Genomic DNA, 228,869 nt, shown 5'->3' with positions numbered 1-228,869 from the left:
GCTCAATTTTAGCCAATTTTTGTAACAAAATCGGTCTGAAAATAGTTATATTGTCGTGATAATCGAAATTGCGGAGTGAGTTAACAGATCTCTGTCGTGGTACTGAACTTGTAATAATTGTTTGAAACTAGTATACCCTGGTAACTATACTTTTCGTTAAATTAACTTAGCAAATTTCCAACTACTTTCTCTTTTTGGACCTTTTTCTTATAAATTAGTAGAACTTAAACTGGTATCTAGTAGATATTTGTTAAACACTTTGATACGTGGCACTCATAGGCATTTGTAACTAGTTGTTCTGAACGAACCGTAGCCTTGTAATAATTAAGACTGGTTAAAACTTAATCGTTTCTTTCGGTTTTCTGCTAATCAACAGCCTAATTGTACAACTTTAAAAACTTCACAGTACATCTCTAAGGATCTGAAATCAAACTCAATCTAGCTTCAATTTATTGGACTTAAATTAGTTTGGTGACTAGTAAAGTAGCGACCAACCAATCAACAATTAGGTTAAGTTAGGTTAACGAACTGGAGGACAGCACCGAGTCCAGGACAACATCAAGACGATTGATTTCTGAGAGTATTAATCGGCCAAGCTCCTTCCACGTGGTTAATACTTGTCTGGTTGGGTTGTGGAGTGAACACCGACAAGCTCTTCACGTCATCTACTATTTTGTTTTAAGTATATTGGTTGATCAATTAATTAGAAAGTGAATTGAGGACCTGGTATAATTCTCAATCTTAGAGTCTGCAATTTATTTCATTTGGTGAAGTATCCCTTAGAGCTAAAATATTATATAACATAGAAAGGCATTACCAACATATTTTAATATCATTATTATTATTGGCAATTGACTACAGTTCTATAGCGCCTGAAAATACTTTCTATAGGGCTTCAACGGAGGGCTTGATATAACCCTTCAGTCTAGTTAAGAGTAGTAGGTTTTGTGCAGTTACTATCCAGTCCAGTAGTTTTCTCTAAGATAGATACTAGGAACATTTGTGGAATTGTGAGTAGAGTAAAACCTCCACCCTAAACATTCAGATTCTCTATTGGCGACCACAGATGGATTCTTCTGATTAGAGGGCGGTTTTGCATTTTAAAAAAACGCAAAATTAAAATTTTAGAGAACCGATGAATCAGATCTTTGGAATACGTTCCAAAGGTAAAACTCATCTATATTTTTTTGTGCCATTTGGTTTTGCATCAAAAATTACTTCAATTACCAAAAATGAACAACGCACCAAACAACCAGCAACAGCAACAACAGAACCAAGCGAACAATCAGCAGCAAAATAGTCGTAGCACCACCCCTTCTCACCCCCCTCCGATACCCCAGCCGCGACTTCGAGAGTTTCGAAAGATGGGTTTGACACTTCGAATCCATGTCAAATGCCAATAATTGGGATGACGCGAGACAACGCGAGGTCCTGCCCACGTGTTTGAACAGTTATGCGTTAGATGAGTATTACAATCTCCCCAATCATTATTTTCAACAAGGGCAAGGACAACCAGCCCCGACCATAGCGAGAGTTCTGAACGCTCTTAACAACAGAATCGGCGACTTTCTCAACGCAAGGAGTGCCCGCACCGAATTCAAAAATCTTCAACAATTGGAATCAGAGGCAATCCAAGAGTTCTCAAGGCGAGTTCGTAAGTTAGGAGAGGCAGCCAATTCTCATCTTGATGTTGCGGGACGACAGGAAGCTAACAAAGATGCCTTTGTGGACGGACTGTTGGACAGCGAAATCAGATACACACTCCTGAAGGAAGAACCGGGAAGCTTCAATGCAGCTACACAACGGGCCATTGCTCTAGACGCCATCAGTAAAGCGGAATCCAGTCGACTGCGAGGACGAAGAAAGGGACATGTGAGATGGGCAAAGGGTGAACAAGATCATGATGAGTCAGTAACAGCTGACTTTAGAGCACTCAACACAAGTCTGTCATCGGGTTTCAATCAAATGACCGAGTGTCAGACCAGAAGCTTCAATGAGATGCTAGAGCAGCAAGAGCGACATACACAGATCATGGAGAAAATTCTTGAGACTCAAACAAGACTTCTATCCGAATCAAGTCAACCCAGATTTCAGAGTAGAAGTCCGGGAAGACCGGAAGGCTTTCGACCCAGAACGTCTGCGATGTAGTGCTATAATTGCCGCGAGCTTGGGCACTTGTTCAATCAGTGCCCACAGAAAGGAACAATACAACCAAGTATATCCGCAAACTTGGACACCGATAGACAACCAATCGTAAAAAAGCATTTTACAGAGAGCGAACCCAGAACAAGCGAGCAGTATCAACAAAGTTCAAGCCGAAGCAGTCTTTGGACCTACAGTCTACGTGATGGTTGATCTTGACGGACATAAACACAAAGCGTAAGTGGATACTGGGAGCAATGTGAACATTCTATCAGAAAAAGCTTACTCACAGTACGAACAGCGTTCCAAACTCAGACCTTTCCGAGAACAAGTTCTTTCGGCCACCAATGATCCTTTCGAAATACTTGGCGTTTTTACTGGCAAAATAACGTTCGACACCGGGGTTAAAGTGAAAGCCGATCTCCTGGTGACCCCAAACACAGACGTGCCTTTGATACTTGGAACCCAGGTGATGGAGGAGAACAAAGTATCAATCGACTTCCATTCTAAGCAGCTGATGATGGAGAAAGAAAGCAATGTTGTAAATTTGCAACTTGCCTATAAACCCGAAATACCCAGGCACGTAAATATTTGTGAGACGGAAGCAGAATCCAGTCTTGATCCGGAAGAAACACAGCACAGGGCAACTGCAGAAACAAACCTAACCCTATCATGCGATGAAGAGTTAGAACAGCTTTGTTCTTTAGCAATTCCAGACATAAACCAACAAACAGAGGACAGAAGAACACTGCTACGAGAGTTCAGAGATGTGTTTGCAATGAACGACAACAAACTGGGACAAACACACTTGGTTCAGCATGAAATTGACACTGGTGGTACGCTGCCCATCAAGCTTGCACCCCATAGACTTGCACCTGGAAAGATCACTGTGGTTAAGAAGGAGATTGAGGACATGTTGGCACGAAACATTATCCGACCATCAAACAGCCCGTACAGTGCACCAGTAGTTCTCGTTACCCAAAAAGATGGGAGCAATCGAATGTTCACAGACTTCAGACGACTAAACGAAGTAACAAAGAAAGACGCTTTTCCCCTTCCGCGAATTGAACAGATACTGGATCATCTTCACGAAGCAACCATTTTCTCAAGCCTCGACCTAGCCTCTGGATATTGGCAGGTCCCATTAGCTGAGAGTGCTATACCAAAAACTGCGTTCGTCACTCCCGATGGTGGACACTACGAGTACCTCAGACTTCCATTTGGACTTTGCAATGCACCGGGAACCTTCCCGCGACTTATGACAAGCATCTGCAATGAATATCTCTTCTCGTTCGTTCTCATCTTCTTGGACGACGTTCTGGTGTTTAGTAGGAATGTGGAGGAACACGAAAAACACATGCGCCTCGTTTTTCACGCTCTTCGCCAGGCCAATCTTAAACGCAAACCCAAGAAATGCCTTCTCTTTCAAGAATCCGTAACCTATCTGGGATACAAACTGAGCCCAGAGGGAATTGCACCAGATGAAAACAAACTCGTTGCAGTACGGGACTGGAAAAGACCAGAAAACGCTACCGAAGTGAGGTCTTTTAATGGATTTTGCAGTTACTACAAACGGTTCATCAAAGACTTCGCTGGGATAGCGAAACCTCTTCACCAGACAACAAAAAAGAACAGCCGTTTCAATTGGAACCCTGAATGCCACAATGCGTTCGAAAAACTGAAAGAGGCTGTGATTGATAGCTCAGTACTCAAGCATCCGGACTACAACTCCCCTTTTTTTGTGGACACGGATGCAAGTGACAACAGTCTAGGGGCAGTACTCTCGAATACTGTCGATGGAGTAGAATACCCAGTGGCTTTCCCGAGCAGAGTTTTGACCCCAGCAGAATGTCGTTACTCAACAACAAAAAGAGAAGCATTAGCAGTCATTCAGGCGATGAAATGGTTCAAGCGTTACATTTGGGGAACTCAATTTGTGCTCAGAACAGATCATGCATCGCTACAGTGGTTATTTAGACAAAACAATGACGGGATGATATTCAGGATGCTACAAAGACTGCAAGAGTTCGATTTTCAAGTAGTACATAGACCAGGAGACAAGCACGGGAATGCAGACGGACTGTCAAGACAGTGCAGCATCACACCTGAGCTAACTGAAGCTGAGAGACTGGATATGTTTGGAAGTTGCCCATCAGTTAACACTTTGGAAGACGCCCTCGGAAGAATTAACTTAGTTACAGCCGACGACGTGAACGAACCAATGAGTATCCAATTTCAAGAAGACGTAAACTCACTTAGGCTGGCTCAAAGAAACGATCCCTGCTTACGTCTCATCCTGCAATGGGCAAACGCTGAGAAACATCCAGACCAAAATCCGCTGAGAGACTTAAAAATCAAGAAGGCAAACGCAATAGCACAAAGAGAAGATGCAGTAGCGATGTGGGGCCTCTGGGACCAGATGGAACTGACTGATGGCGTGCTGTACAGGAAGTGGCATGTAGAGGGAAGCAATACAACTTTTAAACAACTTGTAGTACCGCAGGTACTCAGAGAGACAGTTCTTGAACAACTTCACGATTCAAAACTCAGTGGAGGCCATTTTGATTTTCAAAAATCATTGGACAGGGCAAGACAGAGGTTTTGGTGGCCCAATATGAGAAAGACATTGAACGAAAATGCGAGAACTGCTCCCTGTGTCAAGCACGAAGTACCACTGGAAAGAAAAGAATAGCCCCTCTCCAGACAATCAACGTTGGGATTCGATTCAGCAAAGTGGCAGCAGATATCCTAGGCCCTGTTACCCGAGCGAAGACAAGCGGTGCAAAATACATACTCGTGTTGACGGACTATTTCACAAAATACGTGGTTTGCGTTCCCTTAGAAAGAACTACGTTCGAAGATGTTGCTAGAGCAATTGTGGAGAAATGGATTTTGGCGTTTGGAGCACCTGATTGCCTACACACCGACCATGGATCAAACTTCTGCAGCGAACTGCTACTAGAAGTGTGCAAAATTTTTGGAATAGAGAAGACAAGAACATCTCCATATCATCCGCAGGGAAATGGTATGGTAAAACGTCACAACAGAGTTTTTGCGGATGTTATTTCCAAATATTGCGCAAACAATCCAAGTAGCTGGCATCAAATGGTTACCTATCTCAACTTCGTCTATAATACGACCTTACACAAAACAACAGGACAGACTCCATTCTCCCTTGTGGACAAGAGTGCAAATACCCGATTGACCTGCTACTCCCGAAAGCACCTGATCACGAAATTGCCAAATAAGAATTCGCAAGATGGCTCAACGAGCAATTCAGAGAAGCACATATGAATGCCAGAGAGACACTTGGTTACAAGCAAGAAAGACAGAAAGATATGTATCAGAAAAACGTTTTTGGAGAGGAACTGATGCCGGGAGAGAGAGTCTGGCTTTTTGCACCCCACAAAGCGAAATAAAAAAAAATTCTTCCTTCCATGGGACGGACCGTACAACATCATTGAGAAGACGTCAGAGGTCAATTACAAAATTTCAAAGGATGCGAATGCAAAGAAATGGCATATAGTCCACCACAATCGATTGAAGCCTGTGAAGGAGGAAGAAGAGTTACCCAGAAAGGAAACGAGATCATCACATCAGGAGAAATGGCCCAGCCGCCAAAATACAAATGACCAGGAAGTTCACAGTGAAGTAAACAATCAAACTTTCACTCCAGAAGTTATATCAAAACGACGGAATTGACGACAAATAAAAAAAATAATATATATATATATATACATATATATATATATATATATATATATATATATATATATATATATATATATATATGTTTTTTTTTAAAAAGGGAACTTGATTAAGTTTCTCTATATAGCATTGCCTAAAAAAATCAAAATATGAGCCGAAATTTTTTTTAACGATTGGGACGATCGTAAAACATATTTAAATAGCACCAAATTAAAACAAAACTATCTTGCAAGTTAATGTAACACCGGTATTATGAAAAGAAGTAATTAGCTCGAATAAATTTCAGGGAATTTGAGGGAATTATTGTAGAATGTAGCACTCTTTCTAATACAGAAAAAATGCTGTCTAGGTTTAGCGCAGTAATTAACCATAATGATGTTTAGATGTACAACTTTGTGATATTTATATTGATACTTGCGGTACGACAGCAAACAGCGGAGAGTGCACGAACTACTGCGCATGTTCTCTTCGAACCTCAAACTCCAGTTTCATTGGCGGACTCATATCTGACTGTGGATATCGCAGTCCCACTTCCAAAGCTGTTGGACGTGGATCTCCGATCAATTTATAAATTCTCTTCAATACTTCAGCAATTGGAACAAAAAACGTGGGAGAGCTCCGAGTTTTGAAACAACCCAGTAATAAGCTCACTATTACAGCACCACTTTGGCGGTATAATCTCATCTATTCAGACAGAATACGAAAGAGCAGAGAAAGAGAGGACAAAGCTGTTCAAAGAAGTAGCATCGTTTGTAGACCAGACTATCACTCTTCAGCGAAAAAGACAATCACCACTTCTGTTTGCAATGGGAGCTGCGACGGCGATAACCTTGGAACCCTTACTGGAAAAAGCAGGCTGCAGACTACTCTCAATTTTTGGTCTGTGCGAAAGATCCAAGCGAAAGATGGATCAACTGGAAGGACGATTGCACTATTTGGAATCAAGAATGGTTCACCTGCACAACGAAGAAAAAGAGTCTATTCAGGTCATGGCCAGCAGTAATTTGAAGCTTCATGAGGACACACAAAAAGTGCTAAACTATTCAAAGGATAACTTTGAGATTCTGCTAACAAACCTGGAGGTGCTTCAAAAAACAATGGAAAAAAAACAACAAGCCCAAGCGTGTGATCATCGAAAGTCTGACGTTTTTATGTATGACTTTCGTACCCAAAGTGCAATTAACAACGTATCATGGACTCTCAATGCTATGCACACCGAGTTGCAAGTACAAACACTATATTTGACGGAACAGAGAAACATGTTTATTACAAGCATTGGAGTGCTATCCAAGGGAATACTGCCAGCCGCACTAGTATCTTACGAGGATTTACGGAAAATAATTACAACTCTGAAGCTGGGAGATAAAAAGTGTTCAACTCCATACGACCACTCAAGTTTACTTTACAGCCTGCCCTTAGTGCGAAATGTTTTTTCCAATCCACACGGACTGTCAATCACAATGGAGTTGCCAGTATACAGTGGTGAACCAATTCACGATGCCTACGAAGCAATCCCGCTGCCACAACCAATCAAGAACAGAACAACGGCCGCAACTCTAAAATTAGAAGGGAGCTATTTGATCGTATCAAGGCGAGAAGAGAGCTATGCCGAAGTGAGGAGTGAGGAATATCTGTCTTGTTGGGGGACAAAATTGCTGAGACTTTGCATTAAGCCAGTAGCGTCAGTGAGCGCGCAAGATCAACTCTGCTTGACTTCACTCCTATACAATCACGAGGTGGCTGCTTTGAAGACTTGCACACGAGAAGTAACTGAATTGCCAATTTTACCGACAGCAATCTACCTTGGGAACTCTATGTACCTCCTCACCGCGGCAGACGATCAACAATTTCTATATAACATAACGTACAGTGGGGGCAGAAAGTTTTCAAACCGTGTACCAGCCTTTAAAAGTTGCCTAGTGCATCCCCCCTGCAATGGAAAAATTGTTCACCTGAAGAATGGACTGGTCATGTTGCCCGATTCAGCGTATTGTCTTCAACACAGTGGACTAATAACAATAATCACAACTCCCGAACTACTGGATACCGCTTTAGACATCCCGAGCATTCCAGAGGTCACTCCTACAGAAGAGAGCCGGAACTTGATCTTGCATAAGATCAGATCGGCACTCAAGGATGTCCCTACGCTTGATGTCACGCCTGAATTCGTCAGTGAGATGGTAGGCAAAATCTATCAACAATTCTTTGAGGAAAACAACTTCAAATCCTTTCGCCATGGGTCAACACTGCATACATTTAAAGAGCTGGCTGGTATGCTTGGTTTCTCATTATGGTGTCTTGCATTTGTCTTTTTGGCTGTCTGGACAGCGAAGAAGTGTTACAAGTCCAAAAACACTACAAAACATATTCATAATTTGTCCAACGATGATCAACGAGATATCGGAACTGACATGCAGTTTGAAGAGAGACTAAACTTAGTTGAGAGAATGCGAAATGAGGAGACAAACGCTGATTAAAGAAAAAAAACTGTCGTACCAAAATATGGTGATGGTGCTTTATATACTTTTACTCTAATTTCACTGTATTGTACTATTCAGGAGAATAGTTTAGTCCAGATGGGTGGGATGTAAGAATGGAAAGTTAAACTTAAGCATTTTTCGGAAAAGAACCAAATTAATACTGACCTTGAATTATTCCCAACACAAAAGCGAATTCTAAATTTGAAACTGTACAAAGATAATAATGGTAAAGAAATTTAAACTGATGAGAATGGTTGAACAAGTAAATATTGACTCTGATAAAGATTATATTATGGATCGAACACCAAAATTCTCACCGACGTAATATTGGATTATAAACCCAAATTAGGGGCCTAAGTTATCAAAGTCATGAATAACCTTCTGAAAACTTTTCCCCCAAAAAGGTATTTTTCACACAAAGATTCGGAACATTTGGTAAAAATAGGACTAAACTATCATAACCAAACATAGATAAGCAGTATATATACGGCTCAATTTTAGCCAATTTTTGTAACAAAATCGGTCTGAAAATAGTTATATTGTCGTGATAATCGAAATTGCGGAGTGAGTTAACAGATCTCTGTCGTGGTACTGAACTTGTAATAATTGTTTGAAACTAGTATACCCTGGTAACTATACTTTTCGTTAAATTAACTTAGCAAATTTCCAACTACTTTCTCTTTTTGGACCTTTTTCTTATAAATTAGTAGAACTTAAACTGGTATCTAGTAGATATTTGTTAAACACTTTGATACGTGGCACTCATAGGCATTTGTAACTAGTTGTTCTGAACGAACCATAGCCTTGTAATAATTAAGACTGGTTAAAACTTAATCGTTTCTTTCGGTTTTCTGCTAATCAACAGCCTAATTGTACAACTTTAAAAACTTCACAGTACATCTCTAAGGATCTGAAATCAAACTCAATCTAGCTTCAATTTATTGGATTTAAATTAGTTTGGTGACTAGTAAAGTAGCGACCAACCAATCAACAATTAGGTTAAGTTAGGTTAACGAACTGGAGGACAGCACCGAGTCCAGGACAACATCAAGACGATTGATTTCTGAGAATGTTAATCGGCCAAGCTCCTTCCAGGAGACCGCATAGTGAAGCCACTCTGAGGGTAGGCCTGCCTGCTCGTAGAAGACTTGGCAAGTTACGTTAACCCATGTAGTATGGAATGGTGAACCAAGTAGAGAATTGAAACGGTCTGCAGTAACCTGAAGTACCTGATGGGCAATGTCTTAACGTTCTATCAAGTTGGTTAATACTCGTCTGGTTGGGTTGTGGAGTGAACACCGACGAGCTCTTCACGTCATCTACTATTTTGTTTTAAGTATATTGGTTGATCAATTAATTAGAAAGTGAATTGAGGACCTGGTATAATTCTCAATCTTAGAGTCACCAATTTATTTCATTTGGTAAAATATTCCTTAGAGCTAAAATATTATATAACACAGAAAGGCATTACCAACATATTTTAATATCTTTATTTTTATTGGCAATTGACTACAGTTCTGTAGCGCCTGAAAATACTTTCTTTAGGGCTTCAACTGAGGGCTTGGTATAACCCTTCAGTCTAGTTAAGAGTAGTAGGTTTTGTGAAGTTACTATCCAGTCCAGTAGTTTTCTCTAAGATAGATTCTAGGAACATTTGTGGAATTGTGAATAGGGTAAAACCTCCACCCTAAATATTCAGATTCTATAAAAATTAGGGTTAAACAAAAATTCAAAGTTAATAATCGTTACATACCAGTAAACAACCAATGTGGCTATTGAAATAGGTTCAAACTTTGTCAATATACTCTTAGAAGTGTGAAAGTTTTTATTCATAAGAGAAACAGTTTCCTTTGACGAATACTGGGAAGCCCTGCAGCATTGGGAAACGCTTGAATATCTTCCCAAAGAAACCCAAAAATGCTTCTGGAAAAAGAAAATTTTCAGTTATGAACTTTTTTGTAGAGTCCAAAGACACTGAAAATTCCTCCGCCAATCCAAGTGTGACATATGTTGGCTTGCTAGATCCCAGTTCCAGAACTGTATCACAATTTCATCTGTTACTTTACAATCAATTACAATTCAAAGACTTTGAATTTTATTTGCGCGCTATCTTTTTTACAACTCGAAAAAAATTATTGATTTTTAGAGGTTTTTAAGACTCGAGGTGGAGTATTGGTATTCTGAATTTTTTTGTAGAAATTTTTTTCTTTACTTGTTTTTGACTTTTTTCGAACATTTACCTCTCTTTCTATAAGTTGGTTTCTGTTTTCAAACTGGATTTTATCAGTAGCTTAGGTTGTCAATTAGGAACTGTTGGTTGCACTCAACGTGTAAAGGTGATTTGGGTCTTTTCCGTTTGTGCCCCCCCAGCTTAGTGAGTGCATATTATTTGAACCCCCAGACGCACATGCAATATTTTTCACATAATAATTTACTATATAATGGCTTTTACTCTGTAACTAGGGGAGCATAACGGACTGGGGGCACAAACAGAAAAGATCAGGTGAATTTGAGAATTTTTCATCTCAATTCCTACCCCCACCTATATACAACTAATCAAATTTCAATCAAAGGGGTTGTTTTCACCTATAAAAATGTTTGTTGTGAATTTTTGTTTGGTATTTCTTAGGGTTAGTTAAAAGGTTTATCTCACGACTATTCGACTAGTTTCCGGTATTATACAGCAGGCTATGTTTATAAGATCTGTCGATGCTTTTTTTGATTTTTGAAGTCAAACAGAAGTAATGATTTTGGTCACGCCGAAACTGGAAGTGGAGCGAGAAGCGAGTGGTTTTGCGGAGTGATTTTTTCACTCTAATTTTTAAAGCAGACTGAGAAAATGGTGTTCGAACAAAAATTCGTTTTACTGCTTGTAAATTTTTGCTGACATGGGGCAATGTAAATTCGATTATTCACTGTTTTTTATTTCTTTTGATAATGGTTTCCCAATCCATTCATGGTCTATTCTATATCCAGTTTTTTTGTTTAGTAAAAAAAACTTCACAACACTTTTTTTGAAAAAAATCAATACTTAAAAAAAGCATCTGGAAGCGGATTAGCTCTGAAAAGTACAATAGTTTTCTTCAACTAGACAGGAATTTAATACAAGAGCTTAATTTATCATTTTGTTTCTTAGTTGAAGTTTATTTCTCATGAATCCTCAAAACCTTGTCTAATAAAATTTTGCAAAATATTTTGAAAACTCAGAATTTTCCTTAGGGTTTTGGCAACACCGATTTCAAATACTAAGATTCTGCAATGAAAAAGACTTGTGATTTTTACAATATTTGTCATAGCAAAACTCGATTGTTATGTTTTGGGGATAAAAATTTTAACTTTTAATGCAGTTGCAGCTGTTTATTAAAACTTGTACTCAATTTCAATATATATAGAGTTCAACTTATATTTATGGTATAAATAATCTTTTAACTGTTTTTATAATAATCATATGAATAATAATTTTGGTACCCGGCTTCGATTTTTTAGAAAAAATTTAATGATAGCAAAAACATTCTCGCAGGAAAAACTGAATCACGAGCCAGAGCCCTTAGCAGTGAAATTGAGCCATTTGTTCCATTTTACATCTTTAGTTCCACAAAACATGTTTTAATACTTCTAAAAAGAGCCTACAGTGCGGGATACGCTGACAAAGGAAAAATTATATCATTTTATATTTTCTATTATACAATATATTTTTTTAATTATACTTTTAAACACATTATAATTGGTATTATACTTTACAACGCCTCTGTCTCAAAATTCCTCGAATTAGTGCGATAACAATTAAAATCTATTGCCAGGTGTTCTGGCTCGTAATGTACTATGATGAAAGAATTTTACTCAAAAGTCGGTTATTTTTCTAGATCTTGCAGAGACTCTACTTTGACCATGCAGAACCTTGCAAAATCTTGCAAAAGATAGTTGTCGGCTTTGGTAGGCTAATTAAAATTTTCATATAGGAATATAATTCTTCAGGTTATTAACGGATGTAGGGAATTATAGGGAAATTTTCCTATAGGGAATAAAGGGATGCCTTCTGGTTCTTGTCCACCAGGGCAAACTCCGCCTAGGTACTCCATGAAAGACCCATGTGCCTTCTGGTAACTGTGACCATCAACCGCATACCCTGTCCCCATTTTGTCAGCTTCCTTCATCAGTTTTTTCGAATTCCTGAACGACAGATGCTCACACCGTCCTGTGAACAGTAATTTTTAAAAGAAATTTTATACAACTGTCAGAAATCGAGCTAAAGACGCTAAAAAAATTTAAATTTATGAACATTTTGCCGGTCTTCAGTTAAAATCAAACAAAAAATTAGCATTTTTTAGCACATTTTAACGGGCAATTATAAAGATCTTGAACTGAAAATTCATAATGTCGACGACATCGCACGACAAATTTTTCGTAACAGATATCTGTCGAGTGCGGTCTATTCATAGACCTAGTTTTGGCCGATGAGGGTCGTCTCAGAAGCCGAGTGCTTTCCTCGACTAGGGTTAAAATTGTAGCGCATTTCGCCCATATTTTTCAGAGAACTCGTCTTCTAAATAATAAGTAGTATTATTAGTATTAATAACAGCTTCACATTCTTTCGCCTAAAAACACCAACTGCGGTGAATTTCAAATACACAGACCACATCTAATCAGACCCATTGCACTCGCACTTCGGGAAAGCTTAAACCAAAAATACAGAGAAGCAAAAGTCTTCAAGCGCTGGTTTTCGGTTTCAAACTTGGTGGGTGTCAGAAATTGAACAAAAAATTTTTTGTTCTATTTCTGACACCTATTTTCCACTGTAGATTCAGACGCTTCTTATAAATAACTGTCAACTTTCATCTATGGTGCCTTCGAACTTAAGCAATGGCATGCAAAAACTTCAATTTTAAAAATTCTGTAAGTCATTTATTGCACAAAAACACATTCGATTGTGAATTGACATAATTTAATTTTCTGCTGGAGACCTCGGTTTTTGTGAAATGCATATATTACAACGACACTGAAAATCTCGTGCGTGTCTAAATATATTCTCTGATCAGAGTACATTTTAGTCTGGAAGCTCTGATCAGAGGTCAGTTCGCTCTGAAAGGTCTGATCATAGTCTGTTTATATACTACTCTGGAAAATGGTCTGGGTACTGTCTGATCTTCGTCTGGAAAGTCTTATCAGAGGTCATTTTGTCGAGAAAGTCTGATCAGATGTCATGTTGGTCTGGAAAGTCTGATCAGAGGTCATTTCAATCTGGATGGTCTGCCCATAGCTCAATTTGCGTCTGGACCTCAACGTGGGAACTTTTGTAGATTTATTTACGTAAACCTAAAGTCTATCTTAAGAAGATAAAGTCAGGCGAAGCTGATTAAAGGTGCCAAGTTTATGAATCAGAATTGAGCAGGATTCAGCTTAGAAAATCAATAACTTGTTGATACGCTCTGATTTAGATAATAGTTATTATCTGTATGTACGTGATGCTGAATTTTCTCATCTTTTAATTGCTTTTTTTGGTTAGGATACCTTCGGAGACGGAATCAATGCCCAAAAATTTTGCACGAGTGAATCATAATAATTCGGCTCTAGAACCCTTACTATAAATCAGGTTTTTGGGATAAGTTTGATATCTTATTTATTATCCTTGATATCGATTTTATAAAATAGCAATTTGGGACATTCCTCATCTCCCAAAACCAAACCTGTTTTTTCTGCCTGTTTTTCCAAAACCTGTTTTTTCCAAAACCAATCTGTTTTTTCCAAAACCAAACCTGATAAAAACTGTTTTTTCCTGCCTGCGGAGGTCCAGTTTACTACGAGTCAAAAGTTTATATAATCAGTATTTTTGGAAATCACTAAAATAATTTGCTGAAAAAAATTTTAAAAAAACACATTTTTGTTGACTGCCAAAAACTGTCTTTTGCGGAGTTCTTTTTTACCAATTAATTTACTGTCTCAGACAGTGATGATTTTGACCTACACTTGTAATGTACTTTCCAAACTAACGCAGGAGGTTTTCGGCCATGATACAGACAATCGGACTCAACAGATCAAAACTGGGGGACGGAGAAATTTGGCATAGTGGCTGGTTGTCGGAGCACAAAAAGATCAACAGAAGGCCCACGAAGTGCAGGATGATGCAAATTAAAAAAAAGTTTGCAGAAATCAACAATGCGAAAAAATTCTAAATGCAACACTTTCAGATGAATTGTTACTGTGGTAGATATTATTGCACTTGACTTGAATTTGGTTTCAAAGTTTTGTAGCTTTTACAAGACTTATCCCAGATTTCTGAGACCACGGGAGTTCAACAGGATAAAACAGGGAGCAGGAACACAGCATCAGAGTTTGAGAATATGAGGCTTCTTCATCAGAAAACCGGAACTATTGAAAATGTTAAAGACACAAAAACAAGGACAAAGAGACCGTGTTCGCTGCAATGATCCTCAATAATCTGCCAAAAAGATAAAAAGAACTCTGGTTTTTGGTTTCAAACTTGGTGGGTGTCAGAAATTGAACAAAAAATTTTTTGTTCTATTTCTGACACCTATTTTCCACTGTAGATTCAGACGCTTCTTATAAATAACTGTCAACTTTCATCTATGGTGCCTTCGAACTTAAGCAATGGCATGCAAAAACTTCAATTTTAAAATTTCTGTAAGTCATTTATTGCACAAAAACACATTCGATTGTGAATAGACATAATTTAATTTTCTGCTGGAGACCTCGGTTTTTGTGAAATGCATATATTACAACGACACTGAAAATCTCGTGCGTGTCTAAATATATTCTCTGATCAGAGTACATTTTAGTCTGGAAGCTCTGATCAGAGGTCAGTTCGCTCTGAAAGGTCTGATCATAGTCTGTTTATATACTACTCTGGAAAATGGTCTGGGTACTGTCTGATCTTGGTCTGGAAAGTCTTATCAGAGGTCATTTTGTCGAGAAAGTCTGATCAGATGTCATGTTGGTCTGGAAAGTCTGATCAGAGGTCATTTCAATCTGGATGGTCTGCCCATAGCTCAATTTGCGTCTGGACCTCAACGTGGGAACTTTTGTAGATTTATTTACGTAAACCTAAAGTCTATCTTAAGAAGATAAAGTCAGGCGAAGCTGATTAAAGGTGCCAAGTTTATGAATCAGAATTGAGCAGGATTCAGCTTAGAAAATCAATAACTTGTTGATACGCTCTGATTTAGATAATAGTTATTATCTGTATGTACGTGATGCTGAATTTTCTCATCTTTTAATTGCTTTTTTTGGTTAGGATACCTTCGGAGACGGAATCAATGCCCAAAAATTTTGCACGAGTGAATCATAATAATTCGGCTCTAGAACCCTTACTATAAATCAGGTTTTTGGGATAAGTTTGATATCTTATTTATTATCCTTGATATCGATTTTATAAAATAGCAATTTGGGACATTCCTCATCTCCCAAAACCAAACCTGTTTTTTCTGCCTGTTTTTCCAAAACCTGTTTTTTCCAAAACCAATCTGTTTTTTCCAAAACCAAACCTGATAAAAACTGTTTTTTCCTGCCTGCGGAGGTCCAGTTTACTACGAGTCAAAAGTTTATATAATCAGTATTTTTGGAAATCACTAAAATAATTTGCTGAAAAAAATTTTGAAAAAACACATTTTTGTTGACTGCCAAAAACTGTCTTTTGCGGAGTTCTTTTTTACCAATTAATTTACTGTCTCAGACAGTGATGATTTTGACCTACACTTGTAATGTACTTTCCAAACTAACGCAGGAGGTTTTCGGCCATGATACAGACAATCGGACTCAACAGATCAAAACTGGGGGACGGAGAAATTTGGCATAGTGGCTGGTTGTCGGAGCACAAAAAGATCAACAGAAGGCCCACGAAGTGCAGGATGATGCAAATTAAAAAAAAGTTTGCAGAAATCAACAATGCGAAAAAATTCTAAATGCAACACTTTCAGATGAATTGTTACTGTGGTAGATATTATTGCACTTGACTTGAATTTGGTTTCAAAGTTTTGTAGCTTTTACAAGACTTATCCCAGATTTCTGAGACCACGGGAGTTCAACAGGATAAAACAGGGAGCAGGAACACAGCATCAGAGTTTGAGAATATGAGGCTTCTTCATCAGAAAACCGGAACTATTGAAAATGTTAAAGACACAAAAACAAGGACAAAGAGACCGTGTTCGCTGCAATGATCCTCAATAATCTGCCAAAAAGATAAAAAGAACTCTGGTTTTTGGTTTCAAACTTGGTGGGTGTCAGAAATTGAACAAAAAATTTTTTGTTCTATTTCTGACACCTATTTTCCACTGTAGATTCAGACGCTTCTTATAAATAACTGTCAACTTTCATCTATGGTGCCTTCGAACTTAAGCAATGGCATGCAAAAACTTCAATTTTAAAATTTCTGTAAGTCATTTATTGCACAAAAACACATTCGATTGTGAATAGACATAATTTAATTTTCTGCTGGAGACCTCGGTTTTTGTGAAATGCATATATTACAACGACACTGAAAATCTCGTGCGTGTCTAAATATATTCTCTGATCAGAGTACATTTTAGTCTGGAAGCTCTGATCAGAGGTCAGTTCGCTCTGAAAGGTCTGATCATAGTCTGTTTATATATTACTCTGGAAAATGGTCTGGGTACTGTCTGATCTCGGTCTGGAAAGTCTTATCAGAGGTCATTTTGTCGAGAAAGTCTGATCAGATGTCATGTTGGTCTGGAAAGTCTGATCAGAGGTCATTTCAATCTGGATAGTCTGCCCATAGCTCAATTTGCGTCTGGACCTCAACGTGGGAACTTTTGTAGATTTATTTACGTAAACCTAAAGTCTATCTTAAGAAGATAAAGTCAGGCGAAGCTGATTAAAGGTGCCAAGTTTATGAATCAGAATTGAGCAGGATTCAGCTTAGAAAATCAATAACTTGTTGATACGCTCTGATTTAGATAATAATTATTATCTGTATGTACGTGATGCTGAATTTTCTCATCTTTTAATTGCTTTTTTGGTTAGGATACCTTCGGAGACGGAATCAATGCCCAAAAATTTTGCACGAGTGAATCATAATAATTCAGCTCTAGAACCCTTACTATAAATCAGGGTTTTGGGATAAGTTTGATATCTTATTTATTATCCTTGATATCGATTTTATAAAATAGCAATTTGGGACATTCCTCATCTCCCAAAACCAAACCTGTTTTTTCTGCCTGTTTTTCCAAAACCTGTTTTTTCCAAAACCAACCTGTTTTTTCCAAAATCAAACCTGATAAAAACTGTTTTTTCCTGCCTGCGGAGGTCCAGTTTACTACGAGTCAAAAGTTTATTTAATCAGTATTTTTGGAAATCACTAAAATAATTTGCTGAAAAAAATTAAAAAAAAACACATTTTTGTTGACTGCCAAAAACTGTCTTTTGCGGAGTTCTTTTTTACCAATTAATTTACTGTCTCAGACAGTGATGATTTTGACCTACACTTGTAATGTATTTTCCAAACTAACGCAGGAGGATGCAGGATGATGCAAATTAAAAAAAGTTTGCAGAAATCAACAATGCGAAAAAATTCTAAATGCAACACTTTCAGATGAGTTGTTACTCTGGTAGATATTATTGCACTTGACTTGAATTTGGTTTCAAAGTTTTGTAGCTTTTACAAGACTTATCCCAGATTTCTGAGACCACGGGAGTTCAACAGGATAAAACAGGGAGCAGGAACACAGCATCAGAGTTTGAGAATATGAGGCTTCTTCATCAGAAAACCGGAACTATTGAAAATGTTAAAGACACAAAAACAAGGACACAGAGACCGTGTTCGTTGCAATGATCCTCAATAATCTGCCAAAAAGATAAAAAGAACATTGTAATACGGTAAAATTTCAACTTTGCATTGAGTTAATAGAGATGAAGAAAAGTTTGAAGGACTTCCATTATAAAGAAAAAGGACTTCCATTATAGAACAAAACGGACAAAGAGGAGCTGAATGATTCAGTGTCAGTAGCATGGCGTCACGAGTGAGTAATGTTATGTGTGGGTGAAATCCTTGGATATTTCGCGACATTACGACGCAGAGGTATACCCCAAAATTTCCGCCTTGGTAAAATTGGCTCGAAAATTAGATACATACAATGAACGAAATTAGGAGACATCCTTTGTATCCTACTTTTCGCAAAAAGATTCCGCCAATTTTGCGAAGTAAAAGAACATTCGGAACGAAAAGTAGGTTAAAAGTCTTGTAGCACGTTTCCGCTCAATTTAGGTATCTATTATTCGCGCGCATTTTGAGCATGCAATAAGCACTTTAATAAAGATTTAATTTAAGCTTTCAAAGCTTTAAATTGTTTTAAATACATGCAACCACAAAAGCTGATTTTTTTTCCGAAAAATCCCTGGACATCAAAGGTTTTGTATATCAATGTGGTACTGGCCGATTTAAACAAGTAGTAATAAATATTACTAATAAGTAGTAAAAAGTTGAAACAAAGTACAATAAGTAGTAATAAATTAGTAATAAAGCACTACTAGTTGTAATACGTTAGGCTTAATTAAATAAGTTGTAATTAAGTTCGGCTTAATTGTGGATTATATGCCAAATCGAGCTACATTGCGTGCGAAAAATCGATACATAAATGGAGCAGATGCGTGATACAAGCAGTGCGAAAAATAGGTTATAAAGTTTGTACTTGTATTTCGCGGCTAGGATTAGGACACGTTTGCGAACACGAGTTGCTAATTTCCCTTCCATTTTGCCGGTTTCTGATAAAGTAGCTGGTTTCCGCAATATTGTTCCATTTTCAATGTATTAACATAGTAAAAACGAACACGAGATACACGCATCGGGCATATCTGCCCGTGACGATTTAAGTATACCACTGCATCGTAATAGAGAGCTACAAAAAGAAGGAGAGATGTACATAGATTTATACAACGGGGATACAGAAGTCAGTCTCTTTATAGACAAAAATACCTTCCATGTACACAATATGGCCCTGTTCTAAACGGTTAACTGTTTTCCTTGCGTTCTCTCCTAATAAGGAAAACTAGGGATCCTAATTTTTTGTGTAAATTTGAGATAAGGTTGTATGAGGTTCAGATACTCTTACCAAAGGCAGACATAACATTATTTATTTTGTTGTTTAAAATTAAATAAAGTGCAAGTGTTGTTTACCTGGATGAAATCGGATACAGAACTTTTACATGTTTTAATAAAAATCTGTATTAAACTCATCGAAGTCCAAAACAGGGGATTCTGGCTACTTGTAAGTCTCAAAAATGATGTGAATGTTGCTTCTTTTTTGTGGACTAATCAAAGTTTAGTAATGATTGGTTTCCTCCGAATCGCTATTCAATTAATATTTTGTAGACTAAAAGATGTTTCCTACAATATTTTTTTGTCTAATAAAAGCACAAAAGCGCTATTGGAACCTGGTTATTGTGCAAAGAGTAGATATGATTTCCTTGCGATCGTAGAAAGAAGTTTTTGATTTCGTGGTATCCACATTTTGGACAGATAATAGTTTTTTATACGCAAGTTAATCAATCAGGGTGACCAGACTTTCTGTTAGTGTTGCACCACACTAATCTTTGTCAAAAATCATACTGAAGTTTCTAAGAGCGTTGATATGGCCGTACAAATTCCCAACTTCCGTATAGGGCCATATTTAAAAAAGGTTCAGTAAACAATAAATAACCAAACAAATTTGGTCAAAATAAAAACAAAATTTTGAGGGCGTTTCAAAATAAGTTGTGTTGTTTCCCTTTACTGTTTTTGAACAGTGAGGGCCGTTTGCCGAAATACGTTATTCGAGCACAGTTGGAGCATTGTGAAGACCTTAAATTTTCTGAAAACATACATCGAGGAGAATTAACATGCATAGTGAAACTTAAAAATTGTCTGCAGTTTCTCAATTGGAGTTGAAAGCACTCTGTTCAACAAAATTTTCATATTTCTGGATCACATCTAGAAAAAATCTAGCAACCTTTAACTTAAGTTGGAAACTTTAGTTGGGGAATTTTGAAACGTTTTTTCCCCGTTTGCTAAAATCGATTTTGTAACTTTTGACATCTTGGAAATTGATTTAACAGATAAAAGCAGTGTATAAGTATACTTAAAGAGATTAGCATGATATTTTCAGTCCTTTTTGAGAAAGCAGACTTATATAAACACCCGCTATTGCCTTTTGTTACAATACCGCAAATGAGAATTGTACCGATAAAAAATAAACAAATTTGTCTCGGCACTTGAACACTACTTTCGTTTTTGAAAACAATTTGTAGGAAAAACTGAAGTCTACTTTTCGCACTGATACCCAGGATCAAGCATGCTTTAATAAACAGAAATTGGACACAACAGAGGTTGAAGCGCAATATTTTTATGTAGGCCAACTCACGGGTCAAAGATTGTCTATAGTCTGATAATTAAAGAGCTAAATTTTACTCATTAACCAATTAACGATATGATTTTTCCATAAAAACTTACGAATGTTAGTGCGAAGCTAACTGGCTTGCCTCAAAAACAAAGAGCTTGTTGCTGAGCTGAGCTAGAGTTATCTGTCAACTGAGCAGCAATGATGAATTTCTATTACAATTATCACAGAATAACGAGTTTAATTTTGAAACTGTCGAAAAAACAAGTTTATCGTTGAGCATATATTTTGAAGCATACTAAGCCGGTTCAAATACTGTCTTAAGTTTTTACTGGCATTCCATAGTTGAATCTTTTATGTTGTCTGGTACTGTCTAGCCTTGTTTGCAACTAAAATACAAGAAGTAAATACAAGAAGTAAGCAGAATTAAACTCGGCTCACTTATTCCATCAAAAGCTGTAACGGAAATGGGGTTTGAATTTCCACAGCAGATTTTGAGTTCTTCGCCAAAACAATGGTGGCTCTGAAAAAATGCAGAATAAGCAAATCCTTTTTTGGTCTACATAAAAAGAAAATTAGAAGCAGAAGAAATCTTGTTCAGCTTTTAATTAATTTGATCTTGTCTTTTCTTTCTATGACGTTTGATTCGCTCCTATATTTGTGCGCTCCTGGTTCACCCTTTTGCAAATCAGATCTAAATAATCTGATGCTAGTAAGCTTGGAATCGTCATGCAGTTTTTTTTGCGTTGTACCGTCGCAGTTTTGTTGAACAATTTCGTATTGCTCTTTTTTCTGTTGCATGCATGTTTGATATAGCTACTTGAGATTATTTAAGCCAATAAGCGTTTGTGTATAAGAATACTGGCCAAAATGAGGACTTGTGCAGTAAACGTTGGTTTTCGTTCTCAGTACTAAAGCTACTAAACAGCCACAATTGGAATATCGGTTTGTTATCTCATGTCACGATATTTTTTCACTGTTCATTCCGTCTGAGGAGTGGCTTCAGCATCATTTCCAAAAGAATGATGGGTTTCGCTTTCCCGATTTTTATTCTTTCAATGAATAGATTTAAATTGCTTGGCCTTTTTTTCGAAAAGATTTGGAAAAGCGTTTCCTTTTTTGATGAGTTGTTTTGATTTTAGTGTTCCGCACTAACTGAGAAGATAGACCAGTGATGCCGGAAATTGGATCGTGTATTTACTAGATCATGCTATGTCTTATGATGTCAAATCAGCAGTTAGTAGAGAAATTCCAGCGACAATATCTTATTTGCCTGAGCCATGAGCTGGAAAATGTATCGGAGCCACTATTTTGGCCGTAAGTTCGCCGGTTGTTTTGAAACAATTGCTACCGTTTGCTCATTTTAAACTTTATTTTATTTTACAAAATCAATGAGCTGTGCTATCATATTGTTACTGATTTCGGTCTTTCTAGTTTGTTAATTTTTTAAATAGTCCCAGTCTCCAAACCTCATCGAATGTTTTTTCCATGTAAACAAAAAGTTTGCAACAATTTTCACCAAAAGTCAGCTTCACCTAAATGTCGAGCCGATTCGGTAAAAAGCATAAAGGTACACTTCTATGCATGTTGTGCCTATTTTCTCATCGTTGACAGTTTTTAAGATTGTTTAAGATTTTAGCAACAAATATTTACAGATGTTTGGAATGCAATAAGGGAGATTGTTTGGCTTGATCTCGATCTTTCGGCGGTTCCAGAATCATTGTAATTTGTGATTCTTTTAAAGGATATGGAGCGTGATATTTCTTGACAGAACTTTACCTAATCAGACAAATAAAAGCTTTATTGTATTCTGGTAAAGTTTTATTAACTTTGATCAATTTTTTTTTGGGCCCATGGTAAGCGTTTATGGTGTTGTTGAAGAGATTATTGAACATTTGACTCTTAATATAGCTATTTTTTGCGTATTTCCTTCTGAATCAATTCTCAATCATTGCAATCTTCTTCTCTTGTTTAGTTTAAAGAAGTATTGATTTAACTCATCCGTTTCAGTCTTAAGTATTGTCTTGACAGGCTGCAAAAAATTAAAGAAATGAGCAATAGTGAAAACCAGCAACATTTTAAATAAGAGTTTAAATTGCGGATTTTTTTTAAAATGAGCTGAAGTCTGATCATGGTTGATTATGTCTCCATTTTTTCATTATTAATAAGCACCTCAAGTCGGGTAAATTCTTCATATAGCCTACTAGTTGATTGAATATCAATTGCAATATAGAGCATTATAGGGGGTATAAAATATCAATAATGGAGGATGGGTAACAAACTATAACTGGAAGGGGGAAGTGGTCCCAAAGTTATAGCTCATAGAAGAGAGTTCAGGCGAGGGCAACAGCAGTTCCGGCTGTAATATTGGCATTGTTATGTATCATTATGACATTATGAATGCAACATCCTACCGATGATATTGGCAATGAAGGATATTTCGTATAATTTGGCGCTCCAATGTTCACACTCTTCTCTTTCTTGATTCAGACCATCTTCAGTTAACTTCATCTTCATTGTGACGTCAGACACACTTGATAAATTCATAGGTGTACGCTCACTTTTGAAACCTATTAACCATGACAAAAAGTCAATTTCTCACCTTACAACTCAAATATATAGTTTTTTTTATCTCCCCTTAATCTTCTTGACCGCAGTTTTTCCCAAATGAAAAATGCATCGTAGAGAGTGAGTTTTTCGCAATATTTTTGAATCTATTTGAGCAATCTTTTGCTCATTAAACGAAAAAAAAACTTTTTTCCCTTCTAAGTTGATTTTTGAGTCTTTGGGACGTGATAATTGTTCATTAGCATGCTTTAAGCAAAGCCTTTAAGTAACTGTTTCAGTGTGGTTATTATCTCCGCCTTTTCTCTCTACTTAATTACAAAAAAGTAGTTGAACCCCAGAACCGTTATATACCTTTTCTCAATGAACCATAAAAAAACGATATGCACATCAAAAATTTCTCAAGGGTTAATCTGGGAAACAATTATTGTTGTGCTAAATTCGATCAAAAGAGATGAAAAATTTAAGATAAAAAGTCTGCATATCGATAGCCTTCTCAAAATTCAAAAAAAATAATACTGTAATAAAAAAAGAACATTGTTAATTTCCTCTGGTACACATAAGAATAAAAAGCGAATGGTAAAAGAGGCAATGTAAAGTTAAGAATATAACATTATGTAAAATTATAAAATCATTGAATTACTTAACTAAAATGTGACATTACATTAGTAAAAAATAGCCTAAGTTGCGATTATAAAAAGTTCTCACAATTTACTATGAATATTTAAAAAAAAATTAAAATCTAATGCTCTCAATGTAATCTTTCATATCAGTTACTTTTGGGTGCTTCAAAAATTCTTTCCAAAAATATTCTTTCAGTTCTTTTTTTAAGGAAGCTTTCGATGTTGTTTTCAGTCTAATATTAGAAAGCAGACTATTATAAATTGGAATGGCTTGTGCAATAAAAGAATCAGTTAAAAACTTTCTTTCTTATATCGAACGTTATTTTTTTGACCTGTCATGTTTTTATTCTCATGGTAGAGAGAGGTTCAATATTATATGCTGGGAGATCGTTGCTGAGTAAGCGAAAAAATATTTTGAGCAATGATATTTCAAGAGAAAAGAGACTGGTATTATTTTGTTGCGAAGTTTGAGATCTGTGGACCGATCGTATTTTCTCCTATTGAAAATGGTTTTTATTCCCCAATTCAATTGTTTTTCTAAAGTTGTGAGTAATGACTTTTGCAACCTTATCAAAATTAAAGCGGTATAATGTAGATGACTTATTACTGTTGCATTAAGCAATAAAATCTTCGTTTTCTCTGGTAAACTTTTACTTAGGGTATTCAAGACTTTTATTCCACACGCCATTCTCTGAAGAATCCTTTTCACTTCCCCATCAAATTTTAGTTTGCTATCAATAAGTACGCCAAGATACTTCACACTATTTGATTCTGCTATTATTTTGTTGTCCATATTCATTACAGTATTTGTTAACCTCTTCCTGGTGCTGAACACAATATATTCTGTTTTTTGTTTGTTCACCACTAACTGGGTCTTTGCAATTAATCAATAATTTTGAGATGTTATTTTCAAGTTTTGTTTTTGACGATATTTTATCAGTGTCTGATGTAAAAAGAAAAGTGTCGTCTGCATACTGGACGAACATGCAATCCTTTTCTACAATCTTTGCTAAATTGTTGACGTAAAGGTTAAATAAAAGAGGTCCTAAATTAGTACCTTGTGGAACTCCTTTTTCAAATTTATCCAATCTGATTCAATTCCATTTAGGACAACTCTTTGAGATATTTCACTCAAATAATTCTCTAGTAAATTGGTAGTATGTCCGTCAAAACCTATATTTTCAAGTCTCCGTAACATTATTTTGTGGTTTATAGAATCAAAAGCCTTTGAAAGATCTAAAAACGCTCCTGTAACATTTTTTCTCTTGTTGAGTTCTAATCTTTTTTGTTCTGTCGATTTCAGGATAGCATCAATTTTTGAAATTTTTTTTCTGTAACAAAATTGACTAATAGACATTAATTGCTCATTTTCTAAGAAACTTGTGATCTGCGAACTGAATGCCTTTTCAAAACTTTTTGTCAGAGCAGAAGTGACAGAAATAGGTCTATAAATGAGTGGGTCTTCGTGATTTCCTTTTTTGAAGAGTGGAGTTACACAAGCTTTTTCAAGATCTTCTGGAAATTTTCCTTCTGTAATGATCTGATTAATGAGATAACATAGTTGTTCTGCTACAACTGCTTCATTGCCCAAGCTGGTATTTTTGAAGGACCGAGTGGTTTACTTGTATTCAATGAATCTATGAGCACATTTGTTTCCTTGGTTGTTATATATCGGAACGTGAAACACTTTCTCGGAGCAGTAGTTTTAGGAGGAATGTTGTTTGTTTGTTGCAAGCCAATGAACTCTCCTAGAGTAGAAAATCTGTAATTTAGAAGATTTGCAAATTCTAAAGGCTTTGTTTCTTATTACCAAAACTGTTCAATAAATATTGAATTCTTGTTTTAGTCTTTTCTTTATTATGAAGATCTTGGATGAAGTTCTATTTGGCTTTTTCACTGTTTAACTACATAAAACTTGAGAGAAGTTGTTTTTCTTTCTGATGAATTAAATCGTTTTTAGTTTTGTCATTGCTAGTTCTTGGATACTGTTTTTTTTGTTTTCTCCATAGCCATTTTTGTTGAAGCTAAAACTTTGGTTGGTCCTTTCTAATGTAACTGGTTTTAATTGGAGCATATAATGCTAATGCTCTTTCAATAATTTTTTCAGATTCTAATAACATCATATCTCCCATTACTGCACCGTAAAAGTGTCTCCAGTCTGATTTTTCAATAAATTTTTGGAACGCTATGGCCGAATAGTTTTTTTTGTCAAAAAATTTTTTCTATGTTGTTTTTGATTTTAGCATCACAGATTTAAGAACTGTGATTGTTGCAAATTAATCGGTTTTTTAAAATTGTATTCGCTACTATGCTTGTTTAGTAATCGTCTGTTATGATGTGATCGGTAAGAGTTGACGAAGAGTAAGTCTTTTTTGTAGCTGTATCAATATTCGATGGTTTAAGATTATATGTAGAAATTACAGATTGTAGCAGACTTCTGTCGCGTTTTGCAAAATAGTTTAAGTTGTAGTCTCTAACAAGTATGACAGACTTTCCTTCAGCCATAGCAAGATAAATTCCCAGGATCAGTTTCACCAAAAACCTCTTTACAAGTTTTTTTTCGGGACAGTATGATAAATTTAGTAAGCTTTTCTTTTTTTGTATGCTCAACTCAACCCATAAACTTTCAAAACTTGTACCCGGACAGCAGTTGAGATCATCGTGGAGAAGAGGTTTTAAACATTTTGGAATGTACCTTATAATACCACCACCCTTTGCTTTTGTTGTTTGGATGCGATCTTTTCGAAAACAGCAGAAAATTTTGCTTATCTACTTGCCAAAACTCTTCCGGATGATTTTGTGACAACCATGTTTCACTAAATGCATATATGCAGTCGTAACCAATGTACTGAATGAGTTCTTTCAATAGCAGAAGTTGTCTTGCTAAACTTCTGTCGTTTTGATGTCGAATTTTAATTCTGGAATCAAATAATTCTAACTCTTTCATCATATGTGCGTATGGCAAAATTGGTCCCGGGTTTATTTCGATATCGCCGCTTTTTAGTAGAAGGTACCATACAACAAACAAGAAAAAACAAGATTGAATTTGGATGTTAAGGCATATTGTTTGCTGTTACAGCTTCCTTTGAATAAAGGTATTCGAGATGCATAAGGAAAATTCCAAAAATTTTTCTGTAATACTATCTGAGGACGTGAGTAGTACGAATAGTATGACTAGGAGTCGAATGCCTGCCATTTCACAGGCCCTACTCACATAGCTTTTTGAGAATAATGCAATGATTGTAAACGAACAAGATTACAAGAGGTTAAAAGAAAATGACTTAAAACTTGTGTTTTCTTGTGTAATATAATCGCGCAGTTTTCCATTGAGTTCAAAAATTTTGCTGTTTGTTCGTTTTTTGGCAATTGTTTTAAGGGAGGCACTTCCACCAATAGCAGTGTTTCGGAGCTGAGCTTTTCCTTTATTGCAGAGACAAGATCTTCGTAATCTGAGAATATGTTTTCTTAATGATCACCTTTTTGTTTTAGAATAGCATTTTCCCCATCCTGTAAAGTAACAGTTTTCATCTTTTGTGATTGTAATCGTGTAATAAAAGCAGATTATTCTTTGCCGTCGAGCCTGGGTACGCCTGTATACTGCACCCCCGAGGAAATGTCCGATCTCTTGCCAGGTGTTTGATGATACTACTACCAAATAAAAAATATTCTGTTTTCTCCTCGATCTTTAATGTTTCAAACTTTCCAATAAAAACTTCATTTTTTGCACTCGTGTTAGTTGGGGTTATTATAGATGAAGTAATTGTTACCTGTGTCAATTTTTTAAGGAATTCACTCACGGTTACCACATGCTCGGCGATGAGACTGTCCTTCTCTTCTAATTTTTGATAAAGTTGGCAATAAATTTTATAATGATCTGCTTTTGAAAAACTATTAAACTTTTCTGCAGTCATCATCATGATTGGAATATTTTACGGGAGGAAATTTACAGGAACAATTTACCATTCTTGATATTTACAATTAGAACTTTGTTGCAGAATCTGTTGCTTGAAAAGAACTATTGTGCTAACGTTTAAAACTAGCAATGCAGGAGAAAGTGCTTCAAACGTTTAAAAATTGAAGGTCAAGAAGCAACTGTACAGAGTGAAAGAATTGTGTATAGTGAGAATGCAAGAACTGTGTGAAACAACAAATACCTTACGATTGATAATGACCGATTGATAAGATTTTCAGATAATGACCTCGCAAGCAATAAAGGTCAACTTTAGAGAGAGTAGCAATCAACGTCCAAAATAGGTGGACCACAGGAACTGCCTAGAACCAAATGAACGAGAAAAAAGAGATTCGATCGCCAAGTAACTACAGATTGATTGCTGGCTATATAGGTTCTGATAACATGGCTAACAAACTTAATTTGTGATAATAAAACTCTCCCAAAGCAAACTGTCATCTTAAGATTTTTAAATTATGACAAAAGTGCATTGTTGATGTGTTTTGAAACCAAACAAGGAGGCTCGGTAATATGCGTTCCCGCATCAAGTTCAGACCCCGCTCATCCACATTTTTGGCATAAATGTCTACCAAATAAGAACAGATAGAAAACCCCAAAAATGCAAATGCTTTTCAAAAAAAATGTGTTTGAACAAAGATCGCTTCAAATGCAAATAACTCAGTGGCGCAAAAATTCCGCATTACATTGATGAGATCAGCCATTATCAAGAAAGCAAGTCAAGACGAACAACGAAATCAATCAACAAAAACAACAAACATCAATTACATCCAAAACTTTATGTCCATTAAAAAAATTTTTACAGAAGTTCAAAATAGCGTCGGATAAAACTGAAACTAAACAAAATAACTTGCACTTTACTAGAAAAGATATGGTAGTACTCAATAAAAAGGCTCGGTAGCCTTTAGACAAAAAAGAACAAAAAAACAGCGAAAATAAAAAAAATGCTTTACTTCTAAACACAATTAATTTCCATGTAAGGAAAACCATTGAATGGCAATTAGAAACATCCAATAAATTTATGATTACATAAGCTTCTATAGTAGGGCCTTAAGACGTGAAAAAAATAACGAACAGAAACAACAAAAAAATTCTATTGAAACTTGCAAGGAAACGCTGTCGAAGCCTTTAAACCACATTTTGCCCCCCAAAATATGTTCACTCAAGCCTTGCGCGATCGCTAAAGTGTCATATAGCGGGTTCTAATTAGTGAAAATAGGTAACAAGTATAACAAAAAAAAAAGAAAAAGGCAAAATTAATTAGCACTTTTGTTTTTTTTTGAAAAACAATTATTTTCAAATTCATGAAAGCTATTAGCTACAAAACGGAGTAATGAAATAAGTTCGTCTATTTGTCCAAGAGAAGCGCTTGATACGTGTAATTTTCCAGAATCTTTTGAAGTCTAGAAAAAGAACCTTAAATATAGACAAAAATCGAAAATCAGTTCACATTTGGTGCGAAAAATCCCTGTCGGAGCCAGTAAATTCAAAACGAATTCTTTTAAGAAGAATAGATTTTGTTCACTTGAACCTGATCTTAACAACAATGATGTCACATTAGACCTGTAATTAACATGACTAGGTATCACATAGACAAAAGGAACAAAAAACAGCAAAGATAAAAAACTGATAATTATTAAAAACAATTAATTCAAAGGACAACCATTCGATGACAATTGAAATCATCCAATATGTTATGATCACAGGCGCCTCTACAGGAGTGCCTTAAGACCTGTCATTAATGGTTTTTGGTTACACAAAGAACAACAAATAGAGACAGCCAAAAAATTCAATTGAAATTTGCAAGAAAACGCTGTCGCAGACGTAAAGTCATTTTTGGCTCTCAAAAATATATTCAATTGTGCCTTCCTCAGATATCAAGAACGTGTCATAGGCCTTCTCATTAATGAGAAGAGGTGAAAAGCAGACCAAAAAGAAGAAAAAGGGCAAAAATTATTGAAACTTTTTTTTTCGAAAACAGTTATTTTCAAAGTCATGAAAGCCACTAGCTGCAAAATGAAAAAATAATTAGGTTCGTCTGTTCGTCCAAAGAAAGCGCTTGAGACCTGTAGAAACTCAAAACATGTCCTACGTCTACAAGGGAGTGTAAAATATATAGAGAAAAGAAAAAGTAGTTTACTTGTTGTGCGAAGAACCCGTGTCGAAACCAGTAAAGTCATGATGATTTCGTTAAAAAAAGTTAGATTTTGTGACTTTCAATTAACGAGACTAGGAAAAAAAGACAAAAAAGCTCAGTTAAACAACGTTAACAGCGTTTTTTTTATTTTTGAAAACATTTTTTTCAAAGTTGTGAAAGCCATCAGCTATCTACTCAAATCAGAATACAGCTTCATTTATTCCTTCATAAAAAGCCAATGATTACTGTGATTATCCAATTATTTCATACAACTACAAAGACAAAAAAACGACAGCTAAAGACAATTGTAAAAAATTCAATTGAAAAAGGGATCTCGAAGCCGTTTAAATCATAGTCTATGCCTTTCAAGACTTTTATATGCTCAATTGTGCCTTATTTTGAGCGCCAATAATTTAATTTGTGATTTAATAATTTAATTTGTAATTTAATTTAATCTGTCAATAATGTGATAATGTGACAAAACGAGAAAAAAACGTGAAAAAGTGGCCAATACCTAAAAACCAAAAAACAATTTTGAAATTTAGTAGTATCAAAGCCAAAAAACCATAACATAACGCATAAGAGATTCTAGACTACTCTCAATGGAATTGGAAGTAAGACTAGCTCCCTTTGTAGTTTACAAAGATCGTGTTTGCTGTTTTTGGGGTGTGTAATTCCGGCAAATTCAATAAAAATGGACTAATGAAGTATACTTCGGACAATTGTTAATGAAAAAGGTTAATCATTGTTAATCATTTTCAATGATTTTTGAAAAACGTAACCGAAATTTGAACCAGAAAAATTAAATCAAAATAGTCAAAACGCTTTTATTGTCTCTAAGAACAAAATAAACAGTACTATTGTTAACAATTTTCACAAATTATTGCAAAATTGACGAAATTTTAGGCAAAATTCCGGAAAATGTGTAAAAAAAAGGGAAATTCGTCTATTATTTACAAAACTTCAAACCTCGTTAATTCCCTGTAAAATACGAAATTAAAAAAAGCTTCTTAATTCCATATTCCACGCTGGAGGGGGTTTTTAATGATACCACTCACAACGCTGATGATGGAATTATCCATCGGTCAAAATTGACTGCACAAAAAAACCCATTTGAGTATATAGTTCCTCCCCCGTCAAGAGGGTCGGAACCAAAAGATATATATATATATATATATATATATATATATATATATATATATATATATATATAAAATATGTACATATATATATATATATACATATGAAATTTTGCTGTAAAAAATCTTGAAAATATTTTAACTCCAAAAACTCTTTTATACATAGAAAGCTGTAAGTTTATAACGATTTATTTTTTTATGCACATGTTATGATAAGTTTTGATCCTTTTTATGCTAATATGAGCTAAAATGTCCAATTACTCTGCTTCTATATGTCCAATTACTCTGTTTCTATATGTCCAATTACTCTGTTTCAATATGTCCAATTACTCTGTTTCTATATGTCCAATTACTCTGTTTCTATATGTCCAATTACTCTGTTTCTATATGTACAAAAACTCTGTTTCTATATGTCCAATTACTCTGCTTCTATATGTCCAATTACTCTGTTTCTATATGTCCAATTACTCTGTTTCAATATGTCCAATTACTCTGTTTCGATATGTCCAATTACTCTGTTTCTATATGTCCAATTACTCTGTTTCTATATGTACAAATACTCTGTTTCTATATGTCCAATTACTCTGTTTCAATATGTCCAATTACTCTGTTTCGATATGTCCAATTACTCTGTTTCTATATGTCCAATTACTCTGTTTCTATATGTACAAATACTCTGTTTCTATATGTCCAATTACTTTGTTACTATATGTCCAATTACTCTGTTTCTATATGTCCATTTACTCTGTTTCTGTATGTCCAATTACTCTGTTTCTATATGTCCAATTACTTTGTTTCTAAATGTCCAATTACTCTGTTTATCTATGTACAAATACTCTATTTCAATATGTCCAATTACTCTGTTTCTATATGTTCAATTACTCTGTTTCTATATGTCCAATTACTCTGTTTCTATATGTCCAATTACTCTGTTTCTATATGTCCAATTAATCTGTTTCTATATGTATATATATATATATATATATATATATATATATATATATATATATATATATATATATATCTATATATATACATATGAAATTTTGCTGTAAATAATCTTGAAAATATTTGTGCTTCAAAAACATGGAAACTTTTATACATGGAAAGCTGTAAATTTATAAACATTTATTTTTTTTATATGCACATGTTATGATAAGTTTTGATCCTTTTTTATGCTAAAACGAGCTAAAATGTCCAATAACTCTGCTTCTTTATGTCCAATTGCTCTGTTTCTATATGTCCAATTACTCTGTTTCTATATGTCCAATTAATCTGTTTCTATATGTCCAATTACTCTGTTTCTATATGTCCAATTACTCTGTTTCTATATTTCCAATTACTCTGTTTCTATAAGTCCAATTACTCTGTTTCTATATGTCCAATTACTCTGTTTCTATATGTCCAATTACTCTGTTTCTATATTTCCAATTACTCTGTTTCTATATGTCCAATTACTCTGTTTCTATATGTCCAATTACTCTGTTTCTATATGTCCAATTACTCTGTTTCTATATGTACAAATACTTGTTTCTATATGTCCAATTACTCTGTTTCTATATGTTCAATTACTCTGTTTCTATATGTCCAATTACTCTGTTTCTATATGTCCAATTACTCTGTTTCTATATTTCCAATTACTCTGTTTCTATAAGTCCAATTACTCTGTTTCTATATGTCCAATTACTCTGTTTCTATATGTCCAATTACTCTGTTTCTATATTTCCAATTACTCTGTTTCTATATGTCCAATTACTCTGTTTCTATATGTCCAATTACTCTGTTTCTATATGTCCAATTACTCTGTTTCTATATGTCCAATTACTCTGTTTCTATATGTCCAATTACTCTGTTTCTATATGTCCAATTACTCTGTTTCTATATGTCCAATTACTCTGTTTCTATTTGTCCAATTACTCTGTTTCTATATGTCCAATTACTCTGTTTCTATATGTCCAAATACTCTGATTCTGTATGTCCAATTACTCTGTTTCTGTATGTCCAATTACTCTGTTTCTATATGTCCAATTACTCTGTTTCTATATGTCCAATTACTCTGTTTCTATATGTCCATTTACTCTGTTTCTATATTTCCAATTACTCTGTTTCTATAAGTCCAATTATACTTGGAAAGCTGTAAATTTTTAAACATTTATTTTTTTTATATGCACATGTTATTATAAGTTTTGATCCTTCTTTATGCTAAAATGAGCTAAAATGTCCAATAACTCTGCTTCTTTATGTCCAATTACTCTGTTTCTATAAGTCCAATTACTCTGTTTCTATATGTCCAATTACTCTGTTTCTATATGTCCAATTACTCTGTTTCTATATTTCCAATTACTCTGTTTCTATATGTCCAATTACTCTGTTTCTATATGTCCAATTACTCTGTTTCTATATGTCCAATTACTCTGTTTCTATATGTCCAATTACTCTGTTTCTATATGTCCAAATACTCTGATTCTGTATGTCCAATTACTCTGTTTCTATATGTTCAATTACTCTGTTTCTACATGTCCAATTACTCTGTTTCTGTATGTCCAATTACTCTGTCTCTATATGTCCAATTACTCTTTTTCTATATGTCCAATTACTCTGTTTCTATATGTCCAATTACCCTGTTTCTATATGTCCAATTACTCTGTTTCTATATGTCCAATTACTCTGTTTCTATATGTCCAATTACTCTGTTTCTATATGTCCAATTACTCTGTTTCTATATGTCCAATTACTCTGTTTCTATTTGTCCAATTACTCTGTTTCTATATGTCCAATTACTCTGTTTCTATATGTCCAAATACTCTGATTCTGTATGTCCAATTACTCTGTTTCTATATTTCCAATTACTCTGTTTCTATAAGTCCAATTACTCTGTTTCTATATGTCCAATTACTCTGTTTCTATATGTCCAATTACTCTGTTTCTATATTTCCAATTACTCTGTTTCTATATGTCCAATTACTCTGTTTCTATATGTCCAATTACTCTGTTTCTATATGTCCAATTACTCTGTTTCTATATTTCCAATTACTCTGTTTCTATATGTCCAATTACTCTGTTTCTATATGTTCAATTACACTGTTTCTACATGTCCAATTACTCTGTTTCTGTATGTCCAATTACTCTGTTTCTATATGTCCAATTACTCTATTTCTATATGTCCAATTACTCTGTTTCTATATGTCCAATTACTCTGTTTCTATATGTCCAATTACTCTGTTTCTATATGTCCAATTACTCTGTTTCTATATGTCCAATTACTCTGTTTCTATATGTCCAATTACTCTGTTTCTATATGTCCAATTACTCTGTTTCTATATGTCCAATTACTCTGATTCTGTAAGTCCAATTACTCTGTTTCTGTATGTCCAATTACTCTGTTTCTATATGTCCAATTACTCTGTTTCTATATGTCCAATTAATCTGTTTCTATATGTCCAAATACTCTGTTTCTTTATGTCCAATTACTCTGTTTCTATAAGTCCAATTATTCTGTTTCTATATGTCCAATTACTCTGTTTCTATATGTCCAATTATTCTGTTTCTATATGTCCAATTACTCTGTTTCTATATGTCCAATTACTCTGTTTCTATATGTCCAATTACTCTGTTTCTATATTTCCAATTACTCTGTTTTTATAAGCCCAATTATACTTGGAAAGCTGTAAATTTGTAAACACTTATTTTTTTTATATGCACATGTTATGATAAGTTTTGATCCTTCTTTATGCTAAAATGAGCTAAAATGTCCAATAACTCTGCTTCTTTATGTCCAATTACTCTGTTTCTGTATGTCCAATTACTCTGTTTCTATTTGTCCAATTAATCTGTTTCTATATGTCCAATTACTCTGTTTCTATATTTCCAATTACTTTGTTTCTATAAGTCCAATTATACATGGAAAGCTGTAAATTTGTAAACATTTATTTTTTTTATATGCACATGTTATGATAAGTTTTGATCCTTCTTTATGCTAAAATGAGCTAAAATGTCCAATAACTCTGCTTCTTTATGTCCAATTACTCTGTTTCTGTATGTCCAATTACTATGTTTCTATATGTTCAATTACTCTGTTTCTACATGTCCAATTACTCTGTTTCTGTATGTCCAATTACTCTGTTTCTATATGTCCAATTACTCTATTTCTATATGTCCAACTACTCTGTTTCTATATGTCCAATTACTCTGTTTCTATATGTCCAATTACTCTGTTCCTATATGTCCAATTACTCTGTTTCCATATGTCCAATTACTCTGTTTCTATATGTCCAATTACTCTGTTTCTATATGTCCAATTACTCTGTTTCTATATGTCCAATTACTCTGATTCTGTATGTCCAATTACTCTGTTTCTGTATGTCCAATTACTCTGTTTCTATATGTCCAATTACTCTGTTTCTATTTGTCCAAATAATCTGTTTCTATATGTCCAAATACTCTGTTTCTATATGTCCAATTACTCTGTTTCTATAAGTCCAATTACTCTGTTTCTATATGTCCAAATAATCTGTTTCTATATGTCCAATTACTCTGTTTCTATATTTCCAATTTCTCTGTTTCTATAAGTCCAATTATACATGGAAAGCTGTAAATTTGTAAACATTTATTTTTTTTTATATGCACATGTTATGATAAGTTTTGATCCTTCTTTATGCTAAAATGAGCTAAAATGTCCAATAACTCTGCTTCTTTATGTCCAATTACTCTGTTTCTGTATGTCCAATTACTATGTTTCTATATGTTCAATTACTCTGTTTCTACATGTCCAATTACTCTGTTTCTGTATGTCCAATTACTCTGTTTCTATATGTCCAATTACTCTATTTCTATATGTCCAATTACTCTGTTTCTATATGTCAAATTACTCTGTTTCTATATGTCCAATTACTCTGTTCCTATATGTCCAATTACTCTGTTTCCATATGTCCAATTACTCTGTTTCTATATGTCCAATTACTCTGTTTCTATATGTCCAATTACTCTGTTTCTATATGTCCAATTACTCTGTTTCTGTATGTCCAATTACTCTGTTTCTATATGTCCAATTACTCTGTTTCTTGTTTCTATATGTCCAAATAATCTGTTTCTATATGTCCAAATACTCTGTTTCTATATGTCCAACTACTCTGTTTCTATAAGTCCAATTAATCTGTTTCTATATGTCCATTTACTCTGTTTCTACATGTCCAATTACTCTGTTTCTATATTTCCAATTACTCTGTTTCTATATTTCCAATTACTCTGTTTCTATATGTCCAATTGCTCTGTTTCTATATATCCAATTACTCTGTTTCTATATGTCCAATTACTCTGTTTCTATATGTCCAATTACTCTGTTTCTATATGTGCAATTACTCTGTTTCTATATGTCCAATTACTCTGTTTCTATATGTCCAATTACCCTGTTTCTATATGTACAAATACTTGTTTCTATATGTCCAATTACTCTGTTTCTATATGTCCAATTACTCTGTTTCTATATGTCCAATTACTCTGTTTCTACATGTCCAATTACTCTGTTTCTGTATGTCCAATAACTACGTTTCTATATGTCGAATTACACTGTTTCTATATGTCCAATTACTCTGTTTCTATATGTCCAATTACTCTGTTTCTATATGTCCAATTACTCTGTTTCTACATGTCCATTTACTCTGTTTCTATATTTCCAATTACTCTGTTTCTATATGTCCAATTACTCTGTTTCTATATGTCCAATTACTCTGTTTCTATATGTCCAAATACTCTGTTTCTATATTTCCAATTACTCTGTTTCTATATGTCCAATTACTCTGTTTCTATATGTCCAATTACTCTGTTTCTATATGTCCAATTACTCTGTTTCTATAATTCCAATTACTCTGTTTCTATAAGTCCAATTATACATGGAAAGCTGTAATTTTGTAAACATTTATTTTTTTTATATGCACATGTTATGATAAGTTTTGATCCTTCTTTATGCTAAAATGAGCTAAAATGTCCAATAACTCTGCTTCTTTATGTCCAATTACTCTGTTTCTGTATGTCCAATTACTCTGTTTCTATATGTCCAATTAATCTGTTTCTATATGTCCAATTACTCTGTTTCTATATTTCCAATTACTCTGTTTCTATAAGTCCAATTATACATGGAAAGCTGTAAATTTGTAAACATTTATTTTTTTTTATATGCACATGTTATGATAAGTTTTGATCCTTCTTTATGCTAAAATGAGCTAAAATGTCCAATAACTCTGCTTCTTTATGTCCAATTACTCTGTTTCTGTATGTCCAATTACTATGTTTCTATATGTTCAATTACTCTGTTTCTACATGTCCAATTACTCTGTTTCTGTATGTCCAATTACTCTGTTTCTATATGTCCAATTACTCTATTTCTATATGTCCAATTACTCTGTTTCTATATGTCCAATTACTCTGTTTCCATATGTCCAATTACTCTGTTCCTATATGTCCAATTACTCTGTTTCCATATGTCCAATTACTCTGTTTCTATATGTCCAATTACTCTGTTTCTATATGTCCAATTACTCTGTTTCTATATGTCCAATTACTCTGTTCCTATATGTCCAATTACTCTGTTTCCATATGTCCAATTACTCTTTTTCTATATGTCCAATTACTCTGTTTCTATATGTCCAATTACTCTGTTTCTATATTTCCAATTACTCTGTTTCTATAAGTCCAATTATACATGGAAAGCTGTAATATTGTAAACATTTATTTTTTTTTATATGCACATGTTATGATAAGTTTTGATCCTTCTTTATGCTAAAATGAGCTAAAATGTCCAATAACTCTGCTTCTTTATGTCCAATTACTCTGTTTCTGTATGTCCAATTACTATGTTTCTATATGTTCAATTACTCTGTTTCTACATGTCCAATTACTCTGTTTCTGTATGTCCAATTACTCTGTTTCTATATGTCCAATTACTCTATTTCTATATGTCCAATTACTCTGTTTCTATATGTCCAATTACTCTGTTTCTATATGTCCAATTACTCTGTTCCTATATGTCCAATTACTCTGTTTCCATATGTCCAATTACTCTGTTTCTATATGTCCAATTACTCTGTTTCTATATGTCCAATTACTCTGTTTCTATATGTCCAATTGCTCTGATTCTGTATGTCCAATTACTCTGTTTCTGTATGTCCAATTACTCTGTTTCTATATGTCCAATTACTCTGTTTCTATATGTCCAAATAATCTGTTTCTATATGTCCAAATACTCTGTTTCTATATGTCCAATTACTCTGTTTCTATGAGTCCAATTAATCTGTTTCTATATGTCCATTTACTCTGTTTCTATATGTCCAATTACTCTGTTTCTATATTTCCAATTACTCTGTTTCTATATGTCCAATTACTCTGTTTCTACATATCCAATTACTCTATTTCTATATGTCCAATTACTCTGTTTCTATATGTCCAATTACTCTGTTTCTATATGTCCAATTACTCTGTTTCTATATGTGCAATTACTCTGTTTCTATATGTCCAATTACTCTGTTTCTATATGTCCAATTACCCTGTTTCTATATGTACAAATACTTGTTTCTATATGTCCAATTACTCTGTTTCTATATGTCCAATTACTCTGTTTCTATATGTCCAATTACTCTGTTTCTACATGTCCAATTACTCTGTTTCTGTATGTCCAATAACTGTGTTTCTATATGTCGAATTACACTGTTTCTATATGTCCAATTACTCTGTTTCTATATGTCCAATTACTCTGTTTCTATATGTCCAATTACTCTGTTTCTACATGTCCAATTACTCTGTTTCTATATGTCCAATTACTCTATTTCTATATGTCCAATTACTCTGTTTCTATATGTCCAATTACTCTGTTTCTATATGTCCAATTACTCTGTTTCTATATGTCCAATTACTCTGTTTCTATATGTCCAATTACTCTGTTTCTATATGTCCAATTACTCTGTTTCTATATGTGCAATTACTCTGTTTATATATGTCCAACTACTCTGATTCTGTATGTCCAATTACTCTGTTTCTGTATGTCCAATTACTCTGTTTCTATATGTCCAATTACTCTGTTTCTATATGTCCAAATAATCTGTTTCTATATGTCCAAATACTCTGTTTCTATATGTCCAATTACTCTGTTTCTATAAGTCCAATTAATCTGTTTCTATATGTCCAATTACTCTGTTTCTATTTGTCCAATTACTCTGTTTCTATATTTCCAATTACTCTGTTTCTATATGTCCAATTACTCTGTTTCTATATGTCCAATTACTCTATTTCTATATGTCCAATTACTCTGTTTCTATATGTCCAATTACTCTGTTTCTATATGTCCAATTACTCTGTTTCTATATGTGCAATTACTCTGTTTCTATATGTCCAATTACACTGTTTCTATATGTCCAATTACCTTGTTTCTATATGTACAAATACTTGTTTCTATATGTCCAATTACTCTGTTTCTATATGTCCAATTACTCTGTTTCTATATGTCCAATTACTCTGTTTCTACATGTCCAATTACTCTGTTTCTGTATGTCCAATAACTCTGTTTCTATATGTCGAATTACACTGTTTCTATATGTCCAATTACTCTGTTTCTATATGTCCAATTACTCTGTTTCTATATGTCCAATTACTCTGTTTCTATATGTCCAATTACTCTGTTTCTATATGTCCAATTACTCTGTTTCTATATGTCCAATTACTCTGCTTCTATATGTCCAATTACTCTGTTTCTATATGTCCAATTACTCTGTTTTTATATGTCCAATTACTCTGTTTCTATATGTCCAATTACTCTGTTTCTATATGTCCAATTACTCTGTTTCTATATGTCCAATTACTCTGTTTCTATATGTCCAATTACTATGTTTCTATATGTCCAATTACTCTGTTTCTATATGTCCAATTACTCTGTTTCTATATGTCCAATTACTCTGTTTCTATATGTCCAATTACTCTGTTTCTATATGTCCAATTACTCTGATTCTGTATGTCCAATTACTCTGTTTCTGTATGTCCAATTACTCTGTTTCTATATGTCCAATTACTCTGTTTCTATATGTCCAATTACTCTGTTTCTATATGTCCAATTACTCTCTTTCTATATGTCCAATTACTCTGTTTCTATATGTCCAATTACTCTGTTTCTATATGTCCATTTACTCTGCTTCTATATGTCCAATTACTCTGTTTCTATATGTCCAATTACTCTGTTTTTATATGTCCAATTACTCTGTTTCTATATGTCCAATTACTCTGTTTCTATATGTCCAATTACTTTGTTTCTATATGTCCAATTACTCTGTTTCTATATGTCCAATTACTCTGTTTCTATATGTCCAATTACTCTGTTTCTATATGTCCAATTACTCTGCTTCTATATGTCCAATTACTCTGTTTCTATATGTCCAATTACTCTGTTTCTATATGTCCAATTACTCTGATTCTGTATGTCCAATTATTCTGTTTCTGTATGTCCAATTATTCTGTTTCTATATGTCCAATTACTCTGTTTCTATATGTCCAATTAATCTGTTTCTATATGTCCAAATACTCTGTTTCTATATGTCCAATTGCTCTGTTTCTATATGTCCAATTACTCTGTTTCTATATTTCCAATTAATCTGTTTCTATATGTCCAATTACTCTGTTTCTATATGTCCAATTACTCTGTTTCTATATTTCCAATTACTCTGTTTCTATATGTCCAATTACTCTGTTTCTATATGTCCAATTACTCTGTTTCTATATGTCCAATTACCCTGTTTCTATATGTACAAATACTTTTTTCTATATGTCCAAATACTCTGTTTCTATATGTCCAATTACTCTGTTTCTATATGTCCAATTACTCTGTTTCTACATGTCCAATTACTCTGTTTCTGTATGTCCAATTACTCTGTTTCTATATGTTGAATTACACTGTTTCTATATTTCCAATTACTCTGTTTCTATATGTCCAATTACTCTGTTTCTATATGTCCAATTACTCTGTTTCTATATGTCCAATTACTCTGTTTCTATATGTCCACTTACTCTGTTTCTATATGTCCAATTACTCTGCTTCTATATGTCCAATTACTTTGTTTCTATATGTACAATTACTCTGTTTCTATTTGTCCAATTACTCTGTTTCTGTATGTCCAATTATTCTGTTTCTATATGTCCAATTACTCTGTTTCTGTATGTCCAATTACTTTGTTTCTATATGTACAATTACTCTGTTTCTATATGTCCAATTCCTCTGTTTCTATATGTCCAATTACTCTGTTTTTATATGTCCAATTACTCTGTTTCTATATGTCCAATTACTCTGTTTCTATATGTCCAATTACTCTGTTTCTAAATTTCCAATTACTCTGTTTCTATATGTTCAATTACTCTGTTTCTGTTTGTCCAATTACTCTGTTTCTATATGTCCAATTACTCTGTTTATATATGTCCATCTACTCTGTTTCTATATGTCCAATTATTCTGTTTCTATATGTCCAATTACTCTGTTTCTAAATTTCCGATTACTCCGTTTCTATATGTCCAATTACTCTGTTTCTATATGTCCGATTAGTCTGTTTTTATATGACCAATTACTCTGTTTCTATATGTCCAATTACTCTGTTTCTGTATGTCCAATTACTTTGTTTCTATATGTACAATTACTCTGTTTCTATATGTCCAATTACTCTGTTTCTATATGTCCAATTACTCTGTTTTTATATGTCCAATTACTCTGTTTCTATATGTCCAATTACTCTGTTTCTATATGTCCAATTACTCTGTTTCTAAATTTCCAATTACTCTGTTTCTATATGTTCAATTACTCTGTTTCTGTTTGTCCAATTACTCTGTTTCTATATGTCCAATTACTCTGTTTCTGTATGTCCAATTACTCTGTTTCTATATGTCCAATTACTCTGTTTCTGTATGTCCAATTACTTTGTTTCTATATGTACAATTACTCTGTTTCTATATGTCCAATTACTCTGTTTCTATATGTCCAATTACTCTGTTTATATATGTCCATCTACTCTGTTTCTATATGTCCAATTATTCTGTTTCTATATGTCCAATTACTCTGTTTCTAAATTTCCGATTACTCCGTTTCTATATGTCCAATTACTCTGTTTCTATATGTCCGATTAGTCTGTTTTTATATGACCAATTACTCTCTTTCTATATGTCCAATTACTATGTTTCTTTATGTCCAATTACTCTGTTTCTATATGTCCAATTACTCTGTTTCTACATATCCAATTACTCTGTTTTTATATGTCCAATTACTCTGTTTCTATATGTCCAATTACTCTGTTTCTATATGTCCAATTACTCTGTTTCTCTATGTCCAATTACTCTGTTTCTATATGTCCAATTACTTTTTTCTATATGTCCAATTACTCTGTTTATATATGTCCAACTACTCTGTTTCTATATGTCCAATTACTCTGTTTCTATATGTCCAATTACTCTGTTTCTATATGTCCAATTACTCTGTTTCTATATGTCCAATTACTCTGTTTCTTTATGTCCAATTACTCTGTTTCTATATGTCCAATTACTCTGTTTCTATATGTCCAATTACTCTGTTTCTATATGTCCAATTATTCTGTTTCTATATGTCCAATTACTCTGTATCTATATGTCCAATTACTCTGTTTCTATATGTCCAATTACTCTGTTTCTATATGTCCAATTACTCTGTTTCTATATGTCAAATTACTCTGTTTCTGTATGTCCAATTACTCTGTTTCTATATGTCCAATTACTCTGTTTCTATTTGCCAATTACTCTGTTTCTATATGTCCAATTACTCTGTTTCTATATGTCCAATTACTATGTTTCTATATGTCCAATTACTATGTTTCTATATGTCCAATTACTTTGTTTCTATGTCCAATTACTCTGTTTCTATATGTGCAATTACTCTGTTTCTATATGAACAATTACTCTGTTTCTATATGTCCAATTACTCTGTTTCTATATGTCCAATTACTCTGTTTCTATATGTCCAATTACTCTGTTTCTAAATTTCCAATTACTCTGTTTCTATATGTTCAATTACTCTGTTTCTGTTTGTCCAATTACTCTGTTTCTATATGTCCAATTACTCTGTTTCTGTATGTCCAATTACTCTGTTTCTATATGTCCAATTACTCTGTTTCTGTATGTCTAATTACTTTGTTTCTATATGTACAATTACTCTGTTTCTATATGTCCAATTACTCTGTTTCTATATGTCCAATTACTCTGTTTTTATATGTCCAATTACTCTGTTTCTATATGTCCAATTACTCTGTTTCTATATGTCCAATTACTCTGTTTCTGAATTTCCAATTACTCTGTTTCTATATGTTCAATTACTCTGTTTCTGTTTGTCCAATTACTCTGTTTCTATATGTCCAATTACTCTGTTTATATATGTCCATCTACTCTGTTTCTATATGTCCAATTATTCTGTTTCTATATGTCCAATTACTCTGTTTCTAAATTTCCGATTACTCCGTTTCTATATGTCCAATTACTCTGTTTCTATATGTCCGATTAGTCTGTTTTTATATGACCAATTACTCTCTTTCTATATGTCCAATTACTATGTTTCTTTATGTCCAATTACTCTGTTTCTATATGTCCAATTACTCTGTTTCTTTATATCCAATTACTCTGTTTTTATATGTCCAATTACTCTGTTTCTATATGTCCAATTACTCTGTTTCTATATGTCCAATTACTCTGTTTCTCTATGTTCAATTACTCTGTTTCTATATGTCCAATTACTTTTTTCTATATGTCCAATTACTCTGTTTATATATGTCCAACTACTCTGTTTCTATATGTCCAATTACTCTGTTTCTATATGTCCAATTACTCTGTTTCTATATGTCCAATTACTCTGTTTCTATATGTCCAATTACTCTGTTTCTTTATGTCCAATTACTCTGTTTCTATATGTCCAATTACTCTGTTTCTATATGTCCAATTACTCTGTTTCTATATGTCCAATTACTCTGTTTCTATATGTCAAATTACTCTGTATCTATATGTCCAATTACTCTGTTTCTATATGTCCAATTACTCTGTTTCTATATGTCCAATTACTCTGTTTCTATATGTCAAATTACTCTGTTTCTGTATGTCCAATTACTCTGTTTCTATATGTCCAATTACTCTGTTTCTATTTGTCCAATTACTCTGTTTCTATATGTCCAATTACTCTGTTTCTATATGTCCAATTACTATGTTTCTATATGTCCAATTACTCTGTTTCTATATGTCCAATTACTTTGTTTCTATGTCCAATTACTCTGTTTCTATATGTCCAATTACTCTGTTTCTATATGAACAATTACTCTGTTTCTATATGTCCAATTACTCTGTTTCTATATGTCCAATTACTCTGTTTCTATATGTCCAATTACTCTGTTTCTGTATGTCCAATTACTCTGTTTCTATATGTCCAATTACTCTGTTTCTATATGTCCAATTACTCTGTTTCTATATGTCCAATTACTCTGTTTCTACATGTCCAATTACTCTGTTTCTATATGTCCAATTACTCTGTTTCTCTATGTTCAATTACTCTGTTTCTATATGTCCAATTACTTTTTTCTATATGTCCAATTACTCTGTTTATATATGTCCAACTACTCTGTTTCTATATGTCCAATTACTCTGTTTCTATATGTCCAATTACTCTGTTTCTATATGTCCAATTACTCTGTTTCTATATGTCCAATTACTCTGTTTCTTTATGTCCAATTACTCTGTTTCTATATGTCCAATTACTCTGTTTCTATATGTCCAATTACTCTGTTTCTATATGTCCAATTACTCTGTTTCTATATGTCAAATTACTCTGTATCTATATGTCCAATTACTCTGTTTCTATATGTCCAATTACTCTGTTTCTATATGTCCAATTACTCTGTTTCTATATGTCAAATTACTCTGTTTCTGTATGTCCAATTACTCTGTTTCTATATGTCCAATTACTCTGTTTCTATTTGTCCAATTACTCTGTTTCTATATGTCCAATTACTCTGTTTCTATATGTCCAATTACTATGTTTCTATATGTCCAATTACTCTGTTTCTATATGTCCAATTACTTTGTTTCTATGTCCAATTACTCTGTTTCTATATGTCCAATTACTCTGTTTCTATATGAACAATTACTCTGTTTCTATATGTCCAATTACTCTGTTTCTATATGTCCAATTACTCTGTTTCTATATGTCCAATTACTCTGTTTCTGTATGTCCAATTACTCTGTTTCTATATGTCCAATTACTCTGTTTCTATATGTCCAATTACTCTGTTTCTATATGTCCAATTACTCTGTTTCTACATGTCCAATTACTATGTTTCTATATGTCCAATTACTATGTTTCTATATGTCCAATTACTCTGTTTCTAAATGTCCAATTACTCTGTTTCTATATGTCCAATTACTCTGTTTCTATATGTCCAATTACTCTGTTTCTTTATGTCCAATTACTCTGTTTCTATATGTCCAATTACTCTGTTTCTACATGTCCAATTACTCTGTTTCTATATGTCCAATTACTCTGTTTCTATATGTCCAATTACTATGTTTCTATATGTCCCATTACTCTGTTTCTATATGTCCAATTACTTTGTTTTCATATGTCCAATTACTCTGTTTCTATATGTCCAATTACTCTGTTTCTATATGTCCAATTACTCTGTTTCTATATGTCCAATTACTCTGTTTCTATATGTCCAATTACTCTGTTTCTATATGTCCAATTACTCTGTTTCTATATGTCCAATTACTCTGTTTCTATATGTCCAATTACTCTGTTTCTCTATGTCCAGTTACTCTGTTTCTATATGTCCAATTACTATGTTTCTATATGTCCAATTACTCTGTTTCTATATGTCCAATTACTCTGTTTCTTTATGTTCAATTACTCTGTTTCTATATGTCCAATTACTCTGTTTCTACATGTCCAATTACTCTGTTTCTATATGTCCAATTACTCTGTTTCTATATGTCCAATTACTATGTTTCTATATGTCCCATTACTCTGTTTCTATATGTCCAATTACTTTGTTTTCATATGTCCAATTACTCTGTTTCTATATGTCCAATTACTCTGTTTCTATATGTCCAATTACTCTGTTTCTATATGTCCAATTACTCTGTTTCTATATGTCCAATTACTCTGTTTCTATATGTCCAATTACTCTGTTTCTATATGTCCAATTACTCTGTTTCTATATGTCCAATTACTCTGTTTCTCTATGTCCAGTTACTCTGTTTCTATATGTCCAATTACTATGTTTCTATATGTCCAATTACTCTGTTTCTATATGTCCAATTACTCTGTTTCTTTATGTTCAATTACTCTGTTTCTATATGTCCAATTAATCTGTTTCTATATGTCCAATTACTCTGTTTCTATATGTCCAATCACTCTGTTTCTATATGTCCAATTACTCTGTTTCTATATGTCCAATTACTTTTTTCTATATGTTCAATTACCCTGCTTCTATATGTCCAATTACTCTGTTTCTATATGTCCAATTATTCTGTTTCTATATGTCCAATTACTCTGTTTCTATATGTCCAATTACTCTGTTTCTATATGTCCAATTACTCTGTTTCTATATGTCCAATTACTCTGTTTCTATATGTCCAATTACTCTGTTTCTGTATGTCCAATTACTCTGTTTCTATATGTCCAATTACTCTGTTTCTATTTGTCCAATTACTCTGTTTCTATATGTCCAATTACTCTGTTTCTATATGTCCAATTACTATGTTTCTATATGTCCAATTACTCTGTTTCTATATGTCCAATTACTTTGTTCCTATGTCCAATTACTCTGTTTCTATATGTCCAATTACTCTGTTCCTATATGTCCAATTACTCTGTTTCTATATGTCCAATTACTCTGTTTCTATATGTCCAATTACTCTGTTTCTATATGTCCAATTACTCTGTTTATGTATGTCCAATTACTCTGTTTCTATATGTCCAATTACTTTGTTTCTATATGTCCAATTACTCTGTTTCTATATGTCCAATTACTCTGTTTCTATATGTCCAATTACTATGTTTCTATATGTCCAATTACTATGTTTCTATATGTCCAATTACTCTGTTTCTATATGTCCAATTACTCTGTTTCTATATGTCCAATTACTCTGTTTCTATATGTCCAATTACTCTGTTTCTATATGTCCAATTACTCTGTTTCTATATGTCCAATTACTCTGTTTCTATATGTCCAATTACTCTGTTTCTATATGTCCAATTACTCTGTTTCTATATGTCCAATTACTCTGTTTCTCTATGTCCAGTTACTCTGTTTCTATATGTCCAATTACTATGTTTCTATATGTCCAATTACTCTGTTTCTATATGTCCAATTACTCTGTTTCTTTATGTTCAATTACTCTGTTTCTATATGTCCAATTAATCTGTTTCTATATGTCCAATTACTCTGTTTCTATATGTCCAATCACTCTGTTTCTATATGTCCAATTACTCTGTTTCTATATGTCCAATTACTTTTTTCTATATGTTCAATTACCCTGCTTCTATATGTCCAATTACTCTGTTTCTATATGTCAAATTATTCTGTTTCTATATGTCCAATTACTCTGTTTCTATATGTCCAATTACTCTGTTTCTATATGTCCAATTACTCTGTTTCTATATGTCCAATTACTCTGTTTCTATATGTCCAATTACTCTGTTTCTGTATGTCCAATTACTCTGTTTCTATATGTCCAATTACTCTGTTTCTATTTGTCCAATTACTCTGTTTCTATATGTCCAATTACTCTGTTTCTATATGTCCAATTACTATGTTTCTATATGTCCAATTACTCTGTTTCTATATGTCCAATTACTTTGTTCCTATGTCCAATTACTCTGTTTCTATATGTCCAATTACTCTGTTCCTATATGTCCAATTACTCTGTTTCTATATGTCCAATTACTCTGTTTCTATATGTCCAATTACTCTGTTTCTATATGTCCAATTACTCTGTTTATGTATGTCCAATTACTCTGTTTCTATATGTCCAATTACTTTGTTTCTATATGTCCAATTACTCTGTTTCTATATGTCCAATTACTCTGTTTCTATATGTCCAATTACTATGTTTCTATATGTCCAATTACTATGTTTCTATATGTCCAATTACTCTGTTTCTAAATGTCCAATTACTCTGTTTCTATATGTCCAATTACTCTGTTTCTATATGTCCAATTACTCTGTTTCTTTATGTCCAATTACTCTGTTTCTATATGTCCAATTACTCTGTTTCTACATGTCCAAATACTCTGTTTCTATATGCCCATTTACTCTGTTTCTATATGTCCAATTACTATGTTTCTATATGTCCCATTACTCTGTTTCTATATGTCCAATTACTCTGTTTCTATATGTCCAATTACTCTGTTTTCATATGTCCAATTACTCTGTTTCTATATGTCCAATTACTCTGTTTCTATATGTCCAATTACTCTGTTTCTATATGTCCAATTACTCTGTTTCTATATGTCCAATTACTCTGTTTCTATATGTCCAATTACTCTGTTTCTATATGTCAAATTACTCTGTTTCTATATGTCCAATTACTCTGTTTCTCTATGTCCAATTACTCTGTTTCTATATGTCCAATTACTATGTTTCTATATGTCCAATTACTCTGTTTCTATATGTCCAATTACTCTGTTTCTTTATGTTCAATTACTCTGTTTCTATATGTTCAATTAATCTGTTTCTATATGTCCAATTACTCTGTTTCTATATGTCCAATCACTCTGTTTCTATATGTCCAATTACTCTGTTTCTATATGTCCAATTACTCTTTTCTATATGTTCAATTACCCTGCTTCTATATGTCCAATTACTCTGTTTCTATATGTCCAATTACTCTGTTTCTATAAGTCCAATTACTCTGTTTCTATATGTCCAATTACTCTGTTTCTATATGTCCAATTACTCTGTTTCTATATGTCCAATTACTCTGTTTCTATATGTCCAATTACTCTGTTTCTATATGTCCAATTACTCTGTTCCTATATGTCCAATTACTCTGTTTCTCTATGTCCAATTACTCTGTTTCTATATGTCCAATTACTATGTTTCTATATGTCCAATTACTCTGTTTCTATATGTCCAATTACTCTGTTTCTTTATGTTCAATTAATCTGTTTCTATATGTCCAATTAATCTGTTTCTATATGTCCAATTACTCTGTTTCTATATGTCCAATCACTCTGTTTCTATATGTCCAATTACTCTATTTCTATATATCCAATTACTCTTTTCTATATGTTCAATTACCCTGCTTCTATATGTCCAATTACTCTGTTTCTATATGTCCAATTACTCTGTTTCTATATGCCCAATTATTTTGTTTCTATATGTCCAATTACTCTGTTTCTATATGTCCAATTACTCTGTTTCTATATGTCAAATTACTCTTTTCTATATGTCCAATTAATCTGTTTCTATATGTCCAATTACTCTGTTTCTATATGTCCAATCACTCTGTTTCTATATGTCCAATTACTCTGTTTCTATATGTCCAATTACTCTTTTCTATATGTTCAATTACCCTGCTTCTATATGTCCAATTGCTCTGTTTCTATATGTCCAATTACTCTGTTTCTGTATGCCCATTTACTCTGTTTCTATAAGTCCAATTACTCTGTTTCTATATGTCCAAATACTTTGTTTCTATATGTCCAATTACTCTGTTTTTATATGTCCAATTACTCTGTTTCTATATTTCCAATTATTCTGTTTCTATATGTTCAATTACTCTGTTTCTATATGTCCAATTACTCTGTTTCTATATGTCCAATTACTCTGTTTCTATATGTCCAATTACTCTGTTTCTATATGTCCAATTACTCTGTTTCTATATGTCCAATTACTCTGTTTCTATATGTCCAATTACTCTGTTTCTATTTGTCCAATTACTCTGTTTCTATATGTCCAATTACTCTGTTTCTATATGTCCAATTACTCTGTTTCTATATGTCCAATCACTCTGTTTCTATATGTCCAATTACTCTGTTTCTATATGTCCAATTACTCTTTTCTATATGTTCAATTACCCTGCTTCTATATGTCCAATTACTCTGTTTCTATATTTCCAATTATTCTGTTTCTATATGTTCAATTACTCTGTTTCTATATGTCCAATTACTTTGTTTCTATATGTCCAATTACTCTGTTTTTATATGTCCAATTACTCTGTTTCTATATTTCCAATTATTCTGTTTCTATATGTTCAATTACTCTGTTTCTATATGTCCAATTACTCTGTTTCTATATTTCCAATTACTCTGTTTCTATATGTCCAATTACTCTGTTTCTATATGTCCAATTACTCTGTTTCTATATGTCCAATTACTCTGTTTCTATATTTCCAATTATTCTGTTTCTATATGTTCAATTACTCTGTTTCTATATGTCCAATTACTTTGTTTCTATATGTCCAATTACTCTGTTTTTATATGTCCAATTACTCTGTTTCTATATTTCCAATTATTCTGTTTCTATATCTTCAATTACTCTGTTTCTATATGTCCAATTACTCTGTTTCTATATGTCCAATTACTCTGTTTCTATATGTCCAATTACTCTGTTTCTATATGTCCAATTACTCTGTTTCTATATGTCCAATTACTCTGTTTCTATATGTCCAATTATTTTGTTTCTATATGTCCAATTACTCTGTTTCTATATGTCCAATTACTCTGTTTCTATATGTCAAATTACTCTTTTCTATATGTCCAATTAATCTGTTTCTATATGTCCAATTACTCTTTTTCTATATGTCCAATTGCTCTGTTTCTATATGTCCAATTACTCTGTTTCTGTATGCCCATTTACTCTGTTTCTATAAGTCCAATTACTCTGTTTCTATATGTCCAATTACTCTGTTTCTATCTGTCCAATTACTCTGTTTCTATATGTCTAATTACTCTGTTTCTATATTTCCAATTACTCTGTTTCTATATGTTCAATTAATCTGTTTCTATATGTCCAATTACTCTGTTTCTATATGTCCAATCACTCTGTTTCTATATGTCCAATTACTCTGTTTCTATATGTCCAATTACTCTTTTCTATATGTTCAATTACCCTGCTTCTATATGTCCAATTACTCTGTTTCTATATTTCCAATTATTCTGTTTCTATATGTTCAATTACTCTGTTTCTATATGTCCAATTACTCTGTTTCTATATGTCCAATTACTCTGTTTCTATATGTCCAATTACTCTGTTTCTATATGTCCAATTAATCTGTTTCCATATGTCCAATTACTCTGTTTCTATATGTCCGATTACTCTGTTTCTATATGTCCAATTACTCTGTTTCTATGTGTCCAATTACTATGTTTCTATATGTCCAATTACTCTGTTTCTACATGTCCAATTACTCTGTTTCTATATGTCCAATTACTCTGTTTCTATATGTCCAATTACTCTTTTCTATATGTCCAATTACTCTGTTTCTATATGTCCAACTACTCTGCTTCTATATGTCCAATTACTCTGTTTCTATATGTCCAATTACTCTGTTTCTATATGTCAAATTACTCTATTTCTATATGTCCAATTACTCTGTTTCTATATGTCCAATTACCCTGTTTCTATATGTACAAAGACTTGTTTCTATATGTCCAATTACTCTGTTTCTATATGTCCAATTACTATGTTTCTATATGTCCAATTACTCTGTTTCTACATGTCCAATTACTCTGTTACTGTATGTCCAATTACTCTGTTTCTATATGTCCAATTACACTGTTTCTATATGTCCAATTACTCTGTTTCTATATGTCCAATTACTCTGTTTCTATATGTCCAATTACTCTGTTTCTATATGTCCAATTACTTTGTTTCTATATGTCCAATTACTCTGTTTCTGTTTGTCCAATTACTCTGTTTCTATATGTCCAATTACTCTGTTTATATATGTCCATCTACTCTGTTTCTATATGTCCAATTAATCTGTTTCTATATGTCCAATTACTCTGTTTCTAAATTTCCGATTACTCCGTTTCTATATGTCCAATTACTCTGTTTCTATATGTCCGATTAGTCTGTTTTTATATGACCAATCACTCTGTTTCTATATGTCCAATTACTATGTTTCTTTATGTCCAATTACTCTGTTTCTATATGTCCAATTACTCTGTTTCTATATATCCAATTACTCTGTTTTCATATGTCCAATTACTCGGTTTCTATATGTCCAATTACTCTGTTTCTATATGTCCAATTACTATGTTTCTCTATGTCCAATTACTCTGTTTCTATATGTCCAATTACTTTTTTCTATATGTCCAATTACTCTGTTTATATATGTCCAATTACTCTGTTTCTATATGTCCAATTACTCTGTTTCTATATGTCCAATTACTCTGTTTCTATATGTCCAATTACTCTGTTTCTATATGGGCAATTACTCTGTTTCTATATGTCCAATTACTCTGTTTCTTTATGTCCAATTACTCTGTTTCTTTATGTCCAATTACTCTGTTTCTATGTGTCCAATTACTCTGATTCTGTATGTCCAATTACTCTGTTTCTATATGTCCAATTACTCTGCTTCTATATGTTCAATTACTCTGTTTCTATATGTCCAATTACTCTGTTTCTATATGTCCAATTACTCTGTTTCTATATGTTCAATTACTCTGTTTCTATATGTCCAATAACTCTGTTTCTATATGTTCAATTCCTCTGCTTCTATATGTCCAATTACTCTGTTTCTATATGTCCAATTACTCTGTTTCTATATGTCCAAATACTCTGTTTCTATATGTCCAATTACTCTGTTTCTATATGTCCAATTACTCTGTTTCTATATGTCTAATTACTCTGTTTCTATATGTCCAATTACTCTGTTTCTATATGTCCAATTACTCTGTTTCTATATGTCCAATTACTCTGTTTCTATATGTCCAATTACTCTGTTTCTATATGTCCAATTACTCTGTTTCTGTATGTCCAATTACTCTGTTTCTATATGTCCAATTACTCTGTTTCTATTTGTCCAATTACTCTGTTTCTATATGTCCAATTACTCTGTTTCTATATGTCCAATTACTATGTTTCTATATGTCCAATTACTCTGTTTCTATATGTCCAATTACTCTGTTCCTATGTCCAATTACTCTGTTTCTATATGTCCAATTACTCTGTTTCTATATGTCCAATTAGTCTGTTTCTATATGTCCAATTACTCTGTTTCTATATGTCCAATTACTCTGTTTCTATATGTCCAATTACTCTGTTTCTGTATGTCCAATTACTCTGTTTCTATATGTCCAATTACTTTGTTTCTATATGTCCAATTACTCTGTTTCTATATGTCCAATTACTCTGTTTCTATATGTCCAACTACTATGTTTCTATATGTCCAATTACTATGTTTCTATATGTCCAATTACTCTGTTTCTAAATGTCCAATTACTCTGTTTCTATATGTCCAATTACTCTGTTTCTATATGTCCAATTACTCTGTTTCTTTATGTCCAATTACTCTGTTTCTATGTGTCCAATTACTATGTTTCTATATGTCCAATTACTCTGTTTCTATATTTCCAATTATTCTGTTTCTATATGTTCAATTACTCTGTTTCTATATGTCCAATTACTCTGTTTCTATATGTCCAATTACTCTGTTTCTATATGTCCAATTACTCTGTTTCTATATGTCCAAATAATCTGTTTCTATATGTCCAATTACTCTGTTTCTATATGTCCGATTACTCTGTTTCTATATGTCCAATTACTCTGTTTCTATGTGTCCAATTACTATGTTTCTATATGTTCAATTACTCTGTTTCTACATGTCCAATTACTCTGTTTCTATATGTGCAATTACTCTGTTTCTATATGTCCAATTACTCTGTTTCTGTATGTTCAATTACTCTGTTTCTATATGTCCAATTACTCTGTTTCTGTATGTCCAATTACTCTGTTTCTATATGTCCAATTACTCTGTTTCTATTTGTCCAATTACTCTGTTTCTATATGTCCAATTACTCTGTTTCTATATGTCCAATAACTATGTTTCTATATGTCCAATTACTCTGTTTCTATATGTCCAATTACTCTGTTCCTATGTCCAATTACTCTGTTTCTATATGTCCAATTACTCTGTTTCTATATGTCCAATTAGTCTGTTTCTATATGTCCAATTACTCTGTTTCTATATGTCCAATTACTCTGTTTCTATATGTCCAATTACTCTGTTTCTGTATGTCCAATTACTCTGTTTCTATATGTCCAATTACTCTGTTTCTATATGTCCAATTACTCTGTTTCTATATGTCCAATTACTCTGTTTCTATATGTCCAACTACTATGTTTCTATATGTCCAATTACTATGTTTCTATATGTCCAATTACTCTCTTTCTAAATGTCCAATTACTCTGTTTCTATATGTCCAATTACTCTGTTTCTATATGTCCAATTACTCTGTTTCTTTATGTCCAATTACTCTGTTCCTATATGTCCAATTACTCTGTTTCTACATGTCCAATTACTCTGTTTCTATATGTCCAATTACTCTGTTTCTATATGTCCAATTACTATGTTTCTGTATGTCCAATTACTCTGTTTCTATATGTCCAATTACTCTGTTTCTAATTGTACAATTACTCTGTTTTCATATGTCCAATTACTCTGTTTCTATATGTCCAATTACTCTGTTTCTATATGTCCAATTACTCTGTTTCTATATGTCCAATTACTCTGTTTCTATATGTCCAATTACTCTGTTTCTATATGTCCAATTACTCTGTTTCTATATGTCCAACTACTCTGTTTCTACATGTCCAATTACTCTGTTTCTATATGTCCAATTACTCTGTTTCTATATGTCCAATTACTCTGTTTCTATATGTCCAATTACTATGTTTCTATATGTCCAATTACTCTGTTTCTATATGTCCAATTACTCTGTTTCTTTATGTCCAATTACTCTGTTTCTATATGTCCAATTACTCTGTTTCTATATGTCCAATTACTCTGTTTCTATTTGTCCAATTACTCTGTTTCTATATGTCCAATTACTCTGTTTCTATATGTCAAATTACTCTGTTTCTATATGTCCAATTACTCTTTTCTATATGTCCAATTACCCTGCTTCTATATGTCCAATTACTCTGTTTCTATATGTCCAATTACTCTGTTTCTATATGTCCAATTATTTTGTTTCTATATGTCCAATTACTCTGTTTCTATATGTCCAATTACTCTGTTTCTATATGTCCAATTACTCTTTTCTATATGTCCAATTAATCTGTTTCTATATGTCCAATTACTCTTTTTCTATATGTCCAATTGCACTGTTTCTATATGTCCAATTACTCTGTTTCTGTATGCCCATTTACTCTGTTTCTATAAGTCCAATTACTCTGTTTCTATATGTCCAATTACTCTGTTTCTATATGTCCAATTACTCTGTTTTTATATGTCCAATTACTCTGTTTCTATATTTCCAATTATTCTGTTTCTATATGTTCAATTACTCTGTTTCTATATGTCCAATTACTCTGTTTCTATATGTACAATTACTCTGTTTCTATATGTCCAATTACTCTGTTTCTATATGTCCAATTAATCTGTTTCTATATGTCCAATTACTTTGTTTCTATATGTCCGATTACTCTGTTTCTATATGTCCAATTACTCTGTTTCTATATGTCCGATTACTCTGTTTCTATATGTCCAACTACTTTGTTTCTATATGGCCAATTACTATGTTTCTTTATGTCCAAATACTCTGTTTCTATATGTCCAATTACTCTGTTTCTATATGTCCAATTACTATGTTTCTATATGTCCAATTACTCTGTTTCTATATTTCCAATTATTCTGTTTCTATATGTTCAATTACTCTGTTTCTATATGTCCAATTACTCTGTTTCTATATGTCCAATTACTCTGTTTCTATATGTCCAATTACTCTGTTTCTATATGTCCAATTAATCTGTTTCTATATGTCCAATTACTCTGTTTCTATATGTCCGATTACTCTGTTTCTATATGTCCAATTACTCTGTTTCTATGTGTCCAATTACTATGTTTCTATATGTCCAATTACTCTGTTTCTACATGTCCAATTACTCTGTTTCTATATGTCCAATTACTCTGTTTCTATATGTCCAATTACTCTGTTTCTATATGTCCAATTACTCTGTTTCTATATGTCCAATTACTCTGTTTCTGTATGTCCAATTACTCTGTTTCTATATGTCCAATTACTCTGTTTTTATTTGTCCAATTACTCTGTTTCTATATGTCCAATTACTCTGTTTCTATATGTCCAATAACTATGTTTCTATATGTCCAATTACTCTGTTTCTATATGTCCAATTACTCTGTTCCTATGTCCAATTACTCTGTTTCTATATGTCCAATTACTCTGTTTCTATATGTCCAATTAGTCTGTTTCTATATGTCCAATTACTCTGTTTCTATATGTCCAATTACTCTGTTTCTATATGTCCAATTACTCTGTTTCTGTATGTCCAATTACTCTGTTTCTATATGTCCAATTACTCTGTTTCTATATGTCCAATTACTCTGTTTCTATATGTCCAATTACTCTGTTTCTATATGTCCAACTACTACGTTTCTATATGTCCAATTACTATGTTTCTATATGTCCAATTACTCTCTTTCTAAATGTCCAATTACTCTGTTTCTATATGTCCAATTACTCTGTTTCTATATGTCCAATTACTCTGTTTCTTTATGTCCAATTACTCTGTTCCTATATGTCCAATTACTCTGTTTCTACATGTCCAATTACTCTGTTTCTATATGTCCAATTACTCTGTTTCTATATGTCCAATTACTATGTTTCTGTATGTCCAATTACTCTGTTTCTATATGTCCAATTACTCTGTTTCTAATTGTACAATTACTCTGTTTTCATATGTCCAATTACTCTGTTTCTATATGTCCAATTACTCTGTTTCTATATGTCCAATTACTCTGTTTCTATATGTCCAATTACTCTGTTTCTATATGTCCAATTACTCTGTTTCTATATGTCCAATTACTCTGTTTCTATATGTCCAACTACTCTGTTTCTATATGTCCAATTACTCTGTTTCTATATGTCCAATTACTCTGTTTCTATATGTCCAATTACTATGTTTCTATATGTCCAATTACTCTGTTTCTATATGTCCAATTACTCTGTTTCTTTATGTCCAATTACTCTGTTTCTATATGTCCAATTACTCTGTTTCTATATGTCCAATTACTCTGTTTCTATTTGTCCAATTACTCTGTTTCTATATGTCCAATTACTCTGTTTCTATATGTCAAATTACTCTGTTTCTATATGTCCAATTACTCTTTTCTATATGTCCAATTACCCTGCTTCTATATGTCCAATTACTCTGTTTCTATATGTCCAATTACTCTGTTTCTATATGTCCAATTATTTTGTTTCTATATGTCCAATTACTCTGTTTCTATATGTCCAATTACTCTGTTTCTATATGTCCAATTACTCTTTTCTATATGTCCAATTAATCTGTTTCTATATGTCCAATTACTCTTTTTCTATATGTCCAATTGCACTGTTTCTATATGTCCAATTACTCTGTTTCTGTATGCCCATTTACTCTGTTTCTATAAGTCCAATTACTCTGTTTCTATATGTCCAATTACTCTGTTTCTATATGTCCAATTACTCTGTTTTTATATGTCCAATTACTCTGTTTCTATATTTCCAATTATTCTGTTTCTATATGTTCAATTACTCTGTTTCTATATGTCCAATTACTCTGTTTCTATATGTACAATTACTCTGTTTCTATATGTCCAATTACTCTGTTTCTATATGTCCAATTAGTTTGTTTCTATATGTCCAATTACTTTGTTTCTATATGTCCGATTACTCTGTTTCTATATGTCCAATTACTCTGTTTCTATATGTCCGATTACTCTGTTTCTATATGTCCAATTACTTTGTTTCTATATGGCCAATTACTATGTTTCTTTATGTCCAATTACTCTGTTTCTATATGTCCAATTACTCTGTTTCTATATGTCCAATTACTCTGTTTTTATATGTCCAATTACTCTGTTTCTATTTGTCCAATTACTCTGTTTCTATATGTTCAATTACTCTGTTTCTATATGTCCAATTACTCTGTTTCTATTTGTCCAATTACTCTTTTCTATATGTCCAATTACTCTGTTTTTATATGTCCAATTACTCTGTTTCTATATGTCCAATTAATCTGTTTCTTTATGTCCAATTACTCTGTTCCTATATTTCCAATTACTCTGTTTCTATATGTTCAATTACTCTGTTTCTATATGTCCAATTACTTTTTTCTATATGTCCAATTACTCTGTTTCTATATGTCCAATTACTCTGTTTCTATATATCCAATTACTCTGTTTCTATATGTCCAATTACTCTGTTTCTATATGTCCAATTACTCTGCTTCTATATGTCCAATTACTCTGTTTCTATATGTCCAATTACTCTGTTTCTATATGTCCAATTACTCTGTTTCTATATGTCCAATTACTCTGTTTCTATATGTCCAATTACTCTGTTTCTATATGTCCAATTACTCTGTTTCTGTATGTCCAATTAATTAGTTTCTATATCTCCAATTACTCTGTTTCTATATGTCCAATTACTCTGTTTCTATTTGTCCAATTACTCTGTTTCTATATGTCCAATTTCTCTGTTTCTATATGTCCAATTACTCTGTTTCTATATTTTCAATTACTCTGTTTCTGTTTGTCCAATTACTCTGTTTCTATATGTCCAATTACTCTGTTTCTATATGTCCAATTACTCTTTTCTATATGTCCAATTACTCTGTTTCTATATGTCCAATTACTCTGTTTCTATATGTCCAATTACTCTGTTTCTATATGTCCAATTACTCTGTTTCTATATGTCCAATTACTCTGTTTCTATATGTCCAATTACTCTGTTTCTATATGTCCAATTACTTTTTTCTATATGTCCAATTACTCTGTTTCTATGTGTCCAATTACTCTGTTTCTATGTGTCCAATTTCTCTGTTTCTATATGTCCAATTACTCTGCTTCTATACGTCCAATTACTCTGCTTCTATATGTCCAATTACTCTGTTTCTATAAGTCCAATTACTCTGTTTCTATATGTCCAGTTACTCTGTTCCTATATGTCCAACTACTCTGTTTCTATATGTCCAATTACTCTGTTTCTACATGTCCAATTACTCTGTTTCTGTATGTCCAATTACTCTGTTTCTATATGTCCAATTACTCTGTTTCTATATGTCCAATTACTCTGTTTCTATATGTCCAATTACTATGTTTCTATATGTTCAATTACTCTGTTTCTATATGTCCAAATACTCTGTTTCTATATGTCGAATTACTCTGTTTCAATATGTCCAATTGCTCTGTTTCTATATTTCCAATTACACTGTTTCTATATGTCCAATTACTCTGTTTCTATATGTCCAATTACTCTGTTTCTATATGTCCAATTACTCTGTTTCTATATGTCCAATTACTTTTTTCTATATGTCCAATTACTCTGTTTCTATTTGTTCAATTACTCTGTTTCTATATGTCCAATTACTCTGTTTCTATATGTCCGATTACTCTGTTTCTATATGTCCAATTACTCTGTTTCTATATGTCCGATTACTCTGTTTCTATATGTCCAATTACTTTGTTTCTATATGGCCAATTACTATGTTTCTTTATGTCCAACTACTCTGTTTCTATATGTCCAATTACTCTGTTTCTATATGTCCAATTACTCTTTTTTTATATGTCCAATTACTCTGTTTCTATATCTCCAATTACTCTGTTTCTATATGTCCAATTACTCTGTTTCTATATGTCCAATTACTCTGTTTCTATTTGTCCAATTACTCTTTTCTATATGTCCAATTACTCTGTCTTTATATGTCCAATTACTCTGTTTCTATATGTCCAATTAATCTGTTTCTTTATGTCCAATTACTCTGTTCCTATATGTCCAATTACTCTGTTTCTATATGTCCAATTACTCTGTTTCTATATGTCCAATTACTTTTTTCTATATGTCCAATTACTCTGTTTCTATATGTCCAATTACTCTGTTTCTATATGTCCAATTACTCTGTTTCTATATGTCCAATTACTCTGCTTCTATGTGTCCAATTTCTCTGTTTCTATATGTCCAATTACTCTGCTTCTATACGTCCAATTACTCTGCTTCTATATGTCCAATTACTCTGTTTCTATAAGTCCAATTACTCTGTTTCTATATGTCCAGTTACTCTGTTCCTATATGTCCAACTACTCTGTTTCTATATGTCCAATTACTCTGTTCCTATATGTCCAATTACTCTGTTTCTACATGTCCAATTACTCTGTTTCTGTATGTCCAATTACTCTGTTTCTATATGTCCAATTACTCTGTTTCTATATGTCCAATTACTCTGTTTCTATATGTCCAATTACTATGTTTCTATATGTTCAATTACTCTGTTTCTATATGTCCAAATACTCTGTTTCTATATGTCGAATTACTCTGTTTCAATATGTCCAATTGCTCTGTTTCTATATTTCCAATTACACTGTTTCTATATGTCCAATTACTCTGTTTCTATATGTCCAATTACTCTGTTTCTATATGTCCAATTACTCTGTTTCTATATGTCCAATTACTTTTTTCTATATGTCCAATTACTCTGTTTCTATTTGTTCAATTACTCTGTTTCTATATGTCCAATTACTCTGTTTCTATATGTCCGATTACTCTGTTTCTATATGTCCAATTACTCTGTTTCTATATGTCCGATTACTCTGTTTCTATATGTCCAATTACTTTGTTTCTATATGGCCAATTACTATGTTTCTTTATGTCCAACTACTCTGTTTCTATATGTCCAATTACTCTGTTTCTATATGTCCAATTACTCTGTTTTTATATGTCCAATTACTCTGTTTCTATATCTCCAATTACTCTGTTTCTATATGTCCAATTACTCTGTTTCTATATGTCCAAATACTCTGTTTCTATTTGTCCAATTACTCTTTTCTATATGTCCAATTACTCTGTTTTTATATGTCCAATTACTCTGTTTCTATATGTCCAATTAATCTGTTTCTTTATGTCCAATTACTCTGTTCCTATATGTCCAATTACTCTGTTTCTATATGTCCAATTACTCTGTTTCTATATGTCCAATTACTTTTTTCTATATGTCCAATTACTCTGTTTCTATATGTCCAATTACTCTGTTTCTATATGTCCAATTACTCTGTTTCTATATGTCCAATTACTCTGCTTCTATTTTTCCAATTACTCTGTTTCTATATGTCCAATTACTCTGTTTCTATATGTCCAATTACTCTGTTTCTATATGTCCAATTACTCTGTGTCTATATGTCCAATTACTCTGTTTCTATATGTCCAATTACTCCGTTTCTGTATGTCCAATTAATTGGTTTCTATATCTCCAATTACTCTGTTTCTATATGTCCAATTACTCTGTTTCTATATGTCCAATTACTCTGTTTCTATGTGTCCAATTACTATGTTTCTATATGTCCAATTACTCTGTTTCTATATGTCCAATTACTCTGTTTCTATATGTCCAATTACTCTGTTTCTATATGTCCAATTACTCTGTTTCTATATGTTCAATTACTCTGTTTCTATATGTCCAATTACTCTGTTTCTATATGTCCAATTACTCTGTTTCTATATGTCCAATTACTCTTTTCTATATGTCCAATTACTCTGTTTCTATATGTCCAATTACTCTGTTTCTATATGTCCAATTACTCTGTTTCTATATTTCCAATTACTATGTTTCTATATGTCTAATTACTCTGTTTCTATATGTCCAATTAGTTTTTTCTATATGTCCAATTACTCTGTTTCTATGTGTCCAATTACTCTGTTTCTATGTGTCCAATTACTCTGTTTCTATATGTCCAATTACTCTGCTTCTATACGTCCAATTACTCTGCTTCTATATGTCCAATTACTCTGTTTCTATAAGTCCAATTACTCTCTTTCTATATGTCCAGTTACTCTGTTTCTATATGTCCAACTACTCTGTTTCTATATGTCCAATTACTCTGTTTCTATATGTCCAATTACTCTGTTTCTACATGTCCAATTACTCTGTTTCTGTATGTCCAATTACTCTGTTTCTATATGTCCAATTACTCTGTTTCTATATGTCCAATTACTCTGTTTCTATATGTCCAATTACTCTGTTTCTATATGTCCAATTACTCTGTTTCTATATGTCCAATTATTCTGTTTCTATATGTCCAATTACTCTGTTTCTATATGTCCGATTACTCTGTTTCTATATGTCCAATTACTCTGTTTCTATATGTCCGATTACTCTGTTTCTATATGTCCAATTACTTTGTTTCTATATGGCCAATTACTCTGTTTCTATATGTCCAATTACTCTGTGTCTATATGTCCAATTACTCTGTTTCTATATGTCCATTTACTCTGTTTCTGTATGTCCAATTAATTGGTTTCTATATCTCCAATTACTCTGTTTCTATATGTCCAATTACTCTGTTTCTATATGTCCAATTACTCTGTTTCTATGTGTCCAATTACTATGTTTCTATATGTCCAATTACTCTGTTTCTATATGTCCAATTACTCTGTTTCTATATGTCCAATTACTCTGTTTCTATATGTCCAATTACTCTGTTTCTATATGTTCAATTACTCTGTTTCTATATGTCCAATTACTCTGTTTCTATATGTCCAATTACTCTGTTTCTATATGTCCAATTACTCTTTTCTATATGTCCAATTACTCTGTTTCTATATGTCCAATTACTATGTTTCTATATGTCCAATTACTCTGTTTCTATATTTCCAATTACTATGTTTCTATATGTCTAATTACTCTGTTTCTATATGTCCAATTACTTTTTTCTATATGTCCAATTACTCTGTTTCTATGTGTCCAATTACTCTGTTTCTATGTGTCCAATTACTCTGTTTCTATATGTCCAATTACTCTGCTTCTATACGTTCAATTACTCTGCTTCTATATGTCCAATTACTCTGTTTCTATAAGTCCAAATACTCTCTTTCTATATGTCCAGTTACTCTGTTTCTATACGTCCAACTACTCTGTTTCTATATGTCCAATTACTCTGTTTCTATATGTCCAATTACTCTGTTTCTACATGTCCAATTACTCTGTTTCTGTATGTCCAATTACTCTGTTTCTATATGTCCAATTACTCTGTTTCTATATGTCCAATTACTCTGTTTCTATATGTCCAATTACTCTGTTTCTATATGTCCAATTACTCTGTTTCTATATGTCCAAATACTCTGTTTCTATATGTCGAATTACTCTGTTTCAATATGTCCAATTACTCTGTTTCTATATGTCCAAATACTCTGTTTCTATATGTCCAATTACTCTGTTTCTATATGTCCAATTACTCTGTTTCTATATGTCCAATTACTCTGTTTCTATATGTCCAATTACTCTTTTCTATATGTCCAATTACTCTGTTTCTATATGTTCAATTACTCTGTTTCTATATGTCCAATTACTCTGTTTCTATATGTCCAATTACTCTGTTTCTGTATGTCCAATTACTCTGTTTCTATATGTCCAAATACTCTTTTCTATATGTCCAATTACTCTGTTTCTATATGTCCAATTACTCTGTTTCTATATGTCCAATTACTCTGTTTCTATATGTCCAATTACTCTGTTTCTATATGTCCAATTACTCTGTTTCTATAGGTCCAATTACTCTGTTTCTATATGTCCAATTACTCTGTTTCTATATGTCCAATTACTTTGTTTCTATATGTCCAATTACTCTTTTTCTATATGTCCAATTACTCTGTTTCTATATGTCCAATTACTCTGTTTCTATATGTCCAATTACTCTGTTTCTAAATGTCCAATTACTCTGTTTCTATATGTCCAATTACTCTGTTTCTAAATGTTCAATTACTCTGTTTCTAAATGTCCAATTACTCTGTTTCTATATGTCCAATTACTCTGTTTCTATATGTCCAATTACTCTGTTTCTATTTGTCCAATTACTCTGTTTCTATATGCCCAATTATTCTGTTTCTATATGTCCAATTACTCTGTTTCTATATGTCCAATTACTCTGTTTCTATATGTCCAATTACTCTGTTTCTATATGTCCAATTACTCTGTTTCTGCATGTCCAATTACTCTGTTTCTATATTTCCAATTACTCTTTTCGATATGTCCAATTACTCTGTTTCTATATGTCCAATTACTCTGTTTCTATATGTCCAATTACTCTGTTTCTATATGTCCAATTACTCTGTTTCTATATGTCCAATTACTCTGTTTCTAAAAGTCCAATTACTCTGTTTCTATATGTCCAATTACTCTGTTTCTATATGTCCAATTACTCTGTTTCTATATGTCCAATTACTCTTTTTCTATATGTCCAATTACTCTGTTTCTATATGTCCAAATACTCTGTTTCTGTATGTCCAATTACTCTGTTTCTATATGTCCAATTACTTTGTTTCAATATGTCCAATTACTCTGTTTCTATATGTCCAATTAATCTGTTTCTATATGTCCAATTACTCTGTTTCTATATGTCCAATTACTCTGTTTTTATATGTCGAATTACTCCGTTTCTATATGTCCAATTACTCTGTTTCTATATGTCCAATTACTCTGTTTCTATATGTCCAATTACTCTGTTTCTATATGTCCAACTACTCTGTTTCTATATGTCCAATTACTCTGTTTCTATATGTCCAATTACTCTGTTTCTATACTTACAGTTACTCTGTTTCTATATGTCGAATTACTCTGTTTCTATATGTCCAATTACTCTGTTTCTATATTTCCAATTACTCTAATTCTATATGTCCAATTACTCTGTTTCTATATGTCCAATTACTCTGCTTCTATATGTCCAATTACTCTGTTTCTATATGTCCAACTACTCTGTTTCTATATGTCCAATTACTCTGTTTCTATATGTCCAATTACTCTGTTTCTACATGTCCAATTACTCTGTTGCTGTATGTCCAATTACTCTGTTTCTATATGTCCAATTACTCTGTTTCTATATGTCCAATTAATCTGTTTCTATATGTCCAATTACTCTGTTTCTATATGTCCAATTACCCTGTTTCTATATGTCCAAATACTCTGTTTCTATATGTCGAATTACTCTGTTTCTATATGTCCAATTACTCTGTTTCTATATGTCCAATTACTCTGTTTCTATATGTCCAATTACTCTGTTTCTATATGTCCAATTACTCTTTTCTATATGTCCAATTACTCTGTTTCTATATGTCCAATTACTCTGTTTCTATATGTCCAATTACTCTGTTTCTGTATGTCCAATTACTCTGTTTCTATATGTCCAATTACTCTGCTTCTATATGTCCAATTACTCTGTTTCTATATGTCCAATTACTCTTTTCTATATGTCCAATTACTCTGTTTCTATATGTCCAATTACTCTGTTTCTATATGTCCAATTACTCTGTTTCTTTATGTCCAATTACTCTGTTTCTATATGTCCAATTACTCTGTTTCTATAAGTCCAATTACTCTGTTTCTATATGTCCAATTACTCTGTTTCTATATGTCCAATTACTCTGTTTCTATATGTACAATTACTCTTTTTCTATATGTCCAATTACTCTGTTTCTATATGTCCAATTACTCTGTTTCTGTATGTCCAATTACTCTGTTTCTATATGTCCAATTTCTTTGTTTCTATATGTCCAATTACTCTATTTCTATATGTCCAATTACTCTGTTTCTATATGTCCAATTACTCTGTTTCTATATGTCCAATTACTCTGTTTCTATATGTTGAATTACTCTGTTTCTATATGTCCAATTACTCTGTTTCTATATTTCCAATTACTCTGTTTCTCTATGTCCAATTACTCTGTTTCTATATGTCCAATTACTCTGTTTCTTTATGTCCAGTTACTCTGTTTCTATATATCCAATTACTCTGTTTCTATCTGTCCAATTACTCTGTTTCTATATGTCCAATTACTCTGTTTCTATATGTCCAATTACTCTGTTTCTATATGTACAATTACTCTGTTTCTATATGTCCAATTACTTTTTTCTATATGTCCAATTACTCTGTTTCTATATGTCCAATTACTCTGTTTCTATATGTCCAATTACTTTGTTTCTATATATCCATTTACTCTTGTCTATATGTCCAATTACTCTGTTTCTATATAACAAATTACTCTGTTTCTATGTGTCCAATTACTCTGTTTCTATATGTCCATTTACTCTGCTTCTATATGTCCAATTACTCTGTTTCTATATGTCCAATTACTCTGTTTCTGTATGTCCAATTACTCTGTTTCTATATGTCCAATTACTCTCTCTGTATGTCCAATTACTCTGTTCCTATATGTCCAATTACTCTGTTTCTATATGTCCAATTACTCTGTTTCTATATGTCCAATTACTCTGTTTCTATATAACCAAATACTCTGTTTCTATTTCTCCAATTACTCTATTTCTATATGGCCAATTACTCTGTTTCTATATGTCCAATTACTCTGTTTCTATAGGTCCAATTACTCTGTTTCTATATGTCCAATTACTCTGTTTCTGTATGTCCAATTACTCTGTTTCTACATGTCCAATTACTCTGCTTCTATATGTCCAATTACTCTGTTTCTATATGTCCAATTACTCTTTTCTATATGTCCAATTACTCTGTTTCTATATGTCCAATTACTCTGTTTCTATATGTCCAATTACTCTGTTTCTATATGTCCAATTACTCTGTTTCTATATGTCCAATTACTCTGTTTCTATAAGTCCAATTACTCTGTTTCTATATGTCCAATTACTCTGTTTCTATATGTCCAATTACTCTGTTTCTATATGTCCAATTACTCTTTTTCTATATGTCCAATTATTCTGTTTCTATATGTCCAATTACTCTGTTTCTGTATGTCCAATTACTCTGTTTCTATATGTCCAATTTCTTTGTTTCTATATGTCCAATTACTCTATTTCCATATGTCCAATTACTCTGTTTCTATATGTCCAATTACTCTGTTTCTATATGTCCAATTACTCTGTTTCTATATGTTGAATTACTCTGTTTCTATATGTCCAATTACTCTGTTTCTATATTTCCAATTACTCTGTTTCTGTATGTCCAATTACTCTGTTTCTATATGTCCAATTACTCTGTTTCTATATGTTGAATTACTCTGTTTCTATATGTCCAATTACTCTGTTTCTATATTTCCAATTACTCTGTTTCTGTATGTCCAATTACTCTGTTTCTATATGTCCAATTACTCTCTCTGTATGTCCAATTACTCTGTTCCTATATGTCCAATTACTCTGTTTCTATATGTCCAATTACTCTGTTTCTATATGTCCAATTACTCTGTTTCTATATAACCAAATACTCTGTTTCTATTTCTCCAATTACTCTATTTCTATATGGCCAATTACTCTGTTTCTATATGTCCAATTACTCTGTTTCTATAGGTCCAATTACTCTGTTTCTATATGTCCAATTACTCTGTTTCTGTATGTCCAATTACTCTGTTTCTACATGTCCAATTACTCTGCTTCTATATGTCCAATTACTCTGTTTCTATATGTCCAATTACTCTTTTCTATATGTCCAATTACTCTGTTTCTATATGTCCAATTACTCTGTTTCTATATGTCCAATTACTCTGTTTCTATATGTCCAATTACTCTGTTTCTATATGTCCAATTACTCTGTTTCTATAAGTCCAATTACTCTGTTTCTATATGTCCAATTACTCTGTTTCTATATGTCCAATTACTCTGTTTCTATATGTCCAATTACTCTTTTTCTATATGTCCAATTATTCTGTTTCTATATGTCCAATTACTCTGTTTCTGTATGTCCAATTACTCTGTTTCTATATGTCCAATTTCTTTGTTTCTATATGTCCAATTACTCTATTTCCATATGTCCAATTACTCTGTTTCTATATGTCCAATTACTCTGTTTCTATATGTCCAATTACTCTGTTTCTATATGTTGAATTACTCTGTTTCTATATGTCCAATTACTCTGTTTCTATATTTCCAATTACTCTGTTTCTATATGTCCAATTACTCTGTTTCTATATGTCCAATTACTCTGTTTCTTTATGTCCAATTACTCTGTTTCTATCTGTCCAATTACTCTGTTTCTATATGTCCAATTACTCTGTTTCTATATGTCCAATTACTCTGTTTCTATATGTACAATTACTCTGTTTCTATATGTCCAATTACTTTTTTCTATATGTCCAATTACTCTGTTTCTATATGTCCAATTACTCTGTTTCTATATATCCAATTACTTTGTTTCTATATGTCCATTTACTCTTGTCTATATGTCCAATTACTCTGTTTCTATATAACCAATTACTCTGTTTCTATGTGTCCAATTACTCTGTTTCTATATGTCCATTTACTCTGCTTCTATATGTCCAATTACTCTGTTTCTATATGTCCAATAACTCTGTTTCTGTATGTCCAATTACTCTGTTTCTATATGTCCAATTACTCTGTTTCTATATGTACAAATACTCTGTTTCTATATGTCCAATTACTTTGTTACTATATGTCCAATTACTCTGTTTCTATATGTCCATTTACTCTGTTTCTATATGTCCAATTACTCTGTTTCCATATGTCCAATTACTCTGTTTCTATATGTCCAATTACTCTGTTTCTATATGTCCAATTACTCTGTTTCTATATGTTGAATTACTCTGTTTCTATATGTCCAATTACTCTGTTTCTATATTTCCAATTACTCTGTTTCTATATGTCCAATTACTCTGTTTCTATATGTCCAATTACTCTGTTTCTATATGTCCAATTACTCTGTTTCTATATGTCCAATTACTCTGTTTCTATATGTCCAATTACTCTGTTTCTATATGTTGAATTACTCTGTTTCTATATGTCCAATTACTCTGTTTCTGTATTTCCAATTACTCTGTTTCTATATGCCAATTACTCTGTTTCTATATGTCCAATTACTCTGTTTCTTTATGTCCAATTACTCTGTTTCTATATGTTGAATTACTCTGTTTCTATATGTCCAATTACTCTGTTTCTATATTTCCAATTACTCTGTTTCTACATGTCCAATTACTCTGTTTCTATATGTCCAATTACTCTGTTTCTTTATGTCCAGTTACTCTGTTTCTATATGTCCAATTACTTTGTTTCTATATGTCCATTTACTCTTGTCTATATGTCCAATTACTCTGTTTCTATATAACCATTTACTCTGTTTCTATGTGTCCAATTACTCTGTTTCTAGATGTCCATTTACTCTGCTTCTATATGTCCAATTACTCTGTTTCTATATGTCCAATTACTCTGTTTCTATATGTCCAATTAACCTGTTTCTATATGTACAAATACTCTGTTTCTATATGTCCAATTACTTTGTTACTATATGTCCAATTACTCTGTTTCTATATGTCCATTTACTCTGTTTCTATATGTCCAATTACTCTGTTTCCATATGTCCAATTACTCTGTTTCTATATGTCCAATTACTCTGTTTCTATATGTCCAATTACTCTGTTTCTATATGTTGAATTACTCTGTTTCTATATGTCCAATTACTCTGTTTCTATATTTCCAATTACTCTGTTTCTATATGTCCATTTACTCTGTTTCTATATGTCCAATTACTCTGTTTCTATATGTCCAATTACTCTGTTTCTATATGTCCAATTACTCTGTTTCTATATGTTGAATTACTCTGTTTCTATATGTCCAATTACTCTGTTTCTATATTTCCAATTACTCTGTTTCTATAAGTCCAATTACTCTGTTTCTATATGTCCAATTACTCTGTTTCTTTATGTCCAATTACTCTGTTTCTATATGTTGAATTACTCTGTTTCTATATGTCCAATTACTCTGTTTCTATAATTCCAATTACTCTGTTTCTATATGTCCAATTACTCTGTTTCTATATGTCCAATTACTCTGTTTCTTTATGTCCAGTTACTCTGTTTCTATATGTCCAATTACTCTGTTTCTATCTGTCCAATTACTCTGTTTCTATATGTCCAATTACTCTGTTTCTATAAGTCCAATTACTCTGTTTCTATATGTACAATTACTCTGTTTCTATATGTCCAATTACTCTGTTTCTATATGTTGAATTACTCTGTTTCTATATGTCCAATTACTCTGTTTCTATATTTCCAATTACTCTGTTTCTATATGTCCAATTACTCTGTTTCTATATGTCCAATTACTCTGTTTCTTTATGTCCAGTTACTCTGTTTCTATATGTCCAATTACTCTGTTTCTATCTGTCCAATTACTCTGTTTCTATATGTCCAATTACTCTGTTTGTATATGTCCAATTATTCTGTTTCTATATGTACAATTACTCTGTTTCTATATGTCCAATTACTTTTTTCTATATGTCCAATTACTCTGTTTCTATATGTCCAATTAATCTGATTCTATATGTCCAATTACTTTGTTTCTATATGTCCATTTACTCTTGTCTATATGTCCAATTACTCTGTTTCTATATAACCAATTACTCTGTTTCTATGTGTCCGATTACTCTGTTTCTATATGTCCATTTACTCTGCTTCTATATGTCCAATTACTCTGTTTCTATATCTCCAATAACTCTGTTTCTGTATGTCCAATTACTCTGTTTCTATATGTCCAATTACTCTTTTCTGTATGTCCAATTACTCTGTTTCTATATGTCCAATTACTCTGTTTTGTATGTCCAATTACTCTGTTTCTATATGTCCAATTACTCTGTTTCTATATGTCCAATTACTCTGTTTCTATATGTCCAATTACTCTGTTTCTATATGTCCAATTACTCTGTTTCTATATGTCCAATTACTGTGTTTCTATATGTCCAATTACTCTGTTTCTATCTGTCCAATTACTCTGTTTCAATATGTCCAATTACTCTGTTTCTATATGTCCAATTACTCTGTTTCTATATGTCCAATTACTCTTTTCTATATGTCCAATTACTCTGTTTCTATATGTCCAATTACTCTGTTTCTATATGTCCAATTACTCTGTTTCTATATGTCCAATTACTTTGTTTCTATATGTCCAATTACTCTGTTTCTATATGTCCAATCACTCTTTTCCATATGTCCAGTTACTCTGTTTCTATATGTCCAATTACTCTGTTTCTATATGTCCAATTACTCTGTTTCTATATGTCCAATTACTCTGTGTCTATATGTCCAATTACTCTGTTTCTACATGTCCAATTACTCTGTTTCTATATGTCCAATTACTCTGTTTCTATATGTCCAATTACTCTGTTTCTATATGTCCAATTACTCTGTTTCTATTTGTCCATTACTCTGTTTTTGTATGTCCAATTACTCTGTATCGATATGTCCAATTACTCTGTTTCTCTATGTCAAATTACTCTGTTTCTATATGTCCAATTACTCTGTTTCTATATGTCCAATTACTTTGTTTCTATAAGTCCAATTACTCTGTTTCTATATGTCGAATTACTCTGTTTCTATATGTCCAATTACTCTTTTTCTATATTTCCAATTACTCTGTTTCTATATGTCCAATTACTCTGTTTATATATGTCCAATTACTCTGTTTCTATAAGTCCAATTACTCTGTTTCTATATGTCCAATTACTCTGTTTCTATCTGTCCAATTACTCTGTTTCTATATGTCCAATTACTCTGTTTCTATATGTCCAATTACTCTGTTTCTATATGTCCAATTACTCTGTTTCTATAAGTCCAATTACTCTGTTTCTATATGTCCAATTACTCTGTTTCTATCTGTCCAATTACTCTGTTTCTATCTGTCCAATTACTCTGTTTCTATATGTCGAATTACTCTGTTTCTATATGTCCAATTACTCTGTTTCTATATTTCCAATTACTCTGTTTCTATATGTCCAATTACTCTGTTTCTATATGTCCAATTACTCTGTTTCTATCTGTCCAATTACTCTGTTTCTATATGTCCAATTACTCTGTTTCTATTTGTCCATTACTCTGTTTTTGTATGTCCAATTACTCTGTTTCTATATGTCTAATTACTCTGTTTCTCTATGTCCAATTACTCTGTTTCTATATGTTCAATTACTCTGTTTCTATATGTCCAATTACTCTGTTTCTATATGTCCAATTACTCTGTTTCTATATGTCGAATTACTCTGTTTCTATATGTCCAATTACTCTGTTTCTATATTTCCAATTACTCTGTTTCTATATGTCCAATTACTCTGTTTATATATGTCCAATTACTCTGTTTTTGTATGTCCAATTACTCTGTTTCTATATGTCCAATTACTCTGTTTCTTTATCTCCAATTACTCTGTTTCTATATGTCCAATTACTCTGTTTCTATATGTCGAATTACTCTGTTTCTATATGTCGAATTACTCTGTTTCTATATGTCCAATTACTCTGTTTCTATATGTACAATTACTCTGTTTCTATATGTCCAATTACTCTGTTTCTATTTGTCCATTACTCTGTTTTTGTATGTCCAATTACTCTGTTTCTATAAGTCCAATTACTCTGTTTCTATATGTCCAATTACTCTGCTTTTATCTGTCCAATTACTCTGTTTCTATATGTCGAATTACTCTGTTTCTATATGTCCAATTACTCTGTTTCTATATTTCCAATTACTCTGTTTCTATATGTCCAATTACTCTGTTTCTATATGTCCAATTACTCTGTTTCTATTTGTCCATTACTCTGTTTTTGTATGTCCAATTACTCTGTTTCTATATGTCCAATTACTCTGTTTCTATATGTCCAATTACTCTGTTTCTATATGTCCAATTACTCTGTTTCTATATGTCGAATTACTCTGTTTCTATATGTCGAATTACTCTGTTTCTATATGTCCAATTACTCTGTTTCTATATTCCCAATAACTCTGTTTCTATATGTCCAATTACTCTGTTTATATATGTCCAATTACTCTGTTTTTATAAGTCCAATTACTCTGTTTCTATATGTCCAATTACTCTGCTTTTATCTGTCCAATTACTCTGTTTCTATATGTCGAATTACTCTGTTTCTATATGTCCAATTACTCTGTTTCTATATTTCCAATTACTCTGTTTCTATATGTCCAATTAATCTGTTTCTATCTGTCCAATTACTCTGTTTCTATATGTCCAATTACTCTTTTCTATATGTCCAAATACTCTGTTTCTATATGTCCAATTACTCTGTTTCTATATGTCCAATTACTCTGTTTCTATATGTCTAATTACTCTGTTTCTATATGTCCAATTACTCTGTTTCTATATGTCAAATTACTCTGTTTCTATATGTCCAATTACTCCTTTCTCTATGTCCAATTACTCTGTTTCTACATGTCCAATTACTCTTTTTCTATATGTCCAATTACTCTGTTTCTATATGTCCAATTAATCTGTTTCTAAATGTCCAATTACTCTTTTCTATATGTCCAAATACTCTGTTTCTATATGTCCAATTACTCTGTTTCTATATGTCCAATTACTCTGTTTCTATATGTCCAATTACTCTGTTTCTATATGTCAAATTACTCTGTTTCTATATGTCTATTTACTCTGTTTCTATATGTCCAATTACTCTTTTCTCTATGTCCAATTACTCTAATTCTACATGTCCAATTACTCTGTTTCTATATGTCCAATTACTCTGTTTCTATATGTCCAATTAATCTGTTTCTATATGTCCAATTACTCTGTTTCTATATGTCCAATTACTCTGTTTCTACATGTCCAATTACTCTGTTTCTATATGTCCAGTTACTCTGTTTCTATATGTCCAATTACTTTGTTTCTACATGCCCAATTACTCTGTTTCTATATGTCCAATTAATCTGTTTCTATATGTCCAATTAATCTGTCTCTATATGTCAAATTACTCTGTTTCTATATGTCCAATTACTCTGTTTCTATATGTACAATTACTCTGTTTCTATATGTCCAATTACTCTGTTTCTATTTGTCCATTACTCTGTTTTTGTATGTCCAATTACTCTGTTTCTATATGTCCAATTACTCTGTTTCTATATGTCCAATTACTCTGTTTCTATATGTCCAATTACTCTGTTTCTATATGTCGAATTACTCTGTTTCTATATGTCGAATTACTCTGTTTCTATATGTCCAATTACTCTGTTTCTATATTCCCAATTACTCTGTTTCTATATGTCCAATTACTCTGTTTATATATGTCCAATTACTCTGTTTCTATAAGTCCAATTACTCTGTTTCTATATGTCCAATTACTCTGCTTCTATCTGTCCAATTACTCTGTTTCTATATGTCGAATTACTCTGTTTCTATATGTCCAATTACTCTGTTTCTATATTTCCAATTACTCTGTTTCTATATGTCCAATTACTCTGTTTCTATATGTCCAATTACTCTGTTTCTATATGTCCAATTACTCTGTTTCTATATGTCCGATTACTCTGTTTCTATATGTCCAATTACTCTGTTTCTATATGTCCAATTACTCTTTTCTCTATGTCCAATTACTCTGTTTCTACATGTCCAATTACTCTTTTTCTATATGTCCAATTACTCTGTTTCTATATGTCCAATTAATCTTTTTCTAAATGTCCAATTACTCTTTTCTATATGTCCAAATACTCTGTTTCTATATGTCCAATTACTCTGTTTCTATATGTCCAATTACTCTGTTTCTATATGTCCAATTACTCTGTTTCTATATGTCAAATTACTCTGTTTCTATATGTCCAATTACTCTGTTTCTATATGTCCAATTACTCTTTTCTCTATGTCCAATTACTCTGTTTCTACATGTCCAATTACTCTGTTTCTATATGTCCAATTACTCTGTTTCTATATGTCCAATTAATCTGTTTCTATATGTCCAATTACTCTGTTTCTATATGTCCAATTACTCTGTTTCTACATGTCCAATTACTCTGTTTCTATATGTCCAGTTACTCTGTTTCTATATGTCCAATTACTTTGTTTCTACATGCCCAATTACTCTGTTTCTATATGTCCAATTAATCTGTTTCTATATGTCCAATTAATCTGTCTCTATATTTCAAATTACTCTGTTTCTATATGTCCAATTACTCTGTTTCTATATGTCCAATTACTATGTTTCTATATGTCCAATTACTTTTTTCTATATGTCCAATTACTCTGTTTCAATATGTCCAATTACTCTGTTTCTATATGTCCAATTACTCTGTTTCTATATGCCCAATTACTCTGTTTCTATATGTCCAATTACTCTGTTTCTATATGTCCAATTACTCTGTTTCTATATGTCCAATTACTCTGTTTCTATATGTCCAATTACTATGTTTCTATATGTCCAATTACTCTTTTCTATATGTCCAATTACTCTGTTTCGATATGTCCAATTACTCTGTTTCTATATGTCCAATTACTCTGTTTCTGTATGTCCAATTACTCTGTTTCTATATGTCCAATTACTCTGTTTCTATTTGTCCAATTACTCTGTTTCTATATGTCCCATTACTCTGTTTCTATATGTCCAATTACTCTGTTTCTGTATGTCCAATTACTCTGTTTCTATATGTCCAATTACTCTGTTTCTATTTGTCCAATTACTCTGTTTCCATATGTCCAATTACTCTTTTCTATATGTCCAATTACTCTGTTTCTATATGTCCAATTACTTTGTTTCTATCTGTCCAATTACTCTGTTTCTTATGTCCAATTACTCTGTTTCTATATGTCCAATTACTCTGTTTCTATATGTCCAATTACTCTGTTTCTATATGTCCAATTACTCTGTTTCTCTATGTCCAATTACTCTGTTTCTATATATCCAATTACTCTGTTTCTATCTATCCAATTACTCTGTTTCTATATTTCCAATAACTCTTTTTCTATATGTCCAAATACTCTGTTTCTATATGTCCAATTACTCTGTTTCTATATGTCCAATTACTCTGTTTCTATATGTCCAATCACTCTGTTTCTATATAACCAATTACTCTGTTTCAATATGTCCAATTACTGTGTTTCTATATGTTCTATATGTCCAATTACTCTGTTTCTATATGTCCAATTACTCTGTTTCTATATGTCCAATTACTCTGTTTCTGTATGTCCAATTACTCTGTTTCTATATGTCCAATTACTCTGTTTCTATTTGTCCAATTACTCTGTTTCCATATGTCCAATTACTCTTTTCTATATGTCCAATTACTCTGTTTCTATATGTCCAATTACTTTGTTTCTATATGTCCAATTACTCTGTTTCTTATGTCCAATTACTCTGTTTCTATATGTCCAATTACTCTGTTTCTATATGTCCAATTACTCTGTTTCTATATGTCCAATTACTCTGTTTCTATATGTCCAATTACTCTGTTTCTCTATGTCCAATTACTCTGTTTCTATATATCCAATTACTCTGTTTCTATCTATCCAATTACTCTGTTTCTATATTTCCAATAACTCTTTTTCTATATGTCCAAATACTCTGTTTCTATATGTCCAATTACTCTGTTTCTATATGTCCAATTACTCTGTTTCTATATGTCCAATCACTCTGTTTCTATATAACCAATTACTCTGTTTCAATATGTCCAATTACTGTGTTTCTATATGTTCTATATGTCCAATTACTCTGTTTCTATATGTCCAAATACTCTGTTTCTATATGTCCAATTACTCTGTTTCTATATGTCCAATAACTCTTTTTCTATATGTCCAAGTACTCTGTTTCTATATGTCCAATTACTCTGTTTCTATATGTCCAATTACTCTGTTTCTATATGTCCAATCACTCTGTTTCTATATAACCAATTACTCTGTTTCAATATGTCCAATTACTGTGTTTCTATATGTTCTATACTTCCAATTACTCTGTTTCTATATGTCCAATTACTCTGTTTCTATATGTCCAATTACTCTGTTTCTATATGTCCAATAACTCTGTTTCTATATGTCCAATTACTCTGTTTCTATATGTCCAATTACTCTGTTTCTCTATGTCCAATTACTCTGTTTCTATATATCCAATTACTCTGTTTCTATCTATCCAATTACTCTGTTTCTATATTTCCAATAATTCTTTTTCTATATGTCCAAATACTCTGTTTCTATATATCCAATTACTCTGTTTCTATCTATCCAATTACTCTGTTTCTATATTTCCAATAACTCTTTTTCTATATGTCCAAATACTCTGTTTCTATATGTCCAATTACTCTGTTTCTATATGTCCAATTACTCTGTTTCTATATGTCCAATCACTCTGTTTCTATATAACCAATTACTCTGTTTCAATATGTCCAATTACTGTGTTTCTATATGTTCTATATGTCCAATTACTCTGTTTCTATATGTCCAATTACTCTGTTTCTATATGTCCAATTACTCTGTTTCTATATGTCCAATAACTCTTTTTCTATATGTCCTAATACTCTGTTTCTATATGTCCAATTGCTCTGTTTCTATATGTCCAATTACTCTGTTTCTATATGTCCAATCACTCTGTTTCTATATAACCAATTACTCTGTTTCAATATGTCCAATTACTGTGTTTCTATATGTTCTATATGTCCAATTACTCTGTTTCTATATGTCCAATTACTGTTTCTATATGTCCAATTACTCTGTTTCTATATGTCCAATTACTCTGTTTCTATATGTCCAATTACTCTGTTTCTATATGTCCAATTATTCTGTTTCTATATGTCCAATTACTCTGTTTCTATATGTCCAATTACTCTGTTTTTATATGTCCAATTACTCTGTTTTTATATGTCCAATTACTCTGTTTCTATATGTCCAATTACTCTGTTTCTATATGTCCAATTACTCTGTTTCTATATGTCCAATTACTCTGTTTCTTTAAGTCCAATTGCTCTGTTTCTATCTGACAAATTACTCTGTTTCTATCTGTCCAATTACTCTGTTTCTATCTGTCCAATTACTCTGTTTCTATATGTCCAATTATTCTGTTTCTATATGTCCAATTACTCTGTTTCTATATGTCCAATTACTCTGTTTCTATATGTCCAATTACTCTGTTTCTATATGTCCAATTACTCTATTTCTATATGTCCAATTACTCTTTTTCTCTATGTCCAATTATTCTGTTTCTATCTGTCCAATTACTCTGTTTCTATATGTCCAATTACTCTGTTTCTATATGTCCAATTACTCTGTTTCTATAAGTCCAAATACTCTGTTTCTATATGTCCAGTTACTCTTTTCTATATGTCTAATTACTCTGTTTCTACATGTCCAGTTACTCTGTTTCTATATGTCCAATTACTCTGTTTCTATATTTCCAATTACTCTGTTTCTATATGTCCAATTACTCTGTTTCTATATGTCCAATTACTCTGTTTCTATATGTCCAATTACTCTGTTTCTACATGTCCAATTACTCTGTTTCTATTTGTCCAATTACTCTGTTTCTATATGTCCAATTACTCTGTTTCTATTTGTCCAATTACTCTGTTTCTATATGTCCAAATACTCTTGTTCTATATGTCCAATTACTCTGTTCCTATATGTCCAATTACTCTATTTCTATATGTCCAATTACTCTTTTTCTATATGTCCAATTATTCTGTTTCTATATGTCCAATTACTCTGTTTCTATATGTCCAATTACTCTGTTTCTATATGTCCAATTACTCTGTTTCTATAAGTCCAAATACTCTGTTTCTATTTGTCCAATTACTCTGTTTCTATCTGTCCAATTACTCTGTTTCTATCTGTCCAATTACTCTGTTTCTGTATGTCCAATTACTCTGTTTCTATATGTCCAATTACTCTGTTTCTATATGTCCAATTACTCTGTTTCTATATGTCCAATTACTCTGTTCCTATATGTCTAATTACTCTGTTTCTATATGTCCAATTACTCTGTTTCTATATGTCCAATTACTCTGTTTCTATATGTCCAATTACTCTGTTTCTATATGTCCAATTACTCTGTTTCTATATGTCCAATTACTCTGTTTCTATATGTCCAATTACTCTGTTTCTACATGTCCAATTACTCTGTTTCTATTTGTCCAATTACTCTGTTTCTATATGTCCAGAGTATATGTCCAATTACTCTGTTTCTATATTCCCAATTACTCTGTTTCTATATGTCCAATTACTCTGTTTATATATGTCCAATTACTCTGTTTCTATAAGTCCAATTACTCTGTTTCTATATGTCCAATTACTCTGCTTTTATCTGTCCAATTACTCTGTTTCTATATGTCGAATTACTCTGTTTCTATATGTCCAATTACTCTGTTTCTATATTTCCAATTACTCTGTTTCTATATGTCCAATTAATCTGTTTCTATCTGTCCAATTACTCTGTTTCTATATGTCCAATTACTCTTTTCTATATGTCCAAATACTCTGTTTCTCTATGTCCAATTACTCTGTTTCTATATGTCCAATTACTCTGTTTCTATATGTCTAATTACTCTGTTTCTATATGTCCAATTACTCTGTTTCTATATGTCAAATTACTCTGTTTCTATATGTCCAATTACTCCTTTCTCTATGTCCAATTACTCTGTTTCTACATGTCCAATTACTCTTTTTCTATATGTCCAATTACTCTGTTTCTATATGTCCAATTAATCTGTTTCTAAATGTCCAATTACTCTTTTCTATATGTCCAAATACTCTGTTTCTATATGTCCAATTACTCTGTTTCTATATGTCCAATTACTCTGTTTCTATATGTCCAATTACTCTGTTTCTATATGTCAAATTACTCTGTTTCTATATGTCCATTTACTCTGTTTCTATATGTCCAATTACTCTTTTCTCTATGTCCAATTACTCTGTTTCTACATGTCCAATTACTCTGTTTCTATATATCCAATTACTCTGTTTCTATATGTCCAATTAATCTGTTTCTATATGTCCAATTACTCTGTTTCTACATGTCCAATTACTCTGTTTCTATATGTCCAGTTACTCTGTTTCTATATGTCCAATTACTTTGTTTCTACATGCCCAATTACTCTGTTTCTATATGTCCAATTAATCTGTTTCTATATGTCCAATTAATCTGTCTCTATATGTCAAATTACTCTGTTTCTATATGTCCAATTACTCTGTTTCTCTATGTACAATTACTCTGTTTCTATATGTCCAATTACTCTGTTTCTAGTTGTCCATTACTCTGTTTTTGTATGTCCAATTACTCTGTTTCTATATGTCCAATTACTCTGTTTCTATATGTCCAATTACTCTGTTTCTATATGTCCAATTACTCTGTTTCTATATGTCGAATTACTCTGTTTCTATATGTCGAATTACTCTGTTTCTATATGTCCAATTACTCTGTTTCTATATTCCCAATTACTCTGTTTCTATATGTCCAATTACTCTGTTTATATATGTCCAATTACTCTGTTTCTATAAGTCCAATTACTCTGTTTCTATATGTCCAATTACTCTGCTTCTATCTGTCCAATTACTCTGTTTCTATATGTCGAATTACTCTGTTTCTATATGTCCAATTACTCTGTTTCTATATTTCCAATTACTCTGTTTCTATATGTCCAATTAATCTTTTTCTATCTGTCCAATTACTCTGTTTCTATATGTCCAATTACTTTTTTCTATATGTCCAAATACTCTGTTTCTATATGTCCAATTACTCTGTTTCTATATGTCCAATTACTCTGTTTCTATATGTCCAATTACTCTGTTTCTATATGTCCAATTACTCTGTTTCTATATGTCCAATTACTCTGTTTCTATATGTCCAATTACTCTTTTCTCTATGTCCAATTACTCTGTTTCTACATGTCCAATTACTCTTTTTCTATATGTCCAATTACTCTGTTTCTATATGTCCAATTAATCTTTTTCTAAATGTCCAATTACTCTTTTCTATATGTCCAAATACTCTGTTTCTATATGTCCAATTACTCTGTTTCTATATGTCCAATTACTCTGTTTCTATATGTCCAATTACTCTGTTTCTATATGTCAAATTAATCTGTTTCTATATGTCCAATTACTCTGTTTCTATATGTCCAATTACTCTTTTCTCTATGTCCAATTACTCTGTTTCTACATGTCCAATTACTCTGTTTCTATATGTCCAATTACTCTGTTTCTATATGTCCAATTAATCTGTTTCTATATGTCCAATTACTCTGTTTCTATATGTCCAATTACTCTGTTTCTACATGTCCAATTACTCTGTTTCTATATGTCCAGTTACTCTGTTTCTATATGTCCAATTACTTTGTTTCTACATGCCCAATTACTCTGTTTCTATATGTCCAATTAATCTGTTTCTATATGTCCAATTAATCTGTCTCTATATTTCAAATTACTCTGTTTCTATATGTCCAATTACTCTGTTTCTATATGTCCAATTACTATGTTTCTATATGTCCAATTACTTTTTTCTATATGTCCAATTACTCTGTTTCAATATGTCCAATTACTCTGTTTCTATATGTCCAATTACTCTGTTTCTATATGCCCAATTACTCTGTTTCTATATGTCCAATTACTCTGTTTCTATATGTCCAATTACTCTGTTTCTATATGTCCAATTACTCTGTTTCTATATGTCCAATTACTATGTTTCTATATGTCCAATTACTCTTTTCTATATGTCCAATTACTCTGTTTCGATATGTCCAATTACTCTGTTTCTATATGTCCAATTACTCTGTTTCTGTATGTCCAATTACTCTGTTTCTATATGTCCAATTACTCTGTTTCTATTTGTCCAATTACTCTGTTTCTATATGTCCAATTACTCTGTTTCTATATGTCCAATTACTCTGTTTCTGTATGTCCAATTACTCTGTTTCTATATGTCCAATTACTCTGTTTCTATTTGTCCAATTACTCTGTTTCCATATGTCCAATTACTCTTTTCTATATGTCCAATTACTCTGTTTCTATATGTCCAATTACTTTGTTTCTATATGTCCAATTACTCTGTTTCTTATGTCCAATTACTCTGTTTCTATATGTCCAATTACTCTGTTTCTATATGTCCAATTACTCTGTTTCTATATGTCCAATTACTCTGTTTCTATATGTCCAATTACTCTGTTTCTCTATGTCCAATTACTCTGTTTCTATATATCCAATTACTCTGTTTCTATCTATCCAATTACTCTGTTTCTATATTTCCAATAACTCTTTTTCTATATGTCCAAATACTCTGTTTCTATATGTCCAATTACTCTGTTTCTATATGTCCAATTACTCTGTTTCTATATGTCCAATCACTCTGTTTCTATATAACCAATTACTCTGTTTCAATATGTCCAATTACTGTGTTTCTATATGTTCTATATGTCCAATTACTCTGTTTCTATATGTCCAATTACTCTGTTTCTATATGTCCAATTACTCTGTTTCTGTATGTCAAATTACTCTGTTTCTATATGTCCAATTACTCTGTTTCTATTTGTCCAATTACTCTGTTTCCATATGTCCAATTACTCTTTTCTATATGTCCAATTACTCTGTTTCTATATGTCCAATTACTTTGTTTCTATATGTCCAATTACTCTGTTTCTTATGTCCAATTACTCTGTTTCTATATGTCCAATTACTCTGTTTCTATATGTCCAATTAATCTGTTTCTATATGTCCAATTACTCTGTTTCTATATGTCCAATTACTCTGTTTCTCTATGTCCAATTACTCTGTTTCTATATATCCAATTACTCTGTTTCTATCTATCCAATTACTCTGTTTCTATATTTCCAATAACTCTTTTTCTATATGTCCAAATACTCTGTTTCTATATGTCCAATTACTCTGTTTCTATATGTCCAATTACTCTGTTTCTATATGTCCAATCACTCTGTTTCTATATAACCAATTACTCTGTTTCAATATGTCCAATTACTGTGTTTCTATATGTTCTATATGTCCAATTACTCTGTTTCTATATGTCCAATTACTCTGTTTCTATATGTCCAATTACTCTGTTTCTATATGTCCAATAACTCTTTTTCTATATGTCCAAGTACTCTGTTTCTATATGTCCAATTACTCTGTTTCTATATGTCCAATTACTCTGTTTCTATATGTCCAATCACTCTGTTTCTATATAACCAATTACTCTGTTTCAATATGTCCAATTACTGTGTTTCTATATGTTCTATACGTCCAATTACTCTGTTTCTATATGTCCAATTACTCTGTTTCTATATGTCCAATTACTCTGTTTCTATATGTCCAATAACTCTGTTTCTATATGTCCAATTACTCTGTTTCTATATGTCCAATTACTCTGTTTCTCTATGTCCAATTACTCTGTTTCTATATATCCAATTACTCTTTTTCTATCTATCCAATTACTCTGTTTCTATATTTCCAATAATTCTTTTTCTATATGTCCAAATACTCTGTTTCTATATATCCAATTACTCTGTTTCTATCTATCCAATTACTCTGTTTCTATATTTCCAATAACTCTTTTTCTATATGTCCAAATACTCTGTTTCTATATGTCCAAATACTCTGTTTCTATATGTCCAATTACTCTGTTTCTATATGTCCAATCACTCTGTTTCTATATAACCAATTACTCTGTTTCAATATGTCCAATTACTGTGTTTCTATATGTTCTATATGTCCAATTACTCTGTTTCTATATGTCCAATTACTCTGTTTCTATATGTCCAATTACTCTGTTTCTATATGTCCAATAACTCTTTTTCTATATGTCCTAATACTCTGTTTCTATATGTCCAATTACTCTGTTTCTATATGTCCAATTACTCTGTTTCTATATGTCCAATCACTCTGTTTCTATATAACCAATTACTCTGTTTCAATATGTCCAATTACTGTGTTTCTATATGTTCTAAATGTCCAATTACTCTGTTTCTATATGTCCAATTACTCTGTTTCTATATGTCCAATTACTCTTTTTCTATATGTCCAATTACTCTGTTTCTATATGTCCAATTACTCTGTTTCTATATGTCCAATTATTCTGTTTCTATATGTCCAATTACTCTGTTTCTATATGTCCAATTACTCTGTTTTTATATGTCCAATTACTCTGTTTTTATATGTCCAATTACTCTGTTTCTATATGTCCAATTACTCTGTTTCTATATGTCCAATTACTCTGTTTCTATATGTCCAATTACTCTGTTTCTTTAAGTCCAATTGCTCTGTTTCTATCTGACAAATTACTCTGTTTCTATCTGTCCAATTACTATGTTTCTATCTGTCCAATTACTCTGTTTCTATATGTCCAATTATTCTGTTTCTATATGTCCAATTACTCTGTTTCTATATGTCCAATTACTCTGTTTCTATATGTCCAATTACTCTGTTTCTATATGTCCAATTACTCTATTTCTATATGTCCAATTACTCTTTTTCTCTATGTCCAATTATTCTGTTTCTATCTGTCCAATTACTCTGTTTCTATATGTCCAATTACTCTGTTTCTATATGTCCAATTACTCTGTTTCTATAAGTCCAAATACTCTGTTTCTATATGTCCAGTTACTCTTTTCTATATGTCTAATTACTCTGTTTCTACATGTCCAGTTACTCTGTTTCTATATGTCCAATTACTCTGTTTCTATATGTCCAATTACTCTGTTTCTATATGTCCAATTACTCTGTTTCTATATGTCCAATTACTCTGTTTCTATATGTCCAATTACTCTGTTTCTACATGTCCAATTACTCTGTTTCTATTTGTCCAATTACTCTGTTTCTATATGTCCAATTACTCTGTTTCTATTTGTCCAATTACTCTGTTTCTATATGTCCAAATACTCTTGTTCTATATGTCCAATTACTCTGTTCCTATATGTCCAATTACTCTATTTCTATATGTCCAATTACTCTTTTTCTATATGTCCAATTACTCTGTTTCTATATGTCCAATTACTCTGTTTCTATATGTCCAATTACTCTGTTTCTATATGTCCAATTACTCTGTTTCTATATGTCCAATTACTCTGTTCCTATATGTCTAATTACTCTGTTTCTATATGTCCAATTACTCTGTTTCTATATGTCCAATTACTCTGTTTCTATATGTCCAATTACTATGTTTCTATATGTCCAATTACTCTTTTCTATATGTCCAATTACTCTGTTTCGATATGTCCAATTACTCTGTTTCTATATGTCCAATTACTCTGTTTCTGTATGTCCAATTACTCTGTTTCTATATGTCCAATTACTCTGTTTCTATTTGTCCAATTACTCTGTTTCTATATGTCCAATTACTCTGTTTCTATATGTCCAATTACTCTGTTTCTGTATGTCCAATCACTCTGTTTCTATATGTCCAATTACTCTGTTTCTATTTGTCCAATTACTCTGTTTCCATATGTCCAATTACTCTTTTCTATATGTCCAATTACTCTGTTTCTATATGTCCAATTACTTTGTTTCTATATGTCCAATTACTCTGTTTCTTATGTCCAATTACTCTGTTTCTATATGTCCAATTACTCTGTTTCTATATGTCCAATTACTCTGTTTCTATATGTCCAATTACTCTGTTTCTATATGTCCAATTACTCTGTTTCTCTATGTCCATTTACTCTGTTTCTATATATCCAATTACTCTGTTTCTATCTATCCAATTACTCTGTTTCTATATTTCCAATAACTCTTTTTCTATATGTCCAAATACTCTGTTTCTATATGTCCAATTACTCTGTTTCTATATGTCCAATTACTCTGTTTCTATATGTCCAATCACTCTGTTTCTATATAACCAATTACTCTGTTTCAATATGTCCAATTACTGTGTTTCTATATGTTCTATATGTCCAATTACTCTGTTTCTATATGTCCAATTACTCTGTTTCTATATGTCCAATTACTCTGTTTCTGTATGTCCAATTACTCTGTTTCTATATGTCCAATTACTCTGTTTCTATTTGTCCAATTACTCTGTTTCCATATGTCCAATTACTCTTTTCTATATGTCCAATTACTCTGTTTCTATATGTCCAATTACTTTGTTTCTATATGTCCAATTACTCTGTTTCTTATGTCCAATTACTCTGTTTCTATATGTCCAATTACTCTGTTTCTATATGTCCAATTAATCTGTTTCTATATGTCCAATTACTCTGTTTCTATATGTCCAATTACTCTGTTTCTCTATGTCCAATTACTCTGTTTCTATATATCCAATTACTCTGTTTCTATCTATCCAATTACTCTGTTTCTATATGTCCAATTACTCTGTTTCTATATGTCCAATTACTCTGTTTCTATATGTCCAATCACTCTGTTTCTATATAACCAATTACTCTGTTTCAATATGTCCAATTACTGTGTTTCTATATGTTCTATATGTCCAATTACTCTGTTTCTATATGTCCAATTACTCTGTTTCTATATGTCCAATTACTTTGTTTCTATATGTCCAATAACTCTTTTTCTATATGTCCAAGTACTCTGTTTCTATATGTCCAATTACTCTGTTTCTATATGTCCAATTACTCTGTTTCTATATGTCCAATCACTCTGTTTCTATATAACCAATTACTCTGTTTCAATATGTCCAATTACTGTGTTTCTATATGTTCTATACGTCCAATTACTCTGTTTCTATATGTCCAATTACTCTGTTTCTATATGTCCAATTACTCTGTTTCTATATGTCCAATAACTCTGTTTCTATATGTCCAATTACTCTGTTTCTATATGTCCAATTACTCTGTTTCTCTATGTCCAATTACTCTGTTTCTATATATCCAATTACTCTGTTTCTATCTATCCAATTACTCTGTTTCTATATTTCCAATAACTCTTTTTCTATATGTCCAAATACTCTGTTTCTATATGTCCAAATACTCTGTTTCTATATGTCCAATTACTCTGTTTCTATATGTCCAATCACTCTGTTTCTATATAACCAATTACTCTGTTTCAATATGTCCAATTACTGTGTTTCTATATGTTCTATATGTCCAATTACTCTGTTTCTATATGTCCAATTACTCTGTTTCTATATGTCCAATTACTCTGTTTCTATATGTCCAATAACTCTTTTTCTATATGTCCTAATACTCTGTTTCTATATGTCCAATTACTCTGTTTCTATATGTCCAATTACTCTGTTTCTATATGTCCAATCACTCTGTTTCTATATAACCAATTACTCTGTTTCAATATGTCCAATTACTGTGTTTCTATATGTTCTATATGTCCAATTACTCTGTTTCTATATGTCCAATTACTCTGTTTCTATATGTCCAATTACTCTGTTTCTATATGTCCAATTACTCTGTTTCTATATGTCCAATTACTCTGTTTCTATATGTCCAATTATTCTGTTTCTATATGTCCAATTACTCTGTTTCTATATGTCCAATTACTCTGTTTTTATATGTCCAATTACTCTGTTTTTATATGTCCAATTACTCTGTTTCTATACGTCCAATTACTCTGTTTCTATATGTCCAATTACTCTGTTTCTATATGTCCAATTACTCTGTTTCTATATGTCCAATTACTCTTTTTCTATATGTCCAATTACTCTGTTTCTATATGTCCAATTACTCTGTTTCTATATGTCCAATTACTCTATTTCTATATGTCCAATTACTCTTTTTCTATATGTCCAATTACTCTGTTTCTATATGTCCAATTACTCTGTTTCTATATGTCCAATTACTCTGTTTCTATATGTCCAATTACTCTATTTCTATATGTCCAATTACTCTTTTTCTCTATGTCCAATTATTCTGTTTCTATCTGTCCAATTACTCTGTTTCTATATGTCCAATTACTCTGTTTCTATATGTCCAATTACTCTGTTTCTATAAGTCCAAATACTCTGTTTCTATATGTCCAGTTACTCTTTTCTATATGTCTAATTACTCTGTTTCTACATGTCCAGTTACTCTGTTTCTATATGTCCAATTACTCTGTTTCTATATGTCCAATTACTCTGTTTCTATATGTCCAATTACTCTGTTTCTATATGTCCAATTACTCTGTTTCTATATGTCCAATTACTCTGTTTCTACATGTCCAATTACTCTGTTTCTATTTGTCCAATTACTCTGTTTCTATATGTCCAATTACTCTGTTTCTATTTGTCCAATTACTCTGTTTCTATATGTCCAAATACTCTTGTTCTATATGTCCAATTACTCTGTTCCTATATGTCCAATTACTCTATTTCTATATGTCCAATTACTCTTTTTCTATATGTCCAATTATTCTGTTTCTATATGTCCAATTACTCTGTTTCTATATGTCCAATTACTCTGTTTCTATATGTCCAATTACTCTGTTTCTGTAAGTCCAAATACTCTGTTTCTATTTGTCCAATTACTCTGTTTCTATCTGTCCAATTACTCTGTTTCTATCTGTCCAATTACTCTGTTTCTGTACGTCCAATTACTCTGTTTCTATATGTCCAATTACTCTGTTTCTATATGTCCAATTACTCTGTTTCTATATGTCCAATTACTCTGTTCCTATATGTCTAATTACTCTGTTTCTATATGTCCAATTACTCTGTTTCTATATGTCCAATTACTCTGTTTCTATATGTCCAATTACTCTGTTTCTATATGTCCAATTACTCTGTTTCTATATGTCCAATTACTCTGTTTCTATATGTCCAATTACTCTGTTTCTACATGTCCAATTACTCTGTTTCTATTTGTCCAATTACTCTGTTTCTATATGTCCAATTACTCTGTTTCTATTTGTCCAATTACTCTGTTTCTATATGTCCAAATACTCTGTTTCTATATGTCCAATTACTCTGTTTCTATATGTCCCATTACTCTATTTCTATATGTCCAATTACTCTGTTTCTATATGTCCTATTACTCTGTTTCTATATGTCCAATTACTCTGTTTCTATATGTCCAATTACTCTGTTTCTATATGTCCAATTACTCTGTTTCTATATGTCCAAATGCTCTGATTCTATCTGTCCAATTACTCTGTTTCTATCTGTCCAATTACTCTGTTTCTATATGTCCAATTACTCTGTTTCTATATGTCCAATTACTCTGTTTCTATATGTCCAAGTACTCTGTTTCTACATGTCCAATTGCTCTGTTTCTATCTGTCCAATTACTCTGTTTCTACATGTCCAATTACTCTGTTTGTATATGTCCAATTACTTTGTTTCTATATGTCCAATTATTCTGTTTCTATATATCCAAATACTCTGTTTCTATATGTCCAATTACTCTGTTTCTATATGTCCAATTACTCTGCTTCTATATGTCCAATTACTCTTTTTCTATATGTCCAATTACTCTGTTTCTATATGTCCAATTACTCTGTTTCTATATGTCCAATTACTCTGTTTCTATATGTCCAAGTACTCTGTTTCTACATGTCCAATTGCTCTGTTTCTATCTGTCCAATTACTCTGTTTCTACATGTCCAATTACTCTGTTTGTATATGTCCAATTACTCTGTTTCTATAGGTCCAATTACTCTGTTTCTATATGTCCAATTACTCTGTTTCTATATGTCCAATTACTCTGTTTCTATATGTCCAATTACTCTGTTTCTATATGTCCAATTACTCTGCTTCTATATGTCCAATTACTCTTTTTCTATATGTCCAATTACTCTGTTTCTATATGTCCAATTACTCTGTTTCTATATGTCCAATTACTCTGTTTCTATATGTCCAAGTACTCTGTTTCTACATGTCCAATTGCTCTGTTTCTATCTGTCCAATTACTCTGTTTCTACATGTCCAATTACTCTGTTTGTATATGTCCAATTACTCTGTTTCTATAGGTCCAATTACTCTGTTTCTATATGTCCAATTACTCTGTTTCTATATGTCCAATTACTCTGTTTCTATATGTCCAATTACTCTGTTTCTATATGTCCAATTACTCTGTTTCTATATGTCCAATTACTCTGTTTCTATATGTCCAATTACTCTGTTTCTATATGTCCAAATACTCTGTTTCTATAAGTCCAATTACTCTGTTTCAATATGTCCACTTACTTTGTTTCTATATGTCCAATTACTCTGTTTCTGTATGTCCAATTACTCTGTTTCTATATGTCCAATTACTCTGTTTCTATATGTCCAATTACTCTGTTTCTATATGTCCAATTACTCTTTTTCTATATGTCCAATTACTCTGTTTCTATATGTCCAATTACTCTGTTTCTATATGTTCAATTACTCTGTTTCTATATGTCCAATTACACTGTTTCTATATGTACAATTACTCTGTTTCTATATGTCCAATTACTCTGTTTCTATATGTCCAATTACTCTGTTTCTATATGTCCAATTACTCTGTTTCTATATGTCCAATTACTTTGTTTCTATATGTCCAATTACTCTGTTTCTATATGTCCAATTACTCTGTTTCTATATGCCCAATTACTCTGTTTCTATATGTCCAATTACTTTGTTTCTATATGTCCAATTACTCTGTTTCTATATGTCCAATTACTCTGTTTCTATATGTCCACTTACTCTGTTTCTATATGTCCAATTACACTGTTTCTATATGTCCAATTACTCTGTTTCTATATGTCTAATTACTCTGTTTCTATATGCCCAATTACTCTGTTTCTATATGTTCAATTATTCTGTTTCTATATGTCCAATTACTCTGTTTCTATATGTCCAATTACTCTGTTTCTATATGTCCAATTACTTTGTTTCTATATGTCCAATTACTCTGTTTCTGCATGTCCAATTACTTTGTTTCTATATGTTCAATTACCCTGTTACTATATGTCCAATTACACTGTTTCTATATGTCCAATTCTTTGTTTCTATATGTCCAATTACTCTGTTTCTATATGTCCAATTACTCTGTTTCTATATGTCTAATTACTCTGTTTCTATACGCCCAATTACTCTGTTTCTATATGTCCAATTACTCTGTTTCTATATGTCCAATTACTCTGTTTCTATATGTCCAATTACTCTGTCTCTATATGTCCAATTACTCTGTTTCTCTATGTCCAATTACTTTGTTTCTGTATGTCCAATTACTCTGTTTCTATCTGTTCAATTACTCTGTTTCTATATGTCCAATTACTCTGTTTCTGTATGTCCAATTACTCTGTTTCTATATGTCCAATTACTCTGTTTCTATATGTCCACTTACTGTGTTTCTATATGTCCAATTACTCTGTTTTTATATTTCCAATTACTCTGTTTCTATATGTCCAATTACTCTGTATCTATATGTCCAATTACTTTGTTTCTATCTGTGCAACTACTCTGTTTCTATATGTCCAATTACTCTATTTCTATATGTCCAATTACACTGTTTCTATATGTCCAATTACTCTGTTTCTATATGTCTAATTACTCTGTTTCTATATGCCCAATTACTCTGTTTCTATATGTCCAATTACTCTGTTTCTATATGTCCAATTACTCTATTTCTATATGTCCAATTACTCTGTTTCTATATGTCCAATTACTCTGTTTCTCTATGTCCAATTACTCTGTTTCTGTATGTCCAATTACTCTGTTTCTATATGTTCAATTACTCTGTTTCTATATGTCCAATTACACTGTTTCTATATGTCCAATTACTCTGTTTCTATATGTCCAATTACTCTGTTTCTATATGTCCAATTACTCTTTTTCTATATGTCCAATTACTCTGTTTCTATATGTCCAATTACTCTGTTTCTATATGTCCAATTACTCTGTTTCTGCATGTCCAATTACTTTGTTTCTATATGTTCAATTACTCTGTTTCTATATGTCCAATTACACTGTTTCTATATGTCCAATTACTTTGTTTCTGTATGTCCAATTACTCTGTTTCTATCTGTCCAATTACTCTGTTTCTATATGTCTAATTACTCTGTTTCTATATGCCCAATTACTCTGTTTCTATATGTCCATTTACTCTGTTTCTATATGTCCAATTACTCTGTTTCTATATGTCCAATTACTCTGTTTCTATGTGTCCAATTACTCTGTTTCTATATGTCCAATTACTCTGTTTCTGCATGTCCAATTACTTTGTTTCTATATGTCCAATTACTCTGTTTCTATATGTCCAATTACTCTGTTTCTATATGTCCAATTACTCTGTTTCTGCATGTCCAATTACTTTGTTTCTATATGTTCAATTACTCTGTTTCTATATGTCCAATTACACTGTTTCTACATGTCCAGTTACTTTGTTTCTATATGTCCAATTACTCTGTTTCTATATGTCCAATTACTCTGTTTCTATATGCCCAATTACTCTGTTTCTATATGTCCAATTACTCTGTTTCTATATGTCCAATTACTCTGTTTCTAAATGTCCAATTACTCTGTTACTATATGTCCAATTACTCTGTTTCTCTATGTCCAATTACTTTGTTTCTGTATGTCCAATTACTCTGTTTCTATATGTTCAATTACTCTGTTTCTATATGTCCAATTACTCTGTTTCTGTATGTCCAATTACTCTGTTTCTATATGTCCAATTACTCTGTTTCTATATGTCCACTTACTGTGTTTCTATATGTCCAATTACTCTGTTTCTATATTTCCAATTACTCTGTTTCTATATGTCCAATTACTCTGTTTCTATATGTCCAATTACTCTGTTTCTATCTGTGCAACTACTCTGTTTCTATATGTCCAATTACTCTGTTTCTATATGTCCAATTACACTGTTTCTATATGTCCAATTACTCTGTTTCTATATGTCTAATTACTCTGTTTCTCTGTGCCCAATTACTCTGTTTCTATATGTCCAATTACTCTGTTTCTATATGTCCAATTACTCTATTTCTATATGTCCAATTACTCTGTTTCTATATGTCCAATTACTCTGTTTCTCTATGTCCAATTACTCTGTTTCTGTATGTCCAATTACTCTGTTTCTATGTTCAATTACTCTGTTTCTATATGTCCAATTACACTGTTTCTATATGTCCAATTACTCTGTTTCTATATGTCCAATTACTCTGTTTCTATATGTCCAATTACTCTTTTTCTATATGTCCAATTACTCTGTTTCTATATGTCCAATTACTCTGTTTCTATATGTCCAATTACTCTGTTTCTGCATGTCCAATTACTTTGTTTCTATATGTTCAATTACTCTGTTTCTATATGCCCAATTACTCTGTTTCTATATGTCCAATTACTCTGTTTCTATATGTCCAATTACTCTGTTTCTATATGTCCAATTACTCTGTTTCTATATGCCCAATTACTCTGTTTCTATATGTCCAATTACTCTGTTTCTATATGTCCAATTACTCTGTTTCTATATGTCCAATTACTCTGTTTCTATATGTCCAACTACTCTGTTTCTCTATGTCCAATTACTTTGTTTCTGTATGTCCAATTACTCTGTTTCTATATGTTCAATTACTCTGTTTCTATATGTCCAATTACTCTGTTTCTGTATGTCCAATTACTCTGTTTCTATATGTCCAATTACTCTGTTTCTATATGTCCACTTACTGTGTTTCTATATGTCCAATTACTCTGTTTCTATATTTCCAATTACTCTGTTTCTATATGTCCAATTACTCTGTTTCTATATGTCCAATTACTCTGTTTCTATCTGTGCAACTACTCTGTTTCTATATGTCCAATTACTCTGTTTCTATATGTCCAATTACACTGTTTCTATATGTCCAATTACTCTGTTTCTATATGTCTAATTACTCTGTTTCTATATGCCCAATTACTCTGTTTCTATATGTCCAATTACTCTGTTTCTATATGTCCAATTACTCTGTTTCTATATGTCCAATTACTCTGTTTCTATATGTCCAATTACTCTGTTTCTCTATGTCCAATTACTCTGTTTCTGTATGTCCAATTACTCTGTTTCTATATGTTCAATTACTCTGTTTCTATATGTCCAATTACACTGTTTCTATATGTCCAATTACTCTGTTTCTATATGTCCAATTACTCTGTTTCTATATGTCCAATTACTCTTTTTCTATATGTCCAATTACTCTGTTTCTATATGTCCAATTACTCTGTTTCTATATGTCCAATTACTCTGTTTCTGCATGTCCAATTACTTTGTTTCTATATGTTCAATTACTCTGTTTCTATATGTCCAATTACACTGTTTCTATATGTCCAATTACTTTGTTTCTATATGTCCAATTACTCTGTTTCTATATGTCCAATTACTCTGTTGCTATATGTCTAATTACTCTGTTTCTATATTCTATATGCCCAATTACTCTGTTTCTATATGTCCAATTACTCTGTTTCTACATGTCCAATTACTCTGTTTCTATATGTCCAATTACTCTGTTTCTATATGTCCAATTACTCTGTTTCTCTATGTCCAATTACTTTGTTTCTGTATGTCCAATTACTCTGTTTCTATATGTTCAATTACTCTGTTTCTATATGTCCAATTACTCTGTTTCTATATGTCCAATTACTCTGTTTCTGTATGTCCAATTACTCTGTTTCTATATGTCCACTTACTGTGTTTCTATATGTCCAATTACTCTGTTTCTATATTTCCAATTACTCTGTTTCTATATGTCCAATTACTCTGTTTCTATATGTCCAATTACTCTGTTTCTATCTGTGCAACTACTCTGTTTCTATATGTCCAATTACTCTGTTTCTATATGTCCAATTACACTGTTTCTATATGTCCAATTACTCTGTTTCTATATGTCTAATTACTCTGTTTCTATATGCCCAATTACTCTGTTTCTATATGTCCAAGTACTCTGTTTCTACATGTCCAATTGCTCTGTTTCTATCTGTCCAATTACTCTGTTTCGACATGTCCAATTACTCTGTTTGTATATGTCCAATTACTCTGTTTCTATATGTCCAATTATTCTGTTTCTGTATGTCCAATTTCTCTGTTTCTATTTGTCCAATTACTCTGTTTCTATATGTCCAATTACTCTGTTTCTATAGGTCCAATTACTCTGTTTCTATATGTCCAATTACTCTGTTTCTATATGTCCAATTACTCTGTTTCTATATGTCCAATTACTCTGTTTCTATAAGTCCAATTACTCTATTTCTATATGTCCAATTACTCTGTTTCTATATGTCCAATTACTCTGTTTCTCTATGTCCAATTACTCTGTTTCTGTATGTCCAATTACTCTGTTTCTATATGTTCAAATACTCTGTTTCTATATGTCCAATTACACTGTTTCTATATGTCCAATTACTCTGTTTCTATATGTCCAATTACTCTGTTTCTATATGTCCAATTACTCTTTTTCTATATGTCCAATTACTCTGTTTCTATATGTCCAATTACTCTGTTTCTATATGTCCAATTACTCTGTTTCTATATGCCCAATTACTCTGTTTCTATATGTCTAATTACTCTGTTTCTATATGTCCAACTACTCTGTTTCAATATGTCCAATTACTCTGTTTCTATATGTCCAATTACTCTGTTTCTATATGCCCAATTACTCTGTTTCTATATGTCCAATTACTCTGTTTCTATATGTCCAATTACTCTGTTTCTATTTGTCCAATTACTCTGTTTCTATATGTCCAATTACTCTGTTTCTATATGTCCAATTACTCTGTTTCTATATGTCCAATTACTCTGTTTCTATCTGTCCAACTACTCTGTTTCTATATGTCCAATTACTCTGTTTCTATATGTCTAATTGCACTGTTTCTATAAGTCCAATTACTCTGTTTCTATATGTCTAATTACTCTGTTTCTATATGCCCAATTACTCTGTTTCTATATGTCCAATTACTCTGTTTCTATATGTCCAATTACTATGTTTCTATATGTCCAAATACTCTGTTTCTAGGTGTCCAATTACTCTGTTTCTCTATGTCCAATTACTTTGTTTCTGTATGTCCAAATACTCTGTTTCTATTTGTTCAATTACTCTGTTTCTATATGTCCAATTACACTGTTTCTATATGTCCAATTACTCTGTTTCTATATGTCTAATAACTATGTTTCTATATGCCCAATTACTCTGTTTCTATATGTCCAATTACTATGTTTCTATATGTCCAATTACTCTGTTTCTATATGTCCAATTACTCTGCTTCTCTATGTCCAATTACTCTGTTTCTGTATGTCCAATTACTCTGTTTCTATATGTTCAATTACTCTGTATCTATATGTCCAATTACACTGTTTCTCTATGTCCAATTACTCTGTTCCTATATGTCCAATTACTCTGTTTCTGTATGTCCAATTACTCTTTTTCTATATGTCCAATTACTCTGTTTCTATATGTCCAATTACTCTGTTTCTATATGTCCAATTACTGTTTTTCTATATGTCCAATTACTCTGTTTCTATATGTCCAATTACTCTGTTTCTATATGTCCAATTACTCTCTTTCTATCTGTCCAATTACTCTGTTTCTATATGTCCAATCACTCTGTTTCTATATTTCCAATTACTCTGCTTCTGTATGTCCAATTACTCTGTTTCTATATGTCCAATTACTCTGTTTCTATATGTCCAATGACTCTATTTCTGTATGTCCAATTACTCTGTTTCTATATGTCCAATTACTCTGTTTCTCTATGTCCGATTACTTTGTTTCTGTATGTGCAATTACTTTGTTTCTATATGTTCAATTACTCTGTTTCTATATGTCCAATTACACTGTTTCTATATGTCCAATTACTCTGTTTCTATATGTCTAATTACTCTGTTTCTATATGCCCAATTACTCTGTTTCTATATGTCCAATTACTCTGTTTCTATATGTCAAATTACTCTGTTTCTATATGTCCAATTACTCTGTTTCTATATGTCCAATTACTCTGTTTCTCTATTTCCAATTACTCTGTTTCTGTATTTCCAATTACTCTGTTTCTATATGTTCAATTACTCTGTTTCTATATGTCCAATTACACTGTTTCTATATGTCCAATTACTCTGTTTCTATATGTCCAATTACTCTGTTTCTGTATGTCCAATTACTCCGTTTCTATATCTCCAATTACTCTGTTTCTTTATGTCCAATTACTCTGTTTCTATATGTCCAAATACTCTGTTTCTATATGTCCAATTACTCTGTTTCTATATGTCCAATTACTCTGTTTCTATGTGTCCAATTACTCTGTTTCTATCTGTCCAATTACTCTGTTTCTATATGTCCAATTACTCTGTTTCTATATGTCCAATTACTTTGTTTCTATATTTCCAATTACTCTGTTTCTGTATGTCCAATTACTCTGTTTCTATATGTCCAATTACTCTGTTTCTATATGTCCAATTACTCTGTTTCTGTATGTCCAATTACTCTGTTTCTATATGTCCAATTATTTTGTTTCTATATGTCCAATTACTCTAGTTCTGTATGTCCAATTACTCTGTTTCTATATGTCCAATTCCTCTGATTCTATATGCCCAATTACTCTGTTTCTGTATGTCCAATTACTTTGTTTCTATATGTCCTATTACTCTGTTTCTATATGTCCAGTTACTCTGTTTCTATATGTCCAATTACTCTGTTTCTATATGTCCAATTACTCTGTTTCTATATGTCCAATTACTCTGTTTCTATATGCCCAATTACTCTGTTTCTATATGTCCAATTACTCTGTTTCTATATGTCCAATTACTCTGTTTCTATATCTCCAATTACTCTGTTTCTATATGTCCAATTACTCTGTTTCCATATGTCCAATTACACTGTTTCTATATGTCCAATTACTCTGTTTCTATTTGTCTAATTACTCTGTTTCTATATGCCCAATTACTCTGTTTCTATATGTCCAATTACTCTGTTTCTCTATGTCCAATTACTCTGTTTCTATATGTCCAATTACTCTGTTTCTATATGTCCAATTATTCTGTTTCTCTATGTCCAATTACTCTGTTTCTGTATGTCCAATTACTCTGTTTTTATATGTTCAATTACTCTGTTTCTATATGTCCAATTACACTGTTCCTATATGTCCAATTACTCTGTTTCTATATGTCCATTTACTCTGTTTCTATTTGTCCAATTACTCTGTTTCTATATGTCTAATTACTCTGTTTTTATATGACCAATTAATCTCTTTCTAAATGTCCAATTACTCTGTTTCTGTATGTCCAATTACTCTGTTTCTGTATGTCCAATAACTCTGTTTCTATATGTCCAATTACTCTGTTTCTATATGTCCAATTACTCTGTTTCTATATGTCCAATTACTCTGTTTCTATATGTCCAATTACTCTGTTTCTATATGTCCAATTACTCTGTTTCTATATGTCCAATTACTCTGTTTCTATCTGTCCAATTACTCTGTCTCTATATGTCCAACTACTCTGTTTCTATATTTCCAATTACTCTGTTTCTGTATGTCCAAGTACTCTGTTTCTATATGTCCAATTACTCTGTTTCTATATGTCCAATTACTCTGTTTCTGTATGTCCAATTATTCTGTTTCTCTATGTCCAATTACTCTGTTTCTGAATGTCCAATTACTTTGTTTCTATATGTTCAATTACTCTGTTTCTATATGTCCAATTACACTGTTTCTATATGTCCAATTACTCTGTTTCTATACGTCCAATTACTCTGTTTCTATATGTCCAATTACTCTGTTTCTATATGTCTAATTACTCTGTTTCTATATGCCCAATTACTGTCTTTCTAAATGTCCAATTACTCTGTTTCTATATGTCCAATTACTCTGTTTCTTTATGTCCAATTACTCTGTTTCTATAAGTCCAATTACTCTGTTTCTATATGTCCAATTTCTCTGTTTCTATAAGTCCAATTACTCTGTTTCTATATGTCCAATTACTCTGTTTCTATATGTCAAATTACTCTGTTTCTATCTGTACAATTACTCTGTCTCTATATGTCCAATTACTCTGTTTCTATATTTCCAATTACTTTGTTTCTGTATGTCCAATTACTCTGTTTCTCTATGTCCAATTACTCTGTTTCTATATGTCCAATTACTCTGTTTCTATATGTCTAATTACTCTGTTTCTATATGCCCAATTACTCTCTTTCTAAATGTCTAATTACTCTGTTTCTATATGCCCAATTACTCTCTTTCTAAATGTCCAATTACTCTGTTTCTATATGTCCAATTACTCTGTTTCTGTATGTCCAATTACTCTGTTTCTATATGTCCAATTACTCTGTTTCTATATGTCCAATTACTCTGTTTCTATATGTCCAATTACTCTGTTTCTATATGTCCAATTACTCTGTTTCTATTAGTCCAATTACTCTGTTTCTATATGTCCAGTTACTCTGTTTCTATATGTCCAATTACTCTGTTTCTATTAGTCCAATTACTCTGTTTCTATATGTCCAATTACTCTGTTTCTATATGTCCAATTACTCTGTTTCTATATGTCCAATTACTCTGTTTCTATATCTCCAATTACTCTGTTTCTATATGTCCAATTACTCTGTTTCTATATGTCCAATTACTCTGTTTCTATATGTCCATTTACTCTGTTTCTATATGTCCAATTACTCTGTTTCTATATGTCCAATTGCTCTGTTTTTATATGTCCAATTACTCTGTTTCTCTATGTCCAATTACTCTGTTTCTGTATGTCCAATTACTCTGTTTCTATATGTTCAATTACTCTGTTTCTATATGTCCAATTACAAGGTTTCTATATGTCCAATTACTCTGTTTCTATATGTCCAACTACTCTGTTTCTATATGTTCAACTACTCTGTTTCTGTATGTCCAATTACTCTGTTTCTATATGTCCAATTACTATGTTTCTATATGTCCAATTACTCTGTTTCTATATGTCCAATTACTCTGTTTCTATATGTCCAATTACTCTGTTTCTAGATGTCCAATTACTCTGTTTCTATATGTCCAATTACTCTGTTTGTATCTGTCCAATTACTCTGTTTCTATCTGTCCAATTACTCTGTTTCTATATGTCCAATTACACTGTTTCTATATGTCTAATTACACTGTTTCTATATGTCCAATTACTCTGTTTCTATATGTCTAATTACTCTGTTTCTATATGCCCAATTACTCTGTTTCTATATGTCCAATTACTCTGTTTCTATATGTCCAATTACTATGTTTCTATATGTCTAAATACTCTGTTTCTATATGTCCAATTACTCTGTTTCTCTATGTCGAACAACTCTGTTTCTATATTTCCAATTACTCTGTTTCTGTATGTCCAAATACTCTGTTTCTATATGTCCAATTACTCTGTTTTTATATGTCCAATTACTCTGTTTCTGTATGTCCAATTATTCTGTTTCTCTATGTCCAATTACTCTGTTTCTGAATGTCCAATTACTTTGTTTCTATATGTTCAATTACTCTGTTTCTATATGTCCAATTACACTGTTTCTATATGTCCAATTACTCTGTTTCTATACGTCCAATTACTCTGTTTCTATATGTCCAATTACTCTGTTTCTATATGTCTAATTACTCTGTTTCTATATGCCCAATTACTCTCTTTCTAAATGTCCAATTACTCTGTTTCTATATGTCCAATTACTCTGTTTCTGTATGTCCAATTACTCTGTTTCTATATGTCCAATTACTCTGTTTCTATATGTCCAATTTCTCTGTTTCTTTAAGTCCAATTACTCTGTTTCTATATGTCCAATTACTCTGTTTCTATATGTCAAATTACTCTGTTTCTATCTGTCCAATTACTCTGTCTCTATATGTCCAATTACTCTGTTTCTATATTTCCAATTACTTGTTTCTGTATGTCCAATTACTCTGTTTCTATATGTCCAATTACTCTGTTTCTATATGTCCAATTACTCTGTTTCTATATGTCTAATTATTTTGTTTCTATATGCCCAATTACTCTCTTTCTAAATGTCTAATTACTCTGTTTCTATATGCCCAATTACTCTCTTTCTAAATGTCCAATTACTCTGTTTCTATATGTCCAATTACTCTGTTTCTGTATGTCCAATTACTCTGTTTCTATATGTCCAATTACTCTGTTTCTATATGTCCAATTACTCTGTTTCTATATGTCCAATTACTCTGTTTCTATATGTCCAATTACTCTGTTTCTATTAGTCCAATTACTCTGTTTCTATATGTCCAATTACTCTGTTTCTATATGTCCAATTACTCTGTTTCTATTAGTCCAATTACTCTGTTTCTATATGTCCAATTACTCTGTTTCTATATGTCCAATTACTCTGTTTCTATATGTCCAATTACTCTGTTTCTATATCTCCGATTACTCTGTTTCTATATGTCCAATTACTCTGTTTCTATATGTCCAATTACTCTTTTCTATATGTCCAATTACTCTGTTTCGATATGTCCAATTACTCTCTTTCTAAATGTCCAATTACTCTGTTTCTATATGTCTAATTACTCTGTTTCTATATGCCCAATTACTCTCTTTCTAAATGTCCAATTACTCTGTTTCTATATGTCCAATTACTCTGTTTCTGTATGTCCAATTACTCTGTTTCTATATGTCCAATTACTCTGTTTCTATATGTCCAATTACTCTGTTTCTATATGTCCAATTACTCTGTTTCTATATGTCCAATTACTCTGTTTCTATTAGTCCAATTACTCTGTTTCTATATGTCCAATTACTCTGTTTCTATATGTCCAATTACTCTGTTTCTATTAGTCCAATTACTCTGTTTCTATATGTCCAATTACTCTGTTTCTATATGTCCAATTACTCTGTTTCTATATGTCCAATTACTCTGTTTCTATATCTCCGATTACTCTGTTTCTATATGTCCAATTACTCTGTTTCTATATGTCCAATTACTCTGTTTCTATATGTCCAATTACTCTGTTTCTATATGTCCAATTACTTTGTTTCTATATGTCCAATTGCTCTGTTTTTATATGTCCAATTACTCTGTTTCTCTATGTCCAATTACTCTGTTTCTGTGTGTCCAATTACTCTGTTTCTATATGTTCAATTACTCTGTTTCTATATGTCCAATTACAATGTTTCTATATGTCCAATTACTCTGTTTCTATATGTCCAACTACTCTGTTTCTATATGTTCAACTACTCTGTTTCTGTATGTCCAATTACTCTGTTTCTATATGTCCAATTACTCTGTTTCTATATGTCCAATTACTCTGTTTCTATATGTCCAATTACTCTGTTTCTATATGTCCAATTACTCTGTTTCTATATGTCCAATTACTCTGTTTCTATATGTCCAATTACTCTGTTTCTATCTGTCCAATTACTCTGTTTCTATCTGTCCCACTACTCTGTTTCTATATGTCCAATTACTCTGTTTCTATATGTCTAATTACACTGTTTCTATATGTCCAATTACTCTGTTTCTATATGTCTAATTACTCTGTTTTTATATGCCCAATTACTCTGTTTCTATATGTCCAATTACTCTGTTTCTATATGTCCAATTACTATGTTTCTATATGTCCAAATACTCTGTTTCTATATGTCCAATTACTCTGTTTCTCTATGTCCAATTACTCTGTTTCTGTATGTCCAATCACTCTGTTTCTATTTGTTCAATTACTCTGTTTCTATATGTCCAATTACACTTTTTCTATATGTCCAATTACTCTGTTTCTATATGTCTAATAACTCTGTTTCTATATGCCCAATTACTCTGTTTCTATATGTCCAATTACTCTGTTTCTATATGTCCAACTACTCTGTTTCTATATGTTCAACTACTCTGTTTCTGTATGTCCAATTACTCTGTTTCTATATGTCCAATTACTCTGTTTCTATATGTCCAATTACTCTGTTTCTATATGTCCAATTACTCTGTTTCTATATGTCCAATTACTCTGTTTCTATATGTCCAATTACTCTGTTTCTATATGTCCAATTACTCTGTTTCTATATGTCCAATTACTCTGTTTCTATATGTCCAATTACTCTGTTTCTGTGTGTCCAATTATTCTGTTTCTCTATGTCCAATTACTCTGTTTCTGAATGTCCAATTACTTTGTTTCTATATGTTCAATTACTCTGTTTCTATATGTCCAATTACACTGTTTCTATATGTCCAATTAATCTGTTTCTATACGTCCAATTACTCTGTTTCTATATGTCCAATTACTCTGTTTCTATATGTCTAATTACTCTGTTTCTATATGCCCAATTACTCTCTTTCTAAATGTCCAATTACTCTGTTTCTATATGTCCAATTACTCTGTTTCTGTATGTCCAATTACTCTGTTTCTATATGTCCAATTACTCTGTTTCTATATGTCCAATTTCTCTGTTTCTATAAGTCCAATTACTCTGTTTCTATATGTCCAATTACTCTGTTTCTATATGTCAAATTACTCTGTTTCTATCTGTCCAATTACTCTGTCTCTATATGTCCAATTACTCTGTTTCTATATTTCCAATTACTTTGTTTCTGTATGTCCAATTACTCTGTTTCTATATGTCCAATTACTCTGTTTCTATATGTCCAATTACTCTGTTTCTATATGTCTAATTACTCTGTTTCTATATGCCCAATTACTCTCTTTCTAAATGTCTAATTACTCTGTTTCTATATGCCCAATTACTCTCTTTCTAAATGTCCAATTCCTCTGTTTCTATATGTCCAATTACTTTGTTTCTGTATGTCCAATTACTCTGTTTCTATATGTCCAATTACTCTGTTTCTATATGTCCAATTACTCTGTTTCTATATGTCCAATTACTCTGTTTCTATATGTCCAATTACTCTGTTTCTATTAGTCCAATTACTCTGTTTCTATATGTCCAATTACTCTGTTTCTATATGTCCAATTACTCTGTTTCTATTAGTCCAATTACTCTGTTTCTATATGTCCAATTACTCTGTTTCTATATGTCCAATTACTCTGTTTCTATATGTCCAATTACTCTGTTTCTATATCTCCAATTACTCTGTTTCTATATGTCCAATTACTCTGTTTCTATATGTCCAATTACTCTGTTTCTATATGTCCAATTACTCTGTTTCTATATGTCCAATTACTCTGTTTCTATATGTCCAATTGCTCTGTTTTTATTTGTCCAATTACTCTGTTTCTCTATGTCCAATTACTCTGTTTCTATGTGTCCAATTACTCTGTTTCTATTTGTCCAATTTCTCTGTTTCTATATGTCCAATTACTCTGTTTCTATATGTCCAATTACTCTGTTTCTATATGTCCAATTATTCTGTTTCTATATGTCCAATTACTCTGTTTCTGTATGTCCAATTACTCTGTTTCTATATGTCCAATTACTCTGTTTCTATATGTCCAATTACTCTGTTTCTATATGTCCAATTACTCTGTTTCTATATGTCCAATTACTCTGTTTCTATATGTCCAATTACTCTGTTTCTATATGTCCAATTACTCTGCTTCTATCTGTCCCATTACTCTGTTTCTATCTGTCCAACTACTCTGTTTCTATATGTCCAATTACTCTGTTTCTATATGTCCAATTACTCTGTTTCTATATGTCCAATTACTCTGTTTCTATATCTCCAATTACTCTGTTTCTATATGTCCAATTACTCTGTTTCTATATGTCCAATTACTCTGTTTCTATATGTCCAATTACTCTGTTTCAATATGTCCAATTACTCTGTTTCTATATGTCCAATTGCTCTGTTTTTATTTGTCCAATTACTCTGTATCTCTATGTCCAATTACTCTGTTTCTATGTGTCCAATTACTCTGTTTCTATTTGTCCAATTTCTCTGTTTCTATATGTCCAATTACTCTGTTTCTATATGTCCAATTACTCTGTTTCTATATGTCCAATTATTCTGTTTCTATATGTCCAATTACTCTGTTTCTGTATGTCCAATTACTCTGTTTCTATATGTCCAATTACTCTGTTTCTATATGTCCAATTACTCTGTTTCTATATGTCCAATTACTCTGTTTCTATATGTCCAATTACTCTGTTTCTATATGTCCAATTACTCTGTTTCTATATGTCCAATTACTCTGCTTCTATCTGTCCCATTACTCTGTTTCTATCTGTCCAACTACTCTGTTTCTATATGTCCAATTACTCTGTTTCTATATGTCTAATTACACTGTTTCTATATGTCCAATTACTCTGTTTCTATATGTCTAATTACTCTGTTTCTATATGCCCAATTACTCTGTTTCTATATGTCCAATTACTCCCTTTCTATATGTCCAATTACTATGTTTCTATATGTCCAAATACTCTGTTTCTATATGTCCAATTACTCTGTTTCTCTATGTCCAATTACTCTGTTTCTGTATGTCCAATTACTCTGTTTCTATTTGTTCAATTACTCTGTTTCTATATGTCCAATTACACTATTTCTATATGTCCAATTACTCTGTTTCTATATGTCTAATAACTCTGTTTCTATATGCCCAATTACTCTGTTTCTATATGTCCAATTACTCTGTTTCTATATGTCCAATTACTCTGTGTCTATATGTCCAATTACTCTGCTTCTCTATGTCCAAATACTCTGTTTCTGTATGTCCAATTACTCTGTTTCTATATGTTCAATTCCTCTAATTACTCTGTATCTATATGTCCAATTACACTGTTTCTCTATGTCCAATTACTCTGTTCCTATATGTCCAATTACTCTGTTTCTGTATGTCCAATTACTCTGTTTCTATATGTCCAATTACTCTGTTTCTATATGTCCAATTACTCTGTTTCTATATGTTCAATTACTCTTTTTCTATATGGCCAATTACTCTGTTTCTATATGTCCAATTACTCTGTTTCTATATGTCCAATTACTCTGTTTCTATCTGTCCAATTACTCTGTTTCTATATGTCCAATTACTCTGTTTCTATATGTCCAATTACTCTGTTTCTATCTGTCCAATTACTCTGTTTCTATATGTCCAATTACTCTGTTTCTATATTTCCAATTACTCTGTTTCTGTATGTCCAATTACTCTGTTTCTATATGTCCAATTACTCTGTTTCTATATGTCCAACTACTCTGTTTCTGTATGTCCAATTACTCTGTTTCTATATGTCCAATTACTCTGTTTCTCTATGTCCAATTACTCTGTTTCTGTATGTCCAATTACTTTGTTTCTATATGTTCAATTACTCTGTTTCTATATGTCCAATTACAATGTTTCTATATGTCCAATTACTCTGTTTCTATATGTCTAATTACTCTGTTTCTATATGCCCAATTACTCTGTTTCTATATGTCCAATTACTCTGTTTCTATATGTCCAATTACTCTGTTTCTATATGTCCAATTACTCTGTTTCTATATGTCCAATTACTCTGTTTCTCTATTTCCAATTACTCTGTTTCTGTATGTCCAATTACTCTGTTTCTATATGTTCAATTACTCTGTTTCTATATGTCCAATTACACTGTTTCTATATGTCCAATTACTCTGTTTCTATATGTCCAATTACTCTGTTTCTGTATGTCCAATTACTCTGTTTCTATATGTCCAATTACTCTGTTTCTATATGTCCAATTACTCTGTTTCTATATGTCCAATTACTCTGTTTCTATATGTCCAATTACTCTGTTTCTATATGTCCAATTACTCTGTTTCTATATGTCCAATTACTCTGTTTCTATATGTCCAATTACTCTGTTTCTATCTGTCCAATGACTCTGTTTCTATATGTCCAATTATTCTGTTTCTATATTTCCAATTACTCTGTTTCTGTATGTCCAATTACTCTGTTTCTATATGTCCAATTACTCTGTTTCTATATGTCCAAATACTCTGTTTCTATATGTCCAATTATTTTGTTTCTATATGTCCAATTACTCTAGTTCTGTATGTCCAATTACTCTGTTTCTATATGTCCAATTACTCTGTTTCTGTATGTCCAATTACTCTGTTTCTGTATGTCCAATTATTTTGTTTCTATATGTCCAATTACTCTAGTTCTGTATGTCCAATTACTCTGTTTCTATATGTGCAATTCCTCTGATTCTATATGTCCACTTACTTTGTTTCTGTATGTCCAATTACTCTGTTTCTATATGTCCTATTACTCTGTTTCTATATGTCCAATTACTCTGTTTCTATATGTCCAATTACTCTGTTTCTATATGTCCAATTACTCTGTTTCTATATGTCCAATTACTCTGTTTCTATATGCCCAATTACTCTGTTTCTATATGTCCAATTACTCTGTTTCCATATGTCCAATTACTCTGTTTCTATATCTCCAATTACTCTGTTTCTATATGTCCAATTACTCTGATTCTATATGTCCAATTACACTGTTTCTATATGTCCAATTACTCTGTTTCTATTTGTCTAATTACTCTGTTTCTATATGCCCAATTACTCTGTTTCTATATGTCCAATTACTCTGTTTCTATATGTCCAATTACTCTGTTTCTATATGTCCAATTACTCTGTTTCTATATGTCCAATTATTCTGTTTCTCTATGTCCAATTACTCTGTTTCTGTATGTCCAATTACTCTGTTTCTATATGTTCAATTACTATGTTTCTATATGTCCAATTACACTGTTTCTATATGTCCAATTACTCTGTTTCTATATGTACATTTACTCTGTTTCTATATGTCCAATTACTCTGTTTCTATATGTCTAGTTACTCTGTTTCTATATGCCCAATTAATCTCTTTCTAAATGTCCAATTACTCTGTTTCTATATGTCCAATTACTCTGTTCCTGTATGTCCAATTACTCTGTTTCTATATGTCCAATTACTCTGTTTCTATATGTCCAATTACTCTGTTTCTATATGCCCAATTACTCCGTTTCTATATGTCCAATTACTCTGTTTCTATATGTCCAATTACTCTGTTTCTATATGTCCAATTACTCTGTTTCTATCTGTCCAATTACTCTGTCTCTATATGTCCAATTACTCTGTTTCTATATTTCCAATTACTCTGTTTCTGTATGTCCAAATACTCTGTTTCTATATGTCCAATTACTCTGTTTCTATATGTCCAATTACTCTGTTTCTGTATGTCCAATTATTCTGTTTCTCTATGTCCAATTACTCTGTTTCTGTATGTCCAATTACTTTGTTTCTATATGTTCAATTACTCTGTTTCTATATGTCCAATTACTCTGTTTCTATATGTCCAATTACTCTGTTTCTATATGTTCAATTACTCTGTTTCTATATGTCCAATTACTCTGTTTCTGTATGTCCAAATACTCTGTTTCTATATGTCCAATTACTCTGTTTCTATATGTCCAATTACTCTGTTTCTGTATGTCCAATTATTCTGTTTCTCTATGTCCAATTACTCTGTTTCTGTATGTCCAATTACTTTGTTTCTATATGTTCAATTACTCTGTTTCTATATGTCCAATTACTCTGTTTCTATATGTCCAATTACTCTGTTTCTATATGTTCAATTACTCTGTTTCTATATGTCCAATTACTCTGTTTCTATATGTCCAATTACTCTGTTTCTATATGTCCAATTACTCTGTTTCTATATGTCTAATTACTCTGTTTCTATATGCCCAATTACTCTCTTTCTAAATGTCCAATTACTCTGTTTCTATATGTCCAATTACTCTGTTTCTGTATGTCCAATTACTCTGTTTCTATATGTCCAATTACTCTGTTTCTATATGTCCAATTACTCTGTTTCTATATGTCCAATTACTCTGTTTCTATATGTCCAATTACTCTGTTTCTATATGTTCAATTACTCTGTTTCTATATGTCCAATTACTCTGTTTCTATCTGTCCAATTACTCTGTCTCTATATGTCCAATTACTCTGTTTCTATATTTCCAATTAATTTGTTTCTTATGTCCAATTACTCTGTTTCTATAGGTCCAATTATTTTGTTTCTATTTGTCCAATTACTCTAGTTCTGTATGTCCAATTACTCTGTTTCTATATGTCCAATTCCTCTGTTTCTATATGTCCAATTACTCTGTTTCTGTATGTCCAATTACTCGGTTTCTATATGTCCGATTACTCTGTTTCTATATGTCCAATTACTCTGTTTCTATATGTCCAGTTACTCTGTTTCTATATGTCCAATTACTCTGTTTCTATATGTCCAATTACTCTGTTTCTATAAGCCCAATTACTCTGTTTCTATATCTCCAATTACTCTGTTTCTATATGTCCAATTACTCTGTTTCTATATGTCCAATTACTCTGTTTCTATATGTCCAATTACTCTGTTTCTATATGTCCAATTACTCTGTTTCTATATGTCCAATTGCTCTGTTTTTATATGTCCAATTACTCTGTTTCTATATGTCCAATTACTCTGTTTCTGTATGTCCAATTACTCTGTTTCTATATGTCCAATTACTCTGTTTCTATATGTCCAATTACTCTGTTTCTATATGTCCAATTACTCTGTTTCTATATGTCCAATTACTCTGTTTCTATATGTCCAATTACTCTGTTTCTATATGTCCAATTAATCTGTTTCTATCTGTCCAATTACTCTGTTTCTATATGTCCAATTACTCTGTTTCTATATTTCCAATTACTCTGTTTCTGTATGTCCAATTACTCTGTTTCTATATGTCCAATTACTTTGTTTCTATATGTCCAATTACTCTGTTTCTGTATGTCCAATTGCTCTGTTTCTATATGTCCAATTATTTTGTTTCTATATGTCCAATTACTCTAGTTCTGTATGTCCAATTACTCTGTTTCTATATGTCCAATTCCTCTGTTTCTATATGTCCAATTACTCTGTTTCTGTATGTCCGATTACTCTGTTTCTATATGTCCAATTACTCTGTTTCTATATGTCCAATTACTTTGTTTCTATATGTCCAATTACTCTGTTTCTATATGTCCAATTACTCTGTTTCTATATGTCCAATTACTCTGTTTCTATATGTCCAATTACTCTGTTTCTATATGTCCAATCACTCTGTTTCTATATGTCCAATTACTCTGTTTCTATATGTCCAAGTACTCTGTTTCTATATGTCCAATTACTCTGTTTCTATATGTCCAATTACTTTGTTTCTATATGTCCAATTACTCTGTTTCTATACGTCCAATTACTCTGTTTCTATATGTCCAATTACTCTGTTTCTATATATCCAATTAATCTGTTTCTATTTGTCCAACTACTCTGTTTCTATATGTCCAATTACTCTGTTTCTGTATGTCCAAATACTCTGTTTCTATATGTCCAATTACTCTGTTTTTACATGTCCAATTACTCTTTTTCAAATGTCCAATTAAACTGTTTCTATATTTCCAATAACTCTGTTTCTATATGTCCAAATACTCTGTTTCTATATGTCCAATTACTCTGTTTCTGTATGTCCAATTACTCTGTTTCTATATGTCCAATTACTTTGTTTCTATATGTCCAATTACTTTGTTTCTATATGTCCAATTACTCTGTTTCTATATGTCCAATTACTCTGTTTCTATATGTCCAATTACTCTGTTTCTATATGTCCAATTACTCTGTTTCTATATGTCCAATCACTCTGTTTCTATATGTCCAATTACTCTGTTTCTATATGTCCAATTACTCTGTTTCTATTTGTCCAATTACTCTGTTTCTATATGTCCAATTACTTTGTTTCTATATGTCCAAATATTCTGTTTCTATATGTCCAATTACTCTGTTTCTATATTTCCAATTACTCTGTTTCTATATGTCCAATTAATCTGTTTCTATTTGTCCAATTACTCTGTTTCTCTATGTCCAATTACTCTGTTTGTGTACGTCCAATTACTCTGTTTCTCTATGTCCAATTACTCTGTTTCTGTATGTCCAATTACTTTGTTTCTATATGTCCAATTACTCAGTTTCTATACGTCCAATTACTCTGTTTCTATATGTCCAATTACTCTGTTTCTATATATCCAATTAATCTGTTTCTATTTGTCCAACTACTCTGTTTCTATATGTCCAATTACTCTGTTTCTGTATGTCCAAATACTCTGTTTCTATATGTCCAATTACTCTGTTTTTACATGTCCAATTACTCTTTTTCAAATGTCCAATTAAACTGTTTCTATATTTCCAATAACTCTGTTTCTATATGTCCAAATACTCTGTTTCTATATGTCCAATTACTCTGTTTCTGTATGTCCAATTACTCTGTTTCTATATGTCCAATTACTTTGTTTCTATATGTCCAATCACTCTGTTTCTATATGTCCAATTACTCTGTTTCTATATGTCCAATTACTCTGTTTCTATTTGTCCAATTACTCTGTTTCTATATGTCCAATTACTTTGTTTCTATATGTCCAAACATTCTGTTTCTATATGTCCAATTACTCTGTTTCTATATTTCCAATTACTCTGTTTCTATATGTCCAATTAATCTGTTTCTATTTGTCCAATTACTCTGTTTCTCTATGTCCAATTACTCTGTTTGTGTATGTCCAATTACTTTGTTTCTATATGTCCAATTACTCTGTTTCTATACGTCCAATTACTCTGTTTCTATATGTCCAATTACTCTGTTTCTATATATCCAATTAATCTGTTTCTATTAGTCCAACTACTCTGTTTCTATATCTCCAATTACTCTGTTTCTATTTGTCCAATTACTCTGTTTCTATATGTCCAATTACTTTGTTTCTATATGTCCAATTACTCTGTTTCTATATGTCCAATTACTCTGTTTCTATATGTCCAATCACTCTGTTTCTATATGTCCAATTACTCTGTTTCTATATGTCCAAGTACTCTGTTTCTATATGTCCAATTACTCTGTTTCTATATGTCCAATTACTTTGTTTCTATATGTCCAATTACTCTGTTTCTATATGTCCAATTACTTTGTTTCTATATGTCCAATTACTCTGTTTCTATACGTCCAATTACTCTGTTTCTATATGTCCAATTACTCTGTTTCTATTTGTCCAATTACTCTGTTTCTATATGTCCAATTACTTTGTTTCTATATGTCCAATTACTCTGTTTCTATATGTCCAATTACTCTGTTTCTATATGTCCAATCACTCTGTTTCTATATGTCCAATTACTCTGTTTCTATATGTCCAAGTACTCTGTTTCTATATGTCCAATTACTCTGTTTCTATATGTCCAATTACTTTGTTTCTATATGTCCAATTACTCTGTTTCTATACGTCCAATTACTCTGTTTCTATATGTCCAATTACTCTGTTTCTATATATCCAATTAATCTGTTTCTATTTGTCCAACTACTCTGTTTCTATATGTCCAATTACTCTGTTTCTGTATGTCCAAATACTCTGTTTCTATATGTCCAATTACTCTGTTTTTACATGTCCAATTACTCTTTTTCAAATGTCCAATTAAACTGTTTCTATATTTCCAATTACTCTGTTTCTATATGTCCAATTACTCTGTTTCTATATGTCCAATCACTCTGTTTCTATATGTCCAATTACTCTGTTTCTATATGTCCAAGTACTCTGTTTCTATATGTCCAATTACTCTGTTTCTATATGTCCAATTACTTTGTTTCTATATGTCCAATTACTCTGTTTCTATATGTCCAATTACTTTGTTTCTATATGTCCAATTACTCTGTTTCTATACGTCCAATTACTCTGTTTCTATATGTCCAATTACTCTGTTTCTATTTGTCCAATTACTCTGTTTCTATATGTCCAATTACTTTGTTTCTATATGTCCAATTACTCTGTTTCTATATGTCCAATTACTCTGTTTCTATATGTCCAATCACTCTGTTTCTATATGTCCAATTACTCTGTTTCTATATGTCCAAGTACTCTGTTTCTATATGTCCAATTACTCTGTTTCTATATGTCCAATTACTTTGTTTCTATATGTCCAATTACTCTGTTTCTATACGTCCAATTACTCTGTTTCTATATGTCCAATTACTCTGTTTCTATATATCCAATTAATCTGTTTCTATTTGTCCAACTACTCTGTTTCTATATGTCCAATTACTCTGTTTCTGTATGTCCAAATACTCTGTTTCTATATGTCCAATTACTCTGTTTTTACATGTCCAATTACTCTTTTTCAAATGTCCAATTAAACTGTTTCTATATTTCCAATAACTCTGTTTCTATATGTCCAAATACTCTGTTTCTATATGTCCAATTACTCTGTTTCTGTATGTCCAATTACTCTGTTTCTATATGTCCAATTACTTTGTTTCTATATGTTCAATTACTTTGTTTCTATATGTCCAATTACTCTGTTTCTATATGTCCAATTACTCTGTTTCTATATGTCCAATTACTCTGTTTCTATATGTCCAATTACTCTGTTTCTATATGTCCAATCACTCTGTTTCTATATGTCCAATTACTCTGTTTCTATATGTCCAATTACTCTGTTTCTATTTGTCCAATTACTCTGTTTCTATATGTCCAATTACTTTGTTTCTATATGTCCAAATATTCTGTTTCTATATGTCCAATTACTCTGTTTCTATATTTCCGATTACTCTGTTTCTATATGTCCAATTAATCTGTTTCTATTTGTCCAATTACTCTGTTTCTATATGTCCAAATATTCTGTTTCTATATATCCAATTACTCTGTTTCTATATGTCCAATTACTCTGTTTCTATATGTCCAATTACTCTGTTTCTATATGTCCAATTACTCTGTTTCTATACGTCCAATTACTCTGTTTCTATATGTCCAATTACTCTGTTTCTATATATCCAATTAATCTGTTTCTATTAGTCCAACTACTCTGTTTCTATATGTCCAATTACTCTGTTTCTATTTGTCCAATTACTCTGTTTCTATATGTCCAATTACTTTGTTTCTATATGTCCAATTACTCTGTTTCTATATGTCCAATTACTCTGTTTCTATATGTCCAATCACTCTGTTTCTATATGTCCAATTACTCTGTTTCTATATGTCCAAGTACTCTGTTTCTATATGTCCAATTACTCTGTTTCTATATGTCCAATTACTTTGTTTCTATATGTCCAATTACTCTGTTTCTATACGTCCAATTACTCTGTTTCTATATGTCCAATTACTCTGTTTCTATATATCCAATTAATCTGTTTCTATTTGTCCAACTACTCTGTTTCTATATGTCCAATTACTCTGTTTCTGTATGTCCAAATACTCTGTTTCTATATGTCCAATTACTCTGTTTTTACATGTCCAATTACTCTTTTTCAAATGTCCAATTAAACTGTTTCTATATTTCCAATAACTCTGTTTCTATATGTCCAAATACTCTGTTTCTATATGTCCAATTACTCTGTTTCTGTATGTCCAATTACTCTGTTTCTATATGTCCAATTACTTTGTTTCTATATGTTCAATTACTTTGTTTCTATATGTCCAATTACTCTGTTTCTATATGTCCAATTACTCTGTTTCTATATGTCCAATTACTCTGTTTCTATATGTCCAATTACTCTGTTTCTATATGTCCAATCACTCTGTTTCTATATGTCCAATTACTCTGTTTCTATATGTCCAATTACTCTGTTTCTATTTGTCCAATTACTCTGTTTCTATATGTCCAATTACTTTGTTTCTATATGTCCAAATATTCTGTTTCTATATGTCCAATTACTCTGTTTCTATATTTCCGATTACTCTGTTTCTATATGTCCAATTAATCTGTTTCTATTTGTCCAATTACTCTGTTTCTCTATGTCCAATTACTCTGTTTGTGTATGTCCAATTACTCTGTTTCTATATGTCCAAATACACTGTTTCTACATGTCCAATTACTCTGTTTCTATATGTCCAATTACTTTGTATCTATATGTCTAATTACTCTGTTTCTATATGTCCAATTAGTCTGTTTCTATATGTCCAATTACTCTGTTTCTATATGTCCAATTACTCTGTTTCTATATGTCCAATTACTCTGTTTCTATATGTCCAATTACTCTGTTTCTATATGTCCAATTTCTCTGTTTCTATATGTCCAATTACTCTGTTTCTGTATGTCCAATTACTCTTTTTCTATATGTCCAATTACTCTGTTTCTATATGTCCAATTACATTGTTTCTATAGGCCAAATTATTCTGTTTCTATATGTCCAATTACTCTGTTTCTATATGTCCAATTACTCTGTTTCTATATGTCCAATTACTCTGTTTCTATATGTCCAAATACTCTGTTTCTATATGTCCAATTACTCTGTTTCTATATGTCCAATTACTCTGTTTCTATATGTCCAATTACTCTGTTTCTTTATGTCCAATTACTCTGTTTCTATATGTCCAATTACTCTGTTTCTATATGTCCAATTACTCTGTTTCTATATGTCCAATTACTCTGTTTCTATATGTCCAATTACTCTGTTTCTGTATGTCCAATTACTCTGTTTCTATATGTCCAATTACTTTGTTTCTATATGTTCAATTACTTTGTTTCTATATGTCCAATTACTCTGTTTCTATATGTCCAATTACTCTGTTTCTATATGTCCAATTACTCTGTTTCTATATGTCCAATTACTCTGTTTCTATATGTCCAATCACTCTGTTTCTATATGTCCAATTACTCTGTTTCTATATGTCCAATTACTCTGTTTCTATTTGTCCAATTGCTCTGTTTCTATATGTCCAATTACTTTGTTTCTATATGTCCAAATATTCTGTTTCTATATGTCCAATTACTCTGTTTCTATATTTCCGATTACTCTGTTTCTATATGTCCAATTAATCTGTTTCTATTTGTCCAATTACTCTGTTTCTCTATGTCCAATTACTCTGTTTGTGTATGTCCAATTACTCTGTTTCTATATGTCCAAATACACTGTTTCTACATGTCCAATTACTCTGTTTCTATATGTCCAATTACTTTGTATCTATATGTCTAATTACTCTGTTTCTATATGTCCAATTAGTCTGTTTCTATATGTCCAATTACTCTGTTTCTATATGTCCAATTACTCTGTTTCTATATGTCCAATTACTCTGTTTCTATATGTCCAATTACTCTGTTTCTATATGTCCAATTTCTCTGTTTCTATATGTCCAATTACTCTGTTTCTGTATGTCCAATTACTCTTTTTCTATATGTCCAATTACTCTGTTTCTATATGTCCAATTACATTGTTTCTATAGGCCAAATTATTCTGTTTCTATATGTCCAATTACTCTGTTTCTATATGTCCAATTACTCTGTTTCTATATGTCCAATTACTCTGTTTCTATATGTCCAAATACTCTGTTTCTATATGTCCAATTACTCTGTTTCTATATGTCCAATTACTCTGTTTCTATATGTCCAATTACTCTGTTTCTTTATGTCCAATTACTCTGTTTCTATATGTCCAATTACTCTGTTTCTATATGTCCAATTACTCTGTTTCTATATGTCCAATTACTCTGTTTCTATGTGTCCAATTACTCTGTTTCTATTTGTCCAATTACTCTGTTTCTATATGTCCAATTACTCTGTTTCTATATGTCCAATTACTCTGTTTCTATATGTCCAATTACTCTGTTTCTATATGTCCAATTACTCTGTTTCTATATGTCCCATTACTCTGTTTCTATATGTCCAATTACTCTGTTTCTATATGTCCAAATACTCTGTTTCTATATGTCCAATTACTCTGTTTCTATATGTCCAATTACATTGTTTCTATAGGCCAAATTATTCTGTTTCTATATGTCCAATTACTCTGTTTCTATATGTCCAATTACCATGTTTCTATATGTCCAATTACTCTGTTTCTATATGTCCAAATACTCTGTTTCTATATGTCCAATTACCCTGTTTCTATATGTCCAATTACTCTGTTTCTATATGTCCAATTACTCTGTTTCTTTATGTCCAATTACTCTGTTCCTATATGTCCAATTACTTTGTTTCTATATGTCCAATTACTCTGTTTCTATAGGTCCAATTATTCTGTTTCTATATGTCCAATTACTCTGTTTCTATGTGTCCAATTACTCTGTTTCTATTTGTCCAATTACTCTGTTTCTATATGTCCAATTACTCTGTTTCTATATGTGCAATTACTCTGTTTCTATATGTCCAATTACTCTGTTTCTATATGTCCAATTACTCTGTTTCTATATGTCCCATTACTCTGTTTCTATATGTCCAATTACTCTGTTTCTATATGTCCAAATACTCTGTTTCTATATGTCCAAATACTCTGTTTCTATATGTCCAATTACTCTGTTTCTATATGTCCAATTACTCAGTTTCTATATGTCCAATTACTCTGTTTCTATATGTCCAATTACTCTGTTTCTATATGTCCAATTACTCTGTTTCTATATGTCCAATTACTCTGTTTCTATGTGTCCAATTACTCTGTTTCTATTTGTCCAATTACTCTGTTTCTATATGTCCAATTACTCTGTTTCTATATGTCCAAATACTCTGTTTCTATATGTCCAATTACTCTGTTTCTATATGTCCAATTACTCTGTTTCTATATGTCCAATTACTCTGTTTCTATATGTCCAATTACTCTGTTTCTATGTGTCCAATTACTGTTTTTCTATGTGTCCAATTACTCTGTTTCTATTTGTCCAATTACTCTGTTTCTATATGTCCAATTACTCTATTTCTATATGTCCAAATACTCTGTTTCTATATGTCCAATTACTCTGTTTCTATATGTCCAATTACTCTGTTTCTATATGCCAATTACTCTGTTTCTATGTGTCCAATTACTCTGTTTCTATATGTCCAATTACTCAGTTTCTATATGTCCAATTACTCTGTTTCTATATGCCCAATTACTCTGTTTCTATATGTCCAATTACTCTGTTTCCATATGTCCAATTACTCTGTTTCTATATCTCCAATTACTCTGTTTCTATATGTCCAATTATTCTGTTTCTATATGTCCAATTACTCTGTTTCTATGTGTCCAATTACTCTGTTTCTATTTGTCCAATTACTCTGTTTCTATATGTCCAATTACTCTGTTTCTATATGTCCCATTACTCTGTTTCTATATGTCCAATTACTCTGTTTCTATATGTCCAAATACTCTGTTTCTATATGTCCAAATACTCTGTTTCTATATGTCCAATTACTCTGTTTCTATATGTCCAATTACTCAGTTTCTATATGTCCAATTACTCTGTTTCTATATGTCCAATTACTCTGTTTCTATATGTCCAATTACTCTGTTTCTATATGTCCAATTACTCTGTTTCTATGTGTCCAATTACTCTGTTTCTATTTGTCCAATTACTCTGTTTCTATATGTCCAATTACTCTGTTTCTATATGTCCAAATACTCTGTTTCTATATGTCCAATTACTCTGTTTCTATATGTCCAATTACTCTGTTTCTATATGTCCAATTACTCTGTTTCTATATGTCCAATTACTCTGTTTCTATGTGTCCAATTACTGTTTTTCTATGTGTCCAATTACTCTGTTTCTATTTGTCCAATTACTCTGTTTCTATATGTCCAATTACTCTATTTCTATATGTCCAAATACTCTGTTTCTATATGTCCAATTACTCTGTTTCTATATGTCCAATTACTCTGTTTCTATATGCCAATTACTCTGTTTCTATGTGTCCAATTACTCTGTTTCTATATGTCCAATTACTCAGTTTCTATATGTCCAATTACTCTGTTTCTATATGTCCAATTACTCTGTTTCTATATGTCCAATTACTCTGTTTCTATATGTCCAATTACTCTGTTTCTATGTGTCCAATTACTCTGTTTCTATTTGTCCAATTTTTCTGTTTCTATATGTCCAATTACTCTGTTTCTATATGTCCAAATACTCTGTTTCTATATGTCCAATTACTCTTTTTCTATATGTCCAATTACTCTGTTTCTATATGTCCAATTACTCTGTTTCTATATGTCCAATTACTCTGTTTCTATGTGTCCAATTACTGTTTTTCTATGTGTCCAATTACTCTGTTTCTATTTGTCCAATTACTCTGTTTCTATATGTCCAATTACTCTATTTCTATATGTCCAAATACTCTGTTTCTATATGTCCAATTACTCTGTTTCTATATGTCCAATTACTCTGTTTCTATATGCCAATTACTCTGTTTCTATGTGTCCAATTACTCTGTTTCTATATGTCCAATTACTCTGTTTCTATATGTCCAATTACTCTGTTTCTATATGTCCAATTACTCTGTTTCTATATGTCCAATTACTCTGTTTCTATGTGTCCAATTACTCTGTTTCTATATGTCCAATTACTCTGTTTCTATATGTCCAATTACTCTGTTTCTATATGTCCAAGTACTCTGTTTCTATATGTCCAATTACTCTGTTTCTATATGTCCAATTACTCTGTTTCTATATGTCCAATTACTCTGTTTCTTTATGTCCAATTACTCTGTTTCTATATGTCCAATTACTCTGTTTCTATATGTCCAATTACTCTGTTTCTATATGTCCAATTACTCTGTTTCTATGTGTCCAATTACTCTGTTTCTATTTGTCCAATTACTCTGTTTCTATATGTCCAATTACTCTGTTTCTATATGTCCAATTACTCTGTTTCTATATGTCCAATTACTCTGTTTCTATATGTCCAATTACTCTGTTTGTATATGTCCCATTACTCTGTTTCTATATGTCCAATTACTCTGTTTCTATATGTCCAAATACTCTGTTTCTATATGTCCAATTACTCTGTTTCTATATGTCCAATTACATTGTTTCTATAGGCCAAATTATTCTGTTTCTATATGTCCAATTACTCTGTTTCTATATGTCCAATTACCCTATTTCTATATGTCCAATTACTCTGTTTCTATATGTCCAAATACTCTGTTCCTATATGTCCAATTACTCTGTTTCTATATGTCCAATTACTCTGTTTCTATATGTCCAATTACTCTGTTTCTTTATGTCCAATTACTCTGTTTCTATATGTCCAATTACTCTGTTTCTATATGTCCAATTACTCTGTTTCTATATGTCCAATTACTCTGTTTCTATATGTCCAATTACTCTGTTTCTATGTGTCCAATTACTCTGTTTCTATTTGTCCAATTACTCTGTTTCTATATGTCCAATTACTCTGTTTCTATATGTCCAATTACTCTGTTTCTATATGTCCAATTACTCTGTTCCTATATGTCCAATTACTCTGTTTCTATATGTCCCATTACTCTGTTTCTATATGTCCAATTACTCTGTTTCTATATGTCCAAATACTCTGTTTCTATATGTCCAATTACTCTGTTTCTATATGTCCAATTACTCTGTTTCTATATGTCCAATTACTCTGTTTCTATATGTCCAATTACTCTGTTTCTATATGTCCAATTACTCTGTTTCTATATAACCAATTACTCTGTTTCTATATGTCCAGTTACTCTGTTTCTATATGTCCATTTACTTTGTTTCTATATGTCCAATTACTCTGTTTCTATATGTCCAATTACTCTGTTTCTATATGTCCAATTACTCTGTTTCTATATGTCCAATTACTCTGTTTCTATTTGTCCAAGTACTCTGTTTCTTTATATCCAATTACTCTGTTTCTATATGTCCAATTACTCCGTTTCTATATTTCCAATTACTCTTTTTTCTATATGTCCAATTACTCTGTTTCTATATGTCCAATTACTCTGTTTCTATATGTCTAATTACTCTGCTTCTATATGTCCAATTACTATGTTTCTAATAGTCCAATTACTTTGTTTCTATATGTCCAATTACTCTGTTTCTATATGTCCAAATACTCTGTTTCTATATGTCCAATTACTCTGTTTCTATATGTCCAATTACTCTTTTCTATATATCCAATTACTCTGTTTCTATATGTCCAATTACTCTGTTTCTATAAGTCCAATTACTCTGTTTCTATATGTCCAATTCCTCTGTTTCTATATGTCCAATTACTCTGTTTCTATATGTCCAATTACTCTGTTTCTATATGTCCAATTACTCTGTTTCTATATGTCCAATTACTTTGTTTCTATATGTCCAATTATTCTGTTTCTATATGTCCAATTACTCTGTTTCTATATGTCCAATTACTCTGTTTCTATATGTCCAATTACTCTGTTTCTATATGTCAAATGACTCTGTTTCTATATGTCCAATTACTCTGTTTCTATATGTCGATTTACTCTGTTTCTATATGTCCAATTACTCTGTTTCTATTTGTCCAATTACTCTGTTTCTTTATATCCAATTACTCTGTTTCTATATGTCCAATTACTCCGTTTCTATATTTCCAATTACTCTTTTTTCTATATGTCCAATTACTCTGTTTCTATATGTCCAATTACTCTGTTTCTATATGTCTAATTACTCTGCTTCTATATGTCCAATTACTATGTTTCTAATAGTCCAATTACTTTGTTTCTATATGTCCAATTACTCTGTTTCTATATGTCCAAATACTCTGTTTCTATATGTCCAATTACTCTGTTTCTATATGTCCAATTACTCTTTTCTATATGTCCAATTACTCTGTTTCTATATGTCCAATTACTCTGTTTCTATAAGTCCAATTACTCTGTTTCTATATGTCCAATTCCTCTGTTTCTATATGTCCAATTACTCTGTTTCTATATGTCCAATTACTCTGTTTCTATATGTCCAATTACTCTGTTTCTATATGTCCAATTACTTTGTTTCTATATGTCCAATTATTCTGTTTCTATATGTCCAATTACTCTGTTTCTATATGTCCAATTACTCTGTTTCTATATGTCCAATTACTCTGTTTCTATATGTCAAATGACTCTGTTTCTATATGTCCAATTACTCTGTTTCTATATGTCGATTTACTCTGTTTCTATATGTCCAATTACTCTGTTTCTATATGTCCAATTACTCTGTTTCTATATAACCAATTACTCTGTTTCTATTTTTCCAATTACTCTATTTCTATATGTCCAATTACTCTGTTTCTATATGTCCAATTACTCTGTTTCTATATGTCCAATTACTCTGTTTCTATATGTCCAATTACTCTGTTTCTATATGTCCAATTACTCGGTTTCTATATGTCCAATTACTCTGTTTCTATATGTCCTATTACTCTGTTTCTATTTGTCCAATTACTCTGTTTCTATATGTCCAATTACTCTGTTTCTATATGTCCAATTACTCTGTTTCTATATGTCCAATTACTCTGTTTCTATATGTCCCATTACTCTGTTTCTATATGTCCAATTACTCTGTTTCTATATGTCCAAATACTCTGTTTCTATATGTCCAATTACTCTGTTTCTATTTGTCCAATTACTCTGTTTCTATATGTCCAATTACTCTGTTTCTATATGTCCAATTACTCCGTTTCTATATGTCCAATTACTCTTTTTCTATATGTCCAATTACTCTGTTTCTATATGTCCAATTACTCTGTTTCTATATGTCTAATTACTCTGCTTCTATATGTCCAATTACTCTGTTTCTAATAGTCCAATTACTCTGTTTCTATTTGTCCAATTACTCTGTTTCTATATGTCCAAATACTCTGTTTCTATATGTCCAATTACTCTTTTCTATATGTCCAATTACTCTGTTTCTATATGTCCAATTACTCTGTTTATATATGTCCAATTACTCTGTTTCTATTTGTCCAATTACTCTGTTTCTATATGTCCAATTACTCTGTTTCTATATGTCCAATTACTCTGTTTCTATATGTCTAATTACTCTGCTTCTATATGTCCAATTACTCTGTTTCTAATAGTCCAATTACTCTGTTTCTGTTTGTCCAATTACTCTGTTTCTATATGTCCAAATACTCTGTTTCTATATGTCCAATTACTCTGTTTCTATATGCCCAATTACTCTTTTCTATATGTCCAATTACTCTGTTTCTATATGTCCAATTACTCTGTTTCTATATGTCCAATTACTCTGTTTCCATATGTCCAATTACTTTGTTTCTATATGTCCAATTGTTCTGTTTCTATATGTCCAATTACTCTGTTTCTATATGTCCAATTACTCTGTTTCTATATGTCCAATTACTCTGTTTCTATATGTAAAATGACTCTGTTTCTATATGTCCAATTACTCTGTTTCTATATGTCCAATTACTCTGTTTCTATATGTCCAACTACCCAATTACTCTGTTTCTATTTCTCCAATTACTCTGTTTCTATATGTCCAATTACTCTTTTTCTATATGTCCAATTACTCTGTTTCTATATGTCCAATTACTCTTCTTCTATATGTCCAATTACTCTGTTTCTATATGTCCCATTACTCTGTTTCTGTATGTCCAATTACTCTGTTTCTATATGTCCAAATACTCTGTTTCTATATGTCCAATTACTCTGTTTCTATATCTCCAATTACTCTGTTTCTATATGACCAATTACTCTGTTTCTATATGTCCAATTACTCTGTTTCTATATGTCCAATTACTCTGTTTCTATATGTCCAATTACTCTGTTTCTATATGTCCAGTTACTCTGTTTCTATATGTCCAATTACTCTGTTTCTATATGTCCAATTACTCTGTTTCTATAAGTCCAATTACTCTGTTTCTATATGTCCAATTACTCTGTTTCTATATGTCCAATTACTCTGTTTCTATATGTCCAATTACTCTGTTTCTATATGTCCAATTACTCTTTTCTATATGTCCAATTACTCTGTTTCTATATGTCCAATTACTCTGTTTCTATGTGTCCAATTATTCTGTTTCTATATGTCCAACTACTCTGTTTCTATATGTCCAATTACTCTGTTTCTATATGTCCAATTACTCTGTTTCTATATGTCCAATTACTCTGTTTCTATATCTCCAAATACTCTGTTTCTATATGACCAATTACTCTGTTTCTATATGTCCAATTACTCTGTTTCTATATGTCCAATTACTCTGTTTCTATATGTCCAATTACTCTGTTTCTATATGTCCAGTTACTCTGTTTCTATATGTCCAATTACTCTGTTTCTATATGTCCAATTACTCTGTTTCTATAAGTCCAATTACTCTGTTTCTATATGTCCAATTACTCTGTTTCTATATGTCCAATTACTCTGTTTCTATATGTCCAATTACTCTGTTTCTATATGTCCAATTACTCTGTTTCTATATGTCCAATTACTCTGTTTCTATATGTTCAATTACTCTGTTTCTATATGTCCAATTACTCTTTTCTATATGTCCAATTACTCTGTTTCTATATGTCCAATTACTCTGTTTCTATATGTCCAATTACTCTGTTTCTATATGTCCAATTACTCTGTTTCTATATGTCCAATTACTCTGTTTCTATATGTCTAATTACTCTGCTTCTATATGTCCAATTACTCTGATTCTATTTCTCCAATTACTCTGTTTCTATATGTCCAATTACTCTTTTTCTATATGTCCAATTGCTCTGTTTTTATATGTCCAATTACTCTGCTTCTATATGTCCATGCAATTACTCTGTTTCTATATGTCCCATTTCTCTGTTTCTATATGTCCAATTACTCTTTTCTATATGTCCAATTACTCTGTTTCTATGTGTCCAATTACTCTGTTTCTATATGTCCAATTACTCTGTTTCTATATGTCCAATTACTCTGTTTCTATATGTCCAATTACTCTGTTTCTATATGTCCAATTACTCTTTTCTATATGTCCAATTACTCTGTTTCTATATGTCCAATTACTCTGTTTCTAGTTGTCCAATTGCTCTGTTTCTGTATGTCCAATTACTCTGTTTCTATATGTCCAATTACTCTGTTTCTATATGTCCAATTACTCTGTTTCTATATGTCCAGTTACTCTGTTTCTATATGTCCAATTACTCTGTTTCTATATGTCCAATTACTCTGTTTCTATAAGTCCAATTACTCTGTTTCTATATGTCCAATTACTCTGTTTCTATATGTCCAATTACTCTGTTTCTATATGTCCAATTACTCTGTTTCTATATGTCCAATTACTCTTTTCTATATGTCCAATTACTCTGTTTCTATATGTCCAATTACTCTGTTTCTATGTGTCCAATTATTCTGTTTCTATATGTCCAATTACTCTGTTTCTATATGTCCAATTACTCTGTTTCTATATGTCCAATTACTCTGTTTCTATATGTCCAATTACTCTTTTCTATATGTCCAATTACTCTGTTTCTATATGTCCAATTACTCTGTTTCTATATGTCCAATTACTCTGTTTCTATATGTCCAATTACTCTGTTTCTATATGTCCAATTACTCTGTTTCTATATGTCTAATTACTCTGCTTCTATATGTCCAATTACTCTGTTTCTATTTCTCCAATTACTCTGTTTCTATATGTCCAATTACTCTTTTTCTATATGTCCAATTGCTCTGTTTTTATATGTCCAATTACTCTGCTTCTATATGTCCATGCAATTACTCTGTTTCTATATGTCCCATTTCTCTGTTTCTATATGTCCAATTACTCTTTTCTATATGTCCAATTACTCTGTTTCTATATGTCCAATTACTCTGTTTCTATGTGTCCAATTACTCTGTTTCTATATGTCCAATTACTCTGTTTCTATATGTCCAATTACTCTGTTTCTATATGTCCAATTACTCTGTTTCTATATGTCCAATTACTCTTTTCTATATGTCCAATTACTCTGTTTCTATATGTCCAATTACTCTGTTTCTAGTTGTCCAATTGCTCTGTTTCTGTATGTCCAATTACTCTGTTTCTATATGTCCAATTACTCTGTTTCTATATGTCCAATTACTCTGTTTCTATATGTCCAATTACTCTGTTTCTATATGTCTAATTACTCTGCTTCTATATGTCCAATTACTCTGTTACTATTAGTCCAATTACTCTGTTTCTATATGTCCAATTACTCTGTTTCTATATGTCCAAATACTCTGTTTCTATATGTCCAATTACTCTGTTTCTATATGTCCAAATACTCTGTTTCTATATGTCCAATTACTCTGTTTCTATATGTCCAATAACTCTGTTTCTATATGTCCGATTACTCGGTTTCTTTATGTCCAATTACTCTGTTTCTATATGTCCAATTACTCTGTTTCTATATGTCCAATTACTTTGTTTCTATATGTCTAATTACTCTGTTTCTTTATGTCCAATTACTCTGTTTCTATATGTTCAATTACTCTGTTTCTATATTTCCAAATACTCTGTTTCTATATGTCCAATAATTCTGTTTCTATATGTCCAATTACTCTGTTTCTGTATGTCCAATTACTCTGTTTCAATATGTCCAATTACTCTGATTCTGTATGTCCAATTACTCTGTTTCTGTATGTCCAATTACTCTGTTTCTATATGTCCAATTACTCTGTTTCTATATGTCCAATTACTCTGTTTCTATATGTCCAATTACTCTGTTTCTATATGTCCAGTTACTCTGTTTCTATATGTCCAATTACTCTGTTTCTATATGTCCAATTACTCTGTTTCTATATGTCCAATTACTCTGTTTCTATATGTCCAATTACTCTGTTTCTATATGTCCAATTACTCTGTTTCTATTTGTCCAATTACTCTGTTTCTATATGTCCAATTACTCTGTTTCTATATGTCCAATTACTCTGTTTCTATATGTCCAATTACTCTGTTTCTATATGTCCAATTACTCTGTTTCTATATGTCCAATTACTCTGTTTCTATATGTCTAATTACTCTGCTTCTATATGTCCAAATACTCTGTTTCTATATGTCCAATTAGTCTGTTTCTATATGTCCAAATACTCTGTTTCTATATGTCCAATTACTCTTTTTCTATATGTCCAATAACTCTGTTTCTATATGTCCGATTACTCTGTTTTTATATGTCCAATTACTCTGTTTCTATATGTCCAATTACTCTGTTTCTATATGTCCAATTACTCTGTTTCTATATGTCTAATTACTCTGTTTCGATATGTCCAATTACTCTGTTTCTATATGTCCAATTACTCTGTTTCTATATGTCCAAATACTCTGTTTCTATATGTCCAATTACTCTGTTTCTATATGTCCAATTACTCTGTTTCTATATGTCTAATTACTCTGCTTCTATATGTCCAATTACTCTGTTACTATTAGTCCAATTACTCTGTTTCTATATGTCCAATTACTCTGTTTCTATATGTCCAAATACTCTGTTTCTATATGTCCAATTACTCTGTTTCTATATGTCCAAATACTCTGTTTCTATATGTCCAATTACTCTGTTTCTATATGTCCAATAACTCTGTTTCTATATGTCCGATTACTCGGTTTCTTTATGTCCAATTACTCTGTTTCTATATGTCCAATTACTTTGTTTCTATATATCTAATTACTCTGTTTCTTTATGTCCAATTACTCTGTTTCTATATGTTAAATTAATCTGTTTCTATATTTCCAAATACTCTGTTTCTATATGTCCAATAATTCTGTTTCTATATGTCCAATTACTCTGTTTCTGTATGTCCAATTACTCTGTTTCAATATGTCCAATTACTCTGATTCTGTATGTCCAATTACTCTGTTTCTGTATGTCCAATTACTCTGTTTCTATATGTCCAATTACTCTGTTTCTATATGTCCAATTACTCTGTTTCTATATGTCCAATTACTCTGTTTCTATATGTCCAGTTACTCTGTTTCTATATGTCCAATTACTCTGTTTCTATATGTCCAATTACTCTGGTTCTATATGTCCAATTACTCTGTTTCTATATGTCCAATTACTCTGTTTCTATATGTCCAATTACTCTGTTTCTATTTGTCCAATTACTCTGTTTCTATATGTCCAATTACTCTGTTTCTATATGTCCAATTACTCTGTTTCTATATGTCCAATTACTCTGTTTCTATATGTCCAATTACTCTGTTTCTATATGTCCAATTACTCTGTTTCTATATGTCTAATTACTCTGCTTCTATATGTCCAAATACTCTGTTTCTATATGTCCAATTAGTCTGTTTCTATATGTCCAAATACTCTGTTTCTATATGTCCAATTACTCTTTTTCTATATGTCCAATAACTCTGTTTCTATATGTCCGATTACTCTATTTTTATATGTCCAATTACTCTGTTTCTATATGTCCAATTACTCTGCTTCTATATGTCCAATTACTCTGTTTCTATATGTCTAATTACTCTGTTTCTATATGTCCAATTACTCTGTTTCTATATGTCCAATTACTCTGTTTCTATATGTCCAAATACTCTGTTTCTATATGCCCAATTACTCTGTTTCTATATGTCCAATTACTCTGTTTCTATATGTCCAATTACTCTGTTTCTATATCTCCAATTACTCTGTTTCTAAATGTCCAATTACTCTGTTTCTATATGTCCAATTACTCTGTTTCTATATGTCCAATTACTTTGTTTCTATATGTCCAATTGCTCTGTTTTTATATGTCCAATTACTCTGTTTCTCTATGTCCAATTACTCTGTTTCTGTATGTCCAATTACTCTGTTTCTATATGTCCAATTGCTCTGTTTCTATATGTCCAATTACTCTGTTTCTATATGTCCAAATACTCTGTTTCTATATGTCCAATTACTCTGTTTCTATATGTCCAATTACTCTCTTTCTATATGTCCAATTATTCTGTTTCTATATGTCCAATTACTCTGTTTCTATATGTCCAATTACTCTGTTTCTATATGTCAAATTACTCTGTTTCTATATGTCCAATTACTCTGTTTCTTTATGTCCAATTACTCTGTTTCTATTTGTCCAATTACTCTGTTTCTGTATGTCCAATTACTCTGTTTCTATATGTCCAATTACTCTGTTTCTATATGTCCAATTACTCTGTGTCTATATGTCCAATTACTCCCTTTCTATATGTCCAATTATTCTGTTTCTATATGTCCAATTACTCTGTTTCTATATGTCCAATTACTCTGTTTCTATATGTCCAATTACTCTGGTTCTATATATCTAATTACTCTGTTTCTATATGTCCAATTACTCTGTTTCTATATGTCCAATTACTCTGTTTCTATATGTCCAAATACTCTGTTTCTATTTGTCCAATTACTCTGTTTCTTTATGTCCAATTACTCTGTTTCTTTATGTCCAATTACTCTGATTCTGTATGTTCAATTACTCTGTTTCTGTATGTCCAATTACTCTGTTTCTATATGTCCAATTACTCTGTTTCTATATGTCCAATTACTCTGTTTCTATATGTCCAATTACTCTGTTTCTATATGTCCAATTACTCTGTTTCTATTTGTCCAATTACTCTGTTTCTATATGTCCAATTACTCTGTTTCTATATGTCCAATTACTCTGTTTCTATATGTCCAATTACTCTGTTTCTATATGTCCAATTACTCTGTTTCTAAATGTCCAATTACTCCGTTTCTATATGTCTAATTATTCTGTTTCTATATGTCCAATTACTCTGTTTCTATTAGTCCAATTACTCTGTTTCTATATGTCCAAATACTCTGTTTCTATATGTCCAATTACTCTGTTTCTATATGTCCAATTATTCTCTTTCTATATGTCCAATTATTCTGTTTCTATATGTCCAATTACTCTGTTTCTATATGTCCAATTACTATGTTTCTATATGTCCAATTACTCTGTTTCTATATGTTTAATTACTCTGTTTCCATATATCCAATTACTCTGTTTCTATATGTCCAATTACTCTGTTTCTATATGTCCAAATACTCTGTTTCTATATGTCCAATTACTCTGTTTCTTTATGTCCAATTACTCTGTTTCTATATGTCCAATTACTCTGTTTCTATATGTCCAATTATTCTGTTTCTATATGTCCAATTACTCTGTTTCTATATGTCCAATTATTCTCTTTCTATATGTCCAATTATTCTGTTTCTATATGTCCAATTACTCTGTTTCTATATGTCCAATTACTATGTTTCTATATGTCCAATTACTCTGTTTCTATATGTTTAATTACTCTGTTTCCATATGTCCAATTACTCTGTTTCTATATGTCCAATTACTCTGTTTCTATATGTCCAAATACTCTGTTTCTATATGTCCAATTAGTCTGTTTCTTTATGTCCAATTACTCTGTTTCTATATGTCCAATTACTCTGTTTCTATATGTCCAATTATTCTGTTTCTATATGTCCAATTACTCTGTTTCTATATGTCCAATTACTCTGTTTCTATATGTCCAATTACTCTGTTTCTATATGTCTAATTACTCTGTTTCTATATGTCCAATTACTCTGTTTCTATATGTCCAATTACTCTGTTTCTATATGTCCAATTACTCTGTTTCTATATGTCCAAATACTCTGTTTCTATATGTCCAATTACTCTGTTTCTTTATGTCCAATTACTCTGTTTCTATATGTCCAATTACTCTGTTTCTATATGTCCAATTACTCTGATTCTGTATGTTCAATTAGTCTGTTTCTGTATGTCCAATTACTCTGTTTCTAAATGTCCAATTACTCTGTTTCTATATGTCTAATTACTCTCTTTCTATATGTCCAATTACTCTGTTTCTATTAGTCCAATTACTCTGTTTCTATATGTCCAATTACTCTGTTTCTATATGTTCAATTACTCTGTTTCTATATGTCCAAATACTCTGTTTCTATATGTCCAATTACTCTGTTTCTATATGTCCAATTACTCTCTTTCTATATGTCCAATTATTCTGTTTCTATATGTCCAATTACTCTGTTTCTATATGTCCAATTACTCTGTTTCTATATGTCCAATTACTCTGTTTCTATATGTCTGATTACTCTGTTTCTATATGTCCAATTACTCTGTTTCTATTTGTCCAATTACTCTGTTTCTATATGTCCAAATACTCTGTTTCTATATGTCCAATTACTCTATTTCTTTATGCCCAATTACTCTGTTTCTATATGTCCAATTACTCTGTTTCTATATGTCCAATTACTCTGATTCTGTATGTTCAATTACTCTGTTTCTGTATGTCCAATTACTCTGTTTCTATATGTCCAATTACTCTGTTTCTATATGTCCATTTACTCTGTTTCTATATGTCCAATTACTCTGTTTCTATATGTCCAATTACTCTGTTTCTATATGTCCAATTACCCTGTTTCTATATGTCCAATTACTCTGTTTCTATATGTCCAACTACTTTGTTTCTATATGTCCAATTACTCTGTTTCTATATGTCCAATTACTCTGTTTCTATATGTCCAATTACTCTGTTTCTATATGTCCAATTACTCTGTTTCTATATGTCCAATTACTCTGTTTCTATATGTCCAATTACTCTGTTTCTATATGTCCAATTACTCTGTTTCTATATGTCCAATTAATCTGTTTCTATATGTCCAAATACTCTGTTTCTATATGTCCAATTACTCTGTTTCTATATGTCCAATTACTCTGTTTCTATATGTCCAATTACTCTGTTTCTATATGTCCAATTACTCTGATTCTGTATGTCCAATTACTCTGTTTCTGTATGTCCAATTACTCTGTTTCTATATGTCCAATTTCTCTGTTTCTATATGTCCAATTAATCTGTTTCTATATGTCCAAATACTCTGTTTCTATATGTCCAATTACTCTGTTTCTATATGTCCAATTACTCTGTTTCTATATGTCCAATTACTCTGTTTCTATATGTCCAATTACCTTGTTTCTATATGTCCAATTACTCTGTTTCTATATGTCCAATTACTTTGTTTCTATATGTCCAATTACTCTGTTTCTATATGTCCAATTACTCTGTTTCTATATGTCCAATTACTCTGTTTCTGTATGTCGAATTACTCTGTTTCTATATGTCCAATTATTCTGTTTCTATATGTCCAATTACTCTGTTTCTATATGTCCAATTACTCTGTTTCTATTTGTCCAATTACTCTGTTTCTATATGTCCAATTACTCTGTTTCTATATGTCCAATTACTATGTTTCTATATGTCCAATTACTATGTTTCTATATGTCCAATTACCTTGTTTCTATATGTCCAATTACTCTGTTTCTATATGTCCAATTACTTTGTTTCTATATGTCCAATTACTCTGTTTCTATATGTCCAATTACTCTGTTTCTATATGTCCAATTACTCTGTTTCTGTATGTTGAATTACTCTGTTTCTATATGTCCAATTATTCTGTTTCTATATGTCCAATTACCCTGTTTCTATATGTCCAATTACTCTGTTTCTGTATGTCCAATTACTCTGTCTCTATATGTCCAATTACTTTGTTTCTATATGTCCAATTACTCTGTTTCTGTATGTCCAATTACTCTGTTTCTATATGTCCAATTACTCTGTTTCTATATGTCCAACTAATCTGTTTCTATATGTCCAAATACTCTGTTTCTATATGTCCAATTACTCTGTTCCTATATGTCCAATTACTCTGTTTCTATATGTCCAATTACTCTGTTTCTATATGTCCAATTACTTTGTTTCTATATGTCCAATTACTCTGTTTCTATATGTCCAATTACTCTGTTTCTATATGTCCAATTACTCTGTTTCTATATGTCCAAATACTCTGTTTCTATATGTCCAATTACTCTATTTCTTTATGTCCAATTACTCTGTTTCTATATGTCCAATTACTCTGTTTCTATATGTTCAATTACTCTGATTCTGTATGTTCAATTACTCTGTTTCTGTATGTCCAATTACTCTGTTTCTATATGTCCAATTACTCTGTTTCTATATGTCCAATTACTCTGTTTCTATAAGTCCAATTACTCTGTTTCTATATGTCCAATTACTCTGTTTCTATATGTCCAATTAATCTGTTTCTATATGTCCAAATACTCTGTTTCTATATGTCCAATTACTCTGTTTCTATATGTCCAATTACTCTGTTTCTATATGTCCAATTACTCTGTTTCTATATGTCCAATTACTCTGATTCTGTATGTCCAATTACTCTGTTTCTGTATGTCCAATTACTCTGTTTCTATATGTCCAATTACTCTGTTTCTATATGTCCAATTAATCTGTTTCTGTATGTCCAAATACTCTGTTTCTATATGTCCAATTACTCTGTTTCTATATGTATAATTACTCTGTTTCTATAGGTCCAATTACTCTGTTTCTATATGTCCAATTACCTTGTTTCTATATGTCCAATTACTCTGTTTCTATATGTCCAATTACTTTGTTTCTATATGTCCAATTACTCTGTTTCTATATGTCCAATTACTCTGTTTCTATATGTCCAATTACTCTGTTTCTGTATGTCGAATTACTCTGTTTCTATATGTCCAATTATTCTGTTTCTATATGTCCAATTACTCTGTTTCTATATGTCCAATTACTCTGTTTCTATTTGTCCAATTACTCTGTTTCTATATGTCCAATTACTCTGTTTCTATATGTCCAATTACCTTGTTTCTATATGTCCAATTACTCTGTTTCTATATGTCCAATTACTTTGTTTCTATATGTCCAATTACTCTATTTCTATATGTCCAATTACTCTGTTTCTATATGTCCAATTACTTTGTTTCTGTATGTCGAATTACTCTGTTTCTATATGTCCAATTATTCTGTTTCTATATGTTCAATTACTCTGTTTCTATATGTCCGATTACTCTGTTTCTGTATGTCCAATTACTCTGTTTCTATATGTCCAATTACTCTGTTTCTATATGTCCAATTACTCTGTTTCTGTATGTCCAATTACTCTGTTTCTATATGTCCAATTACTCTGTTTCTATATGTCCAATTAATCTGTTTCTATATGTCCAAATACTCTGTTTCTATATGTCCAATTACTCTGTTTCTATATGTCCAATTACTCTGTTTCTATATGTCCAATTACTCTGTTTCTATATGTCCAATTACTTTGTTTCTATATGTCCAATTACTCTGTTTCTATATGTCCAATTACTCTGTTTCTATATGTCCAATTACTCTGATTCTGTATGTCCAATTACTCTGTTTCTGTATGTCCAATTACTCTGTTTCTATATGTCAAATTACTCTGTTTCTATATGTCCAAATAATCTGTTTCTATATGTCCAAATACTCTGTTTCTATATGTCCAATTACTCTGTTTCTATATGTCCAATTACTCTGTTTCTACATGTCCAATTACTCTGTTTCTATATGTCCAATTACCTTGTTTCTATATGTCCACTTACTCTGTTTCTATATGTCCAATTACTTTGTTTCTATATGTCCAATTACTCTGTTTCTATATGTCCAATTACTCTGTTTCTATATGTCCAATTACTCTGTTTCTATATGTCGAATTACTCTGTTTCTATATGTCCAATTATTCTGTTTCTGTATGTCCAATTACTCTGTTTCTATATGTCCAATTACTCTGTTTCTGTATGTCCAATTACTCTGTTTCTATATGTCCAATTACTCTGTTTCTATATGTCCAATTACTCTGTTTCTGTATGTCCAATTACTCTGTTTCTATATGTCCAATTACTCTGTTTCTATATGTCCAATTACTCTGTTTCTATATGTCCAATTACTCTGTTTCTGTATGTCCAATTACTCTGTTTCTATATGTCCAATTACTATGTTTCTATATGTCCAATTACTCTGTTTCTATATGTCCAATTACTCTGTTTCTATATGTCCAATTACCTTGTTTCTATATGTCCAATTACTCTGTTTCTATATGTCCAATTACTTTGTTTCTATATGTCCAATTACTCTGTTTCTATATGTCCAATTACTCTGTTTCTATATGTCCAATTACTCTGTTTCTATATGTCGAATTACTCTGTTTCTATATGTCCAATTATTCTGTTTCTGTAAGTCCAATTACTCTGCTTCTATATGTCCAATTACTCTGTTTCTATATGTCCAATTACTCTGTTTCTGTATGTCCAATTACTCTGTTTCTATATGTCCAATTACTCTGTTTCTATATGTCCAATTACTCTGTTTCTATATGTCCAATTACTCTGTTTCTGTATGTCCAATTACTCTGTTTCTATATGTCCAATTACTATGTTTCTATATGTCCAATTACTCTGTTTCTATATGTCCAATTACTCTGTTTCTAAATGTCCAATTAGTCTGTTTCTATATTTCCAATTACTCTGTTTCTATATGTTCAATTACTTTGTTTCTGTATGTCCAATTACTCTGTTTCTATATGTCCAATTACTTTGTTTCTATATGTCCAATTACTCGGTTTCTATATGTCCAGTTACTCTGTTTCTATATGTCCAATTACTCTGTTTCTATATGTCCAATTACTCTGTTTCTATATGTTCAATTACACTGTTTCTATATGTCCAATTACTCTGTTTCTATTTGTCCATGTACTCTGTTTCTATATGTCCAATTACTCTGTTTCTATATGTCCAATCAATCTGTTTCTATATGTCCAATTACTCTGTTTCTATATGTCCAATTACTCTGTTTCAATATGTCCAATTACTCTGTTTCTATTTGTCCAATCACTCTAATTCTATATGTCCAATTACTCTGTTTCTATATGTCCAATTACTCTGTTTCTATATGTCCAATTACTCTGTTTCTATATGTCCAATTACTCTGTTTCTATATGTCCAATTGCTCTGTTTCTATATGTCCAATTACTCTGTTTCTATATGTCCAATTACTCTTTTTCTATATGTCTAATTACTCTGTTTCCATATGTCCAATTACTCTGTTTCTATATGTCCAATTACTCTGTTTCTATATGTCCAATTAGTCTGTTTCTATATTTCCAATTACTCTGTTTCTATATGTCCAATTACTCTGTTTCTGTATGTCCAATTACTCTGTTTCTATATGTCCAATTACTCTGTTTCTATATGTCCAATTACTCTGTTTCTATATGTCCAATTACTCTGTTTCTCTATGTCCAATTACTCTGTTTCTATATGTCCAATTACTCTGTTTCTATATAGCCAATTACTCTGTTTCTATATGTCCAATTACTCTGTTTCTATATGTCCAATTACTCTGTTTCTGTATGTCCAATTACTCTGTTTCTATATGTCCAATTACTCTGTTTCAATATGTCCAATTACTCTGTTTCTATATGTCCAATTACTCTGTTTCTAGATGTCCAATTACTCTGTTTCTATATGTCCAATTACTCTGTTTCTATATGTCCAATTACTCTGTTTCTATATGTTCAAATACTCTGTTTCTATATGTCCAATTACTCTGTTTCTATATGTCCAATTGCTCTGTTTCTATATGTCCAATTACTCTGCTTTCATATGTCCAATTACTCTGTTTCTATATGTTCAATTACCGTATTCCTATATGTCCAATTACTCTGTTTCTATATGTCCCATTACTCTGTTTCTATATGTCCAATTACTCTGTTTCTATATGTCCAATTACTCTGTTTCTATATGTCCAATTACTCTGTTTCTATATGTCCAATTACTCTTTTTCTATATGTCCGATTACTCTGTTTCTATATGTCCAATTACTCTGTTTCTGTATGTCCAATTACTCTGTTTCTATATGTCCAATTACTCTGTTTCTATATGTCCAACTACTCTGTTTCTCTATGTCCAATTATTCTGCTTCTATATGTCCAATTACTCTGTTTCTAGATGTCCAATTACTCTGTTTCTATATGTCCAATTACTCTGTTTCTATATGTCCAATTAATCTGTTTCAATATGTCCAATTACTCTGTTTCTATATGTCCAATTACTCTGTTTCTATATGTCCAATTACTCTGTTTTTGTATGTCCAATTACTCTAATTCTATATTTCCAATCACTCTAATTCTATATTTCCAATTACTCTGTTTCTGTATGTCTAATTTCTTCGTTTCTATATGTCCAATTACTCTGTTTCTATATGTCCAATTACTCTGTTTCTATATGTTCAAATACTCTGTTTCTATATGTCCAATTACTCTGTTTCTATATGTCCAATTGCTCTGTTTCTATATGACCAATTACTCTGCTTTTATATGTCCAATTACTCTGTTTCTATATGTTCAATTACCGTATTCCTATTTGTCCAATTACTCTGTTTCTATATGTCCCATTACTCTGTTTCTATATGTCCAATTACTCTGTTTCTATATGTCCAATTACTCTGTTTCTATATGTCCAATTACTCTGTTTCTATATGTCCAATTACTCTTTTTCTATATGTCCAATTACTCTGTTTCTATATGTCCAATTACTCTGTTTCTGTATGTCCAATTACTCTGTTTCTATATGTTCAATTACTCTGTTTCTATATGTCCAACTACTCTGTTTCTCTATGTCCAATTATTCTGCTTCTATATGTCCAATTACTCTGTTTCTGTATGTCCAATTACTCTGTTTCTATATTTCCAATTACTCTGTTTCTGTGTGCCCAAATACTCTGTTTCTATATGTCCAATTACTCTGTTTCTATATGTCCAAGTACTCTGTTTCTATATGTCCAATTACTCTGTTTCTATATGTCCAATTACTCTGTTTCTATATGTCCAATTACTCTGTTTTTATGTGTCCATTTACTCTGTTTCTATATGTCCAATTACCGTATTTCTATATGTCCAATTACTCTGTTTCTATATGTCCAATTACTCTGTTTCTATATGTCCAATTACTCTGTTTCTGTATGTCCAATTACTCTGTTTCTATATGTCCAATTACTTTGTTTCTATATGTCCCATTACTCTGTTTCTATATGTCCAATTACTCTGTTTCTATATGTCCAATTACTCTGTTTCTATATGTCCAATTACTCTGTTTCTATATGTCCAATTACTCTTTTTCTATATGTCCAATTACTCTGTTTCTATATGTCCAATTACTCTGTTTCTGTATGTCCAACTACTCTGTTTCTATATGTCCAATTACTCTGTTTCTATATGTCCAATTACTCTGTTTCTATATGTCCAATTACTCTGTTTCTGTATGTCCAATTACTCTGTTTCTATATTTCCAATTACTCTGTTTCTGTGTGCCCAATTACTCTGTTTCTATATGTCCAATTACTCTGTTTCTGTATGTCCAAGTACTCTGTTTCTATATGTCCAATTACTCTCGTTCTATATGTCCAATTACTCTGTTTCTATATGTCCAATTACTCTGTTTTTATGTGTCCAATTACTATGTTTCTATATGTCCAATTACCGTATTTCTATATGTCCAATTACTCTGTTTCTATATGTCCAATTACTCTGTTTCTATATGTCCAATTACTCTGTTTCTATATGTCCAATTACTCTGTTTCTATATGTCCAATTACTCTGTTTCTATATGACCAATTACTCTGTTTCTATATGTCCAATTACTCTGTTTCTGTATGTCCAATTACTCTGTTTCTATATGTCCAATTACTCTGTTTCTATATGTCCAATTACTCTGCTTCTCTATGTCCAATTACTCTGTTTCTATATGTCCTATTACTCTGTTTCTATATGTTCAATTACTCTGTTTCTATTTGTCCAATTACTCTGTTTCTATATGTCCAATTACTCTGTTTCTATATGTCCAATTACTCTGTTTCTATATGTCCAATTACTCTGTTTCTATATGTCCAATTACTCTATTTCTATATGTCCAATTACTCTGTTTCTATATGTCCAATTACTCTGTTTCTATATGTCCAATTACTCTGTTTCTATATGTCCAATTACTCTGTTTCTATATGTCCAATTACTCTGTTTCTATATGTCCAATTACTCTGTTTCTATATGTCCAATTACTCTGTTTCTATATGTCCAATTACTCTGTTTCTGTATGTCCAATTACTCTGTTTCTATATGTCCAATTACTTTGTTTCTATATGTCCCATTACTCTGTTTCTATATGTCCAATTACTCTGTTTCTATATGTCCAATTACTCTGTTTCTATATGTCCAATTACTCTGTTTCTATATGTCCAATTACTCTTTTTCTATATGTCCAATTACTCTGTTTCTATATGTCCAATTACTCTGTTTCTGTATGTCCAACTACTCTGTTTCTATATGTCCAATTACTCTGTTTCTATATGTCCAATTACTCTGTTTCTATATGTCCAATTACTCTGTTTCTGTATGTCCAATTACTCTGTTTCTATATTTCCAATTACTCTGTTTCTGTGTGCCCAATTACTCTGTTTCTATATGTCCAATTACTCTGTTTCTGTATGTCCAAGTACTCTGTTTCTATATGTCCAATTACTCTCGTTCTATATGTCCAATTACTCTGTTTCTATATGTCCAATTACTCTGTTTTTATGTGTCCAATTACTATGTTTCTATATGTCCAATTACCGTATTTCTATATGTCCAATTACTCTGTTTCTATATGTCCAATTACTCTGTTTCTATATGTCCAATTACTCTGTTTCTATATGTCCAATTACTCTGTTTCTATATGTCCAATTACTCTGTTTCTATATGACCAATTACTCTGTTTCTATATGTCCAATTACTCTGTTTCTGTATGTCCAATTACTCTGTTTCTATATGTCCAATTACTCTGTTTCTATATGTCCAATTACTCTGCTTCTCTATGTCCAATTACTCTGTTTCTATATGTCCTATTACTCTGTTTCTATATGTTCAATTACTCTGTTTCTATTTGTCCAATTACTCTGTTTCTATATGTCCAATTACTCTGTTTCTATATGTCCAATTACTCTGTTTCTATATGTCCAATTACTCTGTTTCTATATGTCCAATTACTCTATTTCTATATGTCCAATTACTCTGTTTCTATATGTCCAATTACTCTGTTTCTATATGTCCAATTACTCTGTTTCTATATGTCCAATTACTCTGTTTCTATATGTCCAATTACTCTGTTTCTATATGTCCAATTACTCTGTTTCTATTTGTCCAATTACTCTGTTTCTATATGTCCAATTACTCTGTTTCTATATGTCCAATTACTCTGTTTCTATATGTCCAATTACTCTGTTTCTGTATGTCCAATTACTCTGTTTCTATATGTCCAATTACTCTGTTTCTATATGTCCAATTACTCTGTTTCTGTATGTCCAATTACTCTGTTTCTATATGTCCAATTACTCTGTTTCTATATGTCCAATTATTCTGCTTCTCTATGTCCAATTACTCTGTTTCTATATGTCCTATTACTCTGTTTCTATATGTCCAATTACTCTGTTTCTATATGTCCAATTACTCTATTTCTATATGTCCAATTACTCTGTTTCTATATGTCCAATTACTCTGTTTCTATATGTCCAATTACTCTGTTTCTATATGTCCAATTACTCTGTTTCTATATGTCCAATTACTCTGTTTCTATATGTCCAATTACTCTGTTTCTCTATGTACAATTACTCTGTTTCTATATGTCCAATTACTCTGTTTCTAAATGTCCAATTACTCTGTTTCTATATTTCCAATTACTCTGTTTCTGTATGTCCAATTACTCTGTTTCTATATGTCCAATTACTTTGTTTCTATATGTCCAATTACTCTGTTTCTATATTTCCAATTACTCTGTTTCTATATGTCCAATTACTCTGTTTCTATATGTCCAATTACTCTGTTTCTATATGTCCAATTACTCTGTTTCTATATGTCCAATTACTCTGTTTCTCTATGTACAATTACTCTGTTTCTATATGTCCAATTACTCTATTTCTATATGTCCAATTACTTTGTTTCTATATGTACAAATACTCTGTTTCTATATGTCCAATTACTCTGTTTCTATATGTCCAATTACTCTGTTTCTATATGTCCAATTACTCTGTTTCTATATGTCCAATTACTCTGTTTCTATATGTCCAATTATTCTGTTTCTATATGTCCAATTACTCTATTTCTATATGTCCAATTACTCTGTTTCTATATGTCCAATTACTTTGTTTCTATATGTCCAATTACTCTGTTTCTCTATGTCCAATTACTCTGTTTCTATATGTCCAGTTACTCTGTTTCTATATGTCCAATTACTCTGTTTCTATATGTCCAATTACTCTGTTTGTATATGTCCAATTACTCTGTTTCTCTATGTCCAATTACTCTGTTTCTATATGTCCAATTACTCTGTTTCTATATGTCCAATTACTCTGTTTCTATATGTCCAATTACTCTGTTTCTATATGTCCAATTACTCTGTTTCTCTATGTCCAATTACTCTGTTTCTATATGTCCAATTACTCTGTTTCTGTATGTCCAATTACTCTGTTTCTATATTTCCAATTACTCTGTTTCTGTATGCCCAATTACTCTGTTTCTATATGTCCAATTACTCTGTGTCTATATGTCCAAGTACTCTGTTTCTATATGTCCAATTACTCTGTTTCTATATGTCCAATTACTCTGTTTCTATATGTCCAATTACTCTGTTTTTATATGTCCAATTACTCTGTTTCTATATGTCCAATTACCGTATTTCTATATGTCCAATTACTCTGTTTCTATATGTCCAATTACTCTGTTTCTATATGTCCAATTACTTTGTTTCTATATGTCCAATTACTCTGTTTCTATATGTCCAATTACTCTGTTTCTATATGTCCAATTACTCTGTTTCTATATGTCCAATTACTCTGTTTCTGTATGTCCAATTACTCTGTTTCTATATGTCCAATTACTCTGTTTCTATATGTCCAATTACTCTGTTTCTATATGTCCAATTACTCTGTTTCTCTATGTCCAATTACTCTGTTTCTATATGTCCAATTACTCTGTTTCTATATGTCCAATTACTCTGTTTCTATATGTCCAATTACTCTGTTTCTATATGTCCAATTACTCTGTTTCTCTATGTCCAATTACTCTGTTTCTATATGTCCAATTACTCTGTTTCTGTATGTCCAATTACTCTGTTTCTATATTTCCAATTACTCTGATTCTGTATGCCCAATTACTCTGTTTCTATATCTCCAACTACTCTGTTTCTATATGTCCAATTACTCTGTTTCTGTATGTCCAATTACTCTGTTTCTATATGTCCAATTACTCTGTTTCTATATGTCCAATTACTCTGTTTCTCTATGTCCAATTACTCTGTTTCTATATGTCCAATTACTCTGTTTCTATATGTCCAATTACTCTGTTTCCATATTTCCAATTACTCTGTTTCTGTATGTCCAATTACTCTGTTTCTATATGTCCAATTACTCTGTTTCTATATGTTTAATTACTCTGTTTCTATATGTCCAATTACTCAGTTTCTATATGTCCAATTACTCTATTTCTATATGTCCAATTACTCTGTTTCTATATGTCCAATTACTCTGTTTCTATATGTCCAATTACTCTGTTTCTATATGTCCAATTGCTCTGTTTCTCTATGTCCAATTACTCTGTTTCTATATGTCCAATTACTCTGTTTCTATATGTCCAATTACTCTGTTTCTATATTTCCAATTACTCTGTTTCTGTATGTCCAATTACTCTGTTTCTATATGTCCAATTACTCTGTTTCTATATGTCCAATTACTCTGTTTCTATATGTCCAATTACTCAGTTTCTATATGTCCAATTACTCTATTTCTATATGTCCAATTACTCTGTTTCTATATGTCCAAGTACTCTGTTTCTAAATGTCCAATTACTCAGTTTCTATATTTCCAATTACTCTGTTTCTGTATGTCCAATAACTCAGTTTCTATATGTCCAATTACTTTGTTTCTATATGTCCAATTACTCTGTTTCTATATGCCCAATTACTCTGTTTCTATATGTCCAATTACTCTGTTTCTATATGTCCAATTACTCTATTTATATATGTCCAATTACTCTGTTTCTATATGTCCAATTACTCTGTTTCTAAATGTCCAATTACTCTGTTTCTATATTTCCAATTACTCTCTTTCTGTATGTCCAATTACTCTGTTTCTATATGTCCAATTACTTTGTTTCTATATGTCCAATTACTCTGTTTCTATTTTTCCAATTACTCTGTTTCTATATGTCCAATTACTCTGTTTCTATATGTCCAATTACTCTGTTTCTATATGTCCAATTACTCTGTTTCTCTATGTACAATTACTCTGTTTCTATATGTCCAATTACTCTGTTTCTAATTGTCCAATTACTCTGTTTCTATATTTCCAATTACTCTGTTTCTGTATATCCAATTACTCTGTTTCTATATGTCCAATTACTTTGTTTCTATATGTCCAAATACTCTGTTTCTATATGTCCAATTACTCTGTTTCTATATGTCCAATTACTCTGTTTCTATATGTCCAATTACTCTGTTTCTCTATGTCCAATTACTCTGTTTCTATATGTCCAATTACTCTGTTTCTATATGTCCAATTACTCTGTTTCTTTATGTCCAATTACTCTGTTTCTATATGTCCAATTACTCTGTTTCTCTATGTCCAATTACTCTGTTTCTATATGTCCAATTACTCTGTTTCTGTATGTCCAATTACTCTGTTTCTATATTTCCAATTACTCTGATTCTGTATGCCCAATTACTCTGTTTCTATATGTCCAACTACTCTGTTTCTATATGTCCAATTACTCTGTTTCTGTATGTCCAATTACTCTGTTTCTATATGTCCAATTACTCTGTTTCTATATGTCCAATTACTCTGTTTCTCTATGTCCAATTACTCTGTTTCTATATGTCCAATTACTCTGTTTCTATATGTCCAATTACTCTGCTTCTATATTTCCAATTACTCTGTTTCTGTATGTCCAATTACTCTGTTTCTATATGTCCAATTACTCTGTTTCTATATGTCCAATTACTCTGTTTCCCATATGTCCAATTACTCTGTTTCTATATGTCCAATTACTCTATTTCTATATGTCCAATTACTCTGTTTCTATATGTCCAATTACTCTGTTTCTATATGTCCAATTACTCTGTTTCTATATGTCCAATTACTCTGTTTCTCTATGTACAATTACTCTGTTTCTATATGTCCAAGTACTCTGTTTCTAAATGTCCAATTACTCAGTTTCTATATTTCCAATTACTCTGTTTCTGTATGTCCAATAACTCAGTTTCTATATGTCCAATTACTTTGTTTCTATATGTCCAATTACTCTGTTTCTATATGCCCAATTACTCTGTTTCTATATGTCCAATTACTCTGTTTCTATATGTCCAATTACTCTATTTATATATGTCCAATTACTCTGTTTCTATATGTCCAATTACTCTGTTTCTAAATGTCCAATTACTCTGTTTCTATATTTCCAATTACTCTGTTTCTGTATGTCCAATTATTCTGTTTCTATATGTCCAATTACTTTGTTTCTATATGTCCAATTACTCTGTTTCTATATTTCCAATTACTCTGTTTCTATATGTCCAATTACTCTGTTTCTATATGTCCAATTACTCTGTTTCTATATGTCCAATTACTCTGTTTCTATATGTCCAATTACTCTGTTTCTCTATGTACAATTACTCTGTTTCTATATGTCCAATTACTCTGTTTCTAAATGTCCAATTACTCTGTTTCTATATTTCCAATTATTCTGTTTCTGTATGTCCAATTACTCTGTTTCTATATGTCCAATTACTTTGTTTCTATATGTCCAAATACTCTGTTTCTATATGTCCAATTACTCTGTTTCTATATGTCCAATTACTCTGTTTCTATATGTCCAATTACTCTGTTTCTCTATGTCCAATTATTCTGTTTCTATATGTCCAATTACTCTGTTTCTATATGTCCAATTACTCTGTTTCTATATGTCCAATTACTTTGTTTCTCTATGTCCAATTACTCTGTTTCTATATGTCCAATTACTCTGTTTCTATATGTCCAATTACTATGTTTCTATATTTCCAATTACTCTGTTTCTGTATGTCCAATTACTCTGTTTCTATATGTCCAATTACTCTGTTTCTATATGTCCAATTACTCTGTTTCTATATGTCCAATTACTCTGTTTCTATATGTCCAATTACTCTGTTTCTATATGTCCAATTACTCTGTTTCTCTATGTCCAATTACTCTGTTTCTATATGTCCAATTATTCTGTTTCTATATGTCCAATTACTCTGTTTCTATATGTCCAATTACTCTGTTTCTATATGTCCAATTACTCTATTTCTATATGTCCAATTACTCTGTTTCTATATGTCCAATTACTTTGTTTCTATATGTCAAATTACTCTGTTTCTCTATGTCCAATTACTCTGTTTCTATATGTCCAATAACTCTGTTCCTATATGTCCAATTACTCTGTTTCTATACGTCCAATTACTCTGTTTGTATATGTCCAATTACTCTGTTTCCCTATGTCCAATTACTCTGTTTCTGTATGTCCAATTACTCTGTTTCTATATGTCCAATTACTCTGTTTCTATATGTCCAATTACTCTGTTTCTATATGTCCAATTACTCTGTTTCTCTATGTCCAATTACTCTGTTTCTATATGTCCAATTACTCTGTTTCTATATGTCCAATTACTCTGTTTCTATATGTCCAATTACTCTGTTTCTATATGTCCAATTACTCTGTTTCTCTATGTCCAATTACTCTGTTTCTATATGTCCAATTACTCTGTTTCTGTATGTCCAATTACTCTGTTTCTATATTTCCAATTACTCTGATTCTGTATGCCCAATTATTCTGTTTCTATATGTCCAATTACTCTGTTTCTATATGTCCAAGTACTCTGTTTCTATATGTCCAATTACTCTGTTTCTATATGTCCAATTACTCTGTTTCTATATGTCCAATTACTCTGTTTTTATATGTCCAATTACTCTGTTTCTATATGTCCAATTACCGTATTTCTATATGTTCAATTACACTGTTTCTATATGTCCAATTACTCTGTTTGTATATGTCCAATTACTCTGTTTCTATATGTCCAATTACTCTGTTTCTATATGTCCAATTACTCTGTTTCTATATGTCCAATTACTCTGTTTCTATATGTCCAATTACTCTGTTTCTGTATGTCCAATTACTCTGTTTCTATATGTCCAATTACTCTGTTTCTGTATGTCCAATTACTCTGTTTCTATATGTCCAATTACTCTGTTTCTCTATGTCCAATTACTCTGTTTCTATATGTCCAATTACTCTCTTTCTATATGTCCAATTACTCTGTTTCTATATTTCCAATTACTCTGTTTCTGTATGTCCAATTACTCTGTTTTTATATGTCCAATTACTCTGTTTCTATATGTCCAATTACTCTGTTTCTATATGTCCAATTACTCTGTTTCTATATGTTCAATTACTCTGTTTCTATATGTCCAATTACTCTGTTTCTATATGTCCAATTACTCTGTTTCTATATGTCCAATTACTCTGTTTCTATATGTCCAATTACTCTGTTTCTACATTTCTAATTACTCTGATTCTGTATGTCCAATTACTCTGTTTCTATATGTCCAATTACTTTGTTTCTATATGTCCAATTACTCTGTTTCTATATGTCCAGTTACTCTGTTTCTATATGTCCAATTACTCTGTTTCTATATGTCCAATTACTCTGTTTCTTTATGTCCAATTACTCTGTTTCTATATGTCCAATTACTCTGTTTCTATATGTCCAATTACTCTGTTTCTATATGTCCAATTACTCTGTTTCTATATGTCTAATTACTATGTTTCTATGTTTCCAATTACTCTGTTTCTGTATGTCCAATTACTCTGTTTCTATATGTCCAATTACTCTGTTTCTATATGTCCAATTACTCTGTTTCTATATGTCCAATTACTCTGTTTCTATATGTCCAATTACTCTGTTTCTATATGTCCAATTACTTTGTTTCCCTATGTCCAATTACTCTGTTTCTATATGTCCAATAACTCTGTTTCTATATGACTAATTACTCTGTTTCTATATGTCCAATTACTTTGTTTCTATATGTCCAATTACTCTATTTCTATATGTCCAATTACTCTGTTTCTATATTTCCAATTACTCTGTTTCTATATGTCCAATTACTCTGTTTCTCTATGTCCAATTACTCTGTTTCTATATGTCCAATTAATCTGTTTCTATATGTCCAATTACTCTGTTTCTATATGTCCAATTACTCTGTTTCTATATGTCCAATTACTCTGTTTCTCTATGTCCAATTACTCTGTTTCTATGTGTCCAATTACTCTGTTTCTATATGTCCAATTACTCTGTTTCTATATGTCCAATTACTCTGTTTCTAAATGTCCAATTACTCTGTTTCTCTATAACCAATTCCTCTGTTTCTATATGTCCAATTATTCTGTTTCTATATGTCCAATTACTCTGTTTCTATATTTCCAATTACTCTGTTTCTGTGTGTCCAATTACTCTGTTTCTATATGTCCAATTACTCTGTTTCTATATGTCCAATTACTCTGTTTCTATATGTCAAATTACTCTGTTTCTATATGTCCAATTACTCTGTTTCTCTATGTCCAATTACTCTGTTTCTATATGTCCAATTACTCTGTTTCTATATGTCCAATTATTCTGTTTCTATATGTCCAATTACTCTGTTTCGCTATGTCCAATTACTCTGTTTCTATATATCCAATTACTCTGTTTCTATATGTCCAATTACTCTGTTTCTATATGTCCAATTACTCTGTTTCTATATGTCCAATTACTCTGTTTCTATATGTCCAATTACTCTGTTTCTATATGTTCAATTACTCTGTTTCTATATGTCCAATTACTCTGTTTCTATATGTCCAATTACTCTGTTTCTATATGTCCAATTACTCTGTTTCTATATGTCCAATTAGTCTGTTTCTATATGTCCAATTACTCTGTTTCTATATGTCCAATTACTCTGTTTCTATATGTCCAATTACTCTGTTTCTATATGTCCAATTACTCTGTTTCTCTGAGTCCAATTACTCTGTTTCTATAGGTCCAATTACTCTAATTCTATATGTCCAATTACTCTGTTTCTCTATGTCCAATTACTCTGTTTCTATATGTCCAATTACTCTGTTTCTATATGTCCAATTACTCTGTTTCTATATGTCCAATTACTCTGTTTCTATATGTCCAATTACTCTGTTTCTATATGTCCAATTACTCTGTTTCTATATGTCCAATTACTCTGTTTCTATATGTCCAATTACTCTGTTTCTGTATGTCAAATTACTCTGTTTCTATATGTCCAATTACTCTGTTTCTATCTGTCCAATTACTCTGTTTCTATATGTCCAATTACTCTGTTTCTATATTTCCAAATACTCTGTTTCTGTGTGTCCAATTACTCTGTTTCTATATGTCCAATTACTCTGTTTCTATATGTCCAATTACTCTGTTTCTATATGTCAAATTACTCTGTTTCTATATGTCCAATTACTCTGTTTCGCTATGTCCAATTACTCTGTTTCTATATATCCAATTACTCTGTTTCTATATGTCCAATTACTCTGTTTCTATATGTCCAATTACTCTGTTTCTATATGTCCAATTACTCTGTTTCTATATGTCCTATTACTCTGTTTCTATATGTTCAATTACTCTGTTTCTATATGTCCAATTACTCTGTTTCTATATGTCCAATTACTCTGTTTCTATATGTCCAATTACTCTGTTTCTATATGTCCAATTAGTCTGTTTCTATATGTCCAATTACTCTGTTTCTATATGTCCAATTACTCTGTTTCTATATGTCCAATTACTCTGTTTCTATATGTCCAATTACTCTGTTTCTCTGAGTCCAATTACTCTGTTTCTATAGGTCCAATTACTCTAATTCTATATGTCCAATTACTCTGTTTCTCTATGTCCAATTACTCTGTTTCTATATGTCCAATTACTCTGTTTCTATATGTCCAATTACTCTGTTTCTATATGTCCAATTACTCTGTTTCTATATGTCCAATTACTCTGTTTCTATATGTCCAATTACTCTGTTTCTATATGTCCAATTACTCTGTTTCTATATTTCCAATTACTCTGTTTCTATATGTCCAATTACTCTGTTTCTATATGTCCAATTACTCTGTTTCTATATGTCCAATTACTCTGTTTCTATATGTCCAATTTCTCTGTTTCTATATGTCCAATTACTCTGTTTCTATATGTCCAATTACTCTTTTTCTCTATGTCCAATTACTCTGTTTCTATATGTCCAATTACCCTGTTTCTATATGTCCAATTCTTCTGTTTCTATATGTCCAATTACTCTGTTTCTATATGTCCAATTACTCTGTTTCTCTATGTCCAATTACTCTGTTTCTATATGTCCAATTACTCTGTTTCTATATGTCCAATTACTCTGTTTCTCTATGTCCAATTACTCTGTTTCTATATGTCCAATTACTCTGTTTCTATATGTCCAATTACTCTGTTTCTATATGTCCAATTACTCTGTTTCTTTATGTCCAATTACTCTGTTTCTATATGTCCAATTACTCTGTTTCTCTATGTCCAATTACTCTGTTTCTATATGTCCAATTACTTTCTTTCTACATGTCCAATTACTCTGTTTCTATATGTCCAATTACTCTGTTTCTATATGTCCAATTACTCTGTTTCTATATGTCCAATTACTCTGTTTCTATATGTCCAATTACTCTGTTTCTATATGTCCAATAACTCTGTTTCTATATGTCCAATTACTCTGTTTCTATATGTCCAATTACTCTGTTTCTATATGTCCAATTACTCTGTTTCTATATGTCCAAATACTCTGTTTCTATATGTCCAATTACTCTGTTTCTATATGTCCAATTACTCTGTTTCTATATGTCCAATTACTCTGTTTCTATATGTCCAATTACTCTGTTTCTATATGTCCAATTACTCTGTTTCTCTATATCCAATTACTCTGTTTCTATATGTCCAATTACTCTGTTTCTCTATATCCAATTACTCGGTTTCTATATGTCCGATTACTCTGTTTCTATATGTCCAATTACTCTGTTTCTATATGTCCAATTACTCTATTTCTATATGTCCAATTACTCTGTTTCTATATGTCCAATTACTCTGTTTTTATATGCCCAATTACTCTGTTTCTATATGTCCAATTACTCTGTTTCTATATGTCCAATTACTCTGTTTCTATATGTCCAATTACTCTGTTTCTATATGTCCAATTACTCTGTTTCTATATGTCCAATTACTCTGTTTCTATATGTCCAATTACTCTGTTTCTATATGTCCAATTACTCTGTTTCTATATGTCCAATTACTCGGTCTCTATATGTCCAATTACTCTGTTTCTATATGTCCAATTACTCTGTTTCTATATGTCCAATTACTCTGTTTCTATATGTCCAATTACTCTGTTTCTATATGTCCAATAACTCTGTTTCTATATGTCCAATTACTCTGTTTCTATATGTCCAATTACTCTGTTTCTATATGTCCAATTACTCTGTTTCTATATGTCCAATTACTCTGTTTCTCTATGTCCAATTACTCTGTTTCTATATGTCCAATTACTCTGTTTCTATATGTCCAATTACTCTGTTTCTATATGTCCAATTACTCTGTTTCTATATGTCCAATTACTCTGTTTCTATATGTCCAATTACTCGGTTTCTATATGTCCAATTACTCTGTTTCTATATTTCCAATTACACTGTTTCTATATGTCCAATTACTCTGTTTCTATATGTCCAAATACTCTGTTTCTATATGTCCAATTTCTCTGTTTCTATATGTCCAATTACTCTGTTTCTATATGTCCAATTACTCTTTTCCTCTATGTCCAATTACTCTGTTTCTATATGTCTAATTACTCTGTTTCTATATGTCCAATTCCTCTGTTTCTATATGTCCAATTACTCTGTTTCTATATGTCCAATTACTCTATTTCTCTATGTCCAATTACTCTGTTTCTATATGTCCAATTACTCTGTTTCTATATGTCCAATTACTCTGTTTCTCTATGTCCAATTACTCTGTTTATATATGTCCAATTACTCTGTTTCTATATGTCCAATTACTCTGTTTCTATATGTCCAATTACTCTGTTTCTATATGTCCAATTACTCTGTTTCTATATGTCCAATTACTCTGTTTCTCTATGTCCAATTACTCTGTTTCTATATGTCCAATTACTTTGTTTCTATATGTCCAATTACTCTGTTTCTATATGTCCAATTACTCTGTTTCTATATGTCCAATTACTCTGTTTCTATATGTCCAATTACTCTGTTTCTATATGTCCAATTACTCTGTTTCTATATGTCCAATTACTCTGTTTCTATATGTCCAATTACTCTGTTTCTAAATGTCCAATTACTCAGTTTCTATTTGTCCAATTACTCTGTTTCTATATGTCCAATTACTCTCTTTCTATATGTCCAATTACTCTGTTTCTATATGTCCAATTACTCTGTTCCTATATGTCCAATTACTCTGTTTCTATATGTCCAATTACTCTGTTTCTATATGTCCAATTACTCTGTTTCTATATGTCCAATCACTCTGTTTCTATATGTCCAATTACTCTGTTTCTATATGTCCAATTACTCTGTTTCTCTATGTCCAATTACTCTGTTTCTATATGTCCAATTACTCTGTTTCTATATAACCAATTACTCTGTTTCTATATGTCCAATTACTCTGTTTCTATATGTCCAATTACTCTGTTTCTATATGTCCAATTACTCTGTTTCTATATGTCCAATTACTCTGTTTCTATATTTCCAATTACTCTGTTTCTATATGTCCAATTACTCTGTTTCTATATGTCCAATTACTCTGTTTCTATATGTCCAATTACTCTGTTTCTATATGTCCAATTACTCTGTTTCTATATGTCCAATTACTCTGTTTCTATATGTCCAATTACTCTGTTTCTATATTTCCAATTACTCTGTTTCTATATGTCCAATTACTCTGTTTCTATATGTCCAATTACTCTGTTTCTATATGTCCAATTACTCTGTTTCTATATGTCCAATTACTCTGTTTCTGTATATCCAATTACTCTGTTTCTATAAGTCCAATTACTCTGTTTCTATATGTCCAATTACTCTGTTTCTATATGTCCAATTACTCTGTTTCTATATGTCCAATTACTTTGTTTCTATATGTCCAATTACTCTGTTTCTATATGTCCAATTACTCTGTTTCTATATGTCCAATTACTCTGTTTCGATATGTCCAATTACTCTGTTTCTATATGTCCAATTACTCTGTTTCTATATGTCCAATTACTCTGTTTCTATATGTCCAATTACTCTGTTTCTATATGTCCAATTACTCTGTTTCTATATGTCCAATTACTCTGTTTCTATATGTCCAATTACTCTGTTTCTCTATGTCCAATTACTCTGTTTCTATATGTCCAATTACTCTGTTTCTATATAACCAATTACTCTGTTCCTATATGTCCAATTACTCTGTTTCTATATGTCCAATTACTCTGTTTCTATATTTCCAATTACTCTGTTTCTATATGTCCAATTACTCTGTTTCTATATGTTCAATTACTCTGTTTCTATATGTCCAATTACTCTGTTTCTATATGTCCAATTACTCTGTTTCTATATGTCCAATTACTCTGTTTCTATATATCCAATTACTCTGTTTCTATATGTGCAATTACTCTGTTTCTATATGTCCAATTACTCTGTTTCTATATGTCCAATTACTCTGTTTCTATATGTCCAATTACTCTGTTTCTATATGTCCAATTACTCTATTTCTCTATGTCCAATTACTCTGTTTCTATATGTCCAATTACTCTGTTTCTATATGTCCAATTACTCTGTTTCTCTATGTCCAATTACTCTGTTTATATATGTCCAATTACTCTGTTTCTATATGTCCAATTACTCTGTTTCTATATGTCCAATTACTCTGTTTCTCTATGTCCAATTACTCTGTTTCTATATGTCCAATTACTCTGTTTCTATATGTCCAATTACTCTGTTTCTCTATGTCCAATTACTCTGTTTCTATATGTCCAATTACTCTGTTTCTATATGTCCAATTACTCTGTTTCTATATGTCCAATTACTCTGTTTCTATATGTCCAATTACTCTGTTTCTCTATGTCCAATTACTCTGTTTCTATATGTCCAATTACTCTGTTTCTATATGTTCAATTACTCTGTTTCTATATGTCCAATTACTCTGTTTCTATATGTCCAATTACTCTGTTTCTATATGTCCAATTACTCTGTTTCTATATATCCAATTACTCTGTTTCTATATGTTCAATTACTCTGTTTCTATATGTCCAATTACTCTGTTTCTATATGTCCAATTACTCTGTTTCTATATGTCCAATTACTCTGTTTCTATATATCCAATTACTCTGTTTCTATATGTGCAATTACTCTGTTTCTATATGTCCAATTACTCTGTTTCTATATGTCCAATTACTCTGTTTCTATATGTCCAATTACTCTGTTTCTATATGTCCAATTACTCTATTTCTCTATGTCCAATTACTCTGTTTCTATATGTCCAATTACTCTGTTTCTATATGTCCAATTACTCTGTTTCTCTATGTCCAATTACTCTGTTTATATATGTCCAATTACTCTGTTTCTATATGTCCAATTACTCTGTTTCTATATGTCCAATTACTCTGTTTCTCTATGTCCAATTACTCTGTTTCTATATGTCCAATTACTCTGTTTCTATATGTCCAATTACTCTGTTTCTCTATGTCCAATTACTCTGTTTCTATATGTCCAATTACTCTGTTTCTATATGTCCAATTACTCTGTTTCTATATGTCCAATTACTCTGTTTCTATATGTCCAATTACTCTGTTTCTCTATGTCCAATTACTCTGTTTCTATATGTCCAATTACTCTGTTTCTATATAACCAATTACTCTGTTTCTATATGTCCAATTACTCTGTTTCTATATGTCCAATTACTCTGTTTCTATATGTCCAATTACTCTGTTTCTATATGTCCAATTACTCTGTTTCTATATTTCCAATTACTCTGTTTCTATATGTCCAATTACTCTGTTTCTATATGTCCAATTACTCTGTTTCTATATGTCCAATTACTCTGTTTCTATATGTCCAATTACTCTGTTTCTATATGTCCAATTACTCTGTTTCTATATTTCCAATTACTCTGTTTCTATATGTCCAATTACTCTGTTTCTATATGTCCAATTACTCTGTTTCTATATGTCCAATTACTCTGTTTCTATATGTCCAATTACTCTGTTTCTATATATCCAATTACTCTGTTTCTATATGTCCAATTACTCTGTTTCTATATGTCCAATTACTCTGTTTCTATATGTCCAATTACTCTGTTTCTATATGTCCAATTACTCTGTTTCTATATGTCCAATTACTCTGTTTCTATATGTCCAATTACTCTGTTTCTATATGTCCAATTACTCCGTTTCTATATGTCCAATTACTCTGTTTCTATATGTCCAATTACTCTGTTTCTATATGTCCAATTACTCTGTTTCTATATGTCCAATTACTCTGTTTCTATATGTCCAATTACTCTGTTTCTATATGTCCAATTACTCTGTTTTTATATGTCCAATTACTCTGTTTCTCTATGTCCAATTACTCTGTTTCTATATGTCCAATTACTCTGTTTCTATATAACCAATTACTCTGTTTCTATATGTCCAATTACTCTGTTTCTATATCTCCAATTACTCTGTTTCTATATGTCCAATTACTCTGTTTCTATATGTCCAATTACTCTGTTTATATATTTCCAATTACTCTGTTTCTATATGTCCAATTACTCTGTTTCTATATGTCCAATTACTCTGTTTCTATATGTCCAATTACTCTGTTTCTATATGTCCAATTACTCTGTTTCTATATGTCCAATTACTCTGTTTCTATATGTCCAATTACTCTGTTTCTATATGTCCAATTACTCTGTTTCTATATGTCCAATTACTCTGTTTCTATATGTCCAATTACTCTGTTTCTATATTTCCAATTACTCTGTTTCTATATTTCCAATTACTCCGTTTCTATATGTCCAATTACTCTGTTTCTATATGTCCAATTACTCTGTTTCTATATGTCCAATTACTCTGTTTCTATATATCCAATTACTCTGTTTCTATATGTCCAATTACTCTGTTTCTATATGTCCAATTACTCTGTTTCTATATGTCCAATTACTCTGTTTCTATATGTCCAATTACTCTGTTTCTCTATGTCCAATTACTCTGTTTCTATATGTCCAATTACTCTGTTTCTATATGTCCAATTACTCTGTTTCTATATGTCCAATTACTCTGTTTCTATATGTCCAATTACTCTGTTTCTATATGTCCAATTACTCTGTTTCTATATGTCCAATTACTCTGTTTCTATATGTCCAATTACTCTGTTTCTATATGTCCAATTACTCTGTTTCTCTATGTCCAATTACTCTGTTTCTATATGTCCAATTACTCTGTTTCTATATAACCAATTACTCTGTTTCTATATGTCCAATTACTCTGTTTCTATATGTCCAATTACTCTGTTTCTATATGTCCAATTACTCTGTTTCTATATGTCCAATTACTCTGTTTCTATATGTCCAATTACTCTGTTTCTGTATGTCCAATTACTCTGTTTCTATATGTCCAATTATTCTGTTTCTATATGTCCAATTACTCTGTTTCTATATGTCCAATTACTCTGTTTCTATATGTCCAATTACTCTGTTTCTATATGTCCAATTACTCTTTTTCTATATGTCCAATTACTCTGTTTCTATATGTCCAATTACTCTGTTTCTATATTTCCAATTACTCTGTTTCTATGTGTCCAATTACTCTGTTTCTATATGTCCAATTACTCTGTTTCTATATGTCCAATTACTCTGTTTCTATATGTCCAATTACTCTGTTTCTATATATCCAATTACTCTGTTTCTATATGTCCAATTACTCTGTTTCTATATGTCCAATTACTCTGTTTCTATATGTCCAATTACTCTGTTTCTATATGTCCAATTACTCTGTTTCTCTATGTCCAATTACTCTGTTTCTATATGTCCAATTACTCTGTTTCTATATGTCCAATTACTCTGTTTCTATATGTCCAATTACTCTGTTTCTATATGTCCAATTACTCTGTTTCTATATGTCCAATTACTCTGTTTCTATATGTCCAATTACTCTGTTTCTATATTTCCAATTACTCTGTTTCCATATGTCCAATTACTCTGTTTCTATATGTCCAATTACTCTGTTTCTATATGTCCAATTACTCTGTTTCTATATGTCCAATTACTCTGTTTCTATATGTCCAATTACTCTGTTTCTCTATGTCCAATTACTCTGTTTCTATATGTCCAATTACTCTGATTCTATATGTCCAATTACTCTGTTTCTATATGTCCAATTACTCTGTTTCTATAAGTCCAATTAATCTGTTTCTATATGTCCAATTACTCTGTTTCTATATGTCTAATTACTCTGTTTCTATATTTCCAATTACTCTGTTTCTATATGTCCAATTACTCTGTTTCTATATGTCCAATTACTCTGTTTCTATATGTCCCATTACTCTGTTTCTTTATGTCCAATTACTCTATTTCTATATGTCCAATTACTCTGTTTCTATATGTCCAATTACTCTGTCTCTATATGTCCAATTACTCTGTTTCTATATGTCCAATTACTCTGTTTCTATATGTCCAATTACTCTGTTTCTATATGTCCAATTACTCTGTTTCTATATGTCCAATTACTCTGTTTCTATATTTCCAATTACTCTGTTTCTATATGTCCAATTACTCTGTTTCTCTATGTCCAATTACTCTGTGTCTATATGTCCAACTACTCTGTTTCTATATGTCCAATTACTCTGTTTCTATATGTCCAATTACTCTGTTTCTATATTTCCAATTACTCTGTTTCTATATGTCCAATTACTCTGTTTCTATATGTCCAATTACTCTGTTTCTATATGTCCAATTACTCTGTTTCTATATGTCCAATTACTCTGTTTCTATTTGTCCAATTACTCTGTTTCTATATGTCCAATTACTCTGTTTCTATATGTCCAATTATTCTGTTTCGATATGTCCAATTACTCTGTTTCTATATGTCCAATTACTCTGTTTCTATATGTCCAATTACTCTGTTTCTATATGTCCAATTACTCTGTTTCTATATGTCCAATTACTCTGTTTCTATATTTCCAATTACTCTGTTTCTATATGTCCAATTACTCTGTTTCTATATTTCCAATTACTCTGTTTCTATATGTCCATTTACTCTGTTTCTATATGTCCAATTACTCTGTTTCTATATGTCCAATTATTCTGTTTCTATATGTCCAATTACTCTGTTTCTATATGTCCAACTACTCTGTTTCTATATGTCCAATTACTCTGTTTCTATATGTCCGATTACTCTGTTTCTATATTTCCAATTACTCTGTTTCTATATGTCCAATTACTCTTTTTCTATATGTCCAATTACTCTGTTTCTATATGTCCAATTATTCTGTTTCTATATGTCCAATTACTCTGTTTCTATATGTCCAATTACTCTGTTTCTATATGTCCAATTACTCTGTTTCTATATGTCCAATTACTCTGTTTTTATATGTCCAATTACTCTGTTTCTATATGTCCAATTACTCTGTTTCTATATGTCCAATTACACTGTTTCTATACGTCCAATTACTCTGTTTCTATATTTCCAATTACTCTGTTTCTATATGTCCAAATACTCTGTTTCTATATGTCCAATTACTCTGTTTCTATATGTCCAATTACTCTGTTTCTATATGTCCAATTACTCTGTTTCTATATTTCCAATTACTCTGTTTCTATATGTCCAATTACTCTGTTTCTATATTTCCAATTACTCTGTTTCTATATGTCCAATTACTCTGTTTCTCTATGTCCAATTACTCTGTTTCTATATGTCCAACTACTCTGTTTCTATATGTCCAATTACTCTGTTTCTATATGTCCAATAGTTCTGTTTCTATATTTCCAATTACTCTGTTTCTATATGTCCAATTACTCTGTTTCTATATGTCCAATTACTCTGTTTCTATATGTCCAATTACTCTGTTTCTATATGTCCAATTACTCTGTTTCTATATGTCCAATTACTCTGTTTCTATATGTCCAATTACTCTGTTTCTGTATCTCCAATTACTCTGTTTCTATATGTCCAATTACTTTGTTTCTATATGTCCAATTACTCTGTTTCTATATTTCCAATTACTCTGTTTCTATATGTCCAATTACTCTGTTTCTATATGTCCAATTACTCTGTTTCTATATGTCCAATTACTCTGTTTCTATATTTCCAATTACTCTGTTTCTATATGTCCAATTACTCTGTTTCTATATGTCCAATTACTCTGTTTCTATATGTCCAATTACTCTGTTTCTATATGTCCAATTACTCTGTTTCTATATGTCCAATTACTCTGTTTCTATATGTCCAATTACTCTGTTTCTATATGTCCAATTACTCTGTTTCTATATGTCCAATTATTCTGTTTCTATATGTCCAATTACTCTGTTTCTATATGTCCAATTACTCTGTTTCTATATGTCCAATTACTCTGTTTCTATATGTCCAATTACTCTGTTTCTATATGTCCAATTACTCTGTTTCTATATTTCCAATTACTCTGTTTCTATATGTCCAATTACTCTGTTTCTATATTTCCAATTACTCTGTTTCTATATGTCCATTTACTCTGTTTCTATATGTCCAATTACTCTGTTTCTATATGTCCAATTATTCTGTTTCTATATGTCCAATTACTCTGTTTCTATATGTCCAACTACTCTGTTTCTATATGTCCAATTACTCTGTTTCTATATGTCCAATTACTCTGTTTCTATATTTCCAATTACTCTGTTTCTATATGTCCAATTACTCTGTTTCTATATGTCCAATTACTCTGTTTCTATATGTCCAATTATTCTGTTTCTATATGTCCAATTACTCTGTTTCTATATGTCCAATTACTCTGTTTTTATATGTCCAATTACTCTGTTTCTATATGTCCAATTACTCTGTTTTTATATGTCCAATTACTCTGTTTCTATATGTCCAATTACTCTGTTTCTATATGTCCAATTACTCTGTTTCTATACGTCCAATTACTCTGTTTCTATATTTCCAATTACTCTGTTTCTATATGTCCAATTACTCTGTTTCTATATGTCCAATTACTCTGTTTCTATATGTCCAATTACTCTGTTTCAATATTTCCAATTACTCTGTTTCTATATGTCCAATTACTCTGTTTCTATATGTCCAATTACTCTGTTTCTATATGTCCAATTACTCTGTTTCTATATGTCCAATTACTCTGTTTCTTTATGTCCAATTACTCTGTTTCTATATGTCCAATTACTCTGTTTCTATATGTCCAATTACTCTGTTTCTATATGTCCAATTACTCTGTTTCTATATTTCCAATTACTCTGTTTCTATATGTCCAATTACTCTGTTTCTATATTTCCAATTACTCTGTTTCAATATGTCCAATTACTCTGTTTCTATATGTCCAACTATTCTGTTTCTATATGTCCAATTACTCTGTTTCTATATGTCCAATTACTCTGTTCCTATATGTCCAATTACTCTGTTTCTATATGTCCAATTACTCTGTTTCTATATGTCCAATTACTCTGTTTCTATATGTCCAATTACTCTGTTTCTATATGTCCAATTACTCTGTTTCTGTATGTCCAATTACTCTGTTTCTATATGTCCAATTGCTCTGTTTCTATATGTCCAATTACTCTGTTTCTATATGTCCAATTACTCTGTTTCTATATTTCCAATTACTCTGTTTCTACATGTCCAATTACTCTGTTTCTATATGTCCAATTACTCTGTTTCTATATGTCCAATTACTCTGTTTCTATATGTCCAATTACTCTGTTTCTATATGTCCAATTACTCTGTTTCTCTATGTCCAATTACTCTGTTTCTATATGTCCAATTACTCTGTTTCTATATGTCCAATTACTCTGTTTCTATATTTCCAATTACTCTGTTTCTATATGTCCAATTACTCTGTTTCTATATGTCCAATTACTCTGTTTCTATATGTCCAATTACTCTGTTTCTATATGTCCAATTACTCTGTTTCTATATGTCCAATTACTCTGTTTCTCTATGTCCAATTACTCTGTTTCTATATGTCCAATTACTCTGTTTCTATATGTCCAATTACTCTGTTTCTATATGTCCAATTACTCTGTTTCTATATGTCCAATTACTCTGTTTCTCTATGTCCAATTACTCTGTTTCTATATGTCCAATTACTCTGTTTCTATATGTCCAATTACTCTGTTTCTATATGTCCAATTACTCTGTTTCTATATTTCCAATTACTCTGTTTCTATATGTCCAATTACTCTGTTTCTATATGTCCAATTACTCTTTTTCTATATGTCCAATTACTCTGTTTCTATATGTCCAATTATTCTGTTTCTATATGTCCAATTACTCTGTTTCTATATGTCCAATTATTCTGTTTCTATAATATCCAATTGCTCTGTTTCTATATGTCCAATTACTCTGTTTCTATATGTCCAATTACTCTGTTTCTATATGTCCAATTACTCTGTTTCTATATGTCCAATTATTCTGTTTCTATATGTCCAATTACTCTGTTTCTATATGCCAATTACTCTGTTTCTGTATGTCCAATTACTCTGTTTCTATATGTCCAATTACTCTGTTTCTATATGTCCAATTACTCTGTTTCTGTATGTCCAATTACTCTGTTTCTGTATGTCCAATTACTCTGTTTCTATATGTCCAATTACTCTGTTTCTATATGTCCAATTACTCTGTTTCTATATGTCCAATTACTCTGTTTCTATATGTCCAATTACTCTGTTTCTATATGTCCAATTACTCTGTTTCTGTATGTCCAATTACTCTGTTTCTGTATGTCCAATTACTCTGTTTCTATATGTCCAATTACTCTGTTCCTATATGTCCAATTACTCTGTTTCTATATGTCCAATTACTCTGTTTCTATATGTCCAATTACTCTGTTTCTATATGTCCATTTACTCTGTTTCTATATGTCCAATTACTCTGTTTCTATATGTCCAATTACTCTGTTTCTCTATATCCAATTACTCTGTTTCTATATGTCCAATTACTCTGTTTCTATATGTCCAATTACTCTGTTTCTATATGTCCAATTACTCTGTTTCTATATTTCCAATTATTCTGTTTCTATATGTCCAATTACTCTGTTTCTCTGTGTCCAATTACTCTGTTTCTATATGTCCAATTACTCTGTTTCTATATGTCCAATTACTCTGTTTCTATATGTCCAATTACGCTGTTTCTATATTTCCAATTACTCTGTTTCTATATGTCCAATTACTCTGTTTCTATATGTCCAATTACTCTGTTTCTATATGTCCAATTACTCTGTTTCTACATGTCCAATTACTCTGTTTCTATATGTCCAATTGCTCTGTTTCTATATGTCCAATTATTCTGTTTCTATATGTCCAATTACTCTGTTTCTATATGTCCAATTACTCTGTTTCTATATGTCCAATTACTCTGTTTCAATATGTCCAATTACTCTGTTTCTATATGTCCAATTACTCTGTTTCTATATGTCCAATTATTCTGTTTCTATATGTCCAATTACTCTGTTTCTATATGTCCAATTACTCTCTTTCTGTATGTCCAATTACTCTGTTTCTATATGTCCAATTACTCTGTTTCTATATGTCCAATTACTCTGTTTCTGTATGTCCAATTACTCTGTTTCTGTATGTCCAATTACTCTGTTTCTATATGTCCAATTACTCTGTTTCTATATGTCCAATTACTCTGTTTCTATATGTCCAATTACTCTGTTTCTATATGTCCAATTACTCTGTTTCTATATGTCCAATTACTCTGTTTCTGTATGTCCAATTACTCTGTTTCTATATGTCCAATTACTCTGTTTCTATTTGTCCAATTACTCTGTTTCTGTATGTCCAATTACTCGGTTTCTGTATGTCCAATTACTCTGTTTCTATATGTTCAATTACTCTGTTTCTATATGTCCAATTACTCTGTTTCTATATGTCCAATTACTCTGTTTCTATATGTCCAATTACTCTGGTTCTATATGTCCAATTACTCTGTTTCTATTTGTCCAATTACTCTGTTTTTATATGTCCAATTACTCTGTTTCTATATGTCCAATTACTCTGTTTCTGTATGTCCAATTACTCTGTTTCTGTATGTCCAATTACTCTGTTTCTATATGTCCAATTACTCTGTTTCTATATGTCCAATTACTCTGTTTCTATATGTCCAATTACTCTGTTTCTATATGTCCAATTACTCTGTTTCTATATGTCCAATTACTCTGTTTCGGTATGTCCAATTACTCTGTTTCTGTATGTCCAATTACTCTGTTTCTATATGTCCAATTACTCTGTTTCTATATGTCCAATTACTCTGTTTCTGTATGTCCAATTACTCGGTTTCTGTATGTCCAATTACTCTGTTTCTATATGTTCAATTACTCTGTTTCTATATGTCCAATTACTCTGTTTCTATTTGTCCAATTACTCTGTTTCTATATGTCCAATTACTCTGTTTCCATATGTCCAATTACTCTGTTTCTGTATGTCCAATTACTCTGTTTCTGTATGTCCAAATACTCTGTTTCTATATGTCCAATTACTCTGTTTCTATATGTCCAATTACTCTGTTTCTATATGTCCAATTACTCTGTTTCTATATGTCCAATTACTCTGTTTCTATATGTCCAATTACTCTGTTTCTGTATGTCCAATTACTCTGTTTCTGTATGTCCAATTACTCTGTTTCTATATGTCCAATTACTCTGTTTCTATATGTCCAATTACTCTGTTTCTGTATGTCCAATTACTCGGTTTCTGTATGTCCAATTACTCTGTTTCTATATGTTCAATTACTCTGTTTCTATATGTCCAATTACTCTGTTTCTATATGTCCAATTACTCTGTTTCTATATGTCCAATTACTCTGTTTCTATGTGTCCAATTACTCTGTTTCTATATGTCCAATTACTCTGTTTCTATATGTCCAATTACTCTGTTTCTATATGTCCAAGTACTCTGTTTCTATATGTCCAATTACTCTGTTTCTATATGTCCAATTACTTTGTTTCTGTATGTCCAATTACTCTGTTTCTATATGTCCAATTACTCTGTTTCTATATGTCCAATTACTCTGTTTCTACATGTCCAATTACTCTGTTTCTATATGTCCAATTACTCTGTTTCTATATGCCCAATTACTCTGTTTCTATTTATCCAATTACTCTGTTTCTATATGTCCAATTACTCTGTTTCTGTATGTCCAATTACTCGGTTTCTGTATGTCCAATTACTCTGTTTCTATATGTTCAAATACTCTGTTTCTATATGTCTAATTACTCTCTTTCTATATGTCCAAATACTCTGTTTCTATATGTCCAATAACTCTGTTTCTATATGACTAATTACTCTGTTTCTATATGTCCAATTACTCTGTTTCTATGTTTCCAATTACTCTGTTTCTGTATGTCCAATTACTCTGTTTCTATATGTCCAATTACTCTGTTTCTATATGTCCAATTACTCTGTTTCTATCTGTCCAATTACTCTGTTTCTATATGTCCAATAACTCTGTTTCTATCTGCCCAATTACTCTGTTTCTGTATGTCCAATTACTCTGTTTCTGTATGTCCAATTACTCTGTTTCTATATGTCCAATTACTCTGTTTCTATATGTCCAATTACTCTGTTTCTGTATGTTCAATTACTCTGTTTCTATATGTCCAATTACTCTGTTTCTATATGTCCAATTACTCTGTTTCTATATGTCCAATTACTCTGTTTCTATATGTCCAATTACTCTGTTTCTATATGTCCAATTACTCTGTTTCTGTATGTCCAAGTACTCTGTTTCTATATGTCCAATTACACTGTTTCTATCTGTCCAATTACTCTGTTTCTATATGTCCAATTACTCTGTTTCTATATGTCCAATTACTCTGTTTCTATATGTCCAATTACTCTGTTTCTATATGTCCAATTACTCTGTTTCTGTATGTCCAATTACTCTGTTTCTATATGTCCAATTACTTTGTTTCTCTATGTCCAATTACTCTGTTTCTATATGTCCAATTACTCTGTTTCTATATGTCCAATTACTCTGTTTCTATATGTCCAATTACTCTGTTTCTATATGTCCAATTACTCTGTTTCTATATGTCCAATTACTCTGTTTCTATATGTTCAATTACTCTGTTTCTGTATGTCAAATTACTCTGTTTCTATATGTCCAATTACTCTGTTTCTATCTGTCCAATTACTCTGTTTCTATATGTCCAATTACTCTGTTTCTATATGTCCAATTACTCTGTTTCTATATGTCCAATTACTCTGTTTCTATATGTCCAATTACTCTGTTTCTATATGTTCAATTACTCTGTTTCTATATGTCCAATTACTCGGTTTCTGTATGTCCAATTACTCTGTTTCTATATGTTCAATTACTCTGTTTCTATATGTCCAATTACTCTGTTTCTATATGTCCAATTACTCTGTTTCTATATGTCCAATTACTCTGTTTCTATATGTCCAATTACTCTGTTTCTATATGTCCAATTACTCTGTTTCTGTATGTCCAATTACTCTGTTTCTATATGTCCAATTACTCTGTTTCTATGTTTCCAATTACTCTGTTTCTGTATGTCCAATTACTCTGTTTCTATATGTCCAATTACTCTGTTTCTATATGTCCAATTACTCTGTTTCTATCTGTCCAATTACTCTGTTTCTATATGTCCAATAACTCTGTTTCTATCTGCCCAATTACTCTGTTTCTGTATGTCCAATTACTCTGTTTCTGTATGTCCAATTACTCTGTTTCTATATGTCCAATTACTCTGTTTCTATATGTCCAATTACTCTGTTTCTGTATGTTCAATTACTCTGTTTCTATATGTCCAATTACTCTGTTTCTATATGTCCAATTACTCTGTTTCTATATGTCCAATTACTCTGTTTCTATATGTCCAATTACTCTGTTTCTATATGTCCAATTACTCTGTTTCTGTATGTCCAAGTACTCTGTTTCTATATGTCCAATTACACTGTTTCTATCTGTCCAATTACTCTGTTTCTATATGTCCAATTACTCTGTTTCTATATGTCCAATTACTCTGTTTCTATATGTCCAATTACTCTGTTTCTATATGTCCAATTACTCTGTTTCTGTATGTCCAATTACTCTGTTTCTATATGTCCAATTACTTTGTTTCTCTATGTCCAATTACTCTGTTTCTATATGTCCAATTACTCTGTTTCTATATGTCCAATTACTCTGTTTCTATATGTCCAATTACTCTGTTTCTATATGTCCAATTACTCTGTTTCTATATGTCCAATTACTCTGTTTCTATATGTCCAATTACTCTGTTTCTATATGTCCAATTACTCTGTTTCTATATGTCCAATTACTCTGTTTCTGTATGTCAAATTACTCTGTTTCTATATGTCCAATTACTCTGTTTCTATCTGTCCAATTACTCTGTTTCTATATGTCCAATTACTCTGTTTCTATATGTCCAATTACTCTGTTTCTATATGTCCAATTACTCTGTTTCTATATGTCCAATTACTCTGTTTCTATATGTCCAATTACTCTGTTTCTATATGTCCAATTACTCTGTTTCTATATGTCCAATTACTCTGTTTCTATATGTCCAATTACTCTGTTTCTATATGTCCAATTACTCTGTTTCTATATGTCCAATTACTCTGTTTCTGTATGTCAAATTACTCTGTTTCTATATGTCCAATTACTCTGTTTCTATATGTCCAATTACTCTGTTTCTATATGTCCAATTACTCTGTTTCTATATGTCCAATTACTCTGTTTCTATATGTCCAATTACTCTGTTTCTATATGTCCAATTACTCTGTTTCTGTATGTCAAATTACTCTGTTTCTATATGTCCAATTACTCTGTTTCTATCTGTCCAATTACTCTGTTTCTATATGTCCAATTACTCTGTTTCTATATGTCCAATTACTCTGTTTCTATATGTCCAATTACTCTGTTTCTATATGTCCAATTACTCTGTTTCTATATGTCCAATTACTCTGTTTCTGTATGTCCAATTACTCTGTTTCTATATGTCCAATTACTTTGTTTCTCTATGTCCAATTACTCTGTTTCTATATGTCCAATTACTCTGTTTCTATATGTCCAATTACTCTGTTTCTATATGTCCAATTACTCTGTTTCTATATGTCCAATTACTCTGTTTCTATATGTCCAATTACTCTGTTTCTATATGTCCAATTACTCTGTTTCTGTATGTCAAATTACTCTGTTTCTATATGTCCAATTACTCTGTTTCTATCTGTCCAATTACTCTGTTTCTATATGTCCAATTACTCTGTTTCTATATGTCCAATTACTCTGTTTCTATATGTCCAATTACTCTGTTTCTATATGTCCAATTACTCTGTTTCTATATGTTCAATTACTCTGTTTCTATATGTCCAATTACTCGGTTTCTGTATGTCCAATTACTCTGTTTCTATATGTTCAATTACTCTGTTTCTATATGTCCAATTACTCTGTTTCTATATGTCCAATTACTCTGTTTCTGTATGTCCAATTACTCTGTTTCTATATGTCCAATTACTTTGTTTCTCTATGTCCAATTACTCTGTTTCTATATGTCCAATTACTCTGTTTCTATATGTCCAATTACTCTGTTTCTATATGTCCAATTACTCTGTTTCTATATGTCCAATTACTCTGTTTCTATATGTCCAATTACTCTGTTTCTATATGTCCAATTACTCTGTTTCTATATGTCCAATTACTCTGTTTCTATATGTCCAATTACTCTGTTTCTGTATGTCAAATTACTCTGTTTCTATATGTCCAATTACTCTGTTTCTATCTGTCCAATTACTCTGTTTCTATATGTCCAATTACTCTGTTTCTATCTGTCCAATTACTCTGTTTCTATATGTCCAATTACTCTGTTTCTATATGTCCAATTACTCTGTTTCTATATGTCCAATTACTCTGTTTCTATATGTCCAATTACTCTGTTTCTGTATGTCCAATTACTCTGTTTCTATATGTCCAATTACTTTGTTTCTCTATGTCCAATTACTCTGTTTCTATATGTCCAATTACTCTGTTTCTATATGTCCAATTACTCTGTTTCTATATGTCCAATTACTCTGTTTCTATATGTCCAATTACTCTGTTTCTATATGTCCAATTACTCTGTTTCTATATGTCCAATTACTCTGTTTCTATATGTCCAATTACTCTGTTTCTATATGTCCAATTACTCTGTTTCTGTATGTCAAATTACTCTGTTTCTATATGTCCAATTACTCTGTTTCTATCTGTCCAATTACTCTGTTTCTATATGTCCAATTACTTTGTTTCTCTATGTCCAATTACTCTGTTTCTATATGTCCAATTACTCTGTTTCTATTTGTCCAATTACTCTGTTTCTATATGTCCAATTACTCTGTTTCTATATGTCCAATTACTCTGTTTCTATATGTCCAATTACTCTGTTTCTATATGTCCAATTACTCTGTTTCTGTATGTCAAATTACTCTGTTTCTATATGTCCAATTACTCTGTTTCTATCTGTCCAATTACTCTGTTTCTATATGTCCAATTACTCTGTTTCTATATGTCCAAATACTCTGTTTCTATATGTCCAATTACTCTGTTTCTATATGTCCAATTACTCTGTTTCTATATGTTCAATTACTCTGTTTCTATATGTCCAATTACTCGGTTTCTGTATGTCCAATTACTCTGTTTCTATATGTTCAATTACTCTGTTTCTATATGTCCAATTACTCTGTTTCTATATGTCCAATTACTCTGTTTCTATATGTCCAATTACTCTGTTTCTATATGTCCAATTACTCTGTTTCTATATGTCCAATTACTCTGTTTCTATATGTCCAATTACTCTGTTTCTGTATGTCAAATTACTCTGTTTCTATATGTCCAATTACTCTGTTTCTATCTGTCCAATTACTCTGTTTCTATATGTCCAATTACTCTGTTTCTATATGTCCAATTACTCTGTTTCTATATGTCCAATTACTCTGTTTCTATATGTCCAATTACTCTGTTTCTATATGTCCAATTACTCTGTTTCTATATGTCCAATTACTCTGTTTCTGTATGTCAAATTACTCTGTTTCTATATGTCCAATTACTCTGTTTCTATCTGTCCAATTACTCTGTTTCTATATGTCCAATTACTCTGTTTCTATATGTCCAATTACTCTGTTTCTATATGTCCAATTACTCTGTTTCTATATGTCCAATTACTCTGTTTCTATATGTCCAATTACTCTGTTTCTATATGTCCAATTACTCTGTTTCTATATGTCCAATTACTCTGTTTCTGTATGTCAAATTACTCTGTTTCTATATGTCCAATTACTCTGTTTCTATCTGTCCAATTACTCTGTTTCTATATGTCCAATTACTCTGTTTCTATATGTCCAATTACTCTGTTTCTATATGTCCAATTACTCTGTTTCTATATGTCCAATTACTCTGTTTCTATATGTTCAATTACTCTGTTTCTATATGTCCAATTACTCGGTTTCTGTATGTCCAATTACTCTGTTTCTATATGTTCAATTACTCTGTTTCTATATGTCCAATTACTCTGTTTCTATATGTCCAATTACTCTGTTTCTATATGTCCAATTACTCTGTTTCTATATGTCCAATTACTCTGTTTCTATATGTCCAATTACTCTGTTTCTATATGTCCAATTACTCTGTTTCTATATGTCCAATTACTCTGTTTCTATATGTCCAATTACTCTGTTTCTGTATGTCAAATTACTCTGTTTCTATATGTCCAATTACTCTGTTTCTATCTGTCCAATTACTCTGTTTCTATATGTCCAATTACTCTGTTTCTATATGTCCAATTACTCTGTTTCTATATGTCCAATTACTTTGTTTCTATATGTCCAATTACTCTGTTTCTATATGTTCAATTACTCTGTTTCTATATGTCCAATTACTCGGTTTCTGTATGTCCAATTACTCTGTTTCTATATGTTCAATTACTCTGTTTCTATATGTCCAATTACTCTGTTTCTATATGTCCAATTACTCTGTTTCTATATGTCCAATTACTCTGTTTCTATATGTCCAATTACTCTGTTTCTATATGTCCAATTACTCTGTTTCTATATGTCCAATTACTCTGTTTCTATATGTCCAATTACTCTGTTTCTATATGTCCAATTACTCTGTTTCTATATGTCCAATTACTCTGTTTCTGTATGTCCAATTACTCTGTTTCTATATGTCCAATTACTTTGTTTCTCTATGTCCAATTACTCTGTTTCTATATGTCCAATTACTCTGTTTCTATATGTCCAATTACTCTGTTTCTATATGTCCAATTACTCTGTTTCTATATGTCCAATTACTCTGTTTCTATATGTCCAATTATTCTGTTTCTATATGTCCAATTACTCTGTTTCTGTATGTCAAATTACTCTGTTTCTATATGTCCAATTACTCTGTTTCTATCTGTCCAATTACTCTGTTTCTATATGTCCAATTACTCTGTTTCTATATGTCCAATTACTCTGTTTCTATATGTCCAATTACTCTGTTTCTATATGTCCAATTACTCTGTTTCTATATGTTCAATTACTCTGTTTCTATATGTCCAATTACTCTGTTTCTGTATGTCAAATTACTCTGTTTCTATATGTCCAATTACTCTGTTTCTATCTGTCCAATTACTCTGTTTCTATATGTCCAATTACTCTGTTTCTATATGTCCAATTACTCTGTTTCTATATGTCCAATTACTCTGTTTCTATATGTCCAATTACTCTGTTTCTATATGTCCAATTACTCTGTTTCTGTATGTCAAATTACTCTGTTTCTATATGTCCAATTACTCTGTTTCTATCTGTCCAATTACTCTGTTTCTATATGTCCAATTACTCTGTTTCTATATGTCCAATTACTCTGTTTCTATATGTCCAATTACTCTGTTTCTATATGTCCAATTACTCTGTTTCTATATGTCCAATTACTCTGTTTCTATATGTCCAATTACTCTGTTTCTATATGTCCAATTACTCTGTTTCTATATGTCCAATTACTCTGTTTCTATATGTCCAATTACTCTGTTTCTATATGTCCAATTACTCTGTTTCTATATGTCCAATTACTCTGTTTCTATATGTCCAATTACTCTGTTTCTATATGTCCAATTACTCTGTTTCTATATGTCCAATTACTCTGTTTCTATATGTCCAATTACTCTGTTTCTAGATGTCCAATTACTCTGTTTCTATATGTCCAATTACTCTGTTTCTGTATGTCAAATTACTCTGTTTCTATATGTCCAATTACTCTGTTTCTATCTGTCCAATTACTCTGTTTCTATATGTCCAATTACTTTGTTTCTCTATGTCCAATTACTCTGTTTCTATATGTCCAATTACTCTGTTTCTATATGTCCAATTACTCTGTTTCTATATGTCCAATTACTCTGTTTCTATATGTCCAATTACTCTGTTTCTATATGTCCAATTACTCTGTTTCTATATGTCCAATTACTCTGTTTCTATATGTCCAATTACTCTGTTTCTGTATGTCCAATTACTCTGTTTCTATATGTCCAATTACTTTGTTTCTCTATGTCCAATTACTCTGTTTCTATATGTCCAATTACTCTGTTTCTATATGTCCAATTACTCTGTTTCTATATGTCCAATTACTCTGTTTCTATATGTCCAATTACTCTGTTTCTATATGTCCAATTACTCTGTTTCTGTATGTCCAATTACTCTGTTTCTATATGTCCAATTACTTTGTTTCTCTATGTCCAATTACTCTGTTTCTATATGTCCAATTACTCTGTTTCTATATGTCCAATTACTCTGTTTCTATATGTCCAATTACTCTGTTTCTATATGTCCAATTACTCTGTTTCTATATGTCCAATTACTCTGTTTCTATATGTCCAATTACTCTGTTTCTGTATGTCAAATTACTCTGTTTCTATATGTCCAATTACTCTGTTTCTATCTGTCCAATTACTCTGTTTCTATATGTCCAATTACTCTGTTTCTATATGTCCAATTACTCTGTTTCTATATGTCCAATTACTCTGTTTCTATATGTCCAATTACTCTGTTTCTATATGTTCAATTACTCTGTTTCTATATGTCCAATTACTCGGTTTCTGTATGTCCAATTACTCTGTTTCTATATGTTCAATTACTCTGTTTCTATATGTCCAATTACTCTGTTTCTATATGTCCAATTACTCTGTTTCTATATGTCCAATTACTCTGTTTCTATATGTCCAATTACTCTGTTTCTATATGTCCAATTACTCTGTTTCTGTATGTCCAATTACTCTGTTTCTATATGTCCAATTACTCTGTTTCTATGTTTCCAATTACTCTGTTTCTGTATGTCCAATTACTCTGTTTCTATATGTCCAATTACTCTGTTTCTATATGTCCAATTACTCTGTTTCTATCTGTCCAATTACTCTGTTTCTATATGTCCAATAACTCTGTTTCTATCTGCCCAATTACTCTGTTTCTGTATGTCCAATTACTCTGTTTCTGTATGTCCAATTACTCTGTTTCTATATGTCCAATTACTCTGTTTCTATATGTCCAATTACTCTGTTTCTGTATGTTCAATTACTCTGTTTCTATATGTCCAATTACTCTGTTTCTATATGTCCAATTACTCTGTTTCTATATGTCCAATTACTCTGTTTCTATATGTCCAATTACTCTGTTTCTATATGTCCAATTACTCTGTTTCTGTATGTCCAAGTACTCTGTTTCTATATGTCCAATTACACTGTTTCTATCTGTCCAATTACTCTGTTTCTATATGTCCAATTACTCTGTTTCTATATGTCCAATTACTCTGTTTCTATATGTCCAATTACTCTGTTTCTATATGTCCAATTACTCTGTTTCTGTATGTCCAATTACTCTGTTTCTATATGTCCAATTACTTTGTTTCTCTATGTCCAATTACTCTGTTTCTATATGTCCAATTACTCTGTTTCTATATGTCCAATTACTCTGTTTCTATATGTCCAATTACTCTGTTTCTATATGTCCAATTACTCTGTTTCTATCTGTCCAATTACTCTGTTTCTATATGTCCAATTACTCTGTTTCTATATGTCCAATTACTCTGTTTCTATATGTCCAATTACTCTGTTTCTATATGTCCAATTACTCTGTTTCTATATGTTCAATTACTCTGTTTCTATATGTCCAATTACTCGGTTTCTGTATGTCCAATTACTCTGTTTCTATATGTTCAATTACTCTGTTTCTATATGTCCAATTACTCTGTTTCTATATGTCCAATTACTCTGTTTCTATATGTCCAATTACTCTGTTTCTATATGTCCAATTACTCTGTTTCTATCTGTCCAATTACTCTGTTTCTATATGTCCAATTACTCTGTTTCTATATAATAGCAACGGCTCAAACCTAAATTAAGTAGGATCAAAAACCGCTAAATTCTGTCAAATTTCCATAGGCATGTTTTTGCTCAACCATCTTTAAAGTAAGTGGCCTAGATGATTGCAATAAGATCTTGTGTATTTGTGGCCGTGTGTTCATGTAATCATGTTCAAATTTTCCATGGGAAAAAATAAATGAATAATCTAACCAAATACCAAATCTTTCGAGCTTATCAGGCCTGATTGAGAGATTTTCCAGAGTCACCGCTAAAAAAGTGAACCTATATGTGCTCTTTTGAATTGTTTTTCAGCCTATTTTAGGAGAGCTTCTTATTTTGTGTGCGTGCGTGTGCTTGTTTTTTTGTTTTTTTATGATTGCTTTGGGGTTTTTTTCTGTTTATTTATAATGTTTGGTTGTTTTTGTTATTTTTGTAGCTGTAGCTTTTCAAATCTGGGATCTTTTTTGCCAAGAGAAATCTTAAGTCTCGCGTCTTGTCTACCAAGTGGTCCCATAATGTCTCAGAGTGACCCAAGACTTGGTTTTTTTTCTAGGCATACAGACCCAGGATTTGGGATTTCTCTGGGCATAGACCCTAAAGTCTTGATTTTCTTCTTTCAATAGAAATCTCAGCGATGGAATGGACTCTGGAGTGTTTCCTTAGTGGTTTTGTATTTAATCTGACCACAATCCTAATCAAACCTGAGACTTTCTCGGATTTTCTCTGAATCAGAGATGATGCTCTCTGGGGACATGACGGGACAGCATCAAAAAGAAAAAAATTCCCGAAATTTGAAAAACGATACCACATGCTTCTACTATACTGCAACTAAGAGTTAAAAAGAACTTCCAAAGAAACAGTTTCTAAGAAAATTGGAATTTATTGCTCCGACCCCTCTTGTGTAGGGAGGAACTATATACTCAACTAGATTTTTTTTGTTCAGACAATTTTGACCGATCGATATATTCATCGTAGAGTTGTGACTGTATCTTTAAAGAGCCCGTGCAGTGTAGAATAAAGAATTAAAGAGATTTTTTAAACTTTGTTTTTCTATAGAGCGAGTTATCGTGGTTTAAATTTTAGTGAAAATTAGACAGATTTGCGTTATTTTTATTCACATTTTCCGGAATTATTGCCTAAAATTGCGTCAATTTCGCCAAAATATGTAAACAATTTGTTAACAAAAGTACTGTTGATTATTTTTTTAAAAACAAAAAAGTATTGTTGACTATTTTGATTTAGTTTATTTGGCTAATATTTCGGCTAAATATTTCAAAATTCACAACTTTTCATCAAAAATTGCCCGAAATAAAGTACTTTAGTCCACTTTGATTAAATTTGCCGGAAGTACACAACCAAAAACAACTAGCAACATCTTTGTTCACTGCAAAGAGAGCCATTCTTACTTCCACTTTTTTTAGAGTATTCGGGAATTAAAATTTTGCCGGTTTTTGATAACTTTACTCTATGATTATCAAAAATGCACCATTTTTAATCTTTTAACTAACAATTTATATTATTTTGATCTATGACATTCGAAAGAATTGAGTGTTCTTACTGAAGGAACAGCATTTGCAAGGCTGGTTTTGGTTCAATCTTGGAATGTTACGATCCATAAATAATTCGGATTGCAATCAGTCGGTCTTTTTTTTTAAAGAAATTCGAACCTCTTTATGTTAATTAAGGAAAGAATAATTCAAATCAAAGCTCAGTGTTGACAGCTCGAAGTGGTTTCATAACAGTTACAAGTCATTATATCTCTTTTCTTTACTCGAAAGATTTTGGTCGTTTTGACTTTTAAAAAAGTTTTCATTTTAAATAAAGAATTGCCTATTGATATTTCCCACTAGTTTTCTCTTAATTTGGTCAAATTGTAGCTTAGTGTCAGCAAGGGAGGAAAACTTCTTCTTCCACATCTTTCTACTGCTTTAATATTCAATCTTTTTTGCATGTTAAGTTATTACTTTGTGGCTTTCATACTACTAGATTTAATTTTTTTGGTTTTTGGGCATTGGCCCGTTTTTCAGGTTTTTTCTCGTTTTGTCTCATTATCACAATAATGAAAGTTCACATATTACATTATTGGCGTTCAAAATTGGGTAAAATTGAACATATTAAAATCTTTCAAGGCATGGATTATGGTTTTAACAGCTTCGACACCTCTTTCTTGAAGAAATTAATTGAATTTTTTTGTATGTCTATAACTGTAGTTTTTAATTCGTCTTTTTAGTCCTTTGAAATATTCTGGATTTTGACAGGTCTCATTCGATTTTTATGGAGGAATAAATTAGCTGGTCTTCTGGTTTGAGTAATTAGCTGATGGATTTCATGTCATCGTTCGAGGAAGGATCAATTGAACATATTTTGAGGGGCAAACTAAACCTTTACGGCTTCGACAGCGTTTCCTTGCAAGTCTCAATTGATCTTTTGTTTCTTGTTTCTATTTGTTGTTCTTTTTTTAACCGCATAAAAAATTGAACGATGACAGGTCTTACTGTCCTCCTATAGAGACGTATGCGATTATAACATATTGGATGTTGTCGATTGCTATCAAATGGTTTTCATTAATAATTGTTTTTAAAAATTGAAGCCTTGCTGTTTTTTAACCTTGCTGTTTTTGTTCTATTTTTGTCTAATTGTTACCGAGCCTATATATGGAGCCGTCCCATTTCTTTTCTAGTGAAAAACAAGTTCCTTTTTTTGTTTAGTTTCAGTTTTATCTGACGCTATTTAAAAAATGTACACAAAGTTTTTAATGTAATTAATGTTTGTTGTTAATGTTGTTCGATTTTGTTGTTCGTCTTGACTTGCTTTCTTAATAATGGCTGATCTCATCAATCTAATGCGGCATTTTTTTTACTGCACTGAGTTATCTGCGCTGGAGGCGATCTTTTTGTTCATATAAATTTTTTGAAAAATATTTTAATTTTTGGGGGTTTACAATGTGTTCCTTATTTGGTTGGCATTTATGCCAAATGTGCGGATGAGCGGGGTCGGAACTTTAAGTGCGAACGCACATTACCGAGCCTCCCTTTTGCTGTTAATGTTTTGTTTGGAAATGTTCTCTTCTCTTTTAGGACAAGTTGTTTTTTTAAATAAGTTAATAAATAGAGACGGGAGATCAAACTTCTCAGATGTCATTGATATAGCCTGATCATAGATCATTTTGAACTTACAATTTTATTTGGATCATATTGGACTTGCCCGAGTAATACGTAATTTTAAATGTGTAAATTTTGTTTTAAGACGCTAGCCAAATCTTTATATCATACAGGATCTGGTCATTTCTTTCCCACAGAAAATATGCTTGTAAGGGAAAGGTTATAATATATCGGGTAAGAGCTAACAAAAAAAACTTTTTTTGTAAGGCCTGACAAAAAATTTGTTATGTTACATGAATTGATAAGATGTCAGGGAAATTTTTTGTGATCACCACATATTTTGGACACTTTTTTCAAAGCGGTGAATTGATGTAATTTCACCGCTAAATTCAGCGATGAAATTATGCAATTTCACCGCCACCAGGCGATTAAGATTTTTTCACCGCGTTCACTGCCTGATTTATGTAATTTCACCGAATTCACCGCATATCTTACAAAAATTTCCGCATTCACCGCTTATCTTACATAATTATGTTGAATGGCGGTGACACCTCGACCGGGGAAGCCATGCATAGTCTGATAATTGCTGATATGACAGTTTGTAAGAAATTCGCAAGCAAGATCTTATAAGATAAAAATTCCCAAATCACTGAGATCTATTCATGCTTCTATCAAAATGGAAGTAGCCAATCACAGCTTATATCGTTCTTCTAAAAATCCTTGTTTATGAGAAACAGACTCTAGCCTTGAAATGCTTTGTCAATTAGACTATTAATGTGCCAGGGTACAGAAAAATCCAAGTTAAAGTATTCTGTCTTACAATCGTCTTGCTGGTTGATTTTGAATAATTTTGATCCATATTTCTCCGGGTTATAAATTATTACCAGCGGGTGTTTCTTCATAGGCTCTTCATAACTGATTCGAGTCTTGGTCCCGTGTTTGATTATTTCCAATGTGCCTTCTCGAGATGACTTTTTTCTGATCTTCAATCAGATCTATTCTGCCCCCTCCCCGCCCAAGCTTAGTTGGCATATAACTTTTACGCCCCCCCCCCCCACGCTCTAAGTGCATATATGCTATTTTTTGCATAGGGACGTGCTATATAACCCACTGTATGTGTTAAGTGGACGTAGCGAGAGAGAGAGGGGGGGGGGGCAGAACATATCCCTTTAATCTTGCGAACAGGTTGCTTGTTTTTGATAATAGGTCTTTGAGACTTTGCGAAGTAAACAAAAGACCATTCATCAGCTTCTGCGATATGCAGAATGATTTTCAACCTTAAAAGAAGAAAAAAAGCGTGTTTAATGTTTACTACCCACAGTTCAAATTTTTTTCATTAGGCAATAAAAGCGTTAATTTCAGGAAACTTTTTTAATGAGCGATTGTTTCAATGTTCTTCATTCTAGTCAAACAAACATTACAGCGTTTACAGTAAAGTAAATGTATGAAGAATGTTCTTTTTGAGTTTTTGTGTCATCCGAATTCTGTGAAACGTCCTCAGAATCTCTTTGTCTCTCATACAAACAGCTTCTTGACGCATTGACCATCGGAAATCATTTCTGAATCCGCCATAAAATTTTCCAACAAGCTACCCGTAACATACCTACCGAGACAATCAGGTCTCATTCAGAAAAAAATGAGAGAAGGTCCCAGGCCTGATTCAGAGTATGGCCATGTCAAATACAAGGCCTCTAAGAGAGCACTTCAGAGTCGATCTCTGAGGTTTCTAATGAAATCATTGGTCTCTCTGCCCAGAGAGAGAAGCTACACGCCTTAAGTCACTCTGATACACTCCGGAAGCTCTTGGCATATAAGACGCAGCCGCGACTTGAATAGCTACAGCTACTAGAGCTCAAAGAGTTGCCCTCATTAATTGAAAAACATCGGATCTTCATGATGTCGACTTTTACTCTGCTCAGAGAAACCCAAGTCTTCGCCTCTCTCTGCCCAGAGAGGTCCCAAGTCTTGGCTCCAATACCCAAGTCTTGGCATCTCTCTGCCAAGACTTGGCCTCTGGAAAATCTCTGAATCAGGCCTGATAGGCTTTGGGGGTTCTGTACGGGTATACACAGATTTGAATTTTTGATAATTATTTTAGAGTGCGTCGCTGTGGGATTTCATTGTCTAACGCATATGAGGACACATACGATTTTTTAAATGATTTCAAAGATTTAATATCTGATAATGTATAATTTTGAAGATGTCATATATGATCCTTGTAGAATTTATACATGCATCTTGTTTCAATTTAAATCATTTATTTATGATCTTAGTTTGAATTCAACTAATTGCTATATGATACTTGTATTCTTTCAAAGAATTCATATCTAATTCATGTTTGATTTTAAAAAAATTGTATATGATTCCTCTATGGTGTCAATGTGTAGAATTTTGTACTTTGCTTAGGCTGACTAGCTGGGAACCGACTAGCGCCCAAAACTCTAACAAATTGAAAGGGGTGCTTTGATGGCTCTCGGACTTCTAGTGGAGGGTTATTTTGTCCCCACGCTGCTCTTGTCGGCCGAAGGAAACTCTAGTTGGAATGATGAATTGATTCAAGTAATCAAATAACATCAAATGAATAAACAAGAAATGTAAAAGATCACAAAATTAAAACAAAATTCAACCAGAGTTTTATTATAAAAGATGGTTCACAACTTTAACCAAATTCACCACTAAAGAGCTAAAATCCTCTCAAATCTACAAGCTCTCAATTCAGCCGCTTGATTTAACTGCGCTTCCGATTTCCAATCGTGCAAACCGGTGTTCTGAATTTATGAAGTCAATTCAACTCTCTCAACAATGGTTTTGTTATCACATTTTCTCTAGAGTTCAACTCTTAAGCTACAGCTCTTATTGTACTGTTTTGGCAATGCCGTGGTTGTACTCCTTAGTAACTAATCAAGCAACAACGTACGAGAGTGATCAAAACAAAAGCATCTGTTCACATCTCGTTATGGACCACATTAGTTATGCCTTTCTTACGTAAAGTTTGTTATGACTTCAAAAAAACAATTGAATGACCTGAAGGCCTTCTTTGAACATTACTGACTTCTGTTCAAGCTATTCAAACTAAAACAATAGCAGTATCAGACTTATGACGCTACCAATTAATCAATCGGTCAAACTATGAACTCAAGAATTTAAGCCTTATTTGGATGTCCCCCACGTATATATAAAACAAATTCCCAAAAGTGACAACAACGGATTTTGCCCAACGGTATGCACTAACTCCCTGCCAAGTTTCATCACACTGAGGTTAATACCGGATGTTAACTAAATTTTATAAATTCGGTCCCCTTAAGAAAATCAATATTGCCCCTGCTCAACTTATAAAGCCACACGTTTTCCTTCCATAAATGCCTGGTTTGTCAAATGGCTTTGAATTGCAAGTCAACAATCTTACTAACAGTTTGATGGTCACCAATTTTCGGAATTCAAAATCTATCCATTTTTATTGCGACATGTTGCGATAAAAGTACGATTTCCCAAATTCTACACTCCTCCCTTCTAGACTATTATTCTCCCGAATAATAGCTAAAACTGGCATTGGACCTAAAATTCAACTAACCCTAAGCTTAAAACTTTTTTTGCTTGTCTTGTTGATACATCTAGTCTACCTTATCCACAGATTTTGCTTCATGCATACCTTACTTTTTCTTCATTAGTTTCACAACACATCACAACAGACATATTCACTTAAGCGAGACCTCGTAGATCAATTTGTGAACCAGCGCTATCTACAAATTATTATTAATAGTACATCAACGTATTACTCTGGAGCATTTAACATATTTACAGCAACTAAATTAAAATCAACAAATGTCGCTAGAAATAATAGAAGGATTACGCAAAATAAAAATTTTCTCTGTTTATAGATACAACACATATAACAACTAATAAAAAGTTAAATCAATACCACTTTCTGTTACGTCTTATCTACACAATAACTAGTCAGTTTAACCATCGAATCTTTTCATCATTTACCCCGACCATCTCACCAAAAATTCCGTTTGAACGTATTAGAAACAATCAATCCAATTAAATTGGTTCAACTTACCTTCCTAATACTATTTCAAGATTAGTTATATGCAACTAGCTTACACTACCTAATATTCACAAACCAAGTTTTTGTGTTTAACCTTTGATAATCCATGCACCCTCTACCAGTTACAGTTTGGAAAACAATATCAAATATTTATTTCACCACGTAAACAAACTTAACACCATTCAGCGTTTTTTTGGACTAACTTTACCACATTATTGACCAATGATTAGGCACAGAAACTAATTTGAAACACAAGATTAGATATTAAAATAAGAAGAGGCTATCGTGCTGAAGATTATGAAACCGACTGTACTTTCTCAAGATCTTTCGTTCTTCCTTGCTTGAAGGGATATCCTCCCATCTCCTCACTGGACAGTCACCTTACATCTGGAGGTCTCCTCCTCCAGCACCATCTCCTCATCAGCTTCAGCCTGCTCCATTTCTCCTTCCGACTTGGCTGAAGCCACATTGTCTCTTGCGATATCAAGTCTCCACAACCGTTGAAACAGAATCCTCTCTGACGGAACTCCTCCCTTCTGCTGTGGACATCGCCCATCAATCCCATCAACGCATAATGCAATTCGACTACTGACTGAGATTCCTTTCTTCTATGGTAGACTACATCACTTGTGCTATAAACAGGTGGAGACCATACAATTGGCATTCCACGTACTTCCTCACTTCTGCTTCCAAAGTTGTTTGAAAACCCCAAAGAAAAGAGATAACATTCTTTTCGACGACCCTGGCACTGTCTAACACAGTTAATCGCTGCTCCCAATTGAAACCACATGTCATCGGAGGGTCTTTCAACCATCAACACATTGCTGTGCCTTAAATCTCCCTCAATAATTCTCTGAAATTCCTCTGTTCCCTCGACTCCTGTATTCTATTGGGGGTCCGCATATCTGTCCTCCACTCTATCTGAGGTCATGCCACTAATAGTTTCAAGTTGTTTCAAGGAACCTCCAGCTTCACTGTCAAGAGTAGACCGAAAGTCAAACTCCTCGGTTGTGATCACACACAACACATTGGTTGTCAACTCTGGTTGTGCCTCCTCTATATCGCTAGCGTCGATCGATTCGTCAGCACTGGAGAGTTCATTGCCTTTGCCTAGTTCAACCTGCTTTCTACTTGTTTCCTTCAAATTCTCAAAACTCATCAAGTACCTCTTTGTATTTTATTTCCACCAAAACTCCCACTTCGCCGTTTACTGAAATTCAAACATCCTTCTTTTCCTGAGGACATTTTTAGCAGAGGGGTTTTCGTGATTGCTAAAACCACTCCGTGACCCGCTTCAGACCTCCTCTATCTTAACCGAAGCCTCTGATTGCTACATCCTAAACTGCTTGACTGTTTTAGCACATATATTCCCATCCCTGCATACTTCCAACACTACGCAGATGAAAATTTGACGTGTCCATCGCACTCTCTGGAACTAATAGTCCTTTTTCAGACCTTGAAACGTAATTCTTAAACACTTGCTTGAGCTTCTTCAAAACTGCTTCTCGTCTAAACTTGTCTGGTTCTACCGATGAACATCCTAACATCTGGTCTTGTTGATTCCGTTTATTTGGTTTTACTGCTAAGATCTTTGAATCATTGGCTCTTTCCAAATTCTAAAAACTTTCCATGATACCCAACATTAGAATAAGCAAGAATTCTAACCAACTCAAAACTCTTCCAACCGATGTCCTGAAAGCCGACAATTTATCGCAAGATTCCACACTCCATTGTCTATCCGTGACATCACTGCTTCCTCCTTCTCCAACATGAACTTGACTAAAGGTCTCTACTACCTCCTTATAGCTCTGAAAATTGTCTGTCAACATAACAACCGAAGCCAATACTGCATCAACCTGAGGGAAATATGATGTAGCCTCCCACTTCACAATGGTATCACGAGCTCTGCCTAGTACTTGAAAATTTTTCTTCAAATCAACTCTTTCAAACTCGTTTAAAGCTGTAGTGCTCTCCTTGCTTGAAACAACTAACTCAGCTCGCTCAACTTCCAATTCATTCCTGATTGCTGTCGCCGTATTTTCAAACACTCCTTGAAAAGCTTCCATTCTCGCCGTCGATAGCAATTGAGGTCGTTTCTGTAATTCGCTATTGGTCCTGTGTGTAAGTTCCCCTGCCGAATTGCAGTAGTCAAGATTGCAAATCCAATGAGCTTTCTCTTCTGTTGGCTTTTGTACCGTGAACACCTCAGCTGTCTCCCAGGACACGACTCCTTCGGAAGCTCTCGAAATCAGCTCGAGTTGCTCTTCTTCTTTAATTGCAGTGCAACTTTCAAACACCTCTTCCAAGTCAGCAGTTGACGTGCCTGTTCCGTCCAATTCAAAAATTCTTGCTGTATCCCAATACAGACATGCTTCATAACCCCTCAAAAATACTTGAATCCTATCTTCAAATTTTTGGGACTCTTGACTACGCTCCTATCTTTTTCCAAGTCCACAACTGCCCTTGATCTAGTTTCGAACTCAGCCTCAAACTCCTTAACCGCTGCATCCCCTGGTGGATTATTAACTGCACAAAGTTTTAGCCATTTCCCTTTTAAGTCACCCGGGTTGCCACTCCAATCAAATTGTCTAAAAATTTCCCCAATACTATTTGTTTGTGAGTCTGTATGTCGCTAGTGTCCAGAAATAACGCTCGCGGGGCAAACGGAACCATTACTTTTCTCTCTGATTTTATTTTCGTTTCAAAAAGACGCTTCTTCTTCATCTCTACTAGATACACAACCACTTCTCTCAAATACACACAGGACTTCCTCAATTACCGTTTCCATTTCTTCATTCAAATTAGCTCTAAGATAGTCTTCAGCTAGGCATTCCGCAAAAGTTCTTTGATTGGATTCTATCTCTCTCATATCAACTTCACCGCCTCCTACTAGAGACGAAAACTCAGGTGCCAAGAGATCCAAGCAGTCGCTGTTCGTCTCTTGAGTACATACATACATACAGCCAACTCATTCTGTCCAGAGCGAAACTCCACTTCCTTATCATCACTGTCCTCATTGTTCCAAATCACTCATGAAGAGACTGTCATCTCCTCCATTTTTCGCTGAGGAGTTGTCAACGTAATAGACAAAACCTTCAGGCGTAACTACTTTTTCCAACTTTGACAAGAATTTTTCCCTACTCTCTTCCTGTAGTCTTTTCGGTTCCTTGGTCTCTATATCAACTGGCGTCAACATCTCAAGGCGCTGCCTTTCCTTCTCTTCTTTTTCAATTTGTGCCTGTAACTCTTTATCCCCCAAACCTTTTTCTTCATCGAACTTTTTGCATTGTTCGACTCTTTTAAAAACTTTTTCCTTTCCTCGGTACGCTTCTTAAAAACTTTTAACTGACTACTTTTCGAACTCTGTAGAAGCAATATTTGTCTCGAGCCATTCACTAGGAATCACAATTATTTCTTGTCCGGTTCTTTGATCGTACGGATATTTAATAACCACTTGCATTTCCCTGTTTACTTCTCCCAACATAATTAGACCTAATTTTTCTGCTAGCTCTTCACTCAATTGTATCAAATCTACGTTCTTGAAGTTCCTTATTGCTGCATTGTCGTTGTGCACATTGTCGTCGATGTAAATATTAACCAAACATTCTCTCAGTGTAATATCCTGATGTTTTATCTGTTTAATTTGATCCTCTTGAAATAAACTCTCAGCGGGTCTATGCAGAAGCAACTACTGTGAAAATGGACCAGTACTCTTCGAACCAGCATCTCTTGATTGCAGGCCTAGTGTGCTACCCATTTACACCAACTGGTCTTAAACTCTCGAACGTGGGCGTCTCTTATAACCCGTTCTCACGTTCTTTCTTGTTCCTCAAGGCTTCCTTTCTCTAGCCAAGTATACGTTGAGCAAGTAGAGCTTCTTTTCAAGCTTATCTTATGCACAACTTACATTCGGCTGTTCTCCCTCAAGCTTCTAACACTCCCCCTGAAATTGCGCATCATCACTTTTACAGTTTCTAACTATCTTGTCTATTTTGCGGTTCAGAGACCAGGGTCTGGGCCCGTAACCGGTTAGGGGGTCTATGCAGGTGCAACTACTGTGAAAATGGACCAGCAATGGATTCGAATCAGGATCAGGCAACTTGATAAACGGAAAATATAAATTACTAATTAATATCCAGGTAATTTCAGTTGTTGGAAAGATTCCTGGTCCGTTCTAGAAAGTGCTCCGGCTTTGCTTTGTCGAAGAACAGTTTCAAGTAGTCAGTTCTTCCCATTCTGAAGGCTAAGTGCAGAGGGGACAGACCATGTACGTCAAATATACCCAGAGATTTGTTCAGTCTTTCTGAATCTTTTTTCCAATATTCTGCATCTCACAGGCACTCAAAAATAAATTTAAAAAAGACTTGTCTTGACAGTTCATTAGATCTATTCTGCCCCCCCCCCCCCCCAGTGTTTTTTACCCGGGTCGAGGATTTGTCAAAAAAAATGTAAGAAATGCGGTGAATGGTGGTGAAAAAAATTTCACCGCAAAGATCCCCATCTCTTAGCGATGAATGTGATGAATGTGGTGAATTTTTGTAAGATTTGCGGTAAATTTAGCGGTGAATTTTTGGGGTCTTTCCATTATAGCCCCCTCTTTATGGTATAATTACCATGTTTGGGGGGGGGGGGGGGGGGGCTATAGGTTATCTGACCACTAAGCTGGGGGGCTATAATGGGAAAGACCCAATTTTTGTACGATTTGCGAGTCTTAGCGGTAAAGTTTTTCACCAATTTCACCGCATTAACCGCTATTCTTACATCTTTTTTGCAATGTTTTCTGCGGTGACGATATCTGGTAAAATTAGCGGTGAATTTTCGTAAGATTTGCGATTTTTAGCGGTGAATTGTTTTTCACCGCATTCACCGCATTCAACGCTACAAATAGCAATTTTTACATCTTTTCACCGCATTCACCGCAATTTTTTTATTTTTAGAGATTTTTAGCGTTGACACTTCGATCTGGGTATATCCCCCTGTTAGAAACTAGGTGTTGTTATATAGCGCACTAGTGTGAAAACAAAATAATAGCACGTGCACCTACTGGGGAACTAAAACATATGAGCCCCCTAAGTAGTGGATAAAACAAGGGATTCAACCACCGGTAAAATTTGTCCCTTTCTCCTAACGCTAATCGTGCATGTCGAATGGGGCCAAATTTTACTGTTTGTTGAATCCCTTGTTTTATCCACTACTATATATTAGCTCTATATTCACTTCTTTTATATTTTAAATCTATCATTTCTTGTCTCACTTAGTGCAAGCCACTAGTACAGAGTTAAGCTGGTAATTAACCATTATCAGACGGATCCGTGAAGCGGTTTCACCGATAGTTCGGGTTCTATCCTCACTGACTCCAGTGAACGTATCCCAGATACTAGTATAAAACTAATCTGTGAAACTGCTTCGCAGATGAGACCGTGTAAAAAGCACGTGAAACCAACTTGCGAAAAAACTTGAACAAAAATTGAAAGAAAAATTAAAATAATAAAAATTTTCATATATCCCCTAATCAATATTTAATCAATCTAAAACTAAAACTTTCTGTCTCACTTAGCGTAGTGGTTAAATCATCGAGTCTAGTTAAGTTGCTTCAGCAAACGGAAGGTTTGGGGTTCCTTCCTCACTGACTCCAGTGAACGTCCCCCGATCGGCGATGCCGCCTTTCAGGATTTGATGAAATACTTTAAAACTAAGTGAGATAAAAAAACCAAATTCACAGTTCTTAAAAAGGACGATCCCTGCTGTGAGACTGTATATGGGACACACTGTGATGGGTATACAGTCAAAAACACTGAGATCGGTGGAAACACAGTGATTAGTGTTTTTCTATGTCTTCTTGAACATTATACTTATAAACATGCTCTCTGAATTGATTTCTAGTGTGACCATATCTATATCTATGAAGATAAATACATAGTCTACATTTCCTATTTCTAAATCTATATAATGATATATGTTTATAAACGTTACAAATACTACATGTTAGATATTGATCAGGATCAGAATAATGATATCCCAAATGTTCTATATAATCTTTAACCTTAACCATATTTTTACATACATAACAAGAATATTCTAATTCTTTACAATTATTACATCATTCTTTCCAAGGTTTATTTATACACTTATCGCATTTCATTTTCATATTTCGAAAAATTACTTTTTGATTATTTCTCTAAAAAAATACATCATGTCTCAATCAACTAATACTAGTGTCAAAAACTTCTGCGATGTCTGTAATCTATCCTTTGAATAAAAGAAGGCTTTATACAGGCATCAATCATACGATCTCAAACATAAGGAACTATTGGAGAAAATGTTTGAGTCTGAAGAAGAGGAAAACTCGGAGAGGGTGTATAATTTGGATGAAGATGATTATATTATTAAAACTAAACCAGCCACCAAACCTAAGACTAAAACTGAAGAGGATATCTACACCAGAATTAAGTATGAATGTAAAGAATGTCATGAAGAGTTTAGAAGTAAAGTAGCTCTAACTACTCATTTGTATAGTCACAATCGCATCTATCTAGAAAACACAGAAGACTTCGCTATAAACTCAAGTCAGAACATGAGAGAATTTTATATTACTGATAAAGGTGGGAATTACATTGAAGATATAGATGAAGCAACTAATTACTCTTTTGAAGAAATTAAAAACTGTTACCAGTTTCGTAAAGTTAAGAGTTTTAAATATAAGATCACGGCGGAATGTGATTATAAGAAGAGAACCAAAGAAGAAGTTAGAACTACTAAAATATTTTTCAATACTGATTATGTTAATGATAATGCAATATATGAATATGGTGACTTCAATCGGTGGCTAGATTTCAAAAAGGAAATATATGAAGGTTATGATTATGATTTTGAATTTCTTGGAATAAGAAGTATTCAGTTAAACATTGAACCGACTAAAGCATCTATTGGTAGTTATATAGATTTACCTCCAGATCTCAAAAACTCTAAATCGATATTAAATATACATAGTTATATATACAATTGCTTATAACTAACTATAACTGCTTGGCTACATCCCGCCCCACACCATGCAACTCGAGAAAGTAAATATGTAGATAAACTAATTGAACCAAGACAACAACATGAAGGTGATTTTGCTTATATAATAAGAATACAGAAATTGTTTAATATTAATATTTGGGTATACACACCTTGTGGCAATGGTAAAATAGAATTGTTTAAACAAGTGGATGATTTTAATAAAGATAGAAAAGATGTAAGAACACTAGTTTGGAGTAATGGTCAAATAGAACACTGTGCCCTAATAAAAAATATAGAAACCTTGTTAGAACGACCAAATAAAAACAACATTAAATTTTATTATTGTGATAGGTGTACCTATTGGTTTAACTCACAAATTAAATATGATAAACACGAATGCAGCACCTCATTCAAACCAGAGATTGTTTGTCCTAAGAAAAAACATATTACTTTTGTAAATGAACACAAACGTCAGAATATAAAAAATATTATAACTGCTGATATAGAATGTTGCATTGTTGAAGTCTCAACAAGTGATTTAAAATATATAATAGCTGAACATATTCCAATAGCTGTGGGTTACACCTGGCAAGGTAACTTCAAGCACTACTTCAGTCTAGGCTGCATCAAAAGATTTGCTAGAGATCTATTAGAAATAGAAACTGAGAATAATTTCAAACATAATGAAAAGATGATATTCACAGAAGAAGATTAATTATATCATGAAACTAATAACACTTGTCATATCTGCAGTAAAACATGTATTAATAAAGTAAAAGATCATTGTCGTGAAACTGGTAAATATAGAGGACCAGCATGTAAAATATGTAATCTAAGACACAAACAACAAAACTTCATTCCAGTAATATTCCATAATGGCTCTGGCTATGACTGCAACCTACTATACAGTGAACTCTTTAAACAGAATAATGATAAAAGAAAAGTAGATAGCATACCACTAGCTGCTGGTAAATCTAAGAAGTTTAGCATTGGTTGTCTCAAATTCTTAGACAGTTATAACTTCTTAGCTATGCCTCTAGATCAAATGGCAAAGATTTACGGATGTAAAACTAAAACATTATATCCATATGAATACTTTGGTTTGGATGATTACCAAGAAGTTATAGGTAATCTAAAAATAGAAGACTTTAAATCCTCTCTACATAATAAATTACCAACACAAGAAGAAGTAGATAACTTTAATAATGAAAACAGTAATAAAACTGGTAAAGATCTAACTATAGAGTATTTACAGAATGATGTGGAAATATTAGACTATTGCATGAATGAATATGTTAAACTAAGTATGAAAGAATTCAAGCTCAATCCACCACATTACGTTAGTCTCCCGGGTTATAGTTTTGATTGTTGGTTAATGTCAAGCGGTGTAACATTAGATACATTCCAAGATAAACAAATGCTAGATGATTTTGTTGGAGCAAAGAGAGGTGGTATATGTGGAATAATGGGTGATAGATATATAAATAATCAGGGAACCTGCTTCGCACATAGTAATACTAATACTAATGCTAATATTAATGATAATACTAATACTAATACTAATACTAATACTAATACTAATACTAATACTAATACTAATACTAATACTAATACTAATACTAATAGTAATACTAATACTAATACTAATACTAATACTAATACTAATACTAATACTAATACTAATACTAACACTAATACTAATACTAATACTAATACTAATACTAATACTAATACTAATACTAATACTAATACTAATACTAATACTAATACTAATACTAATACTAATACTAATACTAATACTAATACTAATACTAATACTAATACTAATACTAATACTAATACTAATACTAATACTAATACTAATACTAATACTAATACTAATACTAGTACTAATACTAATACTAAAACTAATCAGGGAACCTGCTTCGCAGATACTAATGATAAAGTTATTAATAGAAATATGTGGTACATAGACGCAAACAACCTATATGGTTATGCAATGATGCAAAAGTTACCTTATAAGGATTTTGAGTTTATTACTACTACTACTCTAGATGTAATATTGAATACTTCAGATGATAGTGATCATGGTTACTATATAGTTTGTGATATTGATTATACTAATGAATGTAAAGAGAGAACAGAACAGTTAGCACTAATGCCTAATAAGAGAAAGATAAATGATAATGAATTGGGATACCGACAAAGAGATGGAGGCAAGGCAAGATCAGGGAAACTGCTTCACCGATCAGAGAAATTAATCTTAGGAAATTAATGAATAACTCATTATATGGAAGAATATGCATGAATCCTCTACACTTCTTTCAAAGCAAGTTCTTGCATGATGAAGAAAAGATAATGAAAAGTGTAAGTAAACCAACATTTAAAATATAACTAGATATAGAGATTATAGCCAAATAGAATATATATGTAAAAAAACAGAATATGATTCTCCAGTATATGTAGGTGTTACTGTCTTAGAAATAAGTAAATTACACATGTATGATGTATTCTATAATATTCTACAACCATCCCTCAAAGATCTAACACTTCACTATATGGATACGGACAGTTTCGTATTAAGTTATAGTGAAGGTAAAGTTAGTGATGAGCATATGGACTTAAGTAACCTAGACATACCTATAAAAACTAATAATAAAGTCCCCGGCAAGTTTAAGCACGAGCTGGGAAGTAGGATTATTGAGGAATTTATAGTATTGTCCCCCAAAACATATAGCTTCAAAAATTATCCTAAAAACACTAAAGAAAAAGGAATAAAGAAGCATAATAATGCTAGGCACATAGATTATTATGATGCATTAATGAATAAAACACAGAGAACAGTAGATGAATGTAGAATACAAAAAGTTGGTTATAACATGACAACAACCAAAACAAGTAAGATTAGTCTAAACACATTTGATGATAAAAGATTTTATGTAAATAATATTAAAAGCTATCCTCATGATGAGAATCTATATCTATTCAAAAGAGATTTAATAAAAATGATCCACCAAGCATCAGTGAAACTGCTTCGCAGATCATTAGATGGAGACAAAGACCTACTGGTTAATAATATTCTAGAACTAACCATTAATGATGATAGAAAGTTATTTGAAGTTGCTATTATAATATATAACGAGCTTTGCTAATTTTTATGACAAATAATTATAGACCTAATTCATTCATTACATCCATATGGTTGGTATTTAGTAAATTATAAATCATTATCTGAGCCATATATTTTTCCATAGTGTCTCCCATGATTGTATTCTTATGTAGTGTAGCTCCAGCTATTATATTTTTTTTATATTCTAGAAATTTTATTATCTTCCCAGCCCCATCTACATATTTAGAATAAGTTGAAATTATTAAATCATCATGATTTGGTTCCCTAATATGATCAATAAACTCATCTATAGTATTACAACGTCTTTTACAAGCTAAACATCTTTTTAGATTAAGAGAGAAGCTGTTTTCATTATCCATTTTTTACTCTTATTTTAATTTTTCAATACTTATAAAATGTCTAAACTAGAAACACTTATAAAATTAAACAATCTAGAAAAAACAAAACAGAAGAAATAGGTTAGAAGATAAATTAAAACAACAAGAATATTATGGTGAAATAAAAGAGTTATTCGATCCTTTAACTAAAACTATCAGTGAAACTGCTTCGCAGATAAATGCGAACAATGAACAGAATCTATCATTAAGTGAACAAACATTAAGAGCAATAGATTGGCAAAATCAAGAGTTAGATAAACAAACTAAGATGATTGGTGAAACTGCTTCGCAGATCGAGCAAGCTGGTTCCCAGTTTAATTAAACTGCTTTGCAGATGGGTGAAACGTTAAAGGGGACCATAAAGCAAACTCAAGATATAGCACCAGTTTATGTTGATACAAAAACAGCCGAACTTCTTCATGACATGGGGGCTCAAACTAATCCTCAATTAAAATTAGAACTCGTAGATTTACCTAGTAGGAGATTTACCTAGCATGAAATGAATGGTGTTGATATAACTCTAGAGCAGGGTGCATTTTTAGTTAGGGGTAATGTATATGAGTTTTCAGAAAGATTTACTGATTTTCTTACTAAATCAAATGTAACATATGATGATAAGGTTGAGGAAGATGAAAACAAAATTAAAAAGTTTTTAAAGGATATTAGATATGATTTAGGAAAAGGGGGATAAGAAAAGCGCTAGATATAGAACAATAAAACGTATAATGGAGGTAAGAGATGATATATTTGGCAGGGGATTAAATGGCAACCCAAACAATTTAGTAGAAAGACTAGAATTATTAATACTAGAATTAAAAAGCTGGTCATGATGGATTACATGATGAAATGCTAGATATATCTAAGCAACTATTATCTATGGATATTATTAATCAAGAGCAACTAGAAAATTTTGTTTTTAATTATGGTAAATGAGCGAAGCTATCAGGGAACCTGCTTCGCAGATGACTATGTCCTTAAATAAAACGATAGAAAAACAACAACAACAACTGGCTAAAGAAGTATTCAGTCCTCGAATAACAAAGTTTAGAGGAGAAAAAATAATACCACTATATAAAGATGAAACATGGTCAGCTGATTTAATTGATAAGTCATCTCTAATTAAATACAATAATAATTATAAGTTTATATTAACAGTTATAGATATATTCACAAAATATGCATGTGCTATTCCTTTAAAGAATAAATCTGGTTTATCTATAACTAATGGTTTTAAAACAACCCTATCAGAAGGACGAAAACCAGAAAAATTATGGGTAGATAGAGGTAGTGAGTTTTACAATAAAACATTTAAATCTTTACTTAAAGAATATGGAACCGGCAAAGCCGCTTCAGGGATAGAGCTATATTCTACTTATAGTGACTTAAAAGCTGTTTTTATAGAGAGATTCAATAGAACATTTTTACACATAATAAATAAACCAATTTTCATCAATGGCGATGATAATTGGGTAAATATATTAAATGATGCTGTTGTAATATATAACAATAACATTCACTCGACAATTAATATGACACCAGTTGAGGCTTCTAATAATCCTGATAAAGTTAAATACACTTTTAGTTTTAATAATATTAAACCTAAACTTAACGTTGGTGATTATGTTAGAAGTGTAGATAAACGTAATATCTTCTCTAAAGGTTACACTTCTAATTGGAATAGAGAATTGTTTAAAGTTAATGAAGTTCTAAAAACACAACCACCAACTTATAAAATAGGAGATATTAATGGTGAAAAAATAGAAGGTAAATATTACGAACAGGAATTTTTAAAATCTGAGTTTGATTTTGAATCTAATAATAAAGTTTTAGAATCATTAAATATATTTCTTAAAATAAATAATGACCAGAAATAGATTCAATCAAGCTAAACGTAAATCAACATCAACATCAACAAACAACTTAACACTAGGTAAGGCCCGAGGGTTGTTCCTAGAAGATAATGATAATATTAACATGAAGGATACCTATAAAATTACAAATGTTAATCCTCCCACAGATGAAAAAGATGTTGTTAATAAAGAGTATTGTGACAATAACTTATTATCCTCTTCTAATAAAATAGACATTTTAAGTGGAAACATAACTGAACTAAGAAAGGGTGATTTTGATAAAGTTACAACTAAAACATTACAACTAAATGAAACACAAGTTAATGAAGAACTAATTAATGAGTTTATTGAATCAACAAATGAAGTCAGAAATACTGTTAAGTTTTGTAATAAAGTTGCTGCAGGTACTATCTCTAAATATAATCAATTAAAGCAGGAATTTGATAATAATAAATTTAATCAGAATATAACTAACATACACTTAGATGAAATGTTTACTAACGGTCTGAGAGAAATGAAAGAATACAATAAATCTCTTAGAGGTGTTATAGTACAATATATAATTGCTATACTTTTATAAAGTAAGTTACTTGATAATAAAGAGAAAGACAGACTTGAGATGCATTATAGTTTTAATCAGGAAGATATAATGAAAGAAATAGAAAGAATTTTTACTAATGAAATAAAGCAAAGCAATGACCAATCCAACAGCACCGAGTGAGAGATTACTATATCCAGATTTGTCATCAGTATCAGAAAGATTGATAAACGAAAAGATTCAAGCTAATAATAAATTTAATAACAATTTTAACATTATAAAAGATATTAGAAATTCTTATGAAACTGAAACTAATAACTATAATAAGAAGTTAAGTAGATATAAGAATTATATTAACATAGCTGAGATAACAGAAATAGTATTATCATCAATAGCAACAACTGCAACAACAACATCAGTTTCATTAACAGGTATAAGATTAGCTTATTCTATACCAACAGCTTTTGCTACAGCAACTGTTTGTGGTTCATTATCAAAAACAATTAATACTAAAATTAGAAATAATATTATAAAGTATTCACAAATGTATATTTTAAGTAAACAGTTTAGTGATAAGTTTAATAAACTATATACTAAATCAATGAATGATAATAAAATAGATAATGATGAGTATAATGAATTTGTTAAGTTATATGAGGATTATAAGAAGAACAAGAAAAACAAGCTGAGTATTTTTTTAGATTAAAGATATTAGTGCTTAGTAATAACAATGTTTTTAGTAATAATAATATTAGTATTAATATTTATCCTCGAAGCGGTTACACCGATCGATAAATATATAATCATAATCTTAGTTATAATCATAATCATAAACATAATATAATCATAATATAATCATAATCATAATCATAGTCATAAACATAATATAATCATAATTGTAATTAAATAATTATCTTTTCTTTGTACCTAAGTACAACCCTCTTCCTTTTTGTACTACCTTTATACCTTCACCAGTAGTTGCAAATTTAATTAAATCAGGTGTAGCCGCTAGAGCTGCTTTAGGGTTTCTAGATGCAGCTGCACTTCTTATTTTACTTGCTATTTCTAATGCTCTTACTGGATTATTAGCAACTTTCTTTCCAAAATTAACCGTAGTGTTACCAGCCCTTTTAAAGAAATCTTTAAGTCCTTCTGCTTCTATTGTTGCATCAGATACTGTCATTGATTTATTCCTTCTACATAAAACACAATTGCCTTTTAACATCTTAGTTCCTTTTGAAGTAATAGCTCCTCTTATAATAACAGTACCACTATAATGTCTACCTCCTACACAATACAATATAGTTTTGAACTTATTTAAAAGACTCATTTCTATATATAAAAATAATGGAAGTTAGAAAGTATAATCCTTTTGTTGATATCAAACCCAAGCCCAAGCCTAATCCAAAACCCAAGGTTTGGTCTAAATCTAAACCAAAGCTTGAAGCTGGAGGTTTATCCAGGATGGATGGAGTCCTATCTCTAAAGAATAAAAAGAAATTAGAAATTTTTTATGCTAAAGGTTTTGTTAATACTAATAAGAAATAGTTAGGTATTAACAAGAGTAACAATTAGAGCTGACTGGCTATAAGTATGAGTATAAGTATATGGTTATGTATAAGTAAAAGTATATAATTATAGCAATAACTATATTGTTCTATAATTTTAAATTATCGCTAAAGTTATATCTAAAAATATAATTATCGCTAGAGTTATATCTAAAATTATAATTATATCTATGACTTAAATTATATCTATGATATTATATCAACCATCTTATTACCATCACTATTAACACTAATAACCTTTCTAGTTAATACTAATGCATGACATATAACATCTGCAACTGCAGCACTAAGCTTAAAATTAAGTTGTATTGGTTGTGGACCTATATGATCCCTTTGATATCTAGTATCGAATACATATATTCTATAATTACTTTTGAATGTTCTATGATTTATATATGGTTTTATATTATGTGGTAGCCCATTATAAACTTTATTGAAGCTAACAATCTCCTTAAAAGCCTCATTATAATTATTGGTTCCATAATTAATATTCATTCTATCCTCGCGATAAAACTCCCAATCTTACAATAACATTCAGTAACATTCATTACATCAAATGTACTTGCTTCATGAGTTGGTTCATTAACATTATTATTTTCAAATTCAACTATAATATATTGCGGTCTTTCCATACCACTTTCCATACCTCGATCAAACAAGAAGTTAGTAGCATTGGGTACATTCTTATAAAATGTCTTTCTTTCATAATAACTAAAGTCTATATTATTCTTTTTACTTAAACCCTTTTGCACAATAATTCTATTATCATTACTAGGATCAATACTAGGTAAAAACCATGATATATCTCTAATTTCTATATTACCATCAATGGCAACTGCACCAGGATTAGCATTAACTCTATATAGAGCTCTATAATTATTATTTCTTTTTAAAATTAGTTTAAATCCTAAACCATATATAATCTTTTCTAAATCATTTACGAAACCAAATAGATCACTCATCTTAATCATCATATACATATGTCCTCGTTGTGCAGCAATATGGTCACCTTTAAGTTGACTATCTCTGTTGCCCTGATTTCTTACAAAACCACTCTCATATTCATCAACAGTACTAGTTAATAACTTATACATCAATAGGTTAGGATGACATTGATCTATATATTCAATTGTCCTACCACCACTAGTTTCAAGCCTCATTGAACTAAACAATGCCATCATACCATAATTAACTAATCTAATATTAGCATCATTAGCAAATACACCACCAGCATCATCTGATACAACAAACTCTATCTCTAGATATGAATCACGCAAACTTAAGTGATTCTCTTCTCTATTGAGTATGATATTAATGTTAGTATTAACCGTATTCATTGTTGCCAGGTTATTTGGTTGATATTTTATAATCTTACTTTTATGTATATCATTTTTGTAACCATAAGTTGCATCCAAATTAAAATCCATTTTTATTAGATAAAAAATGACAGACAACTTGATTCTATATGAACTACACGAAGCTTTAACTAAAACTAAAGAAGAGTATACACTTAACTTTAGAATGGTAAAACCAACAGAAGAGTTTAACTTTAGTGAACCTTTACTTAATACAACAAAATTAGGTTTAATTAGATTATCTGTTTATAATTCGGTGTTTAATGTGAATAGGAGAAATAATCAATTCTTATATGCTAGTGCTGTTATAGAAGATGATGAAGCTTTACCTCAGGCTCTTAGCTCTGACCCTAACCTTAACCCTATCTCCACCTCAAGCCCAAACATTACATCTATACTTAATTATAATTATAAAGGAATCCCGTTGCTATATTCAACTATTACACCGGGAGCATATGAGTTAACTGATATAGCAGAATTAATAAAAGAAGAAACTGATGGTAATGTTATAATAGAACCTGATAAGAATACGATGAAATGTTTAATGGAAATAAAACAAGGAGCACTCAGCTTTGATAAAGAAAACTCACTAGCCTCATTACTAGGATTTAGAAAATTAATTTATAAAAAAAGGTAGATATAAATCTCAAAAAATTATTGATATTATGGGTTTTAGTACTATTAACATTCATTGTAATGTGATATCTGGAGCTAAAGATAATGATAAAGATACAGACATACTATATACTTTTAATCTAACTTTAATCTAACTGAACCACCAGGTTACTTGATAAATATTATACCAACTAATATCTTTTATCAAATTGTAACTAAAGATAGAATAGAATACATAGAATTTCATATTAAAGATGAGCATGGAAGACCTATAGACTTTAATGGTGATGTATTAAGTTTTACTTTACATCTAGTTTACTCTTTATCTTTATCTTAATCTTAATCTTTGACTTAACTAAACTACAAATTCTTCCTATCCCAATTAATTCTTAGTTTACCATTAATATTTTTGTATTAGTTATATCAATGACAATATAATTATAAGGCTCTTTCCATACCTTATTACATATATTAGCAAAATCATTATAACTAAGTTCAACATTATTAAAGAAATCTTGATATATAGATATGAGGACTTTACCTCTCTGTTCAAATAAAATAAATAAATAATTACAGTTCTCTCTAACACTCTGCCTATCCAGAGAGAATAGGTTTTGATTAAGACATATCATATTGCAATTAATATGTCTACCTCTACAAAAGTATTCATTAGTAACTGGTTCTTTGGCTCTAACATCATCGAATATCATTAGTTTCTTTAAGTCTTTGGGTAGTTTATCGGGAGATGGTAAATCTTTTATATCTTTAAAAAATTCAACATCTGCTTTTGGGTTTATTCTTTCTATACCATGGTACTGATCACCAGTAGGTCCAATGATGTATAGTTTATCAAAGTATATACTAGCTAGAACTAGTTTTTTTAATAAGAATGTCTTACCACATTCACTAGGACCAGATATTATACATCTAAAGTTATCTGGGAATGCGGCTTCAGTAATTATATCACCGTCATCATTTAACCATGAATATAGATCATTATTTATGTTTATAGAGATAATGTTAGTAGGACTATTGTTATTAGGTTTAAACTTTTGATGAGGCTTCACCCATGTTTCACCATGTTTTTCATCCAATATATATATATATATATAAAATTATCATTATCATTATCATTATCATTATCATTATCATTATCATTATCATTATCATTATCATTATCATTATCATTATCATTATCATTATCATTATCATTATCATTATCATTATCACTATCACTATCATTAACATTATCATTATCATTATCATTATCATTATCATTATCAATGTCATTACCACTATCATTAGCATTATCATTATCATTATCATTATCAATGACATTATCATTATCATTAACATTAACATTATCTTTATCATTAAAATTATCATTATCATTAACATTAACATTATCTTTATCATTTACATTATCCTTATCATTAACATTAACATTATCTTTATCATTAACATTAACCTCATCATTATCTTTACTACAACCTAAACAAAAACACTCATTATATATTCCTGGATATTTACATTGATTAACTAGAATATTCAAAGCACTTTTAGTTCTAAATCCTCTATCAATATGATAGATCATATATAAACAATAAGCCCCACAATAAGATTCATCATATTGTTGTATTCTCTCATTAGAGCCTAGATCAACATATTCTTCTAAAAATAAAGGTGGAAATTCTACACCAAAACTATCAAAATAATACATAGGACCATCTTCTCTTCTTATAACTAAACCCAATGTGTACCTTCAGTTGGATGTAGATTTAAAATAATGTTAGAGTTAAGTTCACTTACCACTTCTGGTTTATCATCTCTCATTACATTCTCAATTGGTGTTAGACTTATATCTTTACCTATATCTTTTATTCTAATATCACTCATAGCATTATTATCAATATTAAATTTATTATTGAATTCCTCAGAAGTCAGGTTGAGCATTTTTATATAATAAATTTATTAAATCTGAGTCTAATTATAAGTCTAAGTCTAAATCTAAATCAAATCTATATTTATTATATAAAAATGGAAACAGGTAGTGCAGTTTTTGTTTTTATTATTATAATTGGAATTTGTTATATAATATATGATTCAAGACCAAGTAAATATACAAAACTAGAAGAAAGCTTTGGTGGATTTATGAATAGGAGTCTAGTTAGATTTGAAAATGAAAAGTCACCATTACATACTATCGTTTATGGTGGAACTGTTACAGGCATATTTTATTAGACAATATTTAAAATTATACTCAGTCCAAAATCAAGATCAAGATCAAGATCAAGATCGAGATCAAGTTCAAGATCAAGCTAAAATTATAGTTTTAGTGTGTAAAGATGACAGAGACTGGATAGATCCTGAGTCTAATAAGTTTTATACTGGGTTTAATAAATGTGATATAAATATGATCACAAAAAAATAATATGCATAAATTTCAAAATTTTGTAATAGTACTTGATGATATGGGTGATAGGTTAATTAAGGATATAGGTTATTATTTTACTGATGGTAGACATTATAATATTTAAATGATTGTAATGTGTCATAAACCAGCTCAAATAATTAATACAGCAAGAATGAGTTGTGATACTATTTAATTAACAACTTATAATGGACCTGACCTATTTAAAACTTTTAATGAGATATATAAATGTGAACGTGACTTCTATAAAATATTTAGTGAATATAATAGTAACTATTATAATTATACAGATGTAATGTCAGATGAACTTCGTTATGGTATAATTAAAAATAATGAAAAGGAAAATACTTTTAATTTTCTTAGTAGTAATAGAACAATGATATATGATCCAAGAGTTGGTTTCGTTGATTTAAAAGCTCTTAGTTTAAAAGATGATTTAGAGAGAGGAGACATAAATAAACTTATAGCATATATGAAACCACTAATGACTAATGCAACAGATAGAAAGGTTATTAATCACGATAATTATCAGTTTTCTTTTAATAAACTTCTTACTTTAATTAATATTAAAATTCAGAATGATGTTCTAACTAAAGAAATGATTATAGGAAAAGGTATGAAATTTTTATCAAATATTGGTGGAATTATAGGCGCAGGTTTATTTATATTTAATTGTTTTTATCCTAATTCAATATCAAGAAATGCTGGAACTGTAGCAATGGGAGCAAGCACAATGTTGAGTAGAGTAAATACATTAGTTAATGTTGGATATGGAGAAGAGTTGGAAGGTGAAACACGAAGCAGTTATACTGATAGTGAAACATGGTCGAAGACCTATCAGGGAAGCAGTTTGGTAAACCACGAACTTTGTTCGTATACTGATCAGTGTAACTATGACTTCGTCAATGAAGAGATGGGAATTTTGAATAGAAAGGGAGGAAGGTTTTTAAACAAACTATATATAAATAATGAAGAAACTAGAGAAGAGATTATAAATTTTGTTAAAGATAAAAAAAATTAGACCTTGATTTGATTTTAGATAAGAGATGTAAAACTAATACACTCAATACTTTAGGAAATAAATATTTAGCAGAGTGTATCACATCTAAAGATAATACTAAAGATTTAATTGAAATCATGGCTAAATATTACCCTGTGAAGGATTAGGTAAATATTATAGTTTACCCTATTATAAATGCTTTTACAATGTTTAGAGTGTAACTATAAATGTGGAAACAATGCTGTTTTAAAATATCATTATGAATCATTTCATAAAGATAAAACTGATAAAGGTAATTGTGGTAATATAATATTAAGTGGTATTTGTGCTAATAATTTTTCTCCGTTGGGTTGTTCTTTAAAAAATGAATCTAGTTCAAGTTCTAGCTCTAATTCTAGTTCTAACCCTAGTTCTAATTCTAATTCTAATTCTAGTTGTAACCCTAGTTCTAGTTCTAATCCTAATTCTAACTCTAGTTCTAACCCTAGTTCTAGCTCTAGTTCTAGTTCTGGTTCTGGTTCTAACCCCAGTTCTAGCTCTAGTTCTGGTTCTGGTTCTATCTATGACTATAACTCCAACTCAGATCCTAACCCCAACCCTAACCCTAACCTTATCACCAACCCTAACCCTAACCTTAACCCCAGCTCAGAAGTATTAACTAGATGTTGTAATAAGTGTAATTATATAAAACCACTAAATAATTTCGATGAGGTTAAGTATACATGTAGAAGTTGTACTTCAGCTAAAGTTAATTGTCCATATTGTGCTTCTGTTGTGAGATATGATGGGATACGGGCTCATGTAAAGAAACAACATCCAGATATAGAATTAACTAGAGGATTTAGTAGAAATCTGCAAAGCAGGTTCCCTGATATAACTGATCGGTGTAGCCGATTCGCGGATAAAACATTTAATCCTAGTTGGCAAAGTCCTAGAGCTGTAAACCCTTTAGTTATTAACCAAACAGAGGTTCTGCGAAGCAGTTTCACTGATAGTTGTTCATGTAAATACTATAATTTTGTATCATTTCTTATTAATAATGGAATAAATATAGAAAAAATAAAAGAAAATATAATATTATTGAAAAGTATAGATAATTTAAAGTAAAAAGTATAAAAAAATAAAAAAATATCAAAAAAGAGGGATTCACTCTTTAAGAGCGAAAAAGAGCGATCTTTTCTACTGGGGATCTTAAAGAGTGAAATATAATTTTTGCTTTGATTTTTTTTTATTTTTTGTTTTATTTTTGATTTTAATTTTAATTTTTATCAAATTTAGAGCTAATATATAGTAGTGGATAAAACAAGGCTTCCAGAAATCAGTAAAATTTGGCCAGATTCGACATGCGTGATTAGCGCTTGGAGAAAGGGTCAAATTTTTGCTGGTGGCTGGAAGCCTTGTTTTATCCACTACTCCCCTAAGCTGGGGTGGGGGACAGAGTAAAAAATCTATTCCCCCCCACCCATTTTGTGGACATAAAACTTGCAAGCCCCCGCGCGCACGTGCTATTTTTGGGTCTGTCCCATCATATAGTCCCCCTCAGCTTAGTGGTCAGATAATCTATAACCCCCTCCCCCCAATCACCGTAATTAAACCTTAATGGGGGGTTAAAATTTCGTGGGGGGCTATAATGGGGAAGACCCTATTTACACATAGTAACGTTCTTAAACGTGCTTGCAATGCATAAAATTGTAATTGAGGGGCATAAAATATTGAGACAACATAATAGATCCCCAGAAACTCTTTTCAGTTTGTGAGCCCTGCCTTCGCTGATTGGATGTACATATCTTTTCCAACCCCTAGTGCACCTGCCATATTTTTGAATAATTTTTTATCGCGAGTAGCCGCAAATCTTATTCGTAGATTCATGCTCAGCTGAACGTTTGGCCCTTTCCCATTAGAGCCCCTCCATGAAATTATAGCCGCTGTTATGGTATAATGAACATGATGGGGAGGGGCTATACGTTATTTGACTACTAAGCTGTGGGCTATAATGGGAAGGAGCCCAATTTTGTTGCTATAATCTTAGTCCCCCAACGTGGTTGTTGCTATTTTGCTAGACGCAGGATCAAGTAATATAACAGCACATAATATTAGTTCGGATCTATTCTTTTTTGCACCCCCCCCCCCCCTCCTCCTCCCCCCCCCCCCCCCCAGCTTAGTGAGCATAAATTTTTTATGACCCCCATGCGCACGTGCTATTTTCTTACATAGTAACGTGCTATATAACAACATAAAATTTGTAACTGGGGGCGTAAAAAACACTGGGGGGACGAAACAGAATAGGGTGCAATATTCGCCCCTTGGGAGCGAGAGAAGCAGCTAGACTAAAAATCAATCCATTTTCATTTTTCTTTCTTTTGATTGACAGAATTTGGTGCCTAGTTTTTCCAAGTTGTTGTCATAAACATCTTTGTTCAGCTCATAATAGTCTGTCATTTTTGATATTGTTATACTTTGTTTCTATGTTTCAGCCTGAGGGCTTTATCTAATTTGAAAATAATTTCACGTGCGCATTATCCCAAATTGAATCTATTTGCAGCCAATAAGCGGTTTGAACTCTTTTCTTCTGAGGTCCCCAGCTCAGAAGACAAGAAATGTGGGGTCTTTCCCATTATAGCCCCCCATGAAATTCTAGCCACCCATTATGGTATAATTACCATGTTGGGGGGGGGGGGGGCTATAGGTTATCTGACCACTAAGCTGGGGGGGGGCTATAATGGGAAAGACTCGAAATGTGTAGATATAAAAGATATAATTTTGTGGATGGGGGCTATAATGTGAAAGATACCTAATTTGTTTCCCAGTGTTTTTGTATGATCCCATTTGGAAATTAAGGGTTATTATATAGCACTTCAGCTGACCCCAGCAACCTCTGATCAGAGCACTTCCAGACCTGGTCCACTAATCAATCCATGCCAGACCGAAATGACCTTTGATCGGAACTTCAAGTGATCCAATAAATAGTGCGATCTTTGTGCGATTGTAGCTATTTCAGACCAGATGATGCGAGACCACAGCGCCATGTGATCAAAACTTTGTGCGACCCAAATTTTTGGTGCAACTTCAGTGGAACCAACGCTCCTTCTGATCAGACTAACTCCCATACTTTGCCTTGCGATAAGACTATTATCTAATACATCCCGGGTCGAGGTTTTGTCAAAAAATAATGTACGATTAGCGGTGAATAGCGGTGAAAAAAAACTTTTTTCATCGCAAAGCGCCCGCATCTTTTAGCGTTGAATGCGCTGAAAGCGGTGAATTTTTGTAAGATTTGCGGTGAAAAATATTTTTTCACCGCATTCACCGGATTTCTTACAAAAAAGAAACGTCCGTACACGGATTCGAACTACTCACCTCCTGAGTGTCTCCAACTTCTTATTCCTCTCCGCCATCTGTCACTTACTTCATTCATAATTCTTGTGAATTAAGATAAGCGTTTGAATTTAGCGGTGAATATTTGTAAGGTTTGCGATTTTACCGGTGACAAATAATTTTTCACCGCATTCTGCTGATGGCGCTGATTTTTTTTCACCGCATTCTGCTGGTAGCGGTGAAAAATTTGCTTTCACCGCTTAAGCGGTGAAAAAAAAATTTCACCGCTCAAATATTTTTTGTCACCGCATTCATCGCATTGAGCGCAAATCTTACATTTTTACTCAAATTCACCGCAAATCTTACATCTTTTAGCAATTTTTAGCGGTGACACCTCAACCCGGGATGTTCAAAGAAAGTAAAAAAGTAAATCTTGTTGGTTTTAGGGCAGAAATAATCGACGAAATTAACATAGCCAACAGATTGCCGGATAATAGCCGCGATAGAAGCTTGTGGCCTTCCATGAATTCAAACAACTAAAGAAATAAGATAGACAGATTCGGATTGTCAATTTTATGACACATACGCTCTATAAAGAAAAAGTTCCACTAGAGTTTTTTCAAATTTAGTATTCTAAATCAAAGACCCAAGACTGTATACTCAAGCATTAGGGCATTTACCTTTGCCATTACTTGGAAGCACACAATTGATCTTTAAGTACTAAATGTTCATAAAATTTAATAAATGATATCAGAAGTCAATTTTTTTAGTGATATAGGTCACGCAATTGACCTAAAAGCAGAACAAATGACGTCACGTAAATAATTTTTAACTGCAAAGGAGTAAAATTACCTTCCAGGAATTCCAAGAATTCACGTCGTAAGAATCATCGATGGAGACGACGAATTAAAAAAACAAAGCAGGACAAGACCTGAAATGCAATCCAAAGAATTGAATAAAAAACTACCTGACCAGCAGATCTATTGAACAATACCAGCTAATTAAGAAACAAAATCATATCAAAAGGTGAGAACATAAAACAACCAAACACACTAACCAAAAGTATACTCATAGCTTAAACTCTTGATGCTTTTAACACCAAGACAAAATTTGATCCCTTTAAACATACCTTTTTCAAAATATTTTCAAAATCAATTTTTCCGATGAGACTTGTCCAAGATTATATCTGCAAGACCTGAAAAAAATTCTTTAGCCCTTGAAGAACGATTAACTCAGAGAATGATAGAAAAATAAAAAAAATGAAATCAATTGTAAATTTTAATGAAATGTTGCTAACAAATGTGATAATGAAATCTGCAAAACTATTTCTGTTTCTCTAGGGGCTAGCCATTCAACCAATTCTAAGCCTTAGAGAAATCGTTGGCTCATAAAGATCGATAGGCAATAATCTTTACAAAAAAAGTTCACATTTCAAAAAACAGAAATTTTTTTGTTCTATTAAAAGGTTGAGAGCCAATCCACTGCCCCTAGCAACTATGCTGTAACATACTATCAAACCGTGGATGAGGTTACCTGGCTACTGAGGCAAAAACTGAATAAAATACAAATATTTTTGAAAAAACTTGAAAAACTGCAATTTTTATTAAAACAGTTCTGAAATTCGTAATAATTAATTTGTTGAAGGCAAATCAATCGAACCTATATAGCATGCAATAACGTTTACTTAGACCACAGAATAGGTTTTCTGGGCCTTGAGGCTGGAAAAATATCAAAAAGTGAAAAAAAATTTAATAAAAAAAATTGTAGATTTTATTAGATAATACTGAAATTCCAAATATTAAAATGCTGAATACCATTCCATTGTTACTAGCAACTATGCACTGAGCTATTATTAAACCACAAAGGAGATTCACTGGTCCATGTGGCTCGAAACCTCAAAAAAGACAAAAAATATTAAAACTTGAAAATTTTGCAAGATTTTTCAAAAAATTGCCAAAATTTGACAATAAAATAATGAAAACCGTTCCATAGCCAATAAAAAAAATTAAGTAAGCTATCATCAAACCCTTTAGGAGGTTCTGGGGCTTAAAAACTCAAGTAATGGCAATAAATTTTGAAAAGTTTGAAATAAACTGAAAGATTTACAAAAAAGTTGCTATTTTAGAAAATTGAAAGTCATTCTATTGCCATTAGAAACTATGAAGCTTGAATAATGACAAAAATACTAAAAAAAAATGCATTTTCTTTAAAAATGCCAAAATTTGTGATGTTATATTGTTGAAAACAATTCCATTTCCAATAGAAAATATGCAGTAGCTTATTATCAAATCCTAGAGGAGGTTCCTTGACACCTAGGTCTGAAAAACAGTTTCATCAACTAACTTCAACTTAAAACTACTCAAACAATAAACCTAAAAAAATCACAAAAAACTGCACCGTTTTGAGCCCAAAACCCCTAACCTTTAATTAAGGCTAATTCAGTGGCCGTTTTGAAAGACCAAAATCATTGAAAAATGTGTGAACTAAACAAAAGAGTAGTCCTAGAATGGACAAGGAGTAACTTGGGGAAATCATTTAAAACAAAAACAGATCAAAAAATAAGAAAACACAGAATATCAAATTTAAAATGCGTCATGTGAACAAAAAATTACTAGCGAGAAACAGTAATTTGGTATAAAAAAGGGCCTAGAAAGAACTAAGAATGGATTGGCAAATGTTTCAGCCACTTCAAATCAGCAACAAGAGCCATCGGACTGCAATAAAAAACTTTTGGAACTGAAAAACTAAAAAATTTTCAAAATTCAAAAAAGGTCAAAACTGAAAAGTTTCACATGTTAGGACCAAAAATTTGTCCATCTTCCCAATTTTGGGAAGAGAAAACCTGAGGAACCCAAGGTTTTAGCTTTTTTAAACGCTAAGTCATTCATGGATCGAACAAAGTTGTGACATCAAACCCAAAAGTAAAGTGTGGCTATATGAACTTATATGGTCCAAAAATAGCATTTTTCAATGGATATTTTGTCATTTATTGTGAAAATACCTAAATTGTTTGATTTATAATAATACAGTTTTCCATTAAAGTTCACTTTTTTGACATTTGAGGCATTTCAGCTACTTTATTACCATACGTGCCATTTACTATGGAAACACGAACTTAAATCACTGACTTGATTAACCAATCAGAAACGAGTAGCAGTAAAGTTATAACGATATATATTTGATCATTTTATGTAAACTAATTGTTTCAATACTGCAACCAAATTTAATTTCGAACCATTAGAAACTCTTATAAACAGCAGTTGGCTCTCAGATTGAACTAAAATTCAATTCTTTAACAACTTTAGTCTTTTTGCTAAGTGTTTCGAGATATTTCGAGTTTTAATTTTGTTGAGCTTTCCTGAAAAGAATTAGCAACATTGCTAACACTGGTTGAAGCCTTACAAACTTCAGCAGGTATTGAACATCAAACTTAAGGTCAACATTCAATCAAACTTAAGGTCAACCTTCTTTTAGAACGTCCGAGCAACTAATTGTTTCTACGATGTTTTTAGTCAATCGAACCCAGTGAAGAACCAGGCCGGCGTAAAGTTCGAGAACCAGACTCTAATATTTCGGTCGGCTGAGATTCTTGAGCAGCCGCAACATTTGGTCCGCCGACCTGGACAACAACAAGAACAGCAACGATTCTCAATGTGGACCAGAACGAAATATAACGCCGGCTGGAAAGATAAAGAGGCCCGATAGACATTGGAAAACGACTGAATACAAGATGTCAGGCCAACTCTGGAGACTAGAAAATCAGCAAGCTGAATTGCTCAAAAATTTTTGAAGGACATCTTGCTGATGTGTAAAGTCACCCAGCCCAGAACAAAACAGTGTCTGCCAAAAAAGCATATCGATACTTTTTTGAGAATTACTATGAACTCAAGGAAAACAGAAAACAATTGTGGCAACTCCGACAACTAAAGTATGTGGAGAGATTCAATGAAGACAGTGAAGTAAAGTTGGGTGGAAAGAGTGAGACACTCACATGGTTAGTTGAACCAATACCAAAACTGGAAAAAATTGAACTGTGTCTCATTGAAATAGTTAACCATCGGAAAGACATATTACGACTGCATCAATTGAGGCTAGATTTGGAATTATTTCATACTGAATTGTCAGCTTTTGAAAAGAGTCGGAAGCAGAGAATCTTAGTGGCCCTATTAAGCCAACATTGTGTAACAAATTGGAAAAATTCTTTCAGAAGCCGGACACGAAACAATCAGAAGTTAATGCACTTTTGAAACTAGACGTTGAAGTTGAAGGTTGTCAGTTCTTCAGTAATGGCAGAAATTTTTATCTAACTCTCTTGAAACAGTACGGCCAAACCGCAGAGAGTTGAAATCATTCATCTTCAGTGTCATCATCTGCAAGTGAAAGAGATCAAAATGAGACTGTAATTGATACAGGAAATGGACCACTAGAAAATGTCGAAAGGAATGTTGAGATCTCTTCCAAGCATTCTGCTACACACGGCAGCACGAGAGAATCCAGTATAGCTAACCCCAGTTCATCAAGAAGGCGAGAGATCTATAAAATGGAGCTAGCAAACCTAAGAGTTAACAAAGATGCAGAACAATGATTGCGAGAACGGCAGAATCAATTGATATCAAACGTCAATAATTTTAACTACTTCGACGGCAAGAAGAATTACGTTTACGGTAACAACAACTCCAAAAAAACAATAACAACAAGAACAAGATTTACGTTTAAAGTTTAAAGTGCAAAAGCAAGGAGACGAACTACGATTGCGACATCTTGAGTGAGCACATGAATTTGCAAGAAGGAAAGCTGAAGCCGACGATGGGCAAAGGCGCCAAAAAATTGAGCTCAAAAAAGGAAGTTCAACATCATCTGGGTTGCAGGCAGATGACTTACAAAGTGTCGGATCAAGAAGCAATCTGGGATGAATGACAGGCTGAGCAGATTTTGTAGCCCAAAGTCGGGCCCTGGTCGGCCACTATCTCAAAGGTTGAGAGCCAATCCACTGCCCCTAGCAACTATGCTGTAACATACTATCAAACCGTGGATGAGGTTACCGGGCTACTGAGGCAAAAACTGAATAAAATACAAATATTTTCAAAAAACTTGAAAAACTGCAATTTTTTATTAAAACAGTTCTGAAATTCGTAATAATTAATTTGTTGAAGGCAAATCAATCGAACCTATATAGCATGCAATAACGTTTACTTAGACCACAGAATAGGATTTCTGGGCCTTGAGGCTGGAAAAATATCAAAAAGTGAAAAAAATTTAATAAAAAAAAATTGCAGATTTTATTAGATAATACTGAAATTCCAAATATTAAAATGCTGAATACCATTCCATTGTTACTAGCAACTATGCACTGAGCTATTATTAAACCACAAAGGAGATTCACTGGTCCATGTGGCTCGAAACCTCAAAAAAGACAAAAAATATTAAAACTTGAAAATTTTGCAAGATTTTTCAAAAAATTGCCAAAATTTGACAATAAAATAATGAAAACCGTTCCATAGCCAATAAAAAAAATTAAGTAAGCTATCATCAAACCCTTTAGGAGGTTCTGGGGCTTAAAAACTCAAGTAATGGCAATAAATTTCGAAAAGTTTGAAATAAACTGAAAGATTTACAAAAAAAAGTTGATATTTTAGAAAATTGAAAGTCATTCCATTGCCACTAGAAACTATGCAGCTTGAATAATGACAAAAATACTAAAAAAACTGCAATTTTCTTTTAAAAATGACAAAATTTGTGATGTTATAATGTTGAAAACAATTCCATTTCCAATAGAAAATATGCAGTAACTTATTATCAAATCCTAGAGGAGGTTCCTTGACACCTAGGTCTGAAAAACAGTTTCTTCAACTAACTTCAACTTTAGACTACTCAAACAAAAAACCTAAAAAATCACAAAAAACTGCACCATTTGGAGCCCAAAACCCCTAAACTTTAATTAAGGCCAATTCAGTGGCCGTTTTGAAAGACCAAAATTATTGAAAAATGTGTGAAAACCTTTAAAAAACATAACAGGACAAGTCCTGACACACGATTTGAAGAATTTTTCTGGACTAAACAAAAGACTATTCCTAGAATGGACAAAGAGTGACTTGGGGAAATCATTTAAAACAAAAACAGATCAAAAAATAAGAAAACACAGAATATCAAATTTAAAATGCATCATGTGAACAAAAAATTACTAGCGAGAAACAGTAATTTGGTATAAAAAAGGGCCTAGAAAGAACTATGAATGGATTGGCAAATGTTTAAGCCACTTCAAATCAGCAACAAGAGCCATCGGACTGCAATAAAAAACTTTTGGAACTGAAAAACTAAGAAATTGTCAAAATTCAAAAAAAGGTCAAAACTGAAAAGTTTCACATGTTAGGACCGAAAATTTGTCCATCTTCCCAATTTTGGGAAGAGAAAACCTGAAGAACCCAAGGCTTTAGCTTTTTTAAACGCTAAGTCATTCATGGATCGAACAAAAGTTGTGACATCAAACCCAAAAGTAAAGTGTGGCTATATGAACTTATATGGTCCAAAAATGGCATTTTTCAATGGATATTTTGTCATTTATTGTGAAAATACCTAAATTGTTTGATTTATGATAATATAGGTTTCCATTAAAGTTCACTTTTTCGACATTTGAGGCATTTCAGCTACGTTATTACCATACGTGCCATTTACTATGGAAACACGAACTTAAATCACCTACTTGATTAACCAATCAGAAACGAGTAGCAGCAAAGTTATAACGATATACATTTGATTATTTACTGTAAACTAATTGTTTCAAAACTGCAACCAAATTTAATTTCGAACCATTGGAAACTCTTATAAACAGCAGTTGGCTCTCAGTTTGAACTAAAATTCAATTATTTAACAACTTTAGTCTTTTTGCTAAGTGTTTCGAGATATTTCGAGTTTTAATTTTGTTGAGCTTTCCTGAAAAGAATTAGCAACATTGCTAACACTGGTTGAAGCCTTACAAACTTCAGCAGGTATTGAACATAGATTATCACAAGAGATTTTATTGACTTCAATCAAAACTAAAGTCAACCTTCTTTTAGAACGTCCGAGCAACTAATTGTTTTTACGATGTTTTTAGTCAATCGAACCCAGTGAAGAACCAGGCCGGCGTAAAGCTCGAGAACCCGACTGTAATATTTCGGTCGGCTGAGATTCTTGAGCAGCCGCAACATTTGGTCCGCCGACCTGGACAACAACAAGAACAGCAACGATTCTCAATGTGGACCATAACGAAATATAACGCTGGCTGGATAGATAAAGAGGCCCGATAGACATTGGAAAACGACTGAGTACAAGATGTCAGGCCAACTCTGGAGACTAGAAAATGAGCAAGCTGAATTGCTCAAAAATTTTTGAAGGACATCTTGCTGATGTATAAAGTCACCCAGCCCAGAACAAAACAGTGTCTGCCAAAAAAAGCATATCGATATTTTTTTGAGAATTACTATGAACTCCAGGAAAACAGAAAACAATTGCGGCAACTCCGAAAGCTAAAGTATGTAGAAATATTCAATGAAGACAGTGAAGTAAAGTTGGGCGGAAAGAGTGAGACACTCAAATGGTTAGTTGAACCAATACCAAAACTGGAAAAAATTGAACTGTGTCTCATTGAAATAGTTAACCATCGGAAAGACATATTACGACTGCATCAATTGAGGCTAGATTTGGAATTAATTCATACTGAATTGTCAGTTTTTGAAAAAAGTTGGAAGCAGAGAATCTTAGTGGCTCTATTAAGCCAACATTGTGTAACAAATTGGAAAAATTCTTTCAGAAGCCGTACACGAAACAATCAGAAGTTAATGCACTTTTGAAACTAGACGTTGAAGTTGAAGGTTGTCAGTTCTTCAGTAATGGCAGAAATTTGTATCTAGCTCTCTTGAAACAGTACGACTAAACCGCAGTGAGTTGAAATCATTCATCTTTAGTGTCATCGTCTGCAAGTGAAAGAGATCAAAATGAGACTCTAATTGATACAGGAAGTGGACCACTAGAAAACGTCGAAGGGAATGATGAGATCTCTTCCAAGCATTCTGCTACACACGGCAGCACGAGAGAATCCAGTATAGCTAACTCCAGTTCATCAAGAAGGCGAGAGATCTATAAAATGGAGCTAGCAAACCTAAGAGTTAACAAAGATGCAGAACAATGATTGCGAGAGCGGCAGAATCAATTAATATCAAACGTCAACAATTTTAACTACTTCGACGGCAAAAAGAATTACGTTTACGGTAAAAACAACTCCAAAAAAAACAATAACAACAAGAACAAGATTTACGTCTAAAGTTGCAACAGCAAGGAGACGAACTATGTTTGCGACATCTTGAGCGAGCACATGAAATTGCATGAAGGAAAGCTGAAGCCGACGATGGGCAAAGGCGCCAAAAAATTGAGCTCAAAAAAGGAAGTTCAACATCATCTGGGTCGCAGGCAGATGACTTACAAGGTGTCGGATCAAGATGCAATCTGGGATGAATGACAGGCTGAGCAGATTTTGTAGCCCAAAGTCGGGCCCTGGTCGGCCACTATCTCATAATGTTATTATCGACCCTCCTAAGGATATCACACATGAGAGAGGTGACAAACGTTTCAGTGCCTACCCAAAAACTACCCCTCTTTTTCAAACGGGTGTAGCACTTTTCTCAACGCAACTGCAAGATTCGATTATCTCAAGAAACCAAAAATCCCTCAATCAATTAGGGTGAAAAACCACAGACGCTCTTGCCCAAGAGGATTTTCCAGCAACAAGGACCATCATCATTCCCAAATCGGCAGAGAAGCCAGCGTCCTAAGTACAACTCTCGCAATAGATAGATGAAGAGCCAAAACCAAACCACAGTGAGCCAAACTACGCCACAAGTAAATTACCAATTGAGTGGTAATCCAAGAGGATTACCAAACTCAAGTTAATGGAGTCTTCAGGAGACAACTTAGAGTGGCCCGGGTGACAGAACTGTTTGATATCATAGTTCATCAAAGGCGGCTGAACAATACTGAAAAGATGCAGTATCTAAAGACTAGCTTCACCGATCAAGCAAAGACAAAAATAGCTGGATTGGCTTTCAACTCACAGTTATATTATCAAACTTGGGAAATTCTCTGAAAAAAGATAGCCGAAAATCATAGTCGAATCGCACTTTAAGAAGATATACAGTCACTCTCCAGTTAAACTCGACGATTCCAGTGGCCTTGTTTGTTTTGCAAACGTAGTCAAAACATAGCTAACATTTTGACTCGATTTGGATATCAGCTTGATCTGGAATTGGAGAGAGAGTTATGAGTTCAGCAACCAGAAAACTTCATCCTCAGCTGAAACAGCAGTGGCCCTGACACCTACATGATCATATACTGCTGGCAGCAAACTTGATTGGGTTAAAAGATTGGTTACAATCAACAGCTTTCATACATGAGGACTTGTTAGCACAGAGAAACTCCAAGTTTTGAGGCCGCGAAAAACCAAAAACAAGTTTTTTCGCATCTAACGCTGAAGGTCCTACAAAACCAAAGAGTTGAAAATGTCCACTCAAAGATGGCATCAAACGCTATCTGGAGTTGCAGGAAGGTTAAATGAATAAAACTGATTGAACAACGAGATTTTGTGCAAAAATTAAGATTGTGTTTCAATTGCTTCAGACCTGGCCAACGGTCAAAGGGTTACAAAAATAGACCTTGCAGCGTGCCCAGTTGTGGAAGACGACACAAAAAACTTTTGCACAGTGACTTCTGAAAGAAGTAGGCTACATGTGCCTCAGGTGCACCGACAGCAGTAGCAATAATAAACGCACAAAGAAGAATCCCAAAGGTCCACTACCAGCGAAGCAGGCAGCAACTCTTGCTACAACAGCATGTTCAGTATCAGAGGACAAGTAAGCAAGCCAGTTGAGTAAGTGGTGGATCATCGAATCCTACGCCTCAGATTGCATTTTCAGCGGTCATTCGAAAGATGAGCAGAGGACAATCAAAACATTGGAGCAAACGACTCGATTAACCAGTGAAAAATACGGAATTGGAATTTTCTGGCGAGAAGACAAAATGAATTTACCGAACAATTTCTTCTCTGCTCTGGGGCAGCTGAAGTACCTAGAACGACGCCTATACAACGATTATAAGCTAAAAAAGCGTTATCAGGAAACAATTGACACTGAAGTCAAAGCTGGATATGTCGGCAAAATTAAAAAGGATGAGCTGATTGAAATCAGAGCCAAGCTTCAATGGTATTAGCCAAATCACCCTGTCACCAACCCTCATAAACCCAAAAAAAACAGAAAAGTTTGCAATGCAATAGCAAAGTATTAGGAAGTAGCCCTCAAAGGCAATTTTGTATCTGAACCAGATCTGTTGCAGAGTCTGATTTGAATTACTTTTTGCTTTCGAGAATACCAAATAGCGTTTTCAGCCCGAATATAAGCCATGTTTCTCCATGTTGTTGTTCCAGGCGATGACAGCGGAAACGTACAATTTTTTTGGCGAGAAGATCCAGAAAAGAAGACAGAATTCTACGAGTATACACGACACGTTTTTGGGTTGGGGCGAAGAGCTCGCCGACTTGTGCAAATTACGCTTTGCATCAATTGGCGAAAGATAAGCGAAAGACTACGGAAATCTTTTCAAAGCCCTCCAGCGTAATTTCTATCAGAACGACTTTCTAAACATCCTCAGCAAAGGTGGGTTAAATTCGAACCTCCTCAGCAAAGGTGGGTTAAATTTGACCAAATGGATAGCAATTGACGAAGAAGTCAAGTCATTGATCCCAGAGCCCGACAGATGAACGAAAGTTGCAAAAACTTTCGAGGCCCAACCACAATCATCCTCAATCATTAGACTGAACTAGAATGTAGACGAGGACAGTCTCATTTTCTGTCGTGGAACTGAATAGAAATTTCCAGCGAAAATAAATTATAGAATTGTCCTATCCGTTGTCTAAGCATTGTTCGACCCACCTGAGATATGCTCACCCTTCACGACATGGATGCGGTTTCTACTCAACAGCACCTGTGCAGCAATGAAACAAGCATGGGACAAAGAGTTGTCAGCCTAACACTCAAAACTATTCACTGATAGGTGTTCTGAAATGAGAGAAATAGGGACGATGTCAAAAAATCGGCTCTATTTCGAAAATCGATGTTCAAACCTGAGAATTCACATTTTTAAAAACGCGCCTGAAGTTAGAAGAATTAGTGTGCATTCTGAGACATCTGAATGACAAAGGAACGTTAAATCTTACCTATGTGATAGAAAAATGCCGTGTAGTACCTATCAGACAGACGACGATTCCGAAGTTGGAACTTCAGGCTCCAGTCTAAGGAAGATGCCCCAGGAAGCAGATATTGATGTATAAATTGACAACTTTTATCATTGGACAGATTGATCTAAAGTGTTACAGTGGTTACAGTCGTTTCACAAGAAACAACAATTGTTTGTTGCCAACAAGGCAGCATAAATACTGGAAAACTTTTCCATGGATCAGTGGAGACAGGTCAAAGGCATCAAAAACCCTGCAGATATTGGCAGCAGAGATATTGGCAGCACATTGAAGCCTCAAGGAGTCCGGTTGGTTATACGGAACTGCATGGCTCCCGACAGATGAAAAAGTTGAGCAAGGTGCTGGTGTCAAGTGAACGAAGTTGAGGCTGAGCAAAATACCAGTATTGTAGCCCAAGAAACTAAACTAGACCAAGTTTTCTACTGGAGAATATACAGTACCTTCAACAGAATTAGAAACTTCATTCTTGCCTACTGCATGAAGTTCAGAAGAAGGCAGAAGGGATTGCTCAAAGCAGATGAGATCCTCCAAGCAGAACAAACTTTGTTTCGATTTGTTGAAAACAAAAGCTTCCCGAAAATTTTAAAGGCAATAACAAATAGTAAAAACAATCTCAAAAACACTGAAAATTGCCCAATTGTCACCCCTCATAGAAGAAGACGGAACACCTAGAGTGAAGAGTCGACTGAAATGTTCAAATCTTGAATACAATGCAAAACATCCAATACTATTGACAGCAAGACATCCAGTCGTAAAATTGCTGTTGGAGAGAGCTCATTGTGACAATCTACACGAAGAGTACTTAAGAAACACAATCCAACAATACTACTGGATCATCGGATTAAGAATCGCGTTAAGGATATCAAGTCGAGATGTATCAAATACAGACACAGGAACGCCAACACAATCAACCCACCGATTGCAGATCTACCACATGAACAACTTGATGAGCATGTGTTCCCATTTAACCAAAACAGAAATGATTACTTCCGACCCTCTGAAGTTAAGTTCCTACGACGTACCTTGATAAGATAGTGTTGCCTCTTCACCTGTCTTAAAAACGAGAGCGGTACATATTGAAATGGCATAGTCATTAGACACCGAGTCATGTCTAGCTGCAGTGACAAGATTCATTACAACCCGTGGCTACCTGAACATCATCATCAGTGACAACGGAACGTTTTTAGTTGGAGCAGCCAACGAAATGAAAGTAATCATGAAAGCGTGGGACAAAGATAAGATTGAGAGTGACTTAGCTCAGAAAAAGATTGTCTGGAAAAACAATCCGTCTGGAGATTCACACTTTGTTGGAATCTGGGAGAGACTAGTTTAAAGTTTCAAGAATGTCATGATTGCAATCTTGGACACACAAAAACCCACAGACGAAGTACTCAGCACTACACTGTGTCTTGTAGAGCAAACACTCATCGCAAGACCCCTGACAGAAGTGAGTGACGACCCTGAAGACGTGACAGAACTCACAACAAATCAGTTCCTCTTAGAGCGGTAAAACGCGAGTGTTCCATTCATGCCATTCAGTAAACGCTACCATGATCTGAGAAAATCCTTCAAAACGGCTCCAGCCAAGCCGACATGATCTGGAAATGAAGGACTCGCGAATATCTTCAGCAGTGGAAACAGAGATCAAAGTGTTCAAAATGGCGTGTGCGAAACCTGAAAAAGTCTAATTAGTATGGCTAATAGATGACTATGTGAATCGCCATAAGTAAAAACTGGGACGAATTGTTGAAACTTCACTGTCAACGACGGGGTTGTGCGATCAGCGAGAGTCAAAATGTCAGTAGGAAATCTGAACCGGCCAGTCGTGAATTTAGCGCCAGTTTTCTACGATGGTGTTACCGAGATCAAAAACAGGGCCTACGAAATTTGCGTCGCTTCGAATCAGCAACAAGAGCCATCAAACAGGCAAGACTTATCTTTTGAAACTGAAAAAATTAGAATTTGTATGGACAGATAATTTGTCCACCCAGATTTTGTGAAGGAAAAGCCTGAGGAACCCGAGGTTATAGCACACGGTTAGAGTAAACCCTAATCTGTCTATGGACTCAACAATAGTTATAGCATCAAACACAAAAGTGTGACTATTACCACTTATATGGTGCAAAATTGGCAATTTTGATATTTTGTAAATTATTGTGAAACTACATAAATTGTTTATTTTACGATACTTTAGACGTCCATTAATTGCCAATTACTCTTTTATTCTTCATTGAGTTATTTAGATCTCCGTAATAGCCATCCGTGCTTATGTCATCAAAGACAAATATTGCAGTTATCTTAGATTCAGTATGTAAACAATGACCCAAATCCTTTACTTGAAGGAAACAATCAGAAACGAGTAGCAATGAAGTTATAAACGATATTTAAATAAGTATTTACTCTAACCCAATTGTTTGAATAGTTTAACAATATTGTATTTAGAAATTTTAGAAGCTATTACAAAGAGCAGTTGACTCTCAAATTGAACTAAAAAATGATTCTTTAACAATTTTAGTCTTTTTGCTAATTTCTGCTAGATCTTAAGAACTTTGGAGTTTTTAGTTAGTTGAGCTTTCTTGACAGAAAGTTAGCAACAATACTAACACTGGTTGAAGCCATACAAACTTCAGCACGGATTGAACATAGATTACCATTAAGGATTTTCTTGACTTCAATCAATATTAAAGTTACATTCCTTTTAAAACGTCCGAGCGACCAATTGCTTCTACAAGAGTGTTAGTCAATCGAACCCAGTAAAATTCCAGGCGGCCTTAAAGCTTGAGAACTGGGCTGTGATATTTCGGTTCCGCTGAGACTTTCATTCATCATTTTGAAAACCTCCGATCAATAAATTCAAAAAACAGTAAAACTCAAAGTGATATTGGCGTATGTGAACAAAAATACTCGCCAGAAAGCTAAATTTTGTTCGAACACCGTATTATCTTTCTACTTCACAATTATAGTGAAAAAATTTCACGCCCCAAAACCAATCGCTTTTTTGCTCCTCTTCCTGTTTCGGCGTGGCCAAAATCACTACTCCAATTTCAATTCAAACAAAATCAAACTGTGTGAACAGACCTTTAAAAAAATAACTGGACAAGTCGTGAAGAACAATTCAAGAATAATAAAATTTTTTGAACTGACAATCATTCACTCCGCTTCAAAAGACAAATGAGAGCTGTCCTCTCAAAAATATAAATAAATGATAAACCCAAAATAACTAAAGTTCGCAAAAAAACTTGCTGAAGCTTTTGGAAAACACTTATAATCAAAGTAAAAGAACGCAACAGCTACTGAAGGATACAATTACATCAATTAATTGGGTCCTCAATGACCACGGTTAGGACCTGTCATCAATGAGATTTTTACACGCTTATACAACAAGCGTATAAGTAATAAAAATCGATAGCTATGAACTGAAATGACTTGCTTCAATTGAAGCCGTTTCAGCAACAAATGAGATCTGTCCATAAAGAGACTAAGATTAAAAATGACAAAGTTCGGAAGAAGAAGTCACAAAACTCAATAAATTTGATAATTTTCATGGAAAACAATTAGTGTCAAAGTCATGGAAAGCAGTAGCTTTGAAAAAAAACGACTAATCGATAAACACAACCCCTATTAGCAGCATGAGAGACCAGTCCCAAATGAGATTAAGTGATAAGACATCAAAAAGTAAAATAATTTCTTACAGAACTCAAAATTTCACTCAAAAGTTTTGAGGAAAAGTAGTGTAAAGTCATGAAGACTACTGCCTATTAACTCAAACTTTTAATTAGGTTCTTTATGCCTCATTAGCACCAAATGAGATTTATCGCTGATGACACTAAGCGATAAGAAAACAGTTATTTTTTTAAAATGGGGCAAAATCTAAAATTCACTAATATTTTATGACAACAAATTGTGGAAAAGTCATAAAAGGTTTTAGCTGTCCCTTAATGAATTCAACCAAAGACTAATAGGCACAAATAGAACATATATTTATCGTCTTAAAGGCACTGAAGGAGAGGAAACTCTGAAAACAGATGTCAAATTGACGCACCTGAAAAAAATTCATCTCAAAAACCACCAAATTGTTCCACTTCAAAGGTATTTTGAAAAATGTCACGCCTCAAATCTACTCGATTTTTCTCTTCCTTTACTATTTGAGTGTCACCGAAATCACCACTCTACAAAAGAAATAAAGATCAAATTTAACAAACATTTCCTAATAAATAATGCCCGGGTTGACCTTTCTTGGGAACCATATCCAAGAACCATATATGGTTCCATACAGGCCATTAAAAAAGTTCGTATATGATCTTGCTATGATTGACAAAAATTCCATATATGGTTCTTATATAGCATCCAAGATATCAAGTTTTGTTTTTCTTGTTCCAGGAGCACCTTCAAACAACCCACAAAACATTCAAACGTTTCAACACATAATAACATTTTGTGGTACAATGGTATCATATAAGGTTCTTATATGGTTCTTATATGGTTGCTTTATGGTTCTTACAAGACCAAACACGTTCAATTTTAGGATCAGGCCACCAGTAGGCAGATTCAGCTGATTTCAGTAAACAGTACCAGGCAGTCCACGCCCAACCGGCAGCGACGCGCTGCCATATGGTGTTAGATATGGTTGTCAAGACATAAAAAAAAATTAACTGAATTTGTATTTTTTGGGAAGGCTTAATGCAGTCAGAAGATGTTAGTTTAACTGTTCTCCGTATTTTTTTTGTTTATTTTGACTTTTACTTTTATAGTCGTACATGGCGCCATAAATGTTTATGTTCTTGGATATGGTTCCCAAGACACCATGAACTTAAATTTCTTCCAATTGTTTCGAAGGGCTTTTCTCCACTCAGAGTGCAAAGCATAGCTATTTTAAGAGCTTTTTGAGCAATGCTTTTTTTTGCATGGTCAACTATATGGTTGCCAAGTTACCATAAACTCCATATATGGCTTGGATATGGTTGCCAAGAAAGGTTTATGTTGGGCAACCCCGTGCTACAAAAACACGATAGCAAGCTATCTTTTTCTAAAACACTTCCAACGTTCTCAAATTGTACAAAATTTTTTTTTGTCTTTTGGATAATTTTTGAAACAACCCAAGCTTTAAAACTTATCAAGCTATCATTTTGATGTTCTCGACATCCCAACGAAAAATAAATGTTACCGTAGAACATTTTTGTGTGTTTCAAAAAAATCTTATTTGTTTAAAAACAAAAATTTAATTAAAATAATATCCCTAATTTTTTTGGACTTTACAAAAATTAGTAAAAGACATAACTTTATGAAAAGAGTAAGTTTTTTGTCACAAATTTGTTTAGTCCGGTTAGCAATTTCATGCTACCCACTTACGAATTTCGTGTCCTTCCGAAGTATATAACGTTTTAATCTAGATTATTTTTTTCCTTCCGAACTTGCTTTTTTCGAAGCAACTTCCATTTACCACTTATCATCTACCTAGTTTGTATTTAAGCATATAAGCGTATAGAAGCAGCAAAAAACCGGAAAAATAAAAAATTCTAAAACTTGAAACTTCAATTTTTCTCCAAGACAAAACATTCAGCCAAAATTGGCCTAACATAAAAACGCGGGTTGCATGAAATTCCTAACCGGACTAAAAAATTTGGGACAAAAAAAATTATGCATTTCCTCAAGCTATGCATTTAAAATTGGGGATACTTTTTTCAACAAAGTTTTTGTCTTTAAACATATAGGATCTTTTTTAAGCAATGAACAATATTCAACGGTAATATCTGTTTTTCACTGTGACATTGAGTACAGCAAAATGAGACTGCTTTCATTGCATGCATCAAATTACTGAAAGCAGTTCATCAAACATAACATGCAAGCAAAAAAATAGAGATCATTGTCCATGGCAGGGTCAAAGCAAAAAATCAAAAATCAAAATTTTTGAATTACCTGATCATATCCTGTAGAAACTTCTGCAAACCAGATAAAAATTAAAGACTTACCAACCTATTCAAAATATTAACAGATGAAGGATTGGATTATGCTTTGTTTTCTATTGAAGCCGGGATGATCTAGCAGTGATAGTATCGAACTGTTAGACCCTACGTGATAAGATCATAAACAATTGTATGCTATTTAAAATTTTTTGAGCTTCCTCAAGCGACCAGATTTGAATCATAATTTGGTATTATTGAGCATAACAAACACATCTGAAGTGGGGTGTCAATTTCTAAGAAATGCACTTCGCAGTGTGTGTGACTCTAATACTCAGAGACTGGTGAGGGTAAAGCTCTACGAGAAGAACTCAATGAGTTAATGCCCACTGCTTCTTAACGCCCGCTGCTTATTGCGTTTTGAGGACCAAAATTTTGTAGTACAGAAAATTGTGTTTTTCTTTAATTCTCTTTTTCCGTATTGCCCCCTCGCAGCCAAAGTGCCCGTACTGAAAGTCAAGTCTTAATAAGTACTGATTCAGTGAATTTACAAGTCTTGGATCAGTCTTGAATCAGAGCTCTAATCATGTCATTTTTTAGAATTGCTGCGTCCTGAATCAAGTCTTCAGTTATAGCCAGTCTTGAGTCAAATCTTGGTCATGACCTGAACAAATTTTGGAGCAAGTCATGGTCAAGACTTGACAACTCTTGAGCAAGTCTTGGCTAAGATTTGACAAGGCTAGAGCAATTCTGGCTAAGACTTAACAAGTCTTGAGTTAAGTCTTGTGAACAGCTTTTAGTGTTGGTGTTCTTTAGTTTTGCAGCGAAAGAAAGAAAAGCCGTCATTTACGCTGATTTGCCTTCAAAAGCTTCCTAAGTGAAAAAAGATGTGCACAAAGAAGTAAAAAATTTTCACAAACATCACTTGCTGGTGAATGAAAGAATTTCTGATATCTCCTAAATTTACAAGTCGGCCACTTTTTTCTGCCCGCTGAAAAAATGATTCCTGAGTGAATATATGGGAAATTTTAAGTTGATAGATTCTCAAGTCACAAAGAACTCGGTCAGATAAACAAATTTGACGTAAACAATTAGGCCAATTTTAGCAAAATTTGAAATGCGTTAATTGTAAATAATGTTTTCTTAAAATTTTAATTTGTTGATTAACTACACAATAATCAAGACTTGTCAATTATCGGTCAAGATTTGACTGAAGACGTGCCAAGTCTCGGCCACCACTTGACATTAGACTTGTGAGCAAATCTTGCCAAGCCTTCACAAGTCTTAAACCTTGAAACAAGACTTGATCAGTACTTATTTGTCAATTTCAGACGTGTATTTTTCAGGAGAAGTAGTGATTAAGACTTGAAACTCTTTTCGGGTGCATATTATTTGGACCCCAAGAGCAAGTGCTGTGATTTACTATGTAATGGCACATGCTCTGTAACTGGAGGATGCAATGCGTACTGAGGTAACAAACGGAAAGAATCCGATATTCATTATACTTCAGTTATTAATTGCAAAAAGCATATCTTTAATCGACGGACGTAATTTGTAAAAAATCACGTCTGTAGTTCACGGAAGAGTTTTTTGAGGGTAGATCTTCTTTTTTAATTTACTGCATCTGATGATAAGCATCTTTGCGAATAACTGAGGCTGAAGTATTTACCGTCAGAACTGTTCTCCTGCTGTTCTTTAACCAACCGAAAACCTCGTCATTTTTTTGAGCTTTCGAAATGTTAAGTTAAACCAAAATGACCTTTTTATATCTTTTTATGATTGGGTTTAGGAACTTGAAAGCAGAACTGAAAGTTTTGATTAAAGATATTTTAGCTACTTATGATTCCTGTAGACAAATTTTGTTCCTGAAGCTAGCTGTGTACATTCTCATAGGATAAAAAAAATCTAATGTTGCTGCTCTAAAATATATCCGAAAAAAAACAATTCGAGAATTTTTTATGCAACATCTTATAAATTTTGAAGTAATCATTGCAAAAAAACAGGATAACCAAAACACTTATTGTAATAACCAGGAAAAAAGTTTTGAGAGATTTGTTTTTGGAGACAGAAGACAAATGTGTTGTATATCAATCAAGTCAGAAGTGAATCATAAGAAATCGTTGACTTTTGCGCGATTATTCGCAAAAACGAGTTGCTTACTTCCCGCAACTTTCGCAGCATGAACACTTGATATGAACTCTTAAGTCTAGAATAACTTAATTTGAATTCATTATATTAATTACAAAAAATTTTGACGAGATCATTTTAAACCAAGCTTGCAGTTCTTAACAATAACTTATTATTATTCCCAAAAATAATCTACAATTGCTTAATTGACCGACGGAATAGTTTCAAATAATTAATGCCAACATTCCAAACGTCAACAGGTACCAAGTTTTTGAGTAAATTAACCGATTTTCGAAACTGGCCTCAACTTTTAAAAAAATCTTGATACAGTAAAAGTTAATTACACTTACAAATTTTTAAATCTTTTAATGGGTCAGTAGTAGCGAAGTGATGATAAGTAAGTATATGGAATTGATGTAGAACATTACAGACTAAAGGACGCAATGAAATTTTGAATTGATATTGCTGCGTTCTCGGTACTTTTCAAGAAATATCTATGATCTATCAATGCAATTCGAGGTAAAGTCTTCGCTTGTGACCAGATAAGGTCTTTTCAAAATCCGAGGCGATACTTATTCACTTAATTCTTTTATATTCTTTTACATGGTCGGTTATTTCCCGTCACTTAATTTGAAAGTAAGTGTATAATCGTAATGGAAGACGCTTGTAATAAAATTTTTTGACCGACTATTTCAAAAAAAAAGTTATAGGCGTATTTTTGAATTGGGATATTGAGTTCCTAGTGCTTAGTTCTTTTTCCTTGCTGAGAAGTGATTCCCTGTCATCGTATGATATATTTCCTTCAGCGTCCTTTGGCAGAAATGATTAGTTTGCAAAGATAAAGAAATCTTCATTTCACTTGTAAACGCACTGGTGTTTAATAGAGAGTTGTTAAATTGAAAATAGTTAGAAATTAGTCATAAGTATAGTTAAAACTAGTTGCAATCAAGACTGGACAAAAACTATTAGGTGGTATAATTGACAGTAAGGAGAGACATCAAGTCAAGACCTGAATGATGTTCGAAAAAGATTTTTGTCAATGCTGGTATCTTGGTTGTCCAGCATTGTATGGTTGTCCAGCATACAAAGGTGCTGGTAATTGACAGAGATTATCCATGCAGATGATGACCAGGGACAGCATTTCCAGGGCACTTCAGTCGGGACAAAGGTCTGGAATTTGTCTGGATAATGGTCTGATACCTGCCTGATCAGAGGTCACTTCTTTTTGGAACTTGTGTGATCAGAGGCGGCTTCGAGCGCACTTCGAGCTCACAATGAACTTCGAGTGCTCACTAGTCTGATGAGAAGACACACTTGTCTGGGATGGTCTGATCAGAGGCAATTTCGAGCCCGACCTCAACATGGGAGACGTGAGGTATGAAGACAAGGTGGGCTATAAAACAACCTACAAAAGGCTTTAAACAAAAGTAACTATTCTAATAGTGTAAAACCTTCGATTATAACCCCAGTTATGACTCTAATCTGATCCTACTATTGCCCTAACATATTTTTAATATGCGACAGATAGAACAATGTATTTAAGAAAGAAAAATGAATTCAAATAATGCAAAAATCTTGCAACGAGAATGCTAAATCTTAAAAAAAAAATGTTTGAAAAACCTCAATTCTTGCAAGAATTATGCGAGAAAAATGGAAAAACTATATGTCACCCTACCTGATTCTAGCGAGATTTAGAAAACTCCGATCGCTAAGGTAACCTCATCGTCCCTCAAATTTGGATTCCAGATGTGGCGACTTCGATTCAAGATGTGGCGACTTTGAGCTCTGAATAAATGGAAAAAAAGTAAATTCTTGTTCAGATCATGGCTCTGTCCGAATTACAATTTATAGTCTGACTTCTGCATAGTGCTTGAGTCATTTGCCTGGTCATAAATTCTTTCGCGCGCTGCAATTTAACTTTGAATGGATGCTCGAACTCATGTTTTATCTGTGAATCATTTCCACTCTTGTTCACACTGTGCAAAGTTGCAATATAAGTAGCCCTACTAATTATTCAACTAGTAACTGAAAACTCGCTCGCACTCTGCTATCTCTACTTTATTTGATGCTCGGCCTATGGTCGCAAAACAGTTATTCAAAGGAATTTTTTTAAAATTTTTTGCAGCTAAAGGAATTAAAGCATCAGATACCAATTTGTAAAATCCAGATATTGTATGCAGCACGTGTTGAATCTCCTAGATTCAGGTAGCTTCGGTTTAAGTACCTTAGCGCCCAATAGAGACACTCAACTATGCCCCTCTGAGCTGTAGGGAGAAAAACAGAACGTTCCAGTTCTCCATCGACAATCCTTTACGAGATAACTAACTTAGCATCGGGTTTTCAAATCTGTGTTAAAGTGAACGAGTGATTATAGGTAGGGTATTCAACTGCTCTCTGGGTACAGGAAAGGTGCGGGCATCAAACATGCGGTTCTCCAATGACGGGTATCGAACATCACACCAGTAGAGCGAAATACTGGGAAACATATATCTGAAAATCAACAAAGCAGACAGAACCTGATTTATGAGCAAAACTTGAAGACCTAACAAAATGACAAAGAAATTGAGAAGAAATGGTCAAAGATTAATCATAATATTTCAACCGCTAAACACAGGTCAAACTTGACCTCTACCGTTGCAATTGCGTCCCTACATTCTTTAAATTTTCCGCAAATATATAGTTAAGGCTTCGCTTTTGCGTCATTATCGCCCACTATGATCAAAACATTATTAAAATTGGACGGTTTAATTGTCAAGTCCTTCAAATTGCCGGCGGCCACCTGAACCATCATAAGCTGGCATGCAAAAATATCGCTTAAGACTACACTCAATTTCAAGAATAGATATAACCGATTTCGTTTAGAGCACTAACAAAACCTTGTCCTCACTGTTGTCACATTTGCAAATTTATTATTACAATAAAATTTTTCTGTCTTCAATCGAACAACCCCAATGCTAAGTAATCAACCGCTTAGTCCCTACAATTTCCCAACCCAATCGTGGTCACGGCAAAAAATGATTTAATCAAAATTAACTTCTGTTCTACCTGCCAACCCCCTCCCCCAACGTTCATGCAAATCTATCAAACATTTTTCAATCGTTTTGTTTTTGGGGTTTCCTGGCAGCTACTTTAGTCACCGCACGTTTCTTGTACCTGCAGAGAAATGGGCAAGCCTCCCTGAGCTCTCCCATTCATTTTAAAACAAGTTCGAGGAGCCAATCCGAAGATACTCATATTGTGCAGGTTGATCGATGGAGAACGGGAACGTTCTGTCTTCATTTCTAAAGGTCAGAGGGGAATATTTGAATGTCTGGAGTGGGTGATAAGTGATATTAAATGAATATGTCGATGAGAAATAACAATTATAATTTGTTATTCGGCACCCGAGGTTTATATTGATGACTTTCCGGAATTCGAAAATTTCAACAATAAGTCCTGCACAGAATGGGAAAATTGTTAACACTACACAGGTGTTTTTGGGTGTTCTTGCACTAAGCTTTACTTGGTCACATTGAATTCATTATAGTGAAAGGCAAAACAAAGACTGTTGTTGTGATTAAAGAGGAATAAACACTCAATCTACGGAGTTTAATAAAGATCAGGTGGGCTAAAAAACAGCCTACAGAAGGCGTTAAACTAATTTAACACTTGACTTTAGACTAGTGGTAATTCTCGGTTAAGACTTGACTTTGATTTGACAAGTCTTGAGCAAATCTTGGCAACTCTTCACAAGTCTGAAAACTTAAAAGAAGACTTGATAAGTACTTATTTGTCAATTTAAGACGCCTCTTTTTCTAGAGAAGTGATGATTAGGACTTGAAAATTGGGGTCTTTCCCATTATAGCCCCCCCAGCTTAGTGGTCAGATAACCTATAGCCCCCAATCTTGGTTATTATACCATTATGGGGGCTATAATGGGAAAGACCCGAAAATCGTTTGGGGTGCATATTATTGGGAGCCCAAGCGCATGTGCCACATTTTTTACATAATGATTTACTATGTAATGGCACATGCCTATAACTGGAGGCTGCATTGCGTACTGAGGTAACAAACGGAAAGAATCCGATACTCATTATACTTCAGGTTTTTATTCCAAAATTTTTTTTTCGGGGCAGATTTTTTTTTCAATTCACTGCATCTGACGATGAGCATCTTTGTTGATAACTGAGGCTGAAAAATAACCCTCATAACTGTTCTCTTGCTTTTCTTTAACCAACCAAAAACCTTAGCAATTTCATTTCATGCTTTCGAAATGTTAGGTTAAACCAAAATGACCTCTTTATACCTTTTTATGATTGGGTGTAAATGTCTTTTAAGTACCGCATCAGAACCTAAAAGCAGAGCTGAAAGTTTTGTTTAAAGATATTTTAGCTACTTATCGTTTCTGTAGACAAATTTTGTTCCTGAAGCTAGCTGTGTACATTATCATAGGATAAAAGATCTAATGTTACTGCTCTAAAATATATCAGAAAAAAAACAATTCGAGAATTATTAGGCAAGATGTTATAAATTTTGAAGTAATCATTGCAAAAAAAGGATAACCAAAACACTTATTGTAAAAACCTGGAAAAAGATTTCCAGAGACTTATTTTTGGAAACTGAAGACAAATGTTTGACGAGAACATTTTAAACCAAGCTTGTAGATCTGAACGAGAACTTAAGATTATTCCCAAAAATGACATTCAGTTGCTTAGTTGACTGGCGGAAAAGTTTCAAATATTTAATGCAAATATTACAAACGTCAACTGGTACCAAGTATTTGAGTACATTAACCCATTTTCGAAACTAGCCTCAACTGTTTTTGAAATCTTAATACAGTAAAAAGTTAATTACACTTACTGATCTTAAAAGTCTTTTAATGGGACAGTATGTTGCAGCTACTGAAATTAAAAATAAGAGCTTTCAGGTACCCGTAGACGCCATAGTAATGAAGTAATGATAAGTAAGTATATAGTTCTGAAGTAGAGCATTACAGACAAAAAGGCGCAATGAAATTTTTGAATTATTGACATTGCTGCGTTTTCTGTACTTTTTCATGAAAGATCTATGATCTATCGATAGAATACACTCGGAGCCTATTCCACTCCGACCCTGCGAGGCTATTCTTATTCACTTATATTCTTTTATATTCCACTTTATTTGAAAGCAACTTTTATATTGCTACTGTAACACCCTGTAACATCCTTGTAATGGATATTTTTTGTACGGACTATTTAAACAAAAATTGAAGGAGTATTCTTGAATTGGGATATGGCTGAGTTCCCGGAGCTTAGTTTTCCTCTTGCTGATTTGTGTTTCCCTGTCATCTTATGATCCATTTCCTTGAGCGTCCTTGTGCGGAAATGATCATTGTGCGAAGTTAAAGCAATCTTCATTTCACTTGTAAACGCCCTGTTGTTTAATAGAGATTAGAAAGTTACAGATATAAGTTGTTTTTAATTAGTTACTTATTAAGAAATCAAGCTATAGAATCTATTAGCTGGTAAAACTGACAGCAAGGAGAGACGGTGGGAGATGAAAATTAGGTTCCGTTTAATTTACAGAGACACTTTACCCAATTATAACCCTATTATAACGCTAATCTGATCCTGCTATTGCCCAGGAATAGCCTTAATATGATCATAACATAACCCTAACATAACCATAATATAACATTTTATATTAATTAATAGAAAAACTAGAGTTCAAAATTTTGCAAGATACTTGCAAGAAAAATTAATTCTAGCGGCAAAATTGCAAAAAGGGAAGAATTATGAATCATCTTGCAAGATGTTTGCGCGACTTTGAACTTTTTAATCACTAGGGTAACTAGGGTAACTAAATTATTTCACGCTCTAAACAAGCTGATCTCTTAAAATAGGACTAAATTTTTGGTAGCTTTGATTCGTATTTTCACTATCTAAATAACAATATGCAGGTGATCTAACTCAAAATTGTAGCTAAAGCTAATTTATTAACATTGGGAGGAATTCAAGTAAAATAAATCATTGTTATTATATAGAAATAACTCAAAAAAGAAATATAATGAATTGTGTCGATATTAGCTGGCCAAAAAATTATTAGCTCAGAAACAGGCAAACATAGAAGTTGCATAAAAAACCATCATAAAATAATCCTTTTTCTGTTTTTGAAAGCAATTGATTGTCTTTATTATTTAGAAGAAATACTAATTCAATTCATTTTCCGAACTCAACCTAGTTTTTCACTGCAGTTCTAAGCAAACTAAAAAACTTGGTTGGTCATCGTCTTGGTTGGTCTAGAGTATTCTTGCATTTAATTTTACTTTCTTCAACTGAATATAAGTTTGAAGAGGAAATAAAAGAAAACTGTTGTCGTGACTTGAAGTGGGAATTATCATGCCGAAATTGAATCAACACCAAATCCTTCAATTCCTATTATAAAAATGTCAAACTTACATCACTTCTTGTATTCTTAACTCTCTCGGAATTAAGTAGTTTCAGTGTCTAGAGAATGATTGCTGTTTTTGCTATAAGTGTGACATCATTATCAGAAACGTCAAAATGAACTTCCAAGCTACCTTGTGTTGACTCAATGAAAAACTCTAAAAAAAATTCTGAAATTTGTTTTTGACTATATTGTTGTTCTGGCTCTTTGAAAATTCAACCAAGCATATAAAACAAAGGCGGAAAAATCAAAAGCTAATTAATCAAAAAACAACATCAATCTTGATACAAGCTACTGGAAATAGAAAGAAAAACTAGAAAAAAGACCCAGAAAGGACGACCCGCCTGTGATGTAGTTTTTAAAATGTTTTTCTAGCATTTGATTCCTGTCCTGCAGTTATTTCAACCAATTTTTAACTAAAGTGCATCACTTTAGTACGGGAGAAGGCCATGAAGCAATTTAATCACAATGGAACGCATTCATGGCAAAGATTGAAAGCAAAAGCTTCTTGAGAATTTATCAAGTACTCAGCTGTTTTTCCTTTCGGCAACTTTTAAAATTTGTTGCATGTTCCAAAATAAATTAATTTGATTTTTGATCAGCAAATGTACAAAAATTTTAGCTATAATTTTTGTTGCTAGTATATAATGCTGCTTAAAAAAACTTTGGTTAGAGTCAATAATAGGGGTTAAGTTTTCGAGTTTTTCGATATCATTATTCTGTAAAATTTTCGTTCCATCGATATTTTTATTTTACTTATGTTTTGATGATCTTGCTTTTTTAGTTTGTGGTGCTCTATTAGAAGCACAGCCGAGGTTTAGGTCTCAATTTATTGAAAGACCATGAAGTATCATGCAAAGACCATGTATAACAACCCGGTAGGTATTA

General features: G+C 32.1%; 1 protein-coding gene across 4 annotated transcripts; it reads right to left on the bottom strand.

Moving 5' to 3' along the window:
- Positions 1-10,118: 10,118 nt before the first annotated feature.
- Positions 10,119-201,472, bottom strand: LOC142349441 (uncharacterized). Of its 4 annotated transcripts, none has more exons than XM_075400989.1 (8): positions 201,338-201,472; positions 183,258-183,414; positions 176,500-176,604; positions 176,213-176,258; positions 175,788-176,028; positions 23,086-23,241; positions 12,364-12,525; positions 10,119-10,367 (listed from the first exon to the last, which is right to left on the bottom strand). In XM_075400989.1, the coding sequence occupies exons 1-8, from the start codon at positions 201,393-201,395 to the stop codon at positions 10,156-10,158; spliced, it is 1,137 nt and encodes a 378-aa protein (XP_075257104.1). In that variant the 5' UTR covers positions 201,396-201,472; the 3' UTR covers positions 10,119-10,155. The 4 variants fall into 4 exon arrangements, with proteins under 4 accessions (XP_075257104.1, XP_075257106.1, XP_075257105.1 ...); XM_075400991.1 differs by having other exon boundaries at positions 175,788-176,020; positions 176,226-176,258; XM_075400990.1 differs by having other exon boundaries at positions 183,258-183,399; positions 201,338-201,436.
- Positions 201,473-228,869: the final 27,397 nt, after the last annotated feature.

The sequence above is a fragment of the Convolutriloba macropyga genome, chromosome 11 (genome assembly GCF_964194025.1).
Source record: "Convolutriloba macropyga chromosome 11, txConMacr16.3, whole genome shotgun sequence".
NCBI lineage: Eukaryota > Metazoa > Xenacoelomorpha > Acoela > Convolutidae > Convolutriloba > Convolutriloba macropyga.
Note: the sequence above shows the minus strand (reverse complement) of the source record. Positions and strands in the feature narration are given on the sequence as shown.

What these genes read in the sequence shown, in the direction of transcription:
- LOC142349441 (XM_075400989.1), bottom strand. Translation starts at nt 201,395, where the DNA reads ATGACAGACTATTATGAGCTGAACAAAGATGTTTATGACAACAACTTG. An exon ending in AATTGACAAAGCATTTCAAG is followed by an intron (nt 23,242 to 175,787) that starts GCTAGAGTCTGT and finishes CATGGTTAATAG; the next exon opens with GTTTCAAAAGTGAGCGTACA. An exon ending in TGGTGGACAAGAACCAGAAG is followed by an intron (nt 10,368 to 12,363) that starts GCATCCCTTTAT and finishes ATTGTGATACAG; the next exon opens with TTCTGGAACTGGGATCTAGC.